Here is a 288,358-nt window from a genome sequence, read left to right as displayed (position 1 = left end):
TTTCAAGAGGATGCTTTTGCAGGAGCATTTGAGAGGAAGCAGAAAAAATGCATCCAACAAAAAAAATAACCCAGAACGCTGTTGCTCAATCAATTAGAGCTTTCATCATCAATCGGATTAAACAACAGGAGCCTGTTTGGATTAATGTCACAGCGCCTCTCTGCTTGGATCCTGGACAAGTGGCGTTGGACCGCTTCCTCCCTCTCCTTAAATGACTGATCCAGGTGGCGCTGTATATTAATTCCCTGTTACGTTCCTGCGGCATTACAGAGATTGTCACTGTGACATGATACATTATCATCATCTGCTTAAATGGAAGCGAAGCTATGAAGAAGATATGAATCTGGCACATGGTTATTTGTGTGAAGTCATAAACAAACTATGGGAGACAGAAATGGCCAAAGTATATCGTGAAACTAACTAACTAACTGTCTGAAAGTGCACCACGGAGCTATATCACTTGAATGAGAATTGTCATCACATGTCTAGATTAAAGTATAATTATGTGCGGTACAGTCTAAAACCATTAGGGTCTAAGTGTTTAGTCCCTACATTTTACCGTCTATAATCCACACTGAACCCCAACAGGAACCTGCAGTAAAGGCAGAGTGATGGGCTTGCTAGAGGGGAGCCAGTGGACATATATTACACTCCCTATGCTCTCTGCACTCTGATTCATATTAGTGCCATAAAGCACAGGGTAGGGGCACTTTTAGACAGTGGTGGCATAAATCCCACAGTAGAGAGCTGATGAAAATAAAAATAAAAAATGGTCATATATATATATAACGCTATAAAACCCTCATTACAGACTCATTTTTGTTGCTTCTCCGAGTCTCCAACGGTGACCAAAGTTTCAGCTAAACAATCTATGTGGTTTTATCAGTAGATGTAGAGGATAAGCAGCTTGTATAGAGTCTGATGTTTGTTCCACAATCACACAAAGCCAACATGGTGACCTTGATGGTATTAAGGCGTGTCCATCCAATCTTTCAGTCTCCCCTGAGATGGTCATAAAGCACACACCGTTCTGACACCTCAGAACAGTGTGTAGGGGCGAGAGTTATGATGTGCTGTAAAAATAATAAAAAAATAAGATCTAAACATGACTGACTGTACTCTGAGCAGAGTGTTTATGTTTATGCTCTATAGCTTCTCCCTTGAACAGTGCTCTTTGGTTTTCAGCCTGCGCCGTCATCATATATGTGTGGGCTGAAATATACACTGAACTGCACACTCAACTGAACCTGAATGACTTTTACTGGAATTATTTCTGCCAGAGACGCTTATTTATGATTGGCAGACCAAATTAGCAGTAGTATATAGAGCGGGAAAAGTCTGAGTTGGGGGCGGCCATCTCTTACATGAGTGACGTAATCTCATTACCTGATGTGAGTTACACGACTCACTGAAAGTTGTTATTTTAACCCAAAGCATGATCTCTACCTAAACCTAACCAAGTTGTTTTATGTGCCTAAACCTAACCAAACTTCACCCATTTACAAATGTTAATAACGGTCCAAAAGCCATTATTTACGTATCTGAAATGTTAACGGACTTTATTTTGAAAGTCTAACCGGACGTTGCATATTAAGTGTTGACCGCAGAGAAGAACAAGGGTGGACAGAGCGTCATTGTTCAAAGCTTAAGGCCACTGACCAAGCTGCCGTATCCAGCTTACCTGCCCACGTTTCCGCAATTTTTGAGCGGACGCATTAAAAACAACGATTTGTCATAAATGTCATCAAATCGAATCAAAATATTTTTGCACTATTGTATGCGAGCATACACTCTATTGCATGTGTTTAAATGAGACATTCTCTTTGTATCACCAAGCTGGGCCAGCACTTAATGTCAGCCATTTCGTGACTCAGACATGTTGTTCGAAGGAGAGATGGGACCTACTTTCTCTGTCGAGATATCTAACAAATGTTTACACAGTAAAGTCAGTCGAATCTTAATCATCCTTGCTAGTGTTTGCTATCAAAACGATCTGTGTTTAGATTATGGGGGAAATGTCAGCAAAGGGGTTAAATGTGCTGTCATGCCCGTTTTTTGAATATAGCATACTCGATATTTTACCTTATTAGACTGTCAACATCCTCAAATGAACCTCTTGATTTCCCAAAGACATAATATAAATTTAAAAGCCCTGCATGTTTTCCTCCATTAGTGTTCCTTTACACCGTGATATTTCCTCTGGGCTATTTAGGGCATGAAGTTACTCGTGAGCGGAAGAGGTTCAGGCTTATTTTGGATCGCTGCTGGGTTTCTGAAGCACCAACGAGCAGGCAAATTTCAACTAATATGGACAGAATTAGGAGTTCAACCTGGTCGTGGCATTTACTGATGCGGCGGCCCACCTCCCCCTCATGTTTGCCCTGTCAACACAGAGCACAACTGCAGACTGTCTGCAGGAAAGAAAATAAATAAGCAGGGCTGCAGAAGCAAATGCTCTTTATGGTCATTAATCAACAGTCATTTCACTGAAAATGTCAAACGTGTACAGTATTTTTTGCGGATGGATGGTTATGACTTACCAGCGTCGCGTTCGCTACATTTGTCTTTCATACTTGCATTAAAATTTGCTCATTGCCGATCAAATTATCCTGACACTTATTTTCCTGTCACGGCTAAGAGCTGCTGCCTGCACAGTAAAAAGGCGTCCTTACAGTAAGCCTAACTGTGATAGAGAGGAAGAGAAAGAAGTGTTACTCTGTGAAAGTGTGTCCCATTCTCCTCTGGACTTCCATGGTGTGAATATTTTTTTTTTTTTTTGACAGCCAGGGCAGCATGCAGCTTTCCCTTAAAAGGTTTATAGTTTTCAAAAAGGAAATGAGACGAAAGGGAAGGGGAGAACAGGAAAAGGAGATTATGACACAGAGATATTAAAATGGAAGATATGTGAGAGAGAAAGAGATCTGTTTGGGGGGAAGTAGCAAGAAAGGTATGCTGAGGAGACAGCAAAGATTAGGGGAAGGGAGAGGGAAGAGGGAAAGAGAGAAAGGAAGATGATGCAGCTGTCAGTGAGAGAAAAAGCCACCGCTCTCACTGCTGTTGATTATTTCTCAAGCATCCTGGCACACTGCTAATCTGAGGACGGATGGAGCTTAGTTAGTCGTTAATAGCTCTGCTGACGCCTCCCTGTGTGTAGTGACCTGGCACATTCTCAGGTCAAGCTATCGGCCAGCGACCAGTCCAAAAGAAGCATCGCCAGCCTTTCAAAATTAACCAGCGAGGTCTTTTATATGAGCGACAATATTTCAGTCCACTGAAAACAAGTCTGACCTGCAATTTTCTGCAACAGATTGCATGTGAATTGCAGGAAAATAACCGAGTGAGAGATGTAGCAGACCAGCCTCTATTGCAAATTTGGTGTATTTTTCAGTCATTTCAATTCAGGTCATTTCTCATATACATGCACAGCCTCACAAGAAGGAGCGAGCAGAGCTGTGCCAGAAAATGCCTCTTCTCCTTCTTACTGGACACAAATTGATAAAGCTCCAGGCACCCGGTGTTGTGAGGAAATCGCGTGCGTCTCTGATTTCAAAGAATTTCAGCAGGGTTAATGAGAGCGGTGCTCATTTTGGTTGCTCTATGACCTACACACACGTACCCTTCATGAATTTTAATGGCCGCCAGAAATATTGACAGGGTGAGTCAATACGGGCTGAAAAATTTATGGACAGTGACTGGGTAGAAGGGTTTGGATGCAGTGCCCTCATATCAGGTGCAGAATGACAGGATTCAATTAGAGCCGACATGTTTCTCAAGTTGGGAGGTGATTATTGAAGGTCAGATGCTGTTAGGATTTCTTCGATCCTGAGAGAACTGAGCACCGCAGGGTAACGATTTTCTTACTGTGGGTATTGATATGCAGTGGTAGTTCATGAAGAGAGAGACTATTCACTTTGAAGACCTTCAAGGGTCATGTTTTGTGCAGATTTGAGCCTGAGCTGCAGCCTGAGAAATTCAAATGATTCTTGTCGTTTGGCAAGTTGCGCAAAAGGTAAAACAGGACATGGTGTTCACTGCGATGGGTTACGAAACAAAATATCTGCAACTTATAGCAACATTATGCAACTTTTTCACTTTAAAATAATAATTTCGAAATAATTTTGATGGCACAGTACAGCATGCTGGCCGTTTTTTCTTTTACACAAACTGGCAACTACCAATAATTGAAATAGCTGACGAAACACAGATACCGCGTGGTATCAACGGCGTTATATTATTGGCTAACAAAGAATTCTTACACAGACATAAACAAAACAATCATTTTGGACCCAACAATTTTTTTGAATTATTAATTCACAATCATAATAATGTTTTTTAAGGAAAACAAATGTCTATTCTGCACCTTTCTATTAGCTCTGTAGATTTTTTAAAATATATTTGTCTACATAAAAACGATATCACTACGACCTTTAAGTATTATTTGAATACCTGTAGTTTTACTTCTAATTGAGTAATATTTCAGTAATATAACTCTACTCATGCTTGAGTACAGACTTTCAGTATTCCTTCCACCACTTGTGCTTCGTAGTAAATGAGCTAAAAAATGCAAAAACACGAACATGGTTCTGTTTAAGCTGGACAAACAAGCTGTGGAAGACGATATGACCTCAGCGAACCAGCATATCTCAATACTGCATATACATTATTAATATACAGTAATGCATGCAAAGGCATGGGAAACAATTACAGCAGGGCACTGTTGTCAATAAGAATCTGGCCTGTATTAAAGCCAAGATGGGTCAGTGTTGTTCCCCGCCCATGGTCTATCTTTAGGCTTTTTAAGTTCTATTTAAAGTTCTCTGTTACACTTTCTATAAGCTCACAATAGGCTTATCGAACAACTCTCCCTCTCACCCATATCTGCCTTGTACATACTGTACACTAAAATAACTCTGCTCCTTATTCCCCTTGTATAAGCTTGAGCCAGCTTTGGTGGCAGAGAGCGTCAAGCTGACCTCAATCCCCTCCCACTGTGGGTCACCGTCTTGCCCGGCAGAGCAGTTCTCTCTCTGGTTGTCAAACCAAGCACCAATCTGGCATATTCTTAGCCCTGCAGCTAGCTGGTTCCCATGGCCTGGGGCGATTAGACTTGCTATTCATACCCGACCAAAGCTACTCTCTCAAGCTCTCTGTCTCCTCACATGCTCTCCTCAAGGATGTGACTGGTCAAATACTCTGGACGGCAGATCCACCTCAGCTAAGCAGCTGATTAGCACGGTTCTGTCACACAAGTGTTTGTGTGTGTCCCTGTGCATGTGCAATCAGCTATCAGCAACATTTGACTTTGAGCAGCATCAGTGTGACTCCTCCTCGACAACCACTCCAGCGTCTGCCACCCACAGATCTGGCATTTAAAATTCAGATAGCTGAACCTTCCTCTCCGATGCTTAAGAGCAGCCACGTCTGAGTCTGAGCAGTTAAAAGAAACATCGTTCACCGAGGGAATTAATTAAGACAGTCTAAATCTAGACTGGAGTTCTTTAAAACACACGGCGCAGAATGACAGAGACTGGCAAAGAGGCATGGGTGACGACTGGAATGTGGAAGTATGTGAGGATACGCAAAAGACGCAAAGACATAGGGTAAGACAGGGACAGAAAAAGACTGGGTTGGATATCCTCCTCAGTCTTCTCAAGGCTGACGTTTTTACATTAAAGGTGCAATGTGTAATAATTGGTCAAATTCATACCAAAAACAAATAGGGGTAAGAACCGCTAACTGCTGCTAACTGTAGCTGCCCTCAACAAGTTAGCTCAGTTGAATGTGCAGCTAGTGGTTTGAACTGGGAGCTGGAGGAACAGGGGAGCGTTGGTGTTTACATCACTAGGACCAGGACGTTAGCTGGTTAGCATGCTAATTCAGTAGATATCTCTGCAACACAATAAGTAGAAGAACATGTTGTTGATCATTTTAGTTATTTATTGAATGAGACTTATAGCCCCTTTAAAACAGATATGATGAGAGCTTAAGACTTAAAGCTAAAAACGTGATTACAAGCCTCTTCGGCCTTTAAACCCTAAGAAAAAAACTATCTGGTTGGAGCCCGTTGCTGAGTTGATGAGATGCTAAAGAAACTTTTTCCCTCCAAGCTTCTCAGAGTAGAGCTTTTGCACACCTTAAGATCGAAAGGTGCGTAGGAGAAGACCGAAGGCCGACAAAATTGGGAAGAAGACTCCTTCACTGTCCGCTTCACTTGCAATTAAGTTTAATGATAACAACGTTTCGGTACTTAGACCTTCATCAGGTGATCTATCCGCTCTAAGCTTCTGAAATTGTTTCATTAAAAGGTCCAGTGTGTCGGAGTGAATATCCCCTCCCTCACCCTACTGAGGTAAAGGAGTTCTTCTTCCACTACCGTCGGGGATATTGGGCTTGAGAAAGGAGTTGTCAACCACTTGGACCAGGGCCTAAAAATGCTCCATAAACACACAGTTTGTTATTCGTCAAGGTTCACGGGAAAGCTCTGCTCCACAGCAAAACAAGTTTACACAACCAGATAGTGATAAGACTTACAGCCGTGGGAGGACACTCACGGTGACATAACGAGCCTGTGGCGATTGCCTAGAAACCGATCCAAGTGCACACAAACACACACACAGGTCTCACCACACTATGCGCCATATAAAGGTCACGCCTCGGCTCTTGATTGATAATGCGATATAAGCTTTGATATCATCGTGATGGCGCACAATCAAGGTCGTATTTATCAAAACAGAGCAGGATACTCAAGCACTGGAGTCGTTCCAGGGAAGTACAGGGGAGAAAAAAAGGACAACTGCTGGTTCAGCCCGGTGAGGAGCAGTCACATTCAAAGCTCCCCAAAAAAGGTTAGAAATGTTCGAGTCAGTGGTGCCCATGTTCCTATAAAAGTAAAACATCCCTCGGGCTTGGAAGTGTTCCCTACGACTCAGTGCACAAGAAGTTTCACAAACACTGGCATTTTCACACCCAACCAGCTCTCCTTCACTAAAAGGCCAAATTTGTGCAACATGCCAGCAGGACACAGGAGGAATGGGCAAACACTCAAACTCCTACAGAGAAAGAGGAGGGACGAAACACTGTGATGTCCCCAATACAAAATAAAGCAAGGAGCCTGTGACGGCCACCACAGTTATTGGCAATATTTAAGGTTTGTAATGTGGCTACGGAAAACAACTCAACTCGTCGTTCGAAGAGCGAAGTCCAAGTAGGTTGGAGGTTGGGGTCAATGGTCAACTAAAGACTTTCAGCCCAGGAGACTGATGCTCCCGTCCCATGTGAAACCAAAAGTCAACGGCTGGAACGTATTCAACCTTTGTCACGTACGAAACGCCATCTTTTCCTGACCCCCGCCAAGTAGCTTTGTTGCCTAAACCGAACCAAAATGCCACCATTATTTTTGTTGACAACAAATGTCACCTGATTATGGATTGGCTGGAAAAGACTGGCATGTCACCAAAAGTGGAAATGCAGCCACTACAGACAATGACTGTTACGACAACTAAGAACAACAATTTGGGGCAATGACATAAAAATAACGACTAGGGACAGACAAGAAGAAAAGTTGAGCAGAAGTATAAAGTAGTAGCAAATGTAAAGTACATTCCATCACACCGTTTTCCAAAATGACGTCACATGAAACTGAATCCGACTGCGCCCTCACACCAGATCTGACACCGTGCTTTATTGATTTCCAGTCTATCCCTCGCAATCCTATTATACACACTCTCAACCCTCATAAAGACCAAGGCACTGTGTCACATAAAAAAATGGACGCCGGTGCAGTCCGGAGATGCTGTTCTCGCCTTCCAGCTCTTCACCTCAACCTGTCACGGAGGAGACGGATGTTCCTGCGAGGCATCCCGGAGGTCAGGAAGCCACGTTCCACCACCGCAGTCCGACCTTGGCTGATACATTAGTAGATTTAATTCCCCTCTGCCCTGCTGTATGTCTTTTTAGCTCCAATAAAAAGCTAAGAAGCCGCCGTTGCTCCTGCTGTATTTCATCGGTGTCGGAGAGAGAAAGAGGGACGAGAGAGCAGAGATTAATTTAGTTTGACGCGTATGAAATACAGGATCACATCCCTGAAGGTAAGTTTTATAAATTGGAGCTTTGAAGTCGGGTTAAAAAAAAAAACAACTTGGACTACTTTTGAGGTGTTTATGTGGGCTTTTAAAGGAAACTGCATTTTCCAAAAATGTCGACAACAGATTTGGAAGAAGATTCTGCTCTTCCATGTTATTGAGATACGAGGACGAGAAGGTAAAAGAGGGAGGGGGTAACGGTGGGGAGTGAGATTGAAAATAACACCTACAGTGAGGGATAGAGAGGATAGATAGGAGGATAGGCAGGAGTGCACTGTGAGTGACTACTTCAGGCAAGGAGCTGACAGGTGCCAGGAACATGTCACAACATGATTTATCTCACAAGAAGAGCCAATATCAGTAACCACGACCATGACCTATTTAAAAACGCCAGATAATAATCTCGAGGAACGGTCAAAGGCTCAGAAAAATGTTTACATCATCATTCACTGTGTGAAATGTAAATTATATTCCCTGTTCTGACTCGTAATGTTGTAAGAGACGATATTCTGGCGCCTAACAACACTTGTCGAAGTCCTTCAAGTGTTGGACGTGACGCAAATAACAACACAAACACATCCAGCACAGACTGTCTGCTGGGATCTCAGCCTGCTACAACTTTATCTTACTCAGAGGTTATCCCCGACGGAGTGAGTCGTGCGCAAGCGAGCGCACTTTGCATGCACGTTTCCATAAATGTAAATGCACCTGCTCTTTGTTTCCCACTCGCGTGAGGAATTTGAATAAAGTTGCTCCCTCGGGGTATCAGGAAAGATTAGAAAAAAGTTCAACGTTAAGGTTTATTTATATTCATTTCCACTGGCAGAGAAAACTCTACACTGGCAGTCACCTTTTACCCACACATGCACTTCTTATTTACAGTGTGTCCAAGGTCTTCTGCGCTCCATTTGAAATTGCTTCCACCCACGTCGACTGTCTTCTTCTCCCCCTCCTCCTTTTCACACGCAAACACACGCTCACGGATATTCCCTGACACTTCATGTTGCTAATGCTGGATGGAGGTTGTCATGGGAACACATCTTTGACAGTTTTTCTCGGCTCCCTCGCAGCAAAAACACAGAAACTCACTCAGGGGGCGGAGGAAGTGCAGGCGCAAGAATCATCAGGAGCCATCAGTGGCGGACAGCTGAATGCATCAAGGTGATACCCAGGCTGGGTGGGCTAGAACAACCTTGATTTAGTTTAAAGTCATGTCTGTAGGGTTAATGTGTGGCTGGAGTCACCATCCGGAAAACTTCACTTAGCACAGACACTCGAAATTTGTGGAAACCTGCGTGGCTCCGTCCAAAGATCAGCCCATCCTCACTAGAAAACGGACAACTGTATTTGTTTAAGGGGGTCAAAATGACCGATGTTTACATTGGCAGCTCTTGTGGATTTAGTAATTATGACGGGAGCAAAGGAGGAAGTCAGGTGACTTAGTGTAAAGAGTGACAAACTCTGTGTAGGAGGTGGATCGATGGGTCAAACACGGGACTTTCACCTTGGAGACTGTTGTTCTTGTGTCTTGTCAAACCAAAAGTTGACTTACTTTAACGTTCATACACACGTTTATTTAAGCATTACACTTTATTTACTGTAAATCAAGTCCATACATATGGAACTTACCTACAGTACGCAACATAACATACTTATTTTTACCCAAACCATGATCTTTTCCTTCACCTAACCATCTGCGATTGTTTCGTGTCAGCTAATGTGCGTAACGTCGTATATATAACGTCATGCACAATGTGAAGCCATGAACGTAACATAAAGTCACATACATAACTTGTCATGTTGTTTTGGGAACAGTCATTTACTGCTTGTTACATCATCGACCTATTCTGTCGGTACCTGTTGCCAAAAGCAAATGGTAATCTATTTCTTAGCTGGGACCAGTCGTCAGGCAAAGGTCATGTTGCTTAAGACATTCTGCTAGGTGGATTTGGAAAGAGCCCAGTTATCAGTTTGCTCCTGTTTACAGTCTTTGTGCTAAGCTAAGCTAACTGGCTGCTTGAGAGGGTGGTGTCAATCTTCTTATCTAACCCTGAGTAAATAAGTGGATTTCCCAAAATGTCAGACTATTTCCTTAAGTTTGAAAAAGAACTCTAGAGGTGTGTTTGCTGTAAAGCTGTATCTGTCTCGTTGTAATGTGCAGAGCTCCTATCTAACAGTGTGCCTATAGTCTAATCTACATTCAAGTTTACATTCAAGCTTCACTAAGTTGCACTGCTAAGTAAAAACGACAAATCGCCGCCGCGCCAAAGACATGTGGCGCTCCTTCAGTAAACAAATCGCAGACTCAGTCCCTCTGCTCCCATCTGTCGGGCTGTCTGTCTCCCTGTCAGAGATTTATGACTCCGTCTCACCGCGAGCCTGCCACTGCAGCCAGAGATGCTCGGTAATCACATCATGCCGCACGACAGCAAAACATTTGCTTATGCACGTGTGCGGTGCTAATGCATGTGTGCGCCTGAGCCATGTAAATACGCGCTTCCGGCCACATCCGAGCATACATGCAAAGAGAGGGTTAACACACCTTCATTTCCAATTCCATGTGTTATTCATGGAAACCAGCTGACAGGTTGCTTCATCGTCTTCGTACAGTGCATACAGTATCCTATTCGGTGATGTAGTCAGCATTCAGGCAGCTTTATTGACATGCAGCATAATGTCTATACCGCACCATAACACCACAGAGGATATACAGAAGCGTGGGTTTCTCTTCACCATATGTTTATTCTCACTTTATTTTCCATTTGCTCGCAAGGGGACGGAAAATCAAACTGTATAAAGTTTTGTTGAGTTCATGCAGCCTGGCAGATGTAGCTCTGTGCCCATAGCCGCAAGGTAAAGACAGGCCATAACGTACAAGGGAGGGTGGCAGAAATATAAATAAGTCAAAGGGAAGAGAGTGGAAACTACAGTATATCACTGTATGTGATAGCAGCTGTGAGTGGCTGAAGGAGGGCGAACACAGAGGTGTGTTTGGGTATGATACACTGTGCTCTAACACCACCATAGCATGCACGGGCAAATGTGTGATGGCCTGTAACAGTCAGGGTGCTCTCTAATTCCTAAACAAACATTCTCATCAGTAACATCTTCCAGTAACCATGAACACTACGGCCTCACGTTAGGTCCATTACACATAACACGACCAGTTGCCAGGCAACTAGCGGAGATTCCAGGAAGTTACAGCACGGCCCAGAAAATGTCCCGTGCGTAACACTCTGCAAAATGGCAAATTGTCATTTCACACTTGGGTCTTTGCACTACACTTTGCTAGTAGAAGGATTTTTTTGTTACTTTTGGACGGAGCCAGGCTAGCTGTTCACCGTTTCCTGTCTCTGTGCAGAGCAACTGTAAGTTAGACAACTACTGACCGGCTCTTTGTACTCAGCAGCACACAAACAAGTCACCATTTAGTGTCTTACACTATACTATACACACTTTACTTTGAATTGATAAATCTTCAAGGTGTAAAGTTAGAGTTAGAACAGTTTCTAGAAGATCGGGCAGATGAGTCTCCGTGTTCGGCGTGATGACATTTTATGTCCCCGGCAACCTCTGCAGTCACATTTAGCCGCTTGTTAGCGACCGCCTTTTTCAGGACACACAAACGTTTCAGAATTCAAACGCGGGTTATTCGCTGACATATTTTATGTTGTAGAACAAAGCGTGAAAATCTCTTAAGCTTGTGTTTACTTAATTTCAGGCCTCTAAGCAAAAGCTATTCAAAAATCCCATTCAATTCGAGGTGTTAGCAAAATGCTAACCTTTCCCAGGACCCATTCCAGCGATGCACGTGCCATTGTCTGCGTGCTAACAAGGAATTATGAATAACACGTAACAAAAGCAACACCTAAACTGCACAAAATGTTCCCTGTAAGCTCTTTTCACAACCACAATACAAAGCACTTTATTCTGAAAAACCAGATTGTGTCAAACATATTACACGCTGCTCTCTTTACAACAGCACTCGGTTGTCTTTTTTGTCTTCCACTCACCTTTACATCATAGTAACATCTAACCTGAGACATCAAGGTCCGAGCATAACATGAGCGTCCGCTATCTCTTGCACGAACACTTCGACTAATCAGTATTAATCAGCCGCGTATGACTTCAAAGCAGACCTCGCCATCTGTAAGATGTGCGGGCTGCTTACATCATGTTCACATGCACGCACTTTTCTGGAGATGGAGGAGAAGCTGGCCCGGAGAAAAATAGCAGTATGAATAACGACATTTACGAGACAACAAGGAAAGCATGAACGTACATCAGTCAGTCAAACAAACAAACACACACACATAAACACTGCGCACAGGAGGATGTCAGCTGCTTTTTGATGATAGGAGATGTCAATATTTTCCCGGGCCTCTCTCCGGGGGTCTTCAGATGAGCGTGACATGGGAGGGCCCTTGGGAAAGGTCAGCGCAGCTCAGAGCCCCGGTGGGCCCGCATCAGATGCAACACTGAGGGATCAAAAGTGAGGCTGTAGCCCAGCAGTGAGACCTCGCAGCGGGGCACCAAGGAGGACTGATAATGCGGAGGTGGAGGGAGATTGAGGCAAGACTGAGGGTGTGGTGGAAGAGCAAGAAAGAGAAGGGGAGGAGATGAGCGTGCACGGCTGGATGGATGTAACAGATGTGAACAGGAAGTGGCAACCCTTAGTCACCTGTAATTCAGCCGCTTCAGGGCAGCTATCAGGCCAAATTCCTCGGGTGTAATCCTTGTTGACTTTTTAGTTGGAGCTGACAAATGAAGATTGCGTCCATGGGATGCGATCGACATTGCCAACTTTAGAGCCATACGACACTGAGAGGTGAATCCTAAAGAAGGGCAGGATTTTGGGGATCTCTATACCAAATAAACTAACAAAATACTCGAGTAAAATTCAAAGTTTCACTCACATTACTCCCCCACATAGAGAGACTTGTCCCTACAGGTGCAGTCGCTTGGAAAACAACTCAGAAAAGCTTTTTTTTTGGTTTCTGTGATTGGTTTCTGTGATTGACGAGGCAGACGGATCCGTATTAATTAAACACGATTTTCTCACGACTAGCCGCCGTGGCTCTGCTCTCTTGTTTACATGTGTGCATAAGATATAAAGCTGGATAGCGCGAGCAGAACGCTCGTCAGAGAGCGTACAGAGTGTCTGTAAGCTCTAAAGTGCCTCTTCAGAGAGAAAACCACTGCCAGCTCCATGAATCATAGAATTCAAAAGGGAGAAGGAGAGTGATTCATGAGACTAAAATCATCCAGGCGCTGCCTGCATGCAATAACACAATAGTGCATAAAGAAAAAAATGATATGGGGGGAAGAGAGAGGAGGAGAGCGATAACAGCACAGCAGTGCATCTACGTCATCGATGAAAGAGTAACCGGACCCTTGGGGCACAGGGGATAAATAAAGGAGCGAGGAGTGTGGGTAATATTACCCACATGCCCCCGCTGCTTGTGGCCTTGCCGCCTGTCATGCTCTGCAGGGCAGTGATGTCACTCAGACGGCAGAGGGACTTGCTCGGAGTACACAAACATACATGGAGTACGTAGAGAAGTGCATACACACACAAACACACTGCAGATGCTTAATTATTCAACGCACCGCATTTATATTTATACACACACAAACTAACTCCTCATCGATATCTGGGCGGTCAATATTTCATAGCATATTGTCGATGCAAGACGCCGACTGCCTTTCAGCGCCACCTCACGTGTTTTTCTTCTTCTCTTGCACCGTTTTCTTACATTTAGAGTTCAGCACATACAGAGAGAGAGAGGGAGAGGGCAGCAGGGTGGATGTAAGATCCAGTATTCCTCCTGCTCCACAAACAAGGTTAAACCTCACACTTGTGTGCTTCAAAAGCTCTAAATCTCTAAATATAGGAGAGAGAGAGAGAGAGAGAGAGGGTGGACGAGGATCTGACTGTTTTGCACCCATATATAACCTCTGCCTCACTGCTAGCCAGCACATGGTGTCACACTAAACTGTGTCCCCGCTTACAACCCCAGTTCTGTCCCCTCAGCACTTTAGTCATTTGCTATAAATAGACACGCACACACACACACACAGCCACACACTGCAGCCAGCAGCCCATTAAGTGTGTCCACTTTTATTTTTTAGCGAGCGAGGCCTCACCTGCAGGCTCGTGTTTTGATTATGGCGTGCACAGCAGTGCGCTCTAAGAATGCAGTGTTGCTCTGCTGTATTGGCTCAGAAAATGCTTAGCCCAGCCCATCACTGTGAAATACTGCGCACCTCCACGGGAGGCCAAAGGCACTCTCACCAGGAGCGAGGGAGGCTTTTAAATCACATGCTATTATAGGTGCACACACACACACACACACAATAAAAGACACCAATTCTAGCACATTAGATGTTCGGGGACATCAGTATTAACAGTTAGCAGCCATTTTAACATATTTGACATATATAAGGCTGAATCTTTGTTGCTCGTTTTCTATCTACACCTAGATGTTTTTGTGCCTGATATAATGTTCTGGACCGGATAACTGACCGTGTTGTGTTTAACCTGCTGTATACACAACAAACAGCAGAGCTGCCTGTGGATGTACACACAGGAGACAGCCTGGAGGGTGAGGGTTAGTCACTGTACATATACTTCAGGCAAATGTACACAGTTTCAGTTTAGGTTCACGGGTGAAAATCTAAAATCAACTTTGGAGGGGGCACCCACGTGACATTCTCTTAAAGGGTAACTCCACATATTTTACACGTTTAAGTGTAACACTTGTACACGCATGTATGTGGAGTTGCTCTTTAAGAGCAGTTCCTGAGGGGGACGCCTGTGTAATTGCACATGAACGGTCCCCTGCAAGCTAAGCAAAACTACTGTGCTCAGTGGGAGAAGTAAAAAAGTGTCTAACATATCCTCTGAGCTGCTTCACGGGAGATCAGCCACCGACGACAGACTCAGATTGATTCATGGATACGAGTTAGCTGTGCTTGCATTTTGTTGGTTTGGGTGCATTTCCCCCCCCCTTTAGGTCTTCCCTCATCCCGTGTGAATTTCGGAAGAGCAGGTCCGTCAGGTCGGTCTCTACTAGGAAGAAATTCTTTGGCAGCAAGCGAGCGAGTGATTGATTTAAAAATGTTGGCAGCAGCATCGGGAGGACCCTGTAGTTAAAAATGAGGAATGTGGGCCTAACAGACAAAACAAGAGCAATCAGAGCAACCAAAACGTGAAATCGCCAAAAAAAAGTATCGACTGTATGATCGAATCTTTGAGTGCCCGCGCCGTCTCTCTCCACAGGCCTGCAGAGACTATCGTGCTCTGGAATCAACCATACTTCTTGTTTACCAAGGCTCCCAGCTGCACGACTCTGAGGGACGACGTTCCAGATAGCTGATTCATCTCTTCCCCTCTCTCCTCGCCGCTGCCGTATTTTTTACTCCAGTATCATCTGGTTAGCCTCTCTTATTTCCTCTCTCTCTCTGTTGACTTCCTCCCCTCTCTCACTCCCCTGTTTTTCTGGACTTCACGCCACGTTCACCGCCAGTCAAGAACGACCCAAATAGATTCTGATTTCCGACGTTGCCGTGCAACAGGCCTCCGTAGAAGGTATCGCAACCACACCTGTGGACTTCACTGCATGGATTCCTTTTAATAAGAATCCAGCCTGTTGTGCAGAAGAGACGACTTGTATCACAAAAGCAGTGACGTCCTTGTTCTCTGCTGTACTCTCTACAGAAGATGTTCTGTCCTTGACTTCCTTTTCTCTGACGTTCTTCTAACAACATTTCAAGCGGCTGAGACTTTCCTGCCAAATAGTGTGAGCAGCACAATCACAGCACAAGCTTTTAGCGAAGATGTTCTGCCATCAGCGCAAATTCACATGGAACAAAGGAACGAACGCATCAAAAGAGTTGACCTGTGATGGGGCATGGACTTCTATGAAAACGGAGAGAACGCAGCACGTAGAGAGCTACATATAACCGCCGCATATCGGGGACTACTGGGTTTATTTACTGTGTTATCATGACCAGTGTGATTAGCGAATGATCAATTATGCATCACAGTTTTCATTATCACAGAAAAAATGGGACATTTCATGGGGTCCGTACCAAATAAACATGTTTTCTTACATCTGGAGAATAACATTTGTGGGCCAGGGCGTCTCTGCAGCTCCACAGCGCTTCATTAAAAATGCTGTTTCGTCACACAGTTCACCTTTATTAAAAATGGCAGCTCCTGCGGGCCATTTTTGCGATTAGATAACATTTCAATTAGCTGTGCAGCCACAATAATAATTTCCATCTCTGCTGGATGAGGCGAGATTATCGTTCAGAGTCGAAACCCCTCTGCTTCAAAATCATTCTGACGGTACAGTGTCTCAGGACATATCACCAGAGTAGCCACTAATTGCTTCTAATTGTAGCTGCTGTTAGCTAGTTAGCGTAGCACGGTTTGCTGTGCAGCGACTGTGAGCTTGGAGCACCGAGGGAGTGTTGGTGCCTACGTGGGAGCTTTGGACCTGGGACTGCTGGGGCTAGCTGGTTAGCATGCTAACTTCAGTGAGCTGTCTCTTCAACATAATGCATAGATATCAAGCCAGTTAAGCTGCATTCTATGAAAGATGCAACATAAATAAAATGTATTATTATTATTTTTTATTATCAAACATAATATTAACACACTGGCCTACGATAACTTGCATATTTGTTTGCCTCTTTCTCTGTTATTGTGCTTTAATAGGTTTATCAGAGCAGTTTAGACATTGTCGTCACCATGAAATGAGCCAAATTCAGGCAAACTTTGTGTGTCAGGTGCTAAACAGTTTTACACACACATCTCCCTCATCTGCACGACCGAACATCTGTTCATTCAGAATTTGCAGCTGATGTTAAAGGTACTTTTTGCCTCCATTCCCCAGCTCTGACGCAGGGAGTCGCGATTAGTTCCTCTTTTGTTGCATCCCAGCTGTAATGCAGCACAAGCTTGGCATGTCACAGTCTCAAGAATCCCCTGTCTGGGCTACAAGACACTCTGTGACGTCAGAAAGCTTTGTATGTGTGTGCAGGCCTCGCTGCCAGCCCCCGCATGGCTTAATGGGAGGAGGAGGAGGAGGAGAGGATGAGGTGGGACAGAGGGACAAAGAGAGAGACGGAGGCGGGAGGTGGGCTTTATGCTGTGATGTAATTTCATGGAAATTGTTATGTGTGGTGATGCTGCATCCTACAGAAGAATCGAGCAGCGCGGCCTCCTACTGGCCGAGGGAAAGACCACATGAGGACGGCGGGGGTGAGTGTATCTAAGTGGGAAAATACACTGAGCAGTGTTTCCTCATCTACAACATCAACAGGCCTCCACATCCACACTGATATACTGTACATCATGCTGGAGCCTGAGGATATCGTCTGAATACATCAAGCGGATTAACACTTATTTCATCGCATGAAATCATTTTTTGTTCTGCAACCCTGAAAATCACATACAGAGTTCATCTGAGCTGTAAACAGAACGATGGAATAATGACTGACAGAGGCTTCAGCATCATGTCTTTGTTACCAGAGATGAAAATCATATTTGAATATGACGCTTCAGTCGATTTGGGAAAATAAACACACATCACCATCTAGTGGTTACATGGGCCAATTACTTTGAAGGGTTTATACTTTCACTTCATACATTTCAGAGGCAAATATTGTATTTTTTATTCCTTACATTTCATTCTCTTCCTGTCCAGTAAAATAATGTTTCTCCAAATGTGCTGGTTTTTAATAATTGTGATTAACTGAAGGATGACGTCTTCCTTGTTCTGAAATCTCCCACTTCATAACAACCCAAACTGGTCAGAAAATAGTGTTCATGAAGGACCCAGGTACACACAGTGAGAAGCTGATTGGAAAACATCACACTGCATGAATGAATAAAAGAAGAGACACGTGATAACAGAAGCTTCTCCATGAAACTGAGTTTAATAGATTGTTAAAAATAAGGCTATGATGCTGTTTTAGCAAACATTGACCAGGAGGGAGCGCCGTCACGGCGTCCAGACGCACCCGGTACAACGGGTAAATGTGGCCGATCTCTGGGGGTATTACAGATGGACACACAGTGGGCACACATACACCGCACATTTGCAAAAAACCAAACACACACTGACAAATGTGTCTTGCGTTCAAACTCCTACACGTACACATGTACTGTACACACAGACGCACGTATAGACATCCACCCCACCCAAAACGGTGGCAATAAACAGAGATTCAGCTGAAAACATAGCAGTGTTCTCTTAAAAAAACATGCATAGCTTAGTACATGAATGTGTCGTTGTCCAAAAACCGCCAAGTTATTGTTTGCACACTTTTGATCGCATGGTTTGTCAAAAATTTCCAACATGATTACATCAATGTCTTTTTATTTAACCATTATTAACAATCACGTAAACTCATTGGACTAGAATAGCCTCCCGTTATATTTTGCTCATGTAGAAAGTTACATTCTGAACCGAGATCGGCTCGATAACAACGGAAATAAATACTGGAATGGCAAAAAACACAATATAAAGTTACTAGTTTTGAAATGGACTGAAGACCGATCGTGGCCTTACTTTTGTGATATAAAAACAAATTAAAACACCTGCCTATTATTCTTTTTCTGCCATTGTGTTATAGTCATCATCCAAGCAGTCAGTACTTAACAAAAGTGTCTCACACTTATAATATAAAAAAACAAGCACGAAGGCCAAAATAACAAAAAATACTGACAATAATTGCCTTTTAGACCTTATTTATCTAGAATGTATTTGTAACAACCAAACAAGGAATGATGTAGCGATCAGGAGAGATTCTCTTTAGTGGAGACGGCCACACATTATTGTTATTTTTAGTCAGATTCCCTTATTCAAGCTTATTTCCCAGTAAGACAATGCACACGTGTACCCTCAAATTATAAGACTCACGAGACGTTTAACGTTGCAAAACAACAAAATAGTTTCACGGTGCTTCTTCTTTCGTCCTTTGGTTACTGGGGTTTGTACATTTTGTTCCCTTCACACGACTAGCACACGGCAGTGTAGCGTACATAGCCGCGGGCATTCCTCCAAACCTTTAGCGACTCGCGTGTAACATTTTTAAAGTGCCAATGAGCTGAAGCAGACAGGAAGCGCCACGTCTGGGGTGGCACGATGGGGTTTAGCTGTAAAACGTCTGAGCGGTCACGCACACGTGGACGAGGATACGGGATTTCCCCATGCAGGCTAATGCTAACCTACAGTACTGGATCGTAAACTGGTTCTTCTAGTCACAGGAAACCTTAAAGTACCCAAACTGCTAAGAGATTATTCATATCACAAAATATAAACGTGTCCAACGGGGCTCGGTGTCGTTCAGTATTAATGAGACCTTTTCTCGAGCAACGTTTCATCCTAAAAGCTTTTCGCTGAGTTAAAGCACATTTAATTTACCACCGGTGCGCGCAAGCTGCTTTTCTATTAATCAGACACAACAGTGGAGTAATCAGCTTCAGGAAAACACATTCAAACAATTAAACCTTCTGAGGTTTCCTATACATTTTGGATTGTAGGTTTCATGTTTTGTTATCTGGCCCTAATGGTAAAGAAAATACAAAATGCCCAACACAGTGAATGCCTACACACGCCTGATGCTCACACACGTACAGATATGTGGTTTACAAATGTGTATATATAAAATATACTTCAGTTCAACTTAAAACTGTCCTGCTCCTTTTTTAAATGCTTCAAGCACTTTTTCCCTTTCAATCCTTCACATCGGAACCCTTTTTTTCAAACATCCGGGAGACAAACAGCGTCCACACGTTACCTGATCAGACTTTAGTCGTCTACTTCCTGTGTGCGCCAGCTTTTCCGACATGCAGCCCCACAGAAGGGAACACCTGGACCTCGGACGGATTCTTTAAGTTAACATAGACCTCATCTATTTCAAATTCATAAAGAATAAACTGTACAAAACATGGACTAAAAATAATTGTTTTTTTGTTTTTTTACAAAGTAGTCGACTACTCAGGCATTAAGAACAATCAGTAATATCAAATTAAAAACTTCGAGAGGGGCATGCGGGGGTTGCTGGACGGCCCTGGCGTCGACACAACAGTCCGTTTTTTTTGTTTTTTTTCAATCATGAGAGGTTGTGACCTGCCAGACGATGAGGTGGCTCCGCTCAGCCTTGGTCGGTGCTGTCTGCTGGCCGGCTGTTGGCTCTGATAAACCGTCCAACTCGCCGCCTTCATCACCTGAGGAGGAAGAAGACGAGTCAAACAAACAGCTTACCGGGTGGGTCACAGTGGGGAATACATTTTGCACCGTCTGTGCTTCGACAACGGTGCCAGCGGCGGGATGTACTCACCCATTCTGAAGTCAATGTAGCCTTCCCCTCCGCTCATGACCAGGTATGTTTTGGGCTCTGAGGTCACTGTGTCGGAGGATTCAGACGGAGGGTCATCAGAGCCTGAATCTGCAGTACCTGGAGGGGGCATCGCCTGACCTGTGACGATAAGTCAAGAGTTTGTGTTCACAGTAATGAGAAGCAGAGAGAAATAATAAAAGCAATTTGTTAGTGGTGTCTTGTGTTTCTGCCACTTGACGCCACAGTTCGCCAGCACTTGTTGCTCACCTGGCACGGTGGCAAAAAACTTGACAGCGTCTCGATGTCCGTGGAAACACAGCTGGGCGTGGGCCATGGAGCAGTATGGCACGGAGCTGCCCGACATGGCACCGTCTGAACTGTCATCACCGTAAACCCGGACGGCGCTGCCGGGCCGATTTGGCACTATTCCCGTTGTCTTGTTGGCTGCTGAGTAGGAGAGAAAGAAATGAGTAAAAGCTTTTGACGAAACGATGACGCATTTGCGAAACCTATGAACATAACATAATTTTGACTCAAAATCAGACGGAACATTTTTCATTTGGTTGTGGTACCTTCAGACAGCGGGATGGAGATGATGACGCCGTTTCCTGTCCCCACCCACAGGCGGCTGCAGGAAATCATCAGAGCTGTGATTCTCACGAACGAGAAGCCCAGTTTACCCGTACCTGCAACACACACAGAACACACACTTGTTTGTTGTTTCAATCCATGTGCAAATGACCTGGAAAATGGAGTTCAGCATCTACCTGATATATACAGACGCTGCTTTCAAACTTTATGAAACTAGATTTGGAATAAGGATTTAAGAAAAGCATGCATACCCAACATCTTGCTGACGTAGGGCTCGATGTCCACGTCCTGGAGGTGCTGGTAGGTGTGTGCGTGAAACAAGCGTAGAGTGGAATCCAGTCGGATGGACACCCAGATACCGTCTCCAACCCAGGCCAGCTGCCGCACCTGACTCTCCTTGCGAGGATGAGCGTCAAATGACTTCTGCTCGGACGTGACGCAGTGAGATAATGTTGATGTTAGAATGTGGTGGAAATGTTGAACGGAGGTTCCGGTTATACAACAATGAAAAATCATTTATTAAATAAAGTCAAAGCTGTACCTCTATCCTCATGGCCTTCGGTTGGATGACGTAGATCTTGTTCCTGTAGCCGCACCACACCTTGTCGTGGACTACTGTCATACAGCGGATGGAGTGGTGGGGCCGGCCCAGATCCAACAGGTGGTAGTTAGTTAAATCCCACTGACCGTCTGCTTAGGAGAAACAAAGACTTGACAACTGATGATCTTTGACAAAAAGAATTTCAAATTTTCCAAAAAACTGTTTAAGTAAGTTTTCAAACAGAAACAGCGCTAACTCACAGACTTACCAATGCCTCTGTGGAAAATTGCTAATGTCCCATCTGCCAGAGCTACAAGGACTCTCCCTTTGACGTGCCTGGAGCAAGAGATACATATTCTTTAAACTTCAGTATTGGGAACTATTGCACAGTCTTTTGTCAAAATCTTCTTTCTCTTTCTTCTCTTTTTTAATCTATGTTTCTTGACTTTTGCCATACTTGGTTAATATTTCTTTATTTTCTCTTAATATGCTTATTGTTATACTAACCCTAACCCTAAGTCCTTGCACGTGTAAAACTTACATGGCAAGAAATCTGGCTCTAATTCTGGTTCTGACTTTGTACTCACACTATGCTGAGGATGGAGTCTTTCAGCTTGATGGCGTGGAGACACTTCCTCCATCGAGCCACGGACGAGTGGACATACAGACTTGAGAAGGGAGAGACAGATGGATGAAGAGACGCAGATCAGAGTGTAACACTGGCTTATGTGGAGTGGATTTCAAACTAAATGACAAATATAGAGCCGTTTAAAGTATAAGTGGATGGATAAAGCTCATAATGAGAGTTGTGTGACAGCACAACGACAGCAACAAAACCATTATTGACTTAAAACAGGCTTGATTCCATAAACATCTTCAGAAATGTTTTTTAAACTTAATAGTAAATGCTCAAACCAATGCAAACATCACCTCTATTTGTATTATACTATTTGCTGTGCACTAATAGCGCCCTCTAGTGGCCGTTGTCCTGCTCACCATCCGTTCTGGGCGCCCAGCCACATGGTGGGAAGGGCACTGCTCATCCTCAGGACTTCCCCTTCTGACAGGTCTGAGTCTTCTGGCAAAGACGTCACACCGTCCTGCCCGGAGCCCCTGGATCACAGGAGGTTCATCAGTTTAACAAATGTAACATTGACAAATGTTGTACACTTATAAATACTACAAATTGTTCTAATTAACATTTCCTCTGTGAGCTAAACATCCTGATGCTTTTATTTTGTAGTGCCTATCAAGAGAAGAAGTATTTTAGATAATAATACTTTTAGAATGTAATTGTATTAATAGTAGTTGATCTTTTAACTAATTTTGGTGTTTGTACTGCAGACCATTATAACTCACCTCCGTGTGTCAGAAAGAGGGGAGTCAGTAGGTCCCACCCCCAGCGGGTCGGTGAACACATGCTCCGTGTAGATCCCCGGCTGGTTTGAATCTGCTCCCTGGTCTTCCTGTCCATCTTCGCCTACACCAGCGTTAGCCTCCGTAGCTTCTGTTGCCTCTTCCGCCGTAGGAACACCGTCTTCTAATGGACTGGTCTCTCTGGACATCTCAACTGTGGGCATCACAGGGTCAACGAGAAGGTAAATTAACCTACACTATTTATGTAACTAGTTATCAACTAACCCCACTTGTGTTTGATGCTAGCAGTCTGGCTGTAACACGAGAAAGGTCGTACTCTACCTGAGCCAGAGATGCCGCTGTGCTCAGCCGGCTGGTCAGTGCAACCTGCGCTGGCCGTCTGGGGGATGGCGGTGGTCCCCTCCGCTGCCATGGCACCATCGCTGCCTGTGGAGCCCACACTGGCGACGCTGCCTGCCAGTGACACCCCGTCACCTTGGCTTGCCTCTGGATCTTGTGGTACCTCCTCACCTGCGGGAAAATCAGACTCCAACACACCTGAAAAAACATCACAAATGTGACAGTCAAACCTCAGTGTTGATAGAATCAAACATGTAATTATTCAGCCGTGGATGACAAAGACACTGGCTGAGAACTCAGCCTACCTGGCACACTGGCAATGCAGACCACGTGGGTGTTGCAGGCGTAGAAGCTGTCGAGCAGGTCAGAGGGCTGACTGGCGTCCAGCACCATAACCTTGGTGGAGGAGTGGGTGCTAGTGCACACCCACACCCTACTGGAAATCTCGTCCTGAGCTATCAATTCCTTCTCCTGGTCCCCTTTCTCCACATCCTTTGGAACAACACAAAATCAGCCTACAGTCTTGACAGAATTTAAACTTAAATTTGACGAACTTTATGGACTGTATAGCCACAGCCTCTTCTTTTAATGACTTGGTCTTACCTTACTCTCTTGCTCCAACTGGTCCAGGCTACTCTGAGAACCCTTTATCTGCTTAGCGAGCTCTGACGTGAGTGCGGCCCTTCCCCCAGACAGGTTGACCCCTGCCGCACACCACAGCTAGGACACAGAACACAATAAATATCTTATTTTCTTCACAAATATTAAAAAAGGCACATATGATGCTGCATGTATGAAAGTAAGTGACTTATTTACCTTCATAGAAGCATCTTTCTGATCCAGAGGTCTCAGGTATACTGGTACAGGTAGGTTAATTTTGTTCTCCACCTGTCCACCGTTTGCCACCTGTCAGGATGTAAACCGGACACAGACTTTTAGAACATATCATTCAATTCATTAGTTATTAACAGAACGTGGACAACTGCACCAAACATTTTTGCATTATGTCACCTATGTTTCATGAGGTTGAGCTCCATCTGGTGGACAGTTTGAAGGAATGCTGTGTAGCAGACTTGAACAGACCAAACTAAAGAATGACACTCTGGATCGTTATCATTGATCCAATGAAAAAACAGACCTGCTAATTGATTCCTACCTTGTATTTACTGGGCAGGCTCCAGCCGTGTGCAGTGACTCGTCCATCCTCCTTCTGCATGTGGGCCTTCACCTGTCTGTACTGGGCTCTCTTCTGCTCTTTACGCGATGGCGAACTGCACTGGTCCATACTACGAGAAGAGCAAAGAGAGATTATGTCTGCACTGTTTACCTTATTTTAGAAAAAAAAATGTCCAAATTCATCATTTATTTTGAAGGTTTTTGGCTTTGTATAACTCACTCTTCATTCAGGAAGTCAAAAGTCTTGGACTTCTCTGTGGGGAACTGGGAGAAGGTGCTACTCCTCTTCACCATGCTGCCGGGGGCGTTGTACTTGGACTGGGGGTCCACCTTCTTTATGACGGGGGAACTGGAGGAGGAGCTAAACAGTCTGCTGAAGCTGCAGGTGGCGAGGTTACAGAAAGCCAAGAGGGGAAACAGAGCAGACAGGAGTGCAGGGAAAAGCAAGGAATGGGGGTCACCAACCAACCGGACAACCGAGGAACCAGCACCAACATTTACTGTAACAGTGACGTAAAGCATGCTGGGAGTAGTAGAAGAGCTGAGCACTTCCTAACACATCAACTTGGACTGAATATCAATACTGTTTAAGTACTTACAAAATTGCGTCTTTCTCACCAAATGTCAACAGTATCTTAAGTGCCAGGTTAGATTGTTTTACGTTTTTACATGGTCGTCTTCATCAGTGCTGAGACTTAGGTCTCACCAGTGTTAAAAACAAAACACAACAATACCCAGAAAAGTTTATCTGAAAAGTTGAACATGTAAATTATGCATAATTATACCATTAAATGTAAATAAAAGTTTGAATAAACATAAAAATATACCTGTTGAGGAAAAGCAAATCAAATATCTTCATGTCTATACTTTCCATATCGACTGTATAATAGTATGGAAGCTGAGAATGGCCTTTATCTTTAGATCACAAGTTAATCATTCTACTATTTTGAAAAAACAAACTTTGTAATCTCAAGATAAAAGATAATGCAGCTGTCATCACAAGAAAACAAAGGTTTGTTTGCTCTCATTAAGCTCAAATATATCAAAATGTATCAAGGAGTAGCCAGTATTGATCAGTAGCCACTGATTGAACGGATCAGACTGTACTGCAGCCGTACTCATTTATATACACATACTTAATAAATTATTCAACCATTCAAACATCCAGCAATGTGGGTACTTTGTTTAACACTATGCCAAGGAAAATTATTTTGGGTGTAGCTTACCGGACACCGAGACATCTGCTTTAAGTTGACCACTGTATGTGAGCAAAGCCCTTCCGATAATAACCCTCATATTAAATCTCGAAGTGAAAATCACTTTCAACAAACGAATGAAAGACCATGAAACATACAGTTTGCGTTGAATCCCACCACAATCCCACCACACAGAGCAGTGTGTGTTGGTCTTGGTCCACTGCTGCTAATCTTATGAAATCATTTTCTCATGATAGATTATCTGCTATCTCCAGAAGCTAAAATAACCTGTTATCAAGAGAAAAGGAGCTTTATCATCACGAGATAATGAAATAACTAACTTGTGATCTTGAGATAACAAAATTGCAAGCATGGCACTTTTCGGCTTCCGTACAGTAGAACCTTCCATGCATCAGATATAGAGAAAACATTGTTAAAATACGTGAACATATTTCACTTAAATGTGTCTAAAGTGATGTGTTATCATTTCCCATCACTGACTATTTGTGCTAAAACTTCGTTCTAGCTTACTGCCTACTTTTTTTGTCAACATTTCCTCACCGTACTCAGATATGCCTGATAAAACAACCATTACACATCTACTAAATCTGTTGAAAAATCTTTTGAACAAAAAAGAAAAAGCACATGTACACGTATTTAAGCTCTGTCCCTGTTTAGCTCCCTATGAGCAGACAGAGTGGGAAAACATCAAAAAGGCACACAGCAGGCAGGAGACAGGAAAGCCCGGGGGCACAGGGAGAGTCATGTCTGAGCACTTTGTGATAACAACAACTGATGCACGGCACGGAGAGTAAGTATCATGGGTAGAGACACATCAAAGTTGGACCCGTTTGTAATGGGGGAGCAGTTCTGTGTTAATGAAGGGAAAGAGAGAGGTTTGGCTGGGAGAGGGTTCATTAAACCATCTTTACCTAATGCTGCCAATTCAACAGCACATCCCGGAAAAGATGAAAAAAAGATATATTTGAATATTTGAGAGAAAATGTCACAGGAGATCACTCGGACTACGCGCATCGTCCTAAACCGACATTCATTACAACTGAATCCAAAATGACAAGATTCGGGTACTCATCACAAAAACATAAATTGAAAAAATTGGATTTCGGTTCTGCTTATCGGTTCCTCAAGGCGCGAGGTCCTCATTATTGCACATAAAGGCTACATATCTGCCAGGATCTGTCTATGTTAATGCATCGACGCAACAGTGTCAGTTTGTTTGGATACAAGCGTGCACTGCTAACATGACAACAGTGTCAGAGACGGAGTCAGAAATCAAAAAAGAACCAGAATCCATAAGCAGAATCTGAATGGATAAAAATGAGATCGATACCCGACTCTACTGACCTCAGCGGGCTCTCAAAACTAAAGTCAGACGGACAGTTTCTTAAAGACAGTAACAGTTAGGAGGACTTACAACTGCCAGATGCTGGATTTCTTCTTTTCTGTGAGTGTTGGATTTTCTCTTGAGGCCCTAAAGAAAAGTACAAGATGAAATCATGTTACCTGTTTTGAAGACACGCAAGTAGGTAACGTTACATTAAAGGTGAAATCCGTTAAGTTGATATGCCGATGTATGCGTCTGTTTATTGTGTGTATCATTAGGAAGTAACTGTGCTGAGTCTTTTTGACAGAAGCAACATCATCTAACTTTATCAATGCAGTATACTTATACAGTTCAACACAGTACTGGATGCTCTGTCATCTTAGGTGCTGAATATTGAGTACGAGTCGGAGAGACTGTACCTGATCATCTCTGTCCACCGCACAGCTTCCTGCAGCTCCATCAGCCTCTCTTTGTACTGGTTCCTTTCCATCAGCACTCGGGCCATTTCCACCCTGGTGAAGCGCTTCCTCTGGGCTGTCGGTACATCGCTCTGTGGCAGCACACAATTACAACAATACATTACATTTATCATTATGGGAGTGAGTAACATCTCCACGTAAACAGGACGTGCGTGTTATGTGTATGTTTATATTCTGTGTGCAAAAGACTCACATCTTCTTCATCCTTAGATTTCTGTTTCACGTCCTCCACCTCAAGTCGCACTCTGGAAAAGAGCATTCATCATCATGGTGCCGAGTTCTCTTGTTATTTTTGAAACTGATCCCTGCTCTGACTGTTGACTTACTTTTTAAGATCCTCCTCCAGCTCTTTGAACTTGTCCTCCAGCTTGGTCTTGGCCTGCAGCACAGCCTCCAGCTCCCCCTGCAGCATCTCCTTCTCACAAGTCAACTCGTCCACCTTCAGTATCAAGTCTTTATTCACCACGTTCAGAGCATTCCTGCACAGACAGGAACGAGGACATTTTAGTATACATGTACAGTTATACTTACCCGACTGATATCGGTTGCCGATATTGGCCTATCACACATATGTCGATATCGGTGTCTATGTCCAATATGTTCCGATATGTGAGGAAGAACAAGACTCGGGGTGATTTATTGCTATTTAATTACCAGTGAAGTTTATTATTTCAGTGCACGGATGTAATTTTGGACAATAAAGTTTATTGTTTAACTGTAAAATATACTGTTCGATAACCTCATTTGAGGGATCGTTGCGAAATAAACGTCTTACGTATATATTCTACAAAAATATAGGCTGATTTATTCATATCTGGATTTTTTTTACTACCAAATATCAGTATTGGCCCCAAAAATCCAGAATCGGTTGGGCTCTACTCAGTATTAGAGTTGGGAACGATCCGATCAGATATATTGGGCGCCGATGCTGAGGTCATTCACTTGACAGGTATTGAATTGTTAAGAAATCAAATATCGAAGTCATGGCAGTAGAAGACATTTTGTTATCACTTACTTTGTCTCAAGCAGTTGTGAATTCTCTTGAATGAGATTTTCAACTTCCCGGCCCATACCTGAACAGAATTCATGATTCAAATCAGAATTTTAGTCCATAAAAAACACATTCTGACAAAAAGCTTCAGTAGTAACTACATTAACACTACTGATTAAGATGCATCACTCACTGGAGATTATTCTTACTACAATAAAATACAACAAGGAACTACTTAGGATGTGAAATATCTCCTACTGAGATATTTCTAACTGTCAGTTTCACAGCACGAGAAACTACAATAACACACACAAACCCACAGCACATGTCACATGACTGACATGAGAAGGATGGAGAGAGTGGGTGGGGTCTTACCAATCAAACTAAGGTCTGAGATAACCATGCAATCCAAGTCAGGCGGAAAGAATAAGGAAGAGAGAGAGAGAGAGAGAAAGAAATGCGAATATAGTTTGAGACAGTGGAATGACCAAAAATGATGACGGAGCCAGAGCTAAACGTGTAGCTGCTGGCTCCACAAGCAACAGATGTTGTTGGGCCTCTAAAGCTAAGTAGAAACGACAATCGCAGCAGTACAGAGAAGGAAAATACAAGGGCCAAAACAATAGTTCAAGCTGTAAAAAGAACAGTTAGGCCAACAAAGGAGGCATTGAACTCCATCATTCATGCACCAAACTTTGTCAAAAAGTCAACGGTTATCAAACGTAATGAAGAAGAAGCTGTGAGCTGCAGCGATGGCGGGTATGGCAGAAAAGGTGACTAATGAGTAGAGGTCAAAGGTAGGGACATCACAGAAGAAAATGTTTAACCAAGGAAAGGTTTGAGGTCATACACACCAGAGTACTCCACTGGGATTATGGACAAAAGCCAGAGGATGGGACACGGGAGAGAGAGAGGTGATGTTAACATGGGTAGATGGCTAACACTGCGTATAACAGCTGGACCAAAGCAAGTGGTGTAGCATTGCAGCAAACAGTGGGAGTTACAATGACTTTAAATCTAGCACAGAATCAGCTGCTAGCCAAGTAGTAGTGGAGATTAAGTAAAACAGAGAATATTCAGGGTTAATATGGAGTCCAACAGGCACATCATCTTCTCAGCACCACAATATAAAAAAGGGTCACGTCTGCTCCACAGAGTCTATTATTTTCTACATCAGCAAAACCTCAGACTAAATTAACAAACACATTATTATACCATGGCCACTTACAGAATAAAACAAGATGGGCTGTGTTTTTAAACGTTTAAATATCTTCAGTACGGCTGCTAAATGTGACGGAGCCCCGTACCGTCGTGACATCATGATTTAAAAAAGGCCCCCAACAGAGAGCATAAAAATGTAACCGCGGTCTCAATTCTCAGAGTTGCTGTAAGGCAGGATTGCTGGGATCAAAATAAGTTTGGTGCTGCTCAATGCACTAACGTAGTAACTTAGATTAACTTCCCCTGTAAAGGCAGCCATCTTACTTCATTTCAAGCTTCTGAGGCACAGGGATGTACCGTAAGTGGGTGGTGACAGGAGGCAGTTTTCTCGGCAAGGTGAGATCAGTGGGTCAAAGCGACAGTGAGAAGCAGCACTGAGCTCATGAGCAATTCCCACCTTCTGGTAACGGAGGTCATAAATGTTTTTTCACACTATGAGGAAACATATTTGTGTCCATTCATCATGGTTCACTTTTATGTACTTTACATAATTGATTAGAACTGTGGTGAAACTCCTGCACCACAATTAAGATGCCTCAATTTTTACAGACTCCTGACAATTACAAACGAGTATTTTCCATGGCCATGGTATAATTGTCACAAATAATTCATATGCTTTGTCTTCACACAACATGCAAAACATTGGAAACTTTTACAAAACCCATCAAGGAAAAGGCATGTCAGTCGTTTGTTTGTTTGTTGTTTAACTTAATCACTTCGGTTCATAACAGAATCAAAACATTTCAAACAACACTAGGCAGATCAATGTATTCAGAGGATTTGACATGATGAAGATGAAGTTATTACTCACCCAGTAGGTCGGCCCCTTCATCCACATCCCCTATGAGCCCAGTGCCCGCAGACGACAGCTCTTCAAACAGAGACTCTGTGTTGCGGTCGAATGCCATGTTCTCGATGCCTTTAGTAGGTGTACTGAAAGAGTCACAAAACCAGGAGGCGATGTCATGCTATCTGTTTAAACTATGTTTAAAAGTGGCCCGACAGCATGTTCTTTGTGCTACCTGCATGGCCTGTATCCAATGGGATCCATGTCCAGCTCAGGGGTGGACTCGATGATGTCCTGCACATCTGAGCTCTCTTCATTTTCAGGTAAACCTGCATAGGACACAGCATATGAACACATTTTTTTGAGAACTCCTCTACAGCATATAAACACTGTGTGACAAAACATTGTGCCAAAGAGAGATGCATGACCAAATGAATGATTATTAAATCATTCTGTAACAAGTGAGTTTCATGATATTTGACCCTACCCACTGATATGGATCTAGTCCCAGGGGCAGCCTGCACCTCCGTGCTCTTACTCTTCCCATCTTCCCTCTCCATGTCCGAGGCCGTGGTGGACATCGGTGTGGCCGACTTGGAGCCGGTGAAGTCCGACAGCTCGTCCTGTAATTAAAAGTGTCTCACTTATAACAATAATTACATTTAAAATCAAGGGCCAAAATGAAAGGCAGAGCTTTAATGAACCGGGGGCTTCAACAGAAAAAAGGAAAACGCACAGAAAACATCGGGACCACAAAGAAAACAACAGCATAACAACACAGTTCACAATCTAACAGAGTGAATGTGCTAATCACACACTAGAGAGTTCACTACACACGCGACACACATGCAGTGTAACAGAAGACACAAGAGTACAATTTCTCTCAGATAAGGGTAAAGTAATTGTCTCGAAGTGAAAATCTAACTCTGATCACCTTAAACAAAACAATCTGAACTACTAAGGTACTGTTAATTGTGAAATTGGAACTCAGGGAATCTAAAAAGAAATACTAATAACTAATTAACACCAAAAAGACACATGAGCCACACAGAGCTAGCACACAAACACAGACACTGAAGTCCACACACAGCTACAGGGACTGCAGGGAGGGGGCTTCACACAACATCAAGTGAAATCAAACATGGCCACAATGGGAGCTGCCATTCTACCTGTAGTACACAACACAAACCCACAAAAGATCCAAAAACTAAAAAGTTTAAAGAAAACTAAACAGCCAACTGGACATTGCATCTAATGTTACACAACTACAGCATTAAAACACAGGATACTATATGAATGTTATTGTACAATGAATGATCATCTATGTTATTGTTATGTTGACGATCTGCATGAATGACGCAAAAAGCATGTGAAATATAAAACTCATGCATTCAAACTGAAGAGAAACAAACAAATTAGAGGCCAGATGCAACCACGCTGTTACTGATTGTAAAAGATGAATAATTATCCAATTAGCTGATTGCTGTGTGCGCTTAGATTTTGAAAGACACAGGACATGGTTGCATGTGGCACCGTCTAGCACAGGTGGCCTGGTGATGTGAGAGGCGATGCTTTTGAAGATGAAACAGCATAGTGGAGGAGACTACTGAAGCCCACACACACGCAAACACAAACACTGTGCAGTCCACAGCCAGTGCAGGCGTGCTGCTGCCGCAGAGCCGCCGGCCGCCACTCATTCAACTACCTTGCAGTCGTCTGCCAGTGAATTCCCCCAAGTAGAGTCCTGCGCACTCTTACCCTCCCTTTCCTTCGGGGGGTCGACAAAGTCCAACTGCTTGTGAGGGGAGGGGAGAGTAAGAATGAAGCTCACATGTGAAGAAGCAGTCCAGCAGAAATGCATACACCCCAAAGTGTGCATGTCTGTGAAATGGAAAAGTGCTATTGTATGTGACAGTGTGCAGATATAAATAAGCCTGCGTGTGCACACGCACGTGGGTCCTAGCGTAGCCTGTAGTTTACTAGAGTCAGTCAGTTGTTTAAGTGATGAGTCTACTGACAAAATAAATAATAATCTGCAGCCGCTTTGATAACTGGTTCAGAGTTTCAGTCATTATTCAAGCAAACATCATCCAAAATCTGCAGTTCCAGCTTCTCAATTGTGGAGATTTGCTGCTTTCCTTTGTTTGTGATAGTAAACTGAATGTGTTTGGATTTTGGACTGTTTGTCAGACAAAATAAGATATGTGATGATGTCATGTCGGGCAGTAAGAGATTGTGATGGGTATTTTTCAGGGGTGCACGATATGAATATTTTCAGCCGACACCGATAACTGAAAATGACCTACTTCTCAAGGCCCATACCGGTAAGACAGACAATAATTGCACATTTGTGTGTTTTAGGAAGTTGATTAACCTGTAAGAAAGGCTAAAATGTCTGCTCGCACCGGCAATGACCTGTTTGGCTCTCTACCTAGAAGCAGCAGTTTGGCGTCATAAGCGTGAACACAGTGTGCTTATTCTTCTTCTCTTTCTGTGCGTATTGGAGGATCACAAACCAACTTAAAAGGTGCGTACCACCACTTACTGTATCAGAGTGTGTAGATACTGCACGTCTAGGGTAAATTAAAGTAATTTGTCTTCGTATAAATCATAAATTGGCTCCATTTATCAGCTATAATTTCAGGAACCGATAAATAGCAGATTATATAAAATTCCCAATATAGGATATATTGTGCATGACAAGTATTTTTCACTGTTCACTGACCGTAATCAATAGTTGCTGCTCCAACCAAATGGCTTCTATAGTCCAGTTTACAGCCAAAATACCTTTCAAGATGTACTTGGGCTGATATGAACTCGAGAAATCAGAGCATCGTCTTTGCATTTGTATACTTTTCACTTAATAAAGAAGTAAGACTATTAATAAATTGTGAAAATTACAAATATTTATGATGTTTTTAAGTATTATTCCCCTTTAAAGTATTGTACCAGTTCTACTTTGATTTGTTTAAAAGACTAATCCACCGATTTAGCATTACACTTCTATGAATTTGTCAGACTGACCGAATAGATGCAGCAGAACCCAAGATACAGTCTTCTTCTTCTACATCTTTATCTAAAGCCTTCATTACCCACAATGCACCTGAACTGCTGACAGTTCAGCCACCGATTTGGTTGTGTTATTATGCTAGTAGTGGCTAATGTAGCCTCAAGCTGCTAGCCTAAGTCTGGTAAGCTCCATTCTTTCAAACTTCACTCAGATTTTTGTCTTCCGAGTCATCACAGGCTTTATACAGCTCACGTCACAGACACAGTTATAATCTACTCCTGACCTGCAAACAGAGATTGATGTGTAAAATCGGTGGAGTTCCCTTTAAGTGGCATTGCTTTGTAAAGGTCATTTTGAATTAAACAGAGAGCAGTGATTTCCAAAGTATAATTAAGCCAGTTTTCAAGGCAATGGAATGGTCTTGATTATATGACTCATATTGTAGATGAGGTTTCGATCATGGCTGACATGCGGGCGGATGCAGTCATCAACCTGCCGCTCCTTTTCACTCGAAACGCCTCCCGCTGCCATAAATAAATGTGACGTCTCTGTTTTAGTCTGAGAGCCTGTCTGCCTATCAAAGCCGCTCGTGTTTGAAAGGCCGTGGCTCAACAATAACCGTCCTGTAGCACCGATTACATAAGAACCAATCACATTCCAGCAAGCCCTTTTCTCCCTCGGTGACTGGCTGCGAGCCATACAGCCGCATCACTCCCATCATGCATCGCACCACAGAGCTGATGTCCCAGTTTTAACAAAAACGCAGCAGTAGGATGAATTAACATTGTCACCCTCCAGGTCCTCACTGCCACAGATGAAACAGAACCCACACATCAAATCATTTGGAGTACCAGTCACTGTTTTGCAGAGAAAACATACAGAACATAATCATTATAATGTTCATGTGAGAGGAAGGACTCGTGTTGCCAGTAGGATTTAAATCAGTGGTATTGAAATCACATCATATGATAAACCAAATAGAATATCGTTGCTATGATGAATATTCACGAGATGCGTTTAATGATCTCCTCTGACTGCTGCACCGGGGGAACAGACACGGTTGCATATTCATCAATGGCCAAAGAGGAGGATGTCTGAAAACAGAGATGGCCTTGTCAGATGCCTACTAAAATTTGCCTACACGCCCGAGCCTTATCAAAGGCTCTCTATTTTTAAATGCTAATCCAAAGCCAAAACTCCTCTATCTTCTAGTGGTGGCAGGAGGGCTGGAAACGCAGCCAGCAAATGGGATTAAAGCGATCATATGATTCTCCATTTTTGATTTTTGATTTTTTTTAAGTTTCTCTACTGTTGACACTCGTTTTGATCAAACAGCTTCAGCAGTGCGAGTGTTCAGGTAGTTTCAGGTAACAAATAATTTGGAGCAAGTGAAAAAGATTAATGACGCGATCAGATAACACATCGTCTTTAACTGTTTGATATCGACATAATTCAGACTGGACGATCAGAATTTATCTAAAAAAGAATGAGGACAGGAGTAGGACACAGGAAAGCTAAGTTTGTTTGGTTTTTGGGTCTAGACTTACGAGATGCGGCATTATTTTTCCTTCACTATGCAACACTGCATGTCTGAGTGACAAGGAGGTGCCATCCACACACACACACACATACCTTGAGGCTAGTGTTTGACCGTGGTTGTGCTGGGTCAGTGAACCTCCAGCCCTCTGGTCCCATTGTCTCTGCCCTGACCTGGGGGTCTGGTGTCAGCAAAGACACCCCACCAGATGGAGGAAAGATCCCCAGAGAAAGAGGCCGCTCTCTCCTGGACGGACAGCAAAAAAAGATTGGTGATCATTGTTTGCAAAAAAGGCACAATTCACAAATCTCAGTCTCAGTTCAGGCTTTGTTAACACCTGTAGTAGTTCGATATGCAGGTACTTTTTTTTGTTGTTGCACTGATTAACTGTTTATTAACTGTATGTATGTAACCAGATATAATGTAATATTAACCTGTGCCTTCTTTATGTTTTTGCTCTATATAAATGTCTCAGCAAAATTACTTTTTTTGATTGAAATTAAAACAGTAGCAGAGCTGAAAAACAAAAAAAGGGATGGATTGGTCATTTTTAGTCAGTTTTAATCAAAAATGTCAAAACGCTTCCTGGTTCCAGCTGCTTACATGTAAGGATTTGCTGCTTTTCTTTGTCATTTATGATAGAAAATGAAGAATCTTTTGGCTGAAGACAGTTGGTTTTCACAATTTTATGACTTATCGATTAATTGTAAAAAAAAATATTTAGCGGATTGATTGATTACTCGTTAGTCGCAGGCCTAACTGGTTTGATCAAAGTTTTGTGGATCATGAAATACAGAATTGCTCCTGAGAGGGTTGTCACCTTGGAGTTATCGTAATTATGAATTTCCAAGATGTAGATAGCTCTCATGTCCTAGTGTTGTAGTCAAGACCGCACCAACCAAGACCGAGACGGTCCAAGACCAGAGAGTACCGAGACCGAGACAAAACCAAGAACATATATATCAAAGGAAAATCATAACAAAACATCAAAATGTGAGTTTTCTTTTTATTTAAGTGTGCAGGGGGGCGTGTCAGTCACTCTCACACTGACATCGGACAGGTAGCAGCTGTAGCTGGGGGAAATCTTTACACTACCAATGATGTGAAGTTATTAGCTGTTTTTGAGAGGGTCTTTTTTCACTCTTATCAGTAAGGCATGGACAAAAAGCCTGTCAGCGGTGGTCTTGACCGGTCTCATTCAAAAAACCCGAGTCCAAGACAAGACCGAGTAAAAATGCCCTCGATTCCAAGATGAAACCAAGAACCTCAAAAAATGGTCTTGAGACCGGTCTCGAGTACTACAACACTATCATGTCCACATCTAAATAACTACGACTGGGATATAAAGATTTTTCTGAAAGCTCCAATATGTCCGTCTTGGCACTTACCAATACAAAAGCGTCTTTAAACAAAACATGTATGAACGCACCACATCAGTCAAAGTCTGTTGTTGTAATAAAATATACATTTAATGAATATGGTGTCGTATGGTGAAACCATCTTGATAACATGAATTTGTAAACACAGGATCTTTCCAACTATTCATCCCACGTGACATGAACGCAGCATTAACACAAACTCATCTGCTGTGGTCTTACCTGACTCGGCCGACCGCGCTCGACTCTGAAGTCTCGCTAATCTGCTGCATTTTGATCCTCTCTACATGCTCCATATAATTATGGATCATCTGCGGAAGTCAAAACAAAGAACCAGAGGGATGTAGTCATGAATGTCCTTAATGATTACAACTCAACATTTTCCTTCCTTTCTTCCCTCCTCCCCCCATCCTTCCTCTCCCCCTTACCTCTGTGTGTCGCTGGTGGAGGGAGTTGTATTCCTTCTTGAGCTCTAGTTCACGTTCTTCTAGCCTGCCGACTGAAACAGAACACAACACAGCTCAATTTCAGGCAGTCAGTTTACAAAGGCACAAGACAAGGATCACATTCTGTCTATGAACTGTTAGTAAAATGATAATAAAATTTTAAACATTTTAAAAACTGGGTATGACAAATTTAAATTCTTAAAATAAAACAATGCCTCTGTAGCGCAGCTATTGCTGTACATGATAATAATTCAAGAGAGAAAGCAAAATACGCTTATATGCTTTATATGCCTTATGGTTTGTTTTCTTGCAAAAGGTAAGAGGGTGGTTAGCTTAGCATAAACACTTGAAACAGAGCGAAACAGCAAGCCTGACTCCATCCAAAGGTTATAAAGTCTGCCTAACAGCACCTTTAAAGCTCAGTAATTATATCTAACAACTGTACAGATATCAAAGTGTTAAAAAATTAAATTTGCTATTTTATGGGGGTAATGTTCCAGACCAAGCAGTAACTTCCCCGAGCAACTGTCAGCTCATAACCCCCCGTAAAACAGCAAATCAACGTCTTCACACTCTGACTGATTTTTCTGCAGATAAAACGAATGAGATGAAACATTTATATGTCAAATAGTGAGTTTTAGAGTTGCTGGTTTCCCCCGTTTCCAGTCTTTACGCAGAGCTAGGCCAACCAGCTGCTGGTAAAAATGGCCCAAAATGTTAAAACATTCCTTTACAACTTTTAGACCTTCGTTGAAGTCCATTAAAGAGTGTGCACGTCCCTCCACTTGCATAGGCAGAGGGGGTAATCTCAGTCAAATGGGTTTCAGTGTTGCGCCGACTTATGAAGTGACAAAAACACCTAATCCCCTATTAGTGCGTCAGGTCTAGGCTGAGCCACATAGAGAGCTACTGCGCCAGACAGAATGAAGCCTGGATAGTATCAATTACAGCAGCTAAAGCTCCCGCATCATGTGTGATGACGTCTGGCCTGTGTGTGTTTTGACATCATAGAGGGATATCACTGCTATCGTGACTCATCAAATCCATGTAGACATGTAATGCTGTGAAGTGAGAGAGGCTTTATACAAGGGAGAGGGCTGAAGTGGGAAGTAATCCCTCCTGTGTGTTCATTTTAGTGATGTTGGACAAATCACTGTGTGGAGAAGATTAATGTGCTGCTGAACATTAAAATTATCGATTGAAAGTTAAACTCTGAAAACAAACAATAGCTTTCTTCCCCTAACAGGATATGTGACACAAAACACCACCGTGGAAAATGTCATAATATGTAATTTTTTGACTGCCTCTGAAGAGTTGGTGAGAGTCGGTGCTGAGTGACACACTCTCGTTCAACGAGCTAACCTACTAAAAAGAGGAGGCCAGCAATGGCAGGGAGAGGAAGCCAGGAAAAACAGCACATAGAGTGAGAATATTTTCACATTTAACTTGATGAGTTAGGGCTTTGTTTCAACCAAACTAGAGTTGGTGGTTGTTGGAACATTGTCAAGACAAACTAAGATGATTTTGGAGAGTTTTATTTTGTTTGGATAAAGTGATGAGTTTACAAGGCTAGTTAAGCTAGTCTTAGAGAAGCTTGAAATCAGAGGACGTTAGACTGCATTTTTAAGTTTAATGAGAAAAATTAGGTGTAAAAATATTTCCTTTCTTGGCATCATGTTGAATATGTTGTATATGTGTTGGACTAAAAATATCTTAAAGAGCTCACACACAAGAAACACATCATGAGTCGATTCACTAGTGGCAGAGGGATGAAACTAACTGTGTTACTGTCAGAATTTCCCAGTCTGGGATCAATAAAGTTATTCTATTCTATTCTATTCTATTCTATTATTGGGCCAACGATGGGCAGTTAGACAATTTTAACTCACAGCCCAACCTTGATTTCTAATGTCTCCAATCGGACCACCGACAAATAAACTAAAAAAAAAAAAAAAAAAAAAATTAAAAAAATATATAAATGATTAGTTTGTTTTGTACTGTGAAATAGAGCCAAGACAAGAGCAGAGGAAGAGTTTAAATAATCTGAGCTGTGCTATTGTTACCTGCTACCAATTGTAGCTTTATCAACTCTACAATAGCTGTGAACTATGTCCTAAATGCCTCAGGGAACAACCAGCTCAGGCGCTGCAACAAGCAGTAATGAATGATTTACTATTCAGTGGGGGTGGCAGAGGGTTGACTGAACCAACTGACAGGCTGCTCTCCCTTTTCCCCAGTCAGGTAATATAGTGATTTAAGGCTGATACTGGAAGAAAATTACCAAATTATTTACATTGAATGTTCAAGAATAAAGCAAAATTCTGTTAAAGTGAGATATGGAAAAAAAATCATGCTGGTGTTTTCTCCCCCCCCTTCACAGCTTCGTGTGAATGAAAGATTCGCTTCAACCAGCTGTGTTGCTTTGCTACCAGATACTGGACCGGTCATTGTGTGCATCCACTATTTCCAACAAGACAGAATGTGGGAGCCAATCACTTTGCATTCCTTAATCCGCCAATAAGATGGGCGGTAATGCACTGTCGCATTAGGAGGATGGGAATAACAGAAATCCTATAATCCCATTACAGTTACCCCCGCAAAGAGGGAGAAAGGGTGTGTGAGTGTGTAAGTGTGTGTGTGTGTGTGCAGAGAGAGAAAGTCGGCATTACAAGCCATAAGAGAGACATCAAACAAGTGAGGAAGAGAGTAAAAAGATGGAGGGGAGAACAGACTAGTCTTGTACATGGGAACAGACTGATAAATAAAAAATCATTCTGGGACATAACTGAGTTTTCTTATCAATGAATGGATGTTTCTCCATCACACAATGGAGGACAGTGACTGTGAGAATGTCGTAACACATTTGCGAACATGTGTGCATGTGATTGTAAGTGTGTGTGTGTGTGTGTGTGTGTGTGTGTGTGTTTGTGCTTACTCTGGTCTGCGTAGTTCTTGATCTTGAGTTCCAGCTGCCGGGAGTGGGACTCCATTCTGTTCACATGGTTCTGCAGGTCCTTCTTGTCCTGTTCATGAGTGTCCTCAAACTCAATGAACTTCTACTCAGGAAAGCAGAGACGAAGAGACACACACACAAAAAGACACACACAAAGCTTAGTCATAAATAGTCTGGTGCTGTTTAAAGTGATAATGTGAGTTTTTTCTTCTCAAACTAAAATAGCTTTTTAGTGATTTAAAAAAAAATCACCTTCAGATCAATCAATAATGAAAAGAATCATTAGTTGCGGACCTACACACACAGTGTATTACATAATAACAGAATATGTGTGCCATTGTGAAAAAATAACTTGTAAACCTTCTATGATGACGGATGTAAAAATATTGTATGTCAGGATCAGGATCAGGACAGGATCTTGACTCATTGGTAGATGCGGGAATTCCTGTTCCTCCCAGTTTCCTCCGGGGCAGACCACTGAGCACTGAAGTGTGTGTCTGTGTGTGTGTGTGTGTGTGTGTGTCAGCGTCCACATCCTGTCCAGCTGAGATAGCCAAGGCCCTTATGTGGCTGCCCTTCCTCCACTGGATGCACGAGTCTTACTGTACTTTGATGTACAACGTCAAAGACATGCAGCGAGTTATTTTTTGCGCTATATGACTGAAAAATGAGAAAGTATTCATGTTCAGACCGAATGACAAATTATCTCAAACTTAAATTAATCTTCTGCATCTGTAACATTTTGATTGCTGCAGATTTGAAGTGGCTGCTGTTAAGTTTTCATTCAGATCTGCCCAATTAATATGTTCAACAACCGTTTTGCAAAAAAACAAAATTAGATAATTAGTCATCCAGAGACGTTTTAAGCCAAATTTACTTGTTTTCTCCGTCTTTTCTGACAGTGAGCTAAATATCATTGGGTTTACACTGTTGGCCGAACAAAACAAGGCATTTAAATGTCACATTGGGCTCTGGAAAGCTGTGATGGGCATTTTTTGCTATTTTATGACATTATCTGATCGTTTGAGATAATAATTGATAATGACAATAATGGAAATGCAGTGTTTCTATCCAATGGGAAACTGGAGAGGGGCTGCAAAAGGGTTTTATTGATCTGAACAGCTGTTTAGATGCCTCAGAATCAATTATTTCTACAGTCATAGATAGCATCAGTTATTTGCACTCCTTCATTTATGTCTATTTCTTCAAATTACATTAGAGATTAGAAGAAACACGGCTGCAATAATAACGGAGCAGCCAGGATGATGGGATCTTTATCATGTCTGTAGAATCACTTGTCAATCCAGCCGGTAAAAGAAAAAAAAAGTAAATACATGTGAAAAGCTTGAGCTGTTCATCTCATGTGAAAGCAGCCTCCTAAAAAGAAATGTGACACCCTTCGCTAGCCTGGAAAGGTGGTGGTGGCACTTAAATCCAAAACCCAAAAGGAAAGAAAAGGGAGAAATGCAAGCCGGGGAACGCTCCCTTTCTGCTAGTTTCTGACAAAGGATCACATGACCTGGAAGTAATACTTTGCTTCTCCGACCGGCTCAGCGTTCCCCTGCTCCCTCCTCCGCAGGGGCGTGGACAAAGAGTCTTTCCCAGGACAGCCCCGTAAACACTGATTTAATGTGAACAAACGTGCATTTGTGTTGCCATAACAATGAAAGGTACACTGGTATTGTCAGTTTGCATGTGTATGAGTGTTTGTGTGCCTGGTTGTCACATGGCTTCAGTGTCATTGCGTGTAGGGAGGACACTACAGTGGGCGAGTGTCCCTGCTGTCCTGTTGGCCTGAATCAAAGAAGCAAGCTGGGACATAAGGTCTGAGTCACATCACATCGCCCTTCATAGAAAAATGCAGAGGCCGGGAGGCAGCGCATTCACACATCCAAAGCATTACTGCCAGCAAAACACAAGATCCCTGACACAACTACACACACACACACATCAGGGTTTCACTATTGTTGGCAATGTCTGATCAAGCAATAAGTGAGCTTTTCTACAAAATGCACCACTTTGTTTCCTATTTTCTTAACTCAACTTAGCAGCAGATGCCGACTCGATGTTATCGTTGCTTTAAAGAGCCACTCCTCTGATTTTACAGGTCAAAGTCAGTTTACTTGTCATGAGGAGCACAACTCAGCCTGTGAAAACAGTTGCATAATGTCTTCAGTGGCTCTGGAGGCGCTTTCTGAAGTCTGAATCTATAATTATCTCAGCTTGGGTTCACAAACTACATATTTATAAAAGACAGACGGAGAGTTATAAACTGTAGGTACAGTATGGAGTTTGAAAGGTGTGGGCATTTACAGGGCATGTTGAATCTGACGAGAAAAGCTATTACTAGGAAATATAGGAATCAGTGTTCTTGCAGCTTGAACCATACCAAGGACCAGAGGCGGGTGATCTGGCTATTAAATAATATCATGATCTACCTAATCACAAAAAACCCTGTGAATTTCCCCATTTGCACCATTAAAACACAATATTGCGTTAAAGATAATTATTTTTTGACACAAGCCCCTCATCTGCCACGTTGCCAGCTATAACTTACATTACATTATTTACAATCACTCTATTTGTTAGTTCACGTGACGCGGATCTGCTAGTCAATGACATTATGAGAAGTTTGGAAGCAAATGTAAGACGACATTTATTACTGTTAATGTGAAAAGTAGATTGTGGACCACTCTAAGATCGATCACCATCTAAAATTATCCGATCGCCCAACACCGATAAGTCAGGATTTCTCACCCTCTGCTCCTAAATGTCACTGCTTTGTATACTACAGTAGGGATGTGCAATATTGGACTTTTCCGATATTTTCCACTTCATTTTGGCTGATTGTCGATACGGATCCATTTTTTTCCAACTACTTATAGTCGAGAACTTTAAATCTTTGAAATTAGCAAATTATGATGCCTACTTTTATCATGATGGTCCACTGGTGTTCATGTTGTGTGCACAAAAAGTGTCATTACATCAGCTTGTCATACCGTCAGAAATGTTCATGTTTGGCTGACAGCGATATTTCATTTTGGAGCCATTATCGGCTGATTTCAGCATGCATCCCTATACTGTAGTACACTGGGTATCTTGAACGCACCGTGAAGCTTTTGCCCCTTATATATCTGATTGAGTGAGTGATCAAGAGGGTGAAGATATGGTTTAACTGCTTTGGTCGTGGGTGAAGGGTGGAAATGACGACCTGCTGTCAGTGCAGGGTAGGGGTCAACCGATATGGATTTTTCTGGGCCGATAGTGATTATTAGAAAATCAAGACGACTGAAAAGAGATATTTAGGACTGATATTTATTTGCAGCAAAAATGTCAAATCTTTGCGTCAAAACTTCAAACACTATTAACTCAAGCACTGTTCTTTAGTACAATTTTGAGGTACTTTACTAATATTCCCTTTTTCTGCTACTTCCTCTCTACTACATTAATTTGATAAATAGTTACATGTTACTTTGCGGACTCAGATTATTCAGTGTTTATAGGCTATTAATTGTGACGTGTTGCCATTTATATATTGTTGCGGGTGGAACATTGTGTGAGTAATATTCGGGCCACCGCTGGTGCAGGGTGTGAAGTAGTAGGATCATATATATGTGTATATATGTGAGCTACAGTTTGAGTAGAGCTGTAGTTGGATGTTTTCTGACATGTATTACATTCTATGTCTTCTACATATGCCCTACTACAAGTCAATCTGCCATCCCTCTGCCTGCTGGTCTGTCTCCATCTTCTCTTAAATCATGTTACAGTGATGTCCCAAAATGCTGAGTCACTTCACCTGCTGTTCCTTCAGTCAGGGTCTCACGGGGCTCAGACGTGACTTCACTATCTGATGCAATGGGCGAGCTGATGGGAGTATAGGTGTGTTTCGTGAACATGTCTCGCCTGTGTGAAAGATGCCTCTGTCGAGGCAGTGAGTGAGAGCTCCCGTCCCAGGATTACAGATGCAGTGTTATGTCACTGACCAGACACACAGCTCATACAAAGACAGGGGGCCATTTCAGCCTGACGTTAGCCATGACACTGCCTTGTTTACATCCCCATTGAGCACCATGGCAGGACGGGCGGGATGCTGCCCGGGCCACGTGCATCGGTTAAGTCACCGCACAGGGATGCTGGGAGGGTGAAACACCTGGGGCTGCTTTCATTCACCCACAAAAAGGATGCTGTCTTGTTATTTATTTTTTTTCTCCCCCCCCTCCATTCAGCTCACCTCCTCTGCGTGTTTCCTCAGCGCCTTCTCCCGCTCGTACTGGGTGATGAGCTGCTCGTTGTCCTCCTTCAGCAGCTCCAGCTCCACTTCGTGCTCCTGGTTCTCCGCGAACACCGAGTCCAGGTTCTCCAGCACGGCCACGACCAGCGGCATCAGCTCCTTCACCACGTCCTCGTCGTACTTGCCGATGAGCCGCTCGAACTCGCGGTAGATGGAGTTGGCCAGGCCCGACACCCGCTCCGACATCATCGCTGATGTCCCCGGGTCGTCCTGGTACACAACCCCGTCATCCAGCTCCATTTTTAGCCCTTCTCCCTTTCAGCAAACAGGACCAATGTGGGGTTATTCCGCGTTAGCCCGCCACTATGAACACCGTTATCAGCTTAATTGATAGCAGCGTTTCGTTAAATAAACGTACACATTGAGGACATTACGCGGCCGGACCGTTACGATGCAGGAACGGCTACGTGGATTTCTTCCTCTGTTTCCCCTCACTTGTCCCATGCTGCCTTCACGTGCTCCCCCAAAGCTCGTACTTCCCAAATCCACTGAAGGAACGAAATCACACGGTTCAGTAGGAAGTATTAATCCCGTGAAATCCTGTCAAACAAATTAAAATATATATATATATATATATATATATATATATATATATATATATATATATATATATATATATATATATATATATATATCACGATAACGTAATATATTGTATGATTGTTCACACACAAACACTGGGGAACTTCACAGTCGACAGTTTTGATTTACGGCGCATTCAAATACACTCGAAATGCGGAATATATCTATGTGATATGTTATGCTATATGTATATCTCGTCACTTTAGTGGTGATGGGAATTCACGAGCTTCCCGGCTTCCCTTTCCTATCAAGCAGCCTTGTTCTTCATCCCGGTTGGCCTTGTAATTGCCCTGTTTTCGACGGTGCCTGAAGGCGCCATCACAACAGCTGAGTTGTTGACCATATCACGTGATGACGTCACGTCATGCTGACAATGTGAGATTATTTGCACACTGGGTTGTACTAATTGAATTATAACAGCAATAACAAGAGGAAATAAAAGCCACTCGATCTTAATTAGGTCAAGAAAAAGAAAATCGTTTGAGAGCATGTCTGTCAGTGAAAACAATACATTTATTTCAGAAGCAGCCAAAATAATTTTACCATCCAGGACTCATATGAGGCATCTTCAACCTGAAGCTTAATATAGCTTCTTGTTCCCCCCCTTTTAATGAGAAAATAACACTATTCAAATAGAGCAAATGCAGTTCAAATGCACGTGAAGCAAGTAAAGAACATAAAGTACAGTTCTTAATACATGAATACATAATACATAATTATTCAGGAGTTTTAGTTGTTCTGAAGCCTGATACAGCTCTAATATAGCTACATTTCACTTTCATTGAAGGGCCCCTCTAATTGCACTCTACAGCGCCCTCTGATGGACAGACAAGAAATTACTCCCACAATTATTTCACCTGTTTATTTGGGCCACTTCACGCCCCAGTTTAGCTTTGTTGTTTTATTGAAAGGCCTTACTGTATTTCCACTTCATCACATTATCTGGAAAAAACAAACTATTGTTTGAAAATACGGAAAAAGTGCAGGAGAAGGCCCGCCTGGTTCACTTTCAAGTGATTGTATTGTAGGTTGTGACAATATGGTCTACTGTATGGACTAGAAATAATTCAATACAGGAAACTTAATGACAAATCTCATGATTTTTTTAAAAATTATTGCTGTCACCTAAGCAGCGGTACCGTAGCACAAAGAAGCGATTAAAGAGCATAACACTGAAACTGCTGTCGGAACAGCAAAAAGTATGTAGGCTATGAAAAAGATGTATGTATATAAAATGTCCCCTTCCTCATACTTTTTTTTAACTTAAGTCAAACTTCAAAATTCTCAATAAAAATATCTGTTCTGTGTATCTTACTACTTCTTTATTTTGTAATGGCTACAATAGCAATCAGAAAATGAACGATGAGAGGTGGAGTTAGGAAAAAAAACAGTCACTGGGGAATAACAACTATTTCCCATACAAACAAGAATCCTTTCATCACATCCTGGTCATCAAAGTAAAATAACAAGCAATCAGACACATTTTGACCAAATATCTAACTCAGTTAAAAAGGACAGCGTGAAGAATCACATTATATAGTGAATATGAATTACACAATGATAGAAATCAACATAAATTACAAGTCAGATTCTATTTTTTTTCATGTCATGATCATATGTATGTAATATCTTTATGATTTCAGGGAAAAATGGACGGACACTGGAGGTAAGTTGAGGCGGGTTTACTGGAGCACTTCTCATAACATGACAGGAACATGGCACAGTCAACTACATACCACCTGTGGCTCTAGTGTCTCTGAACTAAGGAATAAACCACATTTGGCCTAGGCTATGCTGCCGCCCAGAGGACATCTCCCAACATAACACAACATTCTCAATCTACAAATCATCAGTAGTTAGGTTGTTGAGGAAGTCTTCTCCATAGGTGATCATCTGTCTCAGTGCACACAGTATCAGCGCATCAGTGCCTTCATTCGTGCTGATATCTGTTTCGTAGTTCTTCACAGGAAAGATGCAGTTCAGTGGAAGTCCCAGCATCTCGCTGAATTTGTCGATCTAAGTTTTAAAGAAACAGAATTTCAGTTGAACAGTAATTGCAAAGTGGCGACCAAAGGAGATTTTCATGATCGAATACTGAAAATTTAACTTAAATTGCATTTCAAGATTACAAATCTGAAAACCCTTTTAAAATATCACCAATCGAAACTTACCTGTTCCTTCAGGTACTTGCTCTTATACACATTGTTGATGTCTTTTTTCGCCTGAGGACAGGCTTCATCAACTTTGGTGAGAATAGTCATCTGGGGAACCCCTGCCGATACATAAAACCTGATCAGTACCATGAGTCTGCAAAAACTAAAACAACTGTGGTGTCTGCTCTTCTTACCCATTTCACTGGCTGCAAGTCTGACATCTCTCATCTTCTTCACAACGTCCTGACTTAACAAAGATACTCTGTCAGCAGGAATGACAGAAACCAGGACGTGAACTCTGTCATTCAGAGTGGGAGATGGGTTGTAAAACTGATCGCCCTTCTGCATTCGGTTTTTAGGATCGAACTGTAGAAAACAATACAATTCAGTCAAATAATGTTTGTTTTTTTCGAACAATGGGTTTAAAGTGAAAATGTGTTGGATGCAAAATTTTAAATAAATAAATAAAATAGATCACTTAAAGGTACCCTGTGGAGTTTTCTGAAGTGCTATGGAGAAGTTTGGACCCTTTTTTGTTTGTCTCGTGCACACAATGATGCAAACGTACACACGATACACATTCTTGTCAATGGTAATGCAACAGAAACACAGGAAAGAAGGCTGCTTGCTGCAGGACTAAACATGGATGTTAACAATGCAAAATTCAGCTTTAATGAAAAATCAAGTTTTATGTTTTATGACATTTGTTAAACATCAAGAATACACACAAAACATTTGGTGAGTACGGCTAAATGGAAAACTCCACAGGGCCCTTTTAAAGTTTCAATATGATAATAATGTCAGAGTTCAGAGGATTGTACCTGGTAACCTTCTCTCACATGTCCCATCAGAGCCAGTTTGAGGTCTTCCATATGAACTCCAGTGTTAGCTCTATCCTCCAAGCCCATGAGGTCGTTGAAAACGAAAGAGTAAATGCCTCCTTTGTCTTTGCGGATTTTGTACGTTTTGTACTGTAAAGCAGAAGGTGAAATTACTTGCACAGTTGTATCAAACCCCAGAAAAATATGCAGTTCATAAAGGAACACAAACTTCTACATTAACGATACTACAATTTAATCAGCAAGAAAACCTGCCTGGAGAAAATGTTTATCCTCACATGTTATCTTCTTAATAAAAAAAGCATAATTAATTAAAGGAATAGTTTTGGGAAATACACTTTTTTGTAACAATGAAATAAGTGGAGTGGATTACACCTGCTTTGTCTTGCTGGCTAAAGATCTCTCTTCATGCTTAGAGGGTATGTCACAAGATGTACATGTTACACGTCAGAGATAAAACACACAGGACTGTATCTGAAGGCTCCCTCCCCCATCAGAGAGTGTTATCAAGCATTTCTTGGCGCCTCGGTCTTATAACCAAGAGACAGAAACTTTTCAACTGTTTCCTTCCAGAAATTACAGAAAATATACTTGTGTTGTGAAATCATTAGTTCATATGTAGTAATGGTTTGTGCATGTATATAGTACTATGGTTCTGTGGGGGGAGAATACCTCTAATATTTATTACAACAGTTATAACTAATGTCAGTTTAACCTTTGTTTCCACTGTGCCAGCTCTGAAGATTAATTGACATAATACATACGTACATAATGTTACAGCTAGCAACTGGATTAACATATACAATATTATTGCATATCATAAGAAATGCAATAATATGGTCAGTAATCCGAGAAGCTATTTTACCCACTGCCATTGTGGTAACAATAGGTTTAAAACTGCATTTAAATTTGTAGGCAGTTTTAAACCTATTGTAACCACAATCAACATCTTACCCGCATGGTGAAGCTGGTCCCAGATGTTGCATCTGTCGGAGCTTGACTGGTAAGTCTGCCTTTAATAACACTGTCAACAGAGTTGATGAAGCTGGACTTGCCAGCACCAACGGGTCCATGAAGCAGAATCCGGAGATGGGTGGCTTCATAGTTATGAGGTTTGTAAGATTCCATAAAATCGAGATTTTCCTGATTTGTACTGTTTATTAAAGAAACAAGGTTCAGATTAAAATACTGTTATTTTGATTATTAAATGCACAATTATGCACATTGGCAACACATTGACTTTATGTTTACTCACTATGGCATAGTCCTCCATGGCTGACTGAATGCTGAAGGGCAAATTACATGCAGTAAGACAAAGATGTATTTTAATCAACTTCACCAACATCATCATAGTTTCTGTGATGAAACTGGAATCATGTTTTCAATATTTGGAACATCTTGAAAGTGAAAGTGTGACAGGTCAGGACTTACCTCCCCCCATTGCTGTAAAGTGAGACATTTACATGTAAATGTGCATGAATGTACCCCAGTACTGACAGAGATGCTAAGATCCTTTAAAAGCACCAGTACACAGACGCAAACGTATTCCATTAAAAGTATCAGTTCTATCATCATAAAAGTCAAGTCAGTGTTCAGTTTCAACTTCAAGAAGTCGTCAAAAGAATAGAAGAGGCTCAGCTCTGCAGTGCAACATAAAGTAAACAGAAGAGGACAGATATCAAATCCAACCAAATACATCAAATGTTTGAACACCCAGCACGTTTCACAAACCCTCAGAATGTGTCCTAATCAGAGCAAAAGACAAAATGCAGATAGGAGAGAAATGTTTTACCCTGAAAATGAAGTTTGCCAAAACACTATGTCACTGACCCTTTGGTGACCCTCACTTCTACTGCCTCCAGTTTGAAGATTGCTGTACACTAATCTATGATTGGACGTTTGAGATGTCATGTGATTTTTGTAACATTTCTCTGAGAGACATAATAGAAAGTGCTTACCTTTACGTGTGTGGCTCTGGTCAGTGTGAAAACTGCCTTTACGTTCTGCTTTCACTTTCAAGTTATTGCAGACCACGTGATTTAACACTTGAAGTACCAGAATTCAATCACTACTAGAACCGCGGTTATTTTGACAGCTACATTTCAAACTCCATAATCTCTCATGATAAATCCATCTCAGATGAAAGTGGTTGTTTTCTGATGATGGACAATGATCGCTGCCAAACAACCATGAAGCATCTCCCACCACGCATGGATCTATTTAACCGCGGCCAAATCTGTGCAGTTAATTTGAGCACCTGTGGCTGAAGTGGGTAAAAATGATCACATTTTCTTTGCCTTTTGTGTAATTGTAATAATCTGTAATCTGTTTTACAAACTCGTCATAACTGGACAGAAATTTCTCCTTTTCATGTGTCTTCTATCTGTTTTGAACTCTGGACATTCTTCCATCCAATCCAAGTCTGAGTCCTTTGACCCAGATGCTTTCCCCACTGTAGAGAGTTTACGCCCATGTACAAAGTACAGTGGGATGGTCCTCGTAGTCAGAGTCTTCCATTAGAGCTCCTCCTTTGTTATCACTAATGTTAATGGCAAATAGGGAAGTGCAGGTGTATAGCCATGTATTTCCATCAGCATGTGTCCCACTTCAGTCATGTTGTGGTGGCCCGTCTGGATAGCCTGTCCATCTGCATCGTTGTCTGGAATATAAAGTTTAACAGGTTGACCCAACCCTTACACATACACCACCCGGGGATGCTGTTACCTGGTCTAAAGACATCTCACTGCTCTCAATTCCTTTCTAATTAAATCAGATCATACAGGCCCTGCCATCAAATGTTGCTCCAGTGTTTCCTTTACCATGATCTGAGCTTTAAATCATGTAGTTGTGAGGTCATAGGGATCAGTAAAGCTGATCATATACAGAATATATATGATGCTGACTGCACTTAGTGTGCACAGTGCATCTATATGTACAAGTTCTGTGTGTGAGATATTCTTTTTGTAAAGAGACCTGCTCTGATTACAGTTCGCTCAAAAGTCTGGTTAAACTGGTCTTCTGCATGTCGAAACACGAGAAATCTGTCCCAAGATCTAAGGTGCTTCACTTAAATACACGCAGAGGAATGCACAGATTGCTGAGCTTCTAGTTCATCTCTCACCTCCTCACTCACCTCGGGTGCATTATGTCATTAACTATACAAACTTGGGTTGATGAATCAGAGTTTTGAGCTTTAAAATATGTGTGTGTTCATGAATTCAGTAAGAAATTGCTGTCAGAAATTCACAGTTCCAGTTTCAGAACACTCAGATCATTCTGTGTATGAAAGCCATTATCAAAGAAGTCCAAGTAGAGAACTTTACATTATACCTTTAGCTTTAAATCATGTAGCTGTGAGGTGCAGGGACCAGTAGATGCCTTTACTTGTCTGTGGCAAGAAAGCTGGAGACTCACACAATAGTTAGCATGTCAGCATTCAAGGGAAAAGGTCATTTATTGGTCATTATACATAACGAAAGGGAAGTTCATACACTCAGTGATGCTGCACATATTACAGAACATATACAGTATGAGCATACTTCTGCAGTTGTCGTTCGTAGAGGATGAAACAAGAGGCTTACATAACTAATGAGACAAAAACTGCATGTTCAAATGCCCGACTTCAAAGCAGTCATAAATATGTGGCCTTTAACTTACTAATTATGTTTTTTACTTCGGTCAAACAAAAGTCTCACAAAGCACATCTGATCATCAGTATTTGTACCTTTTCATTTTTTTTTCAACTTACTTTGTTCATTGAAATGAATTTAAACAATGTATCTCAACTGTTTACATTTCAGCTGACACGGGGACACACTTATTTTGCATCACTGGCACTGACCTGTTGTCTATAATTGCAAACAAATCATTTGTGATGAGAAGTGGATTAAGGAAATAAAACAGTCACTGGGGAATAACAACATTGTGAAATGGAAACAGACTTTAGAAAAAAAAACATTTTGGAAATAAAATACTAGAATTCAAAATGAGACACCTTCAATAAAGTATGCGCTTGCGAAAAAGAGTATGATGAAATAGCATTTGCTAATAATGTATGTAGGTCTGTTGCAATAAATCACAGATCCGTGGCTGTATAATTGTACATATTGTGTAATAATTCATGTGATCATTGATTTCACAGCGTTTTATGTATTCAGTCTTGCACACTTTGATTTTCCATACAAACAGGAATCCTATTAGCACATCCTGGTCATCAAAGTAAAATAACAAGCAATAAGACACATTGATATTATGATAATATTGTTATTGTGAATTTGTTTGGCCATGATAATCGTGTAGTGAAAGTCTGATATTGTGACAACCCTGATATGAATTACACAATAATGGAAATCACTATGAAGAAGAATTCAGATAACTTTTCAAATTATTTTTTTTCTTGCCTTAATCATGCAAGTTTTGCCTCAGCAGTTTGTAGGTCTACAGGTCGTTGAGGAAGTCTTCTCCATAGCTGATCATCTGTCTCAGTGCAGTCAATATCAGCGCATCAATGCCGTCATGTGTGTTGATTTCTGATTCGTAGTTCTTCACAAGAAAGATGCAGTTCAGCTGAAGTCCCAGCATCTCACTGAACATGTCGACCTGAGTTTTTGACAAAACACAATTTCAGTTGAACAATAATAATAATAAGCGACAACTAAAGGAGATTTCTGGGATCGTATACTGAAAATGTAACTTAAACTGCATTTCAAGATAATACCAACAGAAACTTACCTGTTTCTTCAGGTACTTGCTCTTATAGACATTGCTGATGTCTTGTTTCGCCTTAGAACAGGCTTTATCAACTTTGGTGATAATAGCCACATGGGGAATCCCTGCCGATACAGAAACCTGATCAGTATTTTAAACATTTGTTTTACTGGTATTTTGATTAATAAAACCCAAGATGTCATCATCACTCCACACAGAGCATAACAGTTGTGATGTCTGCTCTTACCCATTTCACTGGCTGCTAGTCTGACTTCTCTCATCTTCTTCACAACTTCTTTGCTTTGCAAAGACACTGAGTCAGCAGGAATGACAGAAACCAGGACATGAACTCTGTCATTCAGAGTGGGAGATGGGTTGTAAAATCGATCACCCTTCTGCATTTGGCGTCCAGGATTGAACTATAGAAAACAAAAAAATACAGTCAAACAATGCTTTTTATGAACAATGGGTTTTGAAGTGTGAATGTGTTTAAAGGTCCTAAGTGTAAGAAAACTTAATTTTGGAGTCTCACTCTCAAGTCATCAAAAACAAAAAGACACTTTGGGATGGCGGCCGACCCATCCTACAATCCCGCAGCGACAGTTTTTGACGAGGTGGGAATGAGACTCAAAAAACTTTTCTTGCAAATAGGACCTTCAATGCAAAATAATAATGATAATTTAAAAAAAGAAATAGAGACTTAAAAGTACCCTGTGAAGTTTCTGAAGCGCTATGGCAAAGTTTTTCTATGAGTGGACCTCATTTTGTTTGTCTCATGCACAAATTGAGGCAAACTTGCCCACAGATGACACAATACACAATCCTGTCAATGTTTTCATACTATTTCACTGATCTACAGGTGGTGGTAATGCACCAGACAAACAGGAAAGAAGAGGAATGCTTGCTGCAGGACTAAACATGGATGTAAATAATGCAGAATTCAAACTTTTATAAAAAGAATTGAGTGTTTTAAGAGGAAGGAAATCAATGTATCACATTTGTTAAACAACAAGAATACACACAAAGCATTTTGGTGTGGAACACTGAATGTAAATATAAGTTTTGTTTGTTAACAAGAAAACTCCACTGGGCTCCTTTAAACAATGTCAGAGTTCAGAGGATTGTACCTTGTAACCATCTTTCACGTGTCCCCTCAGAGCCAATTTGAGGTCTTCAACATGAACTCCATCGTCAGGCAATTTCCCAAAGCCCATGATGTCATTTAAAATGACAGAGTAAGAGTTCTCTTGATCTTTGGGGATTTTGTAAGTCTTGTACTGTAAGCATAAATATGCACTTCTTAAAGCAACACAATAAAATACTTTTACTGTAATAGAATTTATTCAGCAAGCTAGAAACGGTTTGATTCTCACATGTTTTCTTTTTACTAAAAACTGCAAAACTCACAATTTATCAAAGGAATAGTTTTGAGGAACAGACTTATTTGCAAGAATGAACTAAGTGAAGCCAATTGGACGAGCTTCACCCTGCTGACTAAGATCTCTCTCTTCCTGCTTAGAGGGTAACTGACAGGATGTGCGTGACAGATAAAACCCACAGGACTGTATCTGAAAGATCCCTCCCCCATCAGAGACTGGGATCAAGCATTTCTTGGTGCCTCGGCCTTATAACCAAGAGACAGAAACTTTATGACTGTTTCCTTACAAAATCAGCCTTAAATTACAGAAAAGGGTTAGGGTTAGCCTGTATCTCAGTATTACTATGATTCTGTGGATGAAGTATATCTCCAATATTTATTATACTGTAACTAATGTCAGTTTAAACTTTGTTTCCACTGTGCCAGACCGAGAGGTCTAAAGGTTAGCTAACATAATAGGTGTACATACATAAGAAACTGCATGAAATTATTAATGAATTGCTCAGAATCACCACAATCAACTGTTATTCATACTTGTTTGGTGTAGCTGCTCCCAGAGGTTGCATCTGTCTGAGCTTGAATGATAACTCTGCCTTGTAAAACACTTCGAACAGAGTTGATGAAGCTGGACTTGCCAGCACCAACAGGTCCATGAAGCAGAATCCTGAGATGGGTGGCTTCATTGTTTCGAGGTTTGTAAGATTTTACAAAATCGAGATTTTCCTTGTTGCTCCTGTATGTTGAAGAAACATTCTTAGAATAAAATGCTCTATTAATTTGATTATTAAATGCACAATAGGCACATTGGCACCACATTGACTTTATGTTTACTCACTTTGGCATAGTCCTCCATGGCTGACTGAAAAGTGCTGAAGACCAAATTAGAGATGTTAACATGCAGTAAGACAAAGATGTATTTAAATCAACTTCACCAACATCATGCATTAATGTATAAGTTTCTTATTTTTACAATATTTGGAACAAAGTGAAAGTGTGACAGGTCAGGACTTACCTCCCCCCATAGCTGTAAAGTGAGACAATTACATGTAAATGTGCATGAATTTACTCCAGTACTGACAGAGATGTTCAGATCCTTTACCTTTCAGTAAAAGTACCAAAACACAGATATACAAGTATTCCATTTAAAGTACAAGTTTTGCTATCAAAACCCTACTCACACACATAAATATCAGCAAAATCCATCAAAACAGGAATAAAAAATATTGAGTATGTCAAATGTATATTCGGGCATACTGCATGTAAATAAGAGGCAAGTCAGAGTTCACTTTCTAGTTCAGTAAGTAGTCAAAAGGATAACAGAGGCTCAGCTCTGCAGTACATAATAAAGTAAACATAAAAAGACAGATACAGATAAAAGACAGATACAAAATCTAAGCAAATAAATAAAATATGTGAAACTAAATAAACAAATAAAATTTTGGCTCCATCACAACAGCATATTTTACTATTATATCTGAGGAGAGACGATAGAGAAACTGCTTACCCTTACTTATGTGGCTCTGGACAGTGGCACTGCCCAGTTGAGACTGTGTTTTTATAGACTCGTTCCTTCCTTGGTTTTCTGCTTTCATTTTCAGGTTATTCTAAACCACTATGAACTTCTATCTTTCAAACTCATAAAATCTGTCAGAATCTGAGTGTCAAAACAGGGGGTACCTTTCAATAAACGACTGAAAAAACTCAAGCAACAGAAGTTTATTGAGGACTCAAAACATTAAAAATCACAATAGACAAAGCACACAAAATTTACAGATCACAGAGTTCATTCTTTCATACTGTGTGTATATGCCATGCTAAAACCACTTTAATGGAAAGCAGGGACTGATTTACAGTAAATACACATGATTATGTTTTGTATAATCTCCTGCAATCTCTGACTTGAAAATTTGAGACTGCTCACCAGATCATGGTATGTCTACATGAAAATAAAGATTCCCACTTGTGCTAGGCGAGTAAAAAAACAAGGTACTTTCTACTCTTATGAAGTAGCTATAAACACAAACCCTGGCACAAACATACATCTGTGCACTGCAGAAAATTTCTGTTGATTTAGAAAGTTCCAAAAACTATGCCGTTTTTCCACTAGCACTTTTGGCCATGCTGAGTCAAACTGAACCGCTGAGTTGCTTTCCCATTATCAGTTTTACTGTGCGAGTTGAGCCAAGCCACCTCGGTGATGGACCTATTCCGTGGCCGCCCACCTCCAAGCGGACCGCGGTGATGTCTCGTGGCTGCAGCCAACCCATAACAAGCACAGAACTCCCCTTAAAATCGATACTCAACTCATGTCTGTGTAGTTGTGAGGTCATAGTTGTGAGCATGACAAAATTCAAGGTACAAGGTAATTTGTTTATCATTGCACAATACTGGGTTGTATAACAGAAGGGAAGCTCATAAACTCCTTCATGCTTCGCAGATTACAGAATATAGCCTATATGATGCTGACTGCCGCAGTTTCACTTCTGCAGCTGTAGCTCAGGACTGCGTCTGCAATAGATTAATGATAATAACATTTGAGGAAGTTAGTGTGGTCAGAGAGTTAGAGTTAGTGTGTACAGTGCATCTGTATGTACAAGTTCTGTGTGTGAGATATTCTTTTTGTAAAGAGACCTGCTCTGATGACAGTTCGCTCAAAAGTCTGGTTAAACTTAATTAAAGCAGATGCTGATGATCATGTCTTATGCGTGGGTGAACGGGAACACGAGAAATCTGTCCCAAGATCTAGCTCAGGTGCTTCACTTAAATACACGCAGAGGAATTCACCTCGGGTGCGTTATGTCATTAAATATATACAAATATACAAACTTGGGTTGATGATTAAGATTTTTGAGCTTTAAAATATGGATGCGTTCATGAATTCAGTCAGACATTTTTGTTCAGAAATTCAGAGCTCTCAGATCATTGTATGTATGGGAGTAAGTTTTAGCCGTTATCAAAAAATAGAGAGAATAGAGAACTTTATATTGTAGCTTAATGAGATTTTAAAAGATAATTATTTTTTATAACAATTTTATGACACAACTAGAATTAATCAGGTCATAGATAGACTTAAAACAAACTACTGAATTGAAGAAGCCAATTTAAAATGGAAAATGATAATCTGAAACTGTATGCTGAGGTGAAAAAAGTGAAATGTTCAATGCAAAAGCTGAAGTGGAAATCCTCGAACTGAAAGCTTTTGTATTGATTCAATTGTAAATAGCATTGGAAATAAGACAAGGAAAAACATGAAATGTGAAGCTCAAAATGTGGAATAAATGAATTTCTTCTATCAATTAGGGGATAATAGGGGACAGCCCAAAAAAGGTTGAGAGCCACTGATACACCGGCACCTCTAATCGCACTCTACAGCGCCCTCTGATGGACAGACATAATTTGTTTAAGGGGCCACTTAAACTGTTTTCTTGAAAGGTGTTACCAACTAATCACATGTTATCTGGAAAAACCACACGATTGTTTGAACATATAGAAAAGTGCAGGCGAAGGCCCGCCTGAATCTTTTTAAAAGGTTTGTACTGCAGGCTATTGCAACATAGTCTAACAACTAGAAACTATTACTGTAAATAAAGGGAAACAAATGACACATCTCATGGTTTTAACCAAACAGCGGTACTGTAGCACAACTAAGTAATGAAAAAGCATAACACTGAAACTGCTGTTGGAACAACAGGTGCAGTATGTGTAACCAGAAGTCTAAAAACAAACAAACTATGTGGTCTATATCTGTGTATATACTGTAAAGTTTCAACTTCCTCACATCTGTTCTGTATATCTCTCTACTTCTTTATTTTATAATGGCAATCAGATAATTAGCGACCAGAGGTGGATTTAGGAAATACAACTTACTGGGGAATAACAACATTATGAAATGAAAACAGACTTTGGAAAAAATTAATTTTGAAATAAAATGGTGGAAGTGAAAATAATTCGCCTCAAATAAAGTATGTAATTGTACAAAAAGGCTACAGTATTACAGTCTGTTGCAATAATTCACAGATCCGTGGCTGTTTAATTGTACATATTGTGTTATAATTCATATCCCTTTGACACATCCTGGTCATCAAAGTAAAAAAACAAGCAATAAGACACATTTTGACAAAATGTCTAACTCATTAAAATGGACGGAGTGAAGAATCACATTATATAGTGAATATGAATTACACAATAATAGAAATCACCATAAATTACAATTCAGATTATTTTCTTTCATGTCATAGTAATGGAAAACATTCCTGGGCAGTTCGTAGGTTGTTGAGGAAGTCTTCTCCATAGTTGATCATCTGTCTCAGTGCACACAGTATCAGTGCATCAATGCCTTCATCCGTGCTGATATCCGCTTCGTAGTTCTTCACAAGAAAGATGCAGTTCAGTGGAAGTCCCAGCAACACGCTGAATTTTTCAACCTGAGTTTTAACAAAACAGAATTTCCGTTGAACAGTTATTGCAAAGTGGCGACCACAGGAGATTTTCGTGATCGAATACTGAAAATGTAACTTAAATTGTATTCCAAGATTACAAATCTGAAAACACTTTAAAAAAAACCACCAACAGAAACTTACCTGTTTCTTCAGGTACAGGCTCTTATAGACATTGTTGATGTCTTTTTTCGCCTTATTAGAGGCTTCATCAACTTTGGTGATGATAGCCATTTGGGGAATCCCTGCCGATACAGAAACCTGATCAGTATTTTAAACATTTGTTTTACTGGTATTTTGTTTATAAAAGCCAAATATGGCACCATTACTCCACACAGAGTATAACCATTGTGATGTCTGCTCTTACTCATTTCACTGGCTGCTAGTCTGACTTCTCTCATCTTCTTCACAGCTTCCTCAGTTAGCAAAGGTACTGAGCCAGCAGGAATGACAGAAACCAGGACATGAACTCTGTCATTCAGAGTGGGATATGGGTTGTAAAATGGATCACCCTCCTGCATTTGGTATATAGGATTGAACTGTAGAAAACAATAAAATACAGTCAACTAATGTTTATAACTTAAAGGTACCCTGTGGAGTTTTTGTAGTGCTTTGGAGAAGTGAGTGGGATGTTTGTCTAGTGAGCATAAGGATGCACATGTGCATTCCTGCCAATGTTTTCAGTCTATTTCACTGATCTACAGGTGGCGGTAATGCACCAGAAATGCAGTAAAGAAGAAGACAGCTTGCTGCAGGACTGAACCTAGATATTAACAATGCAGTATTATACGTTTTTTATGAGGAAGGAAATACATTTATCTCATTCGTTAAACCTCAAGATTTCACACAAAGCTTTTGGTGAGTAAGGTGGAATGTAAATATAACTTTTGTTTATTAACAAGAAAACACCACAGGGCCACTTTAAACAATGTCAGAATTCAGAGGATTGTACCTGGTAACCTTGTTTCACATGTCCCCTCAGAGCCAGTTTGAGGTCTTCCACATGAACTCCAGTGTTAGCTCTTAGCTCCAAGCCCATGATGTCATTGAAAACGAAAGAGTAAATGCCCTTTTTGTCTTTGCGGAATATGAAAGTATTGTACTGTAAGGAAGAATCATCAGTTATTTGCAGAATTTTATCACATCCAAGATAAATATGCAGCTGTTTAAGCAACAAAAATAAATACATTCATTATACTAATATTCATTAAATACACAATTAATCAAAGGAATAGTTCTGAGAAACACTTATTTGCAAGTACGGTATGAGTGAGGTGCATGAGACCCTTCGCCCTGCTGACTAAAGATTTCTCTCTTCACATATTTCATATGTTGGAGTGGTTTCTGTATGTCAGTATTACTATGATTCTTTGGGTGCGGCATATCTCTAATATTTATCAGGCTGTAACTAACATCAGTTTAACCTTTATTTCCACTGTGCAAGACCAAGAGGTCTGAGGATTAACTGACATTATACATACGTACAGAAATTGTGTTATGGCTAGCAACTGGATTAATGAACTACAACTATAATAAGAATTGAAATTATATGGTCAGTAATCCTTGATGCTATTTTACCCACTACCATTAATGTTTAAAACTGAGAGAAATTCTTAATGAATTTTCTAGGAATCACAATCAACAGTTATTCTTACCTGACTGGTGAAGCTACTCCCAAATGTTGCATCTGTCGGAGCTTGACTGGTAACTCTGCCTTGTAAAACACTGTCAACAGAGTTGATGAAGCTGGACTTGCCAGCACCAACGGGTCCATGAAGCAGAATCCTGAGATGGGTGGCTTCATAGTTATGAGGTTTGTAAGTATTCATAAAATCAAGATTTTCCTGATTTGTACTGTTTATTAAAGAAACAAGGTTCAGATTGAAATACTGTTATTTTGATTATTAAATGCTCAATATGCACATTGGCAACACATTGACTTTATGTTTACTCACTATGGCATAATCCTCCATGGCTGACTGAATGCTGAAGGGCAAATTACATGCAGTAAGACAAAGATGTATTTTAATCAACTTCACCAACATCATCATAGTTTCTGTGAAGAAACTGGAATCATGTTTTCAATATTTGGAACATCTTGAAAGTGAAAGTGTGACAGGTCAGTACTTACCTCCCCCCATAGCTGTAAAGTGAGACAATTACATGTAAATGTGCATGAATGTACCCAGTACTGACAGAGATGTTCAGATCCTTTAAAAGCACCAATACACAGACGTAAACGTATTCCATTAAAAGTACCAGTTCTATCATCATAAAAGTCAAGTCAGTGTTCAGTTTCAACTTCAAGAAGTCGTCAAAAGAATAAAAGAGGCTCAGCTCTGCAGTGCAACATAAAGTAAACAGAAGAGGACAGATATCAAATCCAACCAAATACATCAAATGTTTGAAGCAAAATAAACAAAAGGACATTTTGTACCAATATGAAGCCAAAACATTAAATCCACACCCAGCACGTTTCACAAACCCTCAGAATGTGTCCTAATCAGAGCAAAACACAAAATGCAGATAGGAGAGAAATGTTTTACCCTGAAATGAAGTTTGCCTCAACACTATGTCACTGACCCTTTGGTGACCCTCACTTCTACTGCCTCCAGTTTGAAGATTGCTGTACACTAATCTATGATTGGACATTTAAGATGTCATGTGATTTTGGTAACATTTCTCTGAGAGACATAATAGAAAGTGCTTACCTTTACATATGTGGCTCTGGTCAGTGTGAAAACTGCCTTTACGTTCTGCTTTCACTTTCAAGTTATTGCAGACCACGTGACTTAACACTTGAAGTACCAGAATTCAATCACTACTAGAACCGCGGTCATTTTGACAGCTACATTTCAAACTCCATAATCTCTTATGATAAATTCATCTCAGATTAAAGTGGATGTTTTCCGATGATGGACAATGATCAAATTTTCTTTGCCTTTTGTGTAATTGTAATAATCTGTAATCTGTTTTACAAACTCGTCATAACTGGACAGAAATTTCTCCTTTTCATGTGTCTTCTATCTGTTTTGAACTCTGGACAGGCTCCCATCCAATCCAAGTCTGAGTCCTTTGACCCAGATGCTTTACACACTGTAGGGCCCCCACTGTAGAGAGTTCACTCCCAAGTACAAAGTACAGTGGGATGGTCCTCGTAGTCAGAGTCTTCCATTAGAGCTCTTCCTGGTGGTGGCCCGTCTGGATAGCCTGTCCATCTGCATCGTTGTCTGGAATATAAAGTTTAACAGGTTGACCCAACCCTTACACATACACCACCCGGGGATGCTGTTACCTGGTCTAAAGACATCCGGTTCTGTAATGACTGCTCTCAATTCCTGTCTAACACAATAGTTAGCATGACATTATTAAATGTGGAAGGTACAAGGTAATTCGTTTATCATTGCACAATACTGGGTTGTATAACGGAAAGGACGCTCATAAACTCCTTCATGCTACGCAGATTACAGAATATAGCCTATACGATGCTGACTGCAGTTTCACATCTGCAGCTGTAGCTCAGGACTGCGTCTGCAATAGAGTAATGATAATAACATTTGAGGAAGTTAGTGTGGTCAGAGGGTTAGAGTTAGTGTGCACGGTGCATCTGTATGTACAAGTTCTGTGTGTGAGATATTCTTTTTGTAAAGAGACCTGCTCTGATGACAGTTCGCTCAAAAGTCTGGTTAAACTTAATTAAAGCAGATGCTGATGATCATGTCTTATGCGTGGGCGAACGGGAACACCAGAAATCTGTCCCAAGATGTAGCTCAGGTTCTTCACCTAAATATAGGCGGAGGAATGCACGGATTGCTGAGCTTCTAGTTCATCTCTCACTTCCTCATTCACCTCGGGTGCGTTATGTCATGAACTATACAAACTTGGGTTGATGATTGAGAGTTTTGAGCTTTAAAATACATTCAGTCAGACATTGTTGTTCAGAAATTCACAGTTCCAGTTTCAGAGTGCTCAGATCATTCTATGTATGGAAGATAGTTTTAGCTATTATCAAAAAGTCCAAATAGAGAACTTTACATTAAAACTTAAAACAATTTTAAAACATAATTATTTTTAAAATACGGAGCCTTGATCCGAGCTTCAAATCATGTAGTTGTGAGGTCACAGGGACCAGTACATGCCTTTACTTGTCTGTGGCAAGAAAGTTGGAGACTCACACAATAGTTAGCATGTCAGCATTCAAGGGAAAAGGTCATTTATTGGTCATTATACATAACGAAAGGGAAGTTCATACACTCACTGATGCTGCACTTATTACAGAACATATACAGTATGAGCACACTCCTCCAGTTGTAGTTCGTAGAGGATGAAACAAGAGGCTTACATAACTAATGAGACAAAAAGTGCATGTTCAAATGCCCGACTTCAAAGCAGTCATAAATATGTGGGCTTTAACTTACTAATTATGTTTTTTACTTCAGTCAAACAAAAGTCTCACAAAGCACATCGTATCATCCGTATTTGTACCTTTTCATTTTTTTTTTCAACTTACTTTGTCCATTGAAATGAATTTAAACAATGTATCTCAACTGTTTACATTTCAGCTGACACAGGGACACACTTATTTTGCATCACTGGCACTGACCTGTTGTCTATAATTGCAAACAAATCATATGTAATGAGAAGTGGATTAAGGAAATAAAACATTCACTGGGGAATAACAACATTGTGAAATGGAAACAGACTTTAGAAAAAAAAACATTTTGGAAATAAAATACTAGAATTCAAAATGAGACACCTTCAATAAAGTGTGCGCTTGCGAAAAAGAGTATGATGAAATAGCATTTGCTAATAATAAACTGAATAGGCTAGAGTATGAAGGTCTGTTGCGATAATTCACAGATCCGTGGCTGTATAATTGTACATATTGTGTAATAATTCATGTGATCATTGATTTCACAGCGTTGTATGTATTCAGTCTTGCACACTTTGATTTTCCATACAAACAGGAATCCTTTTGGCACATCCTGGTCATCAAAGTAAAATAACAAGCAATAAGACACATTGATATTGTGATAATATTGTTAATTTGGATTTGTTTGGCCATGATAATCGTGTAGTGAAAGTCTGATATTGTGACAACCCTGATATGAATTACACAATAACAGAAATCACTATGAAGAAGAATTCAGATAAATTTGTAGGTCTACAGGTCGTTGAGGAAGTCTTCTCCATAGTTGATCATCTGTCTCAGTGCAGTCAATATCAGCGCATCAATGCCATCCTGTTTGTTGATTTCTGATTCGTAGTTCTTCACAAGAAAGATGCAGTTCAGTTGAAGTCCCAGCAACTCACTGAACGTGTCGACCTGAGTTTTTGACAAAACAGAATTCCAGTTGAACAATAATAATAATAAGTGGTGACCAAAGGATATTTTTGGGATCGAATACTGAAAATTGAACTTAAATTGCATTTCAAGATATCACCAATAGAAACTTACCTGTTTCTTCAGGTACGTGCTCTTATAGACATTGTTGATGTCTTCTTTCGCCTTCAAACAGGCTTTATCTACTTTGGTGATAATAGCCACTTGGGGAATCCCTGCCGATACAGAAACCTGATCAGTATTTTAAACATTTGTTTTACTGGTATTTTGATTAATAAAACCCAAGATGTCATCATTACTCCACACAGAGTATAACAACTGTGATATCTGCTTTTACCCATATCACGGGCTGCTAGTCTGACTTCTCTCATCTTCTTCACAACTTCGTCGCTTAGCAAAGATATTGAGTCAGCAGGGATGACAGAAACCAGGACATGAACTCTGTCATTCAGAGTGGGAGATGGGTTGTAAAATGGATCACCCTTCTGCATTTGGCGTCCAGGATTGAACTATAGAAAACAAAAAAATGCAGTGAAACAATGCTTTTTATGAACAATGGGTTCAAAGGTCCTAAGTGTAAGAAAAAATAATTTTGGAGTATCACTCTCAAGTCATCAAAAACAAAAAGACACTTTGGGATGGCGGCCGACCCGTCCTACAATCCTGCAGCTTAAGTTTTCGACGAATTGGGAATGAGACTCAAAAATCAACTTTTCTTGCAAATAGGACCTTCAATGCAAAATAATAATATCAATTAGAGAAAATGAATAGAGACTTAAAGGCACCCTGTGGAGTTTTTGAAGTGCTATGGCAAAGTTTTTCTATGAGTGGACCTCATTTTGTTTGTCTCATGCACAAATTGAGGCAAACTTGCCCACGGATGACACAATACACACTCCTGTCAATGCTTTCACACTATTTTAATGATCTACAGGTGGTGGTAATGCACCAGACAAACAGGAAAGAAGAAGACTGCTTACTGCAGGACTAAACATGGATGTAAATAATGCAGAATTCAAACTTTATGAAAAATTTAGTGTTTTAAGAGGAAGAAAATATCACATTTGTGAAACAACAAGAATACACACAAAGCATTTTGGTGTTGAACACTGAATGTAAATATAAGTTTTGTTTGTTTACAAGAAAACTCCACTGGGCTCCTTTAAACAATGTCAGAGTTCAGAGGATTGTACCTGGTAACCATCTTTCACATGTCCCATCAGAGCCAGTTTGAGGTCTTCAACATGAACTCCATCGTCAGGCAATTTCTCAAAGCCCATGATGTCATTTAAAATGACAGAGTAAGAGTTCTCTTGATCTTTGGGGATTTTGTAAGTTTTGTACTGTAAAGCAGAAGGTGCATTTATTTGCATCATTTATCAAATCCCAGATAAATATGCACTTCTTAAAGCAACACAATAAAATACATTTACTGTAATAGAATTCATTCAGCAAGCTAGAAATGGTTTGATTCTCACATGTTATCGTCACAATCAACTGTTATTCATACTTGTTTGGTGTAGCTGACCCCAGAGGCTGCATCAGTCGGACATCGAACAATAACTCTGCCTTGTAAGACACTTTGAACAGAGTTGATGAAGCAGGACTTGCCAGCACCAACAGGTCCATGAAGCAGAATCCTGAGATGGGTGGCTTCATTGTTTCGAGGTTTGTAAGATTTTATAAAATCGAGATTTTCCTTGTTGTTCCTGTATGTTGAAGAAACATTCTTAGAATAAAATGCTGTATTCATTTGATTATTAAATGCACAATAGGCACATTGGCACCACATTGACCTTATGTTTACTCACCTTGGCACAGTCCTCCATGGCTGACTGAAAAGTGCTGAAGACCAAATTAGAGATGTTAACATGCAGTAAGACAAAGACGTATTTAAATCAACTTCACCAACATCATGCATTAATTTATAAGTTTGTTATTTTTATAATATTTGGAACAAAGTGAAAGTGTGACAGGTCAGGACTTACCTCCCCCCATAGCTGTAAAGTGAGACAATTACATGTAAATGTGCATGAATGTACCCCAGTACTGACAGACATGTTCAGATCCTTTAAAAGCACCAATACACAGACGTAAACGTATTCCATTAAAAGTATCAGTTCTATCATCATAAAAGTCAAGTCAGTGTTCAGTTTCAACTTCAAGAAGTCGTCAAAAGAATAAAAGAGGCTCAGCTCTGCAGTGCAACATAAAGTAAACAGAAGAGGACAGATATCAAATCCAACCAAATACATCAAATGTTTGAAGCAAAATAAACAAAGGACATTTTGTCCAATATGAAGCCAAAACATTAAATCCACACCCAGCACGTTTCACAAACCCTCAGAATGTGTCCTAATCAGAGCAAAAGACAAAATGCAGATAGGAGAGAAATGTTTTACCCTGAAATGAAGTTTGCCTAAACACTATGTCACTGACCCTTTGGTGACCCTCACTTCTACTGCCTCCAGTCTGAAGACTGCTGTACACTAATCTATGATTGGACATTTGAGATGTCATGTGATTTTTGTAACATTTCTCTGAGAGACATAATAGAAAGTGCTTACCTTAACGTATGTGGCTCTGGTCAGTGTGAAAACTGCCTTTACGTTCTGCTTTCACTTTCAAGTTATTGCAGACCACGTGACTTAACACTTGAAGTACCAGAATTCAATCACTACTAGAACCGCGGTCATTTTGACAGCTACATTTCGAACTCTATAATCCCTTACGATAAATCCATCTCAGATTAAAGTGGATGTTTTCTGATGATGGACAATGATTGCTGCCAAGCAACCATGAAGCATCTCCCACCGCGCCAAAAACGGATCTATTTAACCGCGGCCAAATCTGTGCAGTTAATTTGAGCACCTGTGGCTGAAGTGGGTAAAAATGATCACATTTTCTTTGCCTTTTGTGTAACTTCTCTCTTACAAACTCATCATATCTGGACAGAAATTTCTCCTTTTCATGTGTCTTCTATCTGTTTTGAACTCTGGACAGGCTCCCATCCAATCCAAGTCTGAGTCCTTTGACCCAGATGCTTTACACACTGTAGGGCCCCCACTGTAGAGAGTTCACTCCCAAGTACAAAGTACAGTGGGATGGTCCTCGTAGTCAGAGTCTTCCATTAGAGCTCTTCCTGGTGGTGGCCCGTCTGGATGGCCTGTCCATCTGCATCGTTGTCTGGAATATAAAGTTTAACAGGTTGACCCAACCCTTACACATACACCACCCGGGGATGCTGTTACCTGGTCTAAAGACATCCGGTTCTGTAATGACTGCTCTCAATTCCTGTCTAACACAATAGTTAGCATGACATTATTAAATGTGGAAGGTACAAGGTAATTCGTTTATCATTGCACAATACTGGGTTGTATAACGGAAAGGAAGCTCATAAACTCCTTCATGCTACGCAGATTACAGAATATAGCCTATACGATGCTGACTGCCGCAGTTTCACATCTGCAGCTGTAGCTCAGGACTGCGCCTGCAATAGATTAATGATAATAACATTTGAGGAAGTTAGTGTGGTCAGAGGGTTAGAGTTAGTGTGCACGGTGCATCTGTATGTACAAGTTCTGTGTGTGAGATATTCTTTCTGTAAAGAGACCTGCTCTGATGACAGTTCGCTCAAAGGTCTGGTTAAACTTAATTAAAGCAGATGCTGATGATCATGTCTTATGCGTGGGTGAACGGGAACACCAGAAATCTGTCCCAAGATGTAGCTCAGGTTCTTCACCTAAATTTAGGCGGAGGAATGCACGGATTGCTGAGCTTCTAGTTCATCGCTCACTTCCTCATTCACCTCGGGTGCGTTATGTCATGAACTACACAAACTTGGGTTGATGATTGAGAGTTTTGAGCTTTAAAATACATTCAGTCAGACATTGTTGTTCAGAAATTCACAGTTCCAGTTTCAGAGTGTTCAGATCATTCTATGTATGGAAGATAGTTTTAGCTATTATCAAAAAGTCCAAATAGAGAACTTTACATTATAACTTAAAACAATTTTAAAACATAATTATTTTTAAAATACGGAGCCTTGATCCGACCTTCAAATCATGTACTGTAGTTGTGAGGTCACAGGGACCAGTACATGCCTTTACTTGTCTGTGGCAAGAAAGTTGGAGACTCACACAATAGTTAGCATGTCAGCATTCAAGGGAAAAGGTCATTTATTGGTCATTATACATAACGAAAGGGAAGTTCATACACTCACTGATGCTGCACTTATTACAGAACATATACAGTATGAGCACACTCCTGCAGTTGTAGTTCGTAGAGGATGAAACAAGAGGCTTACATAACTAATGAGACAAAAACTGCATGTTCAAATGCCCGACTTCAAAGCAGTCATAAATATGTGGGCTTTAACTTACTAATTATGTTTTTTACTTCAGTCAAACAAAAGTCTCACAAAGCACATCGTATCATCCGTATTTGTACCTTTTCATTTTTTTTTTCAACTTTGTCCATTGAAATGAATTTAAACAATGTATCTCAACTGTTTACATTTCAGCTGACACAGGGACACACTTATTTTGCATCACTGGCACTGACCTGTTGTCTATAATTGCAAACAAATCATATGTAATGAGAAGTGGATTAAGAAAATAAAACAGTCACTAGGGAATAACAACATTGTGAAATGGAAACAGACTTCAGAAAAAAACCCATTTTGGAATAAAATACTAGAATTCAAAATGAGACACCTTCAATAAAGTGTGCGCTTGCGAAAAAGAGTATGATGACATAGCATTTGCTAATAATAAACTGAATAGGCTAGAGTATGAAGGTCTGTTGCGATAATTCACAGATCCGTGGCTGTATAATTGTACATATTGTGTAATAATTCATGTGATCATTGATTTCACAGCGTTGTATGTATTCAGTCTTGCACACTTTGATTTTCCATACAAACAGGAATCCTTTTGGCACATCCTGGTCATCAAAGTAAAATAACAATTAATAATACACATTGATATTGTGATAATATTGTGATTGTGAATTTGTTTGGCCATAATCGTGTAGTGAAAGTCTGATATTGTGACAACCCTGATATGAATTACACAATAACAGAAATCACTATGAAGAAGAATTCAGATAAATTTGTAGGTCTACAGGTCGTTGAGGAAGTCTTCTCCATAGCTGATCATCTGTCTCAGTGCAGTCAATATCAGCGCATCAATGCCTTCATGTGTGTTGATTTCTGATTCGTAGTTCTTCACAAGAAAGATGCAGTTCAGTTGAAGTCCCAGCAACTCACTGAACGTGTCGACCTGAGTTTTTGACAAAACAGAATTCCAGTTGAACAATAATAATAATAAGTGGTGACCAAAGGATATTTTTGGGATCGAATACTGAAAATTGAACTTAAATTGCATTTCAAGATATCACCAATAGAAACTTACCTGTTTCTTCAGGTACTTGCTCTTATACACGTTGTTGATGTCTTCTTTCGCCTTCAAACAGGCTTTATCAACTTTGGTGAGAATGGCCACTTGGGGAATCCCTGCCGATACAGAAACCTGATCAGTATTTTAAACATTTGTTTTACTGGTATTTTGATTAATAAAACCCAAGATGTCATCATTACTCCACACAGAGTATAACAACTGTGATATCTGCTTTTACCCATATCACGGGCTGCTAGTCTGACTTCTCTCATCTTCTTCACAACTTCGTCGCTTAGCAAAGATACTGTGTCAGCAGGAATGACAGAAACCAGGACATGAACTCTGTCATTCAGAGTGGGAGATGGGTTGTAAAATGGATCACCCTTCTGCATTTGGCATCCAGGATTGAACTATAGAAAACAAAAAAATGCAGTGAAACAATGCTTTTTATGAACAATGGGTTCAAAGGTCCTAAGTGTAAGAAAAAATAATTTTGGAGTATCACTCTCAAGTCATCAAAAACAAAAAGACACTTTGGGATGGCGGCCGACCCGTCCTACAATCCTGCAGCTTAAGTTTTTGTGGAATTGGGAATGAGACTCAAAAATCAACTGTTCTTGCAAATAGGACCTTCAATGAAAAATAATAATATTAACTGAAGAAAAGAAATAGAGACTTAAAGGCACCCTGTGGAGTTTTTGAAGTGCTATGGAAAAGTTTTTCTATGAGTGGACCTCATTTTGTTTGTCTCATGCACAAATTGAGGCAAACTTGCCCACGGATGACACAATACACACTCCTGTCAATGCTTTCACACTATTTTACTGATCTAAAGGGGGGTGGTAATGCACCAGACAAACAGGAAAGAAGAAGACTGCTTGCTGCAGGACTAAACATGGATGTAAATAATGCAGAATTCAAACTTTATGAAAAATTTAGTGTTTTAAGAGGAAGGAAATATCACATTTGTGAAACAACAAGAATACACACAAAGCATTTTGGTGTTGAACACTGAATGTAAACATAAGTTTTGTTTGTTTACAAGAAAAACTCCACTGGGCTCCTTTAAACAATGTCAGAGTTCAGAGGATTGTACCTGGTAACCATCTTTCACATGTCCCATCAGAGCCAGTTTGAGGTCTTCCACATGAACTCCATCGTCAGGCAATTTCTCAAAGCCCATGATGTCATTTAAAATGACAGAGTAAGAGTTCTCTTGATCTTTGGGGATTTTGTAAGTTTTGTACTGTAAAGCAGAAGGTGCATTTATTTGCATCATTTATCAAATCCCAGATAAATATGCACTTCTTAAAGCAACACAATAAAATACATTTACTGTAATAGAATTCATTCAGCAAGCTAGAAATGGCTTGATTCTCACATGTTATCGTCACAATCAACTGTTATTCATACTTGTTTGGTGAAGCTGGTCCCAGAGGCTGCATCAGTCGGACATCGAACGATAACTCTGCCTTGTAAAACACTTTGAACAGAGTTGATGAAGCAGGACTTGCCAGCACCAATGGGTCCATGAAGCAGAATCCTGAGATGGGTGGCTTTATTGTTTCGAGGTTTGTAAGATTTTATAAAATCGAGATTTTCCTTGTTGTTCCTGTATGTTGAAGAAACATTCTTAGAATAAAATGCTGTATTCATTTGATTATTAAATGCACAATAGGCACATTGGCACCACATTGACTTTATGTTTACTCACTTTGGCATAGTCCTCCATGGCTGACTGAAAAGTGCTGAAGACCAAATTAGAGATGTTAACATGCAGTAAGACAAAGATGTATTTAAATCAACTTCACCAACATCATGCATTCATTTATAAGTTTGTTATTTTTATAATATTTGGAACAAAGTGAAAGTGTGACAGGTCAGGACTTACCTCCCCCCATAGCTGTAAAGTGAGACAATTACATGTAAATGTGCATGAATGTACCCCAGTACTGCCAGAGATGTTCAGATCCTTTACCTTTCAGTAAAAGTACCAAAACACAGATATAAAAGTATTCCATTTAAAGTACAAGTTCTGCTATCAAAACCCTAGCAAAATCCATCAAAACAGGAATAAAAATTATTAAGTATGTCAAATTTATATCCGGGCATGCTGCATGTAAATAAGAGGCAAGTCAGAGTTCACTTTCTAGTTCAATAAGTAGTCAAAAGAATAACAGAGGCTCAGCTCTGCAGTACATAATAAAGTAAACGACAGACAGATACAGATAAAAGACATACAAAATCTAAGCAAATAAATAAAATATGTGAAACTAAATAAACAAATGACATTTTGGCTTCATCACAGCAGCATATTTTACTATTATATCTGAGGAGAGACGATAGAGAAACTGCTTACCCTTACTTATGTGGCTCTGGACAGTGACACTGCCGGGTTTAGACTGTTTTTATAGACTCGTTCCTTCCTTGGTTTTCTGCTTTCGTTTTCAGGTTATTCTAAACCTCTATGAACTTCTATCTTTCAAACTCATAAAATCTGTCAGAATCTGAGTGTCAAAACAGGGGGTACCTTTCATGTGTATATGCCATGCTAAAACCACTTTAATGGAAAGTAGGGACTGATTTACAGTAAATACACATGATTATGTTTTGTATAATCTCCTGCAATCTCTGACTTGAAAATTTGAGACTGCTCACCAGATCATGGTATGTCTACATTAAAATAGAGCTACCCACTTGTGCTAGGCAAGTTAAAAAACAAGGTACTTTCTACGCTTATGAAGTAGCTATAAACACAAACCCTGGCACAAACATATATCTGTGCACTGCAGAAAATTTCTGTTGATTTAGAAAGTTCCAAAAACTATGCCGTTTTTCCACTAGCACTTTTGGCCGTGCTGAGTCAAACTGAGCCGCTGATTTGCTTTCCCATTATCAGTTTTACTGTGCGTTGAGCCAAACCACCTCGGTGATGGACCTATTCCGTGGCCGCCCACCTTCAAGCGGGCCGCGGTGATGTCTCGTGGCTGCAGCTAACCCATAACAAGCACAGAACTCCCCCGAAAAATCGATACTCAACTCATGTCTGTGTAGTTGTGAGCATGAAATCATTCAAGGTACAAGGTAATTCGTTTATCATTGCACAATACTGGGTTGTATAACGGAAGGGAAGCTCATAAACTCCTTCATGCTTCGCAGATTACAGAATATAGCCTATACGATGCTGACTGCCGCAGTTTCACATCTGCAGCTGTAGCTCAGGACTGCGCCTGCAATAGATTAATGATAATAACATTTGAGGAAGTTAGTGTGGTCAGAGGGTTAGAGTTAGTGTGCACGGTGCATCTGTATGTACAAGTTCTGTGTGTGAGATATTCTTTTTGTAAAGAGACCTGCTCTGATGACAGTTCGCTCAAAAGTCTGGTTAAACTTAATTAAAGCAGATGCTGATGATCATGTCTTATGCGTGGGTGAACAGGAACACGAGAAATCTGTCCCAAGATGTAGCTCAGGTACTTCACTTAAATACACGCAGAGGAATTCACCTCGGGTGCGTTATGTCATTAAATATATACAAATATACAAACTTGGGTTGATGATTAAGAGTTTTGAGCTTTAAAATATGGATGCGTTCATGAATTCAGTCAGACATTTTTGTTCAGAAATTCAGAGCTCTCAGATCATTGTATGTATGGGAGTAAGTTTTAGCCGTTATCAAAAACTAGAGAGAATAGAGAACTTTATATTGTAGCTTAATGAGATTTTAAAAGATAATTATTTTTACAACAATTTTATGACACAGCTAGAATTAATCAGGTCATAGATAGACTTAAAACAAAATACTGAATTGAAGAAGCCAATTTAAAATGGAAAATGATAATCTGAATCTGTATGCTGAGGTGAAAAAAGTGAAATGTTCAATGCAAAAGCTGAAGTGGAAATCCTCAAACTGAAAGCATTTGTATTGATGCAATTGTAAATAGCATTGGAAATAAGACAAGGAAAAACATGAAATGTGAAGCTCAAAATGTGGAATAAATGAATTTCTTTTATCAATTAGGGGATAATAGGGGACAGCCCAAAAAAGGTTGAGAGCCACTGATGCACCGGCACCTCTAATCGCACTCTATAGCGCCCTCTGATGGACAGACAGAATTTGTTTAAGGGGCCACTTAAATTGTTTTCTTGAAAGGTGTTACCAACTAATCACATGTTATCTGGAAAAACCACACGATTGTTTGAACATATAGAAAAGTGCAGGCGAAGGCCCGCCTGAATCATTTTAAAAGGTTTGTACTGCAGGCTATTGCAACATATTCCACCAACTAGAAGCTATAAATAAAGGGAAACAAATGACACATCTCATGGTTTTAACCAAACAGCGTTACTGTAGCACAACTAAGTAATGAAAAAGCATAACACTGAAACTGCTGTTGGAACAACAGGTGCAGTATGTGTAACCAGAAGTCTAAAAAAAAAAAAACTATGTGGTCTATATCTGTGTATATAAAGTTTCAACTTCCTCACATCTGTTCTGTATATCTCTCTACTTTTTTATTTTGTAATGGCTATAATGGCAATCAGATAATTAGCGACCAGAGGTGGATTTAGGAAATACAACTTACTGGGGAATAACAACATTATGAAATGAAAACAGACTTTGGAAAAAATTAATTTTGAAATAAAATGGTGGAAGTGAAAATAATTCGCCTCAAATAAAGTATGTAATTGTACAAAAAGGCTACAGTATTACAGTCTGTTGCAATAATTCACAGATCCGTGGCTGTTTAATTGTACATATTGTGTTATAATTCATATCCCTTTGACACATCCTGGTCATCAAATTAAAAAAACAAGCAATAAGACACATTTTGACAAAATGTCTAACTCATTAAAATGGACGGAGTGAAGAATCACATTATATAGTGAATATGAATTACACAATAATAGAAATCACCATAAATTACAATTCAGATTATTTTCTTTCATGTCATAGTAATGGAAAACATTCCTGGGCAGTTCGTAGGTTGTTGAGGAAGTCTTCTCCATAGTTGATCATCTGTCTCAGTGCACACAGTATCAGTGCATCAATGCCTTCATCCGTGCTGATATCCGCTTCGTAGTTCTTCACAAGAAAGATGCAGTTCAGTGGAAGTCCCAGCAACACGCTGAATTTTTCAACCTGAGTTTTAACAAAACAGAATTTCCGTTGAACAGTTATTGCAAAGTGGCGACCACAGGAGATTTTCGTGATCGAATACTGAAAATGTAACTTAAATTGTATTCCAAGATTACAAATCTGAAAACACTTTTAAAATACCACCAACAGAAACTTACCTGTTTCTTCAGGTACAGGCTCTTATAGACATTGTTGATGTCTTTTTTCGCCTTATTAGAGGCTTCATCAACTTTGGTGATGATAGCCATTTGGGGAATCCCTGCCGATACAGAAACCTGATCAGTATTTTAAACATTTGTTTTACTGGTATTTTGTTTATAAAAGCCAAATATGGCACCATTACTCCACACAGAGTATAACCATTGTGATGTCTGCTCTTACTCATTTCACTGGCTGCTATTCTGACTTCTCTCATCTTCTTCACAGCTTCCTCAGTTAGCAAAGGTACTGAGCCAGCAGGAATGACAGAAACCAGGACATGAACTCTGTCATTCAGAGTGGGATATGGGTTGTAAAATGGATCACCCTCCTGCATTTGGTATATAGGATTGAACTGTAGAAAACAATAAAATACAGTCAACTAATGTTTATAACTTAAAGGTACCCTGTGGAGTTTTTGTAGTGCTTTGGAGAAGTGAGTGGGATGTTTGTCTAGTGAGCATAAGGATGCACATGTGCATTCCTGCCAATGTTTTCAGTCTATTTCACTGATCTACAGGTGGCGGTAATGCACCAGAAATGCAGTAAAGAAGAAGACAGCTTGCTGCAGGACTGAACCTAGATATTAACAATACAGTATTATACGTTTTTTATGAGGAAGGAAATACATTTATCTCATTCGTTAAACCTCAAGATTTCACACAAAGCTTTTGGTGAGTAAGGTGGAATGTAAATATAACTTTTGTTTATTAACAAGAAAACACCACAGGGCCACTTTAAACAATGTCAGAATTCAGAGGATTGTACCTGGTAACCTTCTTTCACATGTCCCCTCAGAGCCAGTTTGAGGTCTTCCACATGAACTCCAGTGTTAGCTCTTAGCTCCAAGCCCATGATGTCATTGAAAACGAAAGAGTAAATGCCCTTTTTGTCTTTGCGGAATATGAAAGTATTGTACTGTAAGGAAGAATCATCAGTTATTTGCAGAATTTTATCACATCCAAGATAAATATGCAGCTGTTTAAGCAACAAAAATAAATACATTCATTATACTAATATTCATTAAATACACAATTAATCAAAGGAATAGTTCTGAGAAACACTTATTTGCAAGTATGGTATGAGTGAGGTGCATGAGACCCTTCGCCCTGCTGACTAAAGATTTCTCTCTTCACATATTTCATATGTTGGAGTGGTTTCTGTATGTCAGTGTTACTATGATTCTGTGGGTGTGGCATATCTCTAATATTTATCATGCTGTAACAAATGTCAGTTTAACCTTTGTTTCCACTGTGCCAGACCAAGAGGTCTGAAGATTAACTGACATTATACATACGTACAGAAATTGTGTTATGGCTAGCAATTGGATTAATGAACTACAACTATAATAAGAATTGAAATTATATGGTCAGTAATCCTTGATGCTATTTTACCCACTACCATTAATGTTTAAAACTGAGAGAAATTCTTAATGAATTTTCTAGGAATCACAATCAACAGTTATTCTTACCTGACTGGTGAAGCTACTCCCAAATGTTGCATCTGTCGGAGCTTGACTGGTAACTCTGCCTTGTAAAACACTGTCAACAGAGTTGATGAAGCTGGACTTGCCAGCACCAACGGGTCCGTGAAGCAGAATCCTGAGATGGGTGGCCTCATAGTTATGAGGTTTGTAAGTATTCATAAAATCAAGATTTTCCTGATTTGTACTGTTTATTAAAGAAACAAGGTTCAGATTAAAATACTGTTATTTTGATTATTAAATGCTCAATATGAACATTGGCAACACATTGACTTTATGTTTACTCACTTTGGTATAGTCCTCCATGGCTGACTGAATGCTGAAGGGCAAATTACATGCAGTAAGACAAAGATGTATTTTAATCAACTTCACCAACATCATCATAGTTTCTGTGAAGAAACTGGAATCATGTTTTCAATATTTGGAACATCTTGAAAGTGAAAGTGTGACAGGTCAGGACTTACCTCCCCCCATAGCTGTAAAGTGAGACAATTACATGTAAATGTGCATGAATGTACCCCAGTACTGACAGAGATGCTCAGATCCTTTAAAAGCACCAATACACAGACGCAAACGTATTCCATTAAAAGTATCAGTTCTATCATCATAAAAGTCAAGTCAGTGTTCAGTTTCAACTTCAAGAAATCGTCAAAGGAATAAAAGAGGCTCAGCTCTGCAGTGCATCATAAAGTAAACAGAAGAGGACAGATATCAAATCCAACCAAATACATCAAATGTTTGAAGCAAAATAAACAAAAGGACATTTTGTACCAATATGAAGCCAAAACATTAAATCCACACCCAGCACGTTTCACAAACCCTCAGAATGTGTCCTAATCAGAGCAAAAGACAAAATGCAGATAGGAGAGAAATGTTTTACCCTGAAAATGAAGTTTGCCAAAACACTATGTCACTGACCCTTTGGTGACCCTCACTTCTACTGCCTCCAGTTTGAAGATTGCTGTACACTAATCTATTATTGGACATTTGAGATGTCAGGTGATTTTGGTAACATTTCTCTGAGACCCCGTACACACGTAGCCGGGTATCTGCTAAAACGAATATATTTTTCTACGTTTGGACCTGTCATCCACATGAAAACGCATCATAAACGAATATTTAAAAAAACTCCGGGCAAAGTGAAGATTTGCGAATACTCCGTTTATGCATTTGCGTGTAGACAGAGATAACCGGAGTTTTGCGTTTTCGAACGTCACAATATGCGCCAAAACAACAACAAATCTGCTCTGACATCAAACGTGCGACCTTTGTTTACTGCAGAAGCATGGCTCCGAGTGCCTTGAAAACTGTGGTGGTGTTAATTATTGTGCAGGCGCTGTTTACCTCTTTGATTTTACAAGCCCAACTACTGCTCCAAGAGCACAGGCGACGGATAACATTGCGTGACAACTTCCGTATGTCCCGGTCCTCACTCCTGTCGCTGTCGGAGTTATTACGTCCTCATATCGAGGGGCAGTCCACTGTCACGCGATCACCCGTCAGTGTGATTGAAAACGCAGATGTTCGGTTATGTGTGGAAGGGTTTTTTTTCGAAAACGAGGTAGTGTGGATAAAATTAATTTTATAAACGGAGGGGGGGAGATATTCGGTTTTAAAAATACCCGGCTACGTGTGTACATAGCCTGAGAGACATAATAGAAAGTGCTTACCTTTACGTATGTGGCTCTGGTCAGTGTGAAAACTGCCTTTACGTTCTGCTTTCACTTTCAAGTTATTGCAGACCAGGTGACTTAACACTTGAAGTACCAGAATTCAATCACTACTAGAACCGCGGTCATTTTGACAGCTACATTTCAAACTCCATAATCTCTCATGATGATAACCATGAAGCATCTCCCACCACGCATGGATCTATTTAACCGCGGCCAAATCTGTGCAGTTAATTTGAGCACCTGTGGCTGAAGTGGGTAAAAATGATCACATTTTCTTTGCCTTTTGTGTAATTGTAATAATCTGTAATCTGTTTTACAAACTCGTCATAACTGGACAGAAATTTCTCCTTTTCATGTGTCTTCTATCTGTTTTGAACTCTGGACATTCTTCCATCCAATCCAAGTCTGAGTCCTTTGACCCAGATGCTTTCCCCACTGTAGAGAGTTCACTCCCAAGTACAAAGTACAGTGGTAGTGAACTCGTAGTTCCATTAGAGCTCCTCCTTTGTTATCACTAACGTTAATGGCAAATAGGGAAGTGCAGGTGTATAGCCATGTATTTCCATCAGCATGTGTCCCACTTCAGTCATGTTGTGGTGGCCCGTCTGGATAGCCTGTCCATCTGCATCGTTGTCTGGAAATTCCAGACAACGATGCAGACTGGAATATAAAGTTTAACAGGTTGACCCAACCCTTACACATACACCACCCGGGGATGCTGTTACCTGGTCTAAAGACATCCGGTTCTGTAATGACTGCTCTCAATTCCTATCTAACTGAATCAGATCATACAGGCCCTGCCATCAAATGTTGCTCCAGTGTTTCCTTTACCATGATCCGAGCTTTAAATCAAGTAGTTGTGAGGTCATAGGGATCAGTAAAGCTGTCTTTATCTTGTCTGTGGCAAGAAAGTTGGAGACTCACACAATAGTTAGCATGACATCATTCAAGGTGCAAGCTACAAGGTATTTCGTTCATCATTGCACAATACTGGGTTGTATTACATAAAGGATGCTCATAAACTCCTTCATGCTACGCAGATTACAGAATATATATGATGCTGACTGCACTTAGTGTGCACAGTGCATCTATATGAACAAGTTCTGTGTGTGAGATATTCTTTTCGTAAAGAGGCCTGCTCTGATTACAATTCGCTCAAAAGTCTGGTTAAACTGGACTTCTGCATGTCGAGACACGAGAAATCTGTCCCAAGATCTAAGGTGCTTCACTTAAATACACGCAGAGGAATGCACGGATTGCTGAGCTTCTAGTTCATCTCTCACCTCCTCACTCACCTCGGGTGCATTATATCATTAACTATACAAACTTGGGTTGATGAATCAGAGTTTTGAGCTTTAAAATATGGGTGTGTTCATGAATTCAGTAAGAAATTGTTGTTCAGAAATTCACAGTTCCAGTTTCAGAACGCTCAGATCATTCTGTGTATGAAAGCCATTATCAAAGAAGTCCAAGTAGAGAACTTTACATTATACCTTTAGCTTTAAATCATGTAGTTGTGAGGTCACAGGGACCAGTACATGCCTTTACTTGTCTGTGGCAAGAAAGTTGGAGACTCACACAATAGTTAGCATGTCAGCATTCAAGGGAAAAGGTCATTTATTGGTCATTATACATAACGAAAGGGAAGTTCATACACTCATTGATGCTGCACATATTACAGAACATATACAGTATGAGCATACTTCTGCAGTTGTAGTTCGTAGAGGATGAAACAAGAGGCTTACATAACCAATGAGAAAAAAACTGCATGTTCAAATGCCCGACTTCAAAGCAGTCATAAATATGTGGGCTTTAACTTACTAATTATGTTTTTTACTTTGGTCAAACAAAAGTCTTACAAAGCACATCGTATCATCCGTATTTGTACTTTTTCATGTTTTTTTCAACGTATTTTGTCCATTGAAATGAATTTAAACAATGTATCTCAACTGTTTACATTTCAGCTGACACGGGGACACACTTACTTTGCATCACTGGCACTGACCTGTTGTCTATAATTGCAAACAAATCATTTGTGATGAGAAGTGGATTAAGGAAATAAAACAGTCACTGGGGAATAACAACATTGAGAAATGAAAACAGACTTTAGAAAAAAAAACATTTTGAAATAAAATACTAGAATTCAAATAGCATTTGCTAATAATAAACTGAATAGGCTAGCGTATAAAAGTCCGTTGGAATAATTCACAGATCCGTGGCTGTATAATTGTACATATTGTGTAATAATTAATGTGACCATTGATTTCACAGCGTTTTATGTATTCAGTCTTGCACACTTTGATTTTCCATACAAACAGGAATCCTATTAGCACATCCTGGTCATCAAAGTACAATAACAAGCAATAAGACACATTGATATTGTGATAATATTTTTATTGTGAATTTGTTTGGCCATAATTGTGTAGTGAAAGTCTGATATTGTGACAACCCTGATATGAATTACACAATAATAGAAATCACTATGAAGAAGAATTCAGATAACTTTTCAAATACATTTTTTTCTTGCCTTAATCATGCAAGTTTTGCCTCAGCAGTTTGTAGGTCTACAGGTTGTTGAGGAAGTCTTCTCCATAGTTGATCATCTGTCTCAGTGCAGTCAATATCAGCGCATCAATGCCTTCATCCGTGCTGATATCTATTTCGTAATTCTTCACAAGAAAGATGCAGTTCAGCTGAAGTCCCAGCAACTCACTGAACATGTCGACCTGATTTTTTGACAAAACAGAATTCCAGTTGAACAATAATAAAAATAAGCGGTGACCAAAGGAGATTTTTTGGGATTGAATAATGAAAATTGAACTTAAATTGCATTTCAAATTAATACCAATAGAAACTTACTTGTTTCTTCAGGTACTTGCTCTTATACACGTTGTTAAAGTCGTCTTTCGCCTTAGAACAGGCTTTATCAACTTTGGTGATAATAGCCACTTGGGGAATCCCTGCCGATACAGAAACCTGATCAGTATTTTAAACATTTGTTTTACTGGTATTTTGATTCATAAAACCCAAGATGTCATCATTACTCCGCACAGAGTATAACAACTGTGATGTCTACTCTTACCCATTTCACTGGCTGCAAGTCTGACTTCTCTCATCTTCTTCACAACTTCGTCGCTTAGCAAAGATATTGTGTCAGCAGGAATGACAGAAACCAGGACATGAACTCTGTCATTCAGAGTGGGAGATGGCTTGTAAAATCGATCACCCTTCTGCATTTGGCGTCCAGGATTGAACTATAGAAAACAAAAAAATGCAGTGAAACAATGCTTTTTATGAACAATGGGTTTTGAAGTGTGAATGTGTTTAAATGTCCTCAGTGTAAAAAAAAAAAAGTTTCTCAGAGAGTCTCACTCTCCCAAAAATCAAATTTTCTTGCAAATAGGACCTTCAATGCAAAATAATGATAATAGTTAAAAAAAAGAAATAGAGACTTAAAGGTACCCTGTGGAGTTTTTGAAGCGCTATGGCAAAGTTTTTCTATGAGTGGACCTCATTTTGTTTGTCTCATGCACAAATTGAGGCAAACTTGCCCACGGATGACACAATACACACTCCTGTCAATGCTTTCACACTATTTTACTGATCTACAGGTGGTGGTAATGCACCAGACAAACAGGAAAGAAGAAGAATGCTTGCTGCAGGACTAGACATGGATGTAAATAATGCAGAATTCAAACTTAGTGTTTTAGAAGGAAATACATGTATCACAGTTGTTAAACAACAAGAATACACACGAAGCATTTTGGTGTGGAACACTGAATGTAAATATAACTTTTGTTTGTTAACAAGAAAACACCACAGGGCTCCTTTAAACAATGTCAGAGTTCAGAGGATTGTACCTGGTAACCTTCTCTTGCATGTCCCCTCAGAGCCAGTTTGATGTCTTCAACATGAACTCCAGTGTTAGTCAATTTCTCAAAGCCCATGGTGTCATTAAAAATGACAGAGTAAAAGTTCTCTTGATCTTTGTGGATTTTGTAAGTTTTGTACTGTAAAGCAGAAAGTGGATTTATTTGCATCATTTATCAAATCCCAGATATGCACTTCTTAAAGCAACACAATAAAATACATTTACTATAACAGAATTATTCAGCAAGCTAGAAATGGTTTGATTCTCACATGTTATCTTTTTACTAAAAACTGCAAAATTCACAATTTATCAAAGGAATAGTTTTGAGGAACAGACTTATTTGCAAGAATGAAGTAAGTGAAGTTAATTAGATGTGCTTCGCCCTGCTGACTAAGATCTCTCTCTTCGTGCTTAGAGGGTAACTGAAAGAATGTACGTACGTGACAGGACTGTATCTGAAAGATCCCTCCCCCATCAGAGAGTGTTATCAAGCATTTCTTGGTGCCTTGGTCTTATAACCAAAAGACAGAAACTTTAAGACCGTTTCCTTCCAAAATCAGCCTTAAATTACAGAAAATATACTTGTGCTGTGAATTTCATTATTCCACGTGTTGCAATAGATTCTGTATGTCAGTATTACTATGATTCTGTGGGTGAAGTATATCTCCAATATTTATTATACTGTAATGTCAGTTTAACCTTTGTTTCCACTGTGCCAGACTGAGAGATCTGAAGATTAACTTACATAATAGGCGTACATACATAAGAAACTGCATGAAATTCTTAATGAATTGCTCAGAATCACCACAATCAACTGTTATTCATACTTGTTTGGTGAAGCTGCTCCCAGAGGCTGCATCAGTCGGAGCTCGACCGGTAACTCTGCCTTGTAAAACACTTCGAACAGAGTTGATGAAGCTGGACTTGCCAGCACCAACGGGTCCATGAAGCAGAATCCTGAGATGTTTGACTTTATTGTTTCGAGGTTTGTAAGATTTTACAAAATCGAGATTTTCCTTGTTGTTTCTGTATGTTGAAGAAAAATTCTTAGAATAAAATACTGTATTCATTTGATTATTTAATGCACAATAGGCACATTTGCACCACATTGACCTTATGTTTACTCACCTTGGCACAGTCCTCCATGGCTGACTGAAAAGTGCTGAAGACCAAATTAGAGATGTTAACATGCAGTAAGACAAAGATGTATTTAAATCAACTTCACCAACATCATGCATTAGTTTCTGTGAAGAAACTGGAAACATGTTTTACAATATTTGGAACATCTTGAAAGTGAAAGTGTGACAGGTCAGGACTTACCTCCCCCCATAGCTGTAAAGTGAGACAATTACATGTAAATGTGCATGAATTTACCCCAGTACTGCCAGAGATGTTCAGATCCTTTAAAAGCACCAATACACAAACGTAAATGTATTCCATTAAAAGTATCAGTTCTGCTATCAAAACCCCACTCAAGCACAAGGATGTTATCAGCAAAATTTGTCAAAACAAAAGTAAAACATGTTTAATTTAATGCCTGAGTGTGTCAGAGTATCACATCCCAGATTGAACTAGAACACAAAAATATTAAGTATGTCAAATTTATATCAGGGAATACTGCATTTCAATAAAAGTCAAGTCAGTGTTTACTTTCAACTTCAAGAAGTTGTCAAAAGAATAAAAGAGGCTCAGCTCTGCAGTGCATCATAAAGTAAACAGAAGAGGACAGATATCAAATCTAACCAAATACATCAAATGTTTGAAGCAAAATAAACAAATTACATTTTGTCCATCACAGTGGCTAATGTGGAACATTTTTTAAAATTTTAGACTCCTGGAATATATCACAATGCGAAGTCAATACATTAAATCCACATACAGCACCATTCTGAAATCCTCAGAATGTGTCCTAATCAAAGCAAAAGAAAAAAATGCAGAATCACACTCATCAAATACATTGTAGACATATTAGTTCTCTTAGTGCCAAGCTGTCTCAGACAATCTGCATTTCCTAATGTAGGACAGTTCTGTCCCAAATGTGGTACACTGAAAGCTCTATAAAAGACCTAAATTACGTTAATTCATGTAATCAAAACTCCTCTTGTTCAGTAAGTTTACAATTTACGTTACTGCTGTTACAAAACTCAAAGGTGCTGCTATTACATGGAGAGTCAAATGATATCAAACAAACAATATACTCGTACAAAGGATTTTTATCAAATAGCTTAATATTATGGAAATGTAAATACGTGTCTGTTTAAAATTCATTCAAATTCATGGTTATACTCAAACAAACCCCATACCATTTTAACATACCCCAATTGCATCCCCAATTGTTGAATATAATTTGCACTTCACCTTATATATCTAAAATAATAAATTAGAGGATTAAGGACTTGTAAATAATCTATGCCTCTCTACACACAAAGTACTGTCCCACTTTTCAAAGTGGGATGAAGGGAAATTTGATCAACATAACAATAAAGAGTATATAACAATATACCATAAACACCAGGATATAAATATATACCCTTAACATTAAGTTCACCTAAACACTATGTCACTGGCCTTTTGGTGACCCTCACTTTGGGTGCGTCCAGTTTGAAGATAGCTGTACACAAATCTATGATTGGACGTTTGAGATGTCATGAGATCAAAATCACATAGCTTGTGTACCCCATATCTTGCCACTATATCTGACAGACATTATAGAAAGTGCTTACCTTTACGTATGTGGCTCTGGTCAGTGTGATGCTGCCGTGTTGGGACAGAGTTGAGAATGTGTTTTTCGTAGACCCGCCGTCCTGCCTTTGTTTTCTGCTTTCACTTTCAAGTTGCAGACAACAAGACCTAACAAGTACCAGCTTCCTGTGGCCAAAACAGGTACAAATTATCATATTTTTTTTTTTTTGCCTATTGCGTAATTTATATCTAAAAAACCTTTTAAATAAAAAGTTGGGTACCAGCAGCATTGTAATGTTTGATTTAATTAAGTTATAGCACATATACTGTACATTTGAAAAAGGTCAAAATGACCGTCACAGCCCTTCTAGTGTTCTTACGAACTCATTATATTTCAGATAGATGTCACAGATATACATGTTATATCTGTTTTGACCTCTGGACAGGCTTCATGAGTATTGGAGACAACAGCCAGTCAGGGTTTCCTTGCTGATCCAGAGCAGAATCCAAGTCTGAGTCCTTTGACCCAGATGCTTTACACACTGTAGGGCCCTCACTGTAGAGAGTTTAGTCCCACATACAAAGTACAGTAGGATGGTCCTTGTAGTCAGCGTCTTCCATTTTAGCTCCTCCTTTGTTATCACTAATGTCAATGGCAAATAGGGAAGTGTAGTCATCCTCAGAGGCCTGCAGGAAGTTAGCCATGGATCTCCATCAGCATGTCGTGACTGAAAAGTACTGACGGGCAAATTACAAATGTTAACATACAGTAAGACAAAGATATATATCAAAGCAACTTTCTCTGCTCTTCTCTGTGGAGAAACTAGAATACTTTTTACAATATTTGGAACATCTTGAAAGTGAAAGTGTGACAGGTCAGGACTTACCTCCCCCCATAGCTGTAAAGTGAGACATTTACATGTAAATGTGCATGAATGTACCCCAGTACTGACAGACATGTTCAGATCCTTTACCTTTCAGTAAAAGTACCAAAACACAGATATAAAAGTATTCCATTTAAAGTACAAGTTCTGCTATCAAAACCCTACTCACATACATAAATATTATCAGCAAAATCCATCAAAACAGGAAAAAAAAATATTAAGTATGTCAAATTTATATCCGGGCATACTGCATGTAAATAAGAGGCAAGTAAGAGTTCACTTTCTAGTTCAATAAGTAGTCAAAAGGATAACAGAGGCTCAGCTCTGCAGTACATAATAAAGTAAACATAAAAAGACAGATACAAAATCTAAGCAAATATATAAAATATATGAAACAAAATAAACGAATGACATTTTGGCGCCATCACAACAGCATATTTTACTATTATATCTGAGGAGAGACGATAGAGAAACTGCTTACCCTTACTTATGTGGCTCTGGACAGTGACACTGCCTGGTTCAGACTGTGTTTTTACAGACTCGTTTCATTCCTTGGTTTTCTGCTTTCGTTTTCAGGTTATTCTAAACCTCTATGAACTCATAAAATCTCCAATAGAAATTTCTCCCACGTTTGTTATATCTGTTGTGACCTCAGGCTTCATCAATATTAGTGACAATAGCCAATTGGAGAATCAATGCCAATTCACAGCTGGATCAAAGTCAATCAAGATAATATTTGACCTTTAAAGGAGTCTCTGCTAGATCAGTGCCTTGCAAGACCTCTGAAAACAGGTCGTGAAGTAATTATCTAGTTTAGGATCATCACCGATTGGCACTCACAACATTCAGTTGTTCGTCCTCTGTGAGTCTTGTGGGACTGTTTCTTGTACCTTTGTCTGGTCATGAACATCTTAAATTGTTTCCACACAATTAATGCGATATGCAACAGATCTAAATGCTGAAATATATGATACCCCATGAGAAAAGATGGACTGTCAAAACAGGAGGTACCTTTCAATAAACAACCGAAAAAACTCACGCAACTGAATTTTATTGAGGACTCAAAACAATAAAAATCACAATAGACAAAGCACACACACAATACACAGATGAGTTAATTCGCTATACTGTGTGTATTAACATGCTAAAACCACATATGTTTTGTATACTCTCCTGCAACCTCTGACTTGAAAATTTGAGACTGCTCACCAGATCATGGTATGTCTACATGAAAAAAGAGCTACCCACTTGTGCTAGGCGAGTTAAAAACAAGGTACTTTCTACTCTTATGAAGTAGCTATAAACACAAATCCTGGCACAATCATGCATCTGTGCACTGCAGATAAATGCTGTTGATTTAGAAAGTTCTAAAAACTATGCCGTTTTTCCACTAGCACTTTTGGCCATGCTGAGTCAAACTGAACCACGCTGATTTGCTTTGCCATTGTCAGTTTTACTGCGCGGAGTTGAGTTGAGCCACCCCGGTGATGGACCTACTCTGGAGTAGGGCCAAGCCTTGGCCGGCCGCCTCCTAGCGGGCTGCGGTGACTGCAGCCAAGCCGTAACAAGCACAGAACTCATCATACATCACAGGGTTGCATAACGAAAGGGAAGTTCATACACTCATTGATGCTGCACTTATTACAGAACATATACAGTACTTCTGCAGTTGTAGTTCGCAGAGGATGAAACAAGAGGCTTACATAACTAATGAGAAAAAAACTGCATGTTAAAATGCCCGACTTCAAAGCAGTCATAAATATGTGGCCTTTAACTTACTAATTAGGTTTTTTACTTCAGTCAAAAAAAAGTCTCACAAAGCACATCGGATCAGCCGTATTTGTACTTTTTCATTTTTTTTTAACTTATTTTGTCCATTGAAATGAATTTAAACAATGTATCTCAACTGTTTACATTTCAGCAGACACGGGGACACACTTATTTTGCATCACTGGCACTGGCCTGTTGTCCATAATTGCAAACAAATCATTTGTGATGAGAAGTGGATTAAGAAAATAAAACATTCACTGGGGAATAACAACATTGTGAAATGAAAACAGACTTTAGAAAAAAAAACATTTTGGAATAAAATACTAGAATAAAAAATGAGACACCTTCAATAAAGTGTGCGCTTGTGAAAAAGAGTATGATGAAATAGCATTTGCTAATAATAAACTGAATAGGCTAGAGTATAATGGTCTGTTGCAATAATTCACAGATCTGTGGCTGTGTAATTGTACATATTGTGTCATAATTCATGTGATCATTGATTTCACAGCGTTGTATGTATTCAGTCTTGCACACTTTGATTTTCCATACAAACAGGAATCCTATTAGCACATCGTGGTCATCAAAGTAAAATAACAAGCAATAACACACATTGATATTGTGATAATATTGTTATTGTGAATTTGTTTGGCCATGATAATTGTGTAGTGAAAGTCTGATATTGTGACAACCCTGATATGAATTACACAATAATAGAAATCACTATGAAGAAGAATTCAGATAACTTTTCAAGTTAATTTTTTTCTTGCCTTAATCATGGAAGTTTTGCCTCAGCAGTTTGTAGGTCTACAGGTTGTTGAGGAAGTCTTCTCCATAGTTGATCATCTGTCTCAGTGCAGTCAATATCAGCGCATCAATGCCTTCATGTGTGTTGATTTCTGATTCGTAGTTCTTCACAAGAAAGATGCAGTTCAGCTGGAGTCCCAGCAACTGACTGAACGTGTCGACCTGAGTTTTTGACAAAACATAATTTTAGTTGAACAATAATAATAATAAGCGGAGACCAAAGGAGATTTTTGGGATCGAATACTGAAAATTGAACTTAAATTGCATTTCTAGATAATTCCAATATAAACTTACCTGTTTCTTCAGGTACTTGCTCTTATACACATTGTTGATGTCTTTGTTCGCCTTAGAACAGGCTTTATCAACTTTGGTGATAATAGTCACTTGGGGAATCCCTGCCGATACAGAAACCTGATCAGTATTTTAAACATTTGTTTTGCTGGTATTTTGATTAATAAAACCCAAGATGTCATCATTACTCCACACGGAGCATAACCATTGTGTCTGCTCTTACCCATATCACGGGCTGCTAGTCTGACTTCTCTCATCTTCTTCACATCTTCGTATCTTAGCAAAGATACTGTGTCAGCAGGAATGAGAGAAACCAGGACATGAACTCTGTCATTCAGAGTGGGAGATGGGTTGTAAAATGGATTGCCCTTCTGCATTTGGCGTCCAGGATTGAACTATAGAAAACAATAAAATGTAGTCAAACAATGCTTTTTATGAACAATGGGTTTTGAAGTGTTTAAAGGTCCTAAGTGTCAGAAAAATTAATTTTGGAGTCTCACTCTCAAGTCATCAAAAACAAAAAGACACTGGGATGGCGGCCGACCTGTCCTACAATCCTGCAGTGTCAGTTTTTGACGAGGTGGGAATGAGAAAAATAATCTTTTCTCGCAAAAAGGACCTTCAATGCAAAATAATAATGATAATTAAAAAAATAGAAACAGAGACTTAAAGGTACCCTGTGGAGTTTTTGAAGCGCTGAATTTTTCTATGAGTGGACCTCATTTTGTTTGTCTCATGCACAAATTGAGGCAAACTTGCCCACAAATGACACAATACACACTCCTGTGTGTGTTGTCATGTTTTCACACTATTTCACTGATCTACAGGTGGTGGTAATGCACCAGACAAACAGGAAAGAAGAAGACTGCTTACTGCACGACTAAACATGGATGTAAATAATGCAGAATTCAAACTTTTATGAAAAATAGAATGTTTTAAGAGGAAATACATGTATCACATTTGTTAAACAACAAAAATACACACAAAGCATTTTGGTGTGGAACACTGAATGTAAATATAACCTTTGTTTATTAACAAGAAAACACCACTGGGTTGCTTTAAACAATGTCAGAGTTCAGAGGATTGTACCTGGTAACCTTCTTTCACATGTCCCCTCAGAGCCAGTTTGATGTCTTCAACATGAACTCCATGGTTATCTTGTTGCTCCAAGCCCATGATGTCATTTAAAATGACAGAGTAAGAGTTCTCTTGATCTTTGGGGATTTTATAAGTTTTGTACTGTAAAGCAGAAAGTGCATTTATTTGCATCATTTATCAAATCCCAGATAAATATGCACTTCTTAAAGTAACACAATAAAATACATTTACTATAACAGAATTTATTCAGCAAGCTAGAAATGGTTTGATTCTCACATGATATCTTTTTACTAAAAACTGCAAAACTCACAATTTATCAAAGGAATAGTTTTGAGGAACAGACTTATTTGCAAGAATGAACTAAGTGAAGTCAATCAGACTTGCTTCGCCCTGCTGACTAAGATCTCTCTCTTCGTGCTTAGAGGATAACTGACAGGATGTGCATGACAGATAAAACCCACAGGTCTGTACCTGAAAGCTCCCTCCCCCATCATAAAGCCTCGGCTTTATAACCAAGAGACAGAAACTTTATGACTGTTTCCTTACAAAGTCAGCCCTAAATTACAGAAAATATATTTGTGCTATTATTTTCATTATTCCAAGTGTTGGAATGGTTTCTGTATGTCAGTATTACTATGATTCTATGGGTGAAGTATATCTCCAATATTTATTATACTGTAACTAATGTCAGTATAACCTTTGTTTCCACTGTGCCAGACTGAGAGGTCCGAAGATTAACTGACATAATAGGCGTACATACGAAACTGCATGAAATTCTTAAGGAATTGCTCAGAATCACCACAATCAACTGTTATTCATACTTGTCTGGTGAAGCTGATCTGAGAGGTTGCATCTGTTGGAGCTCGAACGATAACTCTGCCTTGTAAAACACTTCGAACAGAGTTGATGAAGCTGGACTTGCCAGCACCAACAGGTCCATGAAGCAGAATCCTGAGATGGGTGGCTTCATTGTTTCGAGGTTTGTAAGATTTTACAAAATCAAGATTTTCCTTGTTGTTTCTGTATGTTGAAGAACAATTCTTAGAATAAAATGCTGTATTCATTTGATTATTAAATGCACAATAGGCACTTTATGTTTTTGACTTTATGTTTACTCACTTTGGCATAGTCCTCCATGGCTGACTGAAAAGTGCTGAAGATCAAATTAGAGATGTTAACATGCAGTAAGACAAAGATGTATTCAGATCAACTTCACCAACATCATGCATTAGTTTCTAAGTTTCTTATTTTTTACAATATTTGAAACATCTTGAAAGTGAAAGTGTGACAGGTCAGGACTTACCTCCCCCCATAGCTGTAAAGTGAGACAATTACATATAAATGTGCATGAATGTACCCCAGTACTGACAGAGATGTTCAGATCCTTTACCTTTCAGTAAAAGTACCAAAACACAGATATAAAAGTATTCCATTTAAAGTACAAGTTCTGCCATGAAAACCCTACTTACACACATAAAGTACGTATGTATGTCAAATTTATATCCGGGCATACTGCATGTAAATAAGAGGCAAGTAAGAGTTCACTTTCTAGTTCAATAAGTAGTCAAAAGAATAAGAGAGGCTCAGCTCTGCAGTACATGTTAAAGTAAACATAAAAAGACAGATACAAAATCTAAGCAAATATATAAAATATGTGAAACAAAATAAACAAATGACATTTTGGCTTCATCACAACAGCATATTTTACTATTATATCTGAGGAGAGACAATAGAGAAACTGCTTACCCTTACTTGTGTTTGTATAGACTCGCTTCCTTCCTTGGTTTTCTGCTTTCGTTTTCAGGTTATTCTAAACCACTATGAACTTCTATCTTTCAAACTCATGTCAAACGGGGTACCTTTCAATAAACGACCGAAAAAACTATAGGCAACAGAAGTTTATTGAGGACTCAAAACATTCAAAATCACAATAGACAAAGCACACACAATTTACAGATGAGTTCATTCTTTCATACTGTGTGTATATGCCATGCTAAAACCACTTTAATGGAAAGTAGGGACTAATTTACAGTAAATACCCACATGATTATGTTTTGTGTAATCTCCTGCAATCTCTGACTTGAAACTTTGAGACTGCTCACCAGATCATGGTATGTCTACATGAAAATAGAGCTACCCACACAGTTTTTCCACTAGCACTTTTAGCCACACCAAGTCAAACCGACCCGCGCTGATTTGCTTTTCCATTATCAGTTTTACTGTGCGGAGTTGAGCCGAGCCACCTCGGTGATGGACCTACTCCATGGCCGCCCACCTCCAAGCAGGCCGCGGTGATGTCTAGTGGCTGCAGCCAACCCATAACAAGCACAGAACTCCCCCTAAAATCGATACTCAACTCATGTCTGTGCAGGAAGCCTGAGAGAAAGACGTTTTTAAAAGTCAGCTCGTTCAGCTCTCAGTACTTTTGTGGCTTTTTACTGATTATCTTTAGTTTCTCCTATTCTGTTTGTGCTTTCAGACATCTGCTGTGTTTTACTGTCTCGGCGTGTTTGCTATCAGATGTTGGAGTCATGTTTAGTTACTGCTGGTAAAAACACAATGTTTCCTGTAATGCTGCTTCATAATGAAAGCTTTAAATAACTAAATAACAGGGGGCTTTTATTGTGAAGAAGTTATAGTAAATGAAACCTGTTTGTAATTGAATTAGTGGAGCCACTTTGTTAGCGGTGATTCTTTGACAGTACTGCAGGGATTGAGACAAGCGCGTCAATGTTTAAAGTCACACCTTCAAGCAGGTAGATGGAAATGCAAAACCCCGGCTGCCCCAGGCTTCTGCGCCAAGTCAAACTGAGTAGAGCCAGGCTGGCAGATGTAATGGAAAAACGGCATGACATGCATACTTCTATAGTTGAAATTTCTAGACAAGGAAATGAGTGGCGTACATGACTAAAAGGAACAAAACTGCATTAAACATGGAACATAATTGCGATAATGATTACTTATTGTTTGTTTCAGGTTTTTTTTTTCATTGGACTCCAAGTGAACTTCATCCATACCAGAAAATTAAACAATGAATGACAGCTGAAGTAGACACTAGACATATACATATACATTTGATGATCACCCAACCCCCAACCACAACAACAACAACAACAACAACAACAACAACAATGTTGTCATTGTTGTCACAATAAAATATTAATATAAAATGACTAATGGTTCAAAGTGGACAATTTCTCCTCCCAGTCTTCTGTTTGTCTTTAGTCATTCTCATTCCATCCCCATTAGCCTGTCCGGTCATCAGCCTTGTCCAAGTCCTCAGAGACTGATGGCGCATCTCTCTGTTAAAATACATTTTCATATTCTTTTTATATATCGCTAAAAAAATAGGTTAAATTGACATGTAAGACAAATGGTAGCTTCAGTAAGACATTTGAAAGAAAACTACCCACAGATCAGTGATACACAATACTTTTTGAGTAGGGTCTTGTATACAACATAGATGCAGACACAACTAGGATCACCCAGGATGAGTTCTAACACAGTATCGGGTATCATGCATAGTGGTTTTGTGATCAAAACTCACCACAGATCCTCCTTCTCTGTGCTTATTGAAAGAACAAGTCAGCCATTTTATGTATTCCTCTCTAACCTAGAAGGTACAATAAATAACAACACATTTAGAGGTATGTGTTAATGCTACTGAGAAGAAAGAAGGGTGATTCTATTGCTGATATTTATTAGTAGTAGTGCTTTATGAATTCAAAATGTATCAGATATCAGAGTCTACCTCCTTGTTGAGCAGACAGTGGACGATGAAGAGGAAGGTGCCCTGCTGGGAATTCAGAATTATAAACATGACCTGAAAGAAGAGATTCGACTGGTACAGGCCCAGAATCCAGGTACAGCCCAGGATGACAAACTGGGCTACAATCTTGAACAAAATCAACCTGTAAAAAGCAATAATTTTTATATTAAGAGTGTATAACTGTTCTTTTCAATAAGTCAAACAATCCAGATCCAGATATTTCAAATTGTTAATTTCTATGCAGATGATCTTGAACACTCCTGATTCATACCTGGTATCTTTGGACTGAGAAATATCACTCCTCATGTTGGCCAGGGTGGGTCTTAGACTCCATAGAGTAGCACAGAACAAAATCCAATTAAACTTAAAGAAAAAAGACACAGAGACTGAGCTGAGATTATATGAACATATTGCCAAAAAATTAGGAAAAAATACACTGAAGACCTTCACTCAAATCTTCAACAATAGCTACTTGTAAACTTAACAATACTAGGGTTGTCAAATGTAGAAAAACCTAGTCCTTTTAGCAAGTGCTAGTGGAAATAGGTGCTTGTAATGTAACTTAAAAGATAGAAAGAAATGCATCTCTGCAAGATTATCTTTGATATGAGTTGAGGTTAAACCTGAAAGCAACAAATCTTCCAACGTTGCCCTTGATCGTGTCAACACATGCATGCTTACAAAATCTTACTTGATGGCAAAATCTTGTAACTTTGCATCATATAACTTTCTCCAAAACTGCAACTCTGAAGACTCTAAAGACATTCATTCACAGCTGGTAAAGATTATACTTCCTGGTAGTAAAAGTTAGAGAAGGCCGACACAAGGCTGAGCTGATTATGTTTCCTTTTAAATAGTTGACACATGATTGCTAATATCCAATGTACTCACTCCAAGGACAACAATCACAGGGCCTGTTAAAGCCCAGTTGAAATGCCGCTTTGTAGAGAGCCAGCACCTGCAACAGAATCAAACGAACAATCCTTTCAACCAAGATGCCCATCAGACAAACAGGAGAGTATGAATTAGTACATGTATAACTGTTTGTCCTACTCACGCCTCTGCCTCAGTCGCACCGTATCCATCAGAATATACCAATGCAGAAATACCCACAATCACAAATGGAACACCGTAGCCAATCACGTAGAGGAGTGGCCTGGGGAGGCCATCTCTTTGGATCACCTGCACCTTGGAAAGCCTTCTGACCAACAGGTGGAGTTGTAGTGCCTCCAGCAGCATCCACACAAAACTTGCAACAACTAAGAAGTGGAGAAGGCCCGCCATGACAGTGCAGGCCAGCTGTGGAGACACATGATAAGTATCTTTAAAACAATAAAGTGACTTTGGAAACACACAGAAAAGAATGGTAAGCATCAGTTGGGTCACTATTGAAGGTGCTGCATGTAAGATATGGCCAGGATTTTAGTTTAAAACAACATTAAAACCAGAGAGTCAAGAAATAAATGTTTTGATGTAATGTCAAAGACATCAATGTATGCTCCTCTGCCCTTTAAAGCCTCTGCCTTCACAGCAAAGCTGCTGTAAATCGCCTCCATACTGTATCCCCTGTGATCAATCTGTCTTCAGTCTGTCTCACAGGCTGCTGAGCCCTGTTGACCGCGGTGACTCCGCCTGTGATGCGATGTCACGCTCCAGGCCAACTCCAGTCAGGTAGTGGGCCACTAGCTGCATGGCTAACTGAGCTAACTAGCTAACAGCAACTATCTACAGCAAAGTATAGCTCTAGCAGAAAATTGTGAGCAGCAGTTGTGGATAACTCTAGTGATATGCTGCCCCCTATTTGTTTGGAGCTACCTATGAGAGGTGGCCATATTATACTTGTTGCACCTTTATTACTTGCGTGAGTGTCTGCAAAGTGTTTTGAATACAAAGACAACAATCTACATGTTAGTCCTATTCTACCTCATCCTCAAGATATCTGTCATTCCACAGCAGCAGTAGATGAGATAAAGCAAGGCTGAGGCACATGTGGAGACGGGCCGTGTTGTTGATCTTGGGGTTCCAGCTACACAGAAGGAAGGTGAAGATGGCCAAACCAAAGAAGAACAGTCCAACAATCACACACATTCGGTTTAGCCACTCCAGGAATGGAACCTCTGGTGGTGGCTGAGAAGGAGGAAAACAACATGTATACTGTTAGCTCCTGATCAGCCCTACCTTACCAACGACCCGTATCATTTTAAAAAGACTTGTGTCCCAGGCCATAAGAATGTGATATACCTCCCCAATCTGCATGATGAGGGCAAAGGTAGAAAGGTGAGAGCAGCTGCACACTGTGTAGTTTTCATCAGAATATGCAACCCAGCAGCCCTCTACTGACCAACGCATCGTCTCTCCCTCATTTCCTCCCTCATCTTTGTTCTTGCTTTTGTCTTCCCAGTAGACACACGTCACTATTCCAGATTCGGGTACTTTCTGAGACAGCGAGAAAAACAGAGATCAGACACATAAAAAGTCTCTCTGGATATATGTACAATCTAGAGATTTTGGTTGATGTTGTACCTTTTTATGTTGGATGGTAAAGTTGACAGGCTCAGTCAGGTTGGTGTTGTTTATTGACGGTAAGATCGCAGTAAAGACATCCGAGTACATCTCTGTCTTGTTTTCAGTTTGAAAGTATTGATGACTAAGGAGACTCTCCATCCCATTTAGTGTCAGAAAGGCAGCTGTTGCAGAACCTGGGAGTGTCCATATGATACATGAACAAACATCTCCACCAATCAGCCTGATTATTAAAACCACTGACAAGTGAAGTGGATAAAAAGGATCATCTCGTAAAACAATGCAATGTTCTGCTGGGACACCTTCAGGTCCTAGCATTCATGTGGATGCCACTTGACACGAAGCATCCACTCAAACTTTGATGCAGACCAAGTACACCCTCCATGGCAACGGCGGTCCCTGATGGTAGTGGTCCCCCCTACAGGACAATGCACCCTGCTACACTGGAAAAACTGCTCAGGAATTGCCTGGGCAATGTGACAAAGAGCTCAAGGCATTGACCTGGCCTCCAAATTACCCTGCTCCCAATCCAGTCGAGCATCTTTGGGACATGCTTTGATCAAGAATCTATGGGATGTCTCTGAACAAATTCAATCCATGGAGGCCCCACCTTGCAGCATGCAAAATGCAAAAGATTTGCTGCCAACACCTACATGTCAGACACCGCAGGACGACCCTAGAGGTCCTGTGTCCATGCAGAGTCTGATCCACGATGGGCCTCCATGGATCAAACTTGTTCAGAGACATCCCATAGATTCTTGATCAAAGCGGCATCCACATGAATGCCAGGACCCAAGGTTCCTCTGGAGGAACATTTGATGGTGACCGGATGATCTTTGTTATTCACTTCGCCTTTCAGTGTTTTTAATGTAATGGCAGTCTATAAATGTTCATCGCAGTCATTTTTTCCAATAAAGTCTTTCTCACCATTGTTGGCGCTGGCTAGAGCCTGCAAGTTGATTTCCATGGTCTGTCCTTGAGCAGAAAGATGGGCACTGTTGTTATCATGAGTCCCTGGGCCAATGACCTGTAGGCTCAAATCTTGTACATGGATGAACAATACAGCATGTTTATATTCCCGGGGAATTAAAACGTAGCCCATCTGATCTTGACAAAGGGCAACTTCTCTTACCAACTGTTGGAGATTGCACTGCTCTTTTTGTTTGGTTCTGAGTTGCTGGCACCATCGCAGCAACCAGACGGTCTGAGAGGCCCAGAATCACACTGCCGGTCTCTGCATCCCCTTCACTACTCACCTTAACTGACCTGGCGCGAGGTCCAACACCTGACACTTCCTTCAAGAATTTAAGTCATTGTCAAGATTAAATAAACAGGTAGTCAAAAATACAAACATATTATATGAAGCTCTAAATTTGTTGGATGTTAAGTACCATAGATGCAGAAAAGCTGTTTGCCACTGTCTGCAAGACACCAAGAAGGAGAGAGGGAAGAGTTACATTAGGAAGAACATAATTGCAGTGTCCTCAGTAAATCACACAATTAAATGATTGGGGGGGCTCAGAGGCACCCGCAGGCACCTTTTTTTTTGTTTGTTTTGTCTTTCTTTTTTGAGAATTTGGTTTGTTGATTGTTGTCAAGGTTTTAAGATATTTTTTGCAAGCTTTGAATTAATCACATTAGCAATAAATAGCAATCAGTTATGCACTCACTGATATAGAACACAGAATAATTTGTCCCAAGCTATGGTTTTCTACATACCGCTTCTGGTAAGATGATTGTGTTGTTCTGAAGTTGTTGATCCATGTTGACAAGGAAAGTTCTCTCTTTTGTCTGACCCTGCAATAATAGTGTTTGTTTAGTATGTGTTTATTATACGACACTGTAAGCTGATGATTTAACATCTATGTTTTCAGAGAAAGGTACTATGTAAAAAATGATCATGTTTCCATTTCACAATAGTGAGACATTATTTTGTTATCATGGAGCAGGCTTGGTAAGTGCTAACCTCGACACCAAGCCCATTTCAGTACTGGCATCTAGATTTCCTTCTATTAACATCCTAAAACGTTGTTGCTTTATTTGAGGGGTGTAGGGATATGTGTTTGGACATTGTTGTGCTAAACATTCTTTAAAGTTCTCAACTTTTCAATTAAAAAATCTATCTGGGCGTACCTCTGGGGGTTTGATTTCATCTAGTATCTCTTGGAGACCTGTCAGCAATTTAGAAAACAATGTACATGAATGTATCACTTTATCTTTCTACAGTTTTTATATTTTTTGATTAACTGTGAATTGACTGTGCTCACTCTGACAAAATGAGACCCCTAACGTCCACACGATTCCAGTTGAAGGGTAGAATCCATCAGGACAAGAACAATAGAAGGTCCCAGGTACATTTGTACACACAGTTTGTCTACCACATATACCAGGCGTCTCACTGCACTCATCTATATCTGTAAAGAGAGAAAACACACAACAGTAAGATATATGATCATAAAATCAAATGACACACTAGTAGTGAACATGTTCACACACCTGTACATGGGTTAGAAACGCTGGCAATCACATCTGGTTTGTTCAGCCAGAAACCAGGAAAGCAGGTGCAAATGTAAGATCCAATTGAGTTTGAGCAGTTGGCATTAGGACCACAGACAGTAGCATCTTCGAAACACTCATCAACATCTGCCAAAAACAAGATACACAAATGAAACAATAAACCAGAAAGCTTTGTGTCTGACTCTTGATATCTGTTGTAGACCATTGAATTTGTAGCTTTCAATCTGCTTTAAGATGCCAGAAAACATCTTTCATCCGAAGAAACATCCACTCAAATACCAATACAGATGTTGGTCTCGCTGGGTTCTTCGGCTGGTTCAGTTGGTTGGTAACCCGTTTCACATGCACAGGTGTGAGCTCCAGGTGTGTTGGTGCAAACAGAATCAGGACCGCAGATAGTCGAGTTGAAGCACTCATCGATATCTGAAAATGTCACTGTAAGTGAGTCTCATTGAACTGAAAATTGGCCCAAATCACATTTGGCTGGTAGATTATATACTGTCAAATTCAAACTTTGACTTAAACAAACAGCAAAATTCCAACTCGCTTTTCCAAGCAAACCAATAACTTTCTTTTTTTCTCAACAACTGAAAGATGTTCCTGAGGTTGTTTGTCCACAATCTAAGTTAAAAGTGGATATCCTTTTTTAAAAGATCAAAAACCTTGTTATATTGGCTTAGCATCCAACACCGACATATCAAATGTCCTCAGATTTAATAATAATAATAATAATAATAATAATAATAATGATAATAATAACGTTGGTGCTTCACGCAGAAGGGCAATTAAAAGAAAACATTCAATATGAAGTAGTCTGCAGTCAACAAATAAGAACAAGTTAATACACAAGCCATACAGTAGCAGTAAGTTTTGAGAGATAATTTAAAAGTTTTGAACATTGGAATACTTTCAAAGCCTAAATGTATCTGTAACCAACATGGCTGAGTAAATTAAGTGACCCTTATAATGTGTATCTGTTAACGGTGTGGTGCATGTTGATGCTCCACATATAGTCTAGTCTAGTCTAGTTTAGTACTGAATAGTTTACAGACCCTGGCAAACAGGGGTTGCGTCCGGTACATTCTGGTAGCCTGTATGGCAATCACACACGTAACTTCCTGGGTTGTTGGTGCAGGTCCCATGATCACCACACACATTGTCAAGACACTCATCATTATCTGAAGTGAGAAATTGACAACAGACTCATATCAACCGTTCACAAAATGTATACATTTAATGTAACTGCATCAGAGAGAGAGAGAGAACTCATTTTCTTTCAAATGGTACCTTTGCATACGTTTGACTTTCCAGGTGGTAACGCTGGATCTGTTGCGTTGAATCCATCCAAACAGGTACAGAAGTAAGCTCCATTAGTGTTATCACATTTGGAGTAAGAACCACAAATCCCTGAAGTCCTCTGACACTCATCTATGTCTGCCAAGATATATAACGGACAGGACTTTAAATAAGACACATAATGACTGCATCCTTTAAAGGTGCACTATGTACTTTTCAGCAAGAAATTTTAACGAGAAGAAAAAAATCTTCATTGACTGATTTTCTTCTTGCCTAAACAAACTAAATAATCCAACTCCCTTCTTGTTTTTGACTGAATAAACAAACTGACCTTAAAGGACAACAGTTTCATACTGTTTTACTCTGTTTAGTTTTTGCGGACCCCGCCACCTTTTTGGCTTCAAACAGTGTGCACCTTGTTTGTTTATTCAGTTATAGCAAACAAAATATATTCATGAGTTTGTGTTATTACCAATTATTATTACAATCCCAAAGCATCAGTTTTTGGCGAGTAGGGAATGAGACTCAAATATCAAAGTTTCTAACAAATAGCATGCTCACAAAATACAGACAACTAGTGTGCATGATGCATCTTAATGAACTTCCAGCGAAAAAGGAGATCATTAAGATAATTAATGTGTCATAAAAAAATCACTCGATTTAAGACGTGATAAATGTACTTACCAACACAACCGTATGAATCTGCTTCGGGCAAGTGTGTGGGGGGGATTTCGTACCCAGAAACACAGATACAGCCTCCGGTGCCTGAACACTGAGCAAGTGGTCCGCAGGAGTCTGAGTTGCACACAGAATGATCTAAAAAAAAATTTAAAAAAACACACACACAGAAACAAACACACCAAGGATATTCATGTTGGAAAGATAAGCGAAGATCTTTTTGGCAGCACATCATAATTACACTAAAGTACAAAAGAAAAGTTGTCAATGAGTACTTATTCCTTACAGGTTACATAACCCATACTGCTGTACGGGTGGCTCGATGGTTTGTATATGTAGAATCCCCCAGGACACAAGGCCACGCTCATTGTAATGCCATAAGCACTGCACCTTCCAACATCACCATATGCAGTTCCTATTGTTGCAGTTTCAGATTCAGTTGTTGGATATGAAAATGTAACACGCATGGGGTATTGGGTACCACCAATAGGACCTCCATAGCAGCCTGTAGTAATTGTGTCTCCACCAATCCCTGTGAAGCGCCACCACTTGTTAACAAGATATGCATCACCCTTCGGGTAGCCGGGAAAGGAAGATGATGTAAATAAAAAGTTGCGCCATGGTTCGGTTATGTTTTTGTATCCATCACAGGAGCCTGCGTGGAACAGCAAACACTGTATGTCAATAATAAAAATGAACAACGATGACAGATATTTCACCTTTAAGCAGAAACTGTATCTGATGTTTACGAGTGAGCATCATCCTTACCAGGAGGAAAAGCACAATGGCCGAGGATGAAGAGTGAACCTTTAAAGCGCAAAGAAGAGTTATTGATTCCAGGTATAGCTGTCAGTGTTTTGAAAAAACAAACAAACTATACGACTGATTTAAGATGATGCATACATTAAATTTGCATTGCAACCCAATTTTAATGATTTCTTTCAACGTCTTCACATAATCTGAAACAGGATGTCATGTAAATGTCAGCTTAATAAACAAGCTGACCTTAAAGAACAGCGCAATGTCATACTGTTTTACTTTGTTTATATGTGGCGGACCCTGACACCTTTCTAGCTTCAAAAAGTGTTCTGGGGACCTTATTTTCCTCTGAGAACAGCTTGTTTATTCAGTTTTAGAAAAAAATAAATAAATCTGAGTTTGTTTTATTTCCTTAATATTGTAAATATTAAAAATCTGAGTTTGAATTTCTTCTACAAAACTACATAGTGCCCCTTTAAAGTCCAACTAAAAAGCATGTTGAAGCCTGATTTATACCAGCATTTGTCACAACCTTCTGTACAAAATAATAAGATTTTGTGGTTCGAATCCAGATGCAGATATTTAAATTATTTTGTTGCCTTAAATTACACACTGTTCTCTTACTTCATTATAGGCCTAATAATTTATTTTCCCACATTATCAACGAACATGAAACAACTCACCCAGGAGAAGTGAAAAGGCACAGCAGTTCATCATGACACGTCCCAGTCCACAAAACACCAGTGGTTACTGTTTGAGCATTGTATATGTGCATTTTGGAAATTTGCATAGCATCCAAAAACAGTTTTTACAAGGTTTGACACCAATGCAAATTATAAAGCAAATTTACTGACTCACAAGACATGAGGAAGGAACAGAGCTCTGAGTGGCACCCTGCTTAACATTTCCAAAAGTCTAGAAAATTCACCATCTGCTCCGCTCTGTGAGGATCACCGCAAACGACATTCTACCCAAGATTATTAAGAACAGCATGCTGCAGTATTGATTGAGGGGCACAAACACACATAGAAAGACAAGCTGCAGAGCTTTACAAAATAGAATTTAAACATGTTGTTTACAATGAGAACAAAAGTGATAATAACTCTGTAGCTCCCTTCCCCTCACATCCAAAAGCTGGACTTCATTATTTATTTCAAAACTACTCAAGCCTACTCACTATAACCCCACCGACAGAACCAGGCCTCTTACTCGAGGTCATGGACTGATGTTTCATACATGATGCTTTGTTGTTTATTGTATGTTTTATTACTGCATTGCTGCTTATTGTGTATTTTAGTCTTAGTTGTTTGACGGTATATTTTTATGATGTAAAGTGACCTTGAGTGTCATGAAAGGTGCATTTTAAATAAAATGTATTTTTATTGTTATTATTATTAATAATATTATTATAAAATAACAACAATAATAATAATACTGACTATTGTTGTTGCTGCTGCTGTTGTTGTTGTTGTTGTTATACCTTTGGGCCAATTGTCCAATGTGCATTATGTCATTGTGCATTGGGATGTATTCCCAAAAGTGTTTGTGTACAAAACAAAACTGCAAAAACATGATCAAGATGCTTTATCTTTAAAATATATATGATATATTATAATTATAATACATTATAATAAATAATAGATATAATTTCTAAAAATTATGATATGCTTTTGTTGTTTTATTAATCATCCGTTTGCATTTATTATGAATTGGAGAAAATGACAACAAAAGCATTTTCTTTCTCTTTTTTAAGAATATGTCTGTTGTTATGAACCAACAGTCCAAAGCAAATTCTGTGCATGTGAAATGAAGGGCTGGGCAATATATTATATAAATATATTTATAAACATCCATCTATCAGCTCATCATCGTTGCAGTACTTCAACCCAGGTCATTCAGCCACTCATCGCCAGGTTGTTGCTTAAGCCCGTTTGGTTTTGAGCTCTCACAATCTATGTTGTAGAAAATGTGTCTTCAAGAAAATTGCTGAGTCTGCATCCCGTGGAATTGAATGAGTTTATTTGCAAAGAAACTGAGTTTAGTAGACATATATGCCATTCTTACACAGAACCGAGCATAATAATGATAAGTAGACATCTGTTTCCTGTTTTCCAGCTCAACAACGCAAGGCCTACACACCTTTCCTGTTAGGAAACCAAAATGTCCCAATCAAGAGGAAATACGAAGAACTAAATCTTGCTTCAGTAAGGTTTACACACAATATAAGTCACCTGAGTTCTTGTCCTTGTGATATATTTCTTCTTTTTTTTAATTTTCTATGGCTTTATCCGATAGGACAGCTAAAGATATGACAAGAAATGGGATGAGAGAGAGGGGGGATGACATGCAGCAACTCTACCAACTGAGCTACTGTGGTGCCCCATGTTTTTGATATATTTCAAACATTTATTTCCCTGTGTCTCAGGATCATCACTCGTACTCCTGCCAGACTGCCTGACTCACCGTCAGCGCGCTCACTCACTCTGATTTGATTATGAATATGATTTGTTGCTGCTGTGGGATTAATGCATGTGTTTTGCTTTGTGATCATTACAAGGGGGGTTTATCAATTTATCAAGTGATGTATGTATGCATATAAACTGTTTGCAAAATGAGGAGTATGATATTAAAGAATTCCCTGCAGACAACATGACATTGAATGTTTTTTTTTAGCTTCAAATTTTTAATGTGTGGTTGAGGAATTCTTGGACATACTGTACTTCAGATTACTGGTCGTGGTGTTGATACTCTTTTTTTTTAAAATGTTGGTTATAACAAAGAATGTAAGGGATACAAATTGGTTTGAAAAGTCCTTTAGCTGCTCCTTTGCTGTCAAAGTCACTATTCCTCTGTGGGTGTATGTAAATATGTTACACATGGACTAAACAGTTGTAATGTCTCAATGTGCCATGGTTTGCAGAAAAATACAAGGTAAAACATATGTAATTTGAGGAACCAAGTGCACCATCTGTTTTAGTTAATGAGTGAAACACCTCAGGAGAGAGGGTGCGTGCTTCACCTGCCAGGACAATTTGTCTTGTAAAACTGTAACATGGCAGTGCCTCCAAGACAGTATGTAAATGACTTACAAATCCCTACTGAATACAAATGGAAAATACAGACGGCGCCTCTGAAGTAAGAATTTACAGCCAACAGGTTTGATGTCAAAATGAGTGTCAGACTTCAAATAGCTTGCTCGGTTTTCAACATCTGGTGTAAATACTGCACTAAGATCATGGCTGATGCACAATGTGTGAGATAATTTCTTCAAAACAAGTATTTTTCTAGAGGATAAACAGTGGCTATCCTCATGTAATTGTCATTTATATTCATAATGGGTTGATTAATTAAATAAGCAGCAAAATGATATCACATACCGCAGGATATTACTAAAAACAGAGAGGAGAATCTGTTAAAAACAAACAAGGGGCTGCTCATTGTAATGTAAACTTATCGAGAGTTCTTTCTTGACTTATTTCAAAACACAGACATTACAGTAACACAGAGATGTATATTCTGAGAGCTAAATACCTCTGCACCATGTAACACATTACAGTAATCAGGCTTGAAATGAATACCAGATGTTTTCCACCTCCACAGATGTTGTGTATTTAGAATCATGGGTCTTCCCTGCCCTCCAGTGGTCACAGCCGACAACGGGTCTAATAGAGCAAGACTTGTGCTCTTATTCACTTCAAGGAATTCATGGTTTAGCCTTTTTTCAAGGTCAGGATGTGGGAGAAAGCAAAAAAAAAGTCCAATAATAATAATAAACAATAATACTTGATTGCTGCTGAGACGGTCTCTAATGTTGAAATAGATGCTTTTCTTTTTTTGGCAAAGTCTTCAAAAATGAGGTTTTTTTTGTCTTCGCATAAACGATAACGTGACAATGTGTCCTACACTGTCCCACAGACACGTACTAGTTATCCCTCATTTGGTTTATGGGGATCTGGTCACCCTAGTTGGGAAATAGAAATCAGTATTTTTTAATGACTGTATTAAGAAATGTAAAGAGCTTGTTTACCCCCTCTTTACTTATATCTGCTCAATGTCAATCATATTCCTGCTCATCTCTGCTTAGATCAGTGTCAAGGTAGGCGTAATAGTGTAACAAACACTGGTGAGAGTTAGAGGTAATTATTATGGAACAGACATTTTCATTACTCTACAGTAGTCACAATGATTGCATTTTAGCGTGAGAGCAGGGCCAACAAAGTGCCCATTTAAATTGTATTATTATTATTATTATTTTCCTTGTTTATTTATTATCTTTATTATGTTTTTGTTTTTTGGTTTATTTATTAATTTATTTTGATCCTCTACTGTAGGTAAGTCTATTCCTCTGTTTGTTTTGTGCGTTTATGCTTACTAAATTAGTTTTTGATGAAGGGATGAATGAATGTTACAACAGCTCAAGATCTCGAATTAATTATAGCGTTATCGGAAAACAAAGTTTTGTTATCTTGAGATCTCGAGAAAATTATCCCGTTATCTCGGGAAAACGGCAGTTGTTATTTCGAGATAATAACTCGACATCCCGAGAAAACAAATGAAATTAACTCGTTATCACGGGAAAACGGGGGAAATAAAATGTATGAATGCATGGCCCTTTAGCGCGTCCGCACTTTAGGGCTTCTGTAAGAACAAGAACAAAGTGCCATCGGCTAAACCAACTAAACAATAGAAGGAAGGGTGGAGCAGGCTGGTAGGAACCATTATTTCTCGTCCAAGTTTCCTGTCGACTATTTAAACTAACGGAACAAATACGGTAGCAGTGCGCGCACCGGGTTAATCATCAAGAGACATTTTCTGTTAAATATCCTCAATTCTGTTTACTTCTGTGTGTATTCACAACTTGTTTTGTACCTTAATTTCACATAAACGTCACTTGAGCTTGACGCAGGGCTGTCCTAGCAGCGGTTAGCATTAGCTACAGCCTGCAGCTAAAACGGCTTGCTGCTGTTTACGTTAGCATCAGGTGCTAACAATAACGGTACAGGAATCTTTTGACAAAATACCGCTCTTATCAAGGTTTACGTTGCGTCTGTTTAATTGTTATTAGTTTAATGCCTGCTTTCTCATAAACGCTACTCTTCTTTAATTTTTTTTTAACAGCATACACAACTGGTCAGAATCAATTGTTGATGTGGTGAGAACATCTAGAGAGAAGACCAGCCATGACTTCACTGGTAAGTATTCACTCTACTTCACTCTCGCCAACAAACAAAATCGTAGTTTTATTAATGGGGTCTGGTCTTGTGCGTGTAAACGTATGAAAAGCTACCTTTGCTGTAGGTGTAAGTGTGTAGCCTTCACATGTATACCCTCAGTGCTCTGATAAAGACAACATGGTGGTGAGTACATTAAACAAAAGCATCTGAATCTGTCTGTCTTGCAGGGGAGCAGCAGTTCCTCAGCTACAGAATACACTGTGCGAGTCCCCAAGTGAGTATCACAGCTTGACATCCACCTTTATAAATGGACATTGATTTATGGAGGTCATGATGTAAGTGTTCCTGTGAATGTAGTTGTTTAATCTGCAGTAAGTTAGTTTATGATCTGGCAGCTGTTCCTGTGACCCTGACTAGGAATAAGCAGATGAAGTTAATGGCTTTTTGTTTGTATTTCTGTCCGTCCCATAGAAACACCAGCAAGAAGTACAACATCATGGCTTTCAATGCAGGAGACAGAGTCAACTGCTCAACCTGGACACAGGTGGGCTTCTTGTCAGTGTGTCTTCACATGACAGATGGTTTTGAACTGCACCCACCACTCTCATACTGAGAGGGAAATGACAAGCAGTGTGGTTACAAAAGAAGAAATCAGAGAAAACATAAAATCTGAAGATTGAAGCCATCCTTCAGTTTTACATTTCTCCAACATCTCCCTCCCTGTCCCTTCCCAGGCTCGCATGGAAAGGGACATGAGTGCTCGGCGGATATACGGGGAGGAAGAGTCGCAGGAAGGTGCGGCTGGCAGTGAGTTCGGCAAAAAGCAGCGTGAGGAAGCACGGCGGAAGAAGTTTGGTATTGTGACACGTGAGTTCAAAGTGGAGGACCAGCCCTGGATTCTTAAGGTCAACGGCAAGGCCGGCAAGAGGTGGGAAAAAGACCCCAACATATCTTTTTTTTAACCTGTCTACATACATTTTTTAAACATGAAGCTGTGAAGTGGGCATGAAGGGACATACTGAATGTGTTCTCAGCAGCAACTCTCTCCCTCTGTGTTTATGTTTGTTTCAGGTTCAAAGGTCAAAAGAAGGGCGGTGTTACAGAAAATGCATCCTACTACATCTTTACACAGTGTCCTGATGGAGCTTTTGAAGCTTTCCCTGTCCACGGCTGGTACAACTTCACACCACTGGCCAAGCACCGAACTCTCACTGCCGAAGAGGCGGAGGAGGAGTGGGGCAGGTGAGTGTTCATTGTGAAGAAGAAAAAAATATATAAGTATTTAGTTTACAGAACAAGTGCAGAGACATCTCCTAACTGCAATCTGGGGAAAAGATCCTATCTTTAAATATGAATTTAGCTATTACAGAACCTAACTAGGACTAGCAGTTGGTAAAAGAGACCTCGGTTGTGTCAAAGATTTTATATCACACACCCCTCTCTCTTCTACAGGAGAAACAAAGTGGTGAATCACTTCAGCATCATGCTTCAGAGACGTTTCCGGGAGCAGGAGCGCGGTGAGGATGACGAGGACGAGGCCGACAAGTCGGGGAAGAAGAAAAAGAAGGCAGGTGGGAGAGGGGGCGACCTGCGCATTCACGACCTGGAAGACGACCTGGAGATGAGCAGCGACGACAGTGACAGCAGTATGGGGGATGGTAAGACGAGCATGGTTAAACTGCCGCTCCTGAATCGTCTTCCATGAATCGTGACATCATAAACTTGTAAGTTAACGGCCACATCATGTCACCATGTGATTTTCTTTTTCTTCCACTCCTCTCTTTATTGGACAGATGGAGAGAGCAAGTCAAAGGCGAAGAAAGACACGGGGAAAGGAAAAGGAAAGAAAAAGAAGAGGAAGAGCAATGAGGAGGCCTTGGAGGACAGTGACGACGGCGATTATGAGGGTCTAGAGGTGGATTACATGTCAGATGAAAGCAGGTCAGATCCATTGCATTGTTGCACTAAAACATTTGCACTTCATGGAAGGACAATGGATGTTTTGTTTTGTTTTTTTTCCCTTCTTTAACTCTACTATACTAAATTTTGTTTTCAAAAAACAGTTCAGACGAAGAGCCGGAAAAAGGAAAACCCAGTAAAGTAGAGGAGCACCCAAAAGGTCAGACTGTTGAACATTACTGATTTTTTCTAAATAAAGAAGAGACACTGATGATTTTAAATGAATCATAAAGATATAATGCATGTAATAAAATGTAGAGCATGATCACTGGGCTATTAATAACTTGGCTGTGATAAATGACATTACTAGCAGACATCTATTTCGGTGCATCTCAATGTTTTTGACTTATTGTCTCAACTGAATGAATGACTTGTATTCAAACTGTTTTCCTTTCAAATATCTGTCCTTTCATAGGGATTGATGAGGCATCTGAAAGCGAGGAGGAGAGCGAGGAGGAGAAGCAGAATGAAGAAGAGGCAAAAGAGGAGGAAGAGGAGGAGGAGGGAAAGAAAACCCCGGTCCAGATGGAAAAGAAGAAGAAAAAAGGTAGTCAATAGGTCATTAAATACTCCTTTTTGTTATAAGCATTTTATCTTATTTCATTAATCCATCTTTTATTTTCCTTTTGTCAAAACGAGTCAAGTTGTTCTGTGTTCAGACCACATTCTAAACTGTCTTTAAGCTTTACACTTGCACTTACTTGTTGGCGAAATGTAACTCACTCTATTAACCGTATTCCTACATGAACACACTTCAGCACAGAACCACATCTAATACATGCCTGCAAAGACTGAATATGAATAAGATGATATATCCAAAAGTCCATTTTAAATGTTAAAAAAAAAAATGAATTAAATCTTGAAAAGGTTAAAGCTTAACTGATACTCACAGACACTTGTGTGTGTTCATGTTTAGTTTGAATTGTGTGGATTTTTGTGTCACAGACAGCAGCGGCGAGTCAGACAGCTCAGACGACAGTGATATCGAGGGAGAGACGGCCTCCGCTCTGTTCATGGTGATTATTGTGATTGCGTGGCTGAATGAATTGTGCATGTTTAAGCTGTTCTTGAGTCAATAATGTGGCTTTGTCATAATTCTGATAAAATGATGCAGCAAATTCTTTTCACCAGCAGTGACTACTGTTGAGTTTTAGCAGCTATTATACTTTGGCAGTGAATGTGTGAATAGTTCTGTTTTTCTTTGTTCTCATCAAATTTCTCTCTCTTCAATTCTGTCTCTCAGAAGAAGCGCACGCCTCCTAAACGTGGAGGCGGGCGTGGCTCTGCTGGCAGCTCCAGGACTGGCAGTCGCCCCGGGACACCATCCATAGACTCCGCCGCGACTTCCAATACACTCCGTGCTGCTGCCAGTAAACTAGAGCAAGGTTTGTGCTCATAAAACTCAAATACACATGATAAATAAAACAAGACACATGACAGATGTATTGAAGGAACCTGTTGAACGTTGCCAACTGAAACTTGTTGCCCCATTCCATCTCTCCGCACAGGAAAGAGACAGACTCAGGGTCCTGCTACTGACTCACCAGCTGCTAAAAGGCTGAAGATGGAGCCCAACACTCAGAGCCCTGCTCCCTCTGGGAAGAGTACGCCTCAACCCCCATCAGGCAAATCCACTCCTAGCTCAAGGTACATCATTACCACTCTTCATATATGAGGTTATTTATTTATACTGAAATAACTTTGAGAAGCAAAAACTAGAGAACTGAAACTACAAAAGTGCATCATAAATAACATCAAAAGTACAAATTAATTTAAGCCCAAAAAGAAATAGTGAGCAGGTTAAGAACGTTTCTATCCATCTGCTCCACAGTGATGTGCAGCTAACAGAGGAAGCGGTCCGGCGGTACCTGATCCGTAAACCAATGACCACCAAAGACCTGCTGAAGAAGTTCCAGACCAAGCGCACTGGTTTAAGCAGTGAGCAGACGGTCAACGTGCTGGCACAGATCCTGAAGCGCCTCAATCCGGAGCGCAAAAACGTGAATGACAAAATGCACTTCTACCTCACCGAATAACTGATGGAGGCAAGGGGTGGAGAGGAATTTTGTTTTGTTTATTTCCAGAAAACCCTGACCCCTGGAAGAGAGGTTTTGTGCCGAGGTTATGTTCTGACATGCCACAGGATCAGAGGTTGAACAGGGGCAGTTGTCATCAAGTATTTTGTGAAGCGTCTTGAGTCAGTTCTTCATGGTCAGAAAACCTTTTGAATGCTGTGTGACAAGCAGCTCAATCTCTGTATGGTTCCAAGAATTTGATGAAATAAAACCATTCTTTGACTTGTTTTTCTTAGATAGAAACCTTAATAATAAAATGTTAAATCTGCTGCTGTGTAAGCCTTTATTGTTTGTCCCTCATCTGCCATTCACAGTGTTTTTTTTACTACATTTTGGATTACACCGATCTTGGAACTCTCAAGTACACGCCTGTAAAGTTTCGTGACTGCATCTTGAACTGTTGAGATGTTATTGTAATGATAAAATCTATCCACAGACCGTTACTATGGTAGTTCCCTCAACAACAGGCCTCTATAGGACAGAAGTTTTCTATGATGACGTACACACAGACTCACAAAAGGTGAAGACGATAGCAGTCGAGGCTGGTGAACAAAGACAACTATGCTACTCTACAACAGTATATGACAGCTTTAGGTGGAGGGGCTCAGCTTTTGTCTTTTGTCATCATCCGTTATTATCGACTCTGATCATGTTTGGTACCACTCCTGATTGCCATCAAGAGAAAAGGGAGTGCTGTCAGGGAACTTGTCCTTGTTGAAGTTTTGAGAGTTGCTAATTCTCTGAAGAATTGCACACTTGGTGTGATGCTTTCATGGTATGGCAAAAAATGATTCCTCATACATATGGACATTCTGAAATGTATTTTTAAAAAATAATTATACAAAAACTAGTAAATGTGAATCTGAAATTTTAATACAAATAACGATAGAGAATAGATGTAGAAAAGTTATACATGTATGTAATACAGGTTCAATATCAGGCTCTTTTCAAATCATTTAACAGTTTCATGAGAAATTTAAGAAAGGTTAGGTTACAATGACCCTTTAATTAATAACTTGATGTGAAATTCCTCCCAGAGATTAAAATATATTACTAGAGAGTATTACAGTATTGATTAATAGACCAATATTGAACAGTGATATAAATCTGCCTGACACCAGAACCAAAAGGTAGTTTGGTAGCTCAGCGTTTGGTCTCTTCATGTCCGGGCACTGTTGTAGTTGGCCACAAACCAATCACAGGTCATCTTTATACCTAGATGGAGAGAAAAAACAAAAACGTGTCACCTTCAGCAGGTGCAGTGTGCAGGCAAATATTTATTTAAAGCTCTTATTTGTATTTATAGTAGCACATAACTAACTTGCACCTCAGTTTTTTGTTACTTCGTAACGATTGCTTCACTTACAGTGCAGAGTTAAATATGTAAAGTATCATAAACACAACATGTTAGAACTTGTTTGGATATTAGCCTCGTGGATTTGTTCTGCTGCTTCTGTGCTACCATATGCAGCACAACTAGATAAACTTAAGTAATTTCATGCCAAAGCAACAGCAGTATCATTAAGATGCGCAGTACAGGGGACTCTGACCTTCTTTAACGGGCATAAAGGTGAAGTCTGGAAGGTAGCGTCTTAGCTTGGCAATGCTCGTTGTCTTCCTCAGCTGGCCGTCCGACAGGGTGGTGTCATACTGATGTTATGGGTCAAAGAGAGGCCTGATATTAACTCTGTGGGTTTTGAGCTAAATAGCCTACATACAGCATAGTTTAATTAGAACTAACAACAGGATCATAGGATCACTGGGGAATATTGAAAGGATACCTTTATTTCGCCTTTGAAGTCCAGAGCCTCTGCGATCATTTCCACGGCGTCTTTGATGGAGATCTCGTCCTCTTCACCCACTGAAAAGAAATGAACAGTGAATGAGTTAACTGCACATGTAGTGACTGTGTCTCGCATCTCTGTGTTTTGAAGCAACAACTTCTCCCATTTTCTTTGGTGTATCACACAATCACAAAGATCTACAGAAGGGCATAGTAATGCTGGCTGAGGGGTGAGCACAGCACTGTACTCACCAGAGAGGATAATTGGTTCAATTTCATCATATTCTCTCAGGACCCAAACAATCAGACGGCCCAAGTCCTGATAATTAACACAGATCATGAGACCTAGTAGGCTTTCTTAGTTGACATGTTATAATGTAATCATACCTATTTATTCGTAGTACAGTCAGAGATACATTTGCTCCGTACCTTTCCACTAACATATACTTACATTCTTAAACCACATACTATACAGTAGACGCACGTGACAGGTTAAAGCTCATAGATATCATACCCAAGAAAGGGTGAACAGTCTTCTTGCAGCTCCAGTGCCACATACAGTCACGGGAGTTCCTTCCACTGTAAGAGAGACATGAGTTTCTATGTGTTATTCACTGCTCACAGCTTGAATGTATCGAGATGGATTAGTGAGTCTTATTTACTCACTTTTGGCTTTGTATGTCTTGCTGATGAGCGCCGACATCACATGGGCTTTGTCTATGTTGAAGTTGTCATGGGGACCAAACACATTGGTCGGGATGACCGCTGTGTAACGATGACCATACTGCTCGAAGTATCCCCTGTCAACATAGACACAAACATACTGAGTAATGCCAATGTACGCTTTCTGTACCCGCTGAGTGAATCAAACCATCATAATATTACCATTAACTTAACCCTGTAATTTTGATGTCTAAACCTAGACAAGTAGTTTTGGTGCCTAAACTTTGAAGTTTTGGCATCAAAGCCTAGTCGAGGTCCCAAGACCTGACCAAGTAGTTTTGGTGCCTAAACCTAACATTGTAGTTTAATTGCCTAAGCCTAACCAAGAAGTTTTGGTGCCTAAACACAACCAAGAAGTTTTGGTTCCTAAACACTATCAAGTAGTTTTGGAACATAGGCCTAGTCGAGGTCCCAAGACCTGACCAAGCAGTGTTGGTGAATAATTCAACCATGTAGTTTTGGAGCCCAAACTTTGAAGTTTTGGCATCAAAGCCTAGTTGAGGTGCCAAGGCCTAACCAAGTAGTTCTGGTGCTCAATCCTTTGATAAAAAAAGCTTATTGTTGTTGTTTACACTGCACATCTGCTTACCTGTTCTGAACATCAATCAGCCTTTTAGCATGGGAGTATCCAAAGTTGGAGTCATGAGGTAATCCATTGTGTATCTATGACAGAGATATGCAATGCAAATAAAGTAAAGAAAACCAATGGCCTTTTGATGGCTCTGTTCACGTCACGCACTGATGATTAATGTCACTGAGAGAAACCAGAATTGAGAATTAATCCTAACTGATTAGTTTAAAGGCAGAGTGTTGCCTGAAGAAAGAGCATTCAGGTTCAATCCAAAGCTTACCATGGTCTCATCAATGGGGTATGTGATTTTGTCAGGGAAGATGCAGCTGGAGAGGCAAGACACAACCTTGGTGATGCCCATGTTATGGGCTGTTTGCAGTACATTGTCGTTGATTCTGAGGTTGTCGTTCTGTGAAGATGTTAAACTGTCACTGACTGGCCATTGCAGTTAAAAAACAACGTAGATGTTTCCACACCACGTGCACAAGTTTACAGTTTGCATTTTAGACAGCTGTGGTAGTAGATCATTGTCTCACCAGAAAGAGCAGGTTGTCCCTCATGTGTTCATAGAGTCCCCCAACTTTTGCAGCGAGGTGGATGACATGAGTTGGACGGTGCTTCTCGAACACAGCTTTGGTCTGCCCGAGATCTCTGTCCACATTTTTTTAAAGTTGGATAGAGATTGGAAAAACATACAGGTTAGAAAAAGATCGCTGTAACCTCGGGGTACCTGTTTGAATTCCTGTGCTGAAAGTCTGGATAGGGGAATCAGTAGCACTCTTTTCAACTTCTTAGGTTCCTCTGAGCAAGGTTGTCAATCCCTACAACAGTGGAGCAGACTCAAAGCTAACACATTACATGTCTGAGGCTCTTAACAAAGGTGCAGCTAAATGAGAGCAAACATGCTCAGCCAGAGATGTGCACAGACATTTTTTGGGGCAGAGACTCGCCCCACCCACAGATTCTCTAACACCACCCCGATGTTGCCGTACTGCATAATGACACAATTTTCATAGTTCAGTATTCAAACATTTTATCCTCAAAGACACCTAAGTATTCATGAAACCCTTTCGTGGGTCTTGTTTCCTAAAAACATTTTCAATGCTGAGAGTGATTTTTATTTACCCGCGACGCCTAATATTATATACTATAAATCCATTCATTTGACTGAATGACTGAATAATAATTTTTTTGAGTTGATTGCAGAGAGAGGGAGAGTGAGAAAGAGAGATCGACTGCTGGGTGACCTAGCACTGAGTTAGAGAGAGAAGGGGCGGTGAACTGCGCTGTTAATTCAAATGCTTGTTTAAACAGAAAGTGTTGAGACAACCGCATAAAAGGATGACTGATTTCACAGCAACCATAAGACCAGCAGGTCAGACAGGAATGTTCATCTATACCTCGCATCCCTCCTATATAGGTTTCTCAATAGGACATGCATTTGCAGTTATGACATTGGACAGTGAAAGCCTCTGTACCGTGACATGCTGAGCTACACGACAACAAAAAATGGCCTGTTGTGATTGTTCCGAACATCACACATGATAGCAGCCTAATGAGTGTCTTTTTCTTTTTCAGAAAAGGAAACATTTATTTTAGTCTTTAATTGTACATGTGAATTTTATTAATTAAAATATACAGTTTAGAAATGATATGTTCTCCTGATCACTTAGGATGAGCCAGTTAACCAGCCACAACGCCAGGTCTGGTGGATATTGTAAATTTCTGAGCTGGAATTAAAATAAATTAAAAAGAGACCATTTTCTATACGGATTATGTGTCGGTTTAGCGCCAAAAGGTTAATTGTGCTTCCCCACTTCACATCACTACATAAGTGTTGCAAACATCAGGGTCAGGGAACTTTCCACTGGACAAACTTTGCTATACTGCAAATTCATTTTACTTATAAGCTCTGCGCTGCAATTGGCAGCTGATAAAAATGACTTTCACAGGATGAACTGGTTAAAGAATGCACACCAATAATTGAATGATAGTTATATCTGTATTAATATGTAAATTAATATGGCATTTCTTTCTACATATACTGCTGGTAAGCTAGTGAATTTTAGCCATTTTATCTTATCCATAATACCACTTCATTTTTTATTTGTTTAAAAGATTTTGTATTATCTGAATCTGCAAAGTAACTTAAGTTATCAAATAAATGTAGGGGAGTAAAAAGCACAATCTTTGCCTCTGAACTGTAGTGGAGTAGAAAGTAACAAAAATGGAAATACTCCATCAATTACATTAATGTCATTTTTTTGCAGGCAGCCTCGGGTAGAAAAATAAAACTGAAGCAACTTAATTACCGAAGATCAGCGTCCTTGGAAGCCAGGAAGATCCATTCCTCTCCCTCCAGTTTCAGACCTTCCTCCATCACCACATGCTCAATGGCTTTGCCCACCATCCCAGATCCACCAGTCACCAGCACATGCATTGGCCCCGCTTTGGTGTCCGACTCCATCTTCACTATTTGTGATGGTGAAAACTACACAGAAAACAGGTTTCATGATTAAAAAAAGTTTGATTTTGTTGCATTACCATGAATACGTCAATTGAATAAACATAAATACATGTGCTCTAATACATAATATTGCCATAAATTAGGACTAGAAAGGTAACATCACATTTCTAATGCATTCCTGTTCCTTACCTTTGTGTTACAGGGCTGAAGTGAAGGTGAACATTAATGGTGCAGTCCTGCGTAAACACACCAACTGACCCTCCTTTATTATATCCTGTCATAGTTGAGGGAGGTGAGGTTATTGTTCGTGTCTCCTCCTAGCCATCAGTGAATTAGTGAATCCAGCGTTTTATTAAGTGCCTTTTACTTGATTTAATAAAGGACAAACAACAATACTAAATATATAGAGTGGTTTAGCCAGCCTTGTTTACTGATGTACAGAATAGACACAACGATGTTCCTGATATCACCAAGTAGTTAACAGCCCAGGATCAATGTCAAAGTTGTTTGCCCAGGAGCGCTGTTATAACCAACCAATCAGGGGTTAGGGTTAGGCATTTGAGACAGTGAGGTTAGGGTTAAAGGAAACCACAGGGAAGGTTGTAGATTAGAAAAAAGAAAAAAGGAAACAAGAAAAAATGTCCTAATTGGTTGGTTATAACAGCGCTCCTGGGCGAACAACTTTGACATTGATCCTGGGCTGTTAATTACTTGGTGATATCAGATCGTGCAGACACAACTGCCACTACTTTGAACTTCAAGAGGGCAGCGCTGAGCTGAGCAGTGCTGATACACCTGAGGTTCCGGCGCATCCAGGTGAAGAAGAAAAAAAAGACACTGCCAGCGTTTGAATGACAATGAATGAATGAATGAATGAGACAAAATTCCGCGATCGTCCGCCTTGGAAAAGAAATCCTGCTTCAATGCAAAGGACGCTTCAGAGACGCTGTTATGTGTAATGACGCGTCTTTTTATGTTTATCCTGCACAGCTGATTTGGGTTGAAATTCGCTGAGACTATAATCATTGATAATTAATGAGCTGTGTGAGGCTGTGTGAGACGCCACAGTCAATTGTTTGGACTTAAAGCTTAATTAATAAATGATTACTAAATCGAATGTTTGATTATGGAAACGATTGATAATTAAAAGAGTGTTAAAATCCTTTGTTTAAGTTAAAGTTGTCTGTTTTTGCACACATTTATAATCAATTTTGTCAATGGATTTTGTGTGGCAATTAACTATTTATTATGATTGTGTAGGCCCATGATTGGTGTAACTAGACTGAGTTTGAGAATGTATTTGTGTTAATCATTAATTTAATTTACTTGATTATTAATTAAAATTGTGATTATCATTCATACAATGTGATTCACCATACTAATTTAGTAACCTTGTGTATCTCTGTTTCTTTATGATTTGTGTTCAAGGTTATCAACTTGAACCTGAAAACTGAAAACCTGAAAACTTAAAGAAATGCAGAAAAGAAGATTTAAAAAAAGGAACTGAGTTGTCCACTGCGTCCTCTGTTGTGTTCTAGGCCTCTTTTCAAGTTTGGGCAGATATTGAGACAGAAGAAATCAGATAACTTGACACCAAACGTCATAAATATTCCATCAAAAATATCAAAAGTAATATTTGAATTTGACACCATACAGGGTTCTGTTAAGGACTTACAATATCACACATCACAGACATCTGAAGGCTGCAGGACCAGTCTGTCATTCTTTGTCTTTCAACAGGTGGGTAGCTACAACGTTTATGTCCACCCAGCCTATACAGTATGTCACTTGTGGTTCAGTGTAACTGTATAGTCTCCTATCCGGAGACCTTTTTTCAGCTCTGTGCACGGCCTCTGTTCATCACAGGAAGTAAATACAAATGCGGTCCCCTCCAAAACTATTGGAACAGCAAGGCCAGTTCCTTTATTTTTGCTGTAAACTGAAAACATTTGGGTTTGACACCAAAAGATGAATCTGAGACAAGAGATCAGTATGCCAGCTTCAACTTCCAGGAATTTACATCTAGATCTGTTAAATAACTTAGAAGATGGCACCTTTTGTTTGAACCCACCCATTTTTAAGTGAGCAAAATGATTGGAACATGTGAGTGACAGGTGTTTTTTGTTGCCCAGGTGTGTCCTATTACATTGATTATTCAAACAATAAATAGTGCTGAATGTCTACTCTCAGTTTCAGCTTTGGGTTTTGCCTTGGCAGACCGCATTTATAGTTAAAAAGGTGTAACCAACATGAAGACCAGAGAGCTGTCTATGGGAGAAAAACAAACAATTTTGAAGCTGAGAGAAGATTGAAAATCAATCAGAGCTATTGCACAAACGTTGACCATGGCAAGTACAACCATTTGGACTGTCCTGAAGTAGAAAGAAACCACTGGTGTACTCAGTAACAGACGTCGAACTGGTAGACGAAGGAAAACATCAGCAGTTGATGGGGTTATTGATTATTGGTTATTGGTTATTGTCGATGGGGTAAATTATTCGTTGACACTCTTTAACTTGTTTCCTAAAAACATTTTCAATGCTGAGAGTGATTTTTATTTACCCGCCACACCTAATATTTAATATTATAAATCAATTCTTTTGACTGAATGACTGAATAATCATTTGTTTGAGTTGATTGCAGAGAGAGGAAGAGTGAGAAAGAGAGATCAACTGCTGGGTGACCTAGTATTGACTTAGAGAGAAGGGAGCGGTGAAACTGTTGACAACCACATGAAAAGCATGGCTGATTTCACAGCAACCTAACCAAAACATGTCAGACAGGAATGTTCATCTATACCTCGCATTCCTCCTATATAGGAAATATAGGAAATGCATTTGCAGTTATGACATTGGACAGTGAAAGCCTCTGTACCGTGACATGCTGAGCTACACGACAACAAAAAATGGCCGGTTGTGATTGTTCCGAACATCACACATGATAGCAGCCTAATGAATGTCTTTTTCTTTTTCAGAAAAGGAAACATTTATTTTAGCCTTTAATTGTTCATGAGAATTTCACTAATTAAAGAATATTGTTTAGAAATGATATGTTCTCCTAATCATTTAGGATGAGCCAGTTAACCAGCCACAATGCCAGGTCTGGTGGATACTGTACATTTTTGAGCTGGAAGAAAAAAAAAAAAATAGACCATTTTCTATATGGATTATGCGTCGCTTTATCACCAAAAGGTTAATTGTGCTTTCCCACTTCACATCACTACATAAGTGTTGTTAATATTTAGCTCAGGGAACTTTCCACTGGACAAACTTTACTAAACTGCAAATTAATTAGCTGAAGCAGCTCAATCTCTGTATGGTTCCAAGAATTTGATAAAATAAAAACATGCTTTGACTTGTTTATCTTAGATAGAAACCTTAATAATAAAATGTTAAATCTACCGCTGTGTAAGCCTTTGTTGTTTGTCCCTCATCTGCCATTCACAGTGTTTTTTTTACTACATTATTGTGGATTACACCGATCTTGGAACTCTCAAGTACACGCCTGTAAAGTTTCGTGACTGCATCTTGAACTCTTGAGACGCAGTTGTAATGATAAAATCTGTCTACAGACTGTGACGTAAAACCTGCTTCTATGGTAGTTCCCTCAACAACAGGTCTCTATGTCCCCTTTCGTTATTATCGACTCTGATCATGTTTGGTACCACTCCTGATTGCCAGCAAGAGAAAAGGGAGTGCTGTCAGGGAACTTGTCCTTGTTGAAGTTTTGAGAGTTGCTAATTCTCTGAAGAATTGCACACTTGGTGTGATGCTGCTATATAAGGCTTTTCTGTTTGTACCCCATCTGTCATTTACAGTTTTATTTTCATGGTATGGCAAAAAATTATTTCTCATTCATATGGACATTCTGAAATGTGTTTTTTTCAATAATTATACAAAAACGAGTAAATGTGAATCTGAAATTTTAATACAAATAATAAAGATAGAGAATAGATGTAGAAAAGTTATACATGTATGTAATACAGGTTCAATATCAGGCTCTTTCCAAATCATTTAACAGTTTCATGAGATATTTAAGAAAGGTTAGGTTATGACCCCTGTATTGATACCTTGATGTGAAATTCCTCCCAGAGATTAAAATATATTACTAGAGAGTAGTACAGTATTGATTAATAGACCAATATTGAATAGTGATATAAATCTGCTTGACACCAGAACCAAAAGGTATTTTGATCTCTTCATGTCCGGGCACTGTTGTAGTTGGCCACAAACCAATCACAGGTCATCTTTATACCTAGATGGAGAGAAAAAACAAAAACATGTCACCTTCAGCAGGTGCAGTGTGCAGGAAAATATTTATTTAAAGCTCTCATTTGGATTTTGGGTTCCACATAACTAACTTGCACCTCAGTTTTTTGTTATTTCATGACGATTGCTTCACTTACAGTGCAGAATTAAATATGTAAATTATCATAAGCACAACATGTTAGAACTTATTTGGATATTAGCCTCATGGATTTGTTCTGCTGCCTCTGTGTTACCATATATGCAGCACAACTAGATAAACTTAAGTAATTTCATGCCAAAGCAACAGCAGTATCATTAAGATGCGCAGTACAGGGGACTCTGACCTTCTTTAACGGGCGTAAAGTTGAAGTCTGGAAGGTAGCGTCTCAGCTTGGCAATGCTCGTTGTCTTCCTCAGCTGGCCGTCCGACAGGGTGGTGTCATACTGATGTTATGGGTCAAAGAGAGACCTGATATTAACTCTGGGTTTTGAGCTAAATAGGCTACATACAGCATAGTTTCATTAGAAATAACAACAGAGTCATAGGATCACTTGGGGATATTGAAAGGATACCTTTATTTCGCCTTTGAAGTCCAGAGCCTCTGCGATCATTTCCACAGCGTCTTTGATGGAGATCTCGTCCTCTTCACCCACTGAAAAGAAATGAACAGTGAATGAGTTAACTGCACATGTAGTGACTGTGTCTTGCATCTCTGTGTTATGAAGCAACAACTTCCCCATTTTCTTTGGTGTATCACACAATCACAAAGATCTACAGAAGGGCATAGTAATGCTGGCTGAGGGGTGAGCACAGCACTGTACTCACCAGAGAGGATAATTGGTTCAATTTCATCATATTCTCTCAGGACCCAAACAATCAGACGGCCCAAGTCCTGATAATAAACACAGCTCGTGAGACCTAGCAGGCTTTCTTAGTTGACATGTTATAATGTAATCATACCTATTCATTCGTAGTACAGTCAGAGATACATTTGCTCCATAGCTTTCCACTGACATATACTTACATTCTTAAACCACATACTATACAGTAGACGCACATGACAGGTTAAAGCTCATAGATATCATACCCAAGAAAGGGTGAACAGTCTTCTTGCAGCTCCAGTGCCACATACAGTCACGGGAGTTCCTTCCACTGTAAGAGAGACATGAGTCTATGTGTTATTCACTGCTCACAGCTTGTATGTATCGAGATGGATTAGTGAGTCTTATTTACTCACTTTTGGCTTTGTATGTCTTGCTGATGAGCGCCGACATCACATGGGCTTTGTCTATGTTGAAGTTGTCATGGGGACCAAACACATTGGTCGGGATGACCGCTGTGTAACGATGACCATACTGCTCGAAGTATCCCCTGTCAACATAGACACAAACATACTGAGTAATGCCAATGTACGTTTTTTGTACCCGCTGAGTGAATCAAACCATCATAATATTACCATTAACTTAACCCTGTAATTTTGATGTCTAAACCTAGACAAGTAGTTTTGGTGCCTAAACTTTGAAGTTTTGGCATCAAAGCCTAGTCGAGGTCCCAAGACCTGACCAAGTAGTTTTGGTGCCTAAACCTAACATTGTAGTTTAATTGCCTAAGCCTAACCAAGAAGTTTTGGTGCCTAAACACAACCAAGAAGTTGTGGTTCCTAAACACTATCAAGTAGTTTTGGAACATAGGTCTAGTCGAGGTCCCAAGACCTGACCAAGCAGTGTTGGTGAATAATTCAACCATGTAGTTTTGGAGCCCAAACTTTGAAGTTTTGGCATCAAAGCCTAGTTGAGGTGCCAAGGCCTAACCAAGTAGTTCTGGTGCCCAATCCTTTGATAAAAAAAGCTTATTGTTGTTGTTTACACTGCACATCTGCTTACCTGTTCTGAACATCAATCAGCCTTTTAGCATGGGAGTATCCAAAGTTGGAGTCATGAGGTAATCCATTGTGTATCTATGACAGAGATATGCAATACAAATAAAGTAGAAGTAAACCGATGGCCTTTTGATGGCTCTGTTCAAATCGCACACTGATGATTAATGTCACTGAGAGAAATCAGAATTGAGAATTAATCCTAACTGATTAGTTTAAAGGCAGAGTGTTGCCTGAAGAAAGAGCATTCAGGTTCAATCCAAAGCTTACCATGGTCTCATCAATGGGGTATGTGATTTTGTCAGGGAAGATGCAGCTGGACAGGCAAGACACAACCTTGGTGATGCCCATGTTATGGGCTGTTTGCAGTACATTGTCGTTGATTCTGAGGTTGTCGTTCTGTGAAGGTGTTAAACTGTCACTGACTGGCCATTGCAGTTAAAAAACAACGTAGATGTTTCCACACCACGTGCACAAGTTTACAGTTTGCATTTTAGACAGCTGTGGTAGTAGATCATTGTCTCACCAGAAAGAGCAGGTTGTCCCTCATGTGTTCATAGAGTCCCCCAACTTTTGCAGCGAGGTGGATGACATGAGTTGGACGGTGCTTCTCGAACACAGCTTTGGTCTGCCCGAGATCTCTGTCCACATTTTTTAAAAGTTGGATAGAGATTGGAAAAACATACAGGTTAGAAAAAGATCGCTGTAACCTCGGGGTACCTGTTTGAATTCCTGTGCTGAAAGTCTGGATAGGGGAATCAGTAGCACTCTTTTCAACTTCTTAGGTTCCTCTGAGCAAGGTTGTCAATCCCTACAACAGTGGAGCAGACTCAAAGCTAACACATTACATGTCTGAGGCTCTTGGTGCAGCTAAATGAGAGCAAACATGCTCAGCCAGAGATGTGCACAGACATTTTTTGGGGCAGAGGCTCGCCCCACCCCGATGTTGCCGTACTGCATAATGACACAATTTTCATAGTTCAGTATTCAAACATTTTATCCTCAAAGACACCTAAGTATTCATGAAACCCTTTCGTGGGTCTTGTTTCCTAAAAACATTTTCAATGCTGAGAGTGATTTTTATTTACCCGCAACGCCTAATATTATATACTATAAATCCATTCATTTGACTGAATGACTGAATAATAATTTGTTTGAGTTGATTGCAGAGAGAGGGAGAGTGAGAAAGAGAGATCGACTGCTGGGTGACCTAGCATTGAGTTAGAGAGAGAAGGGGCGGTGAACTGCGCTGTTAATTCAAATGCTTGTTTAAACAGAAAGTGTTGAGACAACCGCATAAAAGGATGACTGATTTCACAGCAACCATAAGACCAGCAGGTCAGACAGGAATGTTCATCTATACCTCGCATCCCTCCTATATAGGTTTCTCAAAAGGACATGCATTTGCAGTTATGACATTGGACAGTGAAAGCCTCTGTACCGTGACATGCTGAGCTACACGACAACTAAAAATGGCCTGTTGTGATTGTTCCGAACATCACACATGATAGCAGCCTAATGGATGTCTTTTTCTTTTTCAGAAAAGGAAACATTTATTTTAGTCTTTAATTGTACATGTGAATTTTATTAATTAAAATATACAGTTTAGAAATGATATGTTCTCCTGATCACTTGGATGAGCCAGTTAACCACCAACAATGCCAGGTCTGGTGGATATTGTACATTTCTGAGGTGGAATACATTTTTTAAAAAAAAAAGACCATTTTCTATATGGATTATGGGTCGCTTTTGCACCAAAAGGTGAATTGTGCTTTCTCACTTCACATCACTACATAAGTGTTGCAAACATCAGGGTCAGGGAACTTTCCACTGGACAAGCTTTGCTATACTGCAAATTTATTTTACTTAAAAGCTCTGCACTGCAATTGGCAGCTGATAAAAATGACTTTCACAAGATGAACCGGTTAAAGAATGCACATCTATAATTGAATAATAGTTATACCTGTATTAATATGCAAAGTATATGTAAATTAATATGGCATTTCTTTCTACATATACTGCTGGTAAGCTAGTGAATTTTAGCCATTTTATCTTATCCATAATATTACTTCATTTTTTATTTGTTTAAAAGATGTTGTATTATTATCTGAATCTGCAAAGTAACTTAAGTTATCAAATAAGTGTAGGGAAGTAAAAAGCACAATCTTTGCCTCTGAACTGTAGTGGAGTAGAAAGTAACAGAAAATGGAAATACTCCATCAATTACATTAATGTCATTTGTTTGCAGGCAGCCTCGGGTAGAAAAATAAAACTGAAGCAACTTAATTACCGAAGATCAGCGTCCTTGGAAGCCAGGAAGATCCATTCCTCTCCCTCCAGTTTCAGACCTTCCTTCATCACCACATGCTCAATGGCTTTGCCCACCATCCCAGATCCACCAGTCACCAGCACATGCATTGGCCCCGCTTTGGTGTCCGACTCCATCTTCACTATTTGTGATGGTGAAAACTACACAGAAAACAGGTTTCATGATAAAAAAAAGTATGATTTCATTGCATTACCATGAATACATCAATTGAATAAACATAAATACATGTGCTCTAATACATAATATTGCCATAAATTAGGACTAGAAAGGTAAAATCACATTTCTAATGCATTCCTGTTCCTTACCTTTGTGTTACTGGGCTGAAGTGAAGGTGAACATCAATGGTGGGTTACTTATGTATGTACTGTATGTTGCTATCTGTCATCACAGACATCCAAAGGCTGCAGGACCAGTCTGTCATTCTTTGTCTTTCAACAGGTGTTTGGCCGTATTCAAAATGTTGCACAATCAGGGCATTTCATCCAGGACGCGTAACAGTGGATAAGTGGATTAGTGGATACTAAAGTAAGTTTTGACATAATGTTTTTCAGAGAGGGAAGGTGATTAATGCAGTAGAAACAGTAGACAGTTGAAATGTCAAAAATATCCCATGGAAAATATCAAGATTAATATTTGTATCAGATTCTTTACTCGAGTAGAAGTATAAATACTTTTGGGGGAAAAAACCACAGCTAAAAGTAAAAAATGTACTGTAAAGTATAATAAAGTGAAAAGCATCCGTTTGAAGGACATTTCTGCCAGCCATTGCTTCTGAACGTCACGTCACGTCACCCATGTCGCTGCCTTTGTCACTATACTTTCCTCACCATTTAATTCTCCCTCTCTGTCTGTTTCAGTCTTGTTACATCTTCTACGTTCTTTCGTCTTGCTACAACGTTTATGTCCACCCAGCCTATATGTCACTTGTGTTTCAGTGTAACTGTATGTTGACAATTTTGAAGTCTCCTTTTCTGGAAATCCTGTTGTTTTCATGTGATTGGCTTTAAAAAATATGGAGACAGCAGATAGCACTATCACCTCATGAGGTAAAAAGTGGCTAAGGGCTAGCTGGTTAGCATGCTTACTTCAGAGGATATCTCTGCACCAAAATACACAGTTGTGTTTGAAACAACATCAAAACTGTTATTTCTTAACATTCTATTGATAATTTTAGTTAATTTTTGAATAAAGTAAAACATACATATCGCACTTGATGAGGATTTTTCAGTTTTAATCTATCAGGTAAACAGAATAAAAGACATGTTCATGTTCATTCACATGATGAATTAGTACTTTACATTCTTACATCACATACTGCATGTAGCCTACCGCACACTCACACAACATGCTGAGTCGTGTATTTCAGACCAAATTTCATAAAGGTAAATTTACGAATACAGGTGGGTCAAACAGTCAGACTACTAGTCGAAATACTTGTTTCAAATGTAATCCTTTTTTTTTTCATTACAAATGATAATGTCAGCTTAACAGTTTTAGTGCAAAGTCAGTGCATTTCAGGATATCTTACCATTTGATGTCAGGTAAGCATGCGCTCAAGTTGACATGGGCTCCACAAGTTTGTGCAAAACCTCATGTTTCATGTTATCCCAGCATGATTTGACAGCTACATGTGGTGTCACACAATGCGTGCCCCATAAATGTCCAATGGGGTTGAGGTCACGTGACTGTGGAGGAGAGTCCGAGACAGTCAGGACTCCTTAGTCTTCTTTGGTCTTCGAGTAGTTCATGCAAAGCTTTGAGGTGTGTTTGGGCTCATTACCCTGCTGCAGTATGAATCCCTCTCTACAAAGATGCAAACCGGGGAGTGTAGCATGTCTCTGAAGAATGGACTGTTGCTTCTCCGTGGTGAAGGTGGAGTCAGTTCTGTGCAGGTGTCCAACTCCAGAGAAGGGAAAACAGCCCCAGATTTGAATAATCCCACCACCATGTTTCACTACGGGTTTGAAACACTGTGCAATTATTCTCTTTCCTGTTTGTCTCCTTGTCTCCCTGCCATAAATCTCAAACTTGGATTCATCATTAAATAGGATTAGATATTTCTCGTTTCCCTTCCTGAGAAGTGGCTTAGAAACTACTCGAAGACAGCCTTCATTTGCTGATTTGATTCTCACATTTTATTTTTTTAAGCGAATTCCATCTCTGTGATGAAGTTGCTTTTCTAACTCTCAGCATAGTTTAACGTATTAATCTTCTGAAAGTGCGGTCACACTACAACTGATCTGAGCTGAGCAACATACACAAGTTTAAACCATCCACACACTTCACTGCAGTTCACTTTAATCTTATTTAGACAGAGTCTCTGTATTATCCAGAATTAGAGGGACACACAAAAATGACTCATTTAAACTGACATCCTCTCCAGAAGTGACAGGTAACTGAAATGACTTTCAAACTACAGCCAAGATGGCGTAGTTGTTGTGGAAGGTTGTGGTAGAAACTTGCTGCTTACCAGCAAAACTTAAAAAGCCCAAATGAGTGAAGTCCCTTAATAATGGACTCAAGCGGTTGATTGCAATCCCTGTAATGAAAATATGAACACTGTAATACATTCGAGACAAATAGATCACTTCAGTATCCTTGACTGTGACAGGTGTGACCTGACCTCCCAATCAATATTTCATAATACACACAGTGTAGATTGTTGCAACAGCAGTGAATGTCCTGGACACTTCATCACTGATGCACGTGGTGACAACACATTAACCATAGAAAGGTTAGTGTGGGTGTCAGCTCGGAAGGTTGCGACAGATGACGGAGATACGACGCAGCCGAGGCACTTTCTTTCCGTTGAACACAGACTCCTCATCTTTCAGGATCTCGTGCGTGAAGTTATATCTGGCCTCGTCCCTGTGAGGAGGACAGGATGGAACAACGTGACTGCACTGTTTTAAGTTACAGTTTTTCATAATTGTTTAAATACATTATACATCTAGAGCTGTGGCTTAATTTCACTTTCAATGTTACGCTAGTCACATATGGTATTATGATTTTGAGCATGCTAAATGATGAGATTTGTGGTTAGAGTTTAGCAAAGAAAATGTAATTTAGAATTCCTTTCTTTGTGCTTAGATTTTACCAGTCTGGAGTTTTGTTTTTGATACATGAGGTTTGAGTTTTCAAGATTGTGTACATACTGTAGCTCCAATTGTTTGTATGTATAAAATGGAGATAAGTAACCTGCAGAGTATGACACACAACTATAACACACTCCTTGAGGATGTATGTGTTGTTTCACTGCCTTTGACATACTGTTGTAGAGCTGTGAAGTAAAGCACTCAAATACATATTTTTTTTCCAGTACAGTATATACTGAACCTCAGTATGTAGAGGGAGTGTCGGGGCAGCAGCAGGTCCAGCCATTCATCGGCGGCACCCTCTTTTACCAAGCGCATGATACTGTCCGACAGAAGACTCAATCCAGCAATGGTGCTACCACAGAACTGAAAAATCAGACAGTGGACAGGAAGAATTACAGGAAGAGCACAACTGGGATAACAGCACAGTCCACAAAAGAGGCTTTTCCAGAGGGTTACAGTGCTGAGGATATTGTCCATGTGAGAACCTGACATTAGTGATTGAAAAAAAAAAAAAAAAAAAAGAGGGAAACCTACCTTGACGCTGTCGATATGAGGCTTGATGTAGCCAGTCTTGTCCAGATCCAGAATGTGCACGGGCCCGAGGAGCGGACTGCCCTCAGGAAACGCTACAGATCGGACACGATGCAGGACCTCCTCACACGCCGCCCCCCAGCTCACACGCTCAGTCTCACGGTACCCGTGAATAGCCTGAATGTGGGGAAGCGAACACGGCACCAATAAAGTCACTCTCACTTCATACATACATACACATTAGTACACTATCTTTTTACACTATCTTTCTATTTAAAGGCCATTACTCTGACACGCTGCCTTTGTGAATGATTCTTTTGTCATGAGTGTGTGGCTCTGTCTCCCAATGATGGTATCATTTTGTGAGATGATGTTCAGAAATACTTTGTTTTTACTGTTTGCCACCTTGATCCAGTGAAAACCATTGCACAGGAATTTTAAGTATACACCGATCAGGCATAACATTATGACCACCTGCCTAATCTTGTGAAGGTTGCCCTTGTGCAGCCAAAACAGCTGTGACCTGTCAAGACATGGACTTAAGACCTCTGAGGGTGTCCTGTGGTGTCTGGCACCAGGGCGTTTTATAGTGGATCCTCTGGGTCCTGTATGTTGGGGGGTGGGGCCGCCAGGGTCAGACCTGCTCCAGCACGTCTTACAGATGCCCGATCAGATTCGGATCTGGGGAATTTGGAGGCCCGGTCAACACCTTGGGCCCTTTATTGTGTTCCTCGAGCTGTTCCTGAGCAGTGTTTGCAGTGTGTCAGGGCTCATTGTCCTGCTGGGGGGCCACTGCCATCGGGTAGTGTTGTTGTGATGAGGGGGTGTACTTGGTCCACAACAGTGTTTGGATGGGTGGTGCGTGTCAAGTGGCATTCACATGAATACCAGCACCCAAGGTTTCCCAGCAGAATATCGCATTGTGATGAGATGATCAATGTTATTCACGTGACCCGTCAGTGGTTTTAATGCTGTGGCGGATCGGTGTATATACATATACATATATGTATATATATATATATATATGTATGTGTGTTTTGCAAACTTTATCACCAATAAAATAAATAAATAAATAAACAAAACTAATACAAGACTGAAAATATGTACTTTCAAAGACCCAACAGTCGCGTTAGTGAAACTGTCTCGTTGAACAGTCACCAAAACTCGTAACTTAGACCTTGTAGAGCTGCTCCTGTGTATTAGCAGAACTGACCAACTCTCCTTTCAGATAACTGCAGTTGTCAATATGACCAGATTTATTGTGATTTTCACCTTTGTTTAGCACCTTCTTCTGCGCCTACTTGACGGCCATGTTGGTGTTGTTGACGTGTGTTGAGCGGGACGATGTAGTTCACCGAGCCGTTAAACACAAAACTAGATGGTATATTACTTTTAATTACGACAAACCGTGTAGAGTTTATTGACTTGAAAATGTATTTTTTTTCAACTGACAGACATCATATGTGTGATTCATGGCACAATTCAAGCGGGATCAAAAGATTATTTATCTTTCTCCGTTCACCACCGTACAAAGTTTTTCTGAAATAAGGTCCCATGGGGTCCACAGGAAGGGGCGTGACTTCAGCTCTATGCTGCCCCAATTTCTTTGGAGTGTGAATGTGACAGGTGGCCAATTGTTACATACTGCACCTTTAGTACACTTCTTGAGTAAATGCACTTACATGGGACTAGGACACTCTTAAAAGGGGATTTACATTAAAACAGGGAAACACACTGTACCGACAAAAGTGAACTAAGTCCATGTGTAGGGGGCTGCAGGTGGACAAGCCTGTAAACTGGTGCAGCAGTCCTTGAACTACGCGTCTGTTCTACCACTTCTGAACGTGACTTACATCGTCCCAGTGGTCAAACTCGTAGCGTTTCTTCTTCAGGCCCGGCTCCAGCTCTCGCAGCAGAGCCCTCTCCTCCTCCTCACTGATGAAGGCCGTCCTCACCTCCACCTTAGAGCCGAGTCTCTGCACGAGCTCCGGGCTCGACCCGACGATCGGAGCGTCGCCCCGCCGGAGCAGCAGGCCGCTGCCGGCGCAGGAGCTCAGGCGGCGCGTGTGGCCGGAGCACAGAGCCGCTCTGTGGACCCGCGTCAGCACCGCCAGCTGCGGCCTCATCCTCCCGTCCGCGACACCGACAGTCCGAGCTCGCTACGCACTGCTGTTTACCTTCAGCCGCGCTGTGGTCCCGTCGACACAAGTCAAGCGGTAGTGTGGGGCGCCATGTTGGGAGCGCGGTGCATGCTGGGGGACGTAGTCTTCCAGCGGTAAAACGCTTTAAATAAGTCTAGAATGACCTGTAGACTTTGTCTAATGTTCATATCACATGATAATGATTCATGACTGTGAAGGCTGGACGAGCACACACTGATGGACAGTGGGGACACATTTGAATTGCTGTCAGTACATTTAAATCCTATGAGGTTTTTGCCAAACAGCTTGCAAACAGTGTTTGTGTATTGTCTTTATATCCAGTCTTCCATGCTCAGCTACAACAGAAGCTGACTGAGTGTAAACATCCCCTCTGCTCTCTCTCCTCTCACAGCTTTGGGATGTGAACGCACAGAGGCAGGAGGTGTGTTGCAGACGGGTGCAGTTCCCCGCTTTGACCACTGGAGGGCAGTGAACACTCATGATTGTAAGTGCGCGCAGGTCCATTGTCCGCACCAGCTGTGCCAACATCTGGTGAACACTTTCAAAGTAAAACATTCAAAGGGAAAGCGGTGTTTCTAATTCATTCACTGCCAAGTGTGGACAAAACGCTCTCACGAAGATCTTGAACAATGTACCTGAATTTTCTTTTTAAGATGAATAATTTCATTATTTTAATACCCTATTTGTTCACTATCTAACACACTTGAGTGACAGCAAAGGTACAGACAGAAAGGAATGGTAGATAGATGATAATTCAGGGTAAAATATTTAGCTTTTCACCACGAAACTTCCCCTGTTAATTACTTATATTGAGACAATTATTTTTTTTGTTCTACAATTTTTCTGATGTTTTATCTAAATATACAAATTAGGCTATCTAATTAAATATGCAGTAATTTGTATAAATGCGCAGAACAGAAATCTGAACTAAAGTAAACACCTAAATGTGTATTTTGAATGTTTTCTTTCGAGGCCTGACCAATATATCTGTTGGCCTATGACAGATATGTCAGTATCTGCGTATATGTTGTATATGCGACGTAATGAAGCAGAACAATATGCTATGGTGTTTAGAATGATTCATTTCCTATTTAAGTTTACTTTTTCAGTGCACTGATGTCATTTTAGACCATAAAGTTTATTGTTACGTTATAAATGTCCTGCCTCAGTTCGATACTTTAGTCACAGTCGTCTGATAGACACATTTTAGGGATCATTCCTATCAGTCGGTAAATCGATATTGGAATTTTTTACTTCCTTGTATTGGTATTGATCAGCCCTGAAAAACTGAATATCAGTCAGGCTCTAATTTCTTTTCAGTAGTCTGAGAGAAGACATGTTATTGAAGCAAATAGCCCCAAATCTCTGAACTGACCAGTGTATAAAAAAATCTAGGAAAAGAAATCTTTTTTTTAAATGATAGGAAACAAATAGAATAGATGCAGAATTAAAAACAGAAGAAGTAGCTTATTCTGTATTTTCTGTGTACCTTATGGGCCCACAGAGTGAAAGGTAGGCAGGAAGGAACTCCTTTAAAATATTTGAAGATTTGAAACAGAATAAAAACAGAATGACAAAAAGAAAGAAGAGAGTTCTGAGAGCAGATAAAATGGTGACTTCATCCCCACCAGAGATTCCCTCAGAAAAAAGGGAAAAAAAGACGTTGGCCTATATTTTAAGGACAGGTTACCACCCTCTCTCCTCTGCTCCCTCTTTTGCTTTGTTTACAGACAAACACTCTGTTAATAAACCAGCGGTAGACAAAGAAAATGAGCCATCTCGTTTACCTTCATAGGAATCTGTGATGTTTAAAACAGAGGTTTCATCACAGGACCAGCTGTGCTACTTATTCTAGATGTTTAAAAATGCATCGTGCTTATTTCGACAGGAAATGTGGGTGTATTTTTGTGCACCACACATTGGTCTGTCCACTAAATCACACACACGTAGACACATTATGCTTTTGATACATGTGAGCACGAGGCTAACATGCACATCCGAACACATCCACTGCATACATACACAAGGATTATTAGTGCTCCTTCTGTGAGCCGACTGTTGGTCTCGGTCAGTGAGCATCCACAATAAAACTAACTCACCCCCCCTCCGTCCTCCTCCTCCAACACACACACAACCAATGCGATGCCCATTTTATTGTTGGATGCCATGTTGCTGCCCCCAGCATTACATTCATCCAGCCATGATGAGTGTTTTGGGTTCACATTCTAATTCCCAGTTGGTGCTCTCATTTAAAGCTTCTACGATTCGCTGCATCATCATCAGTCAGCCTGTCCTGGAGGCATCATTATGCCGTCTGTTGAATCATGCAATTAAACTGAAAATAGCCAGAAAAAATCTTGGCAATGGTCAGTTTGGAGGGTGCATGCGTGAAACCTGTCTCCCATTACCCCACAATGATAAGCACCAAGAAGACAGGATACCATAAGATTATCTTTAAGATCTTTATGCATAAAAGAATAAAAAAAAAAAATAGAAATCATGAAAAATGAACAAAGTAGGACTGAGACCTTGCTATTGTAGCACTGTTATTGCAGAGGACGCACCTGAGCACTGGTGGGGTACATTAAATAAGATTTAACATATATTTTCACAATATAAAGATCTAAAACTTTATTTCAATTATCTTATGTTTATTCATTCATTAAAAAAATAAACATACATGTTAGCGTCAGTGTGCAGGAAAAAAGTATTTCAGTGGTTTCACGTCATCAAAAGTCAGAAAACAATATGTAACTTTACTCAAGGAACGCTCTTAAATAGCTTTAATTTTCTTGAGTGTTTACATTTTTTGCTACTTTATCCACTCTGCTACGTTTAGAGGCAAATATTTATATACTACTTTTTACTCTACTACGTTTATTTGATTACTTAGCTTTTTTCATGTTTTAGTGCATTTTTAAATACATATTTTAAACTGATAATCAGATAATAATCAGAGCCACTGATTCTGATAATCAGAAATAGAATAGAATACCGGATCTTATAACCGGCCAGGTCGATACTCCGTCAACCCCTACAACACTTAAGTATATGTCATAACAGATACTTTCAAAATTTTACTTAAGTACTAAAAATACTAAATACTAAAATACTTTTTACAACTTCTGATTATTATATTAAACTGTCATTAAAATTAGCTTTCTAAATATGTTTTTACTTTAACCAGATACAACATTAAAGTGCTGAACACATCGATGCATCGATAATTATAATCCAATGATATAATTTAACACATTATACTGAAATGGGTCATGAGTCTGCATTATGAGTACTTTTACTTGTGGTGGTTTAATTAAATCCTGATGCTCATACAATCAGTGCAGAGTTCTTGGTGCTAACATACGTACACACAGCGTGGTCGGTCCAGCTCATGACCGCCCTCACCTCCTCTTCCACCAGAGTTGCTTGTCAGGTCTTTTCCCCTGATTGCTGATGAGTGAGTATGAAAGTACGGCTTACCACTTGCTCTGCACCCTCCATGTGTGGCTCTGTCCGATACACATGTGATTTATATATGTGCTCAGTCACTTCATGATCATATTATCCCCTAAAGCTTGTTTCAGTTTTGTTGTAGTGTGGATGCCTTAAACCATGTTACACTTCCTCTTTGCTGTGTTAAACCAAACTAAACTGAATACAGCACCTGACCCAATTTCCTATGGCTGGACTTGAAACTTCTCCTACCTTACCTTCACTCTGGTTATGTAAACATGTGTGTTATGACAATGGCGAGATAGCTTTTTCTGACGCGCAGAGTAATATTTCATTAACTTGTGTGTTTCTTTTTATTAACCGCAGTTTGTTGTGTTTGATGCGGACCACTCTTGCAGAGGTTTGCATGAAGTCTGCATCGGGTCTGTGCAGGACCGAGTTCAGCAGGGGCGGAGTGCTCTACATGCATTCAGCCATTGAATTATTCAGCCTTATGAATCATTGAGTCACGACACTCCTTTTTAGGCCCTCGCCTCAGAGCACCAGCCTCACAGCTACCCACTATTTGAACATCTGACGGAGAAGGAAAAAAACAACAGAGAACAATCCAGAGTCCTTTAACTCTAAAGGTGGGATTTGATTGACAAAATAAAGGCATATAAGTCTAAACATACTTTAGAAGTAACGTTTACAGGACGTAAATGCAAATAATCCTCAGTGCTGGTATCTCAGTTCATTTGAGCATCATCCCCTATTGTAGGTTGTGCTGGATCATTATTTATTTTTCAGAGTTGTGATTGTCATTTCCATTGTTTCCCCGCAGCTTTCAGCATCCAACAGAATGTAAAACATTACTGGAAGGTAATCACTTATTATTTCTGAAACAGGCCCGTAATCTCCATCCTGTACATTCTGTTGAAAAGTGTGAGCATTGTCATACAATTTTAGAAGTTTTGTTGAAAATATGAAGCGGACAGTAACAGATGGTCGAGCGTACAGACATGGAACTTTATGGATCCAGAATCAGAAAATTAGAAAATCAGTAATTGGATTACAATTACATTGATAGATCGCATTTTTGATTACGTCTTTAAAAGCATTTAAAATCAGCAAACCTTTTTAAATGACGTGATGTAAATATGCTGAATATGTTCCACAGTATATAAAAGTTACTCCTCTCAGGTTGCCAGTTTCGTTAACGGTGACTCTACTAATATTTGTTTTTTTTAATGATGGAATATTCATACCTCCTTATTCACATTGAAAGTGGAAGATGAACATTGTGAGCAAGTGCTGCTCTTGCAAAAGAAACAGCATCCCACGTGTTGTAGGATCCACACAGTACACCTGTAATCCAAAAGTAATCTAAAAGAATTCAGATTATATTTCATTTTTGGTGATCCAATGGATTACCTTACTCATTACAGATGTTGCCATGTAATTTGTATCCAGCAACCTGACCCAACCCTGGTCATGGCCGTAGATATAAGAGATGGAACATCTTGTTCAATCCAACTACTTACCCATCATCAACCTGAACCCATTTTGAACTTGTTTAATCAAGAATGGGTCATTTATTATGCGGACATACTCGTCTTAAAGAAAACATCCTGTGGTGTGGTTTCAGTCCTCATCAAGAGCAGGCTGCCTCACAAAGACAGTGCCCCGGACCAAAGATAGCCGATCATGTTGCATTCATTTTCTCAGTCAAACATGATATAAATAGACCAAGTTTATCATGTGTCTCTGTCTCTTCTTTAGAGACATTGTATGCGTTCTTGTGAGGTAACAGTGTTTTATGCATGGGTGGCCTTGGAGCTGTTGGTCTTCAGTGCTTCGTGTGCTGGCTGTGTGGAATAACAGGTTTGGACAGAAGGCTGCTGCTCCTCAAAGGCTCCAGCTCTGAAGGGCAATAGATAATTTCACAGATCATTACACCCAAGTGTAAACACACACATTTGTGAACACACTCATACACAGATACAGTATAACAGCCTGCAAAATTGGAATATATGTTTTGTTTTTTTAATCAAGAATGAAATAAATGGCCATGCACTGCATCATGAACTGCTTTTCGTTTGAAGATTTATTTCTTTAAACAGCTGCGATGAGACGTGCATCCATTGTAGCAAGTGCAACATCGTTCAAATGTAAAACAGCGATAAACTAGAACAGTACCCGGCAGAGTGCCTACCTCCACCAAGGCCCAACAGTCCCAGTTTGTACTAACTCAGACCTAAATATTGCTGGGGTTTTTTCAATATCAAGATCCATGCATTATTCCCCGAGAAATAAACAAAAATGTTTTAAAATGCTCAATCTTGAAAAGGTTGACGGAAGTGAGAAGAAATTCCTGGAGCCACACCAAAAGTTAATGGGGTCTATTCTGGGCTGAGACCCATCCTCCATCCAAGTTTCGAGGAAATTAGTTCTGTAGTTTTTGTGTAATCCTGCTGACAAACCAACTGCAGGTGCACGGACACAAACACAAACACACACACACGCATTCTGGGCCGAGAGTTGCACATTTGTGTGTTCTTGGTCTTAAAAGCTGTAAATTTCACCACTGTCTTTGGTCCTGAGTTGTCCATGACAGCAGGGTTATGTCTTTTTTTTTTTTTCTCCAGCGCAATGCATGGTGGTATACAATGCTTGGTGAGTGACCATCAGTTGTACACTACTTTTCACGATGCATTGTGGGATATTTTGAGTCAACTATGACTATATATGGTATAATAAATCTCTCTATACATTCGGACAGCGCTACAAAATGGCGAACTCACCATACAGTCCACTATGTGGTGGGTAGATAGTGATTAGGGACACATTGTTTCTGATTTTGTGGTGCTGTCCCTGGTCCTGAATTGTCAATTACATTAAATCTTAAAGGTGCACTTTGTAGTTTTGGGAGGCACATTGTAATATCATTGACTGATAATAAACAAACTCTCTTTGTTGTCATGACTGAATAAACACACTGACCTTAAAGGACAACAGAATTTCATACTGTTTTACCTTGTTTATATGTGGCGGACCCTGCCACCTTTCTAGCTTCAAACAGTGTTGTGGGGATTTGACTTTCCTCTGAGAACAGCTTGTTTATTCACTTATAAAAAATAAACATTTCTTAGTTTGCATTATTACCTGATTAATATTGTAAATATTACAATGTTGAGTTTGAATTCCCTCTCCAAAACCACACAGTGCCCCTTTATGGCTTTAGTGTCGATTTTGCAGCGTTGTCCATGGTCCTGAATTTTCCGTGACATTTGGACTTTAGTGTTGCTCCTATGGTTCTGTCCGTGGTCCTGACTTGATTGTACTTGCTAGCATTGTGGTTATGTCCATCTATCTATCTATCTATCTATCTATCTATCTATCTATCTATCTATCTATCTATCTATCTATCTATCACAATGTGTGTTTTTGCATGCCCTTGCTGTGGGGTCAGTCTCGCTCTCACGGCCTGAATCCGTGCCCGAGTGGACACAAAGCAAAACGATCCCTTTATGACATATCGGATAGACGCTTAAGGTCGTGCTGGTATCGATCGGCGCTCTCACGCGCGAGGTTCCTCTCCTGACTCAGTCTCTCGGAGAGGTGAATTAACTCTCGCGGTCACCCTTAAATGCGTGTATGGACGATCATTTCCCATTCACAGAGGCGCCTATTTCTGGAGTCAATCAATTAGGTCACATAATAGATTAAGAGAATGTTGCCCTGTGATGTTTTGGCCCGCAGCCTTCCTCTCCTCTTCCGGTGTAGTTGTGAGTGACTCATGACATTCATTGAATATGATACCACTCTTTGCCATCTTTCTCCGCTCTGGCAGAAAATCCGATAAGATCACCAAAGATGGAAACACCATCGATATGCAGGAACCGCCTGATTGGAGAAAATGGTTTCACAGATTGATGTTTTACTCACAAAATGACAACATCCGGAATGAGTGTGGTGTTCAGATTTATTACCACAAGAAAATAAGACTGCAGTCCTTATTGTCTATCCACCTTGCCCTTGTTTGCTCTGTGTGACGCCACTGACAATCTTTGCGCAAAACATATGGTCGCACCGTGAACAGGCACCGGTGTTTTGGTGGAGGAGGAGGAGAGGAGAGGAGAGGAGAGGAGAGGAGAGGAAGGGAGAGGAGAGGAGAGGAGAGGAGGAGAGGAAGGGAGAGGAGAGGAGGGGAGAGGAGGAGAGGAGAGGAGAGGAGGGGAGAGGAGAGGAGAGGAGAGGAGGAGAGGAGGAGAGGAGGAGAGCACTCTTCGTCCATTAATTTCCAAATGTCTGTTGCTAAGAATAGCCTCCCCCCCTCCACCTTCCCTAACAAACACTCACAGACTCGCGCGCGCACACTCTTGACGCGCGTGTCTCTTCTCACGCGCCCGTGCGCGCCGTCATTGTCAGTTTGGGTTGCAGCTGTATCTTTGCACGAGCTGCATGATGCCAACACCCCGCCTCTCCACCACATACACACATACACACGCGCGCGCGCGCGCGCATCTGGCTATAATAAGCATGCTTACTGGGTCTTTATGAAACGCATACAAAGATGGAAGGAAATGAGAGGCGCAGCAGTCAGGTGTCACCTCACCCTCTGAGCCAACAGGCTGTTTAACGCATTGTCTGAAACTGACTGGGAGTTGAGAGGTCCGACTGAAGCGCCTCAAAATAAACAGGCGCTACACGATCCCTCTGTCCGTGACATACGTCTAGAAGTTGGACGAGCTGCGTGCGTCATGTGCTGCGGCTGCAGAAGCGAGCAGCCGCGCGTTCCTGCTCACACACACTGAAAGGCGGCGATTTCGCGCGCGGTGCGATTTATTTAGTTTACAGGCAAGACTCCGGCCCGAATTCCACAGAAACAGCCGGTCCCCTCCCTTTTTTTTTTCTATGTGCGTCTCCTTCCATTCACCGATCCATCTATCCGTCCGTCCGTCCGTCCGTCCCTCTCCTCCTCCCCTTGGGGCCGCTGGACGAAGAGAGAGGAGGCCGTGAGGAGAGCTCTACCATACTCCACTGAGAGAGAGAGGAAGGACGCTCTGCCAGGACATTCGGGCTCATCAGTGCGGACGGAGGTAGACTTTTTTCGGGGCGGGGATGGTGAGGGACTTTCTCGGCACTGCTGCACCTCGAACAGCCAGAGCAAGATCATGAGAGGGTGTAAGACGGCGGAGAAGCGGCCGTCATACCCTTGTCTTTGACGACGCCGTCCGTGTGTCCCCTTGCTCAGCTCCTGGATGGTCGCGCAGGTGACGGAGAGAGGATGATGGTTTCAACGAGGGAGGATGCGATCGGATTCGTTTGAGAGAAAAAAAAATTGTTCCATACCACAGCGCTCGACAACAATGACACCGACGCTTCAGGGGAAAACGGTATTTTTCTCTCTCTCCTTTCTACTCGAGATTGTGAACTCTTGAAATAAGACGCGTTACTAACAAATGTCACCATTTTCCCGGTCTCAAGGCTTGTCGGAGCGCTCTGCTAAAACAGCTGTGAGGTGGCGGGAGTCACATTATTGCCACACACTGTGCCAAACATTGCGGATGTTTCGAAAAAAAATAAATAAATAATCGTAGCTTTTCTCTTCCCGATGCCTTTTAAGTCTTCGGAAGCGCGACCGTTTTCCAACACGCCAAGTTGAACGCCGCCGACAGCCGCAGCTACACTACTGATCGGTATTTTCGGATTTATTTTTCGACAATCTGATTTATTATCCGAGGCCCGTGTGATATAAGAGGCGCCGAGATTGTCATTACACGCTGTCATGAGAGTAAAGACATAAACGATCCAGAGAGGTGCGGGACGCTGTGGCGCGCTCTGATACAGGCATGAACCATGGAGAACATGAAACATTCATGTTGACTCGCCACAGTCTCCCCGTGATTTCATGTTGGGGGCGAAGCCTGCTGTACGCGGACATCAGAACCGACTGAGACTGAGACACCCCACAGCACCACCTTACAGTGTAACCAGTCAGCCGACCGACCACACATTTAATTTCCTCACACCCACAATTGGCCGTTGGCAGAGACGCACAGAGAAGAGACGGTACATGGGCGTCCTCGTCTGCTGAAACCAGCAGAGAACCGCTCGCCGGCTGCAGGTGCTCAGCACACGCTCACAAGACAACCCGTTGTGCATATGAGACGTTCTGATCCAGATGGGATGTAATGTTGTGTGGATGCACAGCTGAGCATTGGTCTCCTTCTCCGCTGCTGCTTCGTGAAGATTGGCTTTCGGTGTCCAGAGAATGGCGCGGTTCGGAGATGAGGTGCCGGCCAGGTACGGCGGGGGGCCCGGCGGAGGGGGCCCGGGCGGCCGCGGTGGTAGCAGGCAAGGAGGACCCCACGGACACGGACACGGTCACGGCCACGGGCACGGACACGGCCACGGGCATGGCCACGGTCCACCTGGAGGGCCCGGGGGCCAGAGAATGTACAAGCAGTCTATGGCGCAGAGAGCCCGGACTATGGCCCTCTATAACCCCATCCCCGTGCGCCAGAACTGCTTCACTGTCAACCGCTCGCTGTTCATTTTCAGTGAGGATAACTTCGTCAGAAAATACGCCAAAAAGATCACCGAATGGCCATATCCTTTACCTGGCAGTGTGCAGTGAGTAAAAAGGTGCTGCTGTAGGCCTGGCCCGAGGATCAGGTAGGCCTAATGTGCACTCATATGTCCGCCTGAATGTTTCCCTGAGTTAAAGCCCCAATGACAGAGGTGTAACAGCGGATCCATCAGCAGGCCCCATGTGAGGTAGGCTGCGGGGGGTGACAGAAAATGCTGGACATGTAATTTATGGTTAATTAAGAGGAGGGGGCACGAGCCAGCGCCCCCCTTTTTATGAGACCGTTGATCACCATCAGTCACATTTGTTAGTCATTTCATGTCACAGTCGCGTGGGACTTGCTTGATATACGGTTCCTGTGCTAGGTGTGTGTGTGTGTGTGTTGGTGTGTGTTGGTGGTGGTAGTGGTTGAGGGGGGTGTCTAGGGGGCGCTGCTGGTTGCTGATGTCAGCATGTGCAGTAGAGGCCTCGCTAGAGAAACAGAAGAGAGAGAGAGGGAGAGGAGGAGAGGGGGAGGGGAGGGGAGGGAAGGTGGGGGAGACCAAGAGAAAGATGAAAATAAGCAGCTACAATTTGTGTGTGTGTGTGTGTGTGTGTGTGTGTGTCCTTGCAGTGATGCACACACAGCAGCTCATATCAGCCCGATGCAGGTGTCTTTCTAGATATGGTGTGTGTGTGTGTGTGTGTGTGTGTGTGTGTGTGTGTGTGTGAGAGAGAGAGAGAGCAGGTATGTAACTGAGAGTATAGTAGGCTATTAACTTGTGCATTGACAGTATTTAATTTTTCCCCATTTTGAGCCTCCTGTTAATCACACAAGATGCAGGTGTCACTGAATGAATGTGCCACCATTTCAAGCTGTGTGTGTGTGTGTGTGTGTGTGTGTGTGTGTGTGTGTGTGTGTGTGTGTGTGTGTGTGTGTGTGTGTGTGTGCACCACAACCACTAAAGTGTGACAGCGTTTAATTTTCCCTGCATTTCCATCTTTCATCAAAACCAGCACATATTGCGCCATTCCAGGGGAGAAATGGCGAGCGGTTGGAGTATTTCCCATTTCGCAGGATTTGCACACGTCTGTGTGAATGCATGCAGATGTGGAAGTAAGTTTCTGTGCGGGTGTTAATGACAAGAGGGGAAATTGGAGTAATGATTGTATTGATCCATGCTGATGCTTGAGCCGTGACATAACTACACACACTAATTGGGCTGCTCCAGTGAAATGCAGGAGCTACTTATAGTGCTTCTGAATCATGTCTATTCACCATCTCAATGACAGACATGTTTGTTAGTGAGAGAGAGTGTGTGTGTGTGCTTGTGTGTGTGTGTGTGTGTGATTTCAGAAACGCTATTTTAACGCATTTCGCAATTTGCCAAATGTGAATGCATTTTGATAGCCTATCTCTAAACTCTCTCATGAAGCAGTGCATTTATCCAGACTGAAAAGTCATCCGTGCAACATTTTCTAAAGGTGTGAATCACTTTTGAACTGAATGTTTTGGAACTTGGGTGTCATTTGTTCCTTGCTTGGGTGTCAACCTCACATAAAAAGTGTCCATTTTGATAAAAATGCAGACGCCTTCAGTTTACATTCTGATAGGAAAAGAAATGTAAAACCAAGCCCTGCTGTCCTCATAACAAAATGGAGATATAATGAGAAAATGCACTGGTACCTGCGGTTTTCCTTGTACTTGCCTTAGAAAAAAATACTGTTTAAACTCTCTAAAGAGAGACCTTTTTCAGTTAAAGTTCACCAAGTGACTTTCCTTTTAAATGCAATTTGCATTAGACTTATTTATATTTTTTTTAACAGAAGACATTGTGACATGTCACAGTAGGAAAAGCACACTAGTCCACTTAGCTGCTTCAGGGTCTTGATAATGTGCATGCTGGCTCATTGTCACACTGATGGCTCACTGGGACACACGAATAACACGGAGCCACCGTTAGTGTTATTAGTAACACCTGTTCTTTTCCCCGATATGAAAAGTAGTCCGCTGTGAAAAAAGGCCGATGCCTCATTGCACAAACTGTCGTATAGCTGGTCCCAGAGCGCTTTAAACATATTTAAATAAAGTACATTATGCATTTTTTGTCCTCATTACACATAATATATTTTATTTTCTTCTTTTTTGTTCCATCAGTATTTTTGGCAGCGTGGCGAATGTCAAGGCAAGGAAGCCCAAAGAATGAGGTGGGGCTACGACATGAGGTTGAAGTAATCTTTAGATAGCTTTAGGTGTCCAACTTTATTAGTTAAAGGGTCCTCTGCCAATTTTAGAAATTAAAGCATGTGTACAGGTCTACATATGTGAAAAAGTAGCAGAAAAGCCTCTGTTGGCTCCAGAGGAAGCTGCATGTAATCTGAAAAAATGCCTCCAGTGATGTCACTCAGTGGCTATGTTGCATTGTGGGTAATGTGGATTCCAGGTTTTGAAAAGCAGTCAACTGGTCTTATTGCACTCACATAAAACTGTTGGACTCATTATGGACAGTTTTAAAACAAATGATCAAAACCTTTTTTATTCCATACGTTCTTTTTCCTGTTCTAAACCTGGCGCCTGCATTACCCACAATGCAATTTAGCCATCGAGTGACATCATTGGAGGCATTTTTTCAGATTACACACAGCTCCCTCTGGAGCCACAAAGGCTTTATACTATCGTCTTTCACATATGGAAAATGTGAAAATGTTAATGTGTAAAATTGGTGGAGTCACCCTTTAATCTATCTATCTATCTATCTATCTATCTATCTATCTATCTATCTATCTATCTATCTATCTATCTATCTATCTATCACTGATATTTGCATCATCTATCTGATGTACAGTCCCACACTAGTGTAAAGGTGTTCGATACAATAACACAAACACAAGTATAATCTTATGTGACCCAACACAATAGCTCGGCAATAACTCCCACCTTTGTGAAGTTTACAATGTTCAATACTTTGTTGAGGCTGTGTCAGGGTGTTGATTCAATTTATTGGTAATTTCTGTGCTTTGTGGTTTTGGTGTTTATTGGATTGTAATCTATTGTCAGGTGTACTTACAGCATTTTTACCCCTCTCCCCAGGGAGTACATTCACGGTATGCTGTCAATGCTCTGTATTACTTGCTTTATTGTGGGCAACCTTGAGTAAGTTTGAGGTGGAGATGATATTATTGTGTGGCTTAATGTGGGGAAAACTAACCAAGCTGAGGCTGTAAGAAGGAACAAAATGGATTTCATAATGAAATGCTATTTTGAGATTTTTATAACCTCCTTCGATCGATGTCTCAAAGACAAAACCCACTGCATCTCCAGCAACTCTTTGAAGCAAATGTCTCGTTAAAGGGGCACTGTGTAGTTCTGGAGAAGAATTCAAACTCAGAATTTTTATATTCATGATAAAAATGACCTAAAATCCAAACTCAGAAATATTTTCTTCTCACAGAACACTGTTTGAAGCTATAGAAAGGTGGCGGGGTCCGCCAAATATAAACAAAGTAAAACAGTTTGAAATTGTGTTGTCCTTTGAGGTCAGTTTGTTTATTCAGTTTATTCAGTCATGAAAACAAAAAGAGTTTGTTTATTTACTTTGTTTAGGCATAGAAAATAAGTCAACAAAGATCTTTCTCTTCTGATTAAAATGTGTTCCCCAAAACTACATAGTGCACCTTTAATAATAAGATATTTAACCACCCATTTATTGGTAAGGATTTAGTTATTTTGGCCTGAATCATGTTCAACTGTCTGTTGAATGGATTTGGTCCGACGAAATGACCTAACGCTTGAGTCCCTGAGGAAGTCCTCACTCTGCGAGAGGTGATGTAGTGACAGTATCAATCATAAGGTCATCTCAGGTAAATCCAGGCGTCACTGCACCACTGTGTGTCAGGATGTTCAGTGTCTCATCAGTTCGATCCAAACCAAACAAAACTGAAATGTGCAACCCAATCACCAGAATAAATGTTTCTGCCAAACACGCATAGCCTATGTTGAAACTTAACATTTTTTTAGGTTCAATTGTCAATTTTATCTTGTGACAATGATGTACGTAAGGTCTGGTTAGGACTAGGAACAAAAACCTCCTGTCTAGAGTTAGGAAAAAATTATGTATCGGCATAAAGTACTCCTTTTTGTCGCCACGAACATGACTGGAGATGTCCAGAGGGTTCGTCAGACACAAACACGGACGTTAATTGTCTCAAACTTAAATATTGACTGGTGTCACGATTACAAATGTTGAAACGTGATCTGGAATTGCAGCCACTGGCTAGGCAGTGGTGAGGGTACGGGTGGTTTGCAGAAACTGGTCCAAATGAATGATAGAAATTTGGTATTGGAGCGAATGAGGGAAGATGTGGACTCTAGATATACCATGTTGTCATGAAGGTGTCGTAACTGTCCATTGCGCTGTGTTAAAGTAGTTTATATCATACAGTACAACACTGCCGGCAAGTAACCCTCAGAGTGGCACCCAGCAATTTCCACAAGGATATCCTCACTGACGGTGAGCTCGAATGGGGAGAGCGGCCATTTGGGTTTGAAAAAAGAGGTCATTTTACCTCTATCGTGTAATGTTTTGTAGATATGTGATATGTGGATTTGGATCCCCATTCTTTTTACATGCTCCGGCTCTTTCTCAACACACTAGCAATCCCCCCTATAGCCTGAATCACCTTTATTTATTCATTGAGGGTTCACTGACAGCATGTCAGGAATGCCCCTCACTGCCTCAGATAAATCCTGCCGGTCTGAGGGATTGAACCCTCAACCCTCTGGCCACAAGCTTGCTTCTCTTTACCACTGCCCCCACTGTATCTGTACTGTATGATCATAAATTAAATTAATAGAAATTCCTGCTTTATAGTTTATAACATGTTGGAAAACATGAATATCAGGCTCATACTGGCAAATGCTGAACATTAAGGAAGTCAAACCAAGATGATTTTCTTATCTAACACTTGTCCTTCATTGAATGTTTCATGGTCAGTATTAAAGTAAATCTGAGTCACAGTTCTTCAAAATATAGAGCAAACATGACTGATTCATTCGAACCTGCAGCAGAAGCGTTACGTAATCCGTGTCGATTTGCCGGATTTAATCGACTGATGTTTCCCTGAATGGAGACAGAACCACCTTTTTGATTCACCAGATGTATGAGTCTCAGTGGATTCACTATTCAGCAGAATTATGACCCGCAGCTTTATTTAGTTGTGAACTGACTCTGGACCCATGGGAGCACCATATAAATAACTATTCTCTCACATCCACATTTAGATAGAGCAGACAGATATTTGGTTGTTTAATTAGAATTAGCATTACAGAGTTCAGGCCTGCTACTGCGCCGTTTTCTTTTTTGAAACAAGTGGTAGACAAATAGCGCCTCGTTAAATACAATTACTGTCCGTATTTATCTTTCCAACTGAGTTTGGTAAACAGAAACGTTTAGACATAGTGTCAAGATACAAACAAAGCTAGAATTTCATTTTTGTTAAGAATGAATACTTCCACTGGTACTTCAACACAATTTATTACATTTACAGAAATATACAATTAAAACATCTTTTTACATTTTGACAGTTTTCTTTCCATACTATTGACAAATAAACTTTGATAATCATGATGCATTTTCATCAATTTCACCTTGAAATATATTGTTTGAAGAACTGTAATATGTTCGAATTCACCACAGTACATAAACACTGTATGATAACTGTCAGTTTTAATATCACTGTATACCTTGAAACGTTTATATCGCTGCAGCCCTAACTGCACAGGCCATGTACCAAGTTTATAACATAAAAAGTGATTGTGCTGTCGTCCTTGTAATGCGCTCATAACTAGCACATCGTGTTACATGTTGGGGGAAAGTTGAAACTAAAAGGGTCATCCTATAGGACCTTAGAAATGAAACCCCCACCAGCAGTCCAGCTGACCTTTCACCCTAAATGCCCATTTGACCTTGTCGAATGCGTATCAGGTGTCATACGCTGGAGTTAGTGTAAACCATGTAACCCTGCGATGTATTAAGTGTCAGCTTCGTCCATGATGTGCACCTCTGCAGGACACTCATTTTAGCCCCTGCGAGAATCTACATAAACACAAACAAACACATGCACACATGCACACAATCACGACACACACACCATATGGTGTTGTCTGCGTCATCAGCGTACGCCTAAGTGTGTTTTCCCCCCTCTGTTGTAAATGGAGAGGTAGTCGATATTTGTTCTAGCTATCTATAGCAACAACGGGCTCAATATGAAATATAATACGAGGAATGTGTTTTATAAATTAACCGACCTTTTATAATGATCGGATGTGAAAGGTGTTACAAAACGTTCTGAGCATTCAATCAGTTAGTTTGTGCATATACTGTGCGTGCAGTGGGTTTTGTGTTGAGTAGTTGTGGCCTAATCTCCTACTTTGACTTCTGATTGCATATGATCCAGAATCAATGAGATATCAAATGACCATTCAAGACTCGAGGGTTCGATCTCTTCTACGCTCAGTTGCTTCACTGAGCGGTCACCCTCCCTCGTGTATGTGGACAGGATGTTAAAATTTGCCATTGCCTTAACCACATACCCATGCTATCATCAAACCAAAGAGTGGTAACTGTGTTGTATGAAGACGTGTCAATCATAAAGGATTTTTAGTATTCTTGTAGTATAAGTTGTGACTGGCCGACAATGGTTGCAGACGAGTGCAGGTTGGTTTGATGTGTTACTTTGCGGTTGTGTCATCACATTGTTTTGGGGAGTACAATGACATATCGTCAGATCTTTGTGTGTGTGTGTGTCTGTAGGATTTTTTTTAGGAATCGACTGACTTGGCTTTTTCAGGGCCGATACCACACAGATTATTAGCAATCACGGAGACGATAACCAAAATTGGAACCCATATAAATAAATGCTTAACATTACTCAATAAAAATGAACTCAAGGAAAATGTTATACTTTTTACTCTACAACATTTATTTTGAAGCTTTAGTTGCTCATTAGTTCAGATTCAGATTTGTGACATGTAAGCAATCAGATTTCTGTGGGCGGGATGTTGAGTGAGACCGGAGCGTGGTGAGTACAGACAGAGGCCGCTGCATCAGAGCGCATTTTTAAATGAATGCATTTCATCTGCAATCAGACAAAAAAAAAACAAAAAAAAACATGCTGAATACTGCATGCCATAAGCACTCAGGCTGGTACTCTCCCTTTGTTAGTGTGCCTGACCAGGCTACCATGGAGAATAGTCGTGTTTCACCGCCTTTGCAACATATAACAGGGATACGTATAAGTGATTAGGAGGGACAGTCAGGGGGAAAGTGAAACACTCCCAGGAACAGAGGGAGGGCGAGATAGAGATAGAGATAGAGAGAGAGGGAGAGAGAGGGACCTGGGTGTTTTTGGGTGGATGTGGAGAGTCAGTGATCTACGTTCACTGCAGAATCTAAATTATTTATTGGCCTTTCTCCAGCTTGCAACTGTCAGCTGATAACTACACAGACTTTACATCAGCTCAGTGTGTGTGTGTGTGTGTGTGGACAGGATTTGCGTGTTTTAATGTGCTTATTCATTTGTTTACAAGTCTGTCACGGTCATTCCTATGCTGCCTTTCTTTTCACACGCATGCAGCGGTACACACTCCACTTCTATGGCGTTTCTCTGTCTCTCCTCAATCCGGTCACAGCCACGAATCTTGATCTTTTGCATCAGGGCAGCCTAAAAATAACAGGAGCTGCTTGAAAAGAGCTCTCTCAACCCTCTTTCCTCTTGTGGTCTCCAGTCTGACGTTGAGATGTTTTGTTTTGTTAAGGAAGTTTACAGCATTATCATGGAGCATCTATATATATGTGTGTGTGTGTGTGTGTGTGTGTGTGTGTGTGTGTGTGTGTGTGTGTGTGTGTGCGTAGTCATTTACATTACTGTCTGTGTTGCCGCAATGCTAACAGAGGGGGAAAATAAGTAAGCGTCAAAACCTTCTTTTCTTTTTTTAAAAGATGTCTTTATGGGGTTAAATGCAGTATATTAAAAGGTAGCTGTGTGTGTTTGTGCTTTGTGGGATAACATAAACTTTTCTAGCGTGGAGGACGAAAAAAGGAAAGCGAAGAGTGAGAGTGATGAGGTAAAAAGCTGCGTCTGCCCTGCCTCTGATATGCAGCTGGACGGGAGATACAGAACAGAGAGATGGACTATTGAATGACAGAGAAAGCAGAGAAAGGAGGGGGGGAGTCAGTAAGACAGAGACATTATAGAGGGTGAGAGACTAATGAGAAACAATGGAGAGAGAAGGAGAGAGAGAGAGAATCAAACTGCCCGTCTGCATATAAATCATTTAACACAAAGCGGTGGAGAGACAAACACTGCCAACTACACTGCAGCCGGATTAGCCGACTAGTCGATTAAATGTTGCGACCCTCATAGCTACCCTCAACCTGATCCCATACCACATAACTTCTTATTTGGAAACGTCACCGTGCTACTTCCCAGCAGCATCCTGTACACCAGCGTGCAAGTTAACAGATTTTTTTCCGCACAAGTAGCCAGCGTCCAAGTCCCGGTTGGGCTCAATCCCTAACACAGCATCCATACAGGGTTAGTAGTATACAGCTAAACGGTATCAGAACATCTCTTATGTAATCGTCAGTGATATAAGTCATTAGCAACATCCCTTACACTTAGACAAAACATACAATATTTCCTTAGAGACTTACCTAACCATAACAGCCACATCCCTAACCCCGAATCAGAGCCCTGATCTTAACCAAGCCTTCACTGTAAAATGTGATGGTTCACCATGTGAAGACTAGTTTCTTGTTTAAAAACAGGAGACGACCTCCCAGAATTTGACTTTACAGATTTGTCTTACACCACCCCACCCAACACAAACACAGTTTTTTTTCCCCATGTCCTTTTTTCTCCCCTGCCCTTTCCCTCCCCTCCCTCTCTCCTTTTCACTCCCCCTCTGATTGATAGGAAGTGAAGTTTTGTCGTCTCCTCTCACGTTTCGCTACCTGTACTTTTTCTCTTTCACTCAAATCCTATCCATCACTCTCTTTCTTTTCTCCTCCTCACGCTCTCTCCTCCCCGCCGCCGCTGCTCTGCTCGCTCTCCTCCGCCGCGTCTTGTCCTCTAATTGGCCGCTTTCGCCTTTTGTGATGCAAATTCAAAGCGTTTGTTTGAAGTTGTGGGGATATTTTGCAGAACATCCTGACAGCTGCAAGTCTTGTTTAGTTTGCTCATAATTGTTGGCAATAAGAAGTGAATGGGGAGTGTGTTTGTCTGCATATGTGCTATGATTCCCGCTCAGTGCGTGTGTGTGTGTGTGTGTGTGTGTGTGTGTGTGTGTGTGTGTGCACCCTCTGGGCTCAATCTGCCTACCTCATACCTTTGACTGTCTGGTAATAAATGTGTGAATTGATCTGTATCCTGAGTCCCTACAGGCAAACTCGACACACACACACACACACACACACACGGAACTAGAAGCAAAACCAAGCTAATAAGAAAGCCTAATCTATTTAGATTGTTTTTCTTCACACTTTCACAAATCCATTTTATTTTTCTCATTATGTGCTGTATGTGTTTTTCATCTGTCCTGTTGTCTCTAGAAAAATATTTTCAAAATAAAGGGAGTATTTAAAAGGGTTAAAAGGGAAGGACTTGAAATCATCATTGTGATAATGATCATGGGCAGGAGAGCATTGTTGTTTTACCTTGTCTGGGGGGGTGTATGTGTCCACGTGAGTGTGTGTGTGCTGAAATATATCTGTCTGTCCTCCCACAGTGTTCTTACACAGAGGTGGAGGAACACTGAGGTCACTGGAGGTAGTTAGGAATCTACATTTCCCCTTTCTCTCTCTGTCTCTGTCTCTGTCTCTGTCCTTCTTCCTGTTTGCAGGCTGAATTTATATTTTATTATCAGCATTTCAAAAGGGCACAGAAAGTAATAACAAGTGTACTGTGTTACACAATGTGAAGAGCTCCACAGATGAACTGAATAAAAGCATCTCATTTTTTTTCTTTTTTACACAATATTATAAACATTCGGACCACAACATTTAAACGTATTGAACTGAAATTTATTTTCCATTGTCTTTTTTAAAGGAGTCTATTATGTGTTTTTTTATAGGTTCCTGTGCATGTAAAAGGTCTTGAAAGTTAGAAAGCCCGAGGTCCACGCCAACGTGAGCTCCTATCTCCCAAAGAAAACACTGCTCCTGAAACGCCTCGCCAGTAGCCACGCCTTTAATTCTGTGATTTCTTTACATCACACTACGTCACCATGTCACACATTCGCATAATTTATGCCTAGCGTAAAAATTAAGCTGACAGAAGACACAGGTAGTGGTGCTTGCTCAGGCGTTTGTGAGCTGACAAATCAGAGAAAATTGGGTATTTGGGAGGATGGGCCTTAAAGAGACGGGAGCTAAAACAGAGCGTTTCAGACAGAGGGGGGATACAGTGCTGAAAAAAACTGATGCGACCATGTAAATCTGTTCTATTAGTAACCTTAGGTAAGAGTATGAACCTGAAAATGAGCATAATATGTTTCCTTTGTGAACAAACCCCTTAGTTTATTAGTGTTGTGTCACTTCATTTTACAAAAAAAACCTGATGTTTTTATGTCTCAGGTTTTAACACATGTAAAAGTGCTGGGGAGAAATGTCTCGCCAACAACAGCAGAAAATGACAAGCTACGCTGTTGATTGTACATTGATCCCCTCAAATCTGATAAATGCACCGTGCTCGCTGTTTTTTGATATACTGCAGATGGGTGCCCTTGTAACATATATGGCAATTGAGAAATGGAAGCAAAATCAATATGGAAACATGCTGCTGTGTAGCAGCTAGGGCATAAATTTCAATAGAAATATGGGTATCAATAGCTGCTGCCGCCTCTGTCACACCACATGTGCATATGTTTTACAGTTGATCTAGTCGTCTTAATCATACACATCTTAAATCATTTGGACACATTTATAAATGTTACATTGTGATATGTCACCATTGTTGTCTTTTCCTGGTTTTAAAATCTATGACGTATTGTGTTATGTAATGTGAATTGTGATATTATTTTAAGGCCATACCACCCAGCCCCTAAAAGTACAGAAAAAGAGCCAGGCAATTGCTACGGCGCCATGAACCAATTTAGGTGTCTTTAATGGTCGATTAATATTTACAGCCTATAAAAAGATCTGACATGTAAGTGCTGCAACCGCTGATATTTTCATTATCGATAAATATGCTGATGATTTCCACTATTAAAACTGCTGTAAGTGATGTATTTGTGTTAAAATAATGTTTAAATGGCTCTATACTCCAACAGTAATCACTGTTATGGAGTGTTTGGTCAGTAACCCGTGTCTCTAACGCATCCAACCTGGACAGAGAACTCCATAAAGAGGCGGTCCTGATCTTCCAGTTTGCAGCTGTGTCTTATCAGCGATTGCCGCTGCACATTCATGTGGTGATGTAAAGAGGGGGGAGGGGATTGTAAGCTGACGGCAACGCTTACAGCAGCTTTAACCGTTTGGTCGTTCACGAAGCTGGAAATTTTTGACATTTTAAAAAATTGACGGAAACAATTGTTGGTTTGTCTCCACTGACTTATCGATTAATCGACTAATTGTTGCAGCTCTAGTTTACTCGTGTAGATAAACATCCTGGATTTCTGAACTGTTGGAATCTGACGTAGCGCGTTCTTTGATCCACGTTAACTGTACGCACCTACGTGCACGTTGAATCGAAGATCATGTTTATCTCTTTTGCTGTTGCCTTTGTTCCTCCCTCTCCTTTCCCTCTGCATTTCTCTCATTCCCCTTTCTCTTAGCTGTGCGTTCTGGCTCTGTTGAATTATTCAGTTTCAGTCGCAGGCTAGTTTGGAAGAGTGTGTGTGTGTGTTTGTGTAAAGTGTGTGTCTTTGAGAATGCGTGCGTGCTGGTGTGCATGTGTGGAGGGGTTGCAGTGACGTGGAGCGGAGCTATTTTGGGGATTCGGACTACGTGGACAGAGAGAAAAATAAAAAAGAGTGAGGAGAGAGAGAGTTTGTGATGGATTGATTTTTTTCGCGGCCGTGTTCTTTAGTCATGTGCTGCGGCTGTTACTAGACAAACTCTGCTGGAAACCTGCACTCTACCTGCGGGGTGTGCTGGCACGCACTCACACACACACACAACACACACTTACATACAGTACACACACATTGGCAGTGAAAAAGCTGGCACGCGGTTAAATCAGCAGGTTCTTTGACGTGTACGAACGCACGTTCATACAAACACACCTGGGCTGCCTCCCTGAAGATACAGCTAATGTGAAAAGGAAAAAAGAAAAAAAACACAGTCACATGCTACACTGATATTCCACACACACACACCACCGTCAGCATCTTGTGCAAAGTGTCAACTCGGCTATATGTGGGTGGTGAGGGTGAGGCAGTGGCAGGGGTGAGATAGAGACTCAACATATGCCGTATGGAATAAACAGGCAGGAGAAGTGGGCGTCTGTAAGGATGATACACAGTCTGATTGATGCTAAATCAGACTGAGAGAGGCCAAGCAGGGCTAAACTGGCCTTCGGGCACTCCCATTTGTTTGGCAACGCGGTCAAACATGGTGCCAAAGTGGGATAAATGTAGAATCAGTGAATGTTTCGGAGCACTGAGAGGCATGGGCGTGTTTTTGGTTCGGGTGTCATGTCAGACAGCGTTTTTCGACCACAGGTTCTGTCTTGGCTTTGGCTAAGAATCGTCTGTTTGTGTTTTTGGAGGAATATTCCCAATACCCCGCTGCCAAAGGAGCGTTCTTAAGATAGAATATATGTGAAAATGTCCTATAATTACTGCCAAGAACGTAAACACCACATGGAGTATTTAGGATATTTTCTCTTGGCTTAAAAATAGAATCACTCGGTGATTTCAAGACTGTTTTAGATTTTCAGGATCATCGGCTGGAGCTTGGTTTTATTTTGAAATTAAAACAATTCATACATGTAGCATTCCTATATTACACGTGACAGTGTTGCTTAGTTCGAAAATGCAAGGCAGTATTTCAATATGCAAAGAGACACTCTGACTGTGATTCGTGGGATCCCATTTAAAATACATAATGCGGGAGTAAAGTGAAGCGTTTCAACCATGTCGCTTATCTTCCATGGCTGCTGATTATCAGAATAATTAGATAGGTTTCAACCACAGTGCTTAATCCCATTCATTTTATCAAATCAGCGCTTCTGAGGGAAAAGTGACAAGCAAATGAAGTAATCATCTGAGCTGTTCGGCCAGTGCTCTGCTGCATAATGTAACAGGACAGAGAGAGAGAGGGAATGAGGCATATAAAACAGCTGACAGGGAAGTTATGAGTTTCACTTTTATAACCGTTTTCTTTTTCCCTTTGTCCTTTAAAGCAACACAGAACACCAACATGCAGCACAAGCAAAGTGCATTCATACATAATTGTTTAGAGTCTGACTAATGCTGATACCAGTACTAGGGAGTAAAAATAATTCAGATATTTATCTACTGGCTGATTTTCCAAATTCACATCACCTCACCGAAACAGTAAACTTCACTGTGAATTTAATAATTACAAACAACCCTAAGCACGCTTTTACTGCATTATGCTCTGGGGAAAAAAAAGGTTTCATATTGGCACATCAGACAACGTACAGTATACAGCATCGCCCATATGTCTGTGATGGGGATGTTAATGATTAGTCATAAATCGATTAAACGTCGTTAAGAATTTAACCCATTAAAAATGTAATTATTGACAATCACACATGAGTTCAAATACATCAAAAAGTATCTTTTATTTAAACAACAAGTCATTTTTCATTAAAAAAAACTGATATTACTGCATTTTAGCCATTTAATAGCATCAGTGTACTGTAGGTTGGATTTTGTTGGCCCAGTTGTCATTATTTTGGGTTATTAAGTTTATCAATCATGTAACTTGGTGTGGATCATAGATCATGTCAGTTTGCTAATGGGAAAAAAAACGTGCTTAATGATTAATTAATGATAAACCGATTGTTAAGGAAACCGACTATTGATTAAAGAAATTACCTAAAGCAGACTTTTACCGCATTACGACCTGGGAAAAAAAAGGTTTCATATTGGCACATTTCAGACAACGTACACAAAATATATTATAACGTATATACCCACATATCTGTGATGGCCAATGACTCTTTACTTAATGTCATAAATGACAAAGTAAAACAACAAATCCTTAAATTTAAGGAGTTGGAACCAGCAACATTTTGACATTTTTGCTTAAAAAATAACTGAAACGATTCATCTGTTATAAAAATAGTTTGCAGTTTTCTTTCAATTGGTCGTCAATAGTTGCAGCTCTACTTGTCACTCTGAAGATAACGTTGTGCACTATTATTTTGCCTTCTATCCCTTCGCAAATATTCCCAGTGAATGTATCACAGTAAACAAATAAGAATAAATAAACCGAGCAGATAGTGAGTGTCAGAGGAGGCCCACACTATCATGCTTGTTTGTTTTTTTTTAATAGGGAGGCTGGCACCTTCCCAAAGGGTAGCAGCTGGTCTGGACTCCATTGGCAGACAAGTGCAGTTTAGTGAAGTGAAGTCTAGTGTCGGTCCATGTGTGCGCAGTACATGTATGAATATGTGTGCTTGAATTTGCAATATGGCAGGTTCAGGGAGGGGGCGTAGAGAGGCAGGGGCGGACATTTTGACAGGGCCGTTCTGTTGCAAACCGTGTGTCTGCTCATGCCTAAAAGCAGATTTAAAGACTCCCAACTGCGAGACATGTGTGAGATCTTAAAAATACATGCACATATGCTCATGCGGTGGCGCAGCTATGTACGAAGTGTGTCAATATATGGAAGCGTGTGAGGGCTGCAGTGTTTTATACAGTGCTGTGTGTCAGTTTCACACGTATATACACTCATACTGTATGTGACAGTATGATGTATCGTCTTCCGCCCACTCTCCTCCTTTTATTCCCCCCTCCCTTTACATATGTGTGTGTGTGTGTGTTCTACCACTAACCTACTTTCGGCAGAGCATACATACACAACGCTCAGGAGAAGAAAATACCGCAATACTCTCACACCCCTCTGTCATTCTCTCGCTCTCTCCCTCACTCAGCGCTCCTATGCTCTTCGTCTCTGCCCTTCTCTCTTCCTCGCTGTTGTTTGCTTTCTCTCCTTTATTCCTCACCACTCACGCTTTTCAATCATGTCTGTGCCCACAGGACACTTTCTTTCTTTCTTTCTTTCTTTCTTTCTTTCTTTCTTTCTTTCTTTCTTTCTCTTTCTCTCTCTCTCTCTCTGCTTCCATATATTTCCATCCCGTCCAACTCCTTTTTTTTCCTTTTTTTTTCATCCCCTCTCATACTCTCGTCTCTTGCTGTCGGTGTCCTCGTGCGTTTGCTGATGCGGCATCTCATTCGCTATTGAATGGAGATGGCGTGATAGAGATAGAGGATGATTGATGGGGCGGACTCAGCGAGGGAAAGGTGGACTGAGGAGAGATGCGAGAAAGCGGAGGAGTCGGAGGAGCAGGCGGGGAAAAGAGCGGAGAGGAGGAAAAATAGGGGGGGGGGAAAAACGAGAGCGAGATAGAGGAGGGGACGGTGATACCAGAGAGGTACAGGAGGAAAGGACGGGGAGAGGAAGGCTTAACAGCGCAGAAATATATCAGTGAGAAACAGGCCGGGGCTTTAGGAAGGTGGGATGGAAGGGGACATGAGGACTGGATGGAGCACTGATGGACAAGGTTAAGAAAAGGCCAGCAGAAGTGCGTGCATGTGTGTGTGTGTGTGTGCGTGCGTCATTTGGCTCCAGCGGTGTACTTTGGGGGCCTCGCCTGCCTTTTCTTGGCCAGACATCGGCGTCTACGACCTACTACTGTCCCCATTACAGTGTATACACACACACGCACACACGCACCTAGACAGATAATAAAAAAGCAAGCATATGCAGAACCACTGGTAGAGCGAGAAACACAGGGGAGGCAGAAGAGAGAGAGAGACTGAGGACAAAGAAAACATTAGAAAGATGAAGGGGAGAGCGGCGAGAGAGCATCGCATCCTCGTCTCTCTCTCTCTCTCTAACCCCCCGATTCTTCCTCTGCTTTTAACTCTGTCATATCGCTATTTATAGGCAGTGAGGAAGGAGGAAGAGGAGATTCATTATTGAGAAGTTTATGGCAGAGTGTGAGTCATTTATTCAGATTCTGAATTTGGACATACGTGTATGTATTAGGGATGCAACCGACTCTCCGACTATCAATCTATCGATTATTTTCTCGATTGATCGATTAGTTGTTTGGTCTACGGTCAGCGTTTCCTAAAGACCAGGGTGACGTCTTCAACTCTTGTTTTGTCCACGATCCAAAATAGTCTGCTGTCACAGTAGAGACCTCATCCTTTAATTCTGTGACTTTGTGACATCACACTACGTCAGAGTCTCACGTTTGCATAATTTATGTCTAGCAGCTAGTTTGACATGTAAGAATTGATTCAGCACAGCTGCTCTGTTGTTGTTAGCCATGCTTGCTCAGGTGTGTGTGAGCTGACCAATCAGAGAAGACTGGGTATTCAGGAGTAGGGGCCTTAAAGAGACAGGAGCTAAAACAGCAAACAACATTTCAGTCAGATGTTGTTGTTTTTTTTTATTCAAATTTTTTTCTCTTTCTCTCAACAACCTACACACTGAGTTGTTCCTCAAAGGGGAATTTTGTAGTTTTGGAGAAGAAATTCAGACTCAGAATTTGGATATTTACAATATTAATGAGGTTATAAAAAAAACCATTGGCCATAAGTGAATAAACAAGCTGTTCTCAGAGGAATGTAAGGTCCCCAGAACACTGTTTGAAGCTAGAAAGGTGGCAGGGTCCGCCACATATAAACAAAGTAAAACAGTGTGAAATGATGTTGTCCTTTAAGGTCAGTTTGTTTATTCAGTTTATTCAGTCATGAGAAGTTTGGCAGAAGGTCTTTCTCCTCTCATTAGAATTTCTTCCCCAAAACTACATAGTGCACCTTTAAGAGAGTTTGCTTCTTCTATAACACATTTTAGTTTAAAAAGATCTTTAAAATACATTAATAAACAATTCAGCTATGCGAAGGCCCAGCGGGCAGCCTGGCATGCAATACACTTGCGGAAACCCCGAAATAGTTGGTGATTCATTTAACAGTTGACAAGCAGTCGATTAATCGTTGCAGCTTTACGTACGTGTGTCTGCAGGGAGTGTCTTAGAAACGCACATTTGTCCCTTTGTCCCTGTGTTTCTATATCAGTCTCTCTCCTTACCTTTTTTCAACGACACCCCGCCCTCTTACAACCCAACACACACACACCCACACATGCATGCATATGTGCACACTCTCACATTTATCCACACACACTCTGCTGGGGGGGCAGGGAGGCTAATTGAACGGTGCCCTGGGTGTTGTAGTAATGTGTGCCCGGGAGGAGAGGTCAAACAGATGCACGTGATCACAAACACACACACACACACGACACATTGTGAGCTCGGACCAGGCCAGAGCAGCTCCCCCCCTGATTGTGACTGCAGGAAACAAACATACAGGTGCACACTAAGGTCCACACACATACACACAGGCACACACACGCAATAGACACGCTTCACACTTGCACACATATGATGTATGTTTCCATAAATAGCTTCCTTCATTCAATTTTTCCCCTCCTCCCATCTACCATGGGAATGTCTGCTCCCAAAGGAAGCAAGCAAGTAGGAAAAAGGTGAAGAAGAGGAGAGAGAATAGAATAGAAGAGAGAAAGACAAAAATCCTAAAAAACAATCGTATTCTTACATCACACTCTTCTTTTCCCCCTTACTCTCAGCTTCCTGTTCCGTCCTTTCCCTCCTCTATCACTTCCCCTCTTCCTCTCGCTCATCTCCTTCTCACATTTGCACTCTCTCAGTCATTCACTCCCTCCGCTCGCTCGCTCGCTCTCTTCTCTTTTAAATGTAACTATTCATCTTGTGACCTTAACGAGACAGAGGGATTGATTTAAGAAGACACCACCAGAGTGTGTATGCGTTTGTGTTTGTGTGTGTGTGTGTTAGGGAGTAGACAGAGAGATTGTGACAAACACAATTAGATGTACAATGAGATACCCCCCCCCCTTCTTTCTCTCTCTCTCCGTCACTGAACCGGCCCTCAGACGTTATGTACATGGAGCCAAACGGTGATGTCGCAATGAATCTCACTCGGTCTCCGGGCACGCTACCGCACACTAACACTTTAATGCAGCCCGTGACTGTTTGTGTGCGTGTGTTTGTTTTGTTTGTCTGTGTGGGTGGTGTGTTACCAGAACATACACTTAGCGGAGCATATTTAACCGACTCATAATGACGGCTTGTGGGTCTGTGTGTGTGAGTACGTGTGTGTGTGTGTTTGTGTAAACAGGCGGCAAAGACGGTGAGAAGCCAGACGGCGGTCCGTTTGAGCTATAGGCCTGCCGTCCATCTGACTCTCTTGCACTCGCTGCATTCAGGATGTGTACATAGCGTGGTCGTACAGCTTTAACTAGATTTTCCTTTTATTTGATATCATATATATTTATTTTCAACATCTTTGGATGCTTTTCATGTCATGCCACCGTGGCACGTGGTAGAATTGGTTTCCAGTGACGGATTCTTGTAAGTGCAGTCACTAAGGAAAACATGCTGGAAACTCTCCAAGGAGTAAATATTCTGATTAGATTTTTTTTTGTTTTGTGGTACATTGCTGCATACATTTGCATCTCAAATAGGTACTTGTATTTGAACGACTGAAAGTCCTTGTAAGGTTGATAAAACTGTTATTTGAAGCAGCAAACGTGTTTTTATTTTTCCTGTGCGAGACAAAATAACTGACGCTTAAACTGAATCTGTCTGTCTGTTCGTACGACTTTAAGATTTCTCTCATGTCTGCAATCAAAGTCCGGTCTGATTTGCACTCCCACAAAAGTATTAAAGGGGCACTGTGTAGTTTTGTAGAAAAAAAAAAAGTCAAACTCCAAATTTTAATGAGGTAATAATACAAATCAGAAATATTTATCTTTTCCAGAAGTGTATAAACAAGCTCTTCTCAGAGCTAGAAAGATGGCCCCAAAACTACATAGTGCACCTTTAACCTGCTAATTTAAGAACCATCAGAAGAACCAGATTCAGAATCGGCTTTATTGGCCAAGTGTGTGCTCACAAACAAGGAACTTGACTCCGGTTTACATAGCTCTCAGTGTACTACACATAAATAGACATACAGTTAGAAACAGTATGTCTACAATTGTACATAGTAGTAATGAATATATTGCAGCTCTGTCATCTTTCTCAAAGCATATATAGAACCATACTGGAATAAACTGTATATAAGATTGTTGACACTAATGAATTTGTGCAAATGGATTTAAAACCCTTGTAGAGGGCTATTTTAAATTACAAAAACAAAATTGAAATTATATAAATACAGCACACAAACATTGTAAAGACAGGAACAGTGGATTTGCGGACCTTTAAGGTCTTAACCAAGGACCAAATGCAACTAAAGATGAATAAATAACAAGTGAAGTCTCTCTTGTTTATGAGTTATAAAGGTAAGGCACATTGTGTGATGTTGGAGGCATAATAGGGGCTTTGAGTTTAGCTGAAACATTTTAGAGAGATGTTCTGAGTTGAATCATATATTATTGTGAATAAAATAAAACACTTTTTTTGTGTCGTCTGAAGGATATTGCGATATATATATGTGGATCATTTATTGATTACTGAGCGTGATACTCACCTGATGTGAATGTCTGTACCTGATGACTGTGTGTGTGCTGTACAGTATGACAGGTAGCCTTTAAATACGTGATCGAAATGTTTGTAGGTCAGTTTGAGTTGAGTTGATCTCTTTTTTTTTTTTTTTCATGTCATGGCATGTAAAGTCAAGTGGAGTTTATTGCCCAATAAATTATGTTTGTGTGTCCACTACTCCCCTCCTAACCTCAGGTGGCTAAATTCACATTTGGATTAGCCACTTCAGATACAAGAAAGTACGTATCATGTCAAATTGCACTCTTTAAATGTTAAATGTATTTAATTTAGGATTGAAACTGTTTCAAGTGTTTCTTCCTTGACTGCCCCTCCTCACTCCATTTGAGTGGATGATTCTAGCTACCATCATTGCCAACTGCATCGTCCTGGCTCTGGAACAACATTTGCCTGATGGGGACAAGACGCCGCTGTCTGAGCGTCTGGTAAGTTCAGCCGCCATGATACACCACGTGAGTGCGTGAGCCGTATGTAAACATGATTCACTCCAGGTGACAGCTCTGGCTTCTTATTGATTTCACTTCAGTGGCGATTCATGCAGCCACTTCGCTAAAAGCGGCTGTTAAAACAAGGATTTCTTCACCTGGAAACAGCATCACATTAGACACATTAGAAACAAACACATTATAGACACCATTGGAATATAAAAGCAATATTTTTAAAACGCAGGAAATATGCTAATGCTAGGGCTAATAAAAAGTTGATGCACTCGAATCCTCTTCCAAGTTGACACATATTAATGAAACTGTTCTTTATCCTCCATCTCTTCCTTTCTCCCTTTCTTTCCCCCTCACATCCATGCTCTCTCCCTCTCTCCTCAGGATGATACGGAGCCGTACTTCATCGGGATCTTCTGTTTTGAGTCTGGAATAAAGATCCTGGCGCTTGGTTTCGCCTTCCACAAGAACTCCTACCTGAGGAATGGATGGAACGTCATGGACTTCGTGGTGGTGCTCACAGGGTGAGTGGCGAGCAAAAGAGACGCGAGCCGAGCGCCCTGGACAGACTGAAGTGGTTTGTCATGTGGTTTAGTGTGCGTGTGTGTGTGTTTGTGAGTATCCTATCCCTGCTCCTTTGCCCTAATGAATGGCCCCATTCTGGGTAAGGCAGCAGGCAGATCACAGAGCAGAACTGCAGGCAGCCAGCAGCCTGGGTAGTGAACAAATGTCACCACAACATCCACAGAGACAGACGGGGGGTGGTGGCGGTGGCTGGGGGGAGGGCACAGAGGGAAGAGACCTTGGGTAGAAGGTATGAAGAGAGGGAGCTAAGTAGAGACAGAGAGACAATGGGAACGTTTGGAAGGAGACGGAAAGGTGAAGAAAGAAAAATGGGGATGAATCCCCTCTTCAAAAGGGTTTAGCAGTACAATAACTCAAACTTGAAATAGACCTCCAATTGTGGTTCGGACACTTAACAGCAGAAAAGGGCCCCCTTTAAGAGTATGCGTAGCTGTTGATTCCAAGGGAAGTGCTAAAAAATACGGATGTTAGGAAAAAAATGTGGTTTGGCTTAAAATACTTCTTTTGGTCGCTGCGATAACGGAGATGGAGATGGTCTGACCTCCCGTGAAAAATAGCTGGTTTTGGTCACCACAAGGAGGCTGGAAATATCCCCAGGTGCGCTTCAAAATATCCACTGCCTTGACTTGAACGTCGGCCATTTGGCAGCCTTGTTGGCTGAAATAACACCGCCGCTGTTTCTTCCACCTTCTGATGTGAAAGTCAGGTATCCATCCATCCATCCATCCATCCATCCATTCGACTGTCAAATGTTGCTTCATGTTGTATAGATTAATATGATTTAGATGAATGTGTTTGCACTGGTCAAGAGGAGAATCTGCATAGGACGCCTGTGAGAACACCCTCAGATAGCTGAAGCACAAAGTAAGGTTAAGGTTTTAACTCATCTTAACAATCGGTTATTGATTCCTGTTTCAAATTCTCTCAACATGCTCTCGTTTGCTACTTCGCAAATTTCACATTACAGTGATTCTGTCTGTTGAAACAGTGTGAAGCATGGGAGTAAATCACTGCACTTTGACAGCGGCGGTGCTGTTTTTACTGTGTCATCCACACACTCGATAAGTCACATTGTGAGACTGTGTTACTATAGGCTACTGTGTCTAATGAAATGACTGTGTGGGAGTGCTGGCACGGATTAATATGTTGAGGTCATGGCATGTTTGTGTGTGCATGTGGTGATTTGGAGAGCTTCATTGGTTACATAAAGCCTGCACATCTTTGCTGACAAAGCACCAGAGAAACTAGCGATTGGCCCCCTCTCTTCCTCTCTCTCTCTCTTTCTCTCACACACACACTAACACACACAACACACACACACACATACCGAGGGATTCTGGCAGTATGTCCTTATGCTTTAATAAGAGCAATCATGAAGCCAAGCTCATCTCAGCATGCCACAACAGAGTGACTGTAAGAGAGAAGAGAAGTAAGAAGATGGGTGTCAGCGAGACAGCAGGAAGTAGTGAGATGCAGAGAGCAGACGGAAGCCAGGCTGTCCTTAAAACTTCCACTAAATGCCTGGTCTCACATAATCCCCCTCCCTCTGTGCTTTATAATAGGAAATCTTTACTTTTTGACAGTGAAACCCTCCGAGCAAGCATGACACAGCAGCGAAATCATCAGTGCCTCCTATAGGCACAAGCATTGCTGGGTGTTGATCCAACATATGAACACTAGTCAAGAAGACTGATAACTATAAGTAACCATGTTACCGGCAATATATTACATTTATCGGCAACGATCGCAAAAATGCTAAATATCAGCTAATAATCAATCCTTTTCTTGTGAACGAGGAGTAAGAAATAAAGAAAAGCAGAAGGATCCAGAGAGAAACTGGGAAACAGGAAAGAGGAAATGGACAGAGAAAATGATGAAGCACTAATCAAATATCTTTTTTCCAAGTAAACAATGTATTTGTTTCATGATGTAAACAACAGTCCCCGATCACACCCTTCGGTCTTCGTCTCTCCGTCAACCAGCTGTGTTGTTACCTTTCTCAATAAAGCCGGAAGCTGCAGCGGGATGTACAGACACTCTGCTGCAGCACTTACAAACGCACATACTGTATATTCCCATGATACATTATGTACACTGACTGAAGTCAATGCATTTTACACTCACACACACACACACACACACACACACACACACACACACACAGACACACATGGCACACTCATTCTTTGTTGTGCTCTCTATGAATGGGGGTTGTGTTTTTTAGCAGTGCAGCTCTTTGAAGATGAAAGGCTACTTGGCCTTTCTACCCACCTCTGGCCGAAACCTTTGCGAACACGCTGACAAATGCACGTGCACGCACGCACACACACACACACACACACACACACACACACACACACACAGCCATGCATTTCCACTTCAAACATTCCTTTCCGTTTCCTGCTCGATCCTGGTGCACTTTCTTGCGCAACACATACAAAGACGAAGACACAAATGGCACTTAACATGTCTGAATAGATTAGCCGTTCACTCTACGACCTCGTTGGATGTCAGAGGATTTGTGTGCACCCTTGTTCCTGTGCCCAAGTGTGTGTGTTGACCTATCTCTTGGAGTAAATTGCCTGAGTGATTTGGCCCTGGGAATAAGCTAGTTGTTTTTTATGTCCGCTATTGATTATTAGTCCAATTACCCTTAGTTTACAGCCATTCTTGGCTCGCATATTCGCTCCGTTCCTCCTCCTCGTTGAGGTTCCTTTGATTAGATATGAATAGCACAGGGAAGTGAGGGAAGGAAGCCTTTCAGTGACCTTGTAATCTGCTGAGATTGAAATTTGCTAAATCTATTACAGTAAGAATAATAACTTATCTCTACCTAAAAATGATCTCCTTTCCTCTCCTTTGTCGTTTTAGAGGGATTGTGAAGTCGTGCTCTCTTGAAATAGCGTGTCTCCTAGTTTAAAATGTGTTTGAGGATACTGTGAAAAATGATTACAACTCTCAGCACATAATTAAATACTGTGTGGGACAGTCTAGAGGTACTTCCTCCGGTTCTGTCCTCGTCCAGAATCCCGCTGTATGGACTTTTCACATGAAGCAACGTGCGTCTTCACCTGTTTTGACGTTACGTGGTGTTACATGGGATGTCATGTGAAGGGATAATGGGATATTAATGATCTCATGCTGGGTATAATATAATTATGCAGATGAATGAAATATGAAAGAGTTGAATCATGGTGATAGAGGAAAGCAAGGAGACGAGGAGAGATAAGTTGGGAGTTTGGGGAAGAGATGAAGCGATTTGGTCAGTGATGTGGACAGAGATAATTAGCCAGATTTAGCTGAAGTCAGCAGGAAGGCAGACGGACGGTGGTGGAAGTGTGTGTGTGTGGGGGGGATTTTGTTTGTGTAATGTGTTGGTATCCCATGGGAAGGGGTCAATAGGGAGATTGTGTAACAGCGATGCTGCTCGATCATTTGTGTTCCTCTGCGTGCAGTGCAGGTTGTATGTGATCACCTGTGTGTGCGTGTTTAGTTGAAGTGAATAAGATGTACTGTAGGCAGCATCTCTGTCCCTGACAATGTTTTCCATTGGTTATTCCCAATGACCTACTTTCCAGTGTGCATACGTGAATAAAATTATTCCCTCTCGATACGTTTGATCTCCACCCAGCGACCATTTGCCGTGCAGATGTTTGTGTCCGTGTGTGTGCGTGCTTTTGTCATCCATGTGTCTCTTTTTGAACGTTCGCACATGTGTGTTTTGTGTGTACATTTACATTAAAGAGAGACGAGAGGAGGGAACAAAAAAAAAACAATCAATCAGGCTCCTCCCTTGGCCCTGTTGCCAAGGTGATACTGAGATTTTATCAATGAGCCAAGGTCCCTGTTGCCATGGAAACACTTATGAATGAGAGAGGGCCCAGTAACCGTGGAGACGGTGTGAATGAGGAACTGCCTCATCGGCCTGACACCGTTCGTGACGGCAGACGCTGTTCAGAAAGTGAAATGTCATCATGTTACCATCATCATCGTCGACAGCACCGTCTATGTTATCATCATCATCTTCATCATCAGTGTTAGCGCTATATTCACAGTCATGTCACAGAAATAGATTACAATAATGTGCAACAGCAGCCAAAGGATGCACACCAGATACACAACACAGACTCGTGTGCGTATGAAAACACAATACCTGCTCTGTATTTCCAGGTAGAAATGGGGTTATTCCTTTAAGCCAACTATCAGCAGCATAACCTGCTCCTAATATTATTCTTTAAGCTTTACTGTATGCCCCGGCAATTTGAATATGATAATCAAAAGGCTGTGGTAGAATAATTAGCTGATTGAAAGAACACAGACACCTTTCTTTGTCATTTATGATGGTAAATGAAGAGTGTATTTACATTTAACATGTCATTTTGAGCTCTGGGAAATTGTGATGAGCATCTTTCACAAAATTTACTTCACAAATAAAAGTAATAATAATAATTTCTTTCATCCCCATTTTCTTTCCTACTTCACCTTCTTCTGTCACCTTTGTTCTACGTTGCCGAGCATATTCTAGGCTCATGTATCCTTGAGCATAACAATAACTCCTTTAGCTGCTTTGTGGGTTTGTGAGATGAGTGTGCACCCTGACTTCTCTGTGAAGCGCTGTTCTCAGCGCTATCATATTTATAATACAACACAACATTGTGTCAAAACAATCCAATGTCATTCACGTTCAAGAATAAATGACAGAAAAGCGAACGAGACTAAAAACCTGTCATTATGCAAATCCCTCAATGGTCATCAGGGAATAGTAGATGTAAGATATTTACATGAAAACATATGCCTCCGCAAGACTCTGCTGAATGTATCTGTCAATGAATGTACAGTATGTGTCTTCATCTTGATTCTGTGTCAAAACACACACTCATGGGAGGTTTTTTATGAAAAAAATACTAGAAATGCCTTTATATTACATATTTATACTATTAATATATATAAGTAAACAAACTGGGACTGTCAGCTTGAACAACTTGGACGAAAATGATGACATTGCATTGGCTTCAGTATAGGCTATACGTGTTTGATTAAACCTTCAACTACACTGAACCTGATACAGTACATTAGCAGTGAAGTAATAGCAGCCGATATTGAAGCTTTGTAGCCTAGTCTAATTTAAATAGAACCAATCACATGTCTGTTTACAAAATGTTCCTGCTAGAAAATCCCTGCATCAAGCCCTTACATACAATTTAATTTTCTTTCTGTCGTGATGTCATTTCAAAATGTAAACATCTCATCCATCATAAATGTACCTGTACGTTTGATTCTTTAACATCTGAACACTTTCACGTTAGTTCGCCGATCTAATTTACCTGCTTGGCCACCCGGAAGTGACTGTCGTTTTAAGTGCGACGTCACGGTGATTGGCTGTTTATCACTTCCAGCGATACATCTGAATGTTTTGTTTTTCTCTTCACGTGTCAGGAATTGGATTCAGCGAGTTGCTCAAGGGCACTTCTGCCATTATGTTTCAGCCGAACACACAGCTGGAGTACAGTGTTGCCTCGTGACCGAGCCAGAAACCTATCGTTTACAAGTCGGCCTCTGATGAGGCATTTGATATCACGCAATGTCATTACAAGGACCCTGGGCTACACTCGTGATGGAGGACCTACCACAGGGGGGCTTCCTGGTAATGCAATACAGCATTCACAGCCACAGCTGAGCGTACCTTCACCCATAGATCCTGGGTCGGTGTTACTTTTCCCCTTCCTGTCAATTTTGAGGGTTTTTCCAAGCAAAGCAGGCCGACTTCAAACCTGTGATTAAGGCTCTGCTGTGTCACCGGGCCTCTTAGTGGAACGGAGGAAAGTGGAAATGTGTCAGAGAGACCGAAAAAGAGAGAGAGGGGGAAGAGAGATAGCAGGAGGATGATTCACAGTGTGCGTCAGACGAAGGGACTGACTGGAAGTCTGGCAGCACAAGGGAACATCTTAACCCTCTCATGCACGCACGCATACACACACACACACACACACACACAGACACACACACGCTGTTTACAAGTCTCTATTTAGATGATGAGTGGTGATGCAGGTGCTGTAACAGACACCAAAACACATTCACTCTGCAGCCTGGCCGTTTTTTGGAAGACAAAACATTTCAAACGTACCGAGAATAAAAATAGGCGGAAATAAAGCAGAAATACGCAAGTCAGCATCTCTGATTCTCGCCATCTGCCAGCACTCCCTCCCTCTAACCTTCTCTCTCTCTTCTGCCCTCCCTCCTCATCCTCCCATCTTCCCCCTCCTCCCCATCACTCCATCGCTCCCTTTTTTCATTTTATAGTCCCTCTGTCATCCCGATACAAAACACTCTCCCTCCAGCCCATCCTTTTCTCGTCTCGATACACTCCTCTGTCCGACTGCACTTGTCAGTCTCTATTGATCAGACCAGCTTTTACAGGATTTACATACAGTGCTCACCCGGTTGCTTGTAATGACCTGGCATGGGTTTGTGTTAAAGTGTGCGTGTGTTTGCGAGAGAAAGAGGAAAAACAGGGAGAGGCTGACTGACAGTGACAAGCTTGACTTGCTTAAATATTGATCGCCTGTGCACACTTCTGTGGATTTGTCTCATTCCCTTTAGGATCCTGTCCACTGTGGGTTCAGATTTCGACTTGCGAACCCTCAGGGCTGTAAGAGTATTGAGGCCCCTCAAACTGGTGTCCGGCATTCCCAGTAAGTCAAAACTCTTCATGTGAACTCACACTGACGACTTCCTTTCATCCCAAACGTCTTCTTTGTTCATTGAGAAAATGAAATTTTAAATAAAGTGTTTTTTAAACAGTATTCAGTTTTATCGGAGGATGAAAATAGCACAGAGAAACATTTTGTGTCAAGGTTTTATGCAGCTTTTGTGTTGTTCTGCATAATGCACCCAAAGTGTTCCAACAAAAGTGGTTCTTCTATGCACTCTCTGCTCCTTTTTTTTTTTTTTTTTTTTAAATGTTATAGTGGCAGTAGTGTTCCAGCACCACTGCAGAGTTATTAATAGCTTAGAAGCCACTACAGGGCTGAACAGGCAAACCAAGGCTTACTCATCATAAAAGTCACTAAGCTTCCTGTAAAGCTTCCATGCCAGTATGTGATATACATTTAAAAAGTGGGATTGTTTTTCACAGAGCAATTTTTCAGGTAAACTTAAAACTTACTGAGAAATGTTGCCATTGAGACCCTTTATTTTGGTTAGAAAACACTAAGAACGAGCCTTGGGCGGGTGCGGTTTATTTTACATAACTGTCTGTGGGGCGTTTCCGTCCACATATTTTTACGCACACTTGGACGCATCGCATTAGAAAAGGTTGATGGAAATGGCAAGGATCGAAAAAGCGTTAACGCACTTAGTGGGAGATCGAAACACCTTTATCGAATTTGTTCTAACGTAGGGAACATTTAACTCACGCGACTGATCAGCTATTCCCACTCAACCTGAGGCTTCACCTCTGCCGAAGAGACCTATGTCACATTAATACAGAAAACAAACAGAAATGTCATTGTGTCTCCCACAATGTTTTTTCACCAACTAACCCTCTTTAAATGGCGTCCTCTTCTTCTGAACTGGCATTATTCTGCCCGACTGGAAAAATTGGTGCCATCTACTGCTTGTCTCAACAAACCAACCACCAAAAATTGCATGTGGATGGAAACATACACTAATTTGCAGCGGGTGCAGCAAAATGGTTGATGGTGTAATCTGAGGGTTTCGGCTATAACTGCAAACTGCTGAGTACGATTGTTGAAAATGCATTGAAATAAAAATTGCTGATGGATTACAAGAACTGTGCAAATCTTAACACTGTGCACACTGTGTCCTCCAGGCTTACAGGTGGTGCTCAAATCCATCATGAAGGCCATGATCCCTCTGCTGCAAATTGGCCTGCTTCTTTTCTTCGCCATCCTCATGTTCGCCATCATTGGCCTGGAGTTCTACATGGGCAAATTCCACATGACCTGCTTTGACAATCATACAGGTAGACGGATGCGTGTGTGGATGTGTATGAACGTACACGTGTGTCTGCCAAAAGTGCACTTTTAAATGTACTGTCTTCGTGTTAGATTGTTTGCAATACTTATAATCTGAATATTTCCCCCATATGGAGTCGAGATTATAAATAGAGAGTAAAGGGCAAAGTAATCCTTTGAGCCAATGGATAGCACTCAAAAACAAATTTGCCTTACCTTTTGTTTCCAAACGCCTCCCCACTTTCATCCATATTCAGGTGAGATCCGGGAAGAGGTTCCATGTGGGACGGAGCTTCCGTCACGGCTGTGTCCAGACGGCACCATGTGTCGACAGTACTGGCTGGGACCAAACTATGGCATCACCCAGTTTGACAACATCCTGTTTGCTATTCTCACCGTCTTCCAGTGTATCACCATGGAGGGCTGGACTGAACTGCTCTACTGGGTATGTACTGCTAAACAGTGTATGGAACATCATTTACACACTCTTATGAAACAGGGCATATGTATAAGTAAAGCTATGCATGTAGTCAAGTTGGAATGAAAAACAATGAGGCGAGGCTGTAGCAGCGGGGTGACCGCTGTCTGCTATTCTTAAAGGGAAAACAGACACATTTTTTTTAATCCCCCCCTCCTAGCTTGTTCGCCACTGCAGTAGTAGCAACATGGCTACCGCTAGCAGCATGGCTACTGTCCAGAGCAAAGCAAACAACCATAAGAATTTGACCTAGAAACTGCATTGCTATTGATCGAACGGAAAAGATGCAGGTTTTGAACTACAAGGCTACCACTGGGGTACGGCAACACCACTTGGACAAACCACTCGCAGTACTGCAGAGGTGATTACTACAGTAATACTTATACTAATAATAATGGCTATTTGTTCAGTTAAGTTATGATTATGATTACATTTGCTGTTAATTATTTCAGACGGTGGTGCGCGATTGCCTCTCGTAGCATAATAAAACATTTTTCATATATATAGATATATATATAAATACATATCTATATATATATTATAATTACTGTCATGCATTAAAGGAACCAGTTACTGCAGGCCTCTCTGCCAGGAGGTTTAGACGAGAATAGAAGGGCTCATTCAAGTGAAGAGGATGATAACCCAGAATGCAAAACCCATCAGACCTTGTTATGGATGGGATGCACCGGCAGACAAACACCTTAGCAAATTAATTAGAATCAGAGTGGAAATTATACAGTAGCAGTTTGTTTGCCTTGTGGACCTGCTTTTTAGGGACATTATACAGTATTTACATCATTGTCCCAATTGGTGGTCATTTTGTGTGGCTAACACTGGCACACAATGTCTGATGAATGTCTGCACAGCCAAACCACCTCAGGTGATTTTCTCTCATAAGATACGAAAAAAACTCAAGTGTGAAAACATTCAGTGATTTTCACCTGTGCACACTGTGCGTCTGCAGGTCTTGAACAGTGTCATTACTCATGACCAAGACTCAATAGTTCCCTGCTGTCAGTGGCAACGGTTGCTAGGAGACCAGAGGTAGATGAGGGTCTTTGAGTGTTACTGTAGTCGTCTCTTTCCCCATCTCCCCTCCCTCTCCGTCCGTCTCATTTCTCTCATTTTCTCTCTGTATTCCTTCTCTCTTTTTTGTCTTTCTTCCTCATCTTGTTCTCCTCCTTTCCTTCCCTTCCTCCCCTTCCCTCTCACTCTGTGTCTCTCTCCCTGTGTCCCTCCTTCCCGGTGCTGCTCTATATTTAAAAGGGCCTGTTCAGCCCAAGTTATTCTTGCAGCTGCCGGGGAGGGGAGCGATAAAAGTTTAATGGTAGAAAAAAGGGTCTGCGGTACATCGGGTACACGGCGGCAATACCAGCCTACATGCGGGAAGGAGGAAAGATGGAGGAAGGAGGAGACGGGGGGACGTTAGACAGGGAGGCTGTGAGGAAGAGAGCGTCAAGAAGAGGGGGTCTGGAGGTGGGAAAGGGTAAAATGAAGAATTAGCATCCAGGCTGATCTGTTACAGTGAGGAGGAATGGAAAGATTGCACAGAAAAAGGAAAGGAGGAGGGAAGGTGAGATGGTAGAAATGATGGAAAGAATGAGCCAATGAAACGTCAAAAGGAATGAAAAAAGCACAGGTAACGCAGGAGAAAGGGTCTCGAAGACAGATGCAAAAGGAGAGGGAGAACAATAAGAAAATGGAAGGCGAGTCTGGACAGCAGGATGGTAGAGACGGAGAGGGAGAGACCAGCGCATTTGTAATACATTATTTACTCTGCGCTGAGCAGCTAAATAGAGTGGCAGATATGCATTTACTTATTGAGATGACTTAAAGCAAAATCGTGTCAGCCCTGCTGTTGTTTATATTTCCGGCAGCGGTGGACAGCACTTCTGAGTGTACTGGCCTCTTTTCTTCAATGGCCACATTGTCTGGACAATTAATGATGAGTTCAGGACCCATTTTGTCAAACATGTCGTTCCCTCCAGATGTTTACTTCCATTAAATGACCAGCTTTTGAGAGCGAGCGTTAAAGACACGTACGACGTGCGCTGCACCTGGAGACAGATCGATTAGGGATGCGACTAATGATCGCTTTTCATTCCTGATCGATCTGCCGTTATTTTTTAGATTAATCGATTAAACCCCAAAGACTCTTCATTCGTTACATACATGACAAAGAAAAGCAGCAGATCCTCACATTTACGAAGCCGGAGCCAGCAAATATTTGATATTATCACTTGAAGTATGACTGAAGAGATTAATCACTTTTAAAAAATAATTAGCAACTGATTTTCTTTCGAACGACTTATCGCCGAATAAAGGTATCTTCTTTAGTGCGGAGGTGAACACATCCCTTAACTTTCAGCACAGACGGACCAAAACACATGCCGTCGAAGCTGCACAGTCGTCCCACTATGTAGGAATGTCTCAGGCATTGTGAGTCGTGGCTAATCTCCCGGTGCTCACTGCTAAGTCGTGCTTCTGTTATATCAAATTCAAAACCGAAGATTGATTACTCTGTCTGATGTCTGCGTGCGTGTGTTCACAGAGCAACGATGCCTCAGGGAGTGCATGGAACTGGATGTACTTCATCCCCCTCATCATCATCGGCTCCTTCTTCATGCTCAACCTGGTGCTGGGTGTGTTGTCAGGGTAAGTGTGTGTGTGCTTCTGACAAAGATGGCGCCAAGGTTATTTATTCCTATTTTTTATTTTTTTTTCCCATCTCTTAATCTTGACCAGATTTTTAAAAATTGATTGAATGTATTTACCGTGTGTCCCTGCAGGGAGTTTGCCAAAGAGAGAGAGCGTGTGGAGAACAGGAGCGAGTTCCTGAAGCTCAGAAGACAGCAGCAGATTGAAAGAGAGCTCAACGGTTATCTGGAGTGGATCTGCAAAGCTGGTTTGTGTAATATATTTTATGTGCGGTTGATGTTTTACACACAAAGAGACGTATGACCATAAAACATACTGTAAAAAATGCCTGCAGAATGTATGATAGTGCACATTTTGTCCTGAAGGTTTCAATAAACCTAATTCACCCGCTGTGGAGGTAAAGTATTGGTATAATTCTCCTCAGAACGTTACAAAACATACTTGAATCGTGGCCAGCGCACTCTGCACAGCCTCGATTTACATCGCCACGATTGAAGACGCTCGTTTGATGCTCGGACAGCGAAGACCTCGGTTCCCTCTCTCCCTCTTGTCTTCTGTTTCTGACCCGTCTGCTGAGGGCAGGAAAGATGCGGAGAAGATAAGAGGAACGGAGGGTTGGACGTTGGATGTTGGAAGGAGCGGATACAGGGGCAGATAGAAAGGACAGACCTTTGATCTTCCTTGAAAAGATAATCTACATAAAAACAAGGAAGCTTTAAAAAACAAAGGAGGGCGGACTGAGTAAAAAGCACAGGTGCAGGCCGAACACTTTGTTTCCAGTTTTAATTAAAGCGAGAAACGACAATTGATGGTAATAATGAGATTGATAGATGATGTGGAAGTCATCAAGGGTGAATTCAATGTGGCTGTATTCCCTATTAACATTTCTGCTTCTCTGTTTTTTGAAGAAGAGGTCATCTTGGCAGACGATGAAAACGAAAATGATTATGACGGTACGAACTTGCTGTTTTCTTTGCTCTGTGTTTGTGCATGCGTGGATGCGATTTCAAAAATTATACTCAAGCATATCAGTGTTGTTGTATTACAGATTAAAGACTCTTTTTTTTTTTTTTTTTTTTTTTTAATTACAGGCTCCCGTAGGAGAGCCACAAAGAACCACAAGAGCAAAGCTGAGCTTCTAAACCCAGAGGAAGGGGAGGGGGATCTGGCAGTAGGTAAGATACGCACTCTCTCTTTCATTACACACACACACACACACACACACACACACACACAAAGGTAAACCACAGGAACATACAGATGCTATCTTATCTTGCATATCAGCATTACCTGACCCTCCTCTCCTTCCCTCCCCCGTCCTTCGCTGCTCTACTCTTCTCTCCTCGTGTTACTTTCCCCCCACCTTCCTTTTCTCTAACCTACAGACTCCTCATGCAGGGCGGCTCTCCCTGTTTTCTCATAAGATTAAAAAATATCTCCATTGTAGTGATATTATTATTGTTATTTATATCTTCTAACTGGGACAGCACAATCTGCTCAGAAGAGCACAGATTATATGCTACTAAAACTGAATTATCCAGTTATCCATTTGCCTGTAGTGCCAGAAAATGCTTGTTAAACTCACTGGGAAATCTTAACAAGCCAGATGTTTCCACTAAATATCAGTTTCCTTGCTGGCCTTGACAGATATGCAAGGTTTGGGTAAATGAATTGCCTCACATGACGAATATATATCTTTTTTTTTACACTATTTTTTACATTACAATCCTAAATGTACACAAGCACTGTTCACCTCACTGTGAAGCTAACGATATACAATGTCACTTGCTTATCCCTCCAGGGTCACCATTTGCCCGTGCCAGCTTGAAGAGCTCCAAGCTCGAAGGATCGACTTTCAAGCGCCGGGAGCGACGGCTACGCTTCTTAATCCGACACGTTGTTAAGTCCCAGGCCTTCTACTGGACCGTACTGTGTCTGGTGGGCCTCAACACAATGTGTGTGGCAGTAGTGCACTACGACCAGCCGGAGCCACTCTCTGATTTTCTGAGTGAGTAGGAGGGACGGGGATACATGCATGCTTAGTGCGAGCATGCACAGATTATCTCTCCGCAAACGCACAAATACTCTCAGCACAGATTACTGGAAGGGTGTGGGTGAGCAAATTCTTAAGTAAATGTGACCGAATCCATGAAAGAGCTGACCCAAACAGTTAACACAAGCGCATCCACATGCACAATGTCCTTTACTTGCGCAGTCTCGTCTCTCTTTTTTACAGGCGCACATGGGGGAAACGTTAGGTTTAATGCAAGACACAGAGGCAGGCAGGATAAAAAACAAAAGGAGACCTTTATTAACTAAGCTGAAATCAACGACGCGCATTTGCATCTTTTCGTGTCTTTTCTTTGACGTTGTATTTGATGTGTACGTGCGAATAATTCGCCTCGCATTTGGTCTGAATGACCGGTAACACCGGAACAACACAGGCTTAAATACACAGGGACTTATTAACCAATGAAACACAGGCATATAGGTAAAACGGCGGGAAAAAGGAAAAGACAGGAAGTGAAAAGCAAAATATGACACATGAGGAGAGAGCCTCCAAAATAAAACAGGAAATACAACTAACAACGACGTTTCTGGATTGGGCCTATGTTTTATTCTCCACTCAAAACCGAAAGAAGGATTGTAATGCATTTAATACAGTTTGCTTTAATAAAAGACACTGCAAAATATCTTCCCCTTCTCACAGACATGGATGGATAGTTGGGAGCTTAATTTACAGACACGGCTTGAAGGACGCAGGAATCAATCGTCTCCTCTCCTCTTGTCCTCTTCCCTCTGTGTAGATTTTGCCGAATTCATCTTCCTGGGGATATTCTTGACGGAAATGATGGTAAAGATGTACGGCCTGGGCAAGCAGGCCTACCTCAACTCCTCCTTCAACTGCTTCGACTGCATTGTGAGTCCCACAGCACCGCACAAAGGCACAAATAAACACACACGCACACACTCGCAAGCAGGTGCAAACACTTACTTCACACCTATTAGACCTTGCAGACACGCGCAAACAAAAATGCATTAATGTTTCGCTGATGTGTGCACATTACCCGCTCATCGTGATGAATAACCACCTGCTTGTATCTGCATTAGGTGATATGTGGCAGCATATTTGAAGTTCTGTGGTCCATCATCCAGCCGGGCACATCGTTCGGCATCAGTGTGCTGCGAGCTCTCAGGTTATTGAGGATCTTCAAAGTCACCAAGTGAGTCTGCTGTGTTATAGTATTATTATTCCTCACATTCCTATCGTAATACTACACTCAATTAAACGCATGCTTTCCGTCTGTTTTCTTCAGGTACTGGGCATCTCTGCGCAACCTCGTCGTGTCTCTGCTCAACTCCATGAAGTCCATCATCAGCTTGCTCTTCCTGCTCTTCCTCTTCATAGTTGTCTTTGCCCTGCTGGGCATGCAGCTCTTCGGAGGACAGTCAGTGCTGTTTTCCTTTACCTCGGCCTCCTCCTCTCCTTTTTAATAGTCCTCATTTTGACTTTCTGCTAGGAGATTGGTTTCTGTTCATTGCCAGATTGGCTAATTCCTTTTTTTTTTGAAAGAGATACTGGTGTTTCTGCCCTCACACTCCTCTCTCCCATCTCTCTCTCTCTCCCATTCGACTCTTTTCCCCTGCTAGGTTTAATTTTGAAAATGGCACTCCTCCGACCAACTTCGATACCTTCCCCGCAGCAATAATGACAGTGTTCCAGGTGAGGAGAGGAGATGATGTGAAGGGGAGGAAGGGAGGGAGGGAGGGAGGGAGGCAGAGTGGTGGGACTGGATTAGGACTAAAGAGGATTTGCGCACGAGGAAGTGATAAAACATGTAGAACTCTACTTTTGAATTCCTAAATGTCATTAGTAAAAGGCATAATTCAACAAATCGCTACATGTGTTTGGAACGAACAAGGCCTCGTTTGAAATATTCTGTGTTGCTGCGCCAGATCCTGACCGGCGAGGACTGGAACATGGTGATGTACGACGGCATCAAATCTCAGGGCGGAGTCAACAAGGGCATGGCCTTCTCTGTCTTCTTCATTGTACTCACGCTTTTTGGCAACTGTATCCTTTAATGGTGGGAATGCAAAGATGCACACACGCACAGACAAAAGACACACACTGGAATTCAAGACGTTCACAGTTGCGGAGACCTCTTGTGTTTAACTGCCGAACTTATGAAATGAAGAATATTTGCATGTTCATTCATTCATTTTTAATGAGGGAGAAGGATTAGGTGCCATTTTAAGAGTTCGAATGCGGTAATTGTTCTTTTTTTTTGTTCAATTACTGCATGTGCATGCTGCATACGTGTGTACAAACAAACTCCCACATGCTGGATTTCCTCTAACTCCGGGTTCAGACACACTGCTGAACGTGTTCTTGGCCATCGCTGTGGACAATTTGGCCAATGCGCAGGAACTGACCAAGGTACGCCGCAGTCCAATCTGACTTGAAATCTCAGTATCTCGATCCTCCGCTCAATGGATTCCTTCCTTCCCACCTCATTCATCGCCTGCTTTTTGATTTCCTTCCTCTCTGCAGGATGAGCAGGAGGAAGAGGAGGCTGCCAGTCAGAAGATTGCCCTGCAGAAAGCCAAGGAGGTGGCTGAAGTCAGCCCACTGTCTGCTGCCAACCTCTCCATCGCAGCGTGAGTTCCTGTCTCTATTACTGTCGCGCTCTCGGGTTTTTGCATCCGTTTAAAACGTTTTCACACGTGGCAGGGATTTTAGGGTGGAACATTCACACGTATCTTTAAAGAAACTTACTCAGAATCGAAGAGTCGAGCCCTTGTGCAATGTTCAGTAACCTGGAGAACACAAAGAGTTTTTGGATTGAGGAAAGCTGTCAATAACCCTCTGTCGTCTGCTTATGTTTGGACCCTCAACACATCACTCATCAGTCTGACAACAGTGATGTTATTGCAAAGAGCAATGTGTTTATTATGTTATTTAAAAAGAATTATAATGCATAGTTTCTGTATATTTTCACCACATTTTCTCATCACACTGGTGTGAAACAGCTTTAATATGCTCATCCAGCCACACTGTTTATATTCTCATCAGTACTAGGTTTATTTAAAACATTGCCGTGCTTGGAATAAAGCATCATCCAGTTTTTCACATTCATAGGTCCACTCGCACGGATTTTTTTTTTAACTGATCAACTGAAATATGCGTCTACTTGCTTCTTTCTCCCTCTCTGTCAGCTTCTTCTTCTCCCTCTCTTCTTCTTTTTATTTCCCTTTCTCTTTGTCACACTCTTTTGTGCATACTAGAACACACACACACACACACACACACACACACACACACACACACACACACACACACACACAACCACAGACACACAGGCCACTGTTGGATTGATCTGGGCCAGCCCTCCTCCGGTCAGGAGAGTCAGAGTCTTTGATCTCTTTTCTCTGTATACACAGGGGTCTTTCCTTTCACTCCTGGTAAAGTTCACACACTCTCACTCATATAAAGACGCACACACACACACACACACACACACACACTGGCACACACATACCACACTGTGGTCTGTCCTAAAAAAGCACAGCAGGGGGGCTCAGGTCTTCTTAGAAATACCACACACACACCACATGTACACACAGTTCTGACCTTTACTGCTCTGATACATCAGCCTCTGCCCACTTCATATCACACACACACACACACACACACACACACACACATACACGCATACACACATTATTGCACATTGATGCATTGAACAAACATCCCCGAGAGTTAGAGCTCATCACATGTTCAACATTTCATGAATCACAGTTTCTCGTTCCTGTGTGTACTGTACTTCATCGTGCTGTGAACATTTGTGCGTCTGTGTAACGGTACATTTTATTCAGAGTCCTCTCCAGGTTTAATGTTTCTTTTTCAATACAATGCACATGTATCTGTGTATTTCTGTGTGTGTGCGTGTGTGTGTGTGTGTGTGGTGAGAGGGAGAGAGTGTGTTTTGGTTTTAATAGAAAAGCTACACTTGCGTAATCCAAATGTCCGACGCCTCTACATGTATGATCCTCTTGCACGTTAAATCTTGACAGGGTAGGGAAGAGTCAATCGTCAATCTTAGCTAACTGTCTTTCTTCAACTAAACGGCGTGTTGCAGTCGGGCTGCAGTGTGCATTACTTCCCACTGTATCAGTGTAAATCCAAATCCCTCAAAGGAAAGACATTGAAATTCCAATGGAGATAGTTTTTCCAAGCATGGATTTTAAACTTGGGGACATCAGTGGTGCATGAAGAATCTTTTAAGAAGATATTCTACGGTAGGTTCAGGAAGGAGGCTGCCGTGAAAGCTATAAAACCCATGGAAAACAGTCGTAAGGCTACAGAACACTAACTAGCACTGAGACGCAGTAACAAAACATTGCAGGAATACAGTAACGATTCAGTAAGAAAGGCTTTAATCACACAGCAGGTGAAGATGGTGTTGAAATTATGCTAAATGCTAAACTTTAGCATGCTCGATAGCAAATCATAACACGTTCTCGTTAGTTTTTTTTTAAATGTGGTGTAAGCTTCTGATTTACCATCATCAGCACAGGCTAACATTATGAGTACATCACATTTTTTATGTCTCCGCTATGTCAGCCGTGGCCGGAGGTATTATGTTTTTGGGTTGTCTGTCCATTCTTGTGAACGCGATATCTCAAGAATGCCTTGAGGGAAATGTATCAAATTTGGTAAAAGTGTCCACCATAACCAGAACATTTTTGGCCATAATTCAAGAATTAATACGATAATGACGATTAAAATGCTCTGGCATTATTCATTGCCACAGCTCAGGAACAGCAACTTGACTGGTGCATGGAGGCATACAACCGCGATGTGGTAATTCAAGTTAGTGTAATATTTTTCAATGTTCTCATCATGCATGGTAAACACAGGAGCATAATTTTTTGGAGGTAATACCTAAAGTGAGGCAATACCTCTGTAATGTAATGCAGTGTAACATTAAGAGGGATGTTATATAGAACAGAGGAGGTATTTCATAAAGGACTGTTATACTAAAGACAGAGAAAGGCGAAATATAAACACTGGTGGACAACGAGGGAAGGGAAATAATTTGTGGAACAAAAATGTTATTTACTGGAAAAAGATAGCCAGAAAGATTTACATTTCAAAGTAAAGATATTGTACAAACAAATAGGAACATCAGAGATACCTCCAGGAGTTGAGGAACACATTGTAAAAGATACAAAGAACGATCGGGACCGAGCAGCAGTAATAATGCAGGGTACGTGAGTGATGCAAGAAAGATGAAATTTGTGAGATAGCTAAAAGGAAGACAGAGAAAAATAAATAAATCGTTTTAGATTCACGGGTGGAACAAACTGCAGAGGTGAGTGTGTGAGAACGTCTGGTGTCATGTGTTTGTATGTGTGAAGGGTTGCATTCCAAAATACTGAATCTTTTTGGCAAAAAAAATAAATAAATAAAAATGTAAAAACCTTGACATTTTGCTCAGTTTTTGCATTTCAGGAACATTTTTTTTCTTCTTATAGTAATTCAGTTTTCACGGGCTGTTTTATTGATTGACCATTTTTTGGGGTGGACTGATTTTTAAATGGTGGAGAGGTAAAAGCTCATTTTGGAATGAAATCCTCCTGCTGTTCTTTCGTGCCATCTCACTCACCAGCTGTTTCCCTCCTCAGCAACAAAGTACACAGTGAGTGTCACAACGCTACCGACCCCTTTCTGGACTGGTATTTATTTATTTGTTTATTCATTTCTGAATCCCTTCTGTTGATTGACTTTACAACCATTCCTTGCTTTCTCTTGTGTTTTAGAACACCATCCTTTCCTTGTCCTTTTGTTTCAAACTTTTTTATAAAGTACATACTTGCCTTTCTGTTGGCTTATTTTGAAGAGTTTGTTTTCTGTTGCCGTTACCTCGCAGTACGGCTGTTGCTTTCCTGTGGTTGACTATTGGCCCTGGGAGGAAAAAGGGAGTTAAAGTTGATTACTGGTGGAAGTTTTGGAGGGTAAAGGCCCTTTCAGACACAACGCGATTTGAGCTGCAGTCGCCTCAGCATACAACTGACTGTATCGGGAGGCCGCAGATGACAAAGCAAAATAGGCGGAGTTTTCAAAACTTCTAGCGGGACTATGTCGTCCTGTTGTCGCCAGCAACGAAGATGAATCTGTCCTGTAATAAGAAGCATGCACTAGCATTAGCTCTTTTTGTCATATACACAATACATGTTGCTTGCTAACAAGCTGTTAAAACACGCCTGGTATGCCTACATGGTTGGCATATCAAGATAGGGCATTCCTACTGAGGTCTTGATGCAAGTGCAAACTTGTGTTGTATAATTCAAGACACACACAATATTAGCTTTTCCTCCATTTTCCCTTCCATGCCTGGTTGCCTGGCTCATTTCTTTTGGCAACATCTGTATTCGTCACAGCCTGCCACGCCCCAAAGTTGTGAGCTTGTCAAGCTGTGCACACGCTTTGCTCAAATCCAGTGAAAAGCTGTCAGGGTACGATGCAAGCCATTGGAAAAAAATGGGTTTCAAAGCACAGTGGTGCCATTGCTGCGTTGTGTCTGAAAGGGACTTAAGAAAGGTGGTGGTCACTGACAGTTTTTGGGTGTCACTTTGCCATCTGTTCTGTTCAAACGATGGGGTTTTGGGGGTGCCATTTTGGCCTTTTGTCCTCCACAAATCTCATTGATTAAATTGTGTATACTTTTTTTGATAGTTTTTCTAGGTTAATTATAGATTATTACATCCAATTCTGACCTTGCCTCCATTTTGTGTCCCCACATGGCTTACCAAATTCGGGCTGTGCTGCCCGGTGCTTTGGCAAGCTGTGTAGACACCCAGAGCCTTGTTTTGTTGAGCTGCCTTGTTCTATAGGTCCAGCCAAATAAGCCTTTAAATGTCTGTGGCCCCCAGTGTGTCTTTATGTCCTGGCTATTTTATGTATTTATATTTTTGGTGTTGGTTTTCACCTCATTCTCATGGCTTTGTGTGTACATTTGCAGAGCGGTACATATCTTTAAACAGGTATTTAATGCTGTCAATACCCTCCTCTCTCTCTCCACCCTGCTTCCTTTTGCAGTAAGGAGCAGCAGAAGAACCATAAAGGGATCAATAAGTCAGTGTGGGAACAGCGTACCAAGGAGCTGAGGAGGCAGACCCTGGTGTCCAGCCGCGAGGCCCTCTATAATGAGCTGGACCCTGACGACCGCTGGAAGGCAAGGACAGGGAGGGAGGAGCACAACAATGTAAAGGACAAGGCAAACAAAGGCCTCTAGACTTGTGCTATCAGTATACACAAGTGATGGCGATGACGATAATGATGATGATGATGACTTATGTTGGCATGTTGCTTGCCTGAGAAATGTTAGAGAGAAATGTTGCCAGTTTTTGTCTAGCTAGAAAGAATTATAACGTTATATCCTCTTCTTGTCCATACCTTCTGTCCTGTCTTTACCTTGCAGGTGAACTATTCACGTCACATCCGTCCAGACATGAAGACCCACCTGGATCGACCCTTGGTGGTTGACCCCCACGAGAACCGCAACAACAACACCAACAAGACTACCGCAAACAATTCAGACCTTTGCTATAGCCAGCACCATCCGGCCGATGAGCTCCACAGACAAACGCGTCTACACGAACCCGGTGGCCAAGTAGGAAGTGGTGGTGGCGGAGGAGGCTCGGGTCCAGTCAGGCCTCCCATGGAGCGGGGCGAGTCCACAGAGAGCAGGCGGAGCCGCAAAGGAGAGCACCACCACCACAGCTCGCACGTCCGATTGGATGCCACGGTCATCCCTGGGCCGGGCTCGGAGGAGAGGCCGTCCAGGCGCCACCACCACACCCGAAGTGGCAGCCGAGGGGGAGGCCAGTCAGAGCACAGGAAGCCCAGGTCACAGCGCAAATGTGCAGAAGATGGCGAGGATGGCGGAGGAGGGGCTGGAAAGACAGGGAGACATAAGAGCAAAGGGGTTGACGGAGGTGGAGAAGGGGGAGAGCAGGAGGGAGCTGGCGATGGCGGAGAGAGGAGGCCAAGAAGAAGTCGCCATGGCAATCAAACGGATGGCGAGGGGAAGAGGATGTGCCAGCACAGAAGGAAGTAAGTCCATTGCACATGACTGTAGAAATAATGCACATCAACATTCTTTTTCCTATCACCAATCGCTTGTTCTGACTCCCTCTCTCTAGGGATTGCAGTGTCCCCAACCTCTCTACCACAAGACCCATCCAGAAGACCCTCTCCAGGCAGGACAGCCAGTACAGTGAGGACATGGACAACCTCATGAATACTAAACTGGTCTCTGGCTCTACCAGCGAGATCCACCCTAATCCAGTTGCCAACCACACTCCGGCCCCTGCCTACGGATCTGCCCTCCATCTTGCTAACAGTGGCACTCACGGGAGCTTGGTCACATTAGATAGCTACGGGAGTATCGCACATCACCGTGCCAACAGTGTCATCAGGCTGCCCCACCCTGACTACACAGCTGTAGACATGCCAATTTTTCCATCCACTAATGCCATACTGCAGGGTAAGGAAAGAATGAATATACGTTGTTTTTCCTCTATCATCTGTTTTCTTCAATAACAAACTTTAATTTCTCCCCATCTTTCGCTCCCTCTTTAATCCAGTCAATAAGAATGCCAACACGGAGCCTCTGCCAGCGAAGGAGGATAAGGACGATGACGATGATGAGAAGGGAGGTGAAGGAGGACCCAGGCCCATGCCTCCCTTCAGCTCCATGTTCATCCTGTCCACCACCAACCCGTAAGTGGGATGGTTACACATGCATACACACACTCGTCTACACTATATGACAGGGGAAAAAAAGAAGTCTTTGTTTGCTCCTAGGTTTCGGCGGGCGTGTCACTACATCTGCACTCTGCGTTATTTCGAGATGTGTATCCTGCTGGTCATCGCCATGAGCAGTATTGCCCTTGCCGCCGAAGACCCTGTCTGGCCCGAATCCCCTCGCAACAACGTAAGAACGTCGACATGCATTCATGCACCATTGCTTTTGTCGCATGAAATATTTTGTGTATACATGATATTACAATGCTCTTTGTTTTTATTTAACATGCCTGTTGCTTTTTACCTCACCATTTGTTGGTGGAAGATTTAAAGGAATAGTTGACATCATCAACGGCAGAGTGCCACTGGTGTGGGAGGAAGGCATGGATCCATGCACTCTGATGTCAATCATCTAATAGACGAAAAGCTGACCCCATGAAAGAAGCAGAAATGCATCAGTGAATGTTAACAGAAAATACAGAACTGGCTACCTTTAGGGATATAAATAGATGGTTAATGCAAAGGGAAAATTATAATAATAAAAATAAATAGATAAAGAAGTTTATAAACAAAAACATGAATAGATAAAGTGTAAAATTAAATAGGAAAGTAAATACATTACAAAGGCAAATAAATGCATGGGCAAACTAAAACAGGAATATCAAATTATCTTTATATTATTTTTGTGCATTTCAGGTGCAATATGTACGAATTGGCCACCTTCACAAAATTTGTACCGCAGACAAAGAGGAGGCTGCATATCACCAGAGAAACTCCTCACTGCTGACTGTAGCTGGTTAGCCCAATTAGCAGTGCAGCTAGCGATCCTATTAGCTGACTTCCTATTAGCTCGGAGCACTTCTTTGACATAATGTCAAACTTCTGTCGATTATTTTAGTTAAAATTCCTACTTATTGCACCTTTAATGGCATATAAATGTATTTATTGATCTACTCATGTATTTCTTTATTTGTTTTTTTGATTTTGGTCCTCCATACTGCTTCAGCCATGTGTACTTAGATATTTGATACAATCTTTTTTCAGTTTTTAATTGTGAAATGAACGGCTTAATATACCATATGAACAATAATATCATAAAATGATATTGAACTTTCATTTGAATATAATATTAAGATAAAAATAAAAAAATAAATTGCACCATAATGTAGAATTACTGGTCGACACTGTACGCATCCATCTTGTCACTGTCTGCACTGGCTGGATGCAGAAGCAGATCATTTCCTCTTTCTCTCCCTGCAGGTTCTACGCTATTTTGACTATGTGTTCACAGGAGTGTTCACATTTGAGATGCTGATAAAGGTAAGGCAAGAATCAACAACTTCCTCCATCAGTGTTGAGAAACCAAGCCCAAATGAGGACTTGACAATTTTCATTGCCAGTCATCTCTTTTCCACCGCATCACCCTCTTCTCTCTTCTCCTGCAGATGGTAGATCTGGGGTTGGTCTTGCACCAGGGCTCTTATTTCCGGGACTTGTGGAACATCCTTGACTTTATAGTGGTTAGTGGTGCTCTGGTGGCCTTCGCCTTCACGTAAGTCTCCCTTCTGCCTCCCGCTGTCCTCCCCTCTCTTCCCCACGTTGCTCCTCCTCCTCTCCTGTCTGTCTACTGCCTCACTGGCACCTTGGAGTACAGCATCCCCTGTTCTGCTTAAATCACCTTTGGCTCGATTCGAGCCCTCTCTACCTTTTCTTTCTCTTCCTCTCTCTTCCGTTCGTTCATTCTCTCTTACACATTTTCTCTCACTCACCTCTATTCTCCTGCATTAAACTTATTCCTACCTGTGCTTTTAAATGGCCAATCTCATCTAAGTTGGCCATTTCCCCTGCCTCTCATTCAACATTGCCCCAAACAGTCCTGCCATTTTTAAGCCCCTTCACCAACCGCTTATACCCCAACATGTTAAAAAATAGTATCCCAGCATTCCCTTCCTATCCACCTCCTCTTCCCACTGTGAGAGGTGAGGCCCACCCTTTGCACCTGTAACCCTTTAGTGCCTAGGGCGTTCTATAGTTAACAGCCCATGCAAAGCCAGACCAGGCCGTGCTGTGCTGGCTCCCAAAAATCTCCACACCCTTCTCCACGTCAACGCAGGTACTTTAAACCCTCCTTGATCTGCATGACTGTGAGGATACAATACAGTGCATAACTGGGTAAAGTTTATGAGCACTATGCTGGGTACAAAGCATGAATTCTAAGTTTTGGGATTTGCTGTCATGCTTTTGCATGGGTGGGGAGAATATGAAGAGAAGCAGACCTTTGGGACTGCAGTCATGCTAAATGTAATGTGGTCTTGCTATAGTTCGAGTACATACAGCACAATAATGAAATAAGAATTAGTTCTTTTTTTCTGCTTTGTAGCATAAAAGGACTAAACTCAGTTCCATTTTACAACCCTGGTGTTGTAAAATGACAAATAAATTAACATTTACCTTAAGTATAGTAATGCTGTATCCTCCAACACAAATCCTCTCACAGGTCAGCTGCAGAAATGAAAGGTTGTGCACGATACTGTTTTTATGACTTTAAAATACCAATCTGTGTTTTCAGGAAACAACCACATCTGGAAACACACGTCCCGTAAATATTTAGTTTTTGTGCTCTTGTGTGTGGGTTACTTCTGCGTGGGAAAGGTGGGGGTTAAACTAGCAGAACTGACAGATACGTGAAGATATTCTGGCCATTGGATGTTGTTTATCCTATAAATGCATTATGAGTATGAGTACACAGTGTGAGCTTAGCACAATTGTAGCTTGCTGTAAATGTCAACATTAAAGGCGCACTATGTAGTTTTGGAGAAGAAATTTTAATCAGAAGAGAAAGATTTTTTATGCTGAAACAAACTACATAAACAAACTCTGTTTGTTTTCATGCCTGAGTAAACTGAATAAACAAACTGTCATACTGTTTTACTTTGTTTATATGTGGTGGGACCTGCCACCTTTTCTAGCTTCAAACAGTGTTCTGGGAACCTTATTGTCCTCTGAGAACAGCGTGTTTATTCAGTTATGGAAAAGATAAATGTGTCTGAGTTTGTATTATTATCTCATTAATATTGTAAATATTAAGTTTGAATTTCCTCTCCAGAACGACATACTGTCCTTTAATCGGCCTATTGAAATCTATTCTATTAACCATTTAAAAAGATATTTACTTACCATTTATGATATTCTCTGTATTTCGGTCATGAATGTTTGCGGTTTTTGCAGTCCTCTGAAATCATGTCCAAACACTCCATCAGGCAAAAATGATGAATAAAACGTAACCAGTAGTTTGCACAGTAGTACAGTGTTATGGATCGCAGACCAGCTTAAGGATGAGAAATTGCTTTTCCTATAAAGAAAAGATGAACTTGGCAGGTGCTCCAGGGTTCTAGTGGTGGTGCCCCATCTATGAGACCGGCTTTTGCTCCGGTCATTTCTCTACGTTTTATATGTGTGTTTTTCCACTAACACTCTTCCTCCTATCTGTAACTGATGTGGTACACATGAACCTGTCTGTGTTTCTTGTTGTGTGTATATATCTATGTGTCTCTGTCCTTAACGCTGTGTCCTCTTAACTCTCCTTGTTACATTCTTATATGTGTCTGTATGTCCTCTCTCTCTCTGACTAAGTCTATACCTCCCCGGGAAATGTTAGCTATGGACTAACGAATAGATGGATACATGTTAAAAATGAATTAAAAGGACTTAACAAAAGCATGTAATCACAGACAAATTTAAAAAATATCAGAGCTTACAAAAACAACACAGCTGCTTCACATATTTAAAGCGATTTTTTACATGAATGTAATAAACCTGAGCCAATTCTGGCTTATACAGTATGTTAACATAAAGACGAACTCACAAAGCAATCAATTGAGCCAGTTGAACCAGTTAAGTCAGATTTAACTACGATATGGGGTTAACATCACTAATGGCTGATGTGGAGATCCGAACCAGTCAGAACAGACTCGCACACATCTAGATAGTGCCTTGATTCAATTGGTGGAAATCAAAGCACTCCAGAAAGGCTCAGCAGCATCATTGGAGATGTTTATCGCTCCTTTAATCCAATTAGTCTGGTCTGAGGGCTGCTGGTGTCTTGGACCGCTTTTGCCCTGGACCTGCACATTCCTGCAGCCGGAATTGAGCTTCCTGTCATAGAGACACCTGCAGGATATCTTACCGAGTTTGGTTAGCTTAGAGATATACCTTTGAGATTCAATTCATTTAATAAACAATCGTTAGTCACTCCCAGATGGAGCGTCTCGCCCGTAACCCCATCACTGAAATGTCAGAGATGAAGGCAGTAGTTTAATGCTGTGTTCTAGTCACACTTTTTGTCTAGATTATAAGTGTACGTGCGTTTTTGTGCATGTGTGTTAGTCTTGGTAACAGTAGTCTATGGGCGGGAGGGTTGATTTAATAAAAAGCAGGCCTTGTGTTCTCTCTTTTTCTCTCTCTGTCTCTCATATGGATGTTCTCCTCTCGGGAAAAAAATCCCTCTTCTCTCTGTGTCCCATTCGGTGTCTTTCTCCCACCCTTTTGTCTTTTTTTGTCTCTCTCTCTCCCGCTTTGTCTCGCTGTGTCTCACCCCTCTCTCATTTCTCCGTTCGGACCACCAACAGCGGCGGCGGGTAAAGTTCTCTCTCTTTTTCCTCCTCATTTTCTCCCTCTGCACTCTTCAGCGCCTGTTCTTCTGATCACACATCTCTTTCCTCATCATCCATCCGTCACCACAGTTGAACTTCTGTACTTGTCTTATTCTTCCCCTTCTCTGCCATTGTTCACCATGGAACAGCTCTGTCTGAAACACGACTAAACCTCAACTTCAGGTGTTCAGCCCAACCAAATAGACGCCATCTGACATTTTGTGCTAATTACAGGTTAATTACAGAAAATGTCCACCAAAGACAGATGAAAACGTGACTAAACAAAATACGCAGAGACACAACTAAGCGCACTGAAAAGAAAAACAAAACAAAACCTAGAAAAGGTTCACACACACACACACACACACACCAATACACACATGTACTCACCAAGTCTACCCGCACACAACCACCAGCCGTCTGCCATCTGGTATAACAGCTGTAAGACAAAGGCAGATGTGCATACAGATGCCTTCTCCCCTCAGGATCACTGTCAGTGACCTTTGACCTTAATGTCTTCAATTTAGAGGAATCAGGAAAGAGAGGTAAACTACCAGAAAGTTTCCCATGATAGAGAAATTAACCATTATTTAAGTAAACACTTTGCCTTTAAAGCATCACTTAACTCCTGTATTGTCATATATAGAATCTCATTAGATATTTGCTGTAGTTTGGTACATAGGCTCACTTGTAGTTTCTAATCCTCGGTTTTTATCTTTGAAGTGAGTTCAGTGCGACTGCAACAAAGATTTTTTTGTTCCCCACACATGCACCTAAACACATCAGCGACAAGATACAAGAAGGAGGTTTGGCTCAGCATTTCAATCAGGAAATGCTCGCTAAAATATCTTTGTCTTTTGCCGTGACGGCCTACAAGACAAGATTCCATGCTGTTCGAACAATGCCGTGAAACCAGCTTATCCTAGTCGTAGTTTAGAGTTGATAGAGATTCACTGGTTGAGTCATCAGAAGAGAGAGTTTGGCTGTTTTTACTACTCTTACACACATTGTGACACGACCAAATTGTGAGTTGTGTTTTTTTAAGGAGTCAGAGAAACTATGAAATGTCGAGCATTGTGTGAAGAGGAGAGCACTTTACTGTATGTAACCAATCTAACAAGGCTTCCTACAGTCAGCTGCTGAGAGAAAAATACGGGGTTGTTTATGTCTCGCTGAGACCACGACTAAACTCTCTCTGCAAATGCCTCTGTGTAGATTAGAGTTCTCCATCACTCAAACTGCTGCTTAAAGGAGGAAATATTGCAGCATGGAAAGCAAGGTTTCAATGCAGCATGAAAATATTTCACCATTAGCTGGGCATGTGCAAGCCGAGGCTCTAGCCGTCTTTGTAAAGCATTGAAATACATTGCAAAGTACGAAGCGAGTGTAGCTACTATATAGCAACCAGACAGGAATGACGTCAGTTGTTCCCGTAGCATGTACTGTAGTCGTACAATACCACCTAACTCTAGCATGTAGCTACAATGCTAACCTCGCACTTAGACCTAAGGCTAAAGTGTAATAAATAGCAACGCTGCATGTGTTGCTATGTGTTTTAACCCAGACGCAGTTACTCATTTTGAGTTAACTCGGACACAACTCCCATCAAGGAATGGCTGATCAGTGCCATTTTGGAACCCAGAGGACTAAGCCTGTTGTATCCACCTGAACCTGCTGACTCTATCTATTTGTATGCGTGTGTGTGTGTGTGTCTGTTTCTGTGTGGCTGAATGTTAACATATAGGGGGAGCAGCAAGGGAAAAGACATCAGCACTATCAAGTCCCTGAGGGTGCTGAGAGTGTTACGACCCCTGAAGACTATTAAACGTCTTCCCAAACTCAAGGTACGTCTATGTAGAACATGTGTGACCTCAGATTATAGTTACCTTTAGTTTTCTAGAAGCACGGGAGACGTGACATCAAAATAAAGGTTTAGCATCAACTGTCACTCCTCGCTGTTCATTTTTGCGTCTATTCACACTGAAAACAACATCGAAACTGTATCTCAGACGTTTTCCAGTTGTTTCATCCGCTACCAGACCGCAGCAGTTGCACTCGCCGCCACATTCAAGACCAAAACACACGATTAATTTCGACCCAGCGTATTTCTTTCACACAATAACCCTTTCCCTCTGTTGTTCACTTTCTCGGCCCTCAGGCTGTGTTCGACTGCGTGGTGAACTCTCTGAAGAATGTGCTGAACATCCTCATCGTCTACTTACTCTTCATGTTCATCTTCGCTGTGGTGGCTGTGCAGCTCTTCAAGGGGCGCTTCTTTTTCTGCACTGATGAGTCCAAAGAGTTTGAGCGCGACTGCAGGTCAGGAAGTACCCCGACTATAGACAGTATACCCAGAATGGTGGAAATGTTCTGGTCACCCTCTTGAACGCCCGGTCTTAAATGACCCAGTCTCAGTTTAACAAGCTAGTGAGCGGGTAGAAATCTCTATATGGCAAAAACAACACTATATTAATTCACCATCCGCATCAAACATTTCTGAAAACATCAGCAAAGGTGTCACAACGCAATGTCTTCTTGTGAACACAGTCAACGTGACTCAATCTTGAAGGCAACAGTTACGCTGATGATGTGTTATATTTGACTTCAGGGGCGAGTACCTGGTGTATGAACGTGATAACGAAGTGAAGGCGCAGAAGCGGGAGTGGAAGAAGTACGATTTCCACTACGACAACGTGGCTTGGGCCCTACTCACCCTCTTCACTGTGTCCACGGGAGAGGGGTGGCCGCAGTGAGTATACCCGAACATGCGCAGTCACATTCAGCACACGAGCTTTCTCCCAACTTCTAACCGTCCCCCCGTTCACTCCTCTTCCTCCGCAGGGTGCTGAAGCATTCAGTGGATGCGACCTATGAGAACCAGGGCCCGAGCCCGGGGTACCGGATGGAGATGTCCATCTTTTACGTGGTGTACTTCGTGGTCTTCCCCTTCTTCTTCGTCAACATCTTCGTGGCTCTCATCATCATCACCTTCCAGGAACAAGGAGACAAGATGATGGAGGACTACAGTTTAGAAAAGAACGAGGTGAGGAGGGATTAAGAGGATGACCGGGAAACAGGAAGAGGGTGGATTAGCGAGAGGGGAGGAGGGAAGATCGGAGCAGATAAGAACAAATTGTGTGTGTCTTTTCTGCAGAGAGCCTGTATAGACTTTGCCATCAACGCCAGGCCCCTGACACGCCACATGCCTCAGAACAAGCTGAGCTTCCAATACCGCATGTGGGAGTTCGTGGTGTCGCCGCCGTTTGAGTATACTATCATGGCGATGATCGCGCTCAACACGGTTGTGCTGATGATGAAGGTAAAAAGTCTACATGCTACAGACATGGAAACAGCCGTGCACGTTTTAACATGAACAGACATCAACAGAACAGAACAACATTAACTACTGACTGCTGAAGCTAACGTCTCTCTCTCTTTGTATTTTCGTCTCTAAATCTCTCTAATGTCTGACTCTCCATTGGATGAGTTGTGTGTCCTTTCATGTGTCTTCATACGCACCTCCTTTCTGTCCCTGGCGCTGTGTGTGTGTGTGTGTGTGTGTGTGTGTGTGTGTGTGTGTGTGCGTGTGTGTGTGCGTGTGTGTGTTCACATCAATGCACGCTCATTTGCGTGTATGGCAATCAATTTCTCTGGTGTGTGTACACTGCTTTTGTTGGTATGAATGTGTGCGCTGCCTGTGTGTGTGTGTGTGTGTGTGTGTGTGTGTGTGTGATTGTTTATAGTATGACGGAGCTTCTGATACCTATGAAGACGTGTTAGCCAACCTGAACATAGTGTTTACCTCCCTCTTCTCCATGGAGTGTGTACTCAAGATCATCGCCTTTGGAGCACTGGTGAGTGTGTGTGTGTGTGTGTGTGTGTGTGCTCTACTGTGTCTTTGAATAAAGTGCTGAAAATGTGTTATTATGACAGCGCACCTCTGTGTCCACGTAGATTGTTAATAGTTAGCAGGCGGCCCTAAGAGGCTGCAGCCACTGCCTATAAAAACTGTGTTCAAGTAGTTGTTTCTTGACAGGCTAATGCTACAAGCTATCGTGTTTCTGACATTTTAGAAGCTTCACAGCGGTTTTTGGCAAATGTAAACACTCATGGGATCACATTTTGTAGCATCCTTGCAAAGAGTAAAGTTTGAATTTCTAATCAGGGGAAATATTGTCCATATCATGGCATCAAAGATGGCCTCCTACCCCCAGATTCCATCGGGCCCGCCTCTGCCGCGTTCAGGCCGCAGTACAACCGCAATACGACCACAATACGACCGCCATAGCTTGTGGGCCACCGGCTGCGTCACGGCACATTTTAGCTGCGTCCCAGAAGCAGCTCTGTCATTCTGCAGGAAGCCAGACAGCAAAACGGCTGTTCAGACTCTGGATCCAAACTAAAAATAGACAAACAGCAAAACAATTCAACTACGTAGCCTACACAGCCATTGTAGAAGCACAAAAATCAAGGAGAAATGATGACGTAAACACAATCTGAGCAAGTCAGCAACATCAGGCAGGCGTGCTCCGCCTCTGAAACGCTCCCGGTGGGATACGAAGCTGCGTGGAGGGTGGAACAAAACAGCGCTACTCACGCCAGGTGAAGAGAAATTCCCAAAGGAATCAAGGGGTAGGAGACAAAATGCAGTGAAAGCCTGGGAACCTAATGAGACAAACACTCCTGAAAGATGTTTAAAACAAAACAACGACAAGTGACCACACCTTAAATTCGGTGTAGATCCGCTGCATCCTGCCTGAAATCCACCTCACCTTACAGCCCAGGAGATGCCGTTGTGTTTTTCTGTAATCACAATAGCAAACAGGGGAGTTTTTTGGTGAGACTCCATATGCCTTCATGCCTGATAACCAAGATAGCGCGCCAAACGAGACTAAGACGCAGTAAACAATGAATTCACTAAATGAAATGTCGCTCCGTTTCATGCCGTGGTGGTGCGTTTTCTCTCCGCAGGCCCCATCCGCTGTTTTGTTACTCTGGGACACATTGTCTGTCTTGCATTACTGCCTATATTGTTAAGAAGAAACTGCGGGGGAATAATGAGCTGTTATAGGTTTTTTTTTTTAAAAAGATGCGAGACGCAGGAAACTTCCAGAAGTCGGCAGCAAAGTGTGCAGTCATCAGAGCCGCAGAGGAAGGCAGAGGGAGGGAGGCAGGCGAGGAATAAACGGATACAGGAGATAATTTAAGGATGAATGTTGGGAGGAGATATAGGACAGAGTGGGGTCGGTAATACAGCAATTAGAAGAGTGAGCAGAGGTGAATGACAGATGGGCGGTACAACGCGAGAGGCAAAGATTACAGAGAGGGTGGAGATTAGGCAGGATAGGATTTGAAACTTGCACAATCATACACACAAATAAAAAAGACCGGGCCTCAGAGACGTCTGTGTGTGTGTGTGTTTGTCAAGGTGGTTTATTTTAATAGCCACCTCCCTTGCTCTCCTCCTTTCCCTCCACTTGTCTAATGCACAGTTTGGCTGCAGGGGATATGTAGGAGAGCGATGGAAGCAGACCTCGATCGTCGGCTCCACTCTCCCTGCCTCTCTTCGAGTCTCTCTGCTTTTAAAGCACGAATTCCAACATCTGTAATTTTGTATATCTGTGGGTACGCTTTCTGCGGATGCACCGATGGAGTTTATTAATTACACACAGGAGAGGGATGCGATGTCGGGGCTCTGTGTTGGTTTGGTTTATGATGTCCGGTGATGTATAGTATGTGATGTTTGATGGCCGGTGTAGTGTTCTGATGCGGTACAAGTTGTCCCCAGCTTGTCCACTGGCATCCATCCAACATGCCGTCACCGATGGTCCATTTGTCTCATCTAATTTCTTCCCTGTTCCTGTCCGACACTGACATGTCTTTTTTTTCCCCCCACTCTCGTTCCCTTTCTCTTTCTGTCTGACTTTTATTCTCTCTCTGTCTTTGCTTTTTGTTCCTCTCCGTTCCTCTCATTCTCTGTCTGCATTTCACTTTTTTTTTAAATTTTAACATCACTTCAATCCTACCCCATCTCGCTACTTTAATGTGGCACGTCAACGCAAACGTCTCCCTCTGTCGCCATTGTTTCATGCCTTTCCCTTTCCGTCGCTGCCACATCCTCTCACCTTCCCTGTCTCCACTTCGTCCTCCCTCCGTCCTCTCCACGCCCCTCTCTGTTCTCTTTCTTCCCTTCATGTGTTCACAGAACTATTTTAAAGATGCCTGGAATATTTTTGACTGTGTGACAGTTCTGGGCAGCATCACTGACATCCTGGTCACTGAGCTCGGGGTAAGTATCAGGATCTGTGCATGTTTTAGGAGGCTGTAAACAGATAGACATGATGTTGTATGAGCATAAGTGTTTGTTTGTATGACTGTTTGTTAGGTGAGCTTCACCATGTGCCTATGGGCTTGTACATCTGTCACATTGTCTAAAAACCATACAGTAGACAAGACGAGGAGTTAGGGGAGAGCATGAGTTTGAGGCCACTGTTCAGTCTTGCATTGCTCAGTGGTGCATGAACATCTCTTGAAAGTCTTATATAATTGTCCCAGTTGGTGGGACGAGGAGAGACCAGACTCCAGCTCGCCAGCGCTGAGCCACAGCAGGACAGCGAGGCAGGAAGCATGCTGATGCTCTGCAGTCAGCCAGTGCACAGCTTCTGCAAGCAACCCCCAGTAGCCAGTCAAATTATCAGATTGCATCTCAGGTGGCCTATAGAGGGCTTTGTAGAGCGTTGCATCACACATCTGTTAAATACTAAAGCTGAAGTCTTGAAGGTCCATTGGACACCTGACTGCGCACAAACAGTTAAAACAACTAGACAAAATAAATATATGAAAGCTTTCTTTAGCAGTGTAGCTGAAAGTGAGAATATGATATTTACATATCATCTGGCTTGGTATGATATATGCATACGTAATGTAGGGACACCTATCATCTGAGAAGGTTTTAGGGGCAGACATGGAATGTAGTATTCGTAATTATGTTTTCACAAGTGTACAATCACCTGCAACTAAGGATAATTGTGTTTTCATTACCTTAGAACTGGGCTGTTCAAGCTATGTAGACCTCCAGTATGGCTGCCTCAGATTATTATCACCTGAAAGCCACCAGTCAAAAAATAATGGTTTTATTTATCAGAATGAAGTAGCATACGGCCATGAAAGTGTTGATATGTGTGCAAGTCTGTAAGTGCGTATATCTGGTGAGAGTGTCATTAGAAAAAAATCAAAAATCAAAATGTATTCAGAAATGATTCTAAAAGTGCGTTCAGACAGAACATGAGGAGATTTTAGATGCAGCGTGATTTCATACAAAGTCAATGTGAGGATGCAAGTGGTCACGTTACATTTAAGAAGTATTTCAACTGGAGCAAAATATTCATGCTTATCCCGGCTTTGTAAATCTATTTCTAGCATGTTTGCTAGCTTAGTGCTAACATGTGAATAATTGAGACATTGGCTGTTTGGTATGGAGGACTGAAACTGCCAAATTAATAAATGAATAAATAAATAAGTGGCTCAACAGGTAAATTAATATGCCATTAAATGTACCAAAAATGTTGTAAAAGCAAACGTTGGCATACATTTATTCATAAAATGTGACATTAATTGATATTTTTTGTTTCAATTACTTCTGTATTTATTTACCTTTGTATTAATTTACTTTCCCATTTCATTTATCAATTTTTAAGTTTATTTGTTTACATATTGACTTCTGTATTTCTTCCCTTTGAATTTTGCAAGATAATACGTAGGAAACATAAAAAATAATATGTAAATGAATGAATGAATTAAAAATGTATTAATTAATAAATAAAATGGGGAAACAAAATAAATGAAAATAGGGAATTCAGTAGAAATGTAAATAGATACAGACGCATAATGAAGCAAATATTAACTGATGTCACATTAATTAATGAATTAATGCATACATTTATTTTTAGTATTGTGTTGGTGCATTTAAAGGCACATGTTCTTACTTATTGAGCCATTTATTTATTATTTACTTCTTGATTTTGGCAGTTTTAGTCCTCCACAGTTCAGAACCAATAACCAGCGAAAATAACGCAAGGTGAAAATGTTCTTCATGTTCTGTATGAACGCACTTTAATAGTCTTAAGTGTTGAACTCCTGCAGATTTACAGGTAGACCTGGTAGGAATAAAATACATAAACTTGTGTCAATCTCTTTGATAGCTTTGATCCAAAGCAAGTTTGAAAATGTGCACCCAAGAATATCAAATTTGTATTTGTGAGCTCATATTTCAAGTGCTGCACAGCCAATATCAAATGCTGTGAGCTCCACACTTTGCCTACCAGTTCTGTCTGAGTAAGGACGGGATACCAATGATTCAAGCCCTCGCAAAGCCAGATTCTGGTAAATATTATGCTGACTGATTGGTCTTAATGTTGACTTAATATAGTCATGTTTATTTATTTACTAGATTATACATTTTCCAACGATCCCCTGCTGTCTTGATCCTTGGTATCCCCGCTATATGGATGTGAAAAAAAAAAAATCTACAGACAGAAACCTGCTGCTGTGCTAACCTGTCTCTGTATTGACTGTTGATTTCTTTCTTGTTTTTATCTTTTCACATGCTTTCTTTAAATCTTCCACAAACTTAACGATGATCTACTGTAATCTACTTCGTCCCGCCCCCCTTCTCCCCCCCAACAACTACTACTTCCTGCGATTCCATCCAATCAAAATGCACTATGAATCCTCTGTGTCCACCCATGACAACCGGCTTGGTCAATCTCTCTGGTTGTTCTTCGAACCAACCAAAAATCCAAAAATTTGCCGCTATAAACCATATGTCTGCAACATCCACATGTAGATGGTTTGTAATTTTTTGGAGATCTTATTTTACTGCATCTGTTCCAACTTCAGTGTGCATGTTTTGCTTGACTCCCCTGCAACCCCCCAAAACCCTCAACTGAGCTCTAAATTTGTGAAATTTTCATTTGTTGCAAGGTCTACTAACCTCTCTCTACCAGTCACTGTTGATTCACACGTCGTAAACCGTACTGTCGATGCTTTACAGAGGAGTGGTGCTCACTTTGAAAGGAGTAGGATTGTATGAACTGGAATAGATCGCTGTATCTACCCAGTGAGATTAGCCTTTCATTATATGCACACGCATAGACACATGCGCACCCACACACGTACGACAGTGACTGGGAGAGTGTTTCCAGTAACGGCAGAGTGAATCCAAAGCTTTGCCCCTGGCAGAGAGAACAAGTGATGCATGCTGCCCCTTGCATGTCTTTGGCAGGAACGCTTTATTTTCGCACACGTACACACACACACACACACACACACACACACACACAGAGACGCACACACAGACGCACACACACTACTGTGGATGGAACCTGCATGTGCCTGCTGTCAGTCCCTTTAGAGCACTTCAAGTCTCACTTCAATTGCACTTCAACTTCAGTCTTTCGTTCTTTACTGTGCAATGTGGTTGAAGAACGACGTATTACCAAGCTGACATGAATTGTATTGTATACATTTGTGTTTTTTTTCAATACAACAAATGCAAATGAATAGCCGTATTATTCAAAATCAATTTAGATTACCACCTACGGTAAATGTCTGGGCTCAACTTTAACGCAAAGTTTGCGAGGCGCGTAATCGCGCTGATGAGACGGAGAGTAAACGAACCTTAAAGAAATCCTCCTAATGACCTTTGTTTGTCCTTCAACCACCCTCTTGCTGTTATTGGGCTGTGACATCACCACAGAATGTCACATGACTTTGGCAGCCAATCCTTTCGGATGGCACATCAGCTGCCATTAGCTTTTTTTCCCTGGTCTGCCTTGTATAAGTGCACATCTGCATGCTGTGGGCTTGCTCCATATTGAGATATTGCATAGTTTTGCCTTGAGAGAATTAGTGCATTTGGTTGTCTTTTCAAGGAAATGTCCTGACATCCCTGCACTTGAACTACTCACCACTCCTACCACAATTACTACTCCGTAACCCCAATTGGATGAAACTAGTTAGATTTGGATGACTTCCTCTCCCCTGTGTTGTTTGGTTTGGTTTTCGTCTAACTTACTGGTTATGAAAAGCTTGTCGGAGCCTTGCTGAGTTTGGTTTGCTTTGACTTGTTTGGCTCCCGATTCTTTTATTTGAGTTTGAATCTCCCTCAGTTTGACTGTTTTTTACTCTCATTTTTTTATGTTTTGTTTGTCTAAGGAACATTGTTTGCACACTTTGCACTAAAAAAACTAATTACTCTTTCCCTTTATTCTAACCCCAAATCCCTCTCCCCTCCCCTCCCCACTTTTCTCTTTTGTATCCTCTCCTCTCCATCTCGGACTCTCAATCTTAATCCTTCCCACACCCCCTCTCTCGCTGTCTCTCTTTGTCTTTCCGTCTCCCTTTCTCTGCGGTTATGTTGTGGCTGTACTGTAGAACAATTTCATCAACCTAAGTTTCCTGAGGCTGTTCAGGGCAGCTCGTCTCATCAAGCTGCTGAGGCAGGGAGAAACCATCCGCATCTTGCTGTGGACCTTCGTTCAGTCCTTCAAGGTTTACACCTAATCACGCAGCGTAACACACACAGAAATCACGTGTATTCATAGTTGTAGATTTGACAGAAATACACATATCCAGTAGTGTATATCTGATGCCTCGGTGCAGTGTCCTACTCGTACGTATCAAGCTTAATACCAAACGTTTACTGTGTCTCTCCTCAGGCACTGCCTTATGTCTGCCTCCTCATTGCCATGCTGTTCTTCATTTACGCCATCATTGGGATGCAGGTGGGTGAGAGCCTCAACCTAAAAATCTCTACAGTGCTTTTGGGATACATCAAATATGCTTTATAGGATAATGATGATGAGGAGGAGGAGGTAGAGAAGGAGAAGAGGATGATGAGAATGGTCATAAGGATTTTGTGCATAACGGGAGGAGGAGGATGATTATGGAAGCGGTGTGTGTGTGTGTGTGCGCAGCGGAAGCTTTTAGAGTATTAACTCTGCTTCAGTGGCAAAGAAGGCCAGAATCTGGTGAACGACTACAGTCTGCTTCCCAGTGTTAACAGTGCGTTTGTGTTCGACAGCTGTTTGGGAATATTATTATCGAGCAGGACGGAGACAGCGCCATCAACGTGCACAACAACTTCAGGACCTTCATACAGGCTCTCATGCTTCTCTTCAGGTGTTTATGATCGAACACGTATTATCTAGCATTCTAGTATTTTTAATAACCATCTGAAAGCTGTTCTGTCTGTAGCTGACGCTATACCCTTGTGTGTTGCAGGAGTGCAACAGGCGAGGCGTGGCACGAGATCATGCTCGCCTGTCTGGGGGGAAAAGAGTGTGACCCCGCGTCAGGGAACACAGACCCAGAGTGTGGCAGCCAGTTCGCCTACCTCTACTTCGTCTCCTTCATCTTCTTCTGTTCATTCTTGGCGAGTACCTGCCACAAAGCGCGGCGCCCTCACCTGCACCCTGTCCCTGCTTTATGATCCAGTAGCTACTGTTCTAAAAGTATAGTATGTTTACTTTTGTGTGTGTGTGTGCGTAGATGCTGAACCTGTTTGTGGCCGTCATCATGGACAACTTCGAGTACCTGACCAGAGATTCATCCATACTGGGACCTCACCACCTGGATGAGTATGTCAGGATATGGGCCGAGTATGATCCTGCCGCCTGGTGAGTGGCAACATGCATGCACTCAGGTGCACAGTATGCACCCACTAACAACACGACGCTGAATGTTCAGGCGTCGACACTGACATGATGCAGCTTTTATGATTAAGTGGAAACAAGTTAGAAGTCAAGTTATGACACAATCGACAAATATATAAATTAAGTCATATCTTTAAACGTGTCACACTTTTTGTTGTAAACTCACAGAAATGTAACTCAAGCTCTGATTATTATTATGAATGTTATTATTAATGCTTGTTCACACAGAGCAAGACCCGAGCAATGCACCAACTTGTGTTTGTTTTTTTAGTAATTGTGTAAAACATCAGCAAAAGGTGTTAAAACGATGTAGAGACAGACAGAAAAACATCAACGGTTAGAGCAGAAACTTCTAGCCAAAGAGCTGCAAGGGGGCTGTAACGGACCTGAGTATAACCTCATCAGGCATCTGGTTATCTCTCTCACACCGTACAACCCCTCCCTTCCTCCCTCCTCCTCGCCTTCCTCCTCTTTTCTGTAAAACCGTCCTGAAATACCTCCCATCCCCTCCCAAACCTTTTTAACTCTCCTGGAATCTGCATACTGCTAAAAAAAAACTGCCCAGTCCAACTCTGTAGTCTAAATGTCTGCTGTAGACATGCTACGCTCGATGGTATCTGTATTCCAGTGCCTGTGTGTTGCCCTCTTTGCTGTCCTGTAGACTGCACGTAGACTGATCGAAGCAGGGAAAGTGGGGAAAGAAAAGGGAAGCAAAGGAAGAGAAGGATGATTTAAATAGTTGATCGCAGGCTACAAAAGGATCAACTCCATGCTTTGTACACCTTAGAAACCAATACGTAACTTTAAGAATGTATAAATTGTCGTGTGTTTTCACAATATGCAGCAGATCTTGAAACTAGCAGGCTATTTTCAACCCCCACGTCGCCGACTATGGCACGGACGCCGCTGCACGGGATGCGCAAGACAAGCGGGGAACATTGAACACATACTTAAGAGGGAGGGGGGTCTGCGCACCACAAGTAGCTATTAGGCATTAGGCTGTTTACCAAGCACATGCTTTTCTACTCAATTCCTTAATTACACACATGTAGTCAGGGGTTGGACTGTAGAGAGGAAGGCAGTAAGAAAAAGACAAAGGACCACATTCACGCAGCGAGGAGTGTGTGTGTATAGGTGCATTCAGGTGTGTCTACAGAGTGTGTTACTTACAGTGAACATATTGTAAAGTATTTTCTGTGTACTTGTCAATCTTGTGCTCTTCCTCCCAGTGTTCTCTCTTCTTTCTGGATGTGTGTGCGTGCGTGTGTTCTTTTTCCCGTGTGTACGCGTGTGTTTCTTAACTCCCCTGTATTCTTCTTGCAGCGGGCGCATTCATTATAAGGACATGTACAGTTTATTACGAGTTATCGACCCGCCTCTCGGCTTAGGCAAGAAATGCCCCCATAGGGTGGCCTGCAAGGTTTGACTTCCATTCAAACGAAATCTCTCAATCTCTCACTTTGCTAGCCACAGCATCCAGGAATGGAGTGAATGCCGCTTTATTTATTTGATTTTGTCTTTATTTATTTTTCATTTCAATTTTTTTTTTACAACTTCTTTTCCACCATTATCGACTTGCATTCTGAACTGCTGAGAGAATGTGCGGGACAATGCAGACACCCAGAGAAGCATGTGAAATGCACTGAGTGAAATGGGGGGAAAAAAAAAAAAACCCACATTAAGACGATTTAACACAAATCTTTTTTTTTGTTATTTTTCTGTTTTTTTCTTTTCTGAATATTCTTTTCTTTTGCTTGCTGTGGAGCCATGGCTATAACGTAGCAAGCTACGGTTGCCCACTGTAGTGTTGCATTGTTCTTGGTTTTTGGGGGTTGGGGGAAAGACAGAAACTGCATTGACACCCCTTCCTCTTCCCTCTCCTCTCTCCTCGCCCGGGCAGGAGCAGCTTGGCGCCTGCTGTCAAGCTCTGCCTTGTTCCCCCGTGCGAGCACACGCAGACCTCACACATACACGCACAAACACACACACATTATACCTATGTCCTGCACAGAATTGTCTTCTGATATTACAAAAGAACATCTCAAACTCCAATCCTAATCTTCCTCCTGTTGTCTCCCCTCCTTCTGTCATTTACTCCCTCTCTTTTTTGACACAACTGTTAGAGAGTGCTTTGGTTCATAGAGAAGCCACATGGCCACAGTCTCTCCAAATCCGCCCAATAACCTTGTCTTTCTGTTGTTTTGTTCTTTTACTTTGTTTTGGTCTCTTTTTTTTAAATTATTTTTCTATCTCCCCTTTTCTCTCTTTTCAATCTCTGTTTCATCTTCTCTCTTTTCAACTCTCTCCCCTAATCAATCTTCCTCTCAATCTCTCTCTGACTGCTTTTTTTGCTCCGCTCTTCTCTCTCTCCTCCCTTTTTTTGTGCTTTTGTTAACGGGGTGGTGGCACTGGCTGATGATGCAGTGGCAGGATCAGTTGCAGGGAAATGTATGACATGCTGAGGCACATGTGTCCTCCACTAGGCCTCGGGAAGAGGTGTCCAGCACGGGTGGCCTACAAGGTCAGAAAGGACCCCACATCTTCACCCGAGTCTCCTATGGGTGTCGAGTGGGGCGGGGCGGGGCGGGAGGGTTCGGGGGTTCAGGGATCCAAGCGCTCAACGTGGTGTAAACTTTAGTGTCGTCGTTTCTTTGGTTCTGTTTCTGCTTCCTTCTTCGTGGAAAAGTGGGGGTGGGCTGGTCGGTGTTGTGGCGTTGTGTGATGGTGTGGGACTGGTGGGTGGAGGTAGCAAGACAACTAGGGTGAAGGGTTAGGGCGGGGGTGCGTATCCACAGGAGGGGACGAAAAGAGGGACCTTCTCAGCTCGTTTGCGCCGTGTACGTTCACCTACACAAGCACACAAAATCCATGCACATTATAACCAATAATGTCATGTTATACTGCGAGTAAAGTGATGGTAGTAAGTGCATAAGTACTAGGGTTGAGCAAGTACTCAGCTGAAACGAATATCCAGTACAGATACTGCACTTTTCGAGTATCAATATGTATCAATATCCGTACTCGTGATGAATCCTTGCAGGGTAGCTGACTGAATTTTATTCCTTCAAGTTCATAAAAACTGGTTCCTTAGTCTCATGATCAAAAACATTGATCTGAAGCTCAACGCTGAGGTTGTTCTTTAAATGTATTTTTAAATAAAGATATAGCAACTTCTGATCAATCCATATATATTTCAGGCTTAAAGGAGACCTGTTGTGCTTTTCATTTTTTTCCTTTCCTTCAGTGTTTTATGGGTTCTTGTGCACGTAAAAGATCAGAACAGAACAGAACAGAACAGAACAGAAGCTCCTCTCTCCCACAGAAAACACAGTTCCTGAAACGCCTCGTCCCAGCCTTTCAGTCGCACATTTGCATTATTAAAGCCTCGCAGCTAGTTTGGCACGTAAGAATTTATTTAGAACAGCGACTCTGCTGTTGTGAGCTCAGGCGTGTGTGAGCTGACCAATCAGAGCAGACTGTGTATTTCGGGAGGTGGGGCCTTAAAGAGCCAGGAGCTGAAACAGAGCGTTTCAGACAGAGGGGGAATACAGTGCTATAGACTGGACAGTATGAGAAAACGGATGTGTTTTTTGAGCATTAAAGCATGTAAACTTAGTCTAGTAGTAACCCAAAATAAAATTATGAACCTGAAAATGAGCATAATATGTCTCCTTTAATAACACAATTTCCAGTTAGTCTCCCCACTTCTGTTTTAAGCTCAGCCCATTTCGGGTACGGATATGGATACAGGTAATTAAGTTGGTTGAGCAGATACAGATAACGGTGTACTGGCTCATCCCTAAAAAAAGTACAAAAAAAACATTAAAAAATATCAATTAAATTACATGTCACACATGTAGACACTGCTGAACACACTCTCTTACATAGAAACATGCGTGTGCAGCAGGGCTTGGAAGGTCCGCCAGACTTACGTCCTCTCGCTCGTTCCGTCCTGTGGATGGGGCAGACACACACGTATGCACACAAAAAACACAACAGAATGAAGCCATATCAACCTACACGTAGATATTATCTGTTATTTCCAAAGGTAGAGAGAGCAGAAGGGCTTGTGTCAGTGATGTGTTTTCCTCAGAGAGCCTTTGGTTCAAGCAGTTCTTTTTCCGTTACCCTTCATGTAGCAGCTCCGAGCCCCCGAGCAGCCTTTTTCTATCTGCAAGTCCAATCTTCTCTTTGTCCTTTGGTTCTGTCGTCAATGCAGTTCTATTCTGTTTCCAGCCCCCCCTTCATCTCTGCATATTGCTCCCCTCCCTGCACATATACACTCCCTCACCTGCCTTCTGCATGGCCGACTACCACCACCATCCAACCCCGTGCACAGACCCCCGTCTGTCATATAATCGGCACAGACGCAATTAATCCCGACAGGAACTGTTATCAGAATCGAAATTTGCGGAATGATAACAACAAATTGACCTTTATGTCACCACGTGTTCCTGTATCACCTCGTGTGATTAACGTGATAGTGTCATGAGACATCATTGGCAGATCACTGTGTGCCTCAGGGGGCAGCCGGCTAAACAGCCTGTAGGCACAGGAGATCACTCCATCGCTAACCATCGCTTTTCTCCAACTCCCTCCTCCTTCTGCAGCAGACCTGGGCTCAAATTTTACACTACGCACGGTTCCATATGGATGGGGCTTCAATACGAGTGCAGTTTATAATGTGTCAAACAGATTGTCGGTCAAAAAAAGTCATTGAAAGCTAGTAAAGATAGCATATGTAAGTTATGAAGTTATAGAGGAATCTCCATCTAAGATTATTTATAATCGCACGAATAAGAAAACAAATAAGATTACTCCCTATGTGGATTAAAACATATCATTTGACCCAGGCTTTTGCACCTCTAGCTCTGCCTCTTTCTCATTTAATCATGTTTTTATTTCAAACCCCAACCTTACCTCAGAAGCTCTCTTTCTCTCCTCATCCTTTTGGTTTCACCCTCAAGCGTTTTTCCTAAAAGCCTCCTCCCTGAACTAAAAGATAGATCCATAAACCCCCCCTTCCTCCCTCCCCTGCCGAACAACCTGACATGCTTCACATTCATGGTTTGGGCAAAACTCCCCTGACATCTTAATCTGCCATAAGAAGGTCACTCTCTCTGTGTTTATGCCTTACCTCGCACCTCCCACTTTCCTCAAGCACCTTGCCAATGAGAGAAACCTTTACCTTTGACCTTCCAACCAGTCCACAGAACAATGACCCAGCTAGCTCCACCGCTTTTACCTTCGATCTTCTCTGTCCCTTCTCTGAGAGACAGCAGAGCCTTCAGGCAGGACCGCTTTCTTACAGACACAGCCAACTACGTGTGGTGATGTTTCTTTCTTTTGGTTTTCTTTGCATTGTTTTGTCTCTCGTTTGTCTATTTTCGGACACTTTCTCTCTTTACACGCTCCGCTCACAACCTGTTAACCTATTGATTTATTTCTCTTTCATCTCTTCTCTTTAAGCTTTCCTTTTCAACTCTTACATGTCTATTTTCTGGCAGAAGAAGCATTTCTTTTCACCCTCATATTTCCTCAACAATCATGAGCACCAAAACAACACTTCCACGGTGGCCATTCCTTCTTTTGTTTCTTCTTCTTTTTCCACAGAATGCTGCTCTCTCTCACCTATTAACCCTCTAAGTCTGTGCCCATTTTTCACACATTAGACATCAGATAAATAGCGATAGAGCTCGGCGCTCTATCATTTCAGCCAAGCCCCATCGCCTACAAATTTTCTTATTCCGTCCAGTAACAGCCACGTTAAAACAACTCACAAACTCATTTTAATGTCGCCAACAGAGGATGCTTTCTGTGTAAGGCTGCGCAGCTGCTTGTCCTGTGAGGCATATTGCCTGTGCATTGCATGCCGCATGAGGGTGGGATGTGCAAGAAGGGTTCGGGGGGGAAGAAATAAAAAAAAAAATAAAAATAAAAACATTTTGATGGATGCATTAAAGCAGAGGCATTTAATCAGGATGCGGGGGGAGGCATGATATGCTGCATGTCTGGGATGTCGCCGTCTTCTGTCACCAAACACACACGAACGTCACTCTGTCATCCGTGAGTTGGTGTGTGTCTGCGTGTTGTCTGTTTCTATTATAAACCAACAAGACCTGCGCAGGATCAAACCAATAAACGAAAACCAAAGTGTTGCCCTTCCTCCTACAGGTCCCTTGGTTGTTTTTGGTTTATTGGTTGATCGTGTGGTCTCTGTTGTTTTCACTGTGAACCTCCAAACCCCTAGGGGGAGCTCTGGATAGCAGTAGCTGCTGCTCAGCTGGTCCTCCTGTTTCTTCATCGGAGGCTCGAGATCGCCAGTTTAACCAACCTGTGAGCTCTTTTAGACGCCAACGAACATACAACGTTAGAAAACGTTACGGTTATGAAATATATGAATATTTACCGTACATAGAGGGAGGAATCTGAGGAATAGGTCTTAATTTAACACCTTTGCACTCACAGGTTCTTTCACATTACAACATAGTTTAAAATCTGCAAATACCTACATGTGAATTTGTCAACTATGCCTAATCTGACACTGTAGCTGAATCTGAGTCGTGTGTTACAGGCAGACAGTCAGGGCCCGCTACAGATGCTATGCACAGCTCCTTCGACCTCCTTTACCTGAGCCCCTCCCTTTCCCCGCTCCCCCTCCCTTTCCCCTTCCTGCCCCTCCCCCCTCGTCACCTGGAGGTTCCACATACACTCCGCCCGACTTCCCAATTGTCTCACCGCTCACCCTGATTGGCTCTCCCGCAGAGGCTGCTCCGTATGGATCTGCCCGTGGCCGATGACAACACGGTCCACTTCAACTCCACCCTCATGGCCCTGATCCGCACGGCACTGGACATCAAGATCGCCAAGGGTACGGAAGGTTTGGAATCCCTCTTACTTCCTTTCCTCTGATTTTCACACTTGTTCTTCTCCTTTTTCCTGTTTCCCCCTCGTAGTGCAGCGCTGTCTGCTAGTTGTGCTGAACCCAGAACCCTCAGCTCTTCCTGACGCCTCCCCTTCTGTAGCTTAAGTGCAGTGTGCTTTCTGTGGCGGTAGACCCTGTGCGTAGCGTGTGAGGCTGAAGGTTGAGATCCTGTGGAGTCGAGGTTCTGTCACTTCAGCTTAAAACTGAATTGCCTGTGTACAGTTTTTCATTATCATGACCTCACTAATAACATGACCTTTCTTCTGTTTGTCTTCATTTTCATGTTTGTATGTCCTCTCCTACCTTTGTCTTTTAATCTGAATGGGTGTGAATGGTTTGTGCGCGTGTGTGTGTGTGTGTGAGTAAACTTTTTTATACCAATTTCTGTGTTTGCCGATGTGTGTGAATGTGTCAATGTGCTTGGGCATGGACGTCCGTGTGTGCATGCGCGTGTTCGTTGAATCCGCCTAGGCGGTGTCGACAAGCACCAGATGGACGCCGAGCTGAGGAAGGAGATGATGGCGATCTGGCCCAACCTCTCCCAGAAGACCCTGGATTTGCTGGTGACGCCGCACAAGTGTAAGTTGCAGAGCGTGGGTTCGGGCGCAGCAGTGCGGCTCGGACGCAGCCGCCAAGTGCCGCCCAGTGCTCCAACGTTGTTTCTGTTCACGCCACCCGAGGTCCGCTTCTCTCAGCCAGTCTCTCTCACTGCTGCACCCTCTGATACAGCTGGCACCTTATCCCCCACATATCCTCACCCACATATCTGTGATCACATGTGAACATGAAGAAAAACAAACAGAGGCACTGACATAGGCTGCATGAGAGATGCAAATCAACTACACACACTCACTCAAAACTCCTCTTTTCTTTCAGCTGCACTCACCAGAATAGACGCACCACAAGTCCCAGACCCCAACACTTCTCCTGCTCACTGTGCCTGAGATCAGAGGGTGCCTACTATAGATCAACTCTCTATAGACGTCTTTTCACTCCAGGGGCGGTCAGCTACATACACTAAATGGCTGGCTGGGCTCAAAAGAAAATACTGAATATTTTTCGAGTGTTATCAAACTGAGAACTAATGCACAGGTGCTAACGCACTAGTTGCATAATGAAGTTGTTTTAGGTCGTGAAATGCATGAAAGTTACTCTTAAAATAGCTCGGAGCTAGGAAATGTGTTATGTATTTATTTGTAACCACGTCCAAAGAAGTCTCAAAGAGATATCGCAGATTTTTCTTTTTTTTCCTTTATTTTTTTAACGGCTCGGTTAAATTTGTGCTGCGTCCGGCGATCACATGATTGCAGATTCCTGGAGCGACTGACTTTTGTTTGATTTACGCCACAATGGGATGCTTTGACTACAAGACTTAACTGTGACAAATATAAATGCTTTATAGAGTGAAACTAAAATAAGTTTAAAAAAAAAAAAAAAAAAAAAAAATCAATCTGTCTGTGAAAAGACTATTTGCTCTGTGTTTGTGTCTGTGTAAGAGTCCAAATGTGTTTGTCTCTTTGTGTGCATGCCTCACCCCTTTCTACCATTCCTCGCGCTCAGGGTCCATTCCAAAGGGTCTAATCTTGCAGGGTAACTTGTCATTCTCTCAGCAGCGACAGACCTGACGGTGGGGAAAATCTACGCTGCCATGATGATCATGGAGTACTACCGGCAGAGCAAGATCAAGCGCTCGCAGGCTCTTCGTGATGAGCAGGTACTGCTGTCTGAGGGAGAAAAAAACACCCGGCTCTACCTGCATCCGACCCTTTTGAAGTCAAAGGCAGACTGACGCACTGAAATCAAGGCTGCAGGGCTGTAGTTCCTTTCATATAAGACTGGGCTGTGACAACCTTGGTTTAGATCCAGGGTCCTCATTCAGTCAACTAAAAGGGGCATGGAGGGGGTGAACACAGAAATCTAGCATACTAACGCAATCTCCTATCTCTTCTATGAGTGCTCCTTTTCCAACAGTAAAAACTGCTGCCACCTGGTGGCCAAAGTCTGGTACTTCTTGCCTTTACAGTATGTGTAACATCTGTGTTATGCAAGCGTTTCTCATGAGGAGAAGTGTGCTTTTCACAAAATTTTCAAATGCTGAATTAGTAGATGATTTACACCAACACGTTGCAGTCATTTAGCTGTTCAGACGCCAGAGGCTGCAGGGTTTGGTTGTCACAGCCCCCGATCATGATGATGTGACAGCTCGATGTGCTGAGCCCGATTCTTTCCCCGTGTCGACTGCTTGTAAAGATACCGTACCTCCTCACTCATGCTTGTAACCTTGGACTGTTAGATCTGCATTATGATATTGCCGCCCCTACCCCTCCAGTCAGCACGCCGTCCCTCGTTAAAAGGAGAGAACGCTTTTAATTTTGCTGTATTTCATCTTGGTGATTGAGATCATAAGATGATATCAGAGCTGAAATTTAATGGTCTCTAATGGGTTTATGCAGCCAGCTTGGACCATAAACATTTGGAGAGCTGCATGCTTCTGAGGAGACTCATCAAGCTGATTTATCAGTGCACGTGTCAAACGTGTCATCAGCGAACCTCCTTCACCTTATTTTTTTGCTTTCTCATGCACCACTACCAGGGAAACTCCTCCTTCCTCTGGCCACACTCCCATTGTTCTATACTTTCATACTCGACATCATCTCTCTCAGTCCTCCTGCCGCATTGTAGACTGCTGCCTGTCTCGACTGGGGCAGCAGTTTTTCACGATCCAATAAAAATGTCATTAGTGCAGCAATCAGAAAGTTTGAAGTATGTTTTACATATTGTACTTTACCGGTACATTGTATTCCGTGCTTGCACAGATAGACAGGAGGTTTGGGTTTGAATAAAGGAAGAGGGAACACAATTGTGAAAGGTTTTAAGGTAGCACTCTTAAAAAGTAGGTGACTAATCTACTAAATGAATGAAAATGAATGTAGCCTTTGTCCTGCATCCTGTATCTCACCTGCTGTATGTTCCCCTCCACAGGATTGTTGCAATGCTTATCTGCCATGTCCTCTATCCTTCCTATGAACAAGGCCCCTCTGTTTACTTTGTTTGCTTTTTTATTTTCCGTATCAATACTACAGTATTTAGATCTAGCCTGAGATGAAACCCAGAATGATTGCTGATCATTCCTTTTGATCCTGAACCTCACTCCTAACGGTTAAAGTCCTGGACGGGGTTTCCAGGTCCCACAATGCACTCTTAAGTCCATTTATTCCTCTTCCATTACCTCTTTTGCCTCGCCTCGCTTCAGCCGACAGCCCACTCTCTACATGCCCACTGTACCTGCTCTGCCCGTTTTCCCTCCATTTCCCTGTCAGTCTGCCTGATAGCTGGCGACGGCCATGTTGTATATCTCACACAGAATCGAACGCCATTACTGTTTCAGCGCGTGGAGCCACCTTCCCCCGCCCAGGACGGGGATCCGGGACTTAAAAACGCCCTCCCTCCACCTGAGACGACCGAGAACAGCCTGTGAGTTGGACGTTGTTGGCATTACATGACATGAGGTGGGTTTGTCGAAAGCAGTTAAGGAAGGTGTGTCCGTGACACTGTGCGTGTGTGTGATAGGCCGGTGGAGGGTGGGATTCCAGAGAGCCATTCATGGGTGACGGCTCGGGCTCAGGAGATGTCGCAGAAGGTCGGCAGCTGGAGTCCTGAGGGACACCCTGAGGATGGCCTGGGAAGCATGAGCAACTCTCAGGTAGAGAGGTCACACGCGAACACAACACACACCGAGGACCACACACTTAACAGCACAAACACACATGGAACAGACTGCACAGCAAGTTTGTGTGAACAAACGCTCGATCCATTCAACATTTGTTTTTTACTTTCATGTCATTGCTACCAAGTGAACTCCCAAAGAACCATTGAGGATGCTTAAATGGTAAACTGAACTATGATCTTGCAAATCCATCTCCGTGGAAAGCAGTGTCACCCTTATTCATAACCCCTAAAGGTTTGTGTTCCCTTCATTACAACTGAGGGTGAAGTAGAGAATACAGATACCTATTGTTGATCAGGGCTTGACTTGCTTCTTGTTTCATGTTTAACACTGCAGTCCAATCAGTATCATCAATATTTTCTTAAACGTATGCTACCTTGAAACGTTCTCCTTAGATACTGTATATAATCTGCAGCCATCTTGGCACAAATGTACAGTCCAATCTTAACTGCCTTGTTGCCTCTATAATTTCTGCTCAGCAGTTCATTTTTACTTCCTGCGATCGCTCTTACTGCGCCTCTGTTCCTCAGTCAGCACTGACACGTTGCGTTAACCTTCCTTTGATTAGTTCCATCTCTCAAACCTGTCTCTTCTCATCTTACTGAATTTTTCCCTCATCATTTCATTCAGAGTCTATCTTGCCTTTGTCTTCAGAGTGGTTCATGTCTCTGTCCTCATACCGTTAAACCTCTCTGCTTGTAGACCTCCTGGAGGGCCTGACAGGTCTCTGTACCAGTCAGCCCTGTAACATAGCCGCTTCTCCATATCAATTCAACAGAGGTCCGGAGAAGTTTAAACTCAGTAGCTGGATAGAAGAGAGTGGCTGTTGGCGTCATTCAAACTATTTTGAATGATAACCCACGTTAGTCAGATTCAAGGCAAATGCAGTCATCAACAACAACATGTGATATTAGACAGCAAATGTCTTTACAGGAAACAAACGACCAGAATGTATGTGCAGAGTCAATAAGCTGCAAGCACATGCTGCGAGGGGTTTGGCACTTTTCTAGCGTAACATATGGTAATTTATTAGTTATTATTTCATTTCATTTATTGGTTTGTCTTGTCTTTATAAGATTAATATAAATTTACATGATGAAATAGCTGGCACTCCAATCTCAGCTAATAATTGAAACCTTAAACTTCGGTGTGGCGATAACACTCTATTTGAAGGGGTGTGTATAAGTCTGACACGGTATGATAGGTGTATCGTGAACATAATGAGACTTTATGAATGTTTATGACTGTTGTCATCCCGTCACTTTGAAGGCAATTGTGACAACCTGAAATTAACCAAGACAACATAACCATGAACATGTCATAGCAGGCCCAGTGATCAAATGAAACAATTTCGCTTTATGTGCTAGCATTACATTATCGGCCTTATGTGGTTAGTTTGGACTTTGGATGAGACCAATATAACTGTGTTATGTATATTTTTCTTGACCTCAACATAGTTGCGTTATTTGGACTTGTCATTAAGATATCATTCAATCTTTTGGCTATTTTGACAACAGGGAAGAACCAAGGTGATTTATGGAGTTTTACTTGTTGCTCCTATTGAGCCAAACCCAGCAAGAAAGCCACTTTGGTACTGTTATTCTTTGTCGTCCAGCTAGTCTCCATCAGAGCCAGATGCTGTCTGTCCTGGTGACATGTCTGGCTGTATCCACTGGTTATTCTTAACACTGTTACAAAAGCATTTGACAGTGTAATAACACTAAATGACACTTTGTACCACTGGAGCTGAGGTCGAGAACAATATTCATGACCGATGACAAAACCAACACACAACAGTTTAATGTAATGTTGCTAAACGCTTTCTTTAAGTTTGATAATCAGTCCTGCTGTGACATGTTTATGACAGGTCATGTTCAGGCCCACCAGACCGACAGTCGGCCGTAAGGCATCGTCAGGGCTCTCAGGGAGCATCTCGTCTGAGGCACAGGAGACGCGAGGCGACGTAACAGTCAGCCGTCACTGCAGCTAGTTCTTTGGTGTCAGTTTGGTACGTCAAGGCTGTTGAACAATGTCAACTCGGCATTAAATGTGACCCAGTGACACTTAATGACATTGTCATAATGTCTTAAACATTCAGACTCGTTCATGTTCATGACAGTAGCTAAGGGGGCTAAGGCCGGGCCACCAGCTGTCAAATTCAGCTCCACTTCTCCATTTCACAAAATACGTATTATTTTTTTTATTCAGTGCCTACAGTGTATCAGTGCCTGCACCTGGCCAACATCATCTGATCGCTTGTGTGTTATGGCGCTTCCCCTCAAATTCAGTCCGGCTGCGACTCACGAGCTCCTCCATTTGGCGCAGATGCCGTTAAACAAAGAGTCTTTGCATTTGCTTGCAGCTCCATTTTTGACTGCAGACACAAAACGAGATTTTATTTGGAGTATATTCACGATCTTATACCACTTAAGACCCGAACACCCGATTCCTTTGTTTTTCATTCATCGCAAGTCATCGAAAACTAAAACAATAAAGAAAGAAAGGTAAAGTCCCTCTTCACACACACACTCACCAAATTCTCCCACTGACTACTTTTCCCTCTCTGAGACCCTCAGTTCTCTGCTTTCTTTGGATAACAAACTCTCCCACCTATCCCCCTACTCCCTGTCAGTTTTCATGGCAGCCGTCACACCATCTCCTGCTCTCCTGCTCTGTTTACAGACGGTAGAGATGAGAGAGATGGGGCAGGATGGTTACTCGGATACTGAGCACTTTCCACCAATGGAAGGCCATGGCAGGGCCGCTTCCATGCCCCGCCTCCCAGGCGACAACCAAGTGAGCAGCATTCTCACCTTTTCCACTCTCTCTCTATTTCCCCCATTTTCTCTGTTCCTCATCTCCTTTTGTTCGAAAGGATCATATTCTCAAAGGTCTGACTTGTTGCTCAAAGATGTATTGCTGTGGTGACTCAAATCCATGTTGGAGACGGACGTTTACGAAGGCCACATTTGCAAAAGCATATCGCCACTCGTAAAGGCAGAAATTTTCATAGGTAAGCCGAGAATGACCAGTAAACACGATATCCAATCATGACAATATTTCTGGCCAAAACATTGAAATGTTTTGCTGAAATGTTGACCCTCCGATCTTGAATTCAAGAGGACCACAGCAAGGCAAGGTCAGACCTTCTGCTCCTCTTCTCTTCTTCTACTGTTGTCTTCTGCTCTTCCTCTCATCCTTCCACCTGCATGCAGGTTTTTAACCGTGTTGGTCCTCCCGTTTCCATCCAAAACACACTCATCCATTTTCTATTGTTTCATATCCCGGTGAGTGCTCTGGTTGTCATATGCACACAACATACTTATAAATACAAATGTGCACACATACATACAGATTACACACTTCTCTGCCCTCCATTATTTCTTCTTCTTTTGTTGAGATTTATTTATCTTTTGCTGTTGTTTTTGTACTAAACTGTGTCTTCCTTCCTATCAGAGGTTTTTGACTATGCTGAATTCTTTTTGAATTTCGGGGGCTTGGTTTTTTTCAACCAGGACTGGGACCTGCACAAAATTGTGTATTACAGATATGTGTGTGTGTGTGTGTGCGTGTTACTGATGTGTGTGTTCGTGGGTGTGTGTGCTCTGCATTTTTTTCCTGTGCTCTCACTGTCTTCTGTGCCCTGAAACTCAGTTTCTGTCACTCTGTTGTCTGAATGTAACCATCTGTCTCTCTGTGTGTTAATGTGTGTGTGCGTGCGTGTGTGTGTGTGTGTGACTATGCATATCCATTTGTACGTGTATTTTGCCGATTGTCGCCATTGCTGTCGTGACCGTGGTGCCGTTGATTGAGCATTTTCATGGTGAACTTGTCTATACTGTATAACCCTGTTTTGGCGCACACCACCCAGTGTCTGTGGTAAGTGTCTCTCTTCCACCTTCACTGCTGCTTCGGTGTCTAATCAGACTCTCTTTCTCTGTCCCTCCTTCTCTCTCTGTCTCTCTCTCTCTCTCTCCACTGTGGCACCTCATCTCTTTTTGGGTTGATCCTCCACCTGACACTCTTTGGTTTTGACCCGTACTCCTCTGTACCCCCTTTTCTCTTGCACTGTGTATCAATCCATCCCTGATGTCTCCCTTACTTCTCTCCCTTTCTGCTCCGTGTGTGACCACACCTTTGGTGTATTTTGTGGCTCTGTGTGTGTCTTCTCTGTGCTCATACAGCAGCGGAGGAGAGGGAAACAACGTGGCAGTACCCTAAGTGTATGTACCCTGTCTTCCCTGTCTCGTCTCTCTCTCTCTCTCTCTATCCCTTTCACTCTCACACACTCTTGACATTTTTTTTTCTTATCCGTCATGTCCCCATGTCGTGTCCTTATCATGGCAGGGGTTTCTTTTAAACTTATTTGGACATTTTTTTTTGTTGTTTTTTGGGCATGATGGCCAGATCATATCCCAGCCCAACTTTCAAAACAAATCCCAGCATCCTTAGCTACTTCTCTAACGTAGAGTGTTTGGAATTGGGCTGAACTCTTGCACGTCCCCTGTCATTCTCAACACTCTTGCCACACTGTCTCGTGGCCTCTGTCTGTCTCTCTTTCTCTCTCTCTCTCTCAGCTGCTGCTGCTGCTGCTAGTGCTTTGTCGCTCCATTTCCTCATGCCTGTGTGCTCGTCTATAATGATGTTGTCAATGTTTTCCCGTCCGTGTCTGAGTCTCCATTCCAACCTACCCACCTGCATGCAAGAAATCAGGGCTCCAGACTAACTTTTATCACCACCGTCCTGAAACCATCCCAAATAACAATTTTAGCATCCCGAATTGAATGTAAACCGTCCCAAAATCAAAATGTTGGTAATTTAGTCACATTTTTTTGTATTATCGTCTATAGTTGTCAGTTAGAAGTATAAGCATTCAAAGTACTTTAACCTCCAAACTTAACTGAGTTGAAGTACTTTAGTACATTTATTTTACTGGAAACTTGTTAAATTTAACTGCAACTCTCTGTTCAACGCCATGTTGTTCTGAACAGAAACTCAGTCCTGTTGTTAGCCTCTGTAGCTCTATTAGCTTGTGTGCAGAAGCTCTATTAGCTTATGCAGCTCTATTAGCTCCATTATCTATATTAGCCCCAGTAGCTGTTAGCTCCATTAGCTTTATTATCTGTATTAGCTCCATTAGCTGTTAGCTCCATTAGATCTATTTGCTACATTAGCTCCATTAGCTGTTAGCTCCATTAGCTCTATTTGCTACATTAGCTCTATTAGCTGTAAGTTTCATGAGCATTATTAGCTGTTGGCTCCATTTGCCCTATTTTCTCCATTAGCAATATTAGCTCCACTAGCTGTTAGCTCCATTAGCTCTATTAGCTCGTCACAGCCAAATATCTCCCCTCCTGCGATTTCAACATGCATTTGTTGTTCACAATGTAGCCTAGAATTATTGGGGGAAAAATATAGCACATCCGCCGTCAATAGTGAGTTTAGAGAGCCTTTTCAGATTTCACCATGTCAGGTTTTTCCTAAGTCCTGCGCTGAGTAGCCACCGAGGACATCGTTAGTCTTGAGCCCTGCAAGAAATTTGTTGAAATGCGTTTATGTGTGTGTGCCTGTGTGTGTGTGATTAACAATGAGAGCATAATGGGTATGTGTGCGTGTGAATGGATATGTGGTTGGGATTCTCAGTGCTACTCCTCTGAGGCCAGATAATCTGGCAATCTGTCATTCGTCAGTTGATTTGTCTAATACACAAGAAACTGGCCCACTCAGCTGCCAAAAAGGATCTAGCACTGAAATAGCCTGATACGGTTAACATGTCCAGGTCAGCAACTCGTGGCCCCATAGGCTCTGTCCTGCTGTCCCGCCTCAGAGCATGAGGCCTCAGCACTGCAGGTGGAAGTTCTCATGTGGGTAGAGGACTCAGGACAACCCCTATGTACCTGCATGGCTGGAAGAAAGCACGCTGAAACAGAGCAGAAATAGAGGAGTTTGTGAAGCCTGGAATGTGCCATGTTCAGGGGTTCATGGGTGGTGAGGATGGAGGACTGTTGCAAGTCATACTGACCCTTCTATCCCCCTTTAACAAAGCAAGTTACAGAAGCATGGAAGGCATGGCTGTTTGCCATCATCTCTTTTATTTAATTTCTTTTTACCTTTTATGTATCTTTTTTTTAAGTCCTTTGTATCAGGGGTCGGCAATCAATGTAGTTTCAGCCCCGCTGCAGTTTTCCTCCATGCTTTTTATTGGGAGACGAGGACAGGTGTAGTGAAGACTCGTGACAATGGTGTGAATTGGAAACATAAGAGATTCATAACACTGTTGGGTTGGCGTTACAGTCCACTCATTGGCTAGGAGTAGCCAAGCTTTGAGCATTCACTTAATTTTCGTTGTACTGTTTTTTTATCGAGTATAAAAAGAAAAGTTAGCAAATTATCACATTCAGTTTTATTTATATTTTACACAGGATTTGTAAAGAATATAATCCTGCCATAAATATTTCATGCTGTTCAAATAAAAATGTACTTTATTTAACAACGTTATTATATTTTTAGAAAGTGTTTTTAGTAGCCATCTGTTAACTTTATCTGGCAACGTCATTAGATTTCATTTCTACACCAGGTGCTGTTCATTTACCTGTTTAGCAGCCTGATGCAAAATGAGTGGTGATTTTCTATTTATACAGGATATATACTGTATATTGTTCTGTCTGTCCACAGTGGACTTTAAAAATGCTGATTATTTTTGTAGGGAGCAAACAATTGTGTTGGAGGGCCACATTTGGCCCATGGGCTGCTTTTTGCCGACCCCTGCCCTGTTAACTGTATACAGTGTGTATATTTTTGAAGAAGCATGATTGGGACATTTTTACTAATGTGGGGGTGTATGATTTTTTTGGGATGGGAATGTTGGAGGCAGGTGGGTGGGCTTTCATCATTCGAGTTCAAGAAACATGACCCCATTCACACATGCATACAAACACACACATACGCAGTGCCTCTTACCCAATAGCTCACAGAAAACACCAACACGACAATCAAAGGAATCGACTGCATCTCTCTCTTTTCTCCCTCCCTGCCTTCTTGGTGGTATCTCTTTCTCTCTCAGACCATCAATGACAGCAGCCCCATGAAACGCTCTGCCTCGTCGCTGGGCCACAGCCGGTCTGGGCGCGGCCACAGAGACAAAGGAGGGCCAGACGACTACAACATGGATCGGGTGATACCTGAAGAGGGTAGATCTTCCAGACATGGACACCGGCGAAAAGACCGGGGCCACCGAGCATCTGAGAGGTCCCTCTGTCGCTACACGGAGGCTGATACAGGTGGGCAAGACCCAATCATAGGTACAGAAAGCAATAAAGTGTTTGTCAGATTAATTAGTAACACGGTTGCACAATGTAGAAGATACATTATAACAAAGGACTTATTTGTGATTTGCAAAACAAAGACTTGGTCCCATCTCTGCTTCTTAGTGTTGTTGAAGCGTGATGTCATATTGTTACGTAATTCACTTACAATATTTAGTGTTTTCACCTCATTTAATGTCAATAATATCTCCAATAAACTCCACCATCAGGCCTGGGCACAGACCTAAGCACAACCACCCAGTCAGGCGACCTCACATCCAAAGACAAGGATCGTGACAGAGATCGCGGCCGGTCCAAGGACCGTAAGCACCACCACCACCATCACCACCACCATGGCTCCGTGGACAAGGAACGCTATGTAGCAGAGCGAGGGGGCGAATATGGACACAGGCACTCCCGTGACAGGGATCACGACCGAGAGAGGGATCACGACCGAGAGAGGGATCACGACCGGGATAGGGATCACGACCGGGAGAGGGAGAGAGAAAGAGACCGGCGCTGGTCAAGATCGCCCAGCGAGGGTCGGGAGTGCTTGACGCACAGACAGGTGGGCTTCTGGGTACCTGTGTGCATGTAGCGTGTCCAGGTTTGGAGCTTTCTAGTACAAAATGCAGTTGAATAAACACATGCTTAGTGTTATGCTGAAAGTATAACACATGGGCCTCTAGTTTGATTAACTGGCGCAATCACCCAATTATGCCGTGGTGGGCATCTGATGTGGTTTTGCAATAAAAGTTCCTCTGATGTGTTTAATTGAATGAGCAAATTACCACCTGTGAACACCAACTGTCAATCAGATCTCTTCTGAAAACCTCTGAATAGGACAGGGAAAAGTAGCATTAACTCAGTGTTGACATGAAAGTTTTGATTTAATAAAGAGAGTGACAAAGAAACGTCTTGTGTTATTACAGGACCACGCTTCTATTTTAGACTGCCCTCAAATTAGAGGCCAAGTTGTGTTGTTGTCATTAACAACACAGAGTTTTGTTGAAAACGGCATCGAGAGTATGAGCCCTTTATGTACATTCATATATGTATATGTTTGACTACATGCACACAAACATATTCATTACTGTGGGTATAATCATGCGAATACAAGTAAATGTTTGTTAATGAAGTCACTGTTATCAAGTCACTGTTCCAGCGACAAACAAATATGCATTTAAATGTATATTTGAGTACCTGACTGCTGCCCCTACCTGCCCTGCCTAAATGTTTTTGGACTGTCCCCCCCACTGCCTTTCCTTTTATAGCATCCTTTTCCAAACACTTAACCTACTACATTTTAGACTTCTTAATAAAATAGGAAACAAAAAGAATCTCTGATCTACCTTTGCTGAAAAACTTCTGTGATGCACATCATTCAACCTTATGCAGTGAAGTTTTATATTGTCACTTGAAAGGTTTTGCAAAGGAAGATACATTGGGGAAGAATTGTCTTCTGCCATTTGAATTTTTGTCTTCATGTTATAAAAAAATATGTTGCACACATACACCGATCAGCCGAAACATCCAAAGGACTGACAGGTAGGGTGAATAACATTGATCATCTTGTTGCAAGCCAATGTTCTTCTGGGAAACCTTGGGTCCTGGCATTCATATGGATGCCACTAGACACGCACCACACATCCAAACACCATTGCAGTCGAAGTACACCTCCTCATGGCAACCCAGATAGCAAAATTGTTCCAATGGCACTTGGACAGTCGGCTTCTGTTTGCCGTATTTGAGCTACAAGCAGATGTCAGCCAAGAGCAAACCGAATAAACCAGAGCAACCCCAAATCTGGGCCACAGTTATTCTACTCTGGTGGGCTGGATCTGGCCCAGACTTGGGAATGGTACTCCGATAGCAGTGGCCATTGTGGAGGGCCATTGCCATGAAGGGGTGTACTTAGTCTGCTGCAGTGTTTGGTTGGATTGTGCATGTCAAGTGGCCTACATATGAATGCCAGGACCCAAGGTTTCCCAGCAGAACATTGCACTGTAATGAAATGATCTATGTCATTCACTTCACCTGTTAATGTTGTGGCCGATCGATGTGTCACACGGCTCCCTCCCCAATAATTTAAAACCAAACACATTTTATGTATGTTTAGTCACCATATTTACCCTGTACCACATTTGTTGCTCCGGAAATCAACCCTTTACCCTTCTTTTCTCCTGTCGTCTTTTTTTTTTCTCTCATCTGCGTGACATGTTGCTTCTCTATGTATGGTGCTGTTTGGAATCTCATCTTTTTTATCCACATTCTCTGCTCTGTTACTTTTTGATGCCTTTCATTTCTGCCTTTCTCTCCTCCACTCCACGTACATTATGACTGGTGCTTTTACTCTTATTGTTGCTGTGGTTCTTGTTCTTGTCTTTTCTTGCTTTTCTATCTGGACTCTCTTGCTTTCTTTCCGCCTCTCTCTCCTGCATTCTTTCTTTCCCTCTGTATTTGTTTTATACTCTATCTTTCCCATCTTCTTCTTTATTCTACATGTTCTGTCGTTGAATTTGTGGTTCGTTCTTTTTATTTGCTTTATTTCACTTTTTGTGTAGGGCAGTAGTTCGGTCAGCGGAAGTCCTGTCCCCTCAACCTCGGGGACCAGTACTCCACGTCGAGGCCGTCGACAGTTGCCTCAGACCCCCGCAACACCCCGGCCCCATGTCACCTACTCCCCTGTAGTCCGTAAGGCCATGCCCACACCACCTGGGGGGCCACAGGGCCGACCCCCAGCCCCAGCCCCCCGCCACTTTTCTCCTGAGCCTCCCCAAGGTCAGGGTCCTCCCCCCGCTGGCCTCCCACTTGCCCACCATGGCCCACCCCGCCAAGGTCATCATCCCCCGCCTCGTTGGGGAGACATAGGTGGAGGAGGTGGCTCCATGGAAGGGGATGGCTGCTTCTACAACCAGGAGTACCACAACTATGAGCCCCACCATGAACCACCTGCCTATGAGCAGAGCCCCATGCCGGGTGGCAACCCCCACCCTCATGCCCTGGTCAACCACCCACTGCCGCCTCCTCCACAACCACAGCCACATAACCCCCATCCCCTGCCCCCACCCCAGCCGCACCCTGTAAACAACCCCCACCCTCATCCACCGCCTCACCAACAGCCCAGTCGCACCTCACCTAGGACTGCCCACCATGCGCCCCCACCCACCACCGCCCTGACCGGGCCTATACAGGGCCAGATGCAGCCTGCTGCCCAGCGCCGCCTACCCAATGGCTACCGCTCTTCATCACCTTCCACACATCTCCATGGACCCCCACATACTGGGCCTCAAAAGGTACCCCCTCCGGCTGGGCATCCTAGGGGTCCTCGCAAGGGCCTGCACGAACCCTACTGCGAGACGGAGGACGACGACTGGTGCTAGCCTCTGGGGATGGGGGAGGGGCGTAAGGAGGAAAAAGAATTGATAGATGGACCAGAGATGAAGATAGGAAGCTCTGAACTAGAGCACTGACTGCCAAGGGAAACCGCGATTCTTTCTTTCTCGTCTGTTCAATTTTTTCCTCTCCTTCACTGCTTGGCATGTCCCAGAGACAGTCTGCTAGATGAAGGGACGGGTGTCAGGAGGAAGGGATGAAACAAGAATGCTGAGTCAGGATCTGGAGAAACAAGTGGTGTACTGGGAGATAACAAACCACCTCCATGTTCTGCTTGCATTGTTGTTGCATTCATCTCTTGATGCCAAATAAGACCAACCTCAAACTGCAGTTTTTAAGGATGCAAGCAGGAGGGGTGATGGACACTAGTCTTTGTGTGTCTTAAATTATGCCTCTGGCAATGAGCTACAGCCACTTACAAGATGTCAAGAGTTGCGACTCGACAAAAGACACTTTACAGTCAGAGACAAAAGAACGACCACTGTTTTTTTTTTTCTTTTGCTTCTCGAAGCTAACTTCAGTTAAGTTGGCTGCAAAAAGAATCAAATCCAACCCTCCCAGCCACCAGTTGAATATTGATGAGTTTTATCATCTGTGTTTTTAAATAAGAACAAAACTGACAATGAGCCCTCCGCCTGTATGAGGTGAGATGGCTAAGTGGGTGGGAGAGTTGGGGATTGTTGCACGGGGTTGACAAGTCCCTCAGTGAAAGTCTAGAGGACAGGATGGGTGTGCTGGGGATGTTTACCCCATATCCCCGGAGAACACCCTCCTCCCAGAGAACAAACAATTTAACCAACCTCAACACAAGACCTACGAGAGAAGAAAAACAAAAAAAAGTGGAGCTGGGTTTCAGAAACAAAAAAAAAACAAGCAAACCAATAACTGTTTTCTGCAGTATTTCTTCTTCTATTCCTGCTTCTTCTTCCTCCTCCTCCTCTTCTACTTCTTCAAAACATTGAAGCTTGAATCTTCTGTTGCACCCCACACAGCTTCGTTTTTTAGACTTGCGGAGTTGTACACCCTGTGGAGTCCTGCATGAATGATACAAAAAAAAAAAATGATAATAATAGCAACAATGAGAATCTACTGTATGCGGGGGGAAACTTTACTCTGTCATTTCTGTTGTGGTCTTTAGGGTTTCTCTCTTTTTTTAGTAAAAATTGATTTCTGTTTCTCTTTCTCTCTCTTCTCTGTATGACATTCCTCTCTCTGTACCTTCATTTACACTAACGTGACAGAAGGCTATAGGGAGATTGGATAATTACTGTATCTTAATCTAAAAGGAAGAAATGATTACTTTTTGCTTGCTTGTCTGTATGTTCTGTGCCAGATGCCTGCCACTGATACAACTGGAATTGCACATATTTTTCTGTGGAAGTAACTTTTTGTAACTATGGTGATATTCCTAAATGATACACTGGGAAGCAGGGTAAAGATATGATCGATGCGGTGTCCATATTGGTGAATGAATACGTTCGACAAATCAGTAACATCTCAAAGTCTTCCAGGGTTTGGGGGTTAAAACAGAGACACCGGAGAGAAAGAGACCAATAGAAAGCTGGAGAAAGGAGAGAAACTCTTCATCTTTGTTTTCTTTGTTCTTGAGTGTAATAATGGATAAACAGATTAATATAATAACTTCTAATGATCATGATGATCTTGATAATGAGACAGATTCTCCATATCTGGTGTTTATAAATTATGTTCTGTATGTTTGTTTGAGTTTGAGCTCAGCTAATCATTTTTCCAACCCTGAGGTGGAGCTCTAGCCCACAGTTGCATTGTGGGAGAATGAGTCTGCAGGAGGGCAAACGTGAGTCAAAGCTAAAGAATGTAGACGGTGGGTGACTGTGATTGAAATACGATTGATTCAATATTGGTTAAACACAGCGGTTCCACCCGGGTTTCTGCATTAAGCAGACGAGTCTCCTCTCCTGCAGATAGAGCAGAGTTCCACCACCACTTGTGACCTTCTGGTGGCGCTGTATGACTAACAGTGTCCCTGTAGTTTTTGTACCTCTCCCTTTACTTCACTTCTGATTCAGAGTTGTTATACAGCATCAGTTCACCAAGAGTAGCTCATTCTCTCACTTGTAGACCACCTGGCCTGTGTAAACACAGGCGACTGAACAGCACGGTCACAACAGTTCAGACGGGCTGGAGAAAAGATGACTGGGCCTCGTCGCGGTCCTGGAAAACATCTATGTTCTGTGTGTATCACTCTTGTATATCTTTGATTTCTTTCTGTGTGTTTCTCTGTGTGCCTCAAACTAACACTTGTTAACGCACACCACTGTCAGCCCCAACATTGTTATCTTATCATTTTTATTTCTTTGACCTGCGTTTTACCTGGAGGCCTATCACATGTTGACCAGAGAATGCACCGAAAAAAAAACTAGAAAAGAAAAATAACTGCCTATTAGTGTCTTTCCAACCTCAGTGGAATGTCACAGACAAGTATTTTTTCACATCACTACACTTAAAATCAGAAAGCACACTAGGTATGTAGCTCCTGGTTGTGGTGTGTGTGTGTGTGCGTGTGTGTGTGGGTGGGTTTTTGCCTGGCTGTGTGTATGTACATGGATGAGTGCGTTTCTGATCAGTTTTGGTGTTTTGTTTTTGTGCTCGCTTTGCTTTTTATCCTTTGTCTCCAGAAATCCTTTTGAGATCTTAAGATGTTTCGGTCAAATCATTATAAAAACGATCTTCGACTGTGTGTTTGTGCGTGCATATGTGTGTTTGCGTGTGTGTGTGTGTGTGATGTCAGTATCCCCCTGAATGAAACATGCAAAGTCCCCCAAACATTCACCATCCATCTTTGTGTCTATGCTGCAGTGAAATCCACTAACACGCTGATTAACCACACAAAGTCTTCAAAAAGCAATGTAAAGCCGCTACTGAGAAAAAAAAAAAAGTTTTTTTAAGTACAAAAGATTTTAAAAAAAGGAAAAAATATCTAGTTCCAGAAATGCATGTGCTATGTGCATGCCACACCGTGGGTTAACAGTCATCTTCAGGACATAAAAGAAAAAGCAGATTAATGAATTCAGAGGAATTAAAAAAGATATATAAATAGATAGATGTTTTTAAAAAGCAACGTTTCCTTTTTTCCTTCTATTTTTGAGAACAAAAAAGGTTAAAAATTACAACAAAAAAAAATGTCTAAAGAATAAAAAACACAAAAGAGACTTTGGTGAGAGTCAGTCTCGTTTGTTTCCTTCTGTTTCATGGGGTTGAGGCACAACACGACCATGTTCAGGACACCACGAAAAAAGAACTGTTTTTAATGAAAAAAATATATATATACAAAGAAAAGAAAGTACAGTTCAGAAGACGGTGTGTTCTCCCTTCTACTTTTTTTGGGGGTCAGGGGGTGCAGGAGCTGGCCAAGTCTGATGATGTGCTCATTATAACTGGCTGTGGAACCTTTGATCTCTCACTCACTCCCTCTTTTTTCTCTCTCTCTAACTCTGTCTCTTTCACACTCTTATCTGTCGCACTCTCAACCTGTCTCACCGCTATTTCTACCAGTGCATTTTGTAATTCCAAACAGAACTCTTCCTAAAGAATAAAATCCAGAGAGAATGCACACCGCGCTGCCTCATTTCTTGTCCACATTATTGCTTCAGTCTTTTTTACCTGTGAGGTTGTGTGTTGTGTGTGTGTGTGGCTCATGTTTTCGGCTCGAGGGTGTCCTGTGGAGGTAAACAAACGAATGTTATGTTTAAATTCAACATCCACACTGATATGTTTTCAGTTTAAAACGCTTAACGATTGGTACGTTTGCCCCTGGTGTCCACACCACTCCAACGTTTTAAGCCTAGTTTATGCTTCTGCGTCGCGGTGACGGCGTAGCTACGTCGTCGACCCTACGCCGTCATTGAGCATTCAAAGTTCTGCGTCGAGGGAACGCGTTGTTCTGCAATTCACCGCCAAGCCGCTAGGAGGGTGTGGCTGTGTCTTTGTGACGAGTTGTAAAGATGGTCATACTTTCTGACCTCCTCGATAATTCTTTCGTCTGCCTGGTCTATTTTTTCCGTGCCGCTCGTACCACAAAAACTTTAAAAATGGCGGTGTTGTTATACTGTTGACCGGAAAAGCAACTGCCGGAAATGACGTTCTGAGTGGACCAATCACAGTCCTTGCCGTTCGCGTCTCGACGCGTCGACGTGACGCGTAGTCAGGATTTTTTGGAGGCGCACGTCAGGCTACTGCGCAGGGTCCGCGTAGGGATCTGCGTCGACGACGTAGCTACGCCGTCGCCGCGACACAGAAGCATAAATCAGGCTTTAGACTTTTGCAAGCGATGACGCAGAGCCCCTTTCTGATTGGGTCTTATAAGTCACGAAAATACAACATCATGTGACCCTTTCCCAAAAGAAAACACACTACTTTAGCCCGTATTAATCTATTAGCCTCACTACCGGGAGTTAATTCGACACTCGTAACGAATTACATGCGTTGCTGACCTTGTTGTCCATCCCAGCAGCTGTAGTGCAGTTACATTCTGCATTTTATAATGCTTCTACACGGGAGGCAGGCTGTTATTCAAGCCATCTGCAACAGTTTGCATGTTCAGCGGCGCTATCAACCGTATATGGAGTGCTGATTTTTTATCAATGGAATTCTGGTTCCAGAGGAATGGTGGGAAAACGTTTGTGTTTGCTACTCACCAAACCTCAGTGTACGAATGCTTGAATGTGCATCGCCACCACCTGTCAATCAGTGGAATAGTGTGAACCATTGGCAGCGAGATGATTGACCGATTATTGGAACATGTGGGAGATCTTAAGTGAATGTAGTGGAGTTGAAAGTACAAAATGTGCTACTTGTACTTAGTTAAAGTACAAGTACTACTTGTACTTAGTTAAAGTACAAGTATCTCAGAATTGTAAGTACATTCCTTGAGTAAATTTGATTTGAGTCACATTCCACCACTTGTTATTCAAAATTTTGACACTTACATTTTCATTTTAACTGGAAATCAATTTTTAGTTACCCGTTTGTTTGATTACCAATAATCAGTATCGGCCCAGAAAAAAAACATATCAGTGTATCCCTACATGTCTGAGTCAAACAAAACGAGGGTCCACACAAAAATCTGCTTCATGGTGTTAATGGGGTTCAAAACTTGATGGATATTTTTGGGCACCTTGAGGACAGTAGATCAAGCTTCAAAATCAACATCAGCAGATTATCACCCTTTAAAGTGGTTGTATGAGTAAACATACAGCTGACTACACATCCCGCAGACAGCAGTGGTATCATTCTCTTGGAGTTGTATTTCTGTTCAGCTGGAAAATGTTTTAGCTCTGTTTGACCCGCTCCAAATGGAAATATGACTCCACATCGATGCTAAATGCCCCACTGTGTTCTCCAACTTCGTCTGTCTGCCGTTTGGCGCTGGGCAGATGGAGTTTGCTAAAAACAGCTGCCTGTTGTGACTGGATAAAGGGGTTGATGACAGTTGTGAGACTGCACTAAAGATTACAGTTGAAGGCTGCAAAACCAGTAAGCTGTAGAAAACTCTCTGCAGTCCTGTGAGACACACCGTCGAATTGGATGATAATTCTCTGTATGCATGGGGCGAAATGAAAATTTCATGTCAAAAATAGTCCTAGCCAAAATAACTGTGATTCATAATACCACAATAACCATCAAAATATGCGTCAAAACTCTTAAAATGGCACTAAAACACACTGAAATCACTTCCCCTTGCATCCTTATTAAAGTCTTAGGGTTTATCCTAATTCACAATTATTTTGATGATGGAAATTCACCATGATCACCCTTGTAGTTCTGTGTGAGCTGCTGAAAATGACAGCAGTTGCTCTGAGTGGATTCACCTCATGTGCATTACAATTCTTTCTCGCTCTGTTTCTGTTTCTGCAGGTTTGAAATGTACAGTATATAATATACACTTAGTCATGCAGAGGGCATGGATGTGTCAGCATATTCACTCGCACTGAGCGTGTGTGAGAGAAAGCAGAACTAAAAAAGGAATGAAAGTGCTTTGAGTGAGCGCAATACACTCACACGGGCGAACGAGTGTGCGCGTTTGTAAAAACGCGTGTGGCATGTGTATTTTCACAGGCATGTCCAGACGGTTCCGGTCACCCTGCCCTCCCCTCCCTGTCCTGTGTGTACACAGACAGGGTGCTCTGGTTTCAGCCAGATGAATAAGCAGCACAGTTGGGGCCCCACACAGGCACTTCCCCCCACATTCCTTCCTCTGTTTTCCTGGGTCAACCCCCACCACCTCCTCTCCGTCCTACACTGGTGTGTCCCTGCTGCACCACCTCCACGGTCTACAAACTTACAACCTAGTTTGATATAAAACTAAATAACAGCTTATTGTCTTTAGCCTATTCTAAAACTGCTTATCAATTAACCTGTGGATTGAATGAGTTTTGAAGTTACTGGATTTAAAGATTCAACTTCACTCCTGTCTCACTCTGTTGCACTGTTATGACCCACACTTTGAATTTTTTAACCTAACCTTTTGCCCCCTGCCTACTGGACCTGAACCGATGACCGTCATTACAATATTGAGGCCACAAGTAAACAACTGAAGAGCCTGTGGACCCTGATTGTTCCCAGTCAATGGCTTTACAGCCTCCCCCCCTCACTTCAGACTGCAATCTCCTGAATTGTCCCTGCTTTTGTTCTGCAAATCAGTGTGTGGGGTGTGAAGTTGTGGGGGAAGGAGGCACAACTTCTTCACACCCAAGCCAGTTTCCTGTCACACACACACCCCCACCATTTCACAACAACTTTCATGCAACCAACAGGCGTTTTTCTTTTCAGTATCATGACTAAGACATCACACACAGCCCTCATTGTTACATCCCAGCTTTCCTCCCTCCTTGTTAAAAAGCACACACCACTCCAGATGAAGTACAAAAAGTGTTTAATAAATACTGAGGTAGTTGTATTCGTTGGATGTTTTTACACTTGAATTCATCACAACACTTCTCATCTCCCGTCAGCGCTCACACAAACATACAGTGTCACATTGTGTCGAGTCGATCTTCTCAAACAAACTTGTGGGAAATGTTCATGAATGCAGCTCATCCGGATGAAGCGACTCCTTCAGTTCCGCCTCTGGCCGGCTGGAGTCGGTCAGTCCCTGAGCTGAAGCCAACATGTAGGCCAAAAGTCATCGGGGTTACGACACACTCCTAAAAAAAACCTGCCCCGGCTTGTTCAGAGTCGTGTTTGGGGCTTGTGGACAGCACTGTCCGGGGTCTTAGTCCCAAATCACCCTTGAAGGGGGCGGCTTTGAGGTGCGTTCAGGCTCCCAGGCCGCGTCGAAAAAGTTTATCGCCTTAAACCAGCGCAGTGTTTCAACACGCTGCAATGGCTCTGTGTAGAGGCATGGAGGCTGGGGGTGCTCCCAGCTCACTGCTGCAGTTCACATAGTCTATCAACACGGCGCTCACAATGAGCTGTTGAGGGGAACTCGCCTGCTCAAGTTTTGCCTTCTTGCACGGCAGAAAGTCCGGCTCCGCGGCCGCTTTGCCCCGTCTTTTCCTCGAGTGTTGAGCCGGGCTGCTCGGGCACTGGTTCTCCTTGTTCTCCGCGCCGGTGAGCAGCTCCGAGGAGGAGCACACGGCCTCCTCTCGGGGTAAAGTCCGAGGCTCTCCGGTGGCGGGCTCCGTGGTGCTCTCGACAGTGGAGTTTGGTGGTTCCCAGTCCTGCGTTTCTGCCGTCGACTGGGCCGCGTGGTACATGTCCCGGGCGGATTTCATCACCAGAGTCAGGAGGAGGCTCCGGTGGAGGCGGAGACCCCCTCGCTGGGTGCGGGAGCTGTACAGTTTCCCCAACGCCACGACCATGATCCTCTTGGCCTCGTTGCTGACCTCCATGTCACTGCTTGTTTTGAAACTAGTCCCGGACAAACAACCAGAGGGTGAGAAGGTTTGTAGATTCAGTCCGTCCCCTCTGACTTCACACAGAGACACAACACAGTCCGGCCCGGGGTGCAGGACCAGTACTTATCACCTCGTTGACGTCACCCGCTCACACACGTCATATGAAGTTCGCCCCGCCCACTGGCCTCATACACAGACTGCTATCTGAAAACAGCCCTGCAACAACTGGTGAGGCAGCTGTGGTTATTTCAATCAGCAGGGACATAACTGTGCACATACCAGGGGTGGATGAGGTATTCACATTCTCTAAGTACAAGTACCACAATGTGAAAATACTCCACTGCAAGTATCAGGGTATTATCAGCAAAGTCTACCATAAATATGAAAAGTAAAAGCACTTATTCTGCAGTACAATGTTCCCTGTTATTGTCGTATTATTATATATGATGTTGTGGATTAATGCATGAATGTGTATGCTGCATTTTTCTGCTGTATATGTTAAAGGTCAAGCTGATTTAAAGGGGCACTGTGTAGTTTTGGAGGAGAAATTCAAACTCAGAATTTTAATATTTACAATATTTATGAGGTAATAACACAAACTCAGAAATATTAATCTTTTACATAAGTGAATAAACAAGCTGTTCTCAGAGGAAAATAAGGTCCCCAGGACACTGTTTGTAGGTAGAAAGGTGGCAGGGTCTGACTCATATAAACAAGGTAAAACAGTATGAAAATTGTGTTGTCCTTAAGTTTGTTTATTCTGTTTATTCAGTCATGAAAACAAAAAGAGTTTGTTTATTTAGTTTGTTTAGGTATGAGATAAATCAGTCAATGAAGATCTTTCTCTTCTGAGTCAAATGTCTTCCCCAAAACTACATAGTGCACCTTTAACTACTTTATATGCTGTTGGGTAGTTTAATCAACAGAGATGCATCATATTCTCCAGGATCATCATATTTGTAGAATCACTCTAAAAAAAAAAGAAGCTATTCCAGCTAATCCAATTAACAGGGGTTAAATACTTAAAGGAAAAGTTCATCCCAAAATGAAAATTCAGTCACTAACTACTCAGCCCCGTGCTGATGGAAGGTCAGGTTAAGTTGCGTAGTCCAAGCACCTCAAAACATTTCTTGAGCTTCACGGCAAACGCGCAGCGTTGCGGCATTCTCCTAAACAATTGTAGAAACCAACATAAAACGACTCCATACAGGTAGCGTGGCATTATTGAGGGCCCACGATCCCAATTTGATTTGAAAAGATGTTATTTACACCCACGACGCGCGGCCATGTTCGTGCACCCACTTCAGATGCTTTTAGCTTTGGCAGCTACGGTAAAGAGTTTGGCTTATAGTGGGTGTAAATAACGTCTCTCCAAATCAATTTGGGATTTTCATTTTTGGGTGAACTTTTTCCTTAATTTAGCTTCAGAAAGAGGAGAACATTTTTCCAACCCATCAAACACGTCATCCTTCAGTTTATCACAAACCACCACATTTGGAGATACATGACATTTACTGGACATGAAGTGTATAACAGTTTGGGAAATAGGCTTTTTCAGCATCAATCCTACAATGAAGAGGAGGAAACACTGAAATCTAACCTCACAACAGCTCCAAAACTGTCTCATTTGCACAATATATAACATTAGGAGAAGAAGAAGTTGATGGTGGTCATTTAATTCTTCCATTAGAGCTGCTGGATTGCTGCACAGAGACCCAGATAATCTCTTAAGCACATTTTTATTACATTATTTTAACATGCCCAAGAGCCATGTATTATGGCATTTTATGATTTATCTCGCAATATTTTATCAGCATCACCATCAACCTGCCTGTAAATGTCATTTCTATAGTTTTTAGGTTACATAAACAGGTTACCACATGTTGATAGCTCTGGACTTTGGACCAGCAGTTCCTCCCACCTCACAGTACTTTTCCAAAGCTAGGTCAGGCATGCACCTGTCTGTCCTTGCATCGGATATCGGCCACAGATCCTCACTCTGGTCCTGGCTGTACTTTTGTAAATGTGTTTGACTGCTGCTTTAATATCCAACGCCGAATCAGACAGTGCAGTGCAACTTCTCAGGGGCGCAGTTTTGCATTTAGCCGTTCACACTTGTTAATGCAGCCCACCACCTCCATGAACGATGAACCAAAATAATGAATGGGGTTCAAGCTGTGTGCATTTTTATGTTCAGACTCTGGGTGCAGCTTTAAATGGAGTCAGCCCAGTCACATGCAAGTCATTTGTGCTGCATGCAAACAAAGCCATACTGTGTTGTAAGAGTACCGTCGATTTCGTCTTAAGAGCATTGAACACTCTTGGCTCGGTATGACAAGGCAAGTAATGTTCATCAGGCACGCTAAGGACCTGCTTTGTAACTAATCCAAATAGTGAAAATACATGTCAGGCATCTCTAAACGTTTAAGGACACGTTTCAAAAATGATTAACACGGTTTAAATCGACCATAATGTATGTGTTTGATGAGTCAACCCTGCAGCAGGAGAAGTCTAATCTGTGAAAGTTATTTCTGTCTGCGTTTAGTCTTTCTCACACCAGGGGAGAATACATGCCACTGCTCTAGTTATCTGGAACAGTGAAGAAGGCAGTACTGTCTCTGAGCTGCTGTCTCACCCATCCCCCCAGTGTGTTGCTTCCTTTTGAAGAAAAAAAGAGAAGGGGGAGGTGTAGGTTAACAGACAGATGCCCATATTAAGCACATCCTGCTCCTGTGGCACATGCAGAGGAAAACCCATGACGCCAGTGGGAGCCCTTGTTTCCTGAAGCCATTTAAAGTAACAGCAGCGAGGGTTGCGTCATCGCTGCTTCCCTCTGCCCATATTTGGCCAATGGAATCCATTCCAGGATGTATCACCAGCAGTGGCTGCACAGATATGGCTACACTGAAAGTTATACATCAGTATGACAGCACAGAGCTATGCATTTTGCTCTCGAGCATCAGTTTGAGAGTGCGTGTCAGATAGTTATTGTAGAAAGAGAAAGAAAGAGAGGCCTTTTGTCCAGGCTGCCCTGGACCTCCAGAGGAATTTGTGGTATGCAGGTGATTGTGTCTGGGGTGGCTGCAGTTCAACAAAAACATCGGCTGCAGAGGATGAAAGGCTGTTTGCATTTTTTAAACATGCTGTAATAGTCTGAAAAAATGCACCTGTCGATGTGGAAGGAACGCATCGAAGTCAGTGGGAGCCATGTGAAAGGGAGTAAAATGAAATGCTCCTGTTGACAATGACAATAATTTATCACCTTTTTTTTATTTGACCAGTCGCCTCTTTTAAAGATACAGTCTGATTTTGTCACAGTGACCAATAACATCCCCAAAAAGATATGAATGAAATAACATTTCCTCCTCCTGCTGATGTTTTCCACTCCACACAGTTCGGTGGTAAGTTTCAAATCATCAACAGAGGTGGAGGGAGACTTGATTTTGGTTTACTTTTCAGTGCAGTAACAAGATTTCGTCCCAGTAATAGATTGAAGAGTGCCCTCCTGTGGTTGCATTGTGGAACTGATTCGCCCTGAGGCATCGTGACACTCTTACTTTTAACCATCTTTTGAGCTTTTTATTTCTCCAGTCTGAATCAGGTAATGTATATTCTGCATTTCACATATGTGAGGCAGTAGATCACCCCTCTGTCAGAGGAAAGCCAACTTAAATTCTTCTTCCCCAGATGGCACTAACGTTAGGATTGCAAAATCTTTCCGCTTTTCAAATTGCTGAGATGCCTGTGCTCCACATCTGGAGAATTATGTAACCACTGCATTGGACTGCAGTGGACTGCATTCAAAGATTTTCTACCTTAAACCGATATTAATGGACATTAAAACATTATAAAAAGGCAGACAGATACAGATCGCTACATGTTTTTGGACATGTCATTTTGATCCACCAAGAAGAGATTTTTGGTTATTTAACCAATTAAATGTTTGAATTTCGTCAACAGCTTTTTGTTTATTTACCTGACAAACATTTGTTTACGGTGTATACTGTATGTTTGGTTTATTTGTGTTTTAATTCTCAGCAGTTGGGCTCAAACAACATCCTGAAAGAGGCTTAAAGGTTACATCATAAGCAACTATCTTGCCTTCACATAGAGATAATGAGTTTAATTTTAATATCCAAAATATGGATTAATGCAGGGTTAAAAGTCACTCTTTCTTGGTTATAGCATTATATATTGTTATTGTGATGACTGAGTTGGCAAAATAGTGGATTTTGAGTGAGTCATACTGTATTTTCATCCTTTCAACACTGGGTGGTGCACTAACAGGGGAAATTAAAAAGATAACTTGGTTCTGCTCTGGGCCATGGTGGCCTGCTGGTGAGACAAAGATATTTTAAAGGAGGTCATGCATGAACAGAAAAGGAAGAGAGTGCCGCTTGTTCAACTCATACAGGGACTTTGGTCTAGTCACAATTACATTAGAAAAAAAAGGTGTGTTTTGTAGCCTTACATATACTCAATTTTAAAGAAAGTTGTTTTTGTTTCTTTCATCTGAACCACTTTAGATAAAAATGGATCAAGCCTGTTCTTGATATAATTAAAATCGTCATAGTGCTAAAGTTAATGATGGAAATTAATCATTGATTCAATACTTAATCATTTTAAAAAGGGTCTTTCCTTTGAGGAAAGCCTTCTTTTAACAGTCTTTATATAAAGTTGAGTTGTGTCATTTTCTTACAGAGTAGAATATGAAACATGGCCTCATTACACAGAAAGCAAGTATGAAAGCAAAACTACAGGAAAAAAGGCAGGTGTGGGGCGATATGTTCATAAAGCATGAAAAAAAAACTGGTCATACATAGCGGCCTCCAGGTGTGAGTACTGAAGAGTGCATGAAGAGGAACATTCAAGAATGCGCCTGCATGTTTGAACTTTGTATTTGTAGGTATCCGACAATTCATTTCTTACTTTCAGTAAGTACCCTCTGAATACCCAGTCTACTCTGATTGGTCAGCTCACACACACCTGAGCCAGCACCCCTCACAGTGTCTCCAGTCGGCTCTGTCGTGTTTTCAGCTTCCAGTTGGCTTCACGTCTACTGGACTTTGGGCTTCTTAACTTTCAAGACCTTTTACATGCACAAGAACCTTTATAACACACTGAAGAAAAGAAAAGAAAAGAAAAGAAAATAAAAAAAAAATAAAAAATACAACCAGTAAAAAAGGAGTCAGAGAGAAATTGTTACAAATCTTTTATTAAGATATTCATTATTTAATCCATTTGGACATTTTCTCTATGATTTGTATTTATTTATTTTACAGTCGTTAATGTGCAATTACCTTTGATAATGTTGGGTCACAGTTACAGGGCTTTCACAAAGTTATTGGCACTTGGAACACAGAAAGAATAGGATGAGCAGTACAGGATGTCCACTGGCGCTACAGGGTTACAGAGGGTAAGGAGCAGGGGCAAAGACATGGGGCAGACCAATTACTGCACGGGTTGTGAAGAAGCGCTGTTTCTGGGTAAATATTATACCTCATGCTGCGAGTGCACAACAAACAATCTGACCTCTATGTGTGTGTCTATATATAATATACAGTATTTATCTATACATGTGTATAATCATATTTATATATGTACTGTTTAGTGACAAAAGGTTCCCCATGCGGTGCCACACCTTATCCATTCAAGTGTGTAGGTCTACATATTTTGTGAGGTGTAAACACATACGTTGAAAAGGTACAGATATTACAATTCAGAAAAAAAAAAGCGTTAAAGCTTTCTATTCTCCAATGCACACAAAGTAAAACACAACCACACTCATACGCCTTACTGCACATGAAGATCTGTGCCAGACGGTTGTGAGTGAGGGACTTTCTGAACATAGAGTTGGCCCTGAAAGTGTACTGTAGGTAAATCCCCTGACACATACTGTAACCACAGTTACTTGACTAGACAGGCCCCAAACCTGTGTCTCCAGGCTGGGCTCATGAGGTGCAACAGCAGGATGTTCTGACTGGGTTAATGGTGCAGTGTGGACACTTTCTGTGTTGTGAAAGAATCAATGCTGATTCACTGGTGATATTTCAGCTCCATTAAATGAGTCAGAGTGGAGTCATTCAGTAGTTCACTGTGTTACATGGTTCCTGCAAGAAACTCATTTAAGGCCTTGTCGTTTCTCACTTTTAAAGCTACTTTATATATTTTTTTTATTTCATTTTTAAGTCTGATATTTTGGTGTTCTATGGGAAACTCTGTGTTTTTACAAGACTGCGCTTGATGATTTTACTCTGGTTTCGCCAATACCTCTGTGAATAACACCTGAACAGTAATTTGGTTATGGGTAACACTTTATGGTAGCCATCATTGATACATGGTAAATATATGTAAATCATAGTTAATTAAAGTGTACTATGTAGTTTTAGGAAGAAGTTTTAATCAGAAGAAAAGGATCTTCATCTTCAAACCAAACCAACTCCTACGTTTTCATGATTGAGTAAACTTAATAAAGAAACTGACTTTAAAAGGACAACAATTTCATTCGTTTTACTTTGTTATATTTAGTTAATAGTTATTTGACTGTTAAACAGTTTAATGCCTTATAAAGCAATTGTTTATCGTACAATTGCAACTGATGTTAACAATACTTTGTAAGTGGTTAATAAATCTACAAACATTATCTGGATGGCTATTATAAAGTTGCAACTGATGTTTATATACCTTTACAATTAATTAATAAATGGTTTGTTATGCAATTCATTGTTTTAAACAGTAAACCAACTATTGACACACGTTTAACTAACTATAAATTGACCATTTAATTAATGATGGTTATTATAAAGTGTTACCGGCTAACTGTCATACCTGTAGGCACGAAGACTGACAGACTTTGTGGACATCACTCCAAACGAGAAGCTACATTTTTCATATAGTTCAATTTCATTGCTAGATTGAATATCTCTTGGTCCTGTTATTGTACACAAAGCTACGAATCTGGTGTTAAGAGTGGATTTATTTTGAAAGCCTTTCAAATCTGAAATGAAAGGTTTTCTGTGGGAGTATGGTAACTTAAATGCACCTGGCAGAGGCTAACTTTAGTACTGGCATAATTAAAAAAAAAAAGGTAATTTGAGCTGTGTTGAACTTGTGTAAACTAAGCTCACTTAAAAGCCACAACGCAAATAATACAAACATATCATAATTAAATTTCTGCCTTGCCTCTCTCTGAAACACGTGAATAAACTCTTGGAGGTGAAACATGACACCAGCTGCATGATGGACAGGAAGCACAACAGTCTTCAAAGATACTGGCGAGGTAAGTGGGGGAGGGGTGCTCGTGTGGCATCTACAGTCAAAGCTTACTGAGGTTTTGTTGTCATTACCCATAACGGAATACTTACAAGGTACTGCATTTTTTGTTCTGTTCCTAAACCATCAGGTCAAACCATCTACATAAACTCATCTATATAATTTTAATCCGTAATGAAAATAGGTTGAGCTGTATCTGTCATGCTTCTAATAAGATTGACTCAACTGCCTTGAGTAAGAAGCATTTACTCTTTCCTCATTTATACTTCCTTTGTCTTCAGAAAAAATAGAACCTTCTCAGAAATCAGTCGTCTGTGAGAGCATTTCAGGTTAAGAACACATTCACACCACCTGCAACAGGTATAAGGAACCCCCTGTACTGACCTGTCATCTACAGGTCCACGTGCGCTCACAAAACTTCTGACAAACAAAAACTTTCACATAAAAAAAAAAAAAAAAAAAGGTCAGTTGTCGACATTTCATAATCAGATGCATCCAGCAAACAGAAAGGAAGAACACTTGGGATTAAACTCAACCTAACAGTCTTCTTGATTATTATTTACAGTAGGAGTTTGTGCCACTTCGAAAAACAGGCAGACATGGAAAAAAAAGACAAATTACACCTACAGGGTTTCAGTTGCTACACAACGTTTTTCTCAAAAAAGGTGCATGAACCACTGGTTCGTCTCATTAAGGTGCAGAAACTCCACTCTACCTCTCATGGAAGGTGCAAAATTAAAGAGGTGGTGCATTCGATACATGGATAAACTACATACCCAAAGTTTCACACACACATGGATAGTACCATAAAACCTGTTCCTGCCTCCTCATGACATCACTGCACCCACCAGGCTCCTGCGATGATTTCAATTAAAAGGCACGTTCCATTATTCCATTATTATTTCCTTTCGCACTATAATGTCAGCAGTTTTTCAATCATTTCAGTACAAAGAAGAAACTAGTTGTCGGATCAATATAACCTTTATATCTCTACAAGTCGTCTTCAAAATCGTGGGCCGATGTTTTATCGAAGGAGGCAAGCGTTGCAGGTTCATAACCTAACAAGAAATGGTTATCATAGACAACAGTCAAGCCAGCTGAATCAAGTCTTATTATTCATTTTAAGCTTGTGAAGACAGAAGATGAAATGCTTCAAATTTAGCAGTTCAACTGCTCATTCCATCACTCCGCACTGTCAAATAAAGATAAAAATAAATGACTAAGGGTCCTATGATACGACTGCTTTATTATACTCCTCTTTTCTGCAAAAATAGCACTTTTCCTTATTTGACAAGACCTCTTTCAATAAAACATGAAGATCGAGATTTTAAAACAATCCCTCCCGCTCTCTTTGCTCACACCAATTTGGGCATGAGCACTTGTATAAATATAGTTTATCCTCTAAAAATATGACCATCTTTGATTACCTGTTGCCCTTAAATGTTCTTTACAATCATCTCAGTGAAAAGCTTTCTCCTTCTCTCTGGATCACTTTTCAGTTTGTAGATGGAGGAGAAACATGCTAAAACTCTAGAAAACAGAAGGGTGAGATATACTTCTTTGAGACGCTGCACAGTGAAATACTCAGGTGAGATTCTCGGCTCTCAAGTAAGGTGGCGTGGGGCGAAGAATACTTGCAGGGTGATGAGAGGAAGGTGCGAGGGGAGGAAGAGCAGGTAGTGTTGACTCATTTTGTTATCCTTTTTAAATTTAGTTCCTTTTCCGAGGCTGGAATACAAGTTGTCAGAAAAATGACCCTGACACTTACATTCAATACACTTGCCACCTCTTCTCCTAGCCTGTCCAACCAGCCATCCCTTCCTCCTCAGGCTGCACTGGCAGCTCCCCCCACCACCTGCATCTCAGGGAATGTATTTAATATGCAACAGTGGATGCGCTTACACACCTTAAACAGACAAGGAGAGGCAGGAGAAAACTTAACATCCTCTTACTCTCTCCCTTTCCTCACTAACTCCATTGTACAGTCATAAAGCAAAAATTGAAGTTTTCATGTCCTGGTTACATCAGGGTAACAGCAGCTGTTGCCCCTAGCAGTGTAGTACAGACAGTCAGATGTGAGAGATCAGCGTGGGCCAAAGAGTGAGGAGGCAAGCAGAACTGGGGAATACTGGTACGCGTGTCACCAAATTTCAACCTTCCCCCAGGACACAATGTTCAAAATAACGCTGCTCCGTCCCCGCCCACGCCCTGTAGCGATTCACCTGAAGAGCCGCCCGACTCCATGCCAGCACCGCCCGTGGCCTCCAGAGAGGCGGGGTCGAAGGCCGGATCCGCCCCCAGGGTGTCGTCCTCCATCTTGACGCCGTCGGGAAGGAAAGCGCTGTAGGCGTCGCTCTCCGCCATCAGTAGCTTCAGCTTGGGGATCCAGCTCTTGCGGACCACGCGTCGGGCGTTGGTGCACATGTCGGCTGCGATGGCGTTCATCTCGCTCTCTTTGAAGCTGGTGGCAAAGTTCTGGCAATAAACTGGTGTAGAAAAGGAAGACAGCACAGTTAGGCTGATTTACTGTTATGCTGCAAGACAAGAATTAGTGTCATGAGGCAGACAGGAACCCGAACTACAAAAACAGTGGTCAGGGGAAATATTATGTTTTTAATGTTCACAAGAGGAATGCACATTACTAAATGAGTAATGGTGCCCATTAATTCTGTACTTTATTAAATGCTGTTTTTATTCCCCACAGAACTTCAACTACTTATGAGGTTTAAGGAGGATTTAAGCAGTCTCAAGTATCGAAGCTCCTCCTCCTCACACTACAACACCTACAGCATTGATTAGGGCTGCGACTAGCGATTATTTTCATTGCTGATTAATCGTAAATTATTTTTTGGATGAGCTGGTCCATAAAATGTCAGGAAATGCCCGATCAGTGTTTTTCCAAAGCCCAAGATGACATGCTCAAATATCCGCAACTCAAAGATTTACTGTCATAGAGGAGCAAAGAAGCCAGAAAATGTAAAAACAAAAAAAATAAATCCTGAGCTTTCAGTGTTTACACGGTTTGTTTAAAACTTTTCCCTTTTTTATAAACAGACAGAGACTACAGTAACATCAAGGTCTGACATTCAGTTTCACAGTAAAATGTTGCTATCTAGTGGTCACTGTGAGCTATAACCTAATGCTAATTAGGAAAAAAAAAAACAAGTAGCAAGCACTTTAACATTAAATCAGTAGGGCTGACTACAAGTGATTTAGTTCACTAGTTGGAATATTTCCACATGTCAAAATGTCACTTTGTCTAGTTGACATGTTAATTTAATATACTGTAAAACAATTTTGATACATTAAACATTTTCTTGTGTAAAAATTACATTTTCAACTTAACTGATTTACAGATATCTTTGATTTAATTATAAATATCATGAACTCCTCTTTAACTACTAAAAACAATGATTGCACATATCTACAATTGGATTTCCGCATATTTTAAAAGGGCTGTGACTAGTGGAAATGTAACATCTCTTTTCAGATATCAACAATATGTCCAACATATCAACAAACCATTTCCAATATGTGGGCCTGATTGTACATCAAGTACCACGAAGCCATTGATCGACCTTTAAATAGGAACTTCAGTATGTATATAACTGAAGATATCAACAATGACATTTTCACTAGTGGAAATTACTTTTTCGATATCTAAAGTTAAATTCTGATTAGTTATAAATTGTATTGTAGATACCTAAAATACGATTGCTACTGATACACATTTAATTTTCACTTTACTTACAAGTGTATTCCAGATATCTGAACTGTAATCCCAGATGTGTAAAATCAAATCATCTGAAATTACATTCCTACTATTTACAATTCCAAGATGTCAGTCAGAGCTTTTCTAGAATTTATTTTATCATCTGCAAAGTCAGAAAAATTTAGATAACTGCAATGAACATTGCCACGAGTAGAAAATGAATTGTTGTTAGCAATAATTAACATTTCGACCAGTGAGAGCTAGAACTACAAACAGTGGGAAATACAGAGAGTACTAATTCATATACGGTGAGTTTGAGAAGTCAATGGTTAAATTGGTTAGTTGTGATTAAAGAACATACTGATAATATATTTATGTAGACAAATAATTTAAAAAACAATAGAGTTTGTGAATAGGTGTAGAATAGTATCTCTTGTCCCTAAAAACATTATTATGATTGTGAATTAAGAATTTTAGATATGTAGTCAGGTCACTGCCCTAACATTAGCTAGCTAGCATTAGTAACATTAACGTTTGCTAGCTAGAGTTAGCATCATTAGCAACGTTAGCTAGTGCAACAATTTGGCAACCACTTCAGGAAGCAGATGATTAGAACAACAGCGGCATTGTGATGTGAATACAATGGAGGGGGAGATGGAACGCCACATTTAGTGGCTGAATGTTTTCAATGACAAGTTTAAGTGACACCTACGATGAACATTTCCACTTGAAAGAAATACGTGGTTGATAAAGAATCAACATTTTGACTAGTGAGAAATGAATTGCAGGTGGTCAAAATGACATTATGGATATGTTGGCTTGGTCAAAAAGCGATTGTTGATAACTACGATCGTTAATCATTAACTTCAGCGACACAACATGTGTGTACAATATGTTTATGTACGCAGATCTATTGCATGCTTGTGGGCAAACACCCACTGACAGATAAACATGTTCGCTCACATTTAACCGCATGCAGAACTCTGTTGTCCAGGGGCTTGCGGCTCGGGTCGTTGGTGGACGAGCGAATGCCTGTTCCACAGCTGTTGGCCAGAGTGTTCCTGATGCACCAAAATGAGACAGTTTCAGAGAAAACAGAACAGAAGAAAACAAAAATAGTTGTTGTACCGCTTTAATGCCGGCAGATAAAAAAAATACATTAATTTCTATATTCAAACAAAGCTTCTGCTAACGTCACATGAAACACTTGCAGAAATAGACCCAGACATGCAGACAGAAGGAACAAACCTGTCAAAGAAGGCAGCCAGCAGCCTCCTCAGCAGCACCTTGTGTCTGGTCCCCGCGCTCACATGACAGTTCATTAGCTGGGCTCGCGATATATACACAGAAGTACCTGCAAAGAATACAGTACAGATGAATGAGCCACTAAACATGACCGTTTCCTTGACTCATTTATTGTCTCACCTAATGGCATGTTTGACCTGTCATATACTAGATTTACTGGAATGGAGGATTTGTTTACCCGGTGACAACATGATTCATCTCAAACATTGTTGCTGTAGGTGTGGAGTGAAGAGGCTGTGCTTTAGTTAGGTTTTCGCTTCTTTGCCCTCTTCCTTCTTCTGTTTTGTTTTTATTTTTCACAGGTTCTTTGTCAAATTTACATCTGTGTCAACTTTCATTACAGGTATTATTTACATGAGTCTTTTTTATTCTATTATTAAACTCCCTTACAACACTGGCGTATGTTATCTCCCTCTTCGTTTTCTTTCTTTCTTCATTATTGTCTCTCTCTCAGTCACACGCGCACACTATATTGGAAGGTATGTAACTCGGCCTGTAAGTTAACACAGACATTGTCACAGGATGTCCTTGTCATAAACACACTGAGTCAAATGTGGCTAACTGCCACATAATCTGCATGCCAATGTCAAGCCCAGTCATTTGAGGACAGCTTCTTAGAAATATGTGTATACAGACTGCTGCCATTGCCCCTAGAATCAACTAATATGATTATACTGATGATTATTATGATCATGATTATTTTGTTATTCAAGTTTTTATGTGTCTAATATAGATTATTAATATATCTTCCAAATGAGCTTGTAAGGAGTTTCTGTGATCACACACACACACCAAAACACCCACACATACCAACATACCTGAGACTAATTCTAGTTTCTCAGCAGGGTCTCCTTCCTCGTACAGTTTGGGATGACAGCGGTTGCCTATCTGAGCGATGAGTTCTGCGGGGAGACATGTCAGGTCTCTTCCTCGCATCCGACCCCGTGTCTCCGTGTGGTCTGGGAGAGCCTCAACACGCTCGCCAGCAGCTGGAGAAACACAGTAGTGCTAGATTAGCACAAAATTACATTTCCCACACAGAGAAAATATAGTGCACAGTACAATGCATGCTAAAAACAGAAACATTATTAATAAATCCATAAAAATAAAATGGGAAATATCAGCAGAGAATGCAAAAATGTCTTGCAGGTACATGCCTTCTGTCCTATGTCCGTTACCTGCAGCTCCCATGTTGAGCATGCTGTACATAGTATACATATTGCAGATTTGCCTATACTGCTCTTCAGCACTTTCATCAGTTCCCTCCTCCTCTTCTTCATCATCATGGTAGCTGATGGGTGAGTCACTAGCGTAGGTGCTCAGGGTGCCGGGGCTGGCGCCCTCTGACATGCCGAGACCTGCTGCAGAGCTCCCGTTGGTGCCCACGTTGCCAGTAAGCCCGCCACTGGCCACCATACCCGCCAGGCTGGTTGCGGTGGCACCCATACCCATGGCCAGTCCGAGGGCTCCGGGGCTCTGAATCGCACTGCCCCGCACCGCCTCTTGGGAATAACGAGCAGCCTTCCTGGCCCCCCCTCCGCCCCCTGAACCTGCTCCGCCTCCATCTCGGCTGCTGCCGCCCTCCCACAGCCGTTTGGCTACAGGAGTGCAGACCACTGAGTAAGGAGTGGCCGCCTCTGGCTGGCTTGCTGGCTGCTCTGTCTTCACTCGTGATACCAGAGAGAGCGGCGTCATGCAGGAGGTCGGCCGGGCTGCACCGTTACTGGTTTGCGTTACAGGGCTCTGGGGCTCAGAGGGTGGGGCCTCCTCAGCTTGAAGGCCCTGGGAGTCGCAGCTGGGCGAGGAGACCTAGAAGTGAATGTATACATCAACTTTGGGTCAGCATACATAAACACAGTGATTAACCAACAGATATAGGTGAAGTCTCTAGTATGTTGCCATGCTAGTGGCTAGGCTGAAAGATGGTCAGTCTTTCAGTCCAACACTTAGGCCGGGTTTGGACTACAGAAGTTTTAAAATCCCAACTATTTTTAAAATCAGGTTGCACATTCACTGGGTAACATGAGAAAAGTACTGAGACAATGGTTTGGGATGTGTGCACATAATCAAATTGTCATTTTACTCAATTTACTAAAAGGTCAAGGCCAATATCTTATCGGCAGATATCAATCATATGCTGATATCATCTAGCATCCCTAGTTGCTTGGTAACACTGTCCGCTGCCAATGGATGTCACTCTCATTGGCTGTTGTGGTCCCGCTGGGAAAGTACTTACAAAGTCATGCAGTTAATTTAAGATTAAACATGTTTGAAATTATTAGTGCTGCCTGATGAGTCAGGGAGCAGTTTGAAGGTTTAAACCTGAATCTGTAAAACCATCATATAACCAGATAATCTGTGTAGAACATTGGTACCTAACCAAGGACCCAGACCTGATTTCGCCTCTGATTGTCAGGAGGGGTGAATCAGTGATAAATTAGCCCAAAACTCCTGTAGTCTTAGTCCTGATTTAGATATGTCAAGAACCATTGGTTCTGAAAATCTCTGAACACATCATATATTTAAGAGCTGTTCCAACTGATATAGACACATTGTAGTTTGGGTTTTAATATGACCAGATAAACCCTAACAGTAATTTTGGTAAGTTTGACCTCTTCCACTAAAACTGCCACTTTAAAACTGACATACAGTGAATAGCATGCAGTTTGTGTGTTTATTGTACTCTTCGCATTGGAAAACTCAAAACCACCTTTTCCTATTTCACAAACACAAATACAATATCTGATAATATGTTTCTACTGACATTATTTCATCTTTACCTTGAGGAAGAATTCCGTGCCTTTTTCCATGATCTGTTGGATCTGCAGGAAGCCGGCAGTATACATGAGGAGAAACTGGTCTCCCACCGTCATGCTGAGACGGCCTGTGTAGCAGAAAGCCAAGATCTGTTGGAAGCTCTGGGGCTGGACAGCTGATGGGAGCTCCACTACGGTTGGGCACGTCTCATTGCTGCTACCACCACCACTATTGCTGCTGAAAAGGTCCCGGAAATAAGAACTGCTGGCGGCCAGCACGGCTCGATGTGCCTGAGACAAAAGCAGATAAGAGGGCGTCCCATTAGAACGTTTGAGAGTAGTGCTGATTTTGAATATATAATGTAAGATTGCTGCTGACATCAAACCAAAGAATCTTAGGTCAGCTCTTCTTAGCAATGGGCTTGTGGTGAATGAATTTACTCTGTGTTCCCTGATATGGAGACAGGGTCAAAGACATTCTCATAAACTCATATAAAGATATGTTTAAGGCTAAATATCATTCAAATTGTTCTGTTACAAAAGTTACACTCCTTTTGAAGTACACTGGCACTCAATCTTCCATGCAACATGGTGGCCATGTTTACACCCCAGCCTTGACTTTCAATATAAGCGTAATTATAAAAACAATACAACTTGTCTTGTCACTACCTTGAAGGCGTGGCCCTTGACCACCACGGAGACGTCGCAGTAGAGGCCCTGCAGCCGCTGCTCGTTCAGACACTCTAAAACATTGTTGCCAAAGTTTGGGATCGCCATCTGGAGGGTCTGGGCCATGGTGCGCCTACGCACACCACCAAAGGGTCTTGTCTGGATGGAAAGAGAGGAATGAAACAATTACAACACGTGACGGAGTGACACTCCATTGTCATGTAAACACAGGTTGTTAACACGGTTCAACTTCAATTGGAAGCATCAGACTGTTGCTGCTTACACCTTTCCTCTGAAAACATTATTCCTCAACAGGGGTTTGACTGTAGTGTTAATTTTACACTGGATATTTGCTTTAAAGGAGACCAATGGTGCTTTTTCGTCCACACCGACGGGAGCTCCCCTCTCCCACAGAAACACCTCGTCAGTAGTCTCACCAGTAGTCCATGACTTTATGACTTCACACTAAGTCGCCATGTCACATATTTGCATAATTTATCCCTACTGGCTAGTTTGGCAAATAAGAATTCATTTAGCACAGCTGCTCTGTTGTTCTTAGCAGTGCTGGCTCAGGCATGTGTGAGCTGACAAATCAGAGGAGACTGGGTATCCATGTAGGGGGGACCTTAAAGAGACAGGAGCTCAAACAGAGTGTTTCAGACAGAGGGGGAATACAATGCTGCAGCACTGTACAGGATGAGAAAACAGGTGTGTTTTTTGAGCTTTAAAACATGTAAACTTATTCTAGTAGTAATCCCAAAATAAAATTATGAACTTGAAAATGAGCATGTCTCCTTAAAATGGGCTTGTAACAAAAAACGCCCTCAAGAAAGTTGTTTTGTTGATGTTTTTGCTCGTCTCCAGATCTCTGGGAGCTCCATGAGCTGGAGCACTGACTATGTGAGATTCATATATAGCTGTAGATTAACCCAGATAGTGACTCATGTATCACCTTGTCACACTGCTGAATCCCTGGTCATATGAGCAGGGTTGTGGTCTCAGGTGGAATAACTTGGGCACATCCATTCACAACAATAACAGTTTTATCCTGTGCTCTTTCTGTGAGGAGGTCTAATGTTACAAGGTTATGTTAGAAGACCAAAAGCTCACAGAAAAGCAGACCTAAAACAAAACAGGTGAGGAATGTCCGACTCTTCCATTAATGGACAAGAAAATGGCTGACAGTCTTTCGCTGGGACAAACATACACTAAATCTAATGGAGGTCTAGTTTTTTATTAGGGCCAAATCCTTCGCAGAGAAATGCCTCTATTCTAGAGAAAAGTAGTCCAGAGTATGAATTATTTCCCTTGGCATATTTAACTGACACAGGCCACAAATATTTCTTCACACAGTCCTACGGAAGGCTTTTGGCAGGCTCACACAGGACGTTGATATTTGAAACAAAGTTTGGTTGAAGCTTCCGTGGATAATCTACACTGCATTAATCCTATACGTCACTTCAGCCTTGCAGTGGTTGTTATTGCCAGGAGCGGGCTCAGTGAAAGCCTTTTTTATTTTCTTGCCTTCTATGAGCTATAAAATCCTGGTGTCCTTAGATAACTGGGTCATGTTCTGTTATTCTATGTGCAGTGTGTGTGTGTGCGTGTGTGTGTGTGGCCTAAACAAACACCACATAGCATGTTTCCATTCACTTCTCTAAACAGTCAAAGACAAACATACCCCCTTTACCCAGCACCCTCTCTCCAAGATTCCTATATTATGCCTGTAAATATTAAAGAGTACCAAAGTCCCCTCCGCTGTGGAAATGCAGGCGACTTTATTGCTCGAGTCTGTAGGACAGCTTCGTGTTCAGTGGCAGGATATGTAAAGACACTGCAGATAATGTACCATGTTCTTCTTTGTTTAAGATTGTGTATATATTAACTTACTCTACAGAACAGAGTGGGGAGGAATCTACTTTACTATTTACTTTAGCTATGACTTTCCTCATACAGGCCTGAAACGTGCTTGCGCTTTGTCTTGCACTTATGGACGGCAGCACTTCTTTTAAATCCTTTGCTTTTATCATATTTTTACCATTATTATTATCAAGTAAATGTACTTGGCATTTAAAGAGCACTTTTCTAGTCCACCGACACTTGTCACATTCACACAGGCTGTCATGCCGACCTGCGACAACACTTCCAATCGAAAAACGCTGCCAGTTGTTTCTATGCTACGTCAGTCACACATCGATGGAACAGTTATCGGGAGCAATTTGGGGTTCAATGTGATGCCCAAGGATACTTCGGCATGCGGCCAGGTGATCCCGGGATCAAACTGCCGACCTTCTGATTAGTGGACGACCCGCTCTCAGTTGTTTGGTCGATCAGCTGTCTCCCGAAGATAACGTCTTAAATGTCGTGTTTGGTCCACAACTGAACGATATTAAGTTTACTGTCATAGAGGCGTAAAGAAATCAAAACAATATTCCAATCTGAAAAGCCAGAGTCAGAGAAACCAAATAATGATTATGTAATTAGTTTCCCATTAATTCAGAATTTGATAACTCATCGAGTAATCGTTGCAGTAAGTGTCTCTTATTCTCCATCTTATTTTACATTATGGCATTCTCTCACTGTTATTAAGCACATCCATCTTATTTTTACTATTATCATAAAGTGGGTTTGATTTTTCATCATATTTGACATTAATTGGCTGAGTCTGTTTTAATGTCAAATAGTAACTCCACCAACTTTACACATTAAAGAATGTTTACATGTCTTGGGGAGAACCACTTCATGAGTGGAAAAAGTAGCATAAAACCTTCTGAAGCTGCACGTAAACTCATAAATTGCCTCGAGTGATGTCACTCTGCAGCCCAGTTGCATTGTGGGTAATGCAGGCACCAGGTTTTGAAAAGGAGGAAGAATGCATTGGATAAAAAGGGGATATCTCTGGTGGTGCTGTATCGATTTGGATCATTTGTTTCTAAACTGTCCCACAGTGCTTTAGGAGTGCAATGCTAGCACCTAACCTGGTGCCTACATTACCCGCATGCAACTTAGCAACTGTGTGGCATCAACGGAGGCAGTTTATCAGATTACATGCAGTTTCCTCTGGAGCCACAAAAAGCTTTGTACTACTTTTGTCACATGTGCAGTTGTATGTGACCTGTTAACACACTTTAATGTGTAACATTGGTTGAACTGTCCTTTAATTCTGTTTCTTTCTTATGTCTGAGTTGCATTTCTTGTATGAAAGGTATGTATACAAACAAAGTTTATGACCATTATATCACTCTTCAGTATTGGGTCATCACATGTATGTGGTATGCACTCTGTACTCAAAGCCACTATATAACTGCCTCAGCATCAGCAAACAATAAAACAGATGCCTTGATAAGCCCATGTGGCTTTTTCACCGAGCATAAACCTTAACTCAATGCAGAATACAAGTCATATGTCTTCCTACATTTATTCACAAATGAGTAAGTCTGCAGCGTACAACAGTGTGCACGCATAGCTGGGGCAAAGCTACTTTTCACACGGATGCTTTACCACTTAAAAGTGTTGCATGAATGCATGCTGCACAAACACACAAACACACACACACACACACAGCTAGATAGATGCCAACAATCTCTGATAATGTGAGAACAAACTGACTGAAGCTCGCCCTGTGAGAGCCATACAACCAACTTTGGTGTGACTGACTGATGAGGGCTGGAGTGAGCCGCCCCATCATATCCAAAGCCTTTCATTTGGGACCTCGCCAAGCTCCAGGGTAAAGAGAAATGCTCTCTTTGTCTCTGTCTCACTCAAGCTCCCTCTCCCTCATACTAAAACACAGATGCGCACACACAAACTCAAACAAACCCACAAAAGGCACACTGACTCACACACAGACATTAGACAATACTGCTTGTTTACAGTTTGGCGAGCCGCAGTAAGCACACATGCGTGCACATAAAGACACACAAACACAGGGCTGAGAGCAGGGTGTGTTTGCACAGTTTGTCCTGACAGTGAGAGAGAATGTGGCTGTGTGTCTGTGTGTGTCTGTGTGTCTGTGTGTGTGCTCATGTGTGTCTTTATGCACCAAGGAGGGGCAGTGGGGCCTGCAGAGATGAGAGGGATCATCTCAGGTCCTTATTCCATTAAATATATAGAGCACAGCCATGTGAACGAGTGAAATTCACCCGAGCTCACCCTGTGGCTGAGATCTCACACAGACCAGCCTGGTGAGGAAAGTAGGTCAAAACATACTCACAACATACTTAAGACCTTAGACTTTTCATAGTAAGCCTTGAGAATGTTTTGCCTGCATTCGAAGGGGCTTATGGTAAGTTATGATGGGGCAGCTGTCAACATATTTCGACATTTATACTGTCTGGACTACTTTCCAGTTCCACACTGAAAAAAACAGCATGGGCACTCACACAGCTATGTGAGTGATTACTGTGGAGTCATTGGTGCAGCTGGCACACAATGCATTCCCTCTATAGGCATTTCCTGGTTCCCATGTGCCCATGCCTGCATGCCTGCGCTGCTCTTACCAAGACAAGACATACAGTACGCACGGGCCCGATTCGTGCTGATTCTTATATAACGGGGACACCCTGGATGTGAAGCAGCACTCACACAAACACACACCAAAAAAAAAAAAAAAAAAAAGCTCCTAAACTTCTGAACTCCGCATTACTGAGTCGTTGCCCCGCGAGTGCAGAAAGTGTTTAAACGAAAAAGGATGCCGGATAATGGGAAGCAGATAAGGAGCTCTTTAACTCACCGGGGTGACCGCTCCGTGTGCCAGTCTACCCGCCGGGAGTGCTCCCCTGTCTGCTGGCGCTGGCACCGGAGCCGGGAGGGAGCGGGGGGGGCGACACAGGATGGCAGCCAGCCCCGGTGATACCCGGGTGAGGGCGACGGTGTGTTACTGTTTACGTGCCGACGAATGCTCCTCAAAGTACATTAATGTGAGCCATCTTCGGCGGGCTACGCGGTCACAATTCGCCCCTCTCCCCCTCCTGTGGCCGGCGGCGCTGAAATGTTTGATGCCCTCTCCCATCCGCAGCGGGCCTCTAGAGGTGGCTAATGGCTAAGCTAACGCTACTGTTAAATATTTTGGGTTCGCCCCGGCGCACCATCCACCTCATGCACACTCAGCCCCAGCTGCACAATGTCACGCATTTCCGCGATAGTAGCACGCTCGGAAGATAAACAAGACACTTACTGGCTGTGCGGACGAGGTAGCGGTGCTGCGACGCCGGTTGTCAAGCCCAAATGTTGCTTATTTAAATATTTTGGTGATGGGGGAAATCGCTCCCCCTGCCATTCTCCATTCTACCGACATCAACAGGTCATCCCAGGACACGCAGCAGCTGAGGGCGAGCCAGACGGAACCAGTGCGGCACGGAGCGGGGGGTGGGAGCACAACAAGGCACAATTCTTTATGAGCGACGCTCGCAAAGAGCTGCCGTGCCAGCGAACAAAAAAAAAGAAGGAAAGAAAGAAAGAAAAAACTTGACTGACAATATTCACATAAATGAGAGACGAGTCACATGAAATTAACCGTTTCACTACGAGCACCGCTACGTTTCCTTGTTTTGATTGGATGGCGCAAAAGAAAGTTCAGGACTGTGCCAACGCGGACCCATCCCCTCTCAGCCTATCCCAAACTGTAACTGTCCCGTGTCGGCCGGGACCGTCCATCAACCCAGATCCACTCCTCTAACTGTAAGAGCACCGGCACGGACCCCCCCCCACCCCCCTCCACTCCGCTCACCCTTCCCCCCCCTCCCCCTCCGCCGCCGCCGGGTCCTCAGACGACCCCGGCCAGGACGCCCCGCACCTCGGCGGACAGGCTGGAGACACTCACCCCCTCGCTGGGAAGTTGATGCAGAGCGTCGGTTCAAAGGAGGAGAAGCAGCGCTCTCTCTCCCCGCTTTGCCTCGCTCCGGGCGGCCATTCAGTGTGAGCTAAACGCCGATAGCAGAGCCATCGAGGGCGGTACAGTATCCCAGGGGATTGCGGAACACAGAGCCACTGATCGCACGGCGCAGCAGAGGAGGAAGACAAGCATGACGCGCTCGTCATTCAATCGCATGATCGTTCCGAGCGCAGCCTCAATTTGGGGAGACCTATCCCACGGCGTGCGCTGTTTGCGCATTGGCACAGCAACAGCAGCAGCATGCACAGAGAAACTCTCTCTCTCTCTCTCTCTCCCTCTCTCGTCTCACTCCCTCTCCCTGCATATGAGCGATAGAATTGGGAAAAGTAGGCCGTGTGTGTGTGTGTGTGTGTGTGTGTGTGTGTGCGCGCGCGCGCGTGTGCTTATTTAACTTGAGTGAACTCGGCGCGCGCATATAAAGTAGGGATAAAGCCGCGCCCGTGTTGGCTGTAAACAAGTGAAACCTTATGTGCAGGCTGCAATGACATCTATCATACCTGTGTTCAGCTGAGACATGTCAGGGCCCTCCTATAGGTCAAACCCCATGCGGGCACACTGTACTGTATCCAGCAATAGCAATCTACTGTCTGACAAAGCCTGCATATGCATTAATGTGCACGTGAAAGTGACATTTATGCATTCGTGTCTTTACAAAAGCATCAACAGTGTAGCAATGGCAGGAAATATGGATGTAAGGTGAAAAAAGAAACACCAACCTGTGAGTTTCTTGGAGGCGAAGGAAACAGAAGCCCAACTTTGGTGTGTCATTGGAAAATACTGTGCCACATTTGCCACTGGAAACGGTTACTGTTCTGTTCATGTGCATTTTTGTCATGCGTATCTCCGGTAATGTTTTTTAAGACAGAATCAAAATGCAATCTTTCCTCGCTGGATTATTTTGGTTTTGTCCTTGCAAGGATATTATACAGAACTTCTCAACTTTTAACAGAGCAGCAATAGAGAGCATCCTGACCGGACACATGACAAACAGGAAGGCTCTTCGGCGGGTGATTAAAACCGCCCAGAACACCGCTGGTATCCATCTACACAGCATCAGTGATATCGGTGAGGTTAGTCTGAGCCCCAAAGATACCAAAAGGCAACAGCCACAGTCTGTTCACCATGCTGCCACCTGGCAAAAGATACAGAAGTACCCGCTGCCCTACCACCAGACTACAGAGCAGCTTCTTTGCTCAGGCTGTGACACTCGTGAACTCATCCTCCAAACTCCACAAGCTTCACATTTCGTTGAAGACCCTGTGTTGTAGAAGGACAAATAAACAAACTAATTGGGATTTTAAGGAGAACATTTATCCTTAAATATGTCACAGGGTATTTATTTCACTGTGTACGGCACAATCTTATTCATGATCACACTAAAGGTAATGGACGAACTATTCCATTTAACTTATCCATGATGATTTGCTTGACCATACGGAGCTATGTTCTGAGCCACAGCTGTTATCGCTCCAAATGATGAACATTTTAATTTAACATATGAAAATGACATTTTCCAACCCACAAGTCAGCAACCGAAGTGTCGCCTAATGATTTGATTTAGCAAGTACTGACCACATCTCATTTTATTCTATTTCCACATTTCCAGCTTGTAGCATTCAAATAAGCTGATGAAAGCACGATAACATTAGGAACATTAGCTTTCTTACTTTTTCAGGTTTTATGTTTTTTTACCAACATTTTGACTTGTCACAGTAGGACAAGCACAGATGTTACTAATAACATTATAACAATGGCTCTTTTTTAATGATTATAATGTGTATTATGTCGTACCTGGCTTTAGCACTAAACTGGAATTTAATAGAATAACATGTTGGCACAAACCAAGGATGTTAAATTTGTACGTTTCAGAGGTACGGTGTCAACTTTTCTACAATTCGTATCATGTAACTGTATGAACCTTCCTTATAAGGAGCAGGAGGAAATGGTGGTGGTGTGACACATGGACGAGAGACCAGTGTTAGAGACCAACCAAACAGACATTTTGGTGCCGTCTTTGTGGAAACAAAGACGGGATATTTCTTAGTCATGTTTGTGGCAACAAAAGCAGGTATTTTATTCCAAAACATGATCTTCTCACAACCTTAACCAAGCTGTTTTTGTGCCTAAACCTATCCAGACCTTAAGCATAAAACTGAAAATTAAGACAAAATGCTGAACCCTGAAAGGCCAAACATATCCACGGTATGCAGAAATGTACAATGCCAACATTTATTCTAGTGATTTGGTTTGTTTATGTGACAAAAATTCTCTGAAAAGATGCTTTGATGGTCGTGAAACTGTACTTTGACAAACAGGTTTCCGCAAAGTAAAGCTGCAAAATATCAGTTGAGATTTTCTGTGATGTGTTCTCAAGAAAGGCTGAGGCAGGAAGTTACAGCAAATTCATAGCAAAAGGACATCACAACTCTGGTGTTCTTTTTCACAAGTGCAGTCACACGTTTGCTCGATACACCCACCCACAAGTGACAGTGGCGATCGTAGAGATACTCTCATCACAAACATTTCCAGCTACGTTGTCGTTATAGTATTATACATGCTTCAGTAAATTACACTTGTTTGCTGTGTTCTTAGCTGCATCCAAGGGCATGTATTGTGGTCAAAACATATTTATAGTAACTCACTGCTGTCTATCACACAGCGCGCCCCAGCAAGACATTTTTATAAAGACAGTTTTTCTTAGAATACATTGAGTGCAATAAAAAATAAACATCTTATCCTCCCTTTAAAGTGGCTGCTGAGCAATGCACTGAAGGGTCTTCCTGGAGATAGTTATTGTGGGAGCTTGTACCACCATCTAGAGGACAGTAAGAATGCAAATAAACAACACCTCTACACTGTTTCCTCATAGACAGATGTAGTAAGATACAGTATATGTATTTCTGTTTTCAAAGCAGTACAGTAGAGATATTTGCTCAATTTATTGGCCAGAATTTGAAGCTTTTATTACATTTGTATTTATTTTTATCTAATCGTCTTTCATTTTTAGCACACATGTACTAGCACTGGGTGAAACTGAGTGAGAGGACTGGATTTCAAGTGATTGTTGGCAGAGAATCCAACTTAAAACTAACTTTGCCACTGTAGTTTACCTTTTTCACAGCAGACAGTTTAACTTGTCATATCTGTAAAAGCACAGGTATCATTAATACGATTATTAATGATCGTCACAGTAAGCCAGTAACGGTCAGTGAGCTCAATACCAGGACCGTAAAAACCCTTAAAACAAGCAGCTAAATGGAATTCAGCCGTCAATAACTTCACTGTTTACGCCTGTGATTTCTGTGACATGTCAAAACATGATAAAAGCCACTGGTGACGTTAAATTATAGGTCGACATGGTTAATAGAATGTTGCCACCTGCTGGATGTGTTTGTAACTAAAATGCACGTGCATTGTCATTTTTAGTTTGGGAACAACAATACTACTTGTCAAACTACAGATGCAATTTTCAGCTTGTGTTGCGGATCACTTATTGAAAAGTGATGGTTTGCATGTTTGCCTGTGTGGTGGAAAAGCACAAAACCTCTTTATCTAAGATATTGATCATGAGTTATGAAGGATAAGGGACTGTCCTTTGCACCGACTGCATGAACTAAAACGTTGTGTCTTACTTGGAATCACTTTTCTCTGTTGAGACACACCATGTAAGTGGTGCTCATACATACATGTACAACGTATACATGTCTTACCATTAAAGAATCATTAATCTCTTATTGGGGTCATGTTGGTTATATGACTGTACATGTATCAACATGTTCTCAATATGCCCGTGTTCCAGACCACTCACTTCTCCTTTGCTTATTTTGTGGGTCGTAGGACCTCCTGACATGTGTTCGCATTTGTTTGATGGCAGCTTATGAAGTATAAAAAGAGCATCAGTGTACTTGCAGATCTTAAGTATTCACATTGTGGTCTAACATGGGTTGTATGGTTAGTCTGTGGGACTGGCTTCTGGATAGGTTTTTCCTTTACACTATGGTGTTTCAAGACTTAAAGGTGCACTGTGTAGTTTTGGGGAATGCATTTTAATCAGAAAAGAAAGATCTTCCTTGGCCGGTTGTTTATGCTTAAACAAATTAAATAACGTTTTCATGACCGCATAAACTGAATAAACAAACTGGCCTTAAAGGACACCACAATTTCATACTGTTTACATACCGGACCCTGCCACCTCTAGCTTCAAACAGTGTTGTGGGGACCTTATTGTCCTCTGAGAACAGCTTGTTTGTTCAGTTTATTCTGAGTTTGAATTATTACCTCATTATTACATATTATATTAATTCCCTTTAACAAAGGGAAGTAAATGTAACATTAAGAAGGACAGAGGACGCACCAACTTACATTTCTCAGACTATAAAAGAAAATGAATGTGAGTGAGTGTGTGTGCTTTTATGACGGCACTGGGATGATGCTTATCATGACACTAATTATAGTAATTAAACTTTCATGATCATAAGAATGAAAACATTCATTTAGTGATGATCAAGATGTTGTTGTCTACGTTTTTCCCGTTCCATATTTTGCTTTGTTTTAAACTGATATGCTGTAAAAGCAAATGCTCCAGAAAAGTCTGGATGCACAACAGTAAGTTTCTCTCTTAATGCCTTTGAGATAAGATTAATCTGTCTTTACGATAAGATAAATCTCCATTTCCCAAGTAAAGCTGACTGAGCATGTCTGCTTTCTTCTGCATTGCACTACTTCAAGTTCAGTTCAACACGATTAGCGCTGGGAGCTGCTCAGTACAGTCACAGCCTTCTACAGTTGGCCACTGGCGGTTTGTGGTTGAGTACCTTGCTCAGTGGTGCCTCCACAGTGGTTGTAGAGAGAGAAGCTGTTGGGTTGTTACTTGTCCCTGGTTTATATTGACACACTGAAGGGGTCAAGCAAGGACCCAAAGGGAGGGGGCCTTGGCATAAGAATATGGGAGGGTATGAGGGTGTTAGACAGGGAGACGCTCTCAGGCAGTCTGCTGGGCACGGTGCCCGGCTTCCCTGTTGCGGGTCCCTTGGCACTTAGACTGGCAGCAGCATGCTGTGACTCCATCCCAGCAACAGCGTCACAGATTTGGGCTGTCTGCCACAAGGTCCCCAGCCAATCAGGGCGCACGCAGTGCCAGATTACTCCTGAGGTAGCCAATTGTAAGCCTGGATGTCTCAGTGTCATCCCTCCCAGATGTGGATTCCTTTAAACCCACAAGGTACACAAATGCAGACTCAAACATGCAGCTCGGACTCAAAGACAGAGTGTGCACACATTTACAGTGACTCTGTGTGTGTATGTGTGTACATGGAAAGTAGAAGAGACACAAAAACAGCCTGTGTGTGTTTTCATGTGAATGTACCTCTGTATCATGTCATTTATGAGTCCAGTCGAGACCCGCCAGCATCTTCAAATGTCAACACAACTAGTGTTTCTGATAGACATCAGCACTGCTGCATGTTGAGCTTTGTCTCACTCTTGTGGACAGTTTGATGGTATACAGTACATGGTTGTGGGTAGCACTACGCATATTCCTGAAGAATAATTACTCTTATATACTAGTATGTGTAATCATTTGATTTAAATCAAATTACTCAAGTCATGACAAACTTATTCTTACATACTTAAATCTTTATTTTCCTAAATGCAGCCCGAGTCCAGTGATAAAGGACGTGTTTATAACAGGGGTATCTGAATCTCAAAGAATTGTGTTTATTTATTAATTTATTGTTGTCTCATCCACTTTACACACGCATTACAAACATGCCAGCTTATTATATGAATTCATCAGGGTAACAAATACAATAACAGTAACAGTGGAGCACATCTGAAACAATAAACGATCATGGTTAACATCAATAACACTACATTATTCTTATTAGTATTAAGTGATGCAGAACAAAACAAGTGAGAGACATGAGAGACACAGGAACAACCCTGTGTGTGTGTGTGTGTGTGTGTGTGTGTGTGTGTGTGTGTGTGTGTGTGTGTATGTGTGTGTGTGTGTGTGTGCGTGTGTGTGTGGCTGAAAGGAAAAGAGTAAAAACAATTTGATTAAGCTAAGTGTATATAAAACAAACAAACAAACAAACAAACAAACAAACAAACAAAGAAACAGTCATTGTGCTAAAGTTTTTACCAAACTTGATAGCTGTGTGGTATCCTGTAAATTAGCACAGTTTTAAAGCAGTTATAATTTCACAATATCAAAATGATCATATGTTCTGAAGCAAGATATATACAGCATATATATTTTACACATTTAAGCAGTCAGTTCTGACAATTTCAGACATTTATGGTGAATAAAAGGAGAGAAACGGAGGGATACCAGAGAAATGAATCAGAGGAATGTGGTGAATTTATGACTGTAGACACGTTGATGGCAAAGGATGTGGCTGGATTTCTTGTCTTGGTCTGTTCCTTGTCTGTCCTGACATCCTTCCTCCTTGAGGTCAGAGGTCATCGGATCTGTGTGTGTCTCCACCACAGACACAAAGAGTCATTTGATTAAAGCATCATAATTTTATAAAAGAAGTGAGTTTCTTCCCATATTCCTTTGTTCAGTCCTCAACATAAACCATGTGCCATCAAAAATCCTCCAACAACCACATTTGGATCATAAAGAGGGATCTGTTCTGTGATCATCATCATCATGTTGTCTAAAAAGACAAAACAAAGGGATCTGGTGAGAGTTTTCATGTAAACATATTAAATGCAAATCAAAGTTAAATGAAGGGTGAAAATGGGCATCCTTGTCTTGCTCCCTCATGTAACTGAAATGTCTGTGATGTTCATCCACTGGTGATGACTTGCAACATCTAGAAGGCAGTGAGCATTGAACCATACACCCAGAAACACAAAGGTCATTTGTTTGCCATGATCTTAGCTTTATGAACGAGGGATGTGAGGGTTTGTTTACAAGAAATGATTAATAGTTAATTTTAGTTATAAATAGATTTGTCAGATAATTCACAAGTGAAGACTTTCTTGTTTTTCACTCTGTTGGAGGGACATGAGGCTGACTGATTAGTGCCTCTCGTCCATCTGCACCCATGCTGATGTCATCATTTGAATATTTTTGCTGAGACTCAGGAAACCACTTAATCTGAGGCTTGAAGCCCCATCCAGAGCAGTCTCTGTGGTCACTGGGGACTAGGAGGCGCTTCACTGATGGGTCCGCTACATATTTTGTCAAGAAATGAATAAATGAATGAATCACTGACAGCGACACACCCAGAAATTGTTTTAATATGGGCGGTGACATGGGTCTGAAAGTCTTGGGGCCCGCAAAACTAAAAGCTATAACTTAACATTAAGAATTCTATTAGTACACTGATAAATATACACGTAGCCCTTTTGTTTTTAATCCTATTTGAGTTGAAGTAAAAGATTGAAGAGTTTTTTCTCAAAACTTGAGCACAATGTTAAAATCCATTAGTGTTAGGGAGCCTTTTATCTTTTATCCACCTGACAGGTGTGCCTTAGACAAAACTTGACAGAAAATGACATTAACTTAACTTAACTTAACTTAACTTAACTCATTAAACATGGGAAATTAGTAGATGCAGTGTCTTTGTATTTATGCTAGATGGCAGAGTTGTGCTTTTCTAGCGTTTGCTGGTGTCAGACGGAGAAGTCTGTTGCACATGACAGGCCAGAGTGATCAGAGCAAGCAGCGAGCAGAAGCACTGAGTAAGATCCAGGTCCCAAAAAAGTACCAGAATACAGAAGTGAAACAATGCAAAGAGCAGCGGTGCATCACAGACACCAGGTGTGAGGTGTGGTTATGCCAGTAAGAGAAACAGAGTGCACATTTAAATATCTCATATCAGTTAACACAGATTATCATGTAGGGCTCACAGGGCTTCTCATGACTTTGCTTAAGGTTTTAGTTCTAGTTCTCTATTATTAATAGGCTCCAATATGTAAAATCTCTGAATTTACATATTGAGTTGAACATGGGCTGTTGATTCCAGGTGCTGGGGGATGAACATGCATGTCTGCTGTTCCCGATGACAGTTTATTCAACACATATCCATGTCAGCACCATAAATCCTTCTTAGTGGAAAGCGAGGATGTATACCTGTGGTCACTGCTGTTTCCTGCATTGGGATTAACAACTGATTTTTATTTATGGTGCTTTTTCGTATTAGTTTACCAAATAATGTAAAGATCCAATCACATGAAAAGAATCAGTGTTTTTGCGAGGTGAGGTGCTAGAGGGGTTAGTAAAGCTCTGCAATTAAATGTGTTAAAACAATGCACTTTTTACTAATTTTTCCTCAGCTTTGTTTATTACTTTTCACAAGTGATACAGAAACATTTTATCTAAAAGTACAGGAGAAAACAGATTTAAATCTCAGAATTAGGTTGTTAGTTTGATTGTCGTAATTCCCTCCGCTTAAACAGCCTAAACTTTTTAATAAAACAAGAATATTTCTGTGCTTAGCAACAGACATACTGTAACTAACTAATGGGCTAATAAGCCTACTAACAAAATTATCAAAGGTCTGGAACAGGGGTCAGCAACCGTTACTATCTAAAGAGTCATTTTTGCCCCTGTCCCTCACCCAAAAAAATCTGTCTGGAGCTGCAAAACTTATTTGTGTCTTATAATTAAGGTAACCTAGAAAGTCTAATTAGTCTATCAAGATGATTAATAGGCCTAAATGAGCATTAATTAATATTTTCACATGATGGAGCAACTCTGCAATGGGCTACTCAAGGTACTTGAACTTTGCATTTCCATTTCAATGACGCCATGTTTTGGTGCATTTATGAAACAAAATAAGTAGCCTACAATTAATAGAAATAGAGGAGCAATACAGAACTATATACAGTATGCAGACCTACTTAAGTCCTCCCAGTGTTTGTGAAAATGTACAAAATAAAAAAGTAGCCTCATATGATAATAAATAAAACGCATAGTGGCAGGCTAGATTTAAAAACAGTAAAAATAAAATGAATTTAAAAAAACAAAACAAAAAAAACAGGACAGTTTAAATGTATTTTAGTCCATTTCAGTGTGAGTTAATCCTTCTTTTTTATCCTCAGACACATACAACAATCAACCCTCAGGCTTGAGCATAAAACACAATGATATTAACTCAAGATCATTCAATTAATCACAACTTGCTAGAACAGATACAATTCTGTGTGTAGGCTGCACACTTTTACTGTCAGGGAATGTAAGAATCACTGTAGGCCTAAAACAGTGATGATGTTAAAAAAAATATTATTAATTTCCATGTAAAATATCAAAGCCACAGGGAGCCACTGCAGAGGGGCAAAAGAACTGCATGCGGCTCCAGGTTGCAGACCCCTGGTCTGGAATGAGGTTGGTAAAGGGCTGCATTTGGCCCATGGGCCGCCATAATTATAATAACAATACAAGCAATTGCATATAGTCATTGTTATTGATCTGCATTGCGCAGTGAAACCATGGACAGATGACATTCAACTAATATAAATGAGAGACAAAATTACTGCATCATTAAACAAGACACAGTGGTTGAAAAATGAATGTAAATAGTATGAAAACTTGAGTCTGTGCTGCTGGTTTGCATAAGATTTAATGGTTTCAGTGGTTGCACATGTTTGAAAACAGACAACTTGGCGCCTCGAGAGGAAAAACAGCTGCTCAGAAACTGAAACCTGTGAGACAAAATGCAAAAAACTGCATCCATCAGCCTGAAAACTAGACAGCTCGCAACTTTGTTTGTCATGATCGACACATTTGACCTTTATCTGTGTGTGGTTCTGTCAGATATGAACAAAAACACTCTTAAAAAAACATCATGCTTTGTGGTTTAAAGTTTTGAGTAATATTGCTTTTATCATGAACAAATAAAACAAAATAAGAACCAAAAACATTTTAACTAATCAAAAGCAAATGTTTTTTTTCCTGAGACTTGTCTTTACTTTTCTTTATTTTCAGATACAGATAACTTTAATGTTTCAAAATATCAACAAGTCAATATTCTCTCCACATTTTCTCTGCAAATTGAACTGAACATTTTTTCATTATAATGTTCTTAACATACATACATAAAACTTTTTACATTTTTACAGTTTTTTATTTATCTCCATACACAACATACAGTATGCCGGATTCAAGTAAATTCACTTTGATTATAAATGTAAAACTTACATCCTTTATGGTGTCAAACAGGGTTGGGGGTGGTGGGGATGCCACCTAAAGAACCTAAAGTTCCTTCCAATAAGATATTATGGGAATAAATATGTGATGAAAAGAGTGAACTGTTCTTACTCAGCCTTTGATTTGTATTATGGAGGAATATGAATTTTTTCATAATTCCTTTATCATGAAATGTAACTTTAAATTCAGTCATTCATCAGTGGTGCTCAATGTGTGTTGTATCATTCTGAATACTTGACCTGAGGTCATTAATCATGTGAGACAGTGCAGGGTCCATCAGCTCAGTGAGGATAATCAAAGGCCCTTCTTTTCTCAAAAATCCCGGAAAAAGCTCTATAGCACAGAATTAGATGTTTATCCATCATTAATCAAAGTCTCAGAAGAATGCACAGCAGCTCCTTCAGGCTTCCTGCTGTTCATCTTGAGATCTACTTCCTGTCCTCTGAGTTGAACTGTCACCGGCAGATGGAGCTTCGGGGACTGCTGATGGTTAACACTTTATAGTCCAACTTTAATATTCAACATGTGTGAAATCAAGTTAACATGAATTTTGTTGTGGATAGAAAAAGTACTGGGTTCAAGTGTTAAGATGAAGGTGAACACCAGATCTGAGAGTCTCCTTTAAAAAATGGAGAAACTGACCTCTGGTGATTTTACATGACACGTAATTTACAATTAAATATTTTTTTATTTGTAGAAATGGTCAGTAGTTGTTGCAATTTAATTTCAGCAAGTACATTGTTTTGCTGTATTTGGCTCATGTGATATATAAAGGGGTAAATATACAAAATATAGAATATAGAATTAAGAATAATTTACATACGCAATTTAATTTTATTCACTCTTAAAATCCAACACAAAAAAGTGACAAATTTCACACAGTTAAACTCTAATACCTCCCCTTTCAATCTCATCCACTAGGGGTCGCCACAGGATCATTAATCTGAAAAGCACACTTGCAAACTACACTTTTTCTTTTTTTATTAAAGTGCTCTAATTTACAGCAACCGAAACTGCTGTGTCAAAGAGGAAACACGGAGGAAAAACTGCACACTGCACTGGACTGTAAGTCATTATCTTATCATGTAGGCTTACTGTAAAATACAGTGAGTAAGACACATTGTTTACAAACCTTTTGGGTTATTCTTGCTAGCTAGACTCCAGCTAGCTTGTTAGCCTAATACGTTCTGATTTTAAATGCTAATCACATCTAATATCTAATGAACAGCTTCCCTGCACATGTTGCATGCTGTTGCCAAACTGTAGTTAATACTGTACATAGCAAAGTGTATTTTTCATTTTAACTAATGATGCTTTCAAAAGGCGGTGGGGACATGTCCTCAGTGTCCCCAGTGTGAATGACACCTCAGCATATGCATCTTAAGTTTTTGGGTTTACCTCTCTTCTGAATGTTTCTCCTACAGTGGTACATGTAGTCATTTCCTTAACCCTCCTGTTCTTCTGCTTGGCTTAATAAGTGTAATCAACATATAATATGAAAATGGTTCATTTCACATATTTGCAACACCCCCCCTGCATGTTTATATTACATAGATACTGTTCGGGTCAATTTGACCTGGCAGTCAAAGTGGAGGCTAAAAGGGGTCAGAATTGTCACTATTTGTTTTTTGCAACTGTGAGACATATTTCACCCCAATCTCTCTCTCTCTCTCTCTCTCTCTCTCTCTCTCTCTCTCTCTCTCTCTCTCTCACACACACACACACACACACACACACACACACACACACACACACTCCATATTCTCTTGACCTCATCTGTAAAGTGCAAGAATGCAGGTGTTGCTATGACTTGTGACGGGAACCTTTTCTGTTCCCGTGGGCAAACTCCACCCACATTGAGTGGACACTCAGCAGGGGAGGGGAAAAACATATAAAGACCCCTGCAAGCGAGTCCTACCAACATTACACTCTGCAGCTACATATGATATACTCTTTCTCTGTGCATTTACATGCATATTTGGGTGTCCTCATCCTGGCTGGGGTTTATAAGTCAAAGGATGAATCAGCAGCCAGTCTGTGGGATGCAGAGACAGGCAGGGCTATATTTCGTGTCACAATGTCTCTGGAGACTTTTCATATTTTCTCCAGAGTAATCTGATTTTGTGGGTAGAGCAACTTAAGTGGGTAGAGCAACTTCCACAACTCTATAACCCAGGCCCTAATGTCACAGTGGATGAAAGGGTAGTGGAATTCAGAGGTTGCTGCCCATTAAGGCAATAAATGCCTTCCAAACCAGCTAAATATGGCATAAATTTTTTTTTACATTTAAAATAAAATTAAAAAAAAATCAATATCATGTCAAACTATTGTATTTTATATGTAGATTTAGTTTTAACATGCATTTTTATGAAAAACGAGTGAATTATCCTCATTGAACCATGATCTGTGAGAGGTAATCACTATTGCACTAAATATTGATTGAGATGGTTAGTAATGGAGTTAATGATGAGATATAGACAATGTTTATTGGGATTTTTTGGTTTCTGACACTTTTGGATAATTAAACATGCCACGGGTCAAATTGACCCAGGAACATTATTGCTGTTCCTGAGAAACGAACATAACAGGAGGGTTAAACCCCACATCAAGACAGTAATCCTATCAGCTAGTTGTTTATTGTAAGCAATGAGGCAAATTATGACAAACTTTGTTTTTCCATATTTCAATCTTTATTTTTAAATGGAAGAATGAGCACAGTGAAGGAGCATTTGTGAGTTACAATGGCGTTTGAATGTCATAATGTCAAAAATAATAATAGAAATATTAAAAAAGAAACAAAACTTATTACACTTTAAAAGTACTAAGGCCATATGCCAAAAATCAAAGGCCACATCCAGATTATAAAACGGGACCTGTCCTGTGATCATCATCATTTAGTCTGAAAGGAGGAAACAAAGAGAATGTGTCAGGATCTGGAGACAGGTTTGTGTTGTACAAAACATCTTAAGATTCTAGAGAAATGACAACACTAAACATAGCAGAGATGTTAAAACCATAGCAGTAATATGGAATACTTTATTGGAAGATTACTTTAAAATCCCAAACTTCTACTGCTGTTTTTTTCCTTAATTATAGTAGCAATGACAGCATAGATGATGGCGATGAGGAAAAACAGGAGGAAAGTGAAAGCCATATACCAGCTTTCCACATTCACGTCTTGGTTCACATCAGCCTGTGTGATATCATCAAAGAAATCACGCCAGTCAGAATTAACCAGCTGTGTTGTCTCAAGTGTAAAGTCTTTGTATTTAGGCTAGATGGTATCTGTCACTACATAAAAAATACTAATGCAATCAAATCAATTTTGCTGCTAATCTTTGACATATCCAAGACTCTAATCACCACCAAAGCCCCATCTCCCTACTATTTATTTTACGGAAAATAATTCATTTTTTGTAACAAAAAATGAAAAAATTCAAATGATTAAACTGGCATTTAGAGGGTTAAAATCCTGAAAATGATTGAATGTTTGGTAGTTTTGAATAAATGGGAAGTGATTTAGGAAAAAAAGTAGAAAAAAATATTGATGTATGATGATTTTATAGCAGTTTTTCTGTGCGTGTACATTTTTGCCACGAAGGTGTCCAGAGGGTGCAAAATGCATAGAGTGTAAAAGACATGTGAGAGTAAAAGACATTGGATTTCAAAAAAAATACTAAAAAGAAAAGCTCTTGCAAAAATTCATGCCATAAGCTGTAACACAGCCAAAATGATCACCAAATAAAAAATTTTAAAAAATGAGAAAAATGTACAAAAATGCCCAAGGAGGGCACAAGGGTTAATTTGAAGGTGAAACTATAGACAGTGTGAACAATTTCAAAATAATGGACAAGAGAAAGAAGTTTGAGTTGCAACATAAGTGGTTATCTTCATTACAACATTTATTTTCAAAAAGATACAAAGCTCTTGTAACTAAAATGAAAAAAGACAATTGCGATTACTTACATGATACTATGAGTTTTAAAGCAAAAATGTGTGAAAAATGCTTTTTCTTTTACAGAAAGTTCACTTTGTTTCATTTAATCTGAAAAGACAGAAAAAACATTAAAAAGTGAATTAGTAATATGCAACAAAATGATCACATTTCTACATTTCTACAGCTAAAGCAGTACATTGCTGCATCATAAAAAATAACCCTGGAAAATAAAACTGGAATGAAAAATATTTATTTGGGATTTCAGAGGTCTGGTCTTTTTGAATTTAGATTAACCTTATCATTGTCAAGTGAGACATTGGAGCATGCATGTAATCTTCTGATGATTGTAAAATAAATACATCAATATATGGCATGAATAAAATGCCCCTGTTGTAGTTTGCTAAATTTAAATGAATCAACTTGTGAGAAAAAAATCAATATTTTGGGATTACAATTTGATATGATTATTGTTCAGACTCAAAATGTTGAATATTTGTTAAGACATAACCAGACATAACTAAAGCATACCAGAGTTGATTTGTCACCTCACCCCTCTCTAACCCTACCTAGTTTGAATTCATAAAATAGTTTTGTCTTTCTCTGCGCTCTGTGAATCACTCCAACATATAAACTCATCATTACCTTGAAAGCAGTGGTTCCAATGGTGAACAGCAGAGTGATGAGGAAGAGAAGGATGAAGGTGACAGCTGTGTCTCCCATGTTATCTTCCTCTGCCTCCATCGCACCGTTCCACTGGCTGTGAATTACAAGCTCGTACCCTGGATGTAGTGTACAGTAATTAATCAGTTAGTATTTGGGACAGAAATCTGTAGATTTGAACGATAGCTCAGGAACAACCAAATTTCCTTTAGTCTGGCAATATATTATAGATATAAATCATAACCTAAATATTATATTTATATATAAATAACATATATATATATATATATATATATATATATATATATATATATGTATGTGTATATATATATATATATATATATATATATATATATATATATACATACATATATATACATATATACATTACATGTTGTTATGAGTGTACCATAAGGCCTAATAGTTTGACAGTTGCTTTGGAGAGACCCCATTACTGATGTGGCATGCATGACTTGGCTTGTTGATTCATGTATTCATCATTTGACAAATAGACCACAGAATTGGACTTTAAACAATAATCTGTCTTGTGTTGAGGGGTGCAAGACCCAGTAGAGTACACACATACACAAAGACAAGTCACACAAACATTGTTAAAGCACCATATACAGATAAAAATGAACAAATATGATTTAATTTTTGTCTTAAGTTAGTGTGGTGGTGCATTAAAGTCTGACATACTGTCACTATTTTAAAACTCATTCATGCTGATATCTACACCTGACTTGTGTTGCATTAGGACAGCACTGTGACAGTACACTCACAAATAACATGTAGCTCACAATAATGGTCCAATAAAGACATGAAGTACATGCGACGTACAAAAACAGAGTTGCAAAGAACATTTTTTATTTTGATTTTCAATCTGCATTAAAAAGACAAACACAATGTCGCATCACAAGCAACAAACATTTAAACAACAAACAGCAGAAGACACAGCGACACAAAATGACATCTACTGGGCCTTGCACGTATCAGGGACGTTCATGTTGAGGTTGACCAGGTTGGTGTTTCCAAATGTTCTGTACCCAATGGACCTGACAATAGCTCTAGTTGTGTTAGCCACGGATTCGTGGTAAACTACACAGCTATACACCTTGTCATTCTGTTTCCACTCCTCGAGGCTGACCGTTAACTGGCCATATGCAGAATAGGATCCACTGTTTTCTATTGGGTTTGTGGTGTGGACTGATTTGTCTGAGTCTGCAGCGTCGTCATCAACAAGCCAAGACACGTAAACCTCTTTAGGGGAGAAGTCTTTCACAAAGCAAGTCAGGGTCACCGTTTCTTTTCTAGTATGCTCTACCGGAGGCATCATAAACACTGAAGGACGCTGAGGTTCTTCTCCTACAAGCATGAGAGAACAATCAGGCCGGCTTCCACACACACAACAGCAATAACACTCATTAATGTGTGTGAAGGCACGACAAGAGGAAGTAAATTAATGCTTTTAGTGGACAAAGAGAATAGTTTTCTCACCAAAACTCCTTTCATAGACTTTCTTCAGTGGGTCAATATACTCTGTATGTGTAACAACGCAGGTGCGCTTTATCCCCTGGCTCCATTCATCGTATGAGATGTCAATTGAAATGCTGTATGTTTTTTTATCTCCTTTAACCTGGGTCATTCCGGTACCAAGTAGGTCTTTTCCTTGCTCGTTTTCGAATTTCATCTCCGTAATAGATTCCTTGTTTTGCTTGGCTTGACACTCTAGCTTCCCTTTTCTGTTTAAAAACATGTCCTCCATTTTTGGGCCATTGATTGTTATTTCCACATCTGCTTCAGGACAAATGGTACCTGTACAACCTGAGTGAAGAATAAATGTACAAGTATTAAACAGAAATGGCCAAAAAACAATAGGAATTGAATTTTACAAACTATTTTTAAAAAACAATTTACTCACAACCGATTGGTCTGGTGATGTGGGTCACAGATGAATTCGCGGATACTGGACCTTTCCCCTCAAACAGACATGTAAACTTAGTATCCAGGGGCAACTCACTGGACTTTACCAAGAGAAAACTTGCTGCACTATACACTTCCGTTCCATTCTCCAGCTGTCTTTCCTTAGACGGTGTCACGATCTCGTCTATTTTGTTGGTGATGTCTTCATCATTTTTCAGCCATTTGAATTGGTAACTTTTTGGTGAAAAATCTTTGGCAAAGCAGGAGAAGGAAGCCAGGTTTTCCCCATCAGAGGAGGCCAACACGCTGAGAGTTGGCGAAATATAAATCTCCTCTGAAAAACAAACACACAGATGAAAATATGTATGCGGAAGCAGGGAATAATACATATATATGCAGAAGCAGAGGTGAACAATGTGCAACAGTGTTCATGTGATTTTCATTTACTATAGACCTACAATATCAGAGTTTATGACTTTTCTCTACTTCTTTATGTCATGTGACTTGCACTTACACATATGCCTAATGATTATGCTCCTTGAATTAAAAAAATAAATACTTCTCACATAAGATTAACACAGTAGAAGAAATGACATAATTGAACAGCTGATCTTTAACGCTTGCTTCTGCATATACATTGATTGCTCGGGGTAAGCAACACAGATTTAACTTTACAGTTTCCATACAGTTTCCATCTATCTGCATAACTAGGATTATGCAGATAGATGGAAAGAAGCAGAACACATTGCAATAATCTGTTCTTGGACAGGTGCAGAGGACATACGGTATATTAGTAAGGAATTAAATACACTGAGTCAGCAGCCGAATTTACACGAGAAAGCCTTCAGCCTTCTTTTTCCACCTCACTTTTTGGTTTGCCTTCTAGCCCTGCGAAATTGAATATATTCAAGGATATGTGACACTTTTTAATTTGGTAACAGTTGTATTTTTAATACTCTTGAAATGAGACATTAAGTGTTACAGTGTCAGAATGGCTAGACCTATTATTGCTTTCTTTTACATTAAATTCACACGTCAGCAGCAGCTCGGGATACAACGTGTGGTAAATCTGCCTCTAATAACACTTGTCAGAAAATCCTACAAGATTAACTTTATACTTAGTATTATTATTATTATTGTTATTACTATTATTATTGTTATTATGTCATCATTTTGTCCTTTTTTGCATTAAGCATTTTCACATTAATCATGCCAAATGAATATAATTATTTTTCACTATTAGTCAAACAAGTGATGTTTATTTTATCATTATCATAAATAGTGACAAGAAGAAGCCTTGTAGTACATTGTTTATAGGATTGTAAATTGATAACCTTTCTTACTGAGGGTATTCTGTTTAAACCTGTATTCTACTAATATACAATTAAATATGACATTATTATTGGTTATCCCCCCAACTTGTTGTACATTTGAATATAATTAATACATTTCATTTGAAAACATTCACATTTTTGAATAATTATAAAACCAGATTTCAAATCAACTACTAAAAAGGTATTAATATATAATCATCATAAGTCTGTCTGTCTACTTACTTTGGAAAGTAACGGCTGGTGGATTTCCTCCTGCATGTGTCACGGCACATTGGAAGGACTGTCTTTGATCCCAGTCCTGTTTCGGTACTTGGATTTGACTGATTCCCGTATAGAAGTTGCCTGTCTGTACTGGAGGGTACTGAATGGAGTTTGTCAAGGCAGCCCCATTTTTGGTCCATGCATAGGTCAGTGAGGAGGGTGTGAAGTCAGTTGCAAAACAGCCAAGAGTGACCGTGTTTCCAGTCCCAGAGCCACATTGCATCAGGGGAAACACAGTTGGTGATTTTGAAGTGGCTAAAAAAAGAAAAACACGTGTAAATACAGTACCACAAAAGAAAAAATCAATCAAAAAATTCAACACAACGGACATTATTTACAAAGCAGTTGTCAAAATAGAGAAGAGTCAATTGAATTGATCATTACTGTAACAGAACACATAAAGTAATAATACACTGACTGAGGGAAATTCAAGTCCACTCCAGACAAGCAGTTTTATGTTTCCCTCTGCCATTTATTTTGATATTTGTTGCACAAAGGTTAACCTCCCTCAATAGTATTATTTGTGGTAGTTTTTTTTTTTAATACTATGTATATCGGTAAATTGCTGTAAATGCACATCTTTGACAATATTCATTTGTAATTTAGCATTTTTTTTTAGATTGAAGGATCGAAGGTTTAAGTTAATTTAAGAAAAACATATTATTTTGGTCAAATTGGCAATTATATATGACGTTAAAGAATATTCTTACCTGATGAAACAGTTACCATTGTACCCTTTCCCCAGTAGTCAAAAGCAGCCCAGCCGCACAGTGCTGAATCTACTAGGCTGTTAGTATGAAAAGTCCACATCTACTAATGTCGAGCGCAAAGTCTTCCTCAACATTTAATTAATGTTATAAAATCTGTTTAAATTACCCAAAATACAGTAGACATAAATATTCACCAGTAAGTCCTACTGAGAGTATCGCTATTTGACTTATTACACTACACACTGTGTTAAAAGACTTAACTTTTGAAGTGACACTTGACACACGGAGAACTAACAATATAACTCGAAGATTACATTTTGCAATATGAAACGTAGCCTGTTGTAAATTTTAAATCGTACCAATCTTACCTGATGACACTGTTACCATGGTGCCTTTTCCCCAGTAGTCAAAAGCATTGTAGTAGCACAGTGTTGAATCTACTTAACTGTTAGTATAAAAAGTCTACGTCTTCCAGTGTGCAGTGAAAAATCTTTACCTTAACAATTAATTAAACCAACTGTTATAAAATCCACTTATATGAACCAGACTACAGTAAAGATTCACCAGTGAGTCCTCCTGACAATATTACTTTGACTTTTTACACTACACACTGTATTTAAACTCTTTACTTCAGAAGTGACTTAAACATTAACTTTTACAATGTGAAACGTAGCCTGTTGTACATTTTAAATCAGTGCAATTCTTACCTGATGACACTGTTACCATGGTGCCTTTTCCCCAGTAGTCGAAAGCAGCACCGTAGCACAGTGCTGAATCTACTTAACTGTTCGTATTAAAAGTCTACGTCTTCCGTTAATCAGCCGCAAATCTCTGTGTCAACATTTAATTAAAGCCACTATATTATAAGTCCCACTTAAATGACCCAGAATACACGAGCCATAAATGTTCACCAATGAGTCCAACTGAGAGTATTGCTGTTTAACTTTTTACACTACACACTGTATTAAACCACTTTACTTTTGAAGTTACCTAAACATGACATTTTACAATATGAAACGTAGCCTGTTGTTAATTTTAAATCGGACAATTCTTACCTGATGACACTGTTACCATGGCGCCTTTTCCCCAGTAGTCAAAAGCACCGTAGTAGCACAGTGTTGAATCTACTTAACTGTTAGTATGAAAAGTCTACACCTGCTAATGTCAATCGCAAAGTCTTCCTAAACATTTAATTCAAGCCAATGTTTTAAAATCCATTTAAATGACCCAGAACACAGTGGCCATAAATATCAACCAGTAAGTCCAACTGAGAATATCGCTATTTGACTTTTTACACTACATGTGGAATTAAAACACTTTACTTTTGAAGTGACTTAAACATGACATTTCACAGTACAAAACGTAGCCTGCTGTAAAATTTAAACTGTTCAAATCTTACCTGATGTCACTGTTACCATGGTGCCTTTTCCCCAGTAGTCAAAAGCCCAGTAGTCACAGTTAAGACAGTCAATTGAAACTTCTGACAAAAACTCGTAACTGTAATATCCCATTACTTCATGTCATATAGTTCGGTTTGGTTGCTGACGGTTAAAATCAAACTAAAATTTACACCAATTGTTAAAGTTTCTTTCCAACTGAAATTAATAGAAAGGAGTTTTACACTTTTCACAACTTTCTTGTCCGGCTACAAAATATTGTGGTCATCTTATCAATGACCAACAGGTGACTGCATAAAAATGATAAAATAAACATAATTTGATCAGGAATTTTATTCTGGAATCATGAATGTTAAAATTACATACCTGATGTGACTGTGACCATGGTGCCTTTCCCCCAGTAGTCAAAAGCGTAGTCACAGTTCAACAAACTATTAACCGCTGCATACAAAAACCTGTTCCCAGATATCTACACTTCCCGTGGTCGGTGATTATATGACAATATACTCTCTGACACATTTTTATTGGCTTTAACAAATAAGGATTCAGAAGATGGAACTACAAATTCTTTTCCTGAATGTCTTCTAGACACAACACATTTAACATACAGTATTCCAGACATGCACCGACTGAGTCAGAACTGGAATCCTTAAAAACTACTAAAACTGGTTTTAAACCAAAATGTTTACATTAGAGAAATACAAATAAGATTGGCTTACCTGATGTTACCGTGACCATTGTGCCTTTCCCCCAGTAGTCAAAAGCAACGTCACAGTGTATTATGTCAACACATCCAACATACAAAAACAACCACCTTGAAGATGCTGTTGAGGTCTAAATATACTACATTAAAAACTAAATATCACATTTTCAAAATGTAGAATAAAGAAGCCTTTTTTACCTGATGTGACGGTCACCATTGTCCCTTTTCCCCAGTAGTCAAAGTAGTAGCACAGTGACAGGTTTCAATAGCACTTTCGTACAAAAATACTTTACAGCTTGTACCCTCTAGTAAATCGTATTTATTTTGTTAAACAACGGTGTGAATCTAACATTTACCCTGATCTTTTGTTAATACTTCACATTTCATCCTAGTTTAAGTGCAGTATTGTCTTCACTTAAAGTGTATATGATTATTACTTACCAGAAGTTACTGCGACTTGTGTCCCTTTTCCCCAGTAGTCAAAGTAGTCATCACAGTGATATATTACAATCTGCCTCTAATACAAATACTAAACCAAGAAAAGCAAACGTGTTTCACTGACGAAGCAATTCCTACTGTACTATTCATTAACCACTTCCCTTGAGATTTCCTGTGGTCTGGATTACATAAAATTATTTGTGTTTGCTGATGGTTAGACAATACTTCCTCTTTACCAGACCATCCTGTCAGCTCCATCTCACACAACCAGATACACTTGATTCAGCCAACCTTATAGTTAAGCTTGAAACATTTTTAACATTTAGATCAAAAAATTAATCACACTTCATTTTACAGGTCTGCAAATTTAGTGATAAGTAGAAGTAGTAGAAATTTCTTTAAAATTACCCACCAATTCCCACAATAATTACCTCAAAATGAATTGAAAACTACCCCAAACTATTTTCCCAAAAGCAGTTAATAATGGTAATCTCTTTAATACCTTTTTATAATCAAGAATCAAGTTTGGGAAGTTTAGGAAAATCATCCCAAAGCGAATCACAATTAGACGTTACATTAAGAAATTCAAACACAAAATATTAATACTATATGATATTAATGAGGTAAACTCAGAAATATTTATGTTTTCCATAACTGAATAAACAAGCTGTTCTCAGAGGAAAATAAGGTCCCAAGAACACTGTTTGAAGCTAGAAAGCCAAATATACACTAGTAAAACAGTATGAAATTGTTTTCCCATAAAGTTTATTCAGTTTGTTGTTGTGTTGATGAAAACAAAAGAACGTTTGTTTTTTTAGTTAAAGTGAAACTCTCGCCAAAAAGCAACCGAGGCTTTATTTATGATTGGGTATGAGTCAAACCTTCACGTACAAGCACACTCATGACCAAAGAGGCACTTTTAAGATTTACCGTAGTTTCGTTTTGGGGAAAGCTCATTTTGAACGGGAGTACATAGGGCATACCACGACGGCATCAAAATGTCTATTTTTAGACCACTAAGAAGGCTCCACACATCATGAAACTTTACTGGTAGCATCACCAGGGTCTCTACTCATGACACGAGCAGTAAGAACATTGTTTGTGTACACAAAGTGTGTGAAAAAGACGGTTTTGAACTACTTACGCTTAGCTACTGGGACTCCGGCGCGCCGCCGCCATTCCAGGCAAAAAGTGTCGATCTCCGATCTCTTCCGGCAACAACAACCATGCGAGAGGTTACGTGACATCACCGGCTGTTGATGCCGTACTGTTTGTAATATGTGGCTCCCTTGTCAACATGGACGTCAGTGTTGCTTTTGACTAACGACAGAACAACGAATTATCCGCGAATTCATCTGGAAATAAGCCCGAGGAGCGTCCCACCGTTACTCTCCGTCATGATGGCCGCACTCGGAGATCGACACTTTTTGCCTGGAATGGCGGCGGCGCGCCGGAGTCCCAGTAGCTAAGCGTAAGTAGTTCAAAACCGTCTTTTTCACACACTTTGTGTACACAAACAATGTTCTTACTGCTCGTGTCATGAGTAGAGACCCTGGTGATGCTACCAGTAAAGTTTCATGATGTGTGGAGCCTTCTTAGTGGTCTAAAAATAGACATTTTGATGCCGTCGTGGTATGCCCTATGTACTCCCGTTCAAAATGAGCTTTCCCCAAAACGAAACTACGGTAAATCTTAAAAGTGCCTCTTTGGTCATGAGTGTGCTTGTACGTGAAGGTTTGACTCATACCCAATCATAAATAAAGCCTCGGTTGCTTTTTGGCGAGAGTTTCACTTTAATTTAGGCATAAAAAGTCAGTCAAGAACGTTCTCTTCTGATTAAAAATCTTTTCCCCAAAACTGCGTAGTGCACCTTTAATGTGAGACAGCGCTCCTTGACACAGATGAAAACTGAATGTTAATTAGTGACAGTGCACCTTCTCAAATATGAAAGCATTTGCCTGTTGTTGACAGTGCATACTGACTGCATTATTCATCTCTGCACATAGGCCTTATAAACCCTAAATAAGAGTATTAGAGTTGATTGATTAGTCAAATAAAATATGTTTTACTTAGGCCATTCGTGCACTCTTCAGGCGGCTTTTTGCTGTAACTCTTTCCATCCAGCTGGCAAGCACAGGCATTCTTGATCTGGTCTGTCCCATCGAGCTCCTCAGGTCAGATTTCATAAGCTTCTGTCTGGAAAAGAAAAATTCAACTGATGCTACTTACAATTTCAGATATTTATGGCAAATAAAAGGAGAGAAGCAGAGGGAAACCAGAGAAATGAACCAGAGGAATGTGGTGAATTTATGACAGGTTGATGGCAGAGGATGTGGCTGGATTTCTTGTCTTGGTCTGTTCCTTGTCTGTCCTGACATCCTTCCTCCTTGAGGTCAGAGGATATGTGTGTGTCTCCACCACAGACACAATGAGTCGTTTGATTAAAGCATCATAATTTTACAAAAGAATTGAGTTTCTTCCCATATTCCTTTGTTTGGTCCTCTAAATAAGCCATGTGCCATTAAAAAATCCTCCGACAACCACATTTGGATTGTAAAGAGGGGTCTGTTCTGTGATCATCATCATCATTTTTCATATAAACACATTAAATGCAAATCAAAGTTAAATGAAGTGTGAAAATGGGCATCCTTGTCTTGCTCCCTCATGTAACTGAAATGTCTGTGATGTTCATCCACTGGTGATGACTTGCAACATCTAGAAGGCAGTGAGCATTGAACCATACACCCAGAAACACAAAGGTCATTTGTTTGCCATGATCTTAGCTTTATGAACGAGGGATATAAGGGTTTGTTTACAAGAAATGATTAATGGTTAATTTTGGTTATAAATAGATTTGTCAGATAATTCACAAGTGAAGACCTTCTTGTTTTCCACTCTGTTTGAGGGAGATGAAGCTGACTGATTAGTGCCTCTTGTCCATCTGCACCCATGCTGATGTCATCATTTGAATATCTTTGCTGAGACTCAGGAAACCACTTAATTTGAGGCTTGAAGCCCCATCCAGAGCAGTCTCTGTGGTCACTGGGGACTAGGAGGCGCTTCACTGATGGGTCCGCTACATATTTTGTCAAGAAATGAATAAATGAATGAATCACTGACAGCGACACACCCAGAAATTGTTTTAATATGGGCGGTGACATGGGTCTGAAAGTCTTGGGGCCCGCAAAACTAAAAGCTATAACTTAACATTAAGAATTCTATTAGTACACTGATAAATATACACGTATAACACTTTTGTTTTTAATCCTATTTGAGTTGAAGTAAAAGTTTGAAGACTTTCTCTGTGCACACAAGAGGCTTATTTCTCTCAAAACTTGATCACAATGTTAAAATGTTAGGGAGTCTTTTTCCTTTTATCCACCTGCCAGGTGTGCCTTAGACAAAACTTGACAGAAAATGACATTAACTTAATTTAACTCATTAAACCTGGGAAAGTGTATATAGATTAGTAGATGCAGTGTCTTTGTATTTATGCTAGATGGCAGAGTTGTGCTTTTCTAGCGTCTGCTGGTGTCAGACGGAGAAGTCTGTTGCACAGATGTAGCAGCGTGACAGGCCAGTGATCAGAGCAAGCAGCGAGCAGAAGCACTGAGTAAGATCCAGGTCCCAAAAAAGTACCAAAACACGAGTGAATCAATGCAAAGAGCAGCGGTGCATCACAGACACCAGGTGTGAGGTGTGGTTATGCCAGTAAGAGAAACAGAGTGCACATTTAAATATCTCATATCAGTTAACACAGGTTACCACACAGGGCTCACAGGGCTTCTCATGACTTTGCTTAAGGTTCTAGTTCTCTATTATTAATAGGCTCCAATATGTAAAATCTCTGAATTTACATATTGAGTTGAACATGGGCTGTCGATTCCAGGTGCTGGGAGGTGATGAACATACATGTCTGCTGTTCCCGATGACAGTTTTATTCAACACATATCCATGTCAGCACCATAAATCCTTGGTGGAAAGCGAGGATGTATACCTGTGGTCGCTGCTGTTTCCTGCACTGGGATTAACAACTGATTTTTATTTATGGTGCTTTTTCATATTAGTTTACCAAATAATGTAAAGATCCAGTCACATGAAATGAATCAACGTTTTTGCGGAGTGAAGTGCTAGAAGGGACAGACTTTGACCGGTAAAGCTCTTAGCGCAATTAAATGTGTTCAAACGATGCACTTTTTATTCATTTTTCCTCAGCTTTTTTTATTACTTTTCACAAGTGATACAGAAACATTTTATATAAAAGTAGATAAGAAAACAGATTTAAATCTCAGAATTAGGTTGTTAGTTTGATTGTCGTAATTCCCTCTGCTTAAACAGCCTAAACTTTTTACTAAAACAAGAATATTTCTGTGCTTAGCAACAGACATACTGTAACTAACTAATGGGCTAACAAGCCTACTAACAAAATTATCAAAGGTCTGGAACAGGGGTCAGCAACCGTTACTATCTAAAGAGTCATTTTTGCCCCTGTCCCTCACCCAAAAAAATCTGTCTAGAGCTGCAAAACTTATTTGTGTCTTATAATTAAGGTAACCTAGAAAGTCTAATTAGTCTATCAAGATCATTAATAGGCCTAAATGAGCATTAATTTATATTTTCACATGATGGAGCAACTCTGCAATGGGCTACTCAAGGTACTTGAACTTTGCATTTCCATTTCAATGACGCCATGTTTTGGTGCATTTATGAAACAAAATAAGTAGCCTACAATTAATAGAAATAGAGGAGCAATACAGAACTATACATGCAGACCTAAGTCCTCCCTGTGTTTGTGAAAATGTACAAAATAAAAAAGTAGCCTCATATGATAATAAATAAAACGCATAGTGGCAGGCTAGATTTAAAAACAGTAAAAATAAAATGAATTTAAAAAAAAACAAAAAAAAAACAGGACAGTTTAAATGTATTTTAGTCCATTTCAGTGTGAGTTAATCCTTAATCCTGCTAGAACAGATACAATTCTGTGTGTAGGCTGCACACTTTTACTGTCAAGGAATGTAAGAATCACTGTAGGCCTAAAACAGTGATGATGTTAAAAAAAATATTATTAATTTCCATGTAAAATGTCAAAGCCACAGGGAGCCACTGCAGAGGGGCAAAAGAACCGCATGCGGCTCCAGGTTGCAGACCCCTGGTCTGGAATGAGGTTGGAAAAGGGCTGCATTTGGCCCATGGGCCGCCATAATTTTGATAACAATACAAACAATTGCATATAGTCATTGTTATTGATCTGCATTGTGCAGTGAAACCATGGACAGATGACATTCAACTAATATAAATGAGAGACAAAACTACTGCGTCATTAAACAAGACACAGTGGTTGAAAAATGAATGTAAATAGTATGAAAACTTGAGTCTGTGCTGCTGGTTTGCATAAGATTTAATGGTTTCAGTGGTTGCACATGTTTGAAAACAGACAACTTGGCGCCTCGAGAGGAAAAACAGCTGCTCAGAAACTGAAACCTGTGAGACAAAATACAAAAAACTGCATCCATCAGCCTGAAAACTAGACAGCTCGCAACTTTGTTTGTCATGATCGACACATTTGACCTTTAACTGTGTGTGCTTGTCAGATATGAACAAAAACACTCATTTGAGTAATATTGCTTTTATCATGACCAAATAAAACAAAATAAAATACCAAAAATAGTTTAACTAATCAAGAGCAAATGTTTTTTCCTGTTGAGACTTGTCTTTACTTTTCTTTATTTACAGATACAGTTAACTTTAATGTTTCAAACTATCAAATAGTCAATATGCTCTCCACATTTTCTCTGCAATTTGAATTTAACATTTTCATTATAATGTTCTCCACATACATAAATAAAACTTTTTACATAAAGTTTTTTATTTATCTCCATCCACAACATACAGTATGTCGGATTCAAGTAAATTCACTTTGATTATAAATGTAAAACTTACATCCTTTATGCTGTCAAACAGGGTTGGGGGTGGTGGGGATGCCACCTTAAGAACCTAAAGTTCCTTCCAATAAGATATTATGGGAATAAATATGTGATGAAAAGAGTGAACTGTTCTTACTCAGCTTTTGATTTGTATTATGGAGGAATATGAATCTTTTCATAATTCCTTTATTGTGAAATGTAACTTTAAATTCAATCAGTCATCATTCGTGCTCAAATGTGTGTTGTATCATTCTGAATACTTGACCTGAGGTCATTAATCATGTGAGACAGTGCAGGGTCCATCAGCTCAGTGAGGATAATCAAAGGCCCTTGTTTAATCAAAAAGCTCTATAGCACAGAATTAGATGTTTATCCATCATTAATCAAAGTCTCAGAAGAATGACAGCAGCTCCTTCAGGCTTCCTGCTGTTCATCTTGAGATCTACTTCCTGTCCTCTGAATTGAACTGTCACCGGCAGGTGGAGCTTCAGGGACTGCTGATGGTTAACACTTTATAGTCAAACTTAAATATTCAACATGTGCGAAATCAAGTTGTCACATGAATTTTGTTGTGGATAGAAAAAGTACTGGGTTCAAGTGTTAAGATGAATGTGAACACCAGATCCGAGAGTCTCCTTTAAAAAATGGGGAAACTGACCTCTGGTGATTTTACATGACACGTAATTTACAATTAAATATTTTTTTATTTGTAGAAATGGTCAATAGTTGTTGCAATTTAATTTCAGCAAGTACATTGTTTTGCTGTATTTGGCTCATGTGATATATAAAGGGGTAAATATACAAAATATAGAATATAGAATTAAGTATAGCCTAATTTACATACGCAATTTAATTTTATTCACTCTTAAAATCCAACACAAAAAAGTGACACATTTCACACAGTTAAACTCTAATACCTCCCCTTTCAATCTCATCCACTAGGGGTCGCCACAGGATCATTAATCTGAAAAGCATACTTTCAAACTACACTTTTTCTTTTTTTTTAAAGTGCTAATTAACAGCAACCAAAACTGCTGTGTCAAAGAGGAAACGTGGAGGAAAAACTGCACACTGCACTGGACTGTAAGTCATTATCTTATCATGTAGGCTTACTGTAAAATACAGCGTGTAAGACACATTGTTTACAAACCTTATTGGTTATTCTTGCTAGACTCCAGCTAGCTTGTTAGCCTAATACGTTGTGATTTTAAATGCTAATCACATCCAATATCTAATGAACAGCTTTCCTGCACATGTTGCATTCTGTTGCCAAACTGTAGTTTATACTGTACATACCAGGTCCAGCAGCCAGTTTCAACTGTAGGTGCTGATGAAGAGCAAAGTGTATTTTTCATTTTAACTAATGATGCTTTCAAAAGGCGGTGGGGACATGTCCTCAGTGTCCCCAGTGTGAATGACACCTCAGCATATGCATCTTAAGTTTTTGGGATTACCTCTTTACCTCTGTTCTCAATGTTTCTCCTACAGTGAATTTGCACATGTAGTCATTTCCTTAACCCTCCTGTTCTTCTGCTTGGCTTAATAAGTGTAATCAACATATAATATGAAAATGGTTCATTTCACATATTTGCAACACCCCCCTGCATGTTTATATTACATAGATACTGTCAATTTGACCTGGCAGTCAAAGTGGAGGCTAAAAGGGGTCAGAAGTGTCAAATACTATTTGTTTTTTGCAACTGTGAGACATTTCACCCCAATCTCTCTCTCTCTCTCACACACACACACACACACACACACACACACACACACTCCATATTCTCTTGACCTCATCTGTAAAGTGCAAGAATGCAGCTGTTGCTATGACTTGTGACAAGAACCTTTTCTGTTCCCGTGGGCAAACTCCACCCACATTGAGTGGACACTCAGCAGGGGAGGGGAAAAACATATAAAGATTCTCTGCAAGCGAGTCCTACCAACATTACACTCTGCAGCTACATATACTCTTTCTCTGTGCATTTACATGCATATTTGGGTGTCCTCATCCTGGCTGGGGTCTATAAGTCAAAGGATGAATCAACAGCCAGTCTGTGGGATGCAGAGACAGGCAGGGCTATATTTCGTGTCACAATGTCTCTGGAGACTTTTCATATTTTCTCCAGAGTAATCCGATTTGAAAATCAAGAGTCAACACCTGGTGTCTCTCTCAGATGGCTATTAGGACAGTGTGGGACAAGTGGGTAGAGCAACTTCCACAACTCTAAAAACCAAGGCCCTAATGTCACAGTGGATGAAAGGGTAGTGGAATTCAGAGGTCGCTGCCCATTAAGGCAATAAATGCCTTCCAAACCAGCTAAATATGGCATAAAAACATTTTAAAATTTAAAATGAAATTAAAAAAAATCAATATCATGTCAAACTATTGTATTTTATATGTAGATTTAATTTAATGTACATTAAAAAAATTTTAACATGCATTTTTATAAAAAAAAACGAGTGAATTATCCTCATTGAACCATGATCTGTGAGAGGTAAAGAACACTATTGCACTAAATATTGATTGAGCTGATTAGTAATGGAGTTAATGATGAGATATAAACAATTTTAAATGGGATTTTTTGGTTTCTGACACTTTTGGATAACTAAACATGCCACGGGTCAAATTGACCCAGGAACATTATTGCTGTTCCTGAGAAACGAACATAACAGGAGGGTTAAACCCCACATCAAGACAGTAATCCTATAAACTAGTTGTTTATTGTAAGTAATGAGACAAATTATGACAAACTTTGTTTTTCCATATTTCAATCTTTATTTTTAAATGGAAGAATGAGCAAAGTGAAGGAGCATTTGTGAGTTACAATGGCGTTTGAATGTCATAATGTCAAAAATAATAATAGAAATATTAAAAAAGAAACAAAACTTATTACACTTTAAAAGTACTAAGGCCATATGCCAAAAATCAAAGGCCACATCCGGATTATAAAACGGGACCTGTCCTGTGATCATCATCATTTAGTCTGAAAGGAGAAAACAAAGAGAATGTGTCAGGATCTGGAGACAGGTTTGTGTTGTACAAAACATCTTAAGATTCTAGAGAAATGACAACACTAAACATAGCAGAGATATTAAAACCATAGCAGTAATATGGAGTACTTTATTGGAAGATTACTTCCCAAACTTCTACTGCTGTTTTTTTCCTTAATTATAGTAGCAATGACAGCATAGATGATGGCGATGAGGAAAAACAGGAGGAAAGTGAAAGCCATATACCAGCTTTCCACATCCACGTCTTGGTTCACATCAGCCTGTGTGATATCGTCAAAGAAATCACGCCAGTCAGAATCAAGCCAGTCAGACTCATCTGCACTTAGGGTTAATTAACCATCTGTGTTGTCTCAAGTGTAAAGTCTTTGTATTTAGGCTAGATGGTTTAACAGATTCTGGTGGAGTTAGATGGAGAAGTCTGTTGCACAGATGTTGCAGCGTGATAGGCCAGAGTGATCAGAGCGAGCAGCGAGCGGAAGCATTGAGTAACACTCAGGTCCCAAAAAAGGGATCAGTTAACACAAGTTCTCATGGCTTCTCATGACTTTGCTTAAGGTTTTAGTTCTAGTTCTCTAATATTAATAGACTCGACAACTAACCAACTGTAAAATCTTTGAATTTACATATTGAGTTCAACATGGGCTGTTGATTCCAGGTGCTGGGGAGGTGATGAACAGCAACATATTACATGATATATCATAAAATAACATTAAAAAAGTTTTGAAAGTATTTCAAGATTAACTATGGTAAATGGTCTTGCATTTCTATAGTGCTTTTCCAGTCTACTGACAGCTCAAGGCGCTTTACAATACTTGGCACATTCACCCATTCACACACACATTCATACACTGATGGCGGAGGCTGCCATGCAAGGCGCCAACTGCTCATCAGGAGCAATTTGGGGTTCAGTATCTTGCTCAAGCACACTTCGATATGTGGCTGTGGGGAGCCGGGATTCGAGCCAGTGACCTCCCGATTGCTGGATGACCGGCCCCACTATAATGAGTATAATGTTATTTAACCCTTGTGCCCTCCTCAAATTTACTACACACACACACACACACACACACACACACACACACTTTTTTGCTGCTAATCTTTGACATATCCAAGACTCTAATCACCACCAAAGCCCCATCTCCCTACTATTTATTTTAGGGAAAATAATTATTTTTTTTGTTGTGTAATGTAACAAAAAATGAAAAAATAAAAATAATTAAACTGGCATTTAGAGGGTTAAAATCCTGAAAATGATTGAATGTTTGGTAGCTTTGAATAAGTGGGAAGTTGTTTAAGTGATTTAGGAAAAAAAAATAGAAAAAAATATTGATGTATGATTTTATAGCAGTTTTTCTGTGCGTGTACATTTTTGCCACGAAGGTGTCCAGAGGGTGCAAAATGCTAAATAGAGTATAAAAGACATGTGAGAGTAAAATACATTGGATTTAAAAAAAATTACTAAAAAAGAAAAGTTCCTGCAAAAATTCATGCCATAAGCTGTAACACAGCCAAAATGATCACCGAATTAAAAAAATTAAAAAATGAGAAAAATGTAAAAAAATGCCTGAGGAGGGCACAAGGGTTAATTTGAAGGTGAAACTATAGACAGTGTGAATAATTTTAAAATAATGGACAAGAGAAAGAAGTTTGAGGTGCAACATAAGTGGTTATCTTCATTACAACATTTATTTTCAAAAAGATACAAAGCTCTTGTAATTAAAATGAAAAAAGACAATTGCGATTACTTACATGATACTATGAGTTTTAAAGCAAAAATGTGTGAAAAATATTTTTTCTTTTACAGGAAGTACACCTTGTTTCATTTAATCTGGAAAGACAGAAAAAAAAACATTAAAAAGTGGATTAGTAATAGGCAAAAAAATTATCACATTTCTACATTTCTACAGCTAAAGCAGTACATTGCTGCATTATAAAAAATAACCCTGGAAAATAAAACTGGAATGAAAAATATTTATTTTGGATTTCAGCACGCATGTAATCTTCTGATGATTGTAAAATAAATACATCAATATATGGCACAAATAAAATGGTCCTGTTGTAGTTTGCTAAATTTAAATTAATCAACTTGTGAGAAAAAAACAACATTTTGGGAATATATTACACACAAAATAATAGCAAAATAAAATGTAATTTAGTCATAGCCAAACAATTTAATATGATTATTGTTCAGACTCAAAATGTTAAATATTTGTTCAGACATAACCAGACATAACTAAAGCATACCAGAGTTGATTTGTCACCTCACCCCTCTCTAACCCTGCTTTGTTTGAATTCATAAAATAGTTTTGTCTTTCTCTGCGCTCTGTGAATCACTCCAACATATGAACTCATCATTACCTTGAAAGCAGTGGTTCCAATGGTGAACAGCAGAGTGATGAGAAAGAGAAGGATGAAGGTGACAGCTGTGTCTCCCATGTTATCTTCCTCTGCCTCCATCGCACCGTTCCACTGGCTGTGAATTACAAGCTCGTACCCTGGATGTAGTGTACAGTAATTTATCAGTTAGTATCTGGGACAGAAATCTGTAGATTTGAACGATAGCTCACGAACAACCAAATTCGATTAATTTCCTTTTGTCTGGCAATATATTATAGATATAAATCATAACCTCACAGGCCAGGGTGGATTTAATCAGTAAATCAGTTAGTTAGTCAGTCAATCCAAGTGAATATTATGCAAATATTATATAATAAATATTATATTCATATATAAATAAATTATATATATATTGCATGTTGTTATGAGTGTACCATAAGGCCTAATAGTTTGACATGTTCTAAAATGTTGATTATGTTGTTAAATCTAAAAAAGCTGTTCCTACAATGATCCTGAATTGCTTTGGAGAGACTCCATTACTGATGTGGCATGCATGACTTGGCTTGTTGATTCATGTATTCATCATTTTACAAATAGACCACAGAATTGGACTTTAAACGATAATCTGTTTTGTGTTGAGGGGTGCAAGACCCAGTAGAGTACACACATACACAAGGACAAGTCACACAAACATTGTTAAAGCACCATATACAGATAAAAATGAACAAATATGATTTAATTTTTGTCTAAAGTTAAAGTCTGACATACTGTCACTACTTTAAAATTCATTCATGCTGATATCTACACCTGACTTGTGTTGCATTAGGACAGCACTGTGACAGTACACTCACGAATAACATGTAGCTCACAATAATGGTCCAATGAGGACATGAAGTGCATGCGACGTACAAAAACAGAGTTGCAAAGAGCATTTTTTATTTAGATTTTCAATCTGCATTAAAAAGACAAACACAATGTCATATCACAAGCAACAGACATTTAAACAACAAACAGCAGAAGACACAGCGACACAAAATGACATCTACTGGGCCTTGCACGTATCACGGACGTTCATGTTGAGGTTGACCAGGTTGGTGTTTCCAAACGCTCTGTACCCAATGGACCTGACAATAGCTCTAGTTGTGTTAGCCACGGACTCGTGGTAAACTACACAGCTATACACCTTGTCATTCTGTTTCCACTGCTCGAGGCTGACCGTTAACTGGCCGTATGCAGAATAGGATCCACTGTTTTCTATTGGGTTTGTGGTCTGAACTGTTTTGTCTGAGTCTGCAGCGTCGTCATCAACAAGCCAAGACACGTAAACCTCTTTAGGGGAGAAGTCTTTCACAAAGCAAGTCAGGGTCACAGTTTCTTTTCTAGTATGCTCTACCGGAGGCATCATAAACACTGAAGGACGCTGAAGTTTTCCTCCTGCAAGCATGAGAGAACAATCAGGCCTCCTTCCACACACACAACAGCAATAACACTCATTAATGTGTGTGAAGGCACGACAAGAGGAAGTAAATTAAGGCTTTTAGTGGACAAAGAGAATAGTTTTCTTACCAAAAGTCCTTTCATAGACTTTCTTCAGTGGGTCAATATACTCTGTATGTGTAACAACGCAGGTGCGCTTTATCCCCTGGCTCCATTCATCGTATGAGATGTCAATTGAAATGCTGTATGTTTTTTTATCTCCTTTAACCTGGGTCATTCCGGTACCAAGTAGGTCTTTTCCTTGCTCATTTTCGAATTTCATCTCCGTAATAGATTCCCTGTTTTGCTTGGCTTGACACTCTAGCTTCCCTTTTCTGTTTAAAAACATGTCCTCCATTGTTGGGCCAATGATTGTTATTTCCACATCATCAGAACATTCGCCACAGGCTGAGTGAAAAATAAACGTACAAATATTAAACAGAAATGGCCAAAAAACAATAGGAATTGAATTTTACAAACTATTTTCAAAGAACAATTTACTCACGATCCGGTCCGGTGATGTGGGTCACAGATGAATTCGCGGATACTGGAGCTTTCCCCTCAAACAGACATGTAAACTTGGTACCCGGGGTCCACTCACTGGACTCTACCAAGAGAAAACTTGCTGCACTGTACACTTTCGTTCCATTCTCCAGCTGTCTTTCCTTAGACGGTGTCACAATCTCGTCTATTTTGTTGGTGATGTCTTCATCATTTTTCAGCCATTTGAATTGGTAACTTTTTGGTGAAAAATCTTTGGCAAAGCAGGAGAAGGAAGCCAGGTTTTCCTCATCAGAGGAGGCCAACACGCCGAGAGTTGGCGAAATATAAATGTCCACTGAAAAACAAACACACACATGAAATTATGTATGCGGAAGCAGGGAATAATACATACATACAGAAGCAGAGGTGAACAATGTGCAACAGTGTTCATGTGATTTTCATTTACTATAGACCTACAATATCACTGAGTTTATGACTTTTCTGTACTTCTTTATGTCATGTGACTTGCACTTACACATATGCCTAATGATTATGCTCCTTGAATTAAAAAATTAAATGCTTCTCACATAAGATTAACATAGTAAAAGAAATGACATAATTGAACAGCTCATCTTTAATGCTTGCTCCTGCATATACATTAATTGCTCGGGGCAAGCAACACAGATTTAACTTGAGTGTTAATGATCAACATACAGTTTCCATCTATCTGCATAACAAGGATTATGCAGATAGATGGAAAGAAGCAGAACATATTGCAGTAATCTGTTCTTGGACAGGTGCGGAGGACATACAGTACATTAGTAAGGAATTAAATACACTGAGTCAGCAGCCCAATTTACACGAGAAAGCCTTCAGCTTTCTTTTTCCACCTCACTTTTTGGTTTGCCTTCTAGCCCTGCGAAATTGAATATATTCAAGGATATGTGACACTTTTTAATTTGGTAACAGTTGTATTTTAATACTCTTGAAATGAGACATTAAGTGTAACAGTGTCAGAATGGCTAGACCTATTATTGCTTTCTTTTACATTAAGTTCACACGTCAGCAGCAGCTCGGGATGCAACGTGTGGTAAATCTGCCTCTAATAACACTTGTCAGAAAATCCCATAAGATGAACTTGTATACGTATTATTATTATTATTATTATTGTTATTATGTCATCATTTTGTCCTTTTTTTGCATGAAGCATTTTCACATTAATCATACCAAATGAATATAATTATTTTTCACTATTAGTCAAACAAGTGAGGTTTATTTTATCATTATCATAAATAGTGACAAGAAGAAGCCTTGTAGTACATTGTTTATAGGATTGTAAATTGATAACCTTTCTTACTGAGGGTATTCTGTTTAAACCTGTATTCTACTAATATACAATTAAATATGACATTATTATCGGTTATCACCCCAACTTGTTGTACATTTCAATATAATTTAATACATTTCATTTGAAAACATTCACGTTTTTGAATAATTTTAAAACCAGATTTCAAATCAACTACTAAAAAGGTATTAATATGTAATCATCATAAGTCTGTCTTACCTGGCTTTTGGAAAGTAACGGCTGGTGGATTTCCTCCTGCATGTGTCACGGCACATTGGAAGGACTGTTTTTGATCCCAGTCCTGTTTCGGCACTTGGATTTGACTGATTCCCGTATAGAAGTTGCCTGTCTGTACTGGAGGGTACTGAATGGAGTTTGTCAAGGCAGCCCCATTTTTGGTCCATGCATAGGTCAGTGAGGAGGGTGTGAAGTCAGTTGCAAAACAGCCAAGAGTGACCGTGTTTCCAGTTGCAGAGCCACATTGCATCAGGGGAAACACAGTTGGTGATTTTGGAGTGGCTAAAAAAAGAAAAACACGTGTAAATACAGTACCACAAAAGAAAAAAATCAATCAAAAAAATTCAATACAACAGACATTATTTACCAAGCAGTTGTCAAAATAGAGAAGAGTCAATTGAATTGATCACTACTGTAACAGAACACATAAAGTAATAATACACTGACTGAGGGAAATTCAAGTCCACTCCAGACAAGCAGTTTTATGTTTCCCTCTGCCATTTATTTTGATGTTTGTTGCACAAAGGTTAACCTCCCTCAATAGTATTATTTGTGGTAGTTTTTTTGTAATACTATGTATATCGGTAAATTGCTGTAAATGCACATCTTTGACAATATTCATTTGTAATTTAGTGGGTTTTTTTAGATTGAAGGATCAAAGGTTTAAGTTAATCTAAAAAAAACATATTATTTTGGTCAAATCGGCAATTATATATGACGTTAAAGAATATTCTTACCTGATGAAACAGTTACCATTGTACCCTTTCCCCAGTAGTCAAAAGCAGCCCAGCCGCACAGTGCTGAATCTACTAGGCTGTTAGTATGAAAAGTCTACATCTACTAATGTCGAGCGCAAAGTCTTCCTCAACATTTAATTAATGTTATAAAATCTGTTTAAATTACCCAAAATACAGTAGACATAAATATTCACCAGTAAGTCCTACTGAGAGTATCGCTATTTGACTTATTACACTACACACTGTATTAAAAGACTTAACTTTTGAAGTGACAATTGACACACTGAGAACTAACAAAATAACTCGAAGATTACATTATGCAATATGAAACGTCGCCTGTTGTAAATTTTAAATCGTACAAATCTTACCTGATGACACTGTTACCATGGTGCCTTTTCCCCAGTAGTCAAAAGCATTGTAGTAGCACAGTGTTGAATCTACTTAACTGTTAGTATGAAAAGTCTACGTCTTCCAGTGTGCAGTGAAAAATCTTTACCTTAACAATTAATTAAACCAACTGTTATAAAATCCACTTATATGAACCACACTACAGTAAAGATTCACCAGCGAGTCCTCCTGACAATATTACTTTGACTTTTTACACTACACACTGTATTTAAACTCTTTACTTCAGAAGTGACTTAAAAGTTACATTTTACAATATGAAACGTAGCCTGTTGTAAATTTTAAATCGGTGCAATTCTTACCTGATGACACTGTTACCATGGTGCCTTTTCCCCAGTAGTCGAAAGCAGCACCGTAGCACAGTGCTGAATCTACTTAACTGTTCGTATTAAAAGTCTACGTCTTCCGTTAATCAGCCGCAAATCTCTGTGTCAACATTTAATCAAAGCCACTATATTATAAGTCCGACTTAAATGACCCAGAATACACGAGCCATAAATGTTCACCAATGAGTCCAACTGAGAGTATTGCTATTTGACTTTTTACACTACACACTGTATTAAACCACTTTACTTTTGAAGTTACCTAAACATGACATTTTACAATATGAAACGTAGCCTGTTGTAAATTTTCAATCGGACAATTCTTACCTGATGACACTGTTACCATGGTGCCTTTCCCCCAGTAGTCAAAAGCACCGTAGTAGCACAGTGCTGAATCTACTTAACTGTTAGTATGAAAAGTCTACACCTGCTAATGTCAATCGCAAAGTCTTCCTAAACATTTAATTCAAGTCAATGTTTTAAAATCCATTTAAATGACCCAGAACACAGTGGCCATAAATATCAACCAGTAAGTCCAACTGAGAATATCGCTATTTGACTTTTTACACTACATGTGGAATTAAAACACTTTACTTTTGAAGTGACTTAAACATGACATTTCACAGTACAAAACGTAGCCTGCTGTAAAATTTAAACCGTTCAAATCTTACCTGATGTCACTGTTACCATGGTGCCTTTTCCCCAGTAGTCAAAAACCCAGTAGTCACAGTTAAGAGAGTCAATTGAAACTTCTGACAAAAACTCGTAACTGTAATATCCCATTACTTCATGTCATATAGTTCGGTTTGGTTGCTGACGGTTAAAATCAAACTAAAATTTACACCAATCGTTAAAGTTTCTTTCCAACTGAAATTAATAGAAAGGAGTTTTACACTTTTCACAACTTTCTTGTCCGGCTACAAAATATTGTTGGTCGTCTTATCAATGACCAACAGTTGACTGCATGAAAATGATAAAATAAACATAATTTGATCAGGAATTTTATTCTGGAATCATGAATGTTAAAATTACATACAGTACCTGATGTGACTGTGACCATGGTGCCTTTTCCCCAGTAGTCAAAAGCGTAGTCACAGTTCAACAAACTATTAACCGTTGCATACAAAAACCTGTTCCCAGATATCTACACTTTCCGTGGTCGATGATTTTATGACAATATACTCTCTGACACATTTTTATCGGCTTTAACAAATAAGGAT

The 288,358-nt window shown here is 40.9% G+C and overlaps 11 protein-coding genes, 1 long non-coding RNA gene and 2 gene segments (V, D, J or C); 2 read left to right on the top strand and 12 right to left on the bottom strand.

Annotated features, from left to right (window-relative positions):
• Positions 1 to 18,010: 18,010 nt before the first annotated feature.
• spag9a (sperm associated antigen 9a) lies at positions 18,011 to 44,521 on the bottom strand. Of its 16 annotated transcripts, none has more exons than XM_084371574.1 (31): positions 44,038 to 44,521; positions 39,786 to 39,906; positions 36,833 to 36,903; positions 36,627 to 36,715; positions 35,124 to 35,274; positions 32,187 to 32,276; positions 30,969 to 31,104; positions 30,717 to 30,810; positions 30,506 to 30,627; positions 29,328 to 29,339; positions 28,498 to 28,555; positions 27,809 to 27,961; positions 27,676 to 27,727; positions 27,423 to 27,553; positions 27,094 to 27,150; positions 24,683 to 24,841; positions 24,443 to 24,572; positions 24,103 to 24,192; positions 23,890 to 24,006; positions 23,592 to 23,778; positions 23,269 to 23,484; positions 22,930 to 23,140; positions 22,567 to 22,683; positions 22,158 to 22,238; positions 21,839 to 21,906; positions 21,571 to 21,722; positions 21,281 to 21,452; positions 21,011 to 21,124; positions 20,706 to 20,885; positions 20,439 to 20,576; positions 18,011 to 20,325 (listed from the first exon to the last, which is right to left on the bottom strand). In XM_084371574.1, exons 1-31 carry the CDS (start codon positions 44,335 to 44,337, stop codon positions 20,207 to 20,209), a joined length of 3,888 nt encoding a protein of 1,295 aa, XP_084227700.1. In that variant the 5' UTR covers positions 44,338 to 44,521; the 3' UTR covers positions 18,011 to 20,206. The 16 variants fall into 16 exon arrangements, with proteins under 16 accessions (XP_084227700.1, XP_084227697.1, XP_084227691.1 ...); XM_084371571.1 differs by having other exon boundaries at positions 20,706 to 20,882; positions 21,571 to 21,719; XM_084371565.1 differs by lacking the exon at positions 29,328 to 29,339 and adding an exon at positions 28,849 to 28,863.
• A 13,068-nt stretch (positions 44,522 to 57,589) lies between these two features.
• Positions 57,590 to 59,926, bottom strand: LOC311267611 (interferon-induced protein 44-like). The gene is made up of 5 exons (XM_084370768.1): positions 59,848 to 59,926; positions 59,145 to 59,294; positions 58,560 to 58,731; positions 58,337 to 58,437; positions 57,590 to 58,180 (listed from the first exon to the last, which is right to left on the bottom strand). The coding sequence occupies exons 2-5, from the start codon at positions 59,229 to 59,231 to the stop codon at positions 57,989 to 57,991; spliced, it is 552 nt and encodes a 183-aa protein (XP_084226894.1). The 5' UTR covers positions 59,232 to 59,294; positions 59,848 to 59,926; the 3' UTR covers positions 57,590 to 57,988.
• A 9,289-nt stretch (positions 59,927 to 69,215) lies between these two features.
• Positions 69,216 to 70,709, bottom strand: LOC311267989. The gene is made up of 4 exons (XR_014623901.1): positions 70,650 to 70,709; positions 70,349 to 70,547; positions 70,032 to 70,181; positions 69,216 to 69,345 (listed from the first exon to the last, which is right to left on the bottom strand). It is a non-coding gene; the product is annotated as an uncharacterized lncRNA (long non-coding RNA).
• A 2,038-nt stretch (positions 70,710 to 72,747) lies between these two features.
• On the bottom strand, positions 72,748 to 75,809 carry LOC311268111 (interferon-induced protein 44-like). The gene is made up of 5 exons (XM_084371497.1): positions 75,745 to 75,809; positions 75,042 to 75,191; positions 74,457 to 74,628; positions 74,234 to 74,334; positions 72,748 to 74,078 (listed from the first exon to the last, which is right to left on the bottom strand). The coding sequence occupies exons 2-5, from the start codon at positions 75,126 to 75,128 to the stop codon at positions 73,887 to 73,889; spliced, it is 552 nt and encodes a 183-aa protein (XP_084227623.1). The 5' UTR covers positions 75,129 to 75,191; positions 75,745 to 75,809; the 3' UTR covers positions 72,748 to 73,886.
• Positions 75,810 to 92,068: 16,259 nt separating this feature from the next.
• On the bottom strand, positions 92,069 to 98,780 carry LOC311268489 (adhesion G protein-coupled receptor E3-like; the record flags this gene model as incomplete). Its single annotated transcript, XM_084372157.1, has 18 exons — positions 92,069 to 92,131; positions 92,377 to 92,442; positions 92,581 to 92,740; positions 92,870 to 92,961; positions 93,490 to 93,556; positions 93,656 to 93,897; positions 94,522 to 94,725; positions 94,840 to 95,034; positions 95,122 to 95,297; positions 96,049 to 96,162; positions 96,254 to 96,416; positions 96,513 to 96,542; positions 96,841 to 96,918; positions 97,255 to 97,292; positions 97,389 to 97,535; positions 97,618 to 97,764; positions 97,918 to 98,061; positions 98,687 to 98,780. 18 exons carry the CDS (start codon positions 98,778 to 98,780, stop codon positions 92,075 to 92,077), a joined length of 2,214 nt encoding a protein of 737 aa, XP_084228283.1. The 3' UTR covers positions 92,069 to 92,074.
• Positions 98,781 to 105,120: 6,340 nt separating this feature from the next.
• On the top strand, positions 105,121 to 109,847 carry gtf2f1 (general transcription factor IIF, polypeptide 1). Of its 3 annotated transcripts, none has more exons than XM_084372258.1 (14): positions 105,121 to 105,142; positions 105,490 to 105,563; positions 105,773 to 105,819; positions 106,017 to 106,089; positions 106,280 to 106,473; positions 106,617 to 106,787; positions 106,998 to 107,203; positions 107,339 to 107,486; positions 107,609 to 107,664; positions 107,920 to 108,051; positions 108,450 to 108,520; positions 108,748 to 108,889; positions 109,013 to 109,151; positions 109,336 to 109,847. In XM_084372258.1, the coding sequence occupies exons 2-14, from the start codon at positions 105,552 to 105,554 to the stop codon at positions 109,538 to 109,540; spliced, it is 1,596 nt and encodes a 531-aa protein (XP_084228384.1). In that variant the 5' UTR covers positions 105,121 to 105,142; positions 105,490 to 105,551; the 3' UTR covers positions 109,541 to 109,847. The 3 variants fall into 3 exon arrangements, with proteins under 3 accessions (XP_084228384.1, XP_084228383.1, XP_084228385.1); XM_084372257.1 differs by lacking the exon at positions 105,121 to 105,142 and adding an exon at positions 105,149 to 105,367; XM_084372259.1 differs by lacking the exon at positions 105,121 to 105,142 and adding an exon at positions 105,192 to 105,214.
• Positions 109,848 to 110,738: 891 nt separating this feature from the next.
• Positions 110,739 to 115,123, bottom strand: LOC311267661 (GDP-L-fucose synthase-like; the record flags this gene model as incomplete). The annotated part of the gene is made up of 10 exons (XM_084370854.1): positions 110,739 to 110,794; positions 111,130 to 111,229; positions 111,361 to 111,440; positions 111,615 to 111,681; positions 111,877 to 111,941; positions 112,029 to 112,162; positions 112,675 to 112,748; positions 112,937 to 113,065; positions 113,193 to 113,307; positions 114,969 to 115,123. The coding sequence occupies 10 exons, from the start codon at positions 115,121 to 115,123 to the stop codon at positions 110,739 to 110,741; spliced, it is 975 nt and encodes a 324-aa protein (XP_084226980.1).
• Positions 115,124 to 119,321: 4,198 nt separating this feature from the next.
• Positions 119,322 to 123,692, bottom strand: LOC311267628 (GDP-L-fucose synthase-like; the record flags this gene model as incomplete). The annotated part of the gene is made up of 10 exons (XM_084370808.1): positions 119,322 to 119,377; positions 119,715 to 119,814; positions 119,944 to 120,023; positions 120,197 to 120,263; positions 120,459 to 120,523; positions 120,609 to 120,742; positions 121,255 to 121,328; positions 121,518 to 121,646; positions 121,774 to 121,888; positions 123,538 to 123,692. The coding sequence occupies 10 exons, from the start codon at positions 123,690 to 123,692 to the stop codon at positions 119,322 to 119,324; spliced, it is 975 nt and encodes a 324-aa protein (XP_084226934.1).
• A 1,098-nt stretch (positions 123,693 to 124,790) lies between these two features.
• alkbh7 (alkB homolog 7) lies at positions 124,791 to 129,444 on the bottom strand. Its single transcript, XM_084372398.1, has 4 exons — positions 129,059 to 129,444; positions 127,209 to 127,382; positions 126,913 to 127,037; positions 124,791 to 126,444 (listed from the first exon to the last, which is right to left on the bottom strand). Exons 1-4 carry the CDS (start codon positions 129,329 to 129,331, stop codon positions 126,324 to 126,326), a joined length of 693 nt encoding a protein of 230 aa, XP_084228524.1. The 5' UTR covers positions 129,332 to 129,444; the 3' UTR covers positions 124,791 to 126,323.
• An 8,000-nt stretch (positions 129,445 to 137,444) lies between these two features.
• Positions 137,445 to 223,442, top strand: cacna1aa (calcium channel, voltage-dependent, P/Q type, alpha 1A subunit, a). 14 transcript variants are annotated; one of them, XM_084370781.1, is made up of 49 exons: positions 137,445 to 139,414; positions 159,502 to 159,607; positions 160,004 to 160,143; positions 166,805 to 166,896; positions 168,036 to 168,188; positions 168,438 to 168,625; positions 171,210 to 171,313; positions 171,448 to 171,563; positions 172,225 to 172,269; positions 172,408 to 172,491; positions 173,118 to 173,324; positions 174,124 to 174,236; positions 174,428 to 174,540; positions 174,634 to 174,765; positions 174,968 to 175,040; positions 175,274 to 175,391; positions 175,690 to 175,757; positions 175,872 to 175,978; positions 179,009 to 179,059; positions 180,423 to 180,588; positions 180,805 to 181,439; positions 181,529 to 181,872; positions 181,973 to 182,108; positions 182,193 to 182,322; positions 183,393 to 183,452; positions 183,578 to 183,684; positions 188,529 to 188,628; positions 188,943 to 189,103; positions 189,393 to 189,533; positions 189,626 to 189,827; positions 189,939 to 190,103; positions 190,528 to 190,638; positions 192,990 to 193,073; positions 197,219 to 197,335; positions 197,503 to 197,568; positions 197,868 to 197,965; positions 198,068 to 198,218; positions 198,335 to 198,462; positions 200,923 to 201,019; positions 205,264 to 205,369; positions 205,895 to 206,002; positions 207,034 to 207,137; positions 208,788 to 208,897; positions 208,994 to 209,126; positions 211,833 to 211,946; positions 213,335 to 213,373; positions 216,214 to 216,430; positions 216,685 to 217,022; positions 219,019 to 223,442. In XM_084370781.1, the coding sequence occupies exons 1-49, from the start codon at positions 139,077 to 139,079 to the stop codon at positions 219,835 to 219,837; spliced, it is 7,635 nt and encodes a 2,544-aa protein (XP_084226907.1). In that variant the 5' UTR covers positions 137,445 to 139,076; the 3' UTR covers positions 219,838 to 223,442. The 14 variants fall into 14 exon arrangements, with proteins under 14 accessions (XP_084226907.1, XP_084226905.1, XP_084226903.1 ...); XM_084370779.1 differs by lacking the exon at positions 200,923 to 201,019 and adding an exon at positions 199,822 to 199,918 and having other exon boundaries at positions 137,446 to 139,414; positions 172,228 to 172,269; positions 205,264 to 205,378; XM_084370777.1 differs by having other exon boundaries at positions 137,446 to 139,414; positions 205,264 to 205,378.
• A 3,304-nt stretch (positions 223,443 to 226,746) lies between these two features.
• ier2a (immediate early response 2a) lies at positions 226,747 to 228,110 on the bottom strand. Its single transcript, XM_084370795.1, has one exon. The coding sequence runs from the start codon at positions 227,719 to 227,721 to the stop codon at positions 227,200 to 227,202; it is 522 nt and encodes a 173-aa protein (XP_084226921.1). The 5' UTR covers positions 227,722 to 228,110; the 3' UTR covers positions 226,747 to 227,199.
• A 4,812-nt stretch (positions 228,111 to 232,922) lies between these two features.
• nacc1a (nucleus accumbens associated 1, BEN and BTB (POZ) domain containing a) lies at positions 232,923 to 249,394 on the bottom strand. 3 transcript variants are annotated; one of them, XM_084372012.1, is made up of 8 exons: positions 249,263 to 249,394; positions 243,442 to 243,600; positions 242,797 to 243,063; positions 241,174 to 241,825; positions 240,835 to 241,005; positions 239,960 to 240,065; positions 239,675 to 239,772; positions 232,923 to 237,485 (listed from the first exon to the last, which is right to left on the bottom strand). In XM_084372012.1, the coding sequence occupies exons 2-8, from the start codon at positions 243,565 to 243,567 to the stop codon at positions 237,175 to 237,177; spliced, it is 1,731 nt and encodes a 576-aa protein (XP_084228138.1). In that variant the 5' UTR covers positions 243,568 to 243,600; positions 249,263 to 249,394; the 3' UTR covers positions 232,923 to 237,174. The 3 variants fall into 3 exon arrangements, with proteins under 3 accessions (XP_084228138.1, XP_084228137.1, XP_084228136.1); XM_084372011.1 differs by lacking the exon at positions 249,263 to 249,394 and adding an exon at positions 248,618 to 249,095; XM_084372010.1 differs by lacking the exon at positions 249,263 to 249,394 and having other exon boundaries at positions 241,195 to 241,825.
• A 15,544-nt stretch (positions 249,395 to 264,938) lies between these two features.
• Positions 264,939 to 268,758, bottom strand: LOC311267622 (Ig mu chain C region membrane-bound form-like). The segment is given in 5 exons: positions 268,690 to 268,758; positions 267,573 to 267,866; positions 266,015 to 266,350; positions 265,591 to 265,917; positions 264,939 to 265,458 (listed from the first exon to the last, which is right to left on the bottom strand).
• A 14,312-nt stretch (positions 268,759 to 283,070) lies between these two features.
• On the bottom strand, positions 283,071 to 286,825 carry LOC311267623 (Ig mu chain C region membrane-bound form-like). The segment is given in 5 exons: positions 286,779 to 286,825; positions 285,656 to 285,955; positions 284,114 to 284,446; positions 283,699 to 284,016; positions 283,071 to 283,566 (listed from the first exon to the last, which is right to left on the bottom strand).
• Positions 286,826 to 288,358: the final 1,533 nt, after the last annotated feature.

This window comes from Pagrus pagrus, assembly GCF_965226575.1.
Source record: "Pagrus pagrus genome assembly, chromosome: 13".
Lineage (NCBI taxonomy): Eukaryota > Metazoa > Chordata > Actinopteri > Spariformes > Sparidae > Pagrus > Pagrus pagrus.
The sequence above is the reverse complement of the archived record's forward strand: the minus strand, read 5'-3'. Positions and strand labels throughout refer to the sequence as shown.

Bases quoted from the DNA above. Each gene is read 5' to 3' on its own strand.
- LOC311267611 (XM_084370768.1), bottom strand. From the start codon at position 59,231: ATGGGCTTGGAGCTAAGAGCTAACACTGGAGTTCATGTGGAAGACCTC. The intron at 58,438-58,559 runs GTAAGAGCAGAC...CTGTATCGGCAG, and splicing joins ACTAGCAGCCAGTGAAATGA to GGATTCCCCAAATGGCTATC. The intron at 58,181-58,336 runs GTAAGTTTCTGT...GTTAAAACTCAG, and splicing joins GCCTGTACCTGAAGAAACAG to GTTGAAAAATTCAGCGTGTT.
- alkbh7 (XM_084372398.1), bottom strand. From the start codon at position 129,331: ATGAGGCCGCAGCTGGCGGTGCTGACGCGGGTCCACAGAGCGGCTCTG. The intron at 127,383-129,058 runs GTAAGTCACGTT...CCCCACATTCAG, and splicing joins AGTTTGACCACTGGGACGAT to GCTATTCACGGGTACCGTGA. The intron at 126,445-126,912 runs GTTCAGTATATA...TCCTCCTCACAG, and splicing joins CACTCCCTCTACATACTGAG to GGACGAGGCCAGATATAACT.
- LOC311268111 (XM_084371497.1), bottom strand. From the start codon at position 75,128: ATGGGCTTGGAGCTAAGAGCTAACACTGGAGTTCATGTGGAAGACCTC. The intron at 74,629-75,041 runs GTACAATCCTCT...TGTTTTCTACAG, and splicing joins ATGTGAAAGAAGGTTACCAG to TTCAATCCTATATACCAAAT. The intron at 74,335-74,456 runs GTAAGAGCAGAC...CTGTATCGGCAG, and splicing joins AATAGCAGCCAGTGAAATGA to GGATTCCCCAAATGGCTATC.
- gtf2f1 (XM_084372258.1), top strand. The intron at 107,204-107,338 runs GTAAGACGAGCA...TTTATTGGACAG, and splicing joins TGACAGCAGTATGGGGGATG to ATGGAGAGAGCAAGTCAAAG. The intron at 108,521-108,747 runs GTGATTATTGTG...TCTGTCTCTCAG, and splicing joins CGGCCTCCGCTCTGTTCATG to AAGAAGCGCACGCCTCCTAA.
- ier2a (XM_084370795.1), bottom strand. From the start codon at position 227,721: ATGGAGGTCAGCAACGAGGCCAAGAGGATCATGGTCGTGGCGTTGGGG.
- spag9a (XM_084371565.1), bottom strand. From the start codon at position 44,337: ATGGAGCTGGATGACGGGGTTGTGTACCAGGACGACCCGGGGACATCA. The intron at 36,716-36,832 runs GTAAGGGGGAGA...TGACTTCCGCAG, and splicing joins TCCACCAGCGACACACAGAG to ATGATCCATAATTATATGGA. The intron at 27,554-27,675 runs GTGAGTCTTTTG...GTGCTGCCACAG, and splicing joins AATCTAAGGATGAAGAAGAT to AGCGATGTACCGACAGCCCA.
- nacc1a (XM_084372012.1), bottom strand. From the start codon at position 243,567: ATGGCCCAGACCCTCCAGATGGCGATCCCAAACTTTGGCAACAATGTT. The intron at 241,826-242,796 runs GTAAAGATGAAA...ATTCACTTCTAG, and splicing joins GCACGGAATTCTTCCTCAAG to GTCTCCTCGCCCAGCTGCGA. The intron at 237,486-239,674 runs GTGAGCGAACAT...TTTCTACACCAG, and splicing joins AGTTCTGCATGCGGTTAAAT to TTTATTGCCAGAACTTTGCC.
- cacna1aa (XM_084370777.1), top strand. From the start codon at position 139,077: ATGGCGCGGTTCGGAGATGAGGTGCCGGCCAGGTACGGCGGGGGGCCC. The intron at 183,685-188,528 runs GTAAGTCTCCCT...GTTAACATATAG, and splicing joins CTGGTGGCCTTCGCCTTCAC to GGGGAGCAGCAAGGGAAAAG. The intron at 189,534-189,625 runs GTGAGTATACCC...CTTCCTCCGCAG, and splicing joins ACGGGAGAGGGGTGGCCGCA to GGTGCTGAAGCATTCAGTGG.